The sequence below is a fragment of the Eleutherodactylus coqui genome, chromosome 8, assembly GCF_035609145.1.
Source record: "Eleutherodactylus coqui strain aEleCoq1 chromosome 8, aEleCoq1.hap1, whole genome shotgun sequence".
Lineage (NCBI taxonomy): Eukaryota > Metazoa > Chordata > Amphibia > Anura > Eleutherodactylidae > Eleutherodactylus > Eleutherodactylus coqui.
Window position 1 is genome coordinate 37,970,803 of NC_089844.1, and position 251,156 is coordinate 38,221,958.

At 45.7% G+C, this 251,156-nt stretch overlaps 3 protein-coding genes across 5 annotated transcripts; 2 read left to right on the forward strand and 1 right to left on the reverse strand.

Moving 5' to 3' along the window:
* Window positions 1–21,497: 21,497 nt before the first annotated feature.
* On the forward strand, window positions 21,498–55,274 carry DNPEP (aspartyl aminopeptidase). Its single transcript, XM_066575510.1, has 15 exons — window positions 21,498–21,557; window positions 23,865–23,955; window positions 25,898–25,986; window positions 26,071–26,184; window positions 26,268–26,393; window positions 29,858–29,982; window positions 30,065–30,161; window positions 30,448–30,555; window positions 31,296–31,373; window positions 41,327–41,410; window positions 41,914–42,074; window positions 43,945–43,984; window positions 44,109–44,210; window positions 44,309–44,476; window positions 55,080–55,274. Exons 1-15 carry the CDS (start codon window positions 21,552–21,554, stop codon window positions 55,128–55,130), a joined length of 1,440 nt encoding a protein of 479 aa, XP_066431607.1. The 5' UTR covers window positions 21,498–21,551; the 3' UTR covers window positions 55,131–55,274.
* Window positions 55,275–77,858: 22,584 nt separating this feature from the next.
* Window positions 77,859–215,868, forward strand: PTPRN (protein tyrosine phosphatase receptor type N). 2 transcript variants are annotated; one of them, XM_066575511.1, is made up of 23 exons: window positions 77,859–78,057; window positions 96,543–96,593; window positions 115,221–115,334; window positions 116,850–116,955; window positions 117,982–118,222; window positions 137,147–137,483; window positions 143,128–143,316; window positions 145,642–145,676; window positions 145,788–146,131; window positions 153,351–153,437; window positions 166,375–166,454; window positions 170,897–170,961; window positions 186,559–186,777; window positions 190,234–190,443; window positions 190,592–190,739; window positions 192,604–192,677; window positions 193,576–193,653; window positions 193,783–193,902; window positions 195,076–195,242; window positions 205,245–205,298; window positions 207,216–207,280; window positions 207,504–207,577; window positions 214,020–215,868. In XM_066575511.1, the coding sequence occupies exons 1-23, from the start codon at window positions 77,973–77,975 to the stop codon at window positions 214,089–214,091; spliced, it is 3,015 nt and encodes a 1,004-aa protein (XP_066431608.1). In that variant the 5' UTR covers window positions 77,859–77,972; the 3' UTR covers window positions 214,092–215,868. The 2 variants fall into 2 exon arrangements, with proteins under 2 accessions (XP_066431608.1, XP_066431609.1); XM_066575512.1 differs by lacking the exon at window positions 153,351–153,437.
* Window positions 215,869–217,945: 2,077 nt separating this feature from the next.
* On the reverse strand, window positions 217,946–242,388 carry DNAJB2 (DnaJ heat shock protein family (Hsp40) member B2). 2 transcript variants are annotated; one of them, XM_066575514.1, is made up of 9 exons: window positions 242,278–242,382; window positions 240,237–240,346; window positions 239,117–239,170; window positions 233,552–233,662; window positions 231,597–231,689; window positions 230,839–230,950; window positions 227,749–227,819; window positions 220,534–220,755; window positions 217,946–219,084 (listed from the first exon to the last, which is right to left on the reverse strand). In XM_066575514.1, the coding sequence occupies exons 1-9, from the start codon at window positions 242,340–242,342 to the stop codon at window positions 219,074–219,076; spliced, it is 849 nt and encodes a 282-aa protein (XP_066431611.1). In that variant the 5' UTR covers window positions 242,343–242,382; the 3' UTR covers window positions 217,946–219,073. The 2 variants fall into 2 exon arrangements, with proteins under 2 accessions (XP_066431611.1, XP_066431610.1); XM_066575513.1 differs by lacking the exon at window positions 217,946–219,084 and having other exon boundaries at window positions 219,091–220,755; window positions 242,278–242,388.
* Window positions 242,389–251,156: the final 8,768 nt, after the last annotated feature.

Here is a 251,156-nt window from a genome sequence, read left to right on the forward strand (position 1 = left end):
ATTTTATTGGTTCCATTCTCATGCCAGATATAAAGAGGAGAGCGTTGAGGAGAATGAAAACATCCACCACGAGGAAAATAAGTCACCCACAGCCTTCTCTTCACAATACACCAATGGCAACTATAAAAATCATTGAAAGCACAAAAACCAAGACAAAAATCTACATGTATGTACATCAACATAGAAGGGGGTTCTTTACTGTAAGAGCAGTGAGAATATGTAACTCTCTGCCTAAAGAAGTGGTGATGGTGAACTCGATAAAATAGTACAAGAGGGGCCCGGACGCCTTTCTTGAGTGTAACAATATTACATGTTATAGTCACTGATTCTGCAGAAGGGTCGGTGATCCCGGAATTATTCTGATTGCCAAATTGGAGTTGGGAAGGAATTTTTCCTCCTAAAATGAAGAAAATTGACTTCTACCCCATGGGGGTTGGGGTTGCCTTTCTCTGGATCAACATTGGTGGGTAATACGCTGAATGGGATGGACATGTCTTTTTTCAGCCTAAAATACTAAAAAAGTAAAATACAGTGTTGCCATGTAAAAAAATGTGACAAAAAACAAAGCTCAGAAATAATAAATTACAATTCTACAGCAAAAATCTAATGTATGGCATGGAAAATCTCTGTAGTATATAAAAGCAATAATGCCAAGGTAGGAGTCCACAAAGAATAATAGATAATCAATAAAAAATATCACTAAAAACTCCCACCAGACAACCGTAATACATCATACACATTTAGATCCAGAAGACAATTTTGTATATATATAATAGAGATGAGCGAGTATACTCACTAAGGCCCATTACTCGAGCGAGTAGTGCCTTAGCCGAGTATCTCCCCGCTCGTCTCTAAAGATTTGGGGACCGGCAGGGAGCGGCGGGGAGCAGCGGGGGAGAGCGGGGAGGAACAGAGGGGAGATCTCTCTCTCCCTCTCCCTCTCCCCCCCCCCCCGCTCCCCCCTGCTCCCCGCCACAACTCACCTGTCACCAGCGCTGGCCCCAAATCTTTAGAGACGAGCGGGAAGATACTCGGCTAAGGCACTACTCGCTCGGGTAATGTGCCTTAGCGAGTATACTCGCTCATCTCTAATATATATTATATATATATATATATATATATATATATATATATATATAGTGTTAAGCGGTATCAAGCGGAAGAAAATGAAGAGTGCAGGGTCAGGCTGCGCTGACATTGGGCAGGCAAGCGGATCCCCAGGCGAGCAGGGAGTGTTGCCTGTATTAAGTAACAGTTAAATGAGTGTAATATAATATAATACTATTGATAAAGTCATTTAGAAGGGTTTCTTTACAAACTAAAAGTGAGTTAATTTGTAAGGAATATTAAAAGAGAAAAGGAGGCGGAGAGATTTAAAAAAAATGGATCTTATCAAAATTAGTCTCAATGGTTTTGTTCGGATATAAAGTGCAGAGTTTGTACATCCAGAAGGACTCTTCTTGTCACAATCTTTGAAATCTATAGGGACATAGTGATGAAATTTGCTCGATAGGAGTAATTCATGAAGGGGTTTTCCAAGCAGCATCTGCTGTCACAGCCAGGTTGCATTAGGGTCAGATCGCAAGCCGCTGCTCCGACCCCTCTGTAGTGGCCGGCACTTGTAATTGCAGGCCAATGTTCCATTGATTTCAATGGACTATTCCTTAGCCATGAAAATAGCGTACACTGTTAAATTTTGAAGTAGCTGTTCATGTCTACATTTTTTTAAATGGGTTCAGGTCTGAATTATCCCGTCTTGGTCCACATAGCCGAGGATTTGTCAGTAAAAGAAAGCCTGAAGCCCGTGTTATCATTAATCCAGCTGATGAGTTTGTCTGTCTTTATCACTAGCTGACCACAGAAAAAATAGGTCATTGATCTAGTGCTGATAGTAAATGATCTTATTACAAAATGTATGTGTGGGATATAGGATCTAAGATTCAAAATAGCCCATATGTAGGTTAACATACGTGGGGCGAGTCGCTTCCCCATCGCACATCCTCTTATTTGCTGGAATAGGGAGACCTGAAATTCAAATACATTGCTTGTAAGGATAAAGAGGATATTACTAGAACGGACTCAATGGCAGTCAGTAATAATGATGTGTGTATGACTATGTATGCTGTGTGCTCTGTATATTATAAGAAAATATTATATTCTGGCATATTATACAGCGGTGCGCTCAGACACTGTAAGGCCAGAATACATGTCGGCAGCATGTCACTTCTTCACTGGGCTCCGTACTGTGATCTGACAATGGGGTATTTTAGCCTCAGGATCATATGTGCTATTTTAGGACTGTATGTCATATTTTACATTCATTTGTTTTCTTCCACATGAATGTATATTGTGGAGAGAAGTGAGAATTAATGTGCAGCAATTCTATCATTATTAGAGATGAGCGAGCGTACTCATCCAAGCTTGATGCTCGTTCGAGAATTAGGGTACTCGAGATGCTCGTTACTCAAGACGAGCACCACGCAATGTTCGAGTCACTTTCATTTTCTTCCCAGAAAATTTTGCACCATTTTCTGGCCAATAGAAAGACAGGGAAGGCATTACAACTTCCTCCTGTGAAGTTCCAGCCCTATTCCACCCCCCTGCAGTGAGTGGCTGGGGAGATCAGGTGCCACCCGAGTATATAAACTGGGGCCGGCCGCGGCTCGCCACAGATGCACGCTGAGAGAGATCAGGGAAAGTGCTGTCTTGCTGTAGCTGCTATAGAGAGAGTGTCAGGCTGTTATATTCGTCTTCAAGAACCCCAACGGTCCTTCTTAGGGCCACATCTCACCGTGTGCAGTACTGTTGAGGCTGCTTTTAGCAGTTTTGCTAATTTTTTTTTTTGTATATCGGGTGTGCAGACCATAGCGTCCTCAGTCTGCAGTCATTTTACTGAGTATAGGGGCAGTACTGGTGAGGCAGGGAAAGAGGTATACTGGCTATATAGGCAGTGGGCTTTTTCAAAAAAATTGGAAAACAAAATCTTTGGCCTGCCTGTGACCGTGTTCAGATTACTGCGTGTCTGCTGGGGGTAGTAGTCGCTCACTTATTACCCAGCTAGGTGTTACTCCAGCCTTGCGCATAATTTTGTTCTGGCTGCACTGTGCTTTCAATAACCACAGTCATCCTCCAACAGGGAAATCTATATACAGGCTATATAGGCAGTGGGCTTTTTCATCAAAATTGGGAAAAAATACTATATTTGGGCTGCCTGTGACCGTCTTCAGTTTACTGCGTGTCTGCTGGGGGTAGTAGTCGCTAATTAATACCCAGCCTTGCGCATAATTTTGTTCTGGCTGCACTGTGCTTTCAATAACCACAGTCATCCTCCAACAGGGAAATCCATATACAGGCTATATAGGCAGTGGGCCTTTTCCCCAAAATTGGGAAAAAATACTATATTTGGGCTGCCTGTGACCGTCTTCAGTTTCTGCTGGGGGTAGTAGTCGCTCATTATTACCCAGCTAAGCGTTACAGCAGGCTTGCGCATAATTATTTCCTGGCTCTGCTGTGTCCGTTACATGATCACCGTCATCCCGCCAGAGGGAAAGAGTATACAATAGATACGCTGCATACGGTGTCTGTCTGGTTTTTCACCTCACCATTTTTAAAAATTGAAGCAAAATACTTAAGGCCTACCACTGGCCTTTGGCCACTTGACTGGTTCTGCGCTGTGAATTCCAGTAGCTCAGTCATACGCACCTAGGTCTCACTACAGGCTTGTGAATAATTGTTTCCTGGCTCTGCTGTGCGTTCCGTAAGCGAAGTCAGCCTCCAACCACAGGCCAATAAGCGGCACATTTAATTACAGCGTTCTGTTTCTGCACTACTGGTAATACACCATGCTGAGGGGTAGGGGTAGGCCTAGAGGACGTGGACGCGGGCGAGGACGCGGAGGCCCAAGTCAGGGTGTGGGCACAGGCCGAGCTCCTGATCCAGGTGTATCGCAGCCGACTGCTGCGGGATTAGGAAAGAGGCAAGTTTCTGGGGTCCCCCGATTCATCTAACAATTAATGGGTGCACGCGGTAGACCTTTATTAGAAACTGAGCAGTGTGAGCAGGTCCTGTCGTGGATGGCAGAAAGTGCATCCAGCAATCTGTCGACCACCCAGTCTTCTACGCCGACCACTGCTGCAACTCTGAATCCTCTGGCTGCTGCTCCTCCTTCCTCCCAGCCTCCTCACTCTCTATGAAAATGACACATTCTGAGGAGCAGGCAGACTCCCAGGAACTGTTCTCGGGCCCCTGTCCAGATTGGGCAGCAATCGTTCCTCTCCCAACGGAGGAGTTTGTCGTGACCGATGCCCAACCTTTGGAAAGTTCCCGGGGTCCGGGGGATGAGGCTGGGGACTTCCGGCAACTGTCTCAAGAGCTTTCAGTGGGTGAGGAGGACGATGACGATGAGACAGTTGTCTATCAGTGAGGTAGTAGTAAGGGCAGTAAGTCCGAGGGAGGAGCGCACAGAGGATTCGGAGGAAGAGCAGCTGGACGATGAGGTGACTGACCCCACCTGGTTTGCTAAGCCTACTGAGGACAGGTCTTCAGAGGGGGAGGCAAGTGCAGCAGCAGGGCAGGTTGGAAGAGGCAGTGCGGTGGCCAGGGGTAGAGGCAGGGCCAGACCGAATAATCCACCAACTGTTTCCCAAAGCGCCCCCTCGCGCCATGCCACCCTGCAGAGGCCGAGGTGCTCAAAGGTCTGGCAGTTTTTCACTGAGAGTGCAGACGACCGAGAAACTGTGGTGTGCAAGGTTTGTCGCGCCAAGATCAGCCAGGGAGTTACCACCACCAGCATGCGCAGGCATATGATGGCCAAGCACCCCACAAGGTGGGACGAAGGCCGTTCACCGCCTCCGGTTTGCACCACTGCCTCTCCCCCTGTGTCCCAACCTGCCACTGAGATCCAACCCCTCTCTGAGGACACAGGCACGACCGTCTCCCGGCCTGCACCCACACCCTCACCTCCGCTGTCCTCGGCCCCATCCAGCAATGTCTCTCAGCGCAGCGTCCAGCCGTCGCTAGCGCAACTGTTTGAGTGCAAGCGCAAGTATGCCGCCACGCACCCGCACGCTCAAGCGTTAAACGTGCACATAGCCAAATTGATCAGCCGGAGATGCTGCCGTATAGGCTTGTGGAAACGGAGGCCTTCAAAAACATGATGGTGGCGGCCGCCGCGCTACTTGGTTCCCAGTCGCCACTACTTTTCCCGATGTGCCGTCCCAGCCCTGCACGACCACGTCTCCCGCAACATTGTACGCGCCCTCACCAACGCGGTTACTGGCAAGATCCACTTAACAACGGACACGTGGACAAGCACAGGCGGGCAGGGCCACTACATCTCCCTGACGGCACATTGGGTGAATTTAGTGGAGGCTGGGACAGAGTCAGAGCCTGGGACCGCTCATGTCCTACCCACCCCCAGAATTGCGGGCCCCAGCTCGGTGGTGGTATCTGCGGCGGTGTATGCTTCCTCCACTAAAGCACCCTCCTCCTCCTCCAACGCAACCTCTGTCTCACAATCAAGATGTGTCAGCAGCAGCGCGTCGCCAGCTGTCGGTGTAGCGCGTCGTGGCAGCACAGCGGTGGGCAAGCGTCAGCAGGCCGTGCTGAAACTACTCAGCTTAGGAGATAAGAGACACACGGCCCACGAACTGCTGCAGGGTCTGACAGAGCAGACCGACTGCTGGCTTGCGCAGCTGAGCCTCCAACCGGGCATGTGTGACAACGGCCGTAACCTGGTGGCAGCTCTGCAGCTCGGCAGCCTCACGCACATGCCATGCCTGGCCCACGTCTTTAATTGGTGGTTCAGCGGTTTCTGAAAAGCTACCCATGCTTGTCAGACCTGCTCGGAAAGGTGCGCCGGGTCAGCGCACATTTCCGCAAGTCCAACACGGACGCTGCCACCCTGCGGACCCTGCAACATCGGTTTAATCTGCCAGTGCACCGACTGCTGTGCGACGTGCCCACATGGTGGAACTTTACGCTCCACAGTACGGAGCCCAGCAGCGTAGAGCTATAGTGGAATACCAACTCCAACATGGGCGGCATAGTGGGAGTCTGCCTCCTCAATTCTTTACAGAAGAGTGGGCCTGGTTGGCAGACATCTGCCAGGTCCTTGGAAACTTTGAGAAGTCTACCCAGATGGTGAGCGGCGGTGCTGCAATCATTAGCATCACCATTCCTCTGCTATGCCTCTTGAGAAGTTCCCTGCAAAGCATAAAGGCAGATGCTTTGCACTCGGAAACGGAGCCGGGGGAAGACAGTATGTTGCTGGATAGTCAGAGCACCCTCATGTCTATATCTCAGCGCGTTTTGGAGGAGGAGGAGGAGGGGGAGGAGCATGAGGAGGAGGGGGAAGAGACAGCTTGGCCCACTGTTGAGGGTACCCATGCTGCTTGCCTGTCATCCTTTCAGCGTGTATGGCCTGAGGAGGAGGATCCTGAAAGTGATCTTCCTAGTAAGGACAGCCATGTGTTGTGTACAGGTACCCTGGCACACATGGCTGACTTCATGTTAGGATGCCTTTCTCGTGACCCTCGCATTACACGCATTCTGGCCACTACGGATTACTGGGTGTACACACTGCTCGACCCACGGTATAAGGAGAAACTTTCCACTTTCATCCCCGAAGAGGAAAGGGGTTTGAGAGTGATGCTATACCACAGGACCCTGGTGGATAAACTGATGGTAAAATTCACATCCGACAGCACTAGTGGCAGAAGGCGCAGTTCCGAGGGCCAGGTAGCAGGGGAGGCATGGAGATCAGGCAGCATGTACAGCACAGGCAGGGAAACACTCTCCAAGGCCTTTGCCAGCTTTATGGCTCCCCAGCAAGACTCTGTCACCGCTCCCCAGTCAAGGCTGAGTCAGCGGGAGCACTATTAAAGGATGGTGAGGGAGTACGTAGCCGATCGCACGACCGTCCTCCGTGACGCCTCTGCTCCGTACAACTACTGGGTGTCGAAGCTGGACACGTGGCCTGAACTCGCGCTGTATGCCCTGGAGGTGCTTGCTTGCCCTGCGGCTAGCGTCTTGTCAGAGAGGGTGTTTAGTGCGGCTGGGGGAATCATCACGGATAAGCGTACCCACCTGTCAACCGGCAGTGCTGACAGGCTTACGCTCATAAAGATGAGCAAAGCCTGGATTTCCCCAGACTTCTCTTCTCCACCAGCGGACAGCAGCGGTACCCAAACAATACGTAGACTGCACCCGCGGATGGAAGCATCGTTCTCTATCACCATCAAAAACGGGGACCTTTTAGCTTCATCAATCTGTGTATTATATTCATCCTCCTCCTCCTGCTCCTCCTCCTCCTCCTGAAACCTCACGTAATCACGCCGAACGGGCAAATTTTCTTAGGCTCACAAGGCTCAGTCATACTACTTTTGTAAACAATGTTTATACGTTTCAATTCTCATTAAAGCGTTGAAACTTGCACCTGAACCAATTTTTATTTTAACTGGGCTGCCTCCAGGCCTAGTTACAAATTAAGCCACAGTAACCAAAGCGATTAATGGGTTTCACCTGCCCTCTTGGTTGGGCATGGGCAATTTTTCTGAGGTACATTAGTACTGTTGGAACACCAATTTTTTTGGGCCGTCGCCTACAGTGTAATCCTAGTAATTTTTATGGGCTTCGCCTGCACTCATGGTACAGCAAGGTGTGTGGGGTTGGCCTACACTTTTGCTACATAAATGTAACTGGGGCCTTGTCTATACTGCAACTACTGAAATGTGAAAGAGACTGTTATCTCCCTAAACTGCTGCAACTGGAATGTTACTGTGGCCTGTCTTGACTGCTACTACTACTGAAATGGAACTAATACTGTGCTCCCCCTATACTGCTGCTTCGGAATTGTTACTGGGGCCTGTCTTGACTGCTACTACTACTGAAATGGAACTAATACTGTGCCCCCCCCCCCCCCTATACTGCTGCTTCGGAATTGTTACTGGGGCCTGTCTAGACTGCTACTACTACTGAAATGGAACTAATACTGTGCTCCCCCTATACTGCTGCTAGTGATATGTTACTGGGGTCTGTCCAGACTGCTACTACCACTCAAATGGAACTAATACTGTGCTTCCCCTATACTGCTGCTTCTAGTGATATGTTACTGGCGCCTGTCTAGACTGCAACTACTACTGAAATGGAACTAATACTGTGCTCCCCCTATACTGCTGCTAGTGATATGTTACTGGGGCCTGTCTTGACTGCTACTACTACTGAAATGGAACTAATACTGTGCTCCCCCTATACTGCTGCTTCGGAATTGTTACTGGGGCCTGTCTAGACTGCTACTACTACTGAAATGGAACTAATACTGTGCTCCCCCTATACTGCTGCTTCGGAATTGTTACTGGGGCCTGTCTAGACTGCTACTACTACTGAAATGGAACTAAATCTGTGCTCCCCCTATACTGCTGCAAGTGATATGTTACTGGGGCCTGTCTAGACTGCAACTACTACTGAAATGGAACTAATACTGTGCTCCCCCTATACTGCTGCTTCGGAATTGTTACTGGGGCCTGTCTAGACTGCTACTACTACTGAAATGGAACTAAATCTGTGCTCCCCCTATACTGCTGCTAGTGATATGTTACTGTGGCCTGTCTAGACTGCAACTACTACTGAAATGGAACTAATACTGTGCTCCCCCTATACTGCTGCTTCGGAATTGTTACTGGGGCCTGTCTTGACTGCTACTACTACTGAAATGGAACTAATACTGTGCTCCCCCTATACTACTGCTTCGGATTTTTTACGGTGGCCTGTCTTGACTGCTACTACTACTGAAATGGAACTAATACTGTGCTCCCCCTATACTGCTGCTAGTGATATGTTACTAGGGCCTGTCCAGACTGCTACTACTACTGAAATGGAACTAATACTGTGCTCCCCCTATACTGCTGCTAGTGATATGTTACTGGGGCCTGTCTAGACTGCTACTACTACTGAAATGGAACTAATACTGTGCTCCCCCTATACTGCTGCTATTGATATGTTACTGGGGCCTGTCCAGACTGCTACTACTACTGAAATGGAACTAATACTGTGCTCCCCCTATACTGCTGCTAGTGATATGTTACTGGGGCCTGTCCCTAATGCTACCGCTGAAATGTTACTAATTCTGGGCTCTGCCTACACTGCTGTTAATGCTATGTCACTGGGGTGTGGAAACGGAGGCTTCCCAAAGACATGATGGCGGCGAGGCCATTTCCCACCACGCGGTTACTGTTAAGGTGCATATAACCACGGACACGTGGAGAGGACACGTAGTGCCTCAAAAACATCCCCCTCCTCCTCCAACAATGAAAACATTCTTGGCAAATACCTTTGCATTGGTCCGTCTGGTGGCAGTCCAAGAATTTCACCTTTAGCGACACAACAAGAGAGTTCCCCCCCCCCCCCCACACCATCCCCCCGCCACGGCCCACTTAATCCTGGCCACATTCCAAAAACCAACTAAATAAAACCACGCTACTAGGTTCGCAGTCGCGACCACATTCCCACCAACGCGGTTACTGTTAAGGTACATATTACCAGTCTGACTGGGGCATGCACTGTGGGCCGAAGCCCACCTGTATTGTATGTGACATTAGCTCTGCTGAGCAGGGCACTGCAATGGGATACATTTATGTACCGCCGATGGGTTCCAGGGAGCCACCCATGCTTTGGGTCCACACGGACTTCCCATTAGGGATTTGTACCTGCCTGTGTCTATGTATTAAAAACCCCGGTCAGACTGGGGCATGCAGTGTGGGCCGAAGACCACCTGCATTTAATCGGACGTTACCTCAGCTGTGCTGGGCAATGCAATGGGATTTATTCATGTAACGCCGGTGGCTTCCTGGGACCCACCTATGCTGTCGGTCCACACGGAGTTGTACCTGCCTGTGTCTACTTATAAAGAACCCCAGTCTGACTGGGGCATGCAGTGTGGGCCGAAGCCCACCTGTATTTAATCTGACATTAGCTCTACTATCCAGGGCACTGCATTGGGACAAACTACAGGAGCAATACAGCGCTAATGAGACGTGCACAGCTACGCTAGCATTGGAGTCCGCTGTAGGCCCGCGATTGCTGAGGGTTTGTGCAGAGGCCTATGTCCTGGGTGCAGTGAAAGTCCGCTTCCAGCCTAGGATTGCTGAATCTGTGGGCCGAGGCCTATGCCATGGGCGTGGTGCAAGTCTGCCATGTTTGGCCTCTCAGATCACTTTTTGGTTCATGTATTGCGTTTCCTAGGACCCACCTATGCTGTTGGTGCAAACTTAGTTCCCATTGCGGTGTTTGACCTGTCTGGCACAAAGGCACTGACTGACCTGGGTAGGGGGCAGAGCGCCGACAGCTTTCCTCTTGCAGTGTGGATTGAGCTATGCGACACCTTGACAGAATGAATACTGTGTGGCACATGGATTCCCCATTGCTATGCCCACGTTTGCAGCTTCTGACGGAGGTGGCACAGGATTGGAGTTCTCATTGCTTCTGTACAGCATTGTGGGCTATCGCCCCCCCCCCCCTTTAAAGAGGGTCGCTGCCTGGTCGTGCCAACCCTCTGCAGTGTGTGCCTGCGGTTCCTCCTCATGGCAGACGCACTTATAAATAGACATGAGGGTGGTGTGGCATGAGGGCAGCGTGTGGCATGAGGGCAGCTGAAGGCTGCACAGGGACACTTTGGTGTGCGCTGTGGACACTGGGTCGTGCGAGGGGGGGGGGTTGGTCAGCATGTAACCCAGGAGAAGTGGCAGCGGAGTGTCATGCAGGCAGTGATTGTGCTTTGTTGGAGGTAGTGTGGTGCTTAGCTAAGGTATGCATTGGTAATGAGGGTTTTTCAGAAGTAAAAATTGCTGGGGGGGGGGCCCACTCTTGCCGCTATTGTGGCTTAATAGTGGGACCTGGGAACTTGAGATGCAGCCCAACATGTAGCCCCTCGCCTGCCCTATCCGTTTCTGTGTCGTTCCCATCACTTTCTTGAATTTCCCAGATTTTCACAAATGAAAACCTTAGCGAGCATCGGCGTTATAGAAAAATGCTCGAGTCGCCCATTAACTTCAATGGGGTTCGTTACTCGAAACGAACCCTCGAGCATCGCGATAATTTCGTCTCCAGTAACGAGCACCCGCTCGCTCATCTCTAATCATTATCTATCTTCTATCTATCTCTATCTCTCTCATATCTATCTATCTATCTATCTATCTATCTATCTATCTATCTATCTATCTATCTATCTATCTAGCTAGCTAGCTATCATATATATCTCTCCATCCATCTTGTCTTTCACTCTCTTTCTCATATCTGTCTAAGGATGCATTCACACGAGCACATAAACGGTGTGTTTTTACGCCCAATCGTATAAACGTGACCATCTGAGGCATTAGTTTCCAATATATTCGTTGGCACGGGGGATTTTACGGCTCGTAAAAACGGCAACCCGCAGAAAATTGAACATACGCGACTGAAATATGCGCCAACGCATATACGATGGCCAAAAAAGATAGTTTGAAAAGTAGGAACAGATGAGAATACGCTTTCTAGCCCTGGTCGTGATTGCCGAAAAACGTTCTTTCCGGCGATTATACGCTGCGCACGTGTGAATGCACCCTAAAGCTTTTTTCACACAGGCTACAAAACATTTATTTGTGAAACCCATGATTTCCAATGGGTTCCTTCACATTTTGTCTGATACTATGTTGCTAGAAAACCAAATCGCATCATGCTCTATCTTTCTGCGGTGTGCTATTTTTTGTAGCTCATGTTTCCCTATGGAGCCTGCTTGTTTATTGCATCGTATAGCAGAAACTTGCAATTTTCGTGAATGCAATACATTTTTAACCTTAGAAACTCCTATTAACTTTTTTCACCCGAGAAAACGGCAAGTAACAGCGACGCAATGCAAGAATTTTCACCAAAAAAAGCACCACTGACGCTACAGAACTGTGTGTACAGAGCTGCAATATCACAGAGATTTTGTAGCAGCGATATCGCTGTCGCCCATGTAAAATAGCCCTAACTCATATTTATCAATATGGCCACTTTATTAGAGACCTGGGCCTGTCATGATTGAGCTTCTCTGTAAGGGAAATTAGAGCCGAGTGCAGCATAAAATCACGTAACACATTTTCCGCGGATCAGTTTCAGTGTGAATCCACATTAGATGGGAAAATTCAGCGATCGGAGCGACTTCTAGTAAGGCCTGATTTTCTCATGTGAAGAGTATACTGAGAATGGCGTGTTCGAGAAAAAACATCCAAAGGTGGATCCTGTGAACACAAACAACTCGTTGCCAAAAGGGGTCAGAGGAGGATGTCAGAAATCATTCTAACAGGGGTTGTACAGTCAAAAGCAGCCGAATGCAACGCTGGTGCTACAACCAATGTGTAAATGCGCACAACTCATCACTTCTCAGCACACATGGGCTATAACAGCAGATGACCAGTTCCAGCACCATTGTATCTAAGAGAAACAGAAAGAGCACAAAAATTGTATCACAGAGCAGCCGAAAAACCTTACCTGGTCAGATAGATCCAGATTACTGTTTCACCATCCTGATGGAAGGCTCAGAATTTGGCACAAGCAGCATGAATTGATGACCCTTTCCTGTCAGCTGGTCAGCACATATACCCTGTTTCCCTGAAAATAAAACCTACTCTGAAAATAAGCCCTTCTCCGATTTTTCAGGTAGGTGAAAGTATTAGCCCTACCCCAAAAATAACCCCTAGCTGAATTACATTTTGAAAAAAGGGAATACATTACCTAGCAGGCTCGGTCCAGGTCCTTCCCGCCGCTCTCCGGAGCTCCGCCATGCTTCTTGCAGTCCTTAGACGCCCACAGAAGATCACTTCCTGGTTCCCGCTAGGTACGTAGAATAAGACATCTCATTAAAATAAGACCTAGTGCCTCTTTTGGGGCAAAATTATATAAGAGAGGGTCTTATTTTCGGGGAAACATGGTAAGTGCCTACATTTAATTTGCTGCAACTACAAGAAGCTTTCTGTCCACAGGGGCCGATATTTCTGCTGAATGATTTAATCATCTCGTGGAATCTACACCACAATGAATGAGGGGAATGAAATACACATCAAAATCCACATGCAACCACATGTGGATTTTGATTCTATGTGCGAGTGTACCCTAAGGAGTTATACAAGATAACCAAAAAGGATCTGCTTAACAGCCCTACCCTTTTCCATATGCTCTGTCTGGTATTCAAGTGAATAGGGACGAACTGCAATACCAGACACAGCCATAGACAAAAGGGGTGCTGTTTCTAGAAAAAAAAAAACTTGATTATCATTCTGGACAATCACTATAAGCTATGATTGAGCATGTAAATATTCTGAAGCTGGAAATCAAGTTTAAAGGGGTCTTACCAGGGATGCACTGAATGGGGGTAGGCTCAGGGGCATAACTACAGAGGATGCAGGGGATGCATTTTCACCCAGGCCCAGAAGCCTTGGGGGCCCCATAATGTCTCTCTTTTTCCATATAGGGAGCCCAGTACTGTGAATAAAGCATTATAGTTGGGAACCCCATTCGAGGTTTTGCATTGGGGCCCAGGAGCTTCAAGTTACACCTCTGGGTAGGCTAGTGAATAAAAACTCCCCTCTGAACATTTCAAGAGGAAACATCTAGCACAATGCTCAAATTCTTTATGCTGTGTCATAAGGCACGGTGCCCAATTCAGTCATAGAGAATATGTTAGCCAAATAGCACTCACAAATAGTAGCCACAAGGTAGTGCAGTATGGGGCTGGCAACAGGAAACAGAAGTAGTATGTGTGGCTCAGCCACCTGGCAAGCAGAAGTTCCTTATATTGAGGGGAGTCCAGTAATGTGCTGGAGAGGGAAGTAAGAGAAAGATGCCTGAAGAAGGTGATGTACACTGAAAACTGCGGGTCTTTGAGAAGTAGTCGTGGCGAGTACTATATTGTGTATGGCAAGAGCTGTCAAGCAAGAGTCCAGACCATTGTAGGAGGATTGCAAGGAACTGCCCACTGGTCAGCGGAGGTCTGGAAACAGCCTTTATACTCAGCATCCTTTATACTATTCACTCCTGATTGTGTCTGAGGTGACAGATTTCAATTAAAGTGTAGCCACACTTTCAAATGATTTTTCAGAATAAGCTGCTGTGCGTACATTAGAAATACCTGCATTTATATATCAGCACCACGTAGGACATTATACAGCAGTACTGAGCAGTGTACATGTAAATTCAGTAGCTATAACACAGTAAATCACTTATGATTGGCTGCAGCAGTTGCCTTGTGGATATATCTGCCTCAATCTCCCCCTACAGCAGCTTCCTCCACCCACTTCGTATCCATAGACTTTTTATGGGCAGCATAAGACATTACCCATCCCCACAACATCCTGTGTTCTGTTTTGGTGTCTTGTTACCAGTAAGAGTGGTGCAAATTAGAAAAAAGGGAGACCTCTACTGGCCAAAACTTTTGAGGACTTTTTGAGCAAAAAAAACTTCATTTTAAGTAAAGTGATTTGCACTTTTTCTAGTTATCCCATTGGCTAAAAGTTGTCTAAAAGTGTGGTGGCCATAAACCATACCACCATACAGTGTTAAAGACACCAACACATAGTGACAAAATAATCACCCCATACATAAAGTAATCTAATAACAGAGCTATATAGTGTCTAAATAATACAATTTGTGGTGGTGACAAGCCTCGGATACCAAACCGCCTGAGGCTCCCCCATCAGCAAGGGAGGCTGATGTGCCCTGTGCTAGTCACACATCCTCTAAGGCCGGTGTCACATGTGCATAAGCATATTTATGTGCGCTTTTGCACTGCATATTTGTGCATGTATGTGCGTGTTTTACTGTACTTTTTGTGCATGCAAATCGAGGACATGTGCGCACTCAAATAGACCCGCAACCATGCTTCCATTCATTGAAATGCATAATTAGTGTGAGGTTGCTCTCACAAGGGTGTAAGCACATTTACAGACACATTTGCACAATGGACATTGCACATTTGCACCTGCAACTGCATGCTTTACTGTACTTTTTGTGTATTTGCGCACTAAAAAACACGCAACCATACTTCTATTCATTGAAATGGGCAATTAGTGTAATTAGTTTCGAATGTGCTCTTTCTGTGCGCAAATGCGCAGGAAAATAGAGGATGCCATAGATAGTCTATAATGGATATCTTTATTGCTACTATAGGGGATAATTTGTGATTCTGGTACAGCCCCCTTTAATAACCTGTAGATTTTAGCAGCAATCACCTGTATTTGTACAACATTGAGGAGGAACTTTGAACCATTCCTACCTGCAAATGTGTTTCAGCTCCTCAATATTCCCAGGATGCCTTGTGTGGACTGCCCTCTTACAGCATCCCCATAGGGTTAAGGTCAGGACTCTGAGTGGTCATTCTAAAACACAAATTTTCTTCTTTATTTTTAACCATTTTTTTAGTTGATTTATTTGTGCGCTTTGGGCCATTGTTTTGTTGCATCGCACAACATCTCTTTGGCTACCCTTATGTTTTCCTGTAAAATGCTTTGAACTGCCTTTTCCCAGCTTCATGCATCTCTATAACATGTTTTCTGAGATCTTTTGAAAGTTGCTGGCATCGAGGCAAGGTTCACACTAACCAATCTCTCTTAAGAAGAACAGATTTGTCAGTAACCAGGCCCTGTGTATCTTTATTTAGTGGGCAAAGCACCTATCAAACGTACATTTCCAATATCCTTAACCGAAACACTTTTTTGTATTTAGCTCTTAGAAAAATCATTAACACAAAGGTCAATCATCATTGTGGATAATTATATAATGTACTCAATAAAAGACAGGAATGGTACAACTGCCTGTGTTTTATCACCATGTTTCCCTGAAAACAAGACCCTGTCTTATATTAATTTTTGTCCCAAAAGAGGCACAGTCTTATTTTCCATGGATGTTTTATACTTACCTAGCAGGCGCCATCCGGGTCACCTCCCGCTGGTCTCTGCAGTTCCGGGCAGGCTTGCTTGCTGTTCTCAGCGTCGACAGAACATCATTTGCTGGTAATGGGGCTTGTAAACTCCTCCTCCAGCAAGCGATTGTTTTGATTAGTTCTCGAGTGCCGTAGCTCAGCCAATCACTGCGGTGCTCGATGAACCAATCACAGCCATTCATTGAATGGCTATGATTGGTTCATCGAGCGCTGGCTCTGATTCGCTGACCCGGGGTGCTCGATAGCCAATTAGAGCAATCACTTGCTGGAGGCAGGGTTTACAAACCCTGTTACCAGCAAGCGATGTTCTGTTGACCCTGAGAACTGCAAGCAAGCCTTCCAGAAACTGTGGCGACGAGCAGGAGGGACCTGGACAGCGCCTGCTAGGTAAGTATTGCCTTTTTTTTCACATAGTGTAGCTAGGGCATATTTTCAGGGTAGGGCTTACATTTCAACCCCCCTTCTCCCTAAAAATGAGGGTAGGGTTTAATTTTAGGGGTAGGTCTTACTTTCAAGGAAACACGGTAGTTAGACTGTTCGTCCAGAATTGTCACTTAAATAACAATTAGATCATATTTTTTAACTAATCAATGCTGAAATACAAATTCCATGGGGTTCACTTATTTTTTCTTGTACATGTAGTCTGAATGATGAGTCTCACATGTTACATACGTGATCCTTGACATGGTTCATCACACGAGGCCTCCCTATTAACGGTACTGGATGAACCTATTCATAAGGCTGCTGAGCTGTGACAAGCGGGTTTAGCCTCCCCTATGGGTATTTGCATTGAGCGCCTTTCTTTATACATACGATTAGGTGAAAAGTTTGCCCAGTACTGCTTGCCTCAGCTCGTTCTCGTTTGTCACTGGCCGCACCTCACTAATCCTTGCTAGCCCCCCCTTTTCACTCCATGTACAGCCCCCGCCTCTATGTGGAACACACATTTACACACGCATGCATGCACACACACACAGTGACACGCACATACTCAGGCACACATTCTGCACAGCCTGTGAGAGGGTGAGCACTGAGCGGAGATGGCAGCTGGTGGCAACCTTAAACTGCTTCGCCTGGGCAAGAGAGGCTGGGAAGAGGGCGGCTATACTGACATACAGGTACAGGTACTTCTCCTCCGTTCTTCTCACCTATCCCAATAACGGTCTACAGTTATCCTCTATAATAATCTATAATCCACCCTAAGCAAATCTCTTCTGGAGACAGATGTAGCAGAGCCGACTTCGCTTGACAGAACTCATGGCGATATCCCTTTGTGTTAGGTGCGGTTCACATAGGACCTACCTTATTAACTGCACAAATAACGAAATCCGCAAACAACGCAGTCAGCTCTGCTACATCGTAATTGGAAATTATGTCGAATTTGACCTCGTATTATGTCGTAGCCACTGACCCCCAATTATTCTGGGTCACTTGAAACATCATCAAGCCCAGCGGTCATCGCTACCAGGCTGTTGCCTCCAATTATTTAATTGAAATCATCAGTAATTATCCCCGATTGGAGAGAATTTTATACTCAGCGAGAATTACCAAATTTTTTTGTAGCGGTATAGATTAAATAGGAGATTTAGGTTTGGGGGTGCAGAATAGTTTGGGGGTCTTGGAATGCAGAATAAGTTAGGGGTCTGCTGGAGTGTAGAAAGGTTTGGGAATCTTGGGGTGGGAGATTGGTTTGGGAATTGGCAGCGGGCAGAATGGTGCCAGGTTGTATAACAAAGATGCCCGTCAGGGATGCTATTTGAGGCACAGAACATGGAGGCGTGGGTGGCATTTCAGCTGGCCAGGCTAAGGCTGTGACCGCGCCGCACGTCACTCTCTGGAATATGTAGGTCAGCACTAAGCAGAATAAGGAATTACTATGGCAGGAGCGAGGTGTTATGTAAGTGATGGATGTACAGTGGGCTGGAGGAGAAGGGATAATAAAATATGTATACCCGCCATCTATTGGTTGCGAGAGCGATGTAGCCTCAAAATGGAAGTTGGGGGCGCGAGGGGGAGGGGAAGCTACCCCGGGAGACAGGTCAGCCAAGGTAAAAAAAAAATGAAGAGTCTAGAGCTGATGTCTTTTTCTGAAATAGATGGAGCGAAGGGCGATTGGAGGGCGGCGGGCGGAGGGATACGAGGGCATGAAACACTTAGAATCTGCCAAATACCCACGAGATTCCTTCCATGATGGAACCTTATCGCGTCCATTGTTACAGTATGCCCGTACATTAATAATGAATTTGCTTTTTATGGTGCAATTGATCTATTTTTCTTCTGACATGTTTTTACAATAATTTATAAATCAATTATGACAAAAGATGGCGGCTTTAAAAAAAAAAGTGTAATCGCCTGAATGGAACCGTCTCAGAGAATCTATGTTTAAGCCCACCATTTTCTAGCTCTCTGCTCGCTATCGGTGAATATGAAAATTCTGACTTCCTTCATTACATTCAGAGGCTGAAAACCCGTAAAGAGACAATACTTCTCACCGAGGAGAGTTTGCTACAATTGTATCTAGCAGCACAAATCCCATTTCTGTCATGTATTTTAGCCATTGATACAGTTTATAGCACATGTATATTCCACATCACTGCACACAGATAGTCATCACTTACATCAGCCCTATTACAATGATTTTCGGAGTGTTGGAGGAAATCCCGGCAAACCAATGCAAACACGGGACGACTATATAATATAGTAGAGATGAACTATGAACAACACACCCTTGAACAATGCTGACCACTGAGTCACAGGGCTGCTGCTACAATGTATCAGTATTTGTGAAATGTATCAGTCTGGAGTCCAGAGTGCCAAAAGTGGATGCAACTGTAGCAAACAGGATGGGCTTTCAGCCTTTGGCCAGTTTCAGACGAACGTATTGTAAGAGGTCTGTAATACAGGTGAGTATTACGGACATGTTCCTGTAGACATTACAGCTCTATGTCATCAGTATTTTTTTTTAAAGCGCATGAATACAAAACGGAATTGAGATGGAAACAAACAGAATAATTCCATTAATTAGCCTCTGCGCATGCTTCGAATTAAAAATGGATAGAACAACAGAAAAAAAGTTTCATTTCACCTCTATAGGCACAAAACTGATAATTGTCTTTCCATTTAGCCGCTCCCATGACGCAACAGCTAAACAGAAAATTGGACCAATAGCACACTTGAATTCTCGTTTATCGTTTAGTCGTGGTATGCTTTTACACTGAACGATAATTGTTCAGATTTCTACTAGATACAGGAATATGAATGATTTATCAGCCTGTGTAAAAGGGCCCTACGGCTAATGATAGAAGGAACATCAGTATCTAACTTTGTAGTGAGATGAGGCCCCTCAATGTATATTCTTGCTGGCTGTATTAATAATAATATCCTCATCTGTAAAAAAAAAAAAAAGAAAAGAGCATAGTGATACACAGTTCCAAACCCCTGGCTTCTCCACTAGGCGGAGCTCGCTGCAGACAGATTTGCATTGTGTTCTATGCAGTGAGCTCCCTCTGGTGGCGGCTTCAGGCAGACAGATAACTATCTTTGAACTCTACATTTATGCAGAGGATTTGGAAGCTCTCTATCAGAATATTAAAGCTCTGTCAAGATATAATGTTAAATCAATCGGAACTGAATTTTCAGCCTATTTACATTAAAGGGAAAACATCCTTAGGGCCCTCATATGTTTTTTTAGCTTTTTTTTCCTGTAAACAAAATGCCAGGAATTTAATGACACTTTTCCATAGCATTTTGGCTAATGCCCACAGACAGATTTCCGCCGCGTTCCCTGCCGCAGAAAATCTGCAGTGGAATATCGCAGCTATTAGGTTCTATTGAACCTAATAGCTTTTCTACCTGTCAGTGCTCACATACGTGATTCCATCGCGGATTTCTGCTGCAGGTTCTATTTCACCGTGTTTTTCCACGTTCACCAGTGGGGACTTTTTGTTTACCACCGCGGTACTCCCGTGGCGTAAATCTGCGGGCGTGTCCCGCTCCGTCCGTGGGCATGAGCCCTTATAGAAGTGATTTTGGTTGCAATTTTTGTTTTGCTACATTTCATTTGTACATGTGTTTTTTTCTGCCATTTTCAAGTCTTGTAGGGAAGCTTATGGCAAAAATGCCAGAAAAAGCACCGTACCCAGAGTATGCTGAGATTTGAAAGAAAAGCCATGGACCCCCAAAAAGGCCAACATATTGTGAAACAAAATGCATTACATGTTGTGTGTTTCATAGTGAACTGTATAATTTTTAAAGTGATATCTGGCAACATGAAAAAAGTGTTGAAAAATATATAAAGTCTAGAGTCGCCCTCTTCATGGCTTATTTTTTTTTCTGAGAAAGCGAGATATAGATGTAATGTGAGATTTTACCATGATGAAAAAATTTTTGCAAGTGCAAAACACAGAGAATAGAAGCCATTGATTTCAGGGGGTTCGTTCTCATGAGCGCGGTTTCCATGTGCATTTCACTCGCACAGAGAAAAACCTACTCTATCTGTCTGCATTTTGCACAACAAGCCCCCATAGAAGTCTATGAGAGGTGCGCAAATACGCAAGGGAAAGCGTGAAATACTGCACACACAGCATTTTAATCCACAGAAAGGGTGTGTTGTGTGCGTGTTAACTGGCCCTGCATGCCCAAATAGTATAGTACTATGCGCAGACACACGCACAAATGTACCTCATCCGACCTCATTCATATACATTACACTGGAGCGAGCATTTTTGCACATGTGCTCATGTGAAGAATCCCTTACCAGCAATTTTTCAGCAATTTCCAGCCATGTTTTATGCATTTTGAGTTAAAAACCCACAATTTGCATCAATGTGCATGTATTTTTTACATGCATTTTTTCAGTGGAAAAAAAAATCGTATTTTGTTCCAGTAGTTTAAATGGTAAAAAACAAATAGGACACATTACGAATTTTCAATCTTACACTATGAATGAAAACTCGCTAATGTAAATTAACCGAATGAAATTAATGGGTTCTTTTTTTACGAGTGAATTCTGTCCTTTTTGCAATCAGACAGAACTTGTGTGAAAATCGTATATATGCTGCGAGTCTGGGTCAACAAACCTGCGGTCAGGTCTGCACAGTTATCCATATTACGGATAGAAAAATGCCCCTGTAATCAAGGTGTGAAACAGGCCTAAAGCAAAACATTCTAATAAGGGGCATGGTTGGCACGTGACCCCCCCCCCCCCCCCCCCGCCCCCGGGACACATGCTCTGGGTCATTTGCCAGTTTCCCCAGTGCTCTTTGCACCAAGGGTCATCACATTGCTTCTGCAGTCTCCCTCTCTGCTTTGTACTAGGATGCCCAGCTATCTCCATTACTGTGCATCTGCTGCAGTGCCCGTCACAGTGTTGCTAGTGCAGAGCTGCCAACTTCTCCTGTGAGTCACATGCAGAGAACTGAGCTGTGCATCTAGTTTCCCTTTCAGTTTCTGCTGTATAGATTGCAGTGTGTCCTCCCATCCCCAAGAGGTCCCTAATACTGGGATGTGTAATGTGCAGAGACTGCTCTTGACTTTAGGGATATAGGAAGTGGCTATAGCTACACCCAGTCTCAGCCCCCTGACAGCACTCACTTCTCACACTATGCAGGTTAGTGCTGCAGAGCTGCGCACACAGGAGGATCGGGCTGCCCTGCCGGATCAGTGCTGTGTTTATAAACTGCACTGCAACATTGTTTCCAGGAGTTACATTGTTGGCTTTTGTTTACACTGTTGTAATAGATAATGATAAATACGGTGATAGTGATCTCTACTACACAGCTGTAAGGCATGCTGAGACTTTTAGTTCTATCACAGCTTTTGGTGCCTCTTTGTTTGCCCTTTTATACTCATTTGCAAATGACTGCAACTCATCCTCTGTTTTTCTACTAGATTTGGGAAATGAAAGGAAACAGAGGGGACTAGTAGAGGGCAGTACTTGTTTTATTGGGGGAGGGTCATCAATCTGAAGTATCTTCCATGTTGGTAAGAAGGACCATGTATATTTTTATATTCAAGTGGATCAATTAGTTTGCCTATAAGGTTGGTTTCGTGGATAATAACCTTTGCTATAAACACTTGTGGGTATAGAATGGTCTTTTCTTTGGAATCCCCTCACTCCCCATACGTCATTTTAGTAAGGGAAGAGAAAAGCTCCATGACCCTTGCCCAACCGAGATATGATACTGCATTTCAAATGTAGAAGCCATTGAAATGTATATATGGATAGTCCCACCGCCAGTAAGGGCTTACTTACATGGGCTTTTGTGTCTCACCTATTACGTGCATATTTTTCGTGTGTGTATAAGGTGCAGTACACTGCAAATGCGCATGTTAAATCGCCAAAGCCAATATTGGTGCACATGACGTACTGAAATGGGACATGCACAAGTGTGAGTGCCTCGGTAGAAATCAATGGGCTTTTAGCACTGTGTATTACACGCATGAAAAAAACTGTCTATAATACACGGGGGACACACGCTCGTATGAGTGAGCCTTATGCGTCTTTTTATATGGGGTGACTCTCAAGCTCTTGAGTGCCCAGCTGTTGTCCCAACAATCATTGCGCCTGTGCTTTCATACAGGAGCAGTCCTGGCTAAAGGGAGGTGGAGTGCACTGCAGATTTCTTCCAGCCACCTGCCTCCACTTACGAGCATCATAGATGAATGACTGCCCGTTTACAGAAGCTGGTTTCTATCAGCAAGTTTTTATGCCTGCATGAACTAAAAGAGTTTTTAAAGTCTAATCCACTTTGTCGCTGATTTTTCCATGTGGAGGGGCCGCGCAGAAAATCCATGGCATATCCGTCCCATGTGGACATAGCCTTAAGTAATTGTATCAAATTATAAAAACGTGAAACTATCTTCTGGAAACGGTGCCTTTCTTATCCTTGGGCTGTGTCTGATATTGCAGCTCAGACCTACTTAAGTGAATACTGCAATACAAGACACAGCCAATCGACAAGAGTGAAGCTGGAGGAAACAGCCATAATTTTGGATCTCTAACAGGCTCATTAGATTTTTATATACACGTAAGGCTGCCTGCACACGGGCGGAAATCCCGCAGAGGGATTTCCAGCGGGATTTCCGCCGCACAAAGCCTGCATAGGAGTGCATTACAATACGCACTCCTATGCAGACGGCTGCGGTTTGGCCGCGCGAAATGTCGCGCGGCAAATAAACCGCGGCATGTCCTATTTTTGTGTGGGGCTCGCAGAGCCTCGCACAGATACGTCACTCACCCGGCTGCCGGCTCCGGTCTGCGCATGCGCTGGCTGCCCAGCAGCCGGCACATGAAAGAGCCGGGGCCGCCGGCCGCGGGTGAGTACGCACTGCTCTCTGCAGGTGCTCGGGTCGGGTCCCGCGGCGAGAATTCTCGCCGCCGGTTCCAACCCGCTCGTCTGCAGGCTGCCTAAGGCCTAATGCACACGGCTGTATTTGCACTGCGGGATTCAGAGCTCCAGATCCAGCAGCAAATACAGTCCATAGGACATGCATTGAAAAATGTATTTCCATGCCAACGAGCGGAAATCAATCACAGTATTCCGCTTGCAGGGTGGAAATCGTGGCCTGTCCTAATGCGAGCCGCTTCATCGCTGACACGCCGGCTCTGCACTGCGCATGTGGAGCTGTCTGCCAGCCAGCACATCTACCCAGATGGGTTAGCCGGGAGTCACTGGAGGGGCACAGGGTTGCATCCCGCTGCGAGAATCTTGCCATTGGAATCTGACCCGGCCGTATGCATTTGGCATAACAGGGGGTATCTGATTTATCTATGATCTATACGGCTGTGACCCTCCTAATGGATTACTGTGTCCACTATCAGATGAGTGCCATAGCCCTAGCAGCAGCAGCATTTCAGCTGTGGTTCATACACGTATGTTGGGTATTTAATAATTCCTTTTAATTATAATTACAGGTTGCAGCCATGAAGGGAACGCGGGAAACTGCTCAGGCAGCAGCCAGGGAGTTTCTGAAGTTTCTGAACCGTGGAGTTTCTCCATATCATGGTAAGGGAAGTTTTAGTGTTAATAAAAAATGGTTCATTCCAGTCACTATAGGCTTTAAGCAGGGGATTATACAGAAATTATAGGGTCCTTCTTCAGAGCTCCACTCCCTCCTAGAAGCTCCTCCAAATGTGGTGATGCTATTTAAAACTCTCATTGAATTTAAGGGGTGTGTGGGGGAAAAAATGGAATGCACTCGCATGCTGTCCGAGTACATTCTATTTTTTCTCTGCACACCCATTGACTTCAACCGCACCAGAATAAGACCTGCTGCAATTATCTCTCTTTTTACACCAGCCATTGGTCTGCGAAAAAATCGCACATGTAAATAATGTTTTTCACAGATCGCATTTACCCATGTGAGTAAGAACTGAGCTCTAAAAGTCTCTTTTGGCCATTGCATAGCAATGGTGGTCATGATTTGCAGATGGCACAAGCAGATTATTTTTGACATTGTGGATGTTTGCTGTATCACACACTTAGGGGTTAACCAGAACGCTGTATTTTGCCTCTAGTTTGCATATGGAAGTGTGTCCTGACCTGACCGTGGGTCTCCTAACCTGAACTTAGAGCATCATACTCTTCTATGATGCTTGGTTAGGTGACCTGCGAACAGGTCGAGACACAATTCTATACAAAGTACATAAAACGGAGGCGAAGTATGTCAATCTGCTTAGTCTCTTACCCGCATTTAATTACTGTTGCCCTCCTGCAGCGGTGGGGGAAAGGGTGTTGCTGTTCTGTTAGAACATGCAGAGCTGAACTTTGTGCCATGTGATTATCAGTATTAAAATCCAAACTCTGCTCTTTGGTGGCAGCGACAGTCCGAAATTCCTGATCACAGACTTTGCACTGTTAGTGTGGAGAATTGACTGATGATAAGGAAAGTGTTGAGAGTCTTGTACTTGCAGGGCATATATTTTTAAAGATGTATCTACACTGCTGAGAATAATGCGCAATTTCTGTGCCGTTGCAAGATGCACAGAAGTCGTGCGTTCTAATAACCCATTATTCTCAATGGGTTAATAAAGATGAGCAATATTTTGCTTACAATGTGAGAATAGAACTTGTAATGTGTGGTCTCCTGCATAGCCCAAGGACTGGGTGTCCATGTGCTGTGCGATGCGAATTGTAACTCGCACCAGGCCGTGTAAAGACGGCCTAAGATGTCCAATGTCAAGTTTCTTGAAGGAACTTTGTTTTTCCTTAGCCTTGTTTAAAACAAGGAGTTCAACAGATGCTTTATGGTGATCACAAACTGGGATTAAGTTGAAGTCTCTGCTCTCCCTTTGTAAGGCTGCATTAACACAGGTAAGAAAAATGTGCGAGTCCTGTACATTTGCGCAACACGCAGAACTCACGCTTTGTAATAACTGACTATTTCTAATGGGTTAAGTTACACTGATGTTTTTTCTGTTTTGTGAGACAGAAAAACTGAAGCGGGTTCTTGCACAAGAATAGGATTTGCAATGTACAGTGTCTTACATATTGCACAGCACACAGACTGGACGTCCGTGTGCAGTGCGAGTTGCAACCGACCATCTCTACCAGCGCAACTCGCTATCTGCCGAGTAAATGCAGCCTGAATCTGGGCTAAAAGGGAGTTGTGGAACTGGCAGCTTAAATCAAGGGCCTCCATGTACAAAGAGGTCATGCTTCCTCCAAAATGGTGTAATCGCACCCTGTACGGTGGCACATGCTTTGCAGACCTAAAGACAATATACAATGCACCATAGAGAGCCGCTGTGATACAATGTATGTATCGTGACACAAAACTCTGCCACTCCTATTTGAATGTTGGGCATGGTATTGTAGCTCAACTACATTCACTTCAATGAAGTGCAATACCAAACTCAATCAGGTGAGGCACTATTTAGGGAAGAAACTGCAAAGTTTTTAAATCCTGTTAACCCCTTACCTTATGATGAGTTATTTCCTCTCCTAGTGGTGGAAGAGTGCAAGAGCCGCCTCCTACAAGCAGGATTCCAAGAGCTGAAGGAAGCTGATCACTGGGATATCAAACCCAACCATAAGGTGAGAACATTCTGCCAGAAACTTATTATATGAAGAGTAGTTGAGGGGTAATGTATATATTTATCGATTCTGATCTCTTTGTAGTACTTCGTGACCCGCAATTACTCAACCCTGGTGGCATTTGCCGTGGGCGGCCATTACCAGCAAGGAAATGGATTTACAATTGTTGGAGCCCATACGGACAGCCCATGTCTCAGGGTGAGGAGGGCTTGGCCATATATTATATTAGAATTAACACATTTCCCTTTAATTTTCTTTAAGATGTGCGTCTTGTTTTGTAGGTGAAGCGCCGCTCTTGCCGTGGTCAGGCCGGCTATTTGCAGGTCGGAGTTGAGTGCTATGGTGGTGGCATCTGGAGCACCTGGTTTGACCGAGATCTGACTGTTGCCGGTCGAGTGATCGTTAAGGTGATGAAATGTGAATTCATTAATGATTCATCCACTGCATAATCACATCAGCGACATCCGCACAGAGCTTCTTAATGGACTTATTAAACATTAGCGTTTTCTTGGTAAACCGATTGATTGGACTTTCATAACCTGCAGCTCCACATTTTGGACCTTTGGTGAACATTGTGATGTAAAATTCTTTTTATTATTTATTTTTACGTCACAAGTTGAGAAAAACAAAATTTGCTAATGGAAACTGTCAGCAAGCTGCTATTGACAGATCTATTACTCTTGTGTCTATATTCAGTGCTTTTGTGCTGAAGGTGTAATAGCCAGCTTCAGCTCCCGTTGATCTCAATGAGAGTGAAGCCCTCTATGGCACTTAAACTCCTGTTTCAGATTACGATATCTGGCCCCTCTGTACTGAGAGCAGACTGGGGGATCAGCCGATCGCTGGTGGTTAATCCCTGGTGATTAACTATTGATGACCTGAGGATAGGTCATCAATAGTTTTTGCTTAGAAAATCCCTTTAAATACACTTTTAGGGTGAAGCCACACGAACATATATCGGCTCGGTTTTCACGCCAAGCCGATATACGTTGTCCTCGTGTGCGGGGGGGGGGGGGGGAGGCTGGAAGAGCCAGGAGCAGGAACTGCCTCTTCTCCGCCCCTCTGCACTATTTGCAATGGGGAGAGGTGGGACAGGGGCGGGGCTAATTCGCAGAACTTAACCCTGCCTCTTCCCATTGCAAATAGTGCAGAGGGGCAGAGAGGAGGCAGAGAAGGGGGCGGGAGCTCAGTTCCTGCTCCTGGCTCTTCCAGCCTCCCCCCCCCCCCCCCCCCCCCTGCACACGAGGACAACGTATATCGGCTCGGCGTAAAAAGCGAGCCGATATACGTTCGTGTGGCTTCACCCTTAAAGCACTGAAGATAGATGCAAGAATAATAAATCCGTCAACAGCAGCTTGCTGACAGTTTCCATTTGCAATTTTTTTCTTCTTCTCAACTTGTATAAAGTAAAAATAAAGGTAAATCAAGGATTTTACACTATATTCATTACAATATTCACCAAAGAACATCAATAGTTCCCTCAGAAAACCCATTTAATGGCTTTTTGCAATGAGTCTGATTTTATGAGACTTAGGCTTCCTTCACGCAGGCGAAAAAGTCGCACGATTTTGTAGCGTTGCTACGATGCTACAAATCGCATTTATGAGAAGCCCATGGTTTCCTATGGGCTCCTTCACACATGAGATGTTTTGTAGCATGCTATAAAACGACACACAAACCTCGCAGGTCCGGCGATATGCCTGCGACACGCGAGGTTTTGTAGCCCATGTTTCTCTATGGAGCCTTCCTCTCTGTTGCATCGCACGAAAACGCGGTTTGCATGCGATGCGATGCTACTTTGACAGTAGCAAATGCTACTGTCAAAGCTATAATCTAAGCTCTAACTGCAAGCAAAAAAAAACCACACAAACCTCACCTTAGACGAGCTGTCAGTCCAGCCGCAGCTTCTCCCCAAGTGCCGGAACTGATCTTCTTCTTCATCCTCTGGCCAGGGATTGAAAAATCCCCACCTCCTGGAAGCGCTGGCTGTGATTGGCTGACACTTAGCCAATCACAGCAAGTGCTCGATGAATGGCAGTGATTGAACCAATCACAGCCATTCTTCGAGCACTGGCTGTGATAGGCTAAGTGTCAGCCAATCACAGCCAGTGCTTTCAGCAGCCGGGGATTTTTCAATCCCTGGCCAGAGGATGAAGAAGATCAGTGCCGGAACCTGGGGAGAAACTGCGGCTGCGCCCCGGACAGCGCGGAATAGGTGATGTATACTTTTTTTTTCTCCTTTAGTTACAGCTTATTTTCGGGGTAGAGCTTATATTTTAAGCCCCCCCGAAAATCCTCGCACGTGATGCTACATCACAGTCGCGCGATTTTGTAGCATCACATGCGACTTTGTAGCGCTACAAAATTGCGGTATTGCTGCGAGAATATCGCAGCGATATCGCACGGTGCAGCGATGCGATATCGCACGGTGCAGCGATGCGATATCGCTGCGATTTTTCTCGCAGCGATGTGCTGTCGCCCGTGTGAAGGAGGCCTTAGGCTGGATTCACACGAACGTATATCGGCTCGGTTTTCACACCGAGCCGTTATACGTCGTCCTCATCTGCAGGAGGGGGGGGGGGATGGAAGAGCCAGGAGCAGGAACTGAGCTCCCGCCCCCTCTCTGCCTCCTCTCCGCCCTTCTGCACTATTTGCAATGAAAGGAGGCGGGACAGGGGTGGGGCTAGGTTCAGAGAATTAGCCACACCCTCGTCTCGCCTCTCCTCATTGAAAATAGTGCAGAGGGGCGGAGAGGAGGCAGAGAGGGGGCGGGAGCTCAGAGCACTGCTCCCGACTCTTGCAGCCTCCCCCCCTCCTGCAGAGAGAGACAACGCATATCGGCCGGCGTGAAAACCCAGCAATATATGGTCGTCTGAAACAGCCCTTAAAGGGGTTGTCTCGCGAAATCAAGTGGGGTTATACACTTCTGTATGGCCATATTAATGCACTTTGTAATATACATCGTGCATTAAATATGAGCCATACAGAAGTTATTCACTTACCTGCTCTGTTGCTAGCGTCCCCGTCGCCATGGATCCGTCTAATTTCGGTGTCTTCTTGCTTTTTTAGACGCGCTTGCGCAGATGGGTTTTCTCCCTTCGGCTTGGCTCGGCAGCATCAGCGTTTTGGCTCCGCCCCCTTGTACGCGTCATCGCGTAGCTCCCCCCTCGTCATGTGCCGATTCCAGCCAATCAGGAGGCTGGAACCGGTACACGTCATGGGGTGGAGCTACGCGATGACGCGTACAAGGGGGCGGGGCCAAAACGCCGATGCTGCCGAGCCAAGCCGAAGGGAGAAAACCCATCTGCGCAAGCGCGTCTAAAAAAGCAAGAAGACACCGAAATTAGACGGAACCATGGCGACGGGGACGCCAGCAACGGAGCAGGTAAGTGAATAACTTCTGTATGACTCATATTTAATGCACGATGTATATTACAAAGTGCATTAATATGGCCATACAGAAGTGTATAACCCCACTTGCTGCCGCGAGACTACCCCTTTAATTACATTAAAAATAAAGCTAGAGTTAGATACATCATTAGAACTGAGCCTACTTGCTGATGGTTTCCATTTAGCAATGGCGAAAAAAAGTGAACATTGCAATAAAGGTTATGGAAGATCTATAACAAAGATGTTGGATTTCATGTTAATGAAAGCTGTAGTGTCAATTTAACTAAACTTAGAGAAAAATCTCTAACTCTCGCTTGTGAATCCCTAGTCACCATTCTCAAAAAACATTGTCCCTCCAGAAAATGGCGGCAGCCTCTGCAATATATTTGATTGGTACAAATGGGGCTGATGTGGTAATTGGAAGATTGTAGATATTGGAAGAATCGGTTGTATTTGATAATATCGAACACTCTTCCCACAGGAGGGACACCGTCTGCAGCACCGCCTGGTCTATGTGGAGCGCCCCATCCTACGCATCCCTCATCTGGCCATCCACCTGCAGAGGAACATCAATGAGAGCTTTGGACCCAACACGGAGCAGCATCTGTGAGTGTGTGAACAACATCCAAACCCCAATGTCCTGCAAATCCTTGATTCTTCCTTCTCACGATCTCTCTTCTCGTGACAGCCTTCCAATTCTTGCTTCTTCTATACAAGATGGCTTGGAGAAGGAGTCCATGGATTCTGGATCATCCTGTCACTCCTCTGCTGGAGGCCAGAACCAGGTGAGGCCACCCGTGTTTAAAGCCGTTTGTGGATGAAATATGGTGATTGGCTGTTCTAGCAACCAATCTGGACACTTGCTCATATTACTCAGGTGTGAATGAGGTAGGTGACTTCAGCACTTTCTTATCTCAAGGCATTGGTCAATTGGGGTTCTCTGTTGGTGCCCATGCACTTCAGGGTCTTCCTACTGTATGTATCGGGGCATGAGGTAGAGTCCTATGCTGTCCTACCATAGCTTGGTGGTCACTGATGTTGAGTCTGTCTCTTTTTTTAAATCCCGTTTAGACTGAGAGACATCATCCTCTTCTGCTCAGTTTGCTGTGCGACAGGCTGGGAGTCAAACCAGAGCAAATCTTGGAACTGGAGCTCTGTGTAACTGATACACAACCTGCGGTAGGTACTATCCGCTTCACCGTTGCCATATAGTGATTGGTATGTAAGATAGTAATCTGTCATAACCCTATGAGTAAAACCGTGTATATGAGGGCGCAGGGGGCACTGTTCATTGCCAGGAAGAGTAATAGAGGAGGGGCAATCTAGTTTTTATGCCGATGCTATGTGAAAGCATAACTTGGGATGGAGATTTCCTTTTATTGGATAAATGTTGTCAGCCAGTCGTAACTCATTAAATGATTTAAAGAGGACCCTCAAATCTTCTGACTTGTCTTTTTTAGTAAATACTTATGTTTTCTATGAAATAACAATTTCTGGATCATTTGTTCTTACAATTCTGCATTGTACTGTTCCTCTGTTATTCTCCCTGGAAATGTATAGGCAATGTTTTACCATTCCCCTTATGCATAGTGGGTCCCAACAGAGTCTGGAACGTTTAGCACTTAATGGACAGTTTCAGTATGTATGGACACACTCCATTAACAAGACGAATGGTAACGCTTAGTTGTCAGTTTTATTCATGCATTTTCCAGGAGGAGTAACAGAGGAACAGCTGAATGCAGTGTTTTAAATAAAGATGTATTCCCATTAAAATAACAATTCTGGAACAAGTACTTGGCAAAAAGAACACTTCCAGAAAGATGACAGATCCTTTTTAATAAAGGGCGATCAGCAATTGTATCAAATAGAATCCTGTGCATCAACAGCCATTTGTGCTAACTGCCTCCCATCTCTTTCAGACTCTAGGGGGCGCCTATGAGGAGTTCATCTTTGGCCCACGCCTGGATAATCTGCACAGTTGCTATTGTGCCCTTCAGGTGGGTATTGTCGCCACTTACTGTCTGTCAGATTACATGGCTAAATGGTGACCCTGGGTAAGAATGGGGTGATTATTCTGCCCTATAGATGGGTTTATGGCTTTATCCCTGGACATCCTTATAATTTACAGCTGCAGCTTCGGTTACTGATGAGGCCTGGAAATAGAGGGTACATGAACATCCCGGGGCCCCAGGTGTAAAGTGCCAATCACCACTGTAGATGATGGGGCTGTCGATACAATTAGATTGTGACACTGACAGCATTGCTGACTGTTTCTTGGTGTGTTGAAATTATAAACAGGGTTGTAGGGGCATAGGTATTGGTATGTCATGGCATGCCGCCCATAGAGGCAGACCACGTGGCTGCTATGGGTCTGGGGCTGAATGGCCCCTCCCTGGCTCACTGATCGTCTATCTTCCCCACTACTGAACTACCAGCCAACAGCAAAAAAAAACTTCTGTCAAACTCAGTGACATGGACGCCATTGGAGTGCTCAATGCGCTATCTGACGATCTGATGGTGTCAAGGTGACTGAGTTTGTCAAAAGACTTTTTTTGTATGGTTGGCCAGAGGTTCAGAGGGTGGGACAAGTCAGTAATACTAAGCTGGGGCCATAGAGAGGGACATTTTGCTATGGGGGACAATGGGGGTTGAAGCAGAATGGGAAGAGTGTGCAGAGACTAGTCATAGCTGGAATAGTCTTCATGATGGCTTGGATTTGATAGAGAAAAAGGAAAGAGGACCTCGCCAAAGGCATCAGAGCAGACGCTACCTGGGATCGCTGGAGGTAACTGCACTGTAATCACTATCACTGTGTAGAGCTGGTATCTATTTAATTTGGTGACTGCAATATTTATAGGGAATACAAGGGTCGAGCCGCTGTATTTCAGCCTGCTGTGTTATAAATATTGTGTGTGTGTGTGTGTGTGTGTATATATATATATATATTTATTTTTTTTCTCTTGAGGGCCCAATTCAGAATTTCACTATGGGCCCCTTGAATTCTATGTATGCCCCTATGGGTACGGTAGAGGTACTGGTATGGGTAAAGGTTGATTTATGGGATAGATATTATTTATTATTGCTCTGTAATGAATAAAATGCTAGTAAATACAGTGAAGACTGTCACTACTTAAGGCCCTCTGTCCACGGCTGTGACAGAATATTGCCAACGATATTCCAATGAGGGGGGAGCACTGAGAGGTCTGACAGGCTCACTGTGGAGAATTGTAGCATGCCGCGATTTACATCCCGCGAGCGGAGAATTGCTATGATGCTCCGCTTGTGGAAAGCGGGGCTGCGTTTTCCATAGCAACGCTATGGAAAATGTTCACTGCGTTACTCACGGCCGGATTATCGCCACGGGTAACGCAATGAACTATCGCCCATGGACAGGAGCCCAAAACGACATTGGAGAGAGGGAACAGGGATGTCAATCTGTATCACAATAGATTTCCTATAGAAGTAGGACATGGGTCACCCGGTATATGTCACTTATATAGGAGAGCAATATAACTCCTAGATGACTCAATAGAATATTAAAGGACGACTCGAGACAATATTTAACGGCACAGTGCACTTTTAGATAATGCTGAATGAGATGCTAGGAGCAGGTTTTGCAGGGTCAGTGAGTAGATGAGGAATGGGCCAGACATCTGCAACATCTATCTCCGCTGCCTTCATCAATATCCCAACGCAATCCTCCCATGAGATGAGGTAAAGTTCAGCTGGAAGCAGATATGCAGAGTGTAACGATCCGCGGTCCTCGCCTAATGAGTCCTACAAAATAACGCCTTCTGCGCCGCTGCTTAATGGGGACTGAAAGGATTCTTGTGAATCTCAAACGCCCCACACTGAGCTCATAGTGTGCAAGTGAGAAATCCAAATTAAAGGGACCCTTAATTTAATGTCCTCTGTATCCACTCATCAGAAATGCTCACTACCTGCCCCCATGATCACTACTGTCACCTTCTGACCCTCCTTGACCTCTACATCCATAGGGGCAGATGTGAATTCTGAACTGATGAGCTGCTCCTTTAAGAAGTCTTCATTTCTGCAGGCTTATCCTCTTTTCTAGTAGTGGTTTGCCTAGTAGATAAATGCTTTTTCCATTCTTTCAAGAGGATTGACACCCCACATATTTGTAGTAAATTTCCTTCTCGTTTCCTCTTTGCACAGGAGATGTGGCCTTTCGTCTTTAAAGGGGTTCTCTGCTTTGGACAAACAATCACATTTTTGTTTATAAGCATCCCCTGAGGATACACTGACACTAGGCCCCTTTACTGTGAACCTAAGGCTACCTGTCCACGGGCTTTGCAGAATATCCTCAGGAGCAGGGGAGAGAACTGTCATTTCTGCGCTTTGAGCCTATCTGACAGGCTCACTGCCAAGAATCGTGGCATACCGTGATTTGCCGCCCGCGAGTGGAGAATCTTTGTGATTCTCCGCTCGTGGACAGGGGGGCTGCGCTTTCCATAGCGTTCACTGCGTTCCCCACAGACGGATTATCGCCGTGGGGGACGCAGTGAAAATTTGCCCGTGGACAGGAGCCCTAAGTGATGAGCTGGAATCTGACAGGGAATGTTTAATTCCCCTGCAGCGCCCCAACAGGGAAGATGAAGCATTGCACTCTTCTCATTAATACCAGTGGTCTGTGTGTAATGCACAGATGGGCCAGGTCTTCCTGACTCTCTCAGCTGTGACTAATAGAAGAGGGCTGTGAACAGGAGTAAATTCACTTTAAGGGGGTTACCCAGTTGCAAAGTATTGATGGCCTATCCTCAGGACCCTAAAATTGTAAGCTTAAAGGGAACCTGTCACATCCTCGCAGCACCATAAACTAAATTATAGTGCTGTTAGGGGACAAAAATCTGACTTTAGCGGGTGACAGCGCAAGATTGTGGGAGCGGGTGAGTATTAAAAAATGCATCACCATAACTTAGGTTGCTTTTAACCCTTTCCAATCCAATTTATACCCAGGTTTTCCTAGGGAACTAAGTTTTTTCTGCCGTTATACAACGGCGCTATATACTGGCTAAAGCTGGTACTGCATGAGGTGACCCGTTGGATAGGCTCCGACAGTAGAGAGGCTGGCAATATTCAGTAAGAGGACCCCGATGGACGTCTTCCAACATCAGAGCTGTACAGCCTTAAAATCACAGTGTCTTCAGAGGTCAGACAGTGGATTGGAAAGGGTTAAAGGAAGAACCTCCAAAGTAGTATTTTCTGAAATATTTCCTGTACCACATGCCACAACAGAAAGGCAGCGGGAGATTAGGGAGGTAAAAAAGTGGCTCCAGAGTTAGTGCAGGAAGGAGGGGTTTGGGTTCCTGGAGAACTGGGCAAACTTTACTGTCTGCTACAGGTTCTATCACAGGGATGAGCTGCATTTCAATGGAGAGGGTGTAGCTGTGCTGGGGGAAAAGATGGCTAGAAGGTTAGAGGAGTGTTTAAACTAGAGAGTGGGTTGGAGGGCAACCAGAGAGAGAGGACGACCGTATACAGTGATCTGAGACTAAGTTAATGCAGTTAAAAAACTGGCAGAACAGTTAGGGAAACACCTAATATAAAAAATAACCAAAACCTTCTAAACTGTATGTTAACGAATGCTAGAAGTCTGACCAATAAAGTAGAGGACCTGGAAGTAATAATGTGTGAGGAAAACTACGACATAGTGGGAATAACGGAGACCTGGTTGGATGAAAGCTATGACTGGGCGGTGAACCTACAGGATTACAGTCTGTTCAGAAGGAATCGTTAAAAAAAAAGGGGGGGAGGGGTTTGTCTTTATGTAAAATCCTGTTTTAAAGCCCATATTATGGGAAGATATATGAGAGGGAGGTGAACATGTGGAGTCTCTATGGGCAGAAATATATGGAGGGAAAAACAATAATAAAATCTTCATAGGGGTTTTCTATAGACCAAGAAATATAACAGAAGCCACAGAATATCTATTACTAAGGCAAATCGATGAAGCAGCAAATCACAATGAGGTAATTATTATGGGGGACTTTAACTATCCGGATATAAACTGGGAAGCCAAAATCTGCGGCTCTCAAAGGTAACACATTTCTGTTAATAACTAAAGATAATTGCCTTACCCAACTTATACAGGACCTAACTAGAGGGACGGCCATTTTTGGACTTATTAACCAATAGACCTAACGTAATAACAGAGGTGCAAGTTGGGGGGCACCTGGGAAATGGTGACCATAATATAACAAATTTTTAGTTTTCTTTCAAGAGAGAGTTTTACCTAGAGCTACGAAAATACTAAACTTTAGGAAGTCAAAGTTTGATCGGCTTAGAGATGCCCTTGACCTTTACTGAGTGGGAGAATGTCCGCAAAAATAAGAGTATGAACAATAAATGGGAAATGTTTAAAAACATCCTAATTACTTACTGTGAGAGGTTCATACCCTATAGTGCTAAAAAAGGCATAAGGAATAGGAGAAAAGTAATATGGCTCAATAAAGATGTAAAGGGGGCAATAAACAGCAAAAATTAAGCGTTCAAACTACTAAAACAAAAAGACAGCGAAAAAGCACTAAAAACCTATAAGAAAAAAAAGGAATTATGTAAAAAATCAGCTAAAAGCAGCAAAAGTAGAGACAGACCTATTGCCAAGGAGCGTAAAACTAACCCTAAAGTGTCCTTTAATTATATAAATAGTGAAAATTAATACTGAAAGTGTTGGCCCTTTAATAAATAATGTAGGGAAAAAGTGTAGAGAGTTATGAGGAGAAAACAAATCTATTAAATAGTATTTTTCTCAAGTATATTCAGAGGAAAATGAAATGTTAGATGAGATACAGAGTGATGAGGTAAACTGTCCACTAGATGTCACCAGTCTAACCCAGGAAGAAGTGCAGAGCCGTCTTAAAAAGATTAAAATGGACAAATCGCTGGGTCCCAATGGCATACACTCCCGGTTTGTAAGGGAATTAAATAATGTCTTACACAGACCGCGTTTTTTCATATTTAAGGACTCTATAGTGACGGGGTTTGTTACACTGGATTGGCACATAGCCAAAGGTGTGTCAATATTGCAAAAAAAGTAAGAGAATAGAACTAAAAAACTGGCAGTGGAGAAGGCGCAACACTCCAGGTTAAAGCAAATAGGAAGTGACCAAAGGTTTGGGAAACATTTCCTTTTATTTAATAAAGTACGTGATCAGCTTATGAAAACGCGTTTCGGGGATAACCCCTTCGTCAGTTCTCCTGCCCTGGCTGACCCGCACCCCACAGGCAAACAGATCTAATCATTGGCCCTTTTGGGACCCACCAATTGCTTGTATGTTTTAAACACCAGCTGAACTGACGAAGGGGTTATCCCCGAAATGCGTTTTCATAAGCTGATCACGTACTTTATTAAATAAAAGAAGTTTCCCAAACCTTTGGTCACTTCTTATTTGCTTTAACCTGGAGTGTTGCGCCTTCTCCGCTGCCAGTTTTTTAGTTCTATTCTCTTACTCTATCACGCCCACCCAGGTGGTGCGTCATCTGGTCAGGCAGCACCTCCACTATTGAAGTTACCACTTCACTCTCTTCACAACTTTTATAGTATCATTGTTCACAACAAACACAACTGTACAGGTTTTGCTCCACCCCTCTTTTTCCTTCTTCTCCACAATATTCCAAAAGGGGGTCAAAAAGTGAACCTGGAAACTACAGGCTGGTTAGTCTAAAGGCCCATTTAAACACAACGATTATCGTTCAAAATTCACTCAAAAGCTATCTTTTGAGATACAATCGCTGTGTCTAAATGCGCAGCCATTGTGCACTTTTCATGCACTGTTCATCCAATGCTGACTTCAAGCCTGCTTGAAGTCAGCGATGTGTCTTATCAGGACCGCACGCTGCGTTCTCAGTGGGATAGTGCTGATAGTATTCTTTCAGCTGCTATCCCACACCAGAACAAAGCAGCTGAATGCAGATAACAGACCTCCAGCTGTTATCTGCATTCCACGAACGGCTTCATTTGCATGCTAATAAGCTACTAAGCGGCTACTTAGTAGTTTATGCAAAATGATCGCTTAAAACTGCAAGTTATCTTCTGAAAGAATTTGGAGCAATCCTCTTTACATGTAAATGGGCCTTTACTTCTATTGTGGCTAAAATGTTTGAAGGGTTTCTAAAGGTTCATTTACACACGATTGCTCAAAATACGTCAGAAACTGACATCTTTAGGCTGGTTTAGACGCAATGATCAAAAGATTTTGAGCAATCATTGTTGTGTCATTTACAGCGCAAGATGATCGCTCAAGATGAGCGATCACCTTGCGCTGCCAGCGGAGGATGCAGAAGACAAGCGGGGTGTCCCTGCTTGTCTTCTGCATACAGCTGTTCTCCACTCTGAGCGCCCTGCTGTTATACAGCCCGCTGCTCGGAGCGGAGGATGCGGAAGACTAGCGGGGTATCCTTGCTTGTCTTCTGCATACAGCTGTTCTGCCCTCCGAGCGCCCAGCTGTTAAACAGCCGAGCGCTTGGAACGGAGCATGCAGAAGACAGCGGGGTGTCACCACTTGTCTTCAGCATCAAAATATTTTCTGCACAGAGCGTCCGGCTGTTATACAGCTGAGCGCTCCGTGCCGGGTATGGAGAACACAGCTGGACCGCTCTGTTCTTCATACCCAGCTCGTTATCAGGGAGCGGGATACAGCTGAAACAATAGTATCATCTGTATCCCGCTGTGAATAACTAATAAGACTCATCGTTGTCTTTCAGCTGAAAGAAAATGATGAGCAATGTGATAACGAAAACTGCAGGGCTTTTGAGCGAATTTTGAGCGATAATTGTTGTCTTAATAGGCCTTTTGAATGATCATTTTGCATTAAGTACTAATTATGTTAATTAGCTGCTAATGACCATTAGCAGGTAATTAACATAATTTGCATGTTAATCAGCTGCCAGGAGATGTATTTACATAACCGCAGATGGCCTGTTCTTTAAATACATGTCCATTGTTCTGCCCAGGGGCTGCTGGCTAATAACTATGTTGTTAGCGTTCCCCGCGGAGAACTCTGCATGCGGTCCCTCTTATGAAGGACTATGGCTTTTATGCTGAGCTGAACTCGGGGATGGACGACCAATGCATTATAAGTGCACAATGGGCACACATTTACACACTAAGATGATCGCTCAAAAGCCGTTGTTTGGACGAATTTTGAGCGATAATTGTTGTGTGTAAATCAACCTTAAGAAATGCTATCCTGGAGGAGCTCAAGGAAAATAGCTGTATAACTCTGTATCAGCGTGGGTTTATGGGAGATCGCTCCTGTCTAACCAATCTGATCAGCTTCTATGAGGAGGGAAGTTCTAGACTGGACCGGGGAGTCACTGGATCTTGTGTATCTCGACTTTACTAAAGCGTTTGATACTGTGCCACATAAAAGGTTGGTATATAAAATGAGAATGCTTGGTCTGGGTGAGAATGTGTGTAAGTAGGTAAGTAACTGGTCAGTGATGGAAAGCAGAGGGGGGTTATAAATGGTTCATACGCTGATTTGGCCACCGTTACTAGAGGGTACCATAGGAGGCAGTATTGGAGGGGTTACTAGTGGGGTACCACAGGGGGCAGTACTGGGCCTTATTATTGTTAATATATTTATTAATGACCTGGTAGAAGGATTGTACAGTAAAATATCAATATTTGCAGATGATGCAAAATATGTAATGTAATTAACACAAGAGAACACAAGGCAGTTACAAGTGGATCTGGATAAGTTGGGGTCAGAAAAGTGACAAATGACTTTAAACACCAATAAATGTAAGGTTCTGCACATGGGCAGACGAGATACATGTCACCATTACACACTAAAGGGGAAACCACTGGGGAACCCTGACATGGAAAAGGACTTGGGGATTATAGTTAACTGTAAACCTAACTGGAGCAACCAGTGTCAGGCAGCTGCTGCCAAGGCAAATAGGATCATGGGGTGCATCAAAAGAGGTCATGGGGAAAAGGATGAGAACATTGTTCACTCTTCAGACCACACATGGAGTAGTGTGTGTGGTACTGGGCCCTGGTACTCATGAAGGACATATCAGAGCTTGAGCGGGTACAAAGGCGGGCAACTAAAGTAATAAACTGAATGGGTGGACTACAATGCCCAGAGAGGTTATCAAAATTGGGATTAATAGGTGACCTAATAACTATGTATAAATATATCAGGGGACAATACAGAGAGCTCTCCCATCATCTATTTATACCCAGGACTGTGACTGTAACAACGGGGCGCTCTCTACATCTAGAGGAAAGAAGGTTTTATCACCTACATAGAAGGGGGTTCTTTAATAATAATAAACTTTATTTGTATAGCGCCAACATATTCCGCAGCGCTTACATAGACGGGGAATACAGAAAGACAAAAGTACAAAAAATTACAGAACCACGGTTACAATCGTAATCAGTTGGTGGAAACAATAGGGGTGCGGGTCCTGCTCCAACGAGCTTACATACTACAAGTAATGGGGTGATACAGAAGGTAAAATGGCTGGAGGTGTGCACAGTATCGCGTGATGGAGAATGAGGGATGCTATATACAGACAATACTCAGACATTTAGCTATGCGACGGCAGGATCAATATGACTACAGGAGCGGTTTATGATGGCTAGCAGGGATTGCAGTCAGTAGGTCAGGGAGCATGTTATCAGGCAGAGTAGAGAGGGGTTTGTTTAGGGAATGCGGTATGCCTCCCTGAAGAGGTGCGTTTTTAGAGCACGCCTGAAGTTCTGCGAGTCCTGGATTGCCCGGATGTTCTTTGGTAGTGCGTTCCAGAGGACCGGTGCTGCTCTGGAGAAGTCTTGGAGGCGGGAGTGAGAAGTTCGAATTAGAGGGTTGTGCAGTCTAGTTTCGTTTGCCGAGCGGAGAGCCCGGGCTGGGTGATGGATGGAGATGAGGGAAGCAATATAGGGGGGCGCTGCACTGTGGAGGGCTTTGTGGATTAAGGTAATAAGTTTAAATTGAATTCTATGTTTAACGGGCAGCCAGTGCAGTGACCGGCACAGGGCAGAGGCATCTGAGTAGCGGCTGGACAGGAATATGAGCCTGGCTGCCGCATTCAGGATGGATTGGAGAGGGTAGAGTCTGGTGCAGGGGAGGCCGATCAGCAACGAGTTGCAATAGTCGAGCCGTGAGTGGATGAGGGCAACAATAAGCGTTTTCAGCGTGTCTATGGTGAGAAAAGAGCGGATTCTTTACTGTAAGAGGAGTGAGACTATGGAACTCTCTGCCTGAGGAGCTGGTGATGGTGAATTCGACAAAAGTACAAGAGGGGCCCTGATGCCTTTCTTGAGCGTTACAATATTACATGTTATATCACTAATTACTTCAGAAGGGTCGGTGATCCGGGGATTATTTTGATTGACAGATTGGAGTTGGGAAGGAATTTTTTTCCTTTTAAATAGGGAAAATTGGCTTCTACCTCATTTGGGTTTCTTGCCTTCCTCTGGATCAACATAGTGAGGGGGGGAGGCTGAACTGGATGGACAGCTGCACATCATCTCCGCTTCTTCCCCATATGATATCCTGCAGCCAATCAACATTTAAAACATTAGGACCAAATAAAAAGCTGTAGTTGCATCACATGACACTTTCTTATAGAACACACCATTATGGAGGATAACCATGAACGTAACGCTATTTAGGGGCCTACTGAGGTACCCCGCTACATTTGCATTAGTAACTTCTAAGTTGTAAGTCTGGTTATATCTGATCCTGGGAAAGCTGGGTGACAACCAACATGGCAATCATTACAGCTTTCACATGTATGACCACAGCACTTCCCAGCACTTTACCATGCTGCTTTCCCAGGATCAGATAGAAATTCTTGTGATGTAATAATGGTAAAGTATGTACTCAAACCTCAGACTCTCGTTGTCACCTCACCCCATTATGTGTCACCCCCGATTCCAATTAACCTGCCATCCCTTGTTTTCTCCCCCCAACAGGCTCTTCTTTGCTCCTGTGACTCTCCAAACTCTCTTGCTAACGACTCCAACGTCAGGATGATTACCCTATATGACAACGAGGAGGTGAGGCATGCTGGGAGTGTGACTAACATCTGCCCGTAGGGGGTGACAGAGCGACCACAAATCTAATGTGACAGCAGAAGCGCCGATACACTGCGCTCTATGGGGTGACATGGGAAGGGGACGAGCCATTGCAGAGGGAACAGCTGTGGTGGAGCGGTAGAATAAGTGACCTTTAATCACAGGACGCACGAGTATGCGTGCACGCATCGGACCTCGATTCCACTTTTTCTCACTCTGGGAAAGCTGGGCGCCAACCACTATGACTGACTTATAGTACCAAGCAACTTTCCTGGAATCCTGAATGACAAATCTGCATAGTTGTTCAGCTGCGGGATAACCGATTCGCTATTCTAGGGTTCAGCAAAGCCGGATGACCGCTTTGTGGTCGGGGCAATGACATTTGTCGCACCATGACGTGTCCACACTGGTTGTTACCGTCCCTTCCTATATGCTGTCAACGCTGTATATACCATATCAATCTCTTGTCTTCTCTCTTACGCCAGGTTGGATCGGAGAGCGCCCATGGGGCTGAGTCGCTTCTGACCGAGCTGATCTTGCGCCGTATCTCGTGCACACCCCAAAATCTCACCGCTTTTGAGGAGTCTGTGCCCAAGTCTTTCATGATCAGCGCTGACATGGCCCACGCCGTGCATCCTAACTACATGTAAGAGACACCAGCGGCGTGCGGTAGTGACTACGGTGAAGAGGTTGATGACCAATCTCTACACTCACGATGAGCTCTGTGTGTCTCGCAGGACATGCTTCTTCTTGTAGTCCACCACAGACATGAGAAGTTGTAGAGATGAAGCAGAATAGACCGCGATTCTATATAATGATTCCCATAGAATAAGCCCATAGAGCTGTTATGGGGTCCCATAGTAGCGCACAAGTCCAGCGATCAAGGAAGTCTGGTACATGTGGCCGTACTGGAGGATGATATTGGCACAGGGAAATGCACAACGCCCAATGTGCAGCATCACGGCGCAAATGTGCATACAAATACGCATACGCTCGTGTGACACAGGTCTTATTTCAAACATTGAGAACACTTGTAACCACGTTCCACAGAACTTTATAGATGGATCTTTGTGCCAAACTTTTGTACAGAGGGCTGGCTGTCGTTACTTTCTTGCGGGTTTAGTTTCTATGCTCCCCGTTCTGGATGGCTAGGGTTACCCCAGCTGCCACCCTGGAGCAGTCCTTTCTAGAAGACCGGCATTGTAGTGGGCTGATATTGCCAACTCTTTTCCTTATACTTCCTGCGTAATTCGACAAAAGCCTGCGAGTTCCCACGTGCGAGATTTATAAAACGTCCCGCGAGAGTCTCAAAACCCAACCTGCTCTACTTCTGCCTGACACCGTCTCTTAAAGACACAGAACCCTTAATAAACAGCAAAGCAACAATAAACCATCTGATTAGATTAAATAACAGAATAATACAGCAGTAATGCACCTTCTTACTACCCAGAATCTAGCGGGGACGGGGGGTTGATGGCACCCCATTACAGTAGACTGCCCCCTTTAATGTGTGGTAAGTGCCCCTACATGTGATGTCCTGAATATGGGGGCACAGGGACCTCCTGTGATGGGTGCTTAGGAGTGTGCTGGTGTCAGGCAGCTGCTGAAAGGGGCTTAATTATTACTATCCATAGATGATAGTGGGGCACTTGTATCCCTTGATGGGAAAAGTAAAATGTCACTCCCTTCCAAATTCATAATGCAGAAAGTAGAGAGATGAACTGTATATTTCTAGCAATGCTGCCCCCTACAGCCAGGGCAGGGTGCTGCATGTGATTAAAGTCCTCATCTTATGGCCTACTACTGTATTTCAAGCTATGTGATGTCTGGGTAATTCCACAAATGGCATATGGTGTCCAAGTGTTGTCTGATGCGATTTACGCCCAACGTCCTTAGACGCAGCTCGCACTTAGGGGTGGTGAGCATGGAGCCTCAATCTATTGTGAATAATATCTATGTTCACATTTAGAGACAAAAAATCCAAAATTTGCAAGCAGACTTCTGTTTGGCTGCCACTAGGATGCAGATTAAAGGGGTTTTCCAGGCAAAATACTATGATGGGTGGTGGTCCACCGCCTGGGACCTCTGGCGATCACCTGATTGGGCACCCGCTGTCAGTGCTGCAAATATACAGCTTGGAGAGGAAACTGCTACTCTGACCCCTGTGTAACGGCTGTCGCTGATAATTGACGGTGCAGCTCGCATTGAGATTAATGGGGACTGCGCCTGCAGTTACAAGTGCTGGCCACTACACAGGGATCGGAGTAACAGCTTCAACCCTTGTGTATTTGCGGGAATGACAGCGGGTGCCCGATGAGGTGATCGAGCATTGGACCCCAGCCCATCATCTATGATGACCTATGCTGTAGATGGGTGATCCAATAGTATTTTTTGCCTAGAAATCCCTTTTATTTGAGAATCTATGTGTTGATCCAATTGGCTAATGGATCGGAAAAGATCATTCATCGCTACGCAGGACTCGCTATCATCCAGTAATATCGTCTTTTGTTCTACAGGGATAAGCATGAGGAGAATCACAGGCCCCTCTTCCACAAGGTTAGTCCCTACTGCTCCCCACGTTGTACTGCAGCTTCTATCTTGATACATTGTATCCTGCACCTTGTTTAGTGTCTTCTCATTTTTCGGTTTTGTGCAATTTTCTGTATATCTTTTCAATCAGGGACCTGTTATCAAAGTGAACAGCAACCAGCGCTACGCCTCCACTGCCGTGACCGAGGCCCTCCTACGGGAAATTGCAGGACGTGTTGGGGTTCCGCTGCAGGTAATAAAATCACATTTCATTCTCAAAATGCCTAATCTAAAAACTGTTATCGTCCTTTTTATATATTTTTTAATGGTAACTGGTATTTCTATCCCTAGGAATTCATGGTGCGGAATGATGTGCCATGTGGCACCACTATCGGCCCAATTCTGGCTAGTAAGCTGGGTCTGAGGGTTCTGGATTTGGGATCCCCACAACTGGCTATGCACTCCGTGAGGGAGATGTGCTGCACGTCTGGCGTCCTGCAGACCTGCACTCTCTTCCAGGTAATGTGTGTGAGTGTGTGTCTTCCAGTTACCACTAGAGGGCACTCATGGCACGGATAAGGAGATGTAGTTGGTGTAATATAGTTATTATGGTACAATAGGGAAATAAAGAATCAATATGTGCAGAAAATGCTGAGCAAAACGCATGTATGGGGGAGATAAAGAAAAATGCTATGCAAGTGTTTTCTAAGGGCATATAAATCACCGGGATCATCTGGGTTTTGGGGAAGGGCGCATACAGAAAAGACTGCAAAAAACTTTGCACTGGTCTATATCCTGTAATGATGACACCTGCAGATGCACCTACTGCACTATCCCACTGCACAGACACAAAGCACTAAAGAGTTTCCCAACTATGTGTTAACTGCTTCAGGACCAGAGATTTTTCACTTTATTTTCGTTTTTGCCCCAGCCTTCCAAGAGAGAGAACTTTAATTTTCCACTGATATTGTGATATATTAATAGCTTGGACTTTTATGAACATGGGGATGTCAAATACAGGGGCTCTAATTTTATTTTTTATTTTTTTTTAATTGGAAAAGGGTTCATGTGAGCTTTTTAATATTTTTACTTTTTTTTTTTTTTTTTGAGAAAACTTTACATTTTTTTTTTTTACGCTTTTTAGTCCCCGTAGGGGGTTTGAACTTGCGAACATTTGATCGCTTGTACTATATATAGTTCTTTTCACTGGGAAGGGCTTGATAGGCACTTATGCATGGCAGTCCTGGGAAGCCTCAGTAAGGTCAGGAATGCCATGTAGCCCATCGGCGTCCCCCAATTGTGTTGCTGTCATGGGGTGTGCTGATGGCACGCACCAGAGAGCAGTCCCCCTTGCTGACCATTTCAATTCGGTCAGTTTTGACAGCAGTATCTAAAACGTTAACTGCTGTGATCAGAGCTGACTCTGCAGCTGACAGAAACATCTGAAAGCCGCCAGGTATGGAGCAGACCCGGCTCCAGGGTATGCGCCATACACCCTTCATGACTTATATTTCCTTTACGCAGTTGGAGAGGGGTTAAAGTTTAATCTCAATGATCTCATTTCTGTCTCCTGATACCTGAAGGGATTTGTGATTAGTCTTTTCCATATCACATAACTCAACATAACTTCTTGACTAATACTCAGCATGAGATCATCCGTAATGTGAAAATTATGGCTGGTACTGAAAAAATGGCCGCATCTATCAACTTCTGATGACATTCTACCCTTAAATTATGTATCCCATGAGCCCCTTTCCACTAAAGTTTCTTGGGCCGAATCCAAGATGGCCACCATCAAGACGGCCGGCGGGCGCCACCATAGTGCCAAACTGTTTTCCCACACCTATCTGTTTTACAAAGTCTCCTACTTGGATCTCTTGAATATATTCCGGGTGGCCCTGACTTTTGAATCACCCTGTACTTTATTTTAGTTCCTCACCATCTTTAAGATCTCTGCTAACTGTAGGTGAATGGAAATGTTCTTGGCTGAAAACTCACCCTAACCCAATGCTTATCACAACTGAAACTTCCTCCCAGTTGTATCCAGTCTATACAGTCCTGTGAGCTGCACAGTGTGGTGTCCAGACTGATACATTCGCACACTTCTGTACTGAAGGCTCCTTTTAGGGTCTCTGGAGCAGGTCTTGTATTCGCATTCAGTGATGAGGCGAGCATCTCCTTCGCTTCAACCAGTCGCTGGTATCCTTGGAATACATGAAGAACACCACTTAGGTCTCTTTCAGACGGACAACAGCGATATCGCATCTGTGTTCTGTGCTATATCACCACGAGAAAACGCAGCGATATCGCGATTTTGTGCCGCTACAAAGTTGTGTGACTTTGTAGCGCTCTTTTTGCCAGGATTTTCGGGGGGGGGGGGGGGCTTGAAGTATAAGCCCTAACTCAAAAAAAAGCCCTGGCTACATAAAAAAAAAAAACCCTAAAAAACCAATACATTACCTAACAGGCGCTGTCCACTCTGCCGCACTTCTCCATCTGGAGCTCCGTCACACTTGTGTAGTCTTCAGCCAGCGATTCCTGGTAAGGGGGTTCAAAAAATCTCACTCTCCAGGAAGCGCTGACTGTGATTGGCTGAGCAGCGGCGCTCGAGAACCTATCACTGTAGCACTCGACAAACCAATCACAGCCATTCAATGCGATGCAACAGAAAGAAAGGTTCTATAGGGAAACATGGGCTACAAAACATCGCAAATCGTGGCTGTATAGAGCGATGTAGCAGCCTACAAAACATTGCTAACGTGAAGGAACCTGTAGGAAAGCATGGGCTTCACATACGTGCCATTTGTAGCGCTGCCACATCGCAAGAAGATCGCACAATTTTGTAGCCTGTGTGAAAGCGGTCTTAATCTTCATGCACCACCTGGAGACGGGCCGGTACACTGTCAAGTATTGAATAGTCTGATCATCCATAAAGATGACTCTCCATTTGTGCAGGTCCAGAGAGAAATCTGAAGAGATGGGCATTCAGATGTCTTCTACGTGCAAATGCTTGTATTGATTTTGCACTTGAGTAACCGGGATAGTAACGGGGGAGAGGGTCTTAGAGGAAGAGGAGGAGGATGATGCAGAGAAAAATCTGGTAGCAGCGCAAACGACCCCTAAAAAGAGTTGACAGGCTAAGTCAAATTAGTCCAAAAAAATCAACGTGTTTCGGGATGAATGGCCCCTTCCTCAGCTCAGCTGGGGAGCACATTGTTGTATGTAGCATGGAGATGGCAACAGTGTGCGTTGTGTGGCGGAAAGTTGGACAGTGGTAGGGAAAGCTGCTTCAAGTAAAAACTTCCAAAAAAGAGTCCTGGTCATGTCCCTCTGCACTATCCGGTGGACTTACTATTCTGACATTTCGTCGCAGCCTTCAATTAGGATCATCGGCCTTTTGCTGAAGAAGCGCTGTGCATTTGGTAAAGGCTTTGAGAACAGTAGTTCCTCCAGGGCGCTGATACCGGTTTCTGTTTGATCAACCCACTCACTCAAATTTTGCATATCTTGCCATCACAGGCCCACGTCCACCTTCATCTCCTCAATCTTACTGGTTAAGGATGACTTATTTGCAGCAATGGCTGCCAGGACCTGTTCAGACATTTGTTTGAAAGTAGGTTCCTCATCCTGGGCACCAAAATCGGAGGCCTGTTGGGTTGAAGCCCTCTTAGCGGGAAGTCTCTGAGCGAGAGGGGAGTGAGCTATCTGGATTGTCACTAGGAAACTCTTTAAGGTGCTCTGCTGCAGAGTGGGAGCCGTGTTTGCCCATTATTGACGGAGGTTGAGCGAACCCTTGCACTGTTATAAAGTAAACAGATGCGCCTTTGATACCAGCCTGGCAAACGTGAAGAGTCAGAGATATGCAGGGCAAATGAACTAACAGTCTCAGGTGGGTTAACATTGTTCAAGGTGAGGCTATTAGGGTAGGAACGTAGCTGGGTGGAGGCAGGAGGGGCATGCGCCCTGGGTGCAATGGGGGGGGGAGAGTATCAGACCAGTCTGCAGTGAAGGGAGGCAATTGGCAATCAGGTGCTTGTTGCAGGAAAGCAGAGGAAGATGCTACCTTTAAAGCTCAAGGATGTTTGATGTGACGATCAGTTGACCAATCACATGTATAGGAGGGCTGCTGGAGATTTGTTTTTCTGCATGTGAACTTGAATTCTATGTGCAGAAGAAAGAGAAATAAAATGTCACTTCTTAACGTGGATTCTGCGTTGGAAAATCGCACACAGATTTTTTTCTGTTGACTGTGCTAAATATGCATGTGGATCTGCCGCTCTAACATATGAAAATCTATGTCAGAAATCTATAACCATATGTATTTCTGATGTAGATTTACCTTTAAATTAACCCCGTGTGTACAGCCTAAGAGACCCAGACATACAGCGGGACGTTACGGATAAAAAGTCAGCAGCTGCTAGGAAAAGAAGTTGTGCACAGGGGTCCCAAACTAAATGTTTACCCCACAGTCCGTGAGCCTTTAGCTACACCTCTGGGCTTTGATTAGAGCTATCGTGCAGCATGGCAACAGTAGAGCCAAGAACTGTGCCAAGATACTGCTTGGCACAGTTTTAAATTGATTGTTAAATGGCTGCACAACTTTGCTGATAAACAGTGGCTTTACCTGCAAAACCACACAGCCAATAACAATCAATTTACAAACTGTGCCAACATGTTCAGCGCATATTTCAGCTGCATCACTGCTGCCCAGAAGCCTCCCTTGTGGGGGTTACCCTCAGATGACCAGATCCGGGCTCATGGATGTAGGAAAAAGTAAAAAAAAGTTATGTTACATTAATCCAGTAATTGATTGGGTCTGGAGGGGGAAGGGGGGCACTATATATCCAGGTACACCTGCGTTAGCCAATAGTAGGTATGTGAGTCGAGAATTTTATGGCTGAGCTTCTATAGAGTAAGCCAAACCATGGGGTTTAGTATTGAAGCTAGTTATGGCAGCGTGTCATCCCTGTCCCAGGCCTCTCAGTAGCCAAGCCAAAAACCTACTGCACACTGAGGGGCAAAACCCCTGAAATAGCTGTCTGTGTATGGACTCTGGTCATAGTTATAAGGCTTGTATAAAGAGTTTAGCTTTGACTTGTTAGAATGCTTCTTTCCAATAGGTGACGCTGCAGAGGTATTGTTCCAGAGGAGCATGGCTGGCCTTATAAATCTCACTCACTTTCTAGGTGCTCTCCCTAAGGAGAGATAATACCCCTCCTGATCCCTATTAGCACCTTGACAGTCAAACAAGTCAGATGAGAAGCACCTTGACCCCGTCCTCACACGAGCATGTTGATCTAGCGTATTCCATGCACGGATCTTGTGCGCCTTATACACTGTGCCAAGCCCTCACAACTTGCGCGAAATACGCACATAAGAAAAATGGAGCACGTCCTATCTTGGCATGTATGCCAAAATAGTACATGGCGATGAGCGGCACGCAATGTCGTTGCATACTGATTGTGGGCTACGTGTGTGTATCTTTCAGACTGCAAGATACTCATGTGAGCCCATCCTTACTCGCAGTGCACCACAGATCATGGCGGTGCTGAGCTTCTAGTACCTCAGAGACCCCGCCTTCATTTTAAGTAACCGTACACCAATACTGACAAAACAATATAAAACAATGTAAGATGGTGATTACACCCCGCGCCATTCAGTTCTATTGTAGCACGGATGCATTCAGGCTGGGATTCAGTGACAGTGCGTGGGAGATCGCTACTGCATATAATGCGTGCAAAGACTGCGCCGGTAATATGCAGTGAGCATACGGTGGTGTGAATCCAGCCTTACCTGCACTGATACATTGTAACAAACTACCCCACCCCATTTACTATAATTAATGACAGAAAAGTGGTATAAATTATAGCTAAAATCTACATTTGTAACTAACACAGATTTATTTGGTGCAAGTGGCCTAATGTATTAAGATGTGCGGACCTCTTGATATATGAAGCGCATCTCCCAGCAGCAGGAATCCAACGGAGCCCGGCGTACAAGACAGTGGTCTCGATAGGTCAGCCCCAAAGTATTACAGAGACGCAGAACATTTCATTATGCCCTGATTAAACCTGAACATAAAATAGAAAATCCCCTTTAAATGAGAAGCCCATATCTGCTCCGTGTGTTGGCGATCTACCACGCAGCGTCGCTCAGACGTATGGACTATCAATTCTTGAAATGTTCTTGTTTGTCATCTGTTGCTGATACTGAAATACCCATTCACATCAGTAGCGGTTCCCCTGGATGCATCCAATAATGTTGTCATGTCGTAATTAACAAATGCGCAGAGCGGCTTCCTCTGATCTCTGGTTTCTGTGTCTGTTCCTATGTACATGAGACTCGCTTAGTATCAGGTGCTGCTTAAAGCGACCCTTCAAGTCTGGACGAGCCAAGATGGCCGAGCCGCTTCTCTGACTACCTGATGCCACTGTCTTAGGGCCGATACTCGTTCGGCTTTCACTCATGCGGAAATCGACTGAAGTACGATACACAAATTATAATTCGTCATTAAGTCTGCGGATGCATTTACACTGATCGATAATCCTGCGACCCAGCGAGAATCTGAACGATTCGGCCCGTGTAAAAGGGCCCTTAGGCCCAATGCCCATGGACTGATTTGATTTACGGAAGATTCGCAATTCAAGCCGCCCATTGGCAAGTGTGGGCGTCCGCACCTCAATTAAAACATGCAGATTGATTTTCCAGATTCCGCATGCGGAAAACAAAATCGCAGCATGCACCATTTTAGAGCGGTGTTCGTGCAGACGGCTTCCGTTGAAGTCAATGGACGCCGTCTGATCCGCGGCCCGTCCGCAATTGATATTGTGAACAGGCCGTGGATTTTGCGGGAAAGCAGGAGTTTAAAAAAAAATGCTGCACTGCGTATGTGCGGCGGCCGGCGCTTCTCCACACATCTGCAGTACAGAAAATAGAAGACCCGGACAGGTACGCAGGGTCTTCGGGCAGGGACAGGGTCGGATTGCACTGTGGGCTCCCGCATGCGAAGTCCGACCTGCCTGTGACCATGAGGCCTTAGACGCCACATGCCACTCCTTCTGGCCAGTGCTGCTCACGTGGTCAATCAAAGAAGGTGTATTGTCTTAGGGCTCACTCACATGGGTGTATTGTCACACGCTTGTTTTTCACACATGTAATACGCAGTACACAGCAGGTCGGCATGTACCATGTGAATTTACTGCATATGTTAGATTCCCATAGCCTATATTGGTGTGTGTTTGGGGGGGGGGGGATGCGAATAATGCACACATGAAAAAGAAAATACTGTGAGTAGCCCAATACAGTCATGTGAGTGAGCCCTTAGACTAATGATGCATGCTAATGCACAGCCTGCATCAGGTAGTCAGAGAAGCGGATTGGCCAGGCCTGTGGGGTCACTTTAAAAGTGGGGCTAAAGTTGGCGCTACATCACATACAAAATATTAGTATATCTTGGGCTGTGTTCACACGTAGCTGATTTGCTGCAGATTTTGGTGCAGACCTGCAGCAGATTTCACTCTTTTAATTAAAGGGGTGAAATCTGCTACAGATCTGCAGCAAAATCTGCAGCAAATTTGCTACGTGTGAACACACCCTAAGGCTGGGTGCCCACTGGGCGGATTTGCCACAGAATTTCCATGCAGACTTTCTGCACGGAAATTCCGCCTCCAATTTTAATCCCGGAATTAAGCTGCAAAATGGACGAGATTTGCAAAAATCTTGTCCACACACTGTGGAGAAGCCGCGCTGAAACTGACATGCCATGCGGAAATGAAAGCCATCTCCGCTGCGCCCATCTCTCCTCTGTAGCGGGAGAGATGGCTGCAGTAGACTACACGCGACGAAGCCGCTTCAAAACCCACACGGAACAGCTCGAGTTTTGAAGCTGCATTTCTGCCATGGAAATCTTGCGGTATTTCCCTGTGGACCCGCTGCAGGCATTCCGTAAGATTTCTGTGGGATTTACTCCCAGTGGGAACCATAAGGCCTCCCGATGACAGCAAATACGGAGAAAACTACAGATCAAGCCATGAAGTACTGCCATATAGTGCTGTCAGCTGTAAAATATCCGTATTACCGACTGTTAGCGTATCCTTACATAGAATCGGCCTCGGGTGCATCACATATAGCGGAACTTGTGGAATCTGCATCAGAATTCGCATCATTGGTTATTATTCATCATGTTCCACTTATTGACTCTCTCTAGAATGGCGTTGACTGTTAAGAGCACAACTCCCAGCATCCCCTGACAGCCACACACTCTCTGGGCATGCTGGGAGTTGTAGTTTTTGCAACAGCTGGAGAGTCAGAGGTTCAAGTATACTTGGAGTACGATAGAAATGTATTCGGGTTGGAAGGTGTTTGGGTTTGTAGTGCTCTATAATGGAGTACGATGGCGTTACCATGTGGTACGGTTTCTCTATAAAGCGGGTTCGTTCACAAAAGCGCATTTTGCGTATTAACTGTATTGTGCTAAAAAAAAAAGCAGCACGCTCTTCTTTCCTGCGCAAATACACATCATGGACTCATTATGCTAATTGGCCATTTCAATGGCTGAGATCATAAGCGTGTTTTTTCCGTGTGCAGTTGCGCATTACTTGTGCGTGCATAAAGTACGCTAAAAACTGCTGTTGCGCATAGAACGTGCTGCATACTTTTTTTTTTTTGCGCATGCATGCAAAATCCGCTTAAGTGAACGAAACATTAAAATTAGCGGGCTCTATTCATTGCGCATACACAATTTGCACGCAAAATACACAGCACAAATGCATTCACGTGAAGAATCCCTTATGGTAATTTCTTGCGCACTTCGATAGATGACCCCCTTTTCCCTTGACATGGATTAGCTCTCCATCGCCGTGTGACGCGGTGCAGCTGTCGCGGCGCCCTGTGCTGGAGACGTCAGCGTGTTTGTGTACATTCACATTGCCGTGTATTCCAGCAAAAGTTCACAAGCGTAATGCTATTGGGTCGTGTGTACGAGCGTCTAATTGTGTGTGTGCGCGCTCTTCCCATTGGCTGTTGCCATGCCAACCTACACTGGCCTTGAAGTCAATGGGCGGTTGCTGTGGCAACGCAGACATCAGTGGGTTAGTCAAGTAGTTGCTACGGTAACAGCAGGATATCTCTAATGAGCACTAGCATGTATTAGCCTATGAGATGATATAATGGAAACCATGGCAACCAGAGCCCACCCCCCTCCCCTCGTCTTGTCGTCTGCTCCATCTCTTGGGTATTTTGTCTCTGGTCCTCGCCCCCAGCTCTGTCGTCTTTTCCCCAGGCTCTCTAAAAGCGCGGCTTCAAAGACCGTTTCCCAGAAGAGCTCAGATTTCTGCAAATCAGACTTCGACATATTTTAGATACTGTAGTACTACAAGTACCAGCATGTCCAAGCAGGACAGAATAGCTGCATGTTGCTCTCTACTACTACAGGGCAGCCACAGAGAAATAGACCGGAACAACATGCTTTAAGAAAGCTGTTTATAAGAGAACCTGTCCTTGTTGCCCATAGCAACCAATCACAGCGCAGCTTTCATTCTACCTCAGCAGTATGAGAAATGAAAGCTGCACTGTGATTGGTTGCTATGGGCGATGGATAATGGCTCCGTCTCATAGCACCTGACAATCCTCCCTGCGTTGTCTGCAGAAACGTAATGCGAGGTTCCTCTAGGGTGTGGTTGGGGGCGTGGCTTATCAAAATGTGATTAACTCTATTATTTTAGTGGCTGCAACTAGTAATTGTCCCGTCGTCCCCCTCTCCCACCAACAATGGGCCCTAATAGTAACAGTGCCTGCAATGGTGGCCCCTATACTAACAGTGCCTGCGGCAGTGACCTCAATAGTAACAGTGCCCCAACAGTAGCAGGGCCCGCAGTGTGTGCCCCAACAGTAGCAGGGCCCGCAGTGTGTGCCCCAACAGTAGCAGGGCCCGCAGTGTGTGCCCCAACAGTAGCAGGGCCCGCAGTGTGTGCCCCAACAGTAGCAGGGCCCGCAGTGTTTGCCCCAACAGTAGCAGGGCCCGCAGTGTTTGCCCCAACAGTAGCAGGGCCCCAATAGTAACAGTGCCTGCAATGGGGACCCCCAACAGTAGCAGGGCCACAACAGTAACAGTGCCTGCAATGGTGACCCCAATAGTAACAGTGCCCTCAGTGGTTGCGCCAATAGTAACAGTGCAGTGCCATAATAGTAATGATGCCCTCGGTGGTGGCCCCAATAGTAACAATGCCACAATAGTAACGATGCTCGTGGTGGTGGCCCCAATAGTAAAAGTGCCCTAATAGTAACGTGCGCAGTTGTGGCCCTAATAGTACCAGTGCCTGCAGTAGTTGCCCCAAAAGTAACTGTGCCCATGGTAGTGACCTCAATAGTAACAGTGCCCGCGGCGGTGGCCCCAATAGCAATAGTGACCCTAGTAGTAACCGTGCCTGCAGTGGTGGCCCTAATAGTAATGGTGCCTCCGTCTTGTGCCCCACCCACCCTGAACCTCCAGCCAGGCAACAACCCAACACTATTCAGTATGTTCATCACTCTGTCTAGCCACCACTGCTTTAATCAGAAGCTGTGACTCCTGACCTCTCCTACGGCGCCTGCACTGCGCTTTTTACACCCCCACGGACTCTTATCAGCAATTGTGGTCCACAAGTACAGTCCTGCGTGCTGCGACTTATTTTTTATTCCATCAATCCACCTAATAAGCACCCGTGTGGATAGCCCAATTTACTTTAATGGGTCCGTGTGCTGTCTATGTTCAGTCAGATACAAACACGGACAACAGACAGGAGAACCGCGCGTGTACATGGGCCCTTACAGCCGGTGTAACATTTTAAGGAATGCTGATTCTGCAACTTGTATTTCTCCTTTTGCTGAGTAGATGAATGCAATCAGTTCTCTGTTATCAGCCATTTATGTGGAAATCATGATTCCCCCCCCCCCCCCCCCCCCTCCATGATTACTGCATTTTTTCACAAAGGCCTAAGAGCCACCGGATACATTTCGTAGGTATCAGTCACTGCTTCGAGCATTCCCCCTCTATTATGAGCTCCACGTTTAGGGTTGGTGTCCGCCTCGCACCATGATGGATCGTGTGTACCGGGGTACTGACAATCCTCCGCTCTCTTTCCAGGGGTTCTTCGAGCAGTATCCGACTGTGAACAACTGTCTTCTGGTGGATTAGAGGAGGTCCTCCATGCTGTGGACAGAGCACGTGTCCCCCACCTGCCCAGGCCCCCGTTAACCGTGTGATGGACGTGGTTGGTGTTTGTGCAAGAATAATCAAGAACTGCCCCTTATTTGTGGAAATAAACACGTTTTCTGTATATTCAGGCACCGTGTGTGAACTTTGTGACTTCAAATCCAGGTTACGATGTGCAGTAAATAATGTTACTTAGAGACCCCCAGGATATGATGATCAAGAATTGGTTAATGATCGCTGCGCTTGCAATTACCGCGGCCATCACACAGGCATCAGACCTAAGGGCTTCTGCTCCGTAGCCCTGTGTGTTGTGGCGTTGACAGCAGGCACCCGATCAACCGATTGGCTGGGGTCTACCTGTGCAGTCCCTGGCTGATCAAGTACTGATCACCTATCCTGAGGATAGGCCTTCAACAGTATTACCCCTTTTAAAAGGTAAAATGTTTGACTGCTTGAAGCCACCACCAGGGGGAGCTCACTGCCTACAGATTAGAATTTAATGTATAAACTGTATGCATTAAGCTCCCCCTAGTGATTTCAGAATTTTTATTTTTCATCAAGTTATATAGGAGTTGAACCTGTAGTAGAAAAAGTTCTAAACACCACAATAAAAAAAAAAGATTCAAAATACTGTGCCAATATTTTCAGAAACTTTTGTTTGTTTTTTTTCCTGGTGTTTTTGGGGTGACAAAAAAAAAAGAAGAAAAACAGAAAAATTGCAATAGTTTTGTCCATGATGCATGTGTCGTCTTTTTTTTTTATTAACTTTGTTTTGTGTGCTTTTTGCTGGCACTTAGGGCTTATTCCGACGTGCGTATATTGGCCGGTTTTCATGCCCAGCCGATATACGCTGTATCCCTCTGCAGGGGAAGGAGGCGGGACGGGAGCAGTGCACTGAGTTCCCACCTCCTCTCCGCCCCTCGCCACTAGTTGCAATGGAAGGGGGTGGAACTCGGCTCTGTCCCGCCCCTTCCATTGCAAACAGTGGCAAGGTGAGGGAGCTCAGTGCACTGCTCCTGGCCTGGCCCGTCTCCTCCCCCTGGAGATAGGGACAGCGTATATCGGCTGGGCGTGAAAACCCGGCCAATATACACATACACATGTCGGAATAAGCCCTTAGGTCTCATGTTCACAGGTGTATGCATGAAAAGCTATGGGTCTCCCGCAGCGTTTTACCCATTTTGTAAGCATACACTCTGCCGCCAGAGACCGCGTATGGGTGCATGTAGACTGCGCATGCCTGTGTATCACACGGACATGTGCAGTGTGACTTTTTTTTTTCTCAAATTGAAAATGCCGCTCATATGCAATATTTTACGTATGGACAGCATATCATACACTGCCTATACAGATGTATAGGGCTCACGCTGCGTGGTGTGCAGAGATCTATTTCTTGCGCGCTTCGATACGCAGTGTCTACACACACATGTGCATGGATCAGTGACGTCCACTGACTTTCATTGACCCCATTCACCGTGTATCACACATCGGTGTAACGCACGCCTAATACAGGGTGCAAACACGGTGGTGGATATGAGCCCTTAGTCCCACATGCCTTGTTTTCTGCTTTGGCGTTTTTCCTACCCTATATGCTTATGGAAAAATGCCAGAAAAAAAACTCTGGATCCAGAGCGAGCTCAATTTGGAAAAAGCACAAGATGGACCTAAAACGCAACAAAAATGAGAGGGGAAAAAATGCAATGTTTGTATGGTGCTTCATATTTAACTTTTGACCTACAGAAGGGCTCTGCACGCAGTGGCGCTTTCACTGAAAAAAAAAAAGCCGCTGCATCTGAATGCCAAACATGGTGTTTTTCCCCCCAAAAAGATAATGGGGCAGATTTCCTCAGGCCTCATGTCCGCGGGCGGATCTGATGTGCGGAATCTGCAGGGAATCACCCGTGCGAGAGATCTGCAAATCAAGCCGTCCATAGGGAAACACAGGCATCCGCAGGTGAATTATAGCAGGCACGGTTTTTGATTTGCGGATCTTTAGGTGCGGAAATCAAATCGCAGCGTACTCCATTTCACTGCGGATTCCGTGCAGATGGCCACATAGACGTCTATGGGTTGCGGACGATCCGTAAAGCAATTTAAAATAATTAATATACTTTCCGCAGTCTATCCGCTGCGGGCTCCCCATCCGCCCGTGGACATGAGGCCTAATTAGACCAGTATATAAAGTGCCAGGCTAAGTAAATGCTGCTCGGTATTAAAAGGTGCACGTGCCTAAAAAGAAATCTACTACCGCTCGTAGCTGGCGCACATTTCAGGTATAATTTCTATCATTTTCTAATGTTAATTGCAGTAAGTAGGAGGAGCCGTGTGTATCTGTGCCCTGTAACACGAAGGCCTCCTGTACACGGGCGGATCTATGTTGCAGAATCCGCAGTCAGCGTCCGCACTGCGAATCTGCAACAAATGCCCCCCCCCCCCCCCGTTACTTCTTATGGAGATCCGCTACTTCCTACACACGAGCGGAAATCAATTACGATTTCCGCTCACATAGGAAAAATCGCAGCATGCTCCATTTTTCTGCGGGCTCCGCGCGGACAGCTTCCATTGAAGGCAATGGAAGACGTCTGACTCACGAGCCCTCCGCAATGAACATTGCAGACAGGTTGCAGATTTCACATCGTCACCCAGCAACAGGGTGGGGGAAAAAAAATGGAAAAAACCCTGTACTGCGCATGTGCGACAGCAAGCTACCGAGGAAAACTTCAGTACAGAAAAAACAGCGACCGAGCAGGTACGAGCGGACACCACTGCTGCCAGACCTGGATTCCGTTGCGGGATTCAGAATGCAGAATCCGGCTCTCCCGTGTGCAGGGGGCCTAAGCCTTGCCAACTTTTTACAAAAGTATTGGGCTGGCATACCTTTAAAAAATAAAGAAATACATTTGCATGTTTTGGAGCACAAAACGGGTGCGGAATTCAAGCCCCATAGGGCTAACATTCTGACACAGAAATGTCCTCGCTTCCTTATTCTGTCCCTATGGTGCTTGCAGTTTGGGTCAGGATACCCATCCACAGTAATGAGACTGGAATGCACTCGTCTGTCACTGGCCTAAGCAAGGAGACAGCAGTGCTGTAATTGACGCTTCACACAGATGAACTGCACCCTAATGTGGGCTATGCAGCTGGCCCAGGAGCTGCATAGCTTTTGATAATGTCTTTAGCAGCTGTATTGGAAACCATTGGTGATCACCCAGCGATATAACTATCAAGCGGAGGATGACTTTAGGGCTTATGTTTCCTGGGCGGTTGACTTTGCAGGATTTCCCCTTTTATTCACAAATGTTTCCAGCTATTATGAGTTCTGCAGCGAAGCAGAAGCTGAGTAATCAGAGCTGCACTGTGGGTTATGACTGGACCAGATTAGCAATGATCAATTAAACTGGAAATCTGTTTAGTGTTATTCCTTTTGCTTTTTCTTCGAAGCATTTAAAAGTTGAAGATCCAATAAGATGCAACACAATCTGTACAGTAAAGTTCCTTTAATCCGTAGAGATGATGAGTCAGGTGATCGCTGCAGCATTGTCATCTCTATGATGGAAGTTAGTGAATGTGGTTTAAACGAGCTCCATTCACTTGCTGCAGAAAAAAAATCCGTTAGGGATTGGGGTACAGTTACGGATTTTCAAATCTGCAATGTTGTCTATTTGTTGCAGATATTTCATTGTGATTTTTCTCTGGACTAAAATACGGATTTTCGTGTGGAATTTTAGTCCGCATTAATAGCAGCAATCTTACACTATTCATTGAAAAGGTTTAGGCCTCCTGTCCACGGGGAAAATCAGGTCCACTGCAGATATGTGACACAGATTTCTGCTGCGGATGAGCTTAAATTCCTTTTTTTTTTTCTAATGCGGGAGATCAATTGACCTATGACCTCCCGCACGCGTGATCCACACTTAAATGGAGCATGTCACGTTTTTGTTCACGCGTATGAAATTTTGAAATCACTTTAAAATACCATCCGCGGCTATTTATCTACCTGCGGGTGGTCAATGCATTCCAATGGGAAATTTTAGGTGCGGATCACGCACGCAGGTAATCCGCTGCGGATTTTAAATGTTATTTTTCCTGTGGACATGAGGCCTTAAGGGATCTTTAACCCCTTTTGTGTCAGCCATACGACTATAGCCAGCACAGCATATGTTGCATATGGAGCAGACTTCATACTCGCCGACAACAGCCGTTATCAGAAAGCACTCTGATCGCAGATGTTAACCCTTTAAATGCCAGGAATGCCCCCAGGGCTGCCATGATCTTTTGCCTATTAGTAATGTACCTGTTTTTAATAGGCATCCTGTTAAAATTACAGTAACATGCATTACCATAGTATTGCATTGCACTGTATAAGCAATCAAACGAGTGCAAGTTCAAGTCCCCTTTAGGGGCTAGTAAAAAAAAAAAAAAAGGACTAAAATAAAGTGTTTTTAATTAATCTAAAAATTAGGGTTAGGCTGCATTCCCACGAACGTATATCGGCTCGGTTTTCACGCCAAGCCGATATACGTCGTCCTCATCTGCAGGGGGCGGAGGATGGAGGAGCCAGGAGCAGGAACTGAGCTCCCGCCCCCTCTCTGCCTCCTCTCTGCCCCTCTGCCCTATTTGCAATGGAGAGAGGTGGAACGGGGGTGGGGCTAATTCGGGAAACAGCCCCACCCAGTCCCACCTCCTTTCATTGCAAATAGTGCAGAGGGGCGGAGAGGAGGCAGAGAGGGGGCGGGAGCTTAGTTCCTGCTCCTGGCTCTTCCATCCTCCCCCCCCCCTGCAGATGAGGACGACGTAAATCGGCTCGGTGTGAAAACCGAGCCGATATACGTTCGTGGGAATGCAACCTAAGTTTGTAAAAAGTTTTAAGTATTAATATATATTTTAAAAAAACCTATGTAAATTTGGTATCAATGTAATCATACTGACGTACAGAATAGAGTCATGTCATTTTTACTGCACCATGAATGTTGTAGAAATAAACTCTCCCCAAAATGGTGCCATTGTGGGGGGTTTTTCACCATTTTTCCTCCAGTACATTATATGGTAGGTAAGTGGTACCACTGAAGAATACAGCTCGTCCCGTAGACCTCATGTAGATACTTCACCCAAAACCGCAGCATGTAATCTGGAAGTAAGTGCATCAATGACCCCTGATCATGAAAGGGTTAAAGAAAAGTCATCAGATCCACTGACATGTTTGTTTTAGTAAATACAAAGAAAATTGAGGCCAATCCCCTGTGAAACAAATGTAGTCTAAAAATTGCCTTCAATTTCAGTAGCAGCTCTCCGCCCTCCATGCTTTACACTGCAGCTCCACTCATTCAGATTAGCAGCTGTGTATAAGCGCAAACTCAGCAGAAAGTCATGAAGAACTGATTACTATTACAGCAAGCGGCGAGAAAAATCTAAAGTAATGAGAAGTATATAAGGGTCTTTCTAGTTTTCTATGAAGAGGAGGACGAGAGGCTGAAGATAAACGACAAGTGACTTTTCTTTCATTCGCCAATACTCGCACCAGATAACCTCTGCTGAGTCACAGGAAGCCGAGCGCAGCAATACCAATAAAAGCCGCGTCTAATGTCGCTACCGAGATGGAATAGTTATTTCTTCCTCACTCCAAAATTAGATTTCTGTTCCTGAACGCACATCCTGCTGGTGTCGTGCCAGGTGCGGACCGCCACTGACTCACAGATCTATAGCGTTAAATACTCTTCTATAGGGGATTGTATAGATGCCAACTCCTTGAATGTCAAGCTAGAGGCGCTGCACCGTAGGAGATTCTAGCGCTGTGATTCACATATACAGATGTAGCAGAGCTGATCTTGTTGTAGGGCACAACTCCTGATCATATCAATTAACCTGGCCCTGTTCCAGCCTGAAGACTACCCGTAAAAAGTTCTTTAGAAATTACCCCGAAGGTCGGCGTCACACACACGGATGTATTTGCACGCTCAGTACGCGGTGAACAGAACCCATTGATTTCAATGGGTTCATTTACGTTTATGTATTTTGCGTGCGCATTTCTGTTATGCGAAAAAAAATAGAGCATGCTCTATCTGTCTGCTTATTTGCACACCAAAGGTCACTATAGAAGTCAATGGGGGTGCGCAATACGCAAGGAGATATGCCACACACTGCGTAATTGCGCTGGAAAATAACCCATCTGGAACTAATTTAATGTTTGTGGGCAGAAAAAGTACGGTAAGATGCGCAGTTATGTGTGCAGAGAGCCTCGCTCAGTGCGCAAAAACATTGTGCTGAGGTGCACACATTTACGCTTACGCTCGTACGAAGACGGCCTAAGGCTACATTCACATGGGTAAGTGGGATTTCGGGCCAAGAAACGTAGCCCAATACTGCGCTTGCCAACCTGCGCTTTTCATGTTTTTGAAGAAAAAAAAAATCGCATTGCTTCTGTGAAAATGCGATTCTCCGGCACTTGTTTCACGCGTGACGGAGGATGGGCAATGCACAAAACTTGCGCGAGATTCGCACTCGTATGAATGTATCCCCCGTTTGATCAAGGTTTTATTGCCACAGACATCAGTGAGTCGCAGTTGTCTTGCGATTTTTGGCACAACTGGTGAGTTGTAGGGGACTTCTCAGCGTACGATTCCCCACGGATGCGAGGCATTTGTGTCAAAAACGCCTCGCATCCCTTCATAGAAGTAGCGATCCTCCGCCGCGGCTTTGAGGTTGCATTTTCATTCATCTCGTAACGGACAAAACATAACCAGAATATCTGCTGTGTAAATACAGCTAAGGCCGCCTTCACAGGGGCGAGAAGAATCGTACGAGATTTGTGTGTTCTGAGATACACATATCTCGTTTGAACTTGAACCCCATTGTTTTGAATGGGGTCATACACACAAGCGATGGTTTCCCACATGGCACCACCATGTGACACGGGAAACAAATTGCGCATTTTCTATCTTATGCGTTCTCTCGCATCGTATCACCTATTATTTCCATTTTAATGCGATGCAAAGTCTCCCACTGAAAACAATAGGGAGAACTCCACGATCCTCCTCTACGGATGGAGGATCGCTGCACCCCCGAAGTGATACAAGGCAGTTTTTACATAAAAATGCCTCACATCTGCGGCGAATGCACATGTTGGCGAGCGTGTGAAGCTAGCCTAAAGAATGGGGTTCATATTCATTTGAGATTAGTGCGTTTCACCGCACAAATCTCGCATGATTTTCTCGGCCGTGTGAAGGCAGCCTTCGACAGCAATGACTTCAACAAGATGCGGAGGCGTATTTACTTAGACCGGCATTTCAGACGTCGATCTAAATAAACGGCGTGCCGGTGTCATTGCGACAAATGTATTAGGTGGGGCAGTCCTCTTAGTACATTGGCTGCGTCTGACGGCACTGGTGTAGGTTTCTGCTATAGGTGATACATATGCCCCATTACTCATTAGGATACATTCACATGAGGTGGTAATGAGGGTACAGTTAAAGGGGCTTACCGACCATGAAAAAAAAAAACTTACCCCAAGGTAGGGAATGGGAAAAAAAGTAAAACAGCCATTATTCACCCTTCTGCTTCACCCGTCTTCTGTGCCTTCAGTTCCACGCTGCCAACACGTTCCCTTCTACCCCTGTTACTAATGAAGCAGGAAGTGATGACATTGCGTTCATCGCTCACATGACCATTGTATCCAATCGCTGGCCTCAGTGGGCATGTGTCATTCATGCATACATAACCGCTAAGGCCAAAAATTGGAATGGGTTCATTCACACGAGCAATTCAGGCAGATGGACCATCGCTGCAAGTCCCATTTTTGTGTGAATCTTGTATAAGAATGCGGCATGTAATGTACGGTGTCTCGCATATCGCGCGGCACGTTGACAGAGTGTTACGTACGATGTGAGTTGCGGCACCCATGAAAATACAGTCTAAAGTCGGGCTCACGTGAGCGTAGGATTATCGCGTATCAGACGCGCGGTGTACCTGCATGTGATAGGTGGTAAATCGTAGGTAATCAAATGCATCGCCTTACGCTGTTTTGCTCACATTTGCGTATATGTATTGCATAATACGTGGGCACAAAAACAGACGCAGCATGTTCTATTTTGCATGAGGGAGTCCATTATTCCCAACGGATGCTTAAGCAACTTCTCCCATACATTGCGTATGAGCATCGCATATACACGCCGTTGCGAAGCGACAGTGCACTGAATTTAAGCAAAAAAAGAAGCCAGGAAGACGTCGCATGACCGTGTACATGATAAACATGGCCAATTAGTCTAATGAGTTCCAGATATGTTCCTTTTCTTACACAATTACGCAGTGTTTCATGCACCCCCTCGCGTTGCACGTGCAGATTTGTGTATTCCCACTGACTTCTATGGGGACTTTTGGTGCACAAATGTGCAGAAAAGTAGAGCATGCTGCGTATTTTTTCGTATGAGCGAAATGTGCAGGAAAATACTCACATGTATACGAACCCATTCACTGCGTATTGCGCACGCAAATATGCCCTTGTGTATCTGGACTAAAGGTCAGAAAATTGCTTAATACGACAAACACAGCTCTGCTACATCCAGAGGTGTAACTCGAAGCATGTGGGCCCTAATCCAAAAACTTTCCCAGAACCTGCTGACCATCCGGAGCCATTTATAGTTCTAGCGTCCTGTGTGACAGAGGGGCCCCATCAGGCACCGGGGCCCAAGTTAAGCTATGGCAACGCATCTGGCTATATCTGTACCTTCAAACGGATCAGAAGCTATGCAAAAGTTCAATATCATAAACGTGTTATGGCACTATTATCTCCGGCAATCTGTGTGTTATTATGGATGAAATGTCACCCCGTTCAAGAGATTATACCCAGAGGTGTAGCTGTTGTACCCCAAAAAAGCCTCTACACCCATATTAATCACCCAGTGAAGACCCATCCCCCGAAGTAAACGATAATTCAAATAAAATACACATGGGGCGGTTACGTTGTGTTATTGTAGTAACTCGGACAAGATCCACATAAACAAATGAAACTCATTAATAAAACTGTCAATACTAGCAATGTAGCTCATCTGCAGAGCGGCCTGAGGGTTAGTGCGGCACATCAATGAACAGGAGAGTGTCCTCTGCAATTTGCTCTGTTAAAGGGGTTCTAGTAAATGAAATACATTTTGAAAAATTGGCAAAAAACAGATCATCTCCTCTGAAATGCAGCCTCAAATGTGCTAGAACCCTCCACCATGCTTCACTGCTGCCTGCAGACAATCATTATTGTACCACTCTCCACTATGCTTCCCTGCTGCCTGCAGACACTCGTTATTGTGCGGCTCTCCACCATGCTTCACTGCTGACTGCAGACATTCATTATTGAACCACTCTCCACAATGCTTCACTGTTGCGTCCAGATGCTCATTATTGTACCATTCTCCACCATTCTTCACTGTTATCTGCAGACACTCATTATTGTACCGCTCTCCACCATGCTTCACTGCTGCCTGCAGATACTCATTATTGTACCATTCTCCACAATGCTTCACTGTTGGATGCAGACACTCATTATTGTACCACTCTCCACCATGCTTCACTGCTGCCTGCAGACACTCATTATTGTACCACTCTCCACCATGCTTCACTACTGCCTGCAGACACTCATTATTGTACTGCTCTCCACCTTGGTTCACTGCTGCCTGCAGGCACTCATTATTGTACTGCTCTCCACCATGCTTCACTGCTGCCTGCAGACACTCATTATTGTACCACTCTCCACCATGCTTCACTGCTGCCTGCAGACACTTATTATTGTACCGCTCTCCACCATGCTTCACTGCTGTCTGCAGACACTTATTATTATACCGCTCTCCACCATGCTTTCTCTGCTGCCTGCAGACACTCATTATTGTACCGCTCTCCACCTTGCTTCACTGCTGCCTACAGACACTCATTATTGTACTGCTCTCCACCATGCTTCACTGCTGCCTGCAGACACTCATTATTGTACTGTTCATCACTATGCTTCACTGTTGCCTGCAGACACTCATTATTGTACCGTTCATCACTATGCTTCACTGTTGCTTGCAGACACTTATTATTGTACTGCTCTCCACCATGCTTCACTGCTTTCTGCAGACACTCATTATTGTACCACTGTCCACCATGCTTCACTACTGCCTGCAGACACTCATTATTGTACTGCTCTCCACCTTGGTTCACTGCTGCCTACAGGCACTCATTATTGTACTGCTCTCCACCATGCTTCACTGCTGCCTGCAGACACTCATTATTGTACCACTCTACACCATGTTCACTGCTGCCTGCAGACACTCATTATTGTACTGCTCTCCACCATGTTCACTGCTGCCTGCAGACACTCCTTCTTGTACCACTCTCCACTATGCTTTATTGCTGGCTGCAGACACTCATTATTGTACTGCTCTTCACCATGCTTCACTGCTGCCTGTAGACACTCCTTATTGTACCACTCTCCACCATGCTTCACTGCTGCCTGCAGACACTCCTTATTGTACCACTCTCCACCATGCTTCACTGCTGCCTGCAGACATTCCTTAATGTACCACTCTCCACTATGCTTCATTGCTGGCTGAAGACACTCATTATTTTACAGCTTTCCAGCTGAACAAAGTGTATACCTTTACAGACTGATATTTCCCATTTTAACTCATCACTCCAGAGCACCTGCTGCCATTTTTCTGCGTCCCAGTTCCTATATTTTGTACGTAGTTGAGTTGTTTGGCCTTGTTTCTGCATTGAAGGTATGGGTTTTTGGCTGCAATTCTTCTGTGAAGACCCCTTCTGTCCAGACTTCTCCTAGCAGTAGATGGCTTTACCTAGGTTCCAGTGATTTCTCCCAGTTCTGTGCAGATGACACTGCTGGTTATTTTCCTATTTCAAAGGGAAGTAAGCTTGATGTATCTTTCATCTCCTGCACTGTTTTTTGGCTGACCATTGCCTCTAAATTTCCTCAACATTGCCCGTTCTTTGTGCTTCTTGAAAAGAGCTTGAACCTCACATCTTGAAAACCACAGTCTGCTTTAAAATATTTGCCTGGGAGAAACCTTTTGATTATGCAGTATAACTACTGTAACAGGGCAATGTCAGACTGGCCTGCAGAGGGTGCTAGATAGGCAGTCTGGTACCTAGAGAAAGGAAAAGTAAAGGTTAACACCTGAGGGGTGCAGCAGGAAGTGGCTACAAAAGAGCCAGTTCCTGGCAGAAACAGAGAGACGCTGGCTGAGAGAGCCAGAGAGGTGGTGAAGGGAGCCGCATCAGGGACTTGAAGCCTGAGGTCTGGTGTGGACCTGTTGGGTCTGTCACCCTATCTGATGGAGAAAAACGCCCTCCAGATGCCCCAGGCGGGGTTAGTGACAGGACCCTGTGGGTTGTGAACCCTAAAGCTATTTGGATTGTGTATGATTTGCTATGTGCTGTGAATAAAAGCTGGTAGGAGCCAGATTTAAAGAAACCTTCAGACTTATTTACACATATTTTTGTGCAAGGGGCGCCACTTTTTAACAGTGTGGACAGCAATCCAGAGGCGAGTGAACCCTGACTTATCACATATGGTGGAGGATGCGCAGGTAGAAAGTGGAGTGGTGCACAAAGCAATGCATGTAAAGTGCCAGGAGGCTGAATGTGCGGTTGCCGTGAGGCGATGAAAAGTTGCAGGCAGCGGGTAAAGAGCCAGGAGGCTGAAGATGCAGTTGCCTTAAGGTTGATGAAAGTCTGCTGGAGGCAGTTTAAAGGGCCAGTAGGCCCGAGTGTGTAGTTGCTGCTGGAACAGCATTTAAAGGGCCAGGAGGCCAGAAGAATTGTGGCTGCTGTGGGAGCAACGAAAGAGGTCAAGCAGAGGAGGATGTCTGCAAGGCACGTTAGTGAACTTGTTGCATATGTTTAGTTTTGGGACTGTGCAGTCAAGATGGCGATTGTTGTGTGAGGCAACCAAAAAGAGGCATGCTGGGGGTGAACAGGTTGCTAGAGGGAGTGCAGCCAACGCCCATGGGGGAGTTAGTACAACTATGCCTCTAGTGATAGAGAGGAGTAGTAAGAGCAAACTAAAGAGTGAGTTGACAAGTAGTATTAAAGGTGAAAGAAAAGGAAAAAGGCTGCTGCTAGTGAGACAAGTGTGGTTGTCAGTGCAGATCCTTAGGTCCAGGGTGAGACAGAAAGAGAACACTTGCTTAAAATTCAGGAGGGATTTGTACAGATGCAGGCTTATATAAAGTTTCTGGAGGAAGCATGTCAAGCTGCAAATAGAAAATATGAGGTTCAGTTAGAGAAAGAAAGGACTAACCTGTGTCTGCTTGAAGAAGAGGCCAAGAGGCAAAAGCCACTGATGCAGGAGATTGAGCACCTTAGAAGATTAACTAAAGCGGATCAGAGGTTGTTGCTGGAACAGAAAACTGCTGAGTGTGAACAGAGCTTAGAAGAAAGGAAAAGTGAGAAAAAGAAAAATGGTGAATGGGAGTCCCAGATAAGTCTGCTTAAGGAAAAGCTGGAAATAGAGAAAGCTGCTTGCAATCAGACCGAGAAGCAAGCAGAGATCTTGAAAGACAGACTGAGTTACAAGGAAAACCAGGAAGTGCTCCATGAGAGACTGGTGTCCCAGCTACAAATGAGCTTAGATGAGAAAGCTGAGCTACATGAAACCCAGATCCAGGAGCTGGAAAGGAGTCATGCTCTAGTTATGGGGGCACTGTCCAAGCAGTTGGAGCAAACTGAAGTGAAAGAAACATGGAAAAGTGAGTGTATTGAGCTGTCTGAGAAGGTGAATAGACTGCAGCTGGAGCTAAAAGCTCAGACTGAAGAGTCTCAGAGGCTGGTGCAAGAGGAAACGCAGCAGAGGCTTGATCTTAGTGCACACCTGAAGACAATGCAAGATGAGAGAGATGTATTCCTCAAGCAGTTAGAGGAAGATGCAGAAAAAAGAGGAATCTGTCAGATCAGACTGCAACACTTCAGGCGCAGGTGTCAGTTCTGGAAGAGAGACTGGATGAGAGCCCTGCATGCTGGGTCTCTGCTGAAGAGCAAGATGGTGAAGTCCTAGAAGAAGTAGAAGTGATAAATCAGCTGTTTGTTATTCAAACTGTCTATGATGAACTTGAGAAGTTTACAGTGAGTCTTCAGCAGGAAGTAGAAGACATTAGTGTGGAGCTTGGTTACCAATATCAGAATTGTGTCCAACTGGGGGAAGGAACAGAAGCTGTGTGAACAGTGGCTTACTGAGGGGAAATCAATGTTTTCTAAAGTTGCAAAAGAATGGCTTAACAAGCGGGTGCACACTGAAATGCAAGACTGGATTAGCTCTAAGACAGACGCTGAAAAGAGAACACTGATACGGGAAAAGCTAAAAAGTGTGTTCCAACAACCAGTAGAAGGAATGGAGACCTTGTTGGAGAATATTAAGAAAGAGACTGAAGCGCTAACCTTGACGCGCACCCTGAAGGTGGTGTCAGAAGAAAAAGCGGTGTTTCAAAAGTCCGTTAAGAATTTAAGAGCAAAGATGAAACCTTGGGAATCAAAGGGTCATATTGCTGAAAAGAAGGTTCAGAGACTAGAGAGACCTAGAGCCCATTCCAGACAAGTGAAAAGATAGAAGACCCTGTTGAATTCTAAAAAGGAGATAAAAATTGTGAAAGTCATTGAGAAAGTGAGAGCTGAGCAAAAGTTGAAGATGAAGACTGAACAGACCTCTGAAGTACAAGAGGCCAAGGAGAAGGCAGAAGGTGAAAATGTTGAAGCGGGGAAGGCCACTAAAGTAGAGATTAGGAAAGATGCCTCAGAAGTTACAGGTGAAGAAAGTCCTGCAAAAGAAGTTGCAGAGGTGATGGCTATGAAAGGGCTAGTGAATGATCAGACTGAAGAGAAGATAGTTAAGAACACGCAGAAAAATCTAAATGTTGTTAGTGTTTCAGAACATGAAGAAAGTGGCAGTGATGGTCCCCCTTTGGAGGGCAAAAGGAAAAAGAAGAAAGTGTGATACGGCCTTTATCAAGGCGGGGGAGGGGGGATATGTAGCTGGGCAATGTCAGACTGGCCTGCAGAGGGTGCTAGATAGGCAGTCTGGTACCTAGAGAAAGGAAAAGTAAAGGTTAACACACCTGATGGGTGGGCGGGAAGTGGCTACAAAAGAGACAGTTCCTGGCAGAAACCGAGAGACACTGGCTGAGAGAGCCAGAGAGACGGTGAAGGGAGCCGCATCAGGGACTTGAAGCCTGAGGTCCGATGTGGACCGGTTGGGTCTATCAACCTGTCTGACGGAGGAAGACGCCCTCCAGATGCCCCAGGCGGGGTTAGTGACAGGACCCTGTGGGTTGTGAACCCTAAAGCTATTTGGACTGTGTATGATTTGCTATGTGCTGTAAATAAAGGCTGGCAGGAGCCAGATTTAAAGAAACCTTCAGACTGCTGGAGCATATTTTCGTGCAAGGTGCGCCACTTCCTAACTGTATGGATGGCGATCCAGAGGCGAGTGAACCCTGACTTGTCACACTACCTTGTTTCTTGTTGCTGTGATCGTCTTGCCATGGTGTATGACCTGAGACATGAAACTGTCTTCCACAACCTCACCTTTGTAGTAGAGTTTGGCTGTACCTCACCCAATTTTAAGCCTCCTACACAGCTATTTCTGTTTCAGTTAATAACTGTTTCAACCTACATATGCAAATGACGATAATTATCTCCTGTTTGGTATATTTGGTTAACTATATACCTGACTATAATCCTACAAAATCCTTTACTTTGTGCCAGTGTCTCTAGAAGAACTGATGCTGTTCTGAAGGTAAAGTTCGGTCACACCCATTAGATTTTTGTTTGGTATTTTGTTAATTGATAACCATAAACTATTAACGCTTCTATTTCTGAAAACATTCTAATTTTGCAGCATTTTTTTTCACATCTATCTAAGGCTGGGTTCACACGGGGCGGATTTTCGTCGGAAATCTCGCGGTTTGGCCGCAGCAAAAACTGTGAGATTTCCGCCGGGAGAACCGCCGCGGTTTAAGCCGCGACGGCTTTGAAGCGGTCCGGCCGCATGCTTTTCCGTTGCGGCCGGCTCTCCCATAGAGGAGAGCGCGGCCGTAACATAAATAAACAAAAGACCGACTGTAAACAGACATGCTGCTTCTTTTGAAACCGCGGCTGCGGAGGCCGCAGCCGCGGTTTCAACCGGATTTACTGCAGCGGATTAGCCATCCCGTGTGGACGAGGTTTCAGGGAAACCTCGTCCACATGGCTGGCTAATCCCGAGATTAGCGGCCGCGGGTGGTTTTGCCGCGGGCGGATCTGCTGCGGCAGAACCGCGGCAAATCCGCCCTGTGTGACCCCTGCCTAAAACTTTTGCCCAGTCCTGAACTTCCCAGTTCATCAGGTACCGCAGGCTGTATCCTGAAATATCCACACGGCTCAGGTTCATCCCAAAGCAGTAGATGTTTGCAGCGTGAGTCAGACTTCAAGGTCTGTTGAATTCTGTGAAGTTTATATTGTTTATATGGACTGATGGAACAACATTATCCGGAGAAGAAATGATGATGTAATAAAAGAATAAAGCCGCCCCAAACTAGAGGAACGTGAACATTGTGCTTATTTGAGGATGCAGCCCCGTGATATATGATTATGGCCATGTGAGCTCTGTGCGTTTGTGTGGTGCATGGAAATTGCGCAATGTTATAACCCATTATTTCCAATGGGTTCACTTACATGGACCTTTCTCCTCTTTCGCCGATGGTGCAAGACAGAAAAACTAAAACATGTCCTATTTTCGTGTGACTCACTCATAAGAATAGGACTTGCAATGTGCGGTGTCGCGCTCATCACGCAGCACACAAACAGCGTGTACATGTGCTGTTCAATGCAAGTTGCGCCTGAGGGTCTCAGGAGCAACTCGCAATCACCAGTGTAAATTCAATCTAAGGGAAGATCCATACGAGCGTATTTGTGCACGCAATACGCAGAGAATAGAACCCATTGATTTCAATGTGTTCATTCTCACTACTCGTTTTTGCATGTGCATTCCATACACACCAAAAAAAACTAATTTGCACACCAAAGGTCCTCATAAAAGTCTGAGAGGTGTGTGAATGCGCACTCAATACCCGCGCAATTCTGTGGGGAAAAGAAGACATCTGGACCTCATTAGGCTTAAATAGCCCTCAAAATCATGGCACGGGTGTGTCCCGCACCCATATGAAATGACCTTGCGAGCGCAAAAAGTAAAGTAATATGTGCAAAAACGTTCACAGTACAAATACACTGCGCTTATGCTAGCATTTTTGCACATACGCTCATGTAAATCCACCCTAACTGTGATATAAAGCGACCCTCCAGCCCTAATCAAACAAAGATGGCCGCACAGCTTCTTTGACTACCCGATGCACAATTTGCATTTGCATGCATCATTGGTCTAAGGCTTTATTCACATGAGCGCATATTCACACCAATCTCACTGCGTTTTCATGACCGGCCGATATATACGATCTGAGGCATTGGTTTCCAATGCATTTGTACACACGGGCGAATTTACAGCGCGTAAAAACGGCACACCGTAAAAAAATAGAACATATACGACGGAAACCCTTGCCTCTTATTATACGATGGGTACAAAGATAGTTCTGGTTTTATCTTTCGACCGATATACTCCGGCGGCTCCCATAGACTCCTATGGGAGCTGGAAAAAAAGGGAGGGGGAGGCAGTTTAGCCGCGTCCAACGCTGTAAAAAGCTTACAGGTGCCTCTGTTTATGCTTTTGAAGTCATTCTATGGATTTAAGCTGAGAGAGGGTTTTCCAGGCAGCGGCATATTTTTTTGCAAAAACGTCACTCCTAGGGTCTTGTGAATGGACGAGAAACTGCTAATTATCTCTTTACAGCACGGACGAGCGAACATAAAAACGCATACGCTCGTGTGAAGGAGGCCTAAGAACCTACATGCTGATGTGACTGGCCAATAAAGAGGTGTAGTGTCTCAAGCCGGTTGTGGTGCGTTTTTCGAAATTCGGGTTGCATATTTGCACGCACAACGGCGTTTCTTACTGTAAGTTTTGCGTGTGCAAATCATACGCATTTGCATGTGCAAAACAATACACGACGATGCTCCCTGCCATTGAAATTGCCAATTAGTTTCATGACTTCAATATTTCTTTTTGACGCTGCAAATATACCAGAAAACAGAACATTCTGCTTACTTTTTTGCACAACCAAAATGCGTGCACAAAATATGCGCATGTTAACGAACCCATTGCAATGAATGGACTCTATTTTCTGGTTATTGCCTTCCTCCACAACACAATGCTGCTGGGGATTTACATAAGGTTTGGGTGACCCAGTACAGCTGCGATCGCTTCCACAATAACTTGCAGAAGTTCTTCTGCCTATGACAATAGTAAAAGGTACAAGGTCCAATTCACTGAGGCTGGAAAAAGTTCTTATAATACACCAAGGAATTGCTGCTAGATTGTCCTATCGGCACATAGGGTGACATATCCCTGGTATTAGTGCTGGTGCACTGTGCCCACATACGACTTGACTATCATGACTTAGCAATGATATTAGGCTCAATGTACTTCTGCGTTAGGGATTCCATTATGGGAGCAGGAAAAGAGGATTCCCTGAATGAATAGATCTGTCTCGCATCAGAACCAAACTGTGCCGAATAGACCCAATTGACCCCCCTTGTGTTCCGTTCAGACGGCGTATTTATGGCTTGAATTTTGATAGATTCCAAACCAATTCACGTCCGATTCTACTCTACTAGAACATCACTGTACATTGAAGGCTACGGAAACTCGTGCCGCAGTCCGTATGGCATGAATTTTTCCATGGCTAAAAATGGGGTCTATTTGAGTCTCACAATGCACGAAACTTGTGCGAGAAAGTTGCCCGTGTGAACGCACCTCAAGGCCCCTTCACGTGAGCGCATGCGCATTTGCGCACACCGCAGCGCAAGTAATCTTGGGGACTGAACAATGATTTTTTTGCACGAGTTTCAGCCTATTTTACTGTACTTCTTGCGTCTGCAAGGCACGCTCATTTGTACGCAACAAACAAGGAAGCATCAATTTAAATGGCTAATTAGTCTAATGAGTTCCTGATATATTTCTTAATCCAGTGGAATCACATTGCATCACGCATCTCCTTGCCCACTGTGCGCATATTTGTACATCCCCCATTGACTTCATGCATGCTGCGGTTTTCTCTGCGCAGGAGAAAAATGCACATGAAAATGTAATCAATGGGTTCTATTCTCTGCGTACTGCATGTGCAAATACGTCCATGTGAAGGGGGCCTAAGTCTATGTTAACATGAGTGATCGTGCCAGGGTGAAGGTTGAGGTGACAGATTTTTCATAGCCAGTTCTGCAGCTGAAAATCACCAGTATTTCAGCTATGTGTGGACATACTCTTAAAGGGGTTATCCCAAAATTGACTTATTACTAGAGATGAGCGAGTGTACTCAGAAAAGCACTACTCGCTCGAGTAATTTGCTTTATCCGAGTATCGCTGTGCTCGGGTCTGAAGATTCGGGTGCCGCTGTGGCTGACAGGTGAGTCGCAGCGGGGAGCAGGGGAGAGCGGGCGGGAGAGAGGGAGAGAAAGATCTCCCCTCCGTTCCTCCCCGCTCTCCCCTGCAGCTCCCCGCTCCGTGCCGGCACCCGAATCTTCAGACCTGCGCACAGCGATACTCGGATAAAGCAAATTACTCGAGCGAGTAGTGCTTTTCCGAGTACGCTCGCTCATCTCTACTTATTACTATTATTAGGATTATTGGTGGTCTCACAGGTTTATCGATCTCTTGCAGTCCCATTGAAAATGAATGAAGCAGCAAAAACAGGTGTGACCGTCATTCCATTCCATCACCTCCTCACTGTGGGTGGTGGCGCCGTGCGCCTGCGGTGAGGAGGAGAGGGTGGCATGGGATTGGTGGGGATCTCTTATTACCTATCCTATGGATAGATTGTAAGAGTTAATTTTGATACAGCCCTTTTAAGGTGTCAAGCAGGAACGTTTTCAATAGTTCATCCTACAGTCGCTTGTCTGTGTAATCGGATCAGATGGGTAGCCTTCACCCACATCAGTTAGCCTTGGGTGCTTTGCCCGTGTCACTGGTTCACTGGTCCTCCTTCCTAGGATCACCTTTGATTGGTAATAACCACTACATACCAGGAAGACCCCACAAGACCGACCATTATGAGGATGCTCTGATGCAGTCATTTAATACATCATAGTTCGGCTCTTGTCAGAATTGCTCAGATCCTTACACTTGCCCATTCTCTTGCTTCCAACACGTCAACTTCAAGAACTGACTGTTAACTTCCTGTGTAATATATCCCCCCCCCCCCCCCCCCACACCTGATAAGGGTCATTGTCACCAGGTAATCAGCGCTATTCACTTCACCTGTCAGTGATAGGCATATGGCATATGGAGATGGTTGTCACGGTGAGAACCCCTGTAACCACACATTATATCACAACCTTACCGGGCAGGGGGCCATACTACATATTTACTCAGGGGCCTCCTCATCACAGGTCCAACCCTGGTTCAGTGCAGTTTGACAGCTATGTTACCTGGATGCACAGAGTGGCCGGCATCCTCCTAGTCCTCTCTCCAAGAGTCGCAGGTGCAGGAGTCACACTGAGACGGCTGGAGATCTCATGGTAAATAACTAGAAAGTAACAAAGAAGACCTGCGAGGGTCCTCAGTAATGAAATACCTGCGGATGTCATCTTCCCCCGGTGTGTGGATCCCACATGCGGGAAAACAACCGCAGCATGCTCCATTTTTGTTTGTTCCCCCTTCCCCGCACTGATGGCTCATGCGGCTTCCATTGAAGGCAATGGAAGCCATCCGGATCCGCGGTACGGACGTAAGATCCAACCTGAACAGACGAGAGCCCCGCAGAGTCCGGACAGGCGAGTATAATGTATTTTCTGGCCTCATGTCTGTGGGCCGGGAGGAACCCGTTGCAGGATTCTGCATGGGGAATCCATGTGGGCCCGTGGACATGAGGCCTTAAGCTTTAAATTTTAAAGGGGGTTTCCCACAATGAATATTTAGCTTATATCAATTGGTCATAAACAGTGGGGATTTGAATGTTGGGAACACCGCTATCTTGAGAAGTCGGGTGTCCCAGATCTCAGTGGAGAGACTCAGATGTCTCCTTCTCTCCCAATAATGTAACACTTCTCTGCCAGGAACAAGGGAGCTGACACTCCATTTCCAGAATCAGTGGGATCCCCGAGGTCATGGCAGCATAGTCAGGCATTTATGGCAAAATCGATTTCATTTCCTTGCTTCTGTAACATATGAGAAGATCCTTAAAGGAACCCATATGGTGAAATTTGTTAGGGGAATTGCTGAAGCCACTTTTTTGGCAGCTTTTTTCTACTTCTCCAGTTTAAAATGCAACAAATGTATCAAATGTTGCTCTATGTTGATAAATGTTTTGCATCTTTAAATATGTATAGAGATGTGGAGTCTCTTTGTACGCCGCCCAGCTACTGGAGTGAGTTTGCAACAAATTGTGAGACTTTTAGAAAGTCATATGTCATAAATGTCTCCAAATCCTGGCCAAGCAACAAGCCCCGCCCACTTTTATAACTACTTTTTTTAAAACACAAATTAATAGTTAAATGGGTTGTGCCAAGTTCTAAACTTATCCCCAAGCACAGGTTAGGAGATAACTTAATTATAGGTGGGAATCCGACCACTTGGGATCACCACTGATCCTGAGAATGGGGTCTGGTTGGTCCCCGACTGAATGGAGCGGATATCACAAAAGCATAACACTGCTACATGCACATTAATGACAGCGCTGGAGATTGCCAAAAAGTTTGAACTCTGTAATCTCTGGCACTGTAGTTGAAGTGAATAATGTAACGGAGCGCCTGGGTGACCTCTGCTCCATCCATTCAGGGACTGACTGGACCCCTGTTCTCAGGATCAGCAGGGGTCCTGCTGGTTGGACCCCCATGATGATAAAGTTATCCCCTATCCTGTGAATAGAGAATAGCTTCGTAACTTAGAACAAACCCTTTAATATAGGGGTACTAAATATATCTAAGGGGACTGGTCTGGGGTCAGAAATTAATTTAGGGGTTACCTCTGCGGTCTGATGTGTGCTTCACAATCTCTATAAGACAAGCGGTTCCCCTGTGGCTTGTTCCATTGTAAAGTATCTGCAGGGGTCTGACTGATCCTCAGCGATGAGTTGGAATCAAATACAATCCTTCAAAGTCACAGTTTTGCTTTACAGACGGATGGATGGATAGATAGATAATGAGATGTTGTGCAAGTGAATGGATGCTTCTAATGCTCATGGCCAGAGTTTTGGGAGCGGGGCACTATTCCTAATAGAGACCACTGAGGGCTATCAGGCTAACTATTAAAGGGGTATTCCAGTAACAAGTAGTTATCCTTCATACACAGGATATGGGATAACTAGCTGATCGGTAAGGGTCTGACTGTTGAAACCTTGATAAATCCCGAGAATGGAGGGCTCCCATTTTCCCCACTTCCGGTCGCTTCTGCATTGCAGCTCTGACTAGAGTGATATCACTTTGAATGGAGAGCTAGCTGCGTATGTGCGATCCCACTCCATTCATTTCAGTGGGGCTGACAAAAATAGCCGAGCATAGAAATGAATAGAGCAGCACCGTGCATCCACGGCCAGCTTTCCATTCACTCTCCAGTGATACTGTGAGCAGAACTGGGGTAAACAGGTTGCCTTCCCTGTTCTTGGGATCAGTGGAGCTCCCAAAGTTTGGAACCCCGACAATCTATCAGTTTTCACCCATCCATTAAATGGGTAAAAACGTGAAAGAAAAGCCTGCTTAATGGAATAGCCCTTTAATAATAGGGGCCACTGTAGCTATGTGGAGCCACTATCAATCAGTTGGGCCATAGTAGAATTGGGGCCACAGAGGAGGCATTATTAGTATGGGAAGCACTGAGAGTTTTTTGGGGGGTAGCGGTTGGATAGGGAGAGTGTGCAGAGATGAGTCATAGCTGGAATTAGTCATCCTGGTGGTCTGGGCCCAGGTAAGAAAAATAAAACCAGACGACCCAGATCAGAGAAACGCAGTCACCTGTGATCACCAGAGGTAACTGCACTGTAAACACTATTACTGCATAGTGCTGATCAGGGGCGTAACTATAGGGGATACGGTTGCACCCGTGCCCGGGAGCCTTGGGGGGCCCATAAGACCTCGCTTCTCCATATAGGAAGCCCAGTACTCTGAATAAAGCGTTCTAGTTGGGGGCCCCGTTCCAGGTTTTGCATTGGGGCCCAGGAGATTCAAGTTACGCCTCTAGTGCTGATATATTGATTAGAGGTACCATACCTGTTTCTAAGCCCTCCCTGTTATAAAAGTTATATAGTATATGAGTTTTATGTACACCCCTGTCCCCGTGCTACAAAACATGCAGCATCTGATGGGGAGATGACTGACCTATACAGATGGAAGGTGGGCCCAGGATAAGGAGAGACAGCTCATACAGGTATACAGGCTCATACAGCCTATGATCAGTGATATAGGACATGTTAGGAGTAGTAGTGGTGATAATGATGACGTGTGATTTCCATTCATAGCTTGTACTGTCGGTGGGCGTGGCCAGGTGATGGGCGTGCGAGGTGTGGGCGGGGGCAGGTGACGTTAGATGCCAGGTGGCCATGGCATGGGCGTGGTCGTGTGGCGGTGGGCGGGGCTGGGGCGGTCTCTCCGCTCGCTGTCGCTCACTTCGCCGCTGTCCGTGGTGCTGGAGCGGCCGTTGAGGGATCCGTGTTGTGGGGTCACTATGTCTGCTGTGGTATAAGGCTGCACCGGTACCGGGGGCCCCTCGTCCACAGGATGCGGCTCTCTGCGGGGACCGTGCTCTGCCTCCTGCTCCTCACCTGCTGCTGCCATCACAGGGGCCTGGGGGCCCGGAGCCACGGTGAGTACCGAGGTAGGCGGGGGCTTCTATCCTCCTGCTGGACCCATCGTCAGATGCTGCAGAACCTCTTCAAGACCCTCCCACTGACTATATATATGGAGTTGTTTACGAGAATGGAAACTACTCTGTGGGGGTACAGGACAGAAAATACCGCCCCCTATAGAGCAGGAAGTGGCTGGCCCTCACTGGGGGCTCCTGAAACTTTGTCATCAGTGTTGTTATTATGGCTGGTGATGATGATGAGGGTAGTGATGATAGTGGTGATAGTGGTGGTAATACTGATGGTGATGGTGGTGATGATGATAAGGGTGGTGATGATGGCGATCATGATGGTGGTGAAAGTGATGATGATGACCATGGTGATGATGGTAATAGCAGTGATAGTTATAGTGGCAGTGATAATGATGATGAAGGTGGTGATGATGGTGATCATGGTGGTGATGAAAGTGGAAATGATGATGTTAGTGGTAATAATGGTAGAGATAGTGCTGATAGTAATAATGGTAGAGATAGTGCTGATCATGATGATGGTGCTGGTGATAGTAATAATGGTAGAGATAGTGGTGATAGTAATAATGGTGTAGATAGTGCTGATGATGATGGTGCTGGTGATAGTATCGACCCATTTAATGCTCTCTTGCAGGCAGTTACCGCATTTATACCAACTAAATAATATTCTAAATATTCATGTTTTGGAAAACTGAAAAATAATAGTGTTTTTATGCATATGTATTGGTGAGCAATTTGTGGTAACAGATAACCCACAAATACTGATAGTAGTGGTGATACTGCTGGTGATACCCCATTTCCCTGAAAATAAGACATACCCTGAAAATAAGACATAGCATGATTTTCCAGAATTTTTGAGGATGCAAAATGATTTTCAGGCTTTTTGAGGATGCTTGAAATATAAGCCCTACTCCTAAATTGAGCCTTCTAATAGTTAATTAAAAAAGTCAATTTAAATAGTGTCCAGGCAGCTATACATGTAAAAAAGTTAAACCTTTTTGAACAAAAATTAATATAAGACACTGTCTTATTTTCGGGAAAACACAGTAGTAGTGCTGATACGGGTGGTGATAGTAGTGCTGATACGGGTGGTGATACTAGTGCTGATACGGGTGGTGATGGTAGTGCTGATACGGGTGGTGATAGTAATGCTGATACTGCTGGTGATAGTAGTGCTGATACTGCTGGTGATAGTAGTGCTGATACGGGTGGTGATAGTAGTGCTGATATGGATGGTGGTAGTAGTGCTGATACGGGTGGTGATACTAGTGCTGATACGGGTGGTGATGGTAGTGCTGATACGGGTGGTGATAGTAATGCTGATACTGCTGGTGATAGTAGTGCTGATACTGCTGGTGATAGTAGTGCTGATACGGGTGGTGATAGTAGTGCTGATATGGATGGTGGTAGTAGTGCTGATACTGCTGGTGATAGTGCTGATACTGCTGGTGATAGTAGCGGTGATACTGCTGGTGATAGTAGTGCTGATACTGCTGGTGATAGTAGTGCTGATACTGCAGGTGATAGTAGTGCTGATACGGGTGGTGATAGTAATGCTGATACGGGTGGTGATAGTAATGCTGATACTGCTGGTGATAGTAGTGCTGATACGGGTGGTGATAGTAGTGCTGATATGGATGGTGGTAGTAGTGCTGATACTGCTGGTGATAGTGCTGATACTGCTGGTGATAGTAGCGGTGAAACGAATGGTGACAGTAGCGGTGATACGAATGGTGACAGTAGTGATGATACTGCTGGTGATAGTAATAATACTGCTGGTGATAGTAGTGCTGATATGGATGGTCAAAGTAGTGGTGATACTGCTGGTTATAGTAGTGATGATGATTCTGATATTAGTGCCTATTCCGGTGGCGATATGTAGTGCTGATACGGATGGTGATAGTAGTGGTGATAAGGTTGGTGATACTATTGGTGATACTGATGGTGATAGTAGTGCTGATACTGCTGGTGGTAGTAGTGGTGATCTGGATGGTCATAGTGGTGGTGATACTGCTGGTGATAGTAGTGCTGATACGGATGGTTATAGTGGTGGTGATACTGCTGGTGATAGTAGTGCTGATACGGATGGTCATAGTGGTGGTGATACTGCTGGTGATAGTACTGCTGATACTGCTAGTGATAGTAGTGGTGATACTGCTGGTGGTAGTAGTGGTGATACGGATGGTGATAGTAGTGTTGATACGGATGGTGATAGTAGTGGTGATACGGATGGTGATAGTAGTGCTGATACTGCTGGTGATAGTAGTGCTGATACTGCTGGTGATAGTAGTGCTAATACTGTTGGTGATAGTATTGGTGATACACGATGGTGATAGTATTGGTGATACTGATGGTGATGGTAGTGGTGATACTGCTGGTGATGGTAGGGGTGATACTGCTGGTGATAGTAGTGCAGATACGGGTGGTGATAGTAGTGCTAATACTGCTGGTGATAGTAGTGCTGATACCCGATGGTGATAGTATTGGTGATACTGATGGTGATAGTATTGGTGATACTGATGGTGATAGTATTGGTGATACTGATGGTGATAGTATTGGTGATACTGCTGGTGATGGTAGTGGTGATACTGCTGGTGATAGCATTGCTGATTCCGGTGGTGATAGCAGTGCTGATACTGCTGGTGATAGTAGTGCTGATACTGATGGTGATAGGGCTGATACTGCTGGTGATAGTAGTGCTAATACCAGTGGTGATAGTGATGATGATGGTGGTGATAGTTGTGCTGCTATGGGTGGTGATAGTTATGCTGCTATGGGTGGTGATAGTTGTGCTGATATGGGTGGTGATAGTTGTGCTGATACGGATGGTGATAGTAGTGATGATACTGATGATGATAGTAGTGGTGATACTGATGATGATAGTAGTGGTGATACTGATGATGATAGTAGTGCTGATACTGATAGTAGTGCTGATACTGATGGTGATAGTAGTGCTGATATGGATGGTGATAGTGATGATACTGATGATGATAGTAGTGGTGATACTGATGGTGATAGTAGTGCTGATACTGATGGTGATAGTAGTGCTGATACGGATGGTGATAGTAGTGATGATACTGATGATGATAATAGTGGTGATACTGATGATGATAGTAGTGGTGATACTGATGATGATAGTAGTGGTGATACTGATGGTGATAGTAGTGGTGATACTGATGGTGATAGTAGTGGTGATACTGATGGTGATACCGTAGTAGTGCTGATACTGATGGTGATAGTACTGCTGGTGATAGTAGCGCTGATACCAGTGGTGATAGTAATGATGGGTAATAAGCAGAATAGGACAGCACCTTGAGACAAACAACGAACTGGACCTAAGTCCAATTGGATAATCCAGAAGTCAGAAGATCCAACTCCAAATTGAATGTAATCCAATCAATGGAGAGCTGCAACCATAGAGAAAAAATGAAACCTCCATCCACAAGTAGTGGAGGTGAAGAAATCACAAAAATGACCAACCAGGTTGCGCTACACACAAACAGAATGAAAAATATACTCACTTAGGGGAGCAGGTACCCAAATAATTGGGCAAAAATACTCCCCTCTCGAAATCCAGGAAAAAGGCTATTTATAGCCGAAACGCGTAGTCTGTTATCGGGTCCCCCTGAGTGGGGGCCCTGTGTGTCTGTAAATAAACTGACTTTCATCACTGGATTGCTTGAGGTCGCTTTGATCTGGGTGGACGTGGATTGTGACTAAACTTTGTTCAAGGCTATCCTGTATCTCTCGAGGGGAGTATTGTTGCCCAATTATTTGGGTACCTGCTCCCCTCTCTTAAGTGAGTATATTTTTCATTCTGTGTAGCGCCAGCTGGTTGGTCATTTTTGTGATAGTAATGATGGTGATAGTAGTGATGATGATGGTGATAGTAGCGCTGATTCGGGTGGTGATAATAATGATGATGATGATGGTGATAGTAGTGCTGATACTGATGGTGATAGTAGTGCTGATGATGATGGTGATAGTAGCGCTGATGCTGGTGGTGATAGTACTGCTGATATGGGTGGTGATAGTAGCGCTGATTTCGGTGGTGATAGTAGTGCTGATGCTGGTGGTGATAGTAGCGCTCATATGGGTGGTGATAGTAGTGCTGATATGGGTGGTGATAGTAGTGCTGATATGGGTGGTGATAGTAGTGCTGATACTGCTGGTGATAGTAGGGCTGCTACTGATAATGAAAGTAGTCCTGATACAGATGGTGATAGTAATGCTGATACAGATGGTGATAGTAGTACTGATACCGATGGTGATAGTAGTGCTGATACTGGTGGTGATAGTAATGAGGATGATGGTAATAGTAGTGCTGATACTAGTGATGATAGTAGTACTGATACTAATGGTGATAGTAGTGCTGATACTGATGATGATAGTAGTGCTGATACTGATAGTAGTGCTGATACTGATGGTGATAGTAGTGCTGATATGGATGGTGATAGTGCTGATAGTAGTGATGATAGTAGTACTGATACCCATGGTGATAGTAGTGATGATACTGGTGGTGATAGTGCTGATACTGGTGGTGATAGTATTGCTGATACCCATGGTGATAGTAATGATGATGATGGTAATAGTAGTGCTGATGGTGATAGTAGTGCTGATACTAATGGTGATAGTAATGATGATGATGGTGATAGTAGTGCTGATACCGCGGGTGATAGTAATGATGATGATGGTAATAGTAGTGCTGATGCTAGTGGTGATAGTAGTGCTGATACTAATGGTGATAGTAGTACTGATACTGATGGTGATAGTAGTGCTGATACTAATGGTGATAGTAATGATGATGATGGTGATAGTAGTGCTGTTGGTGATAGTAGTGCTGATACTAATGGTGATAGTAATGAAGATGATGGTGATAGTAGTGCTGATGGTGATAGTAGTGCTGATACTAATGGTGATAGTAATGATGATACTAATGGTGATAGTAATGAAGATGATGGTGATAGTAGTGCTGATACTAATGGTGATAGTAATGATGATACTAATGGTGATAGTAATGAAGATGATGGTGATAGTAGTGCTGATGGTGATAGTAGTGCTGATACTAATGGTGATAGTAATGATGATACTAATGGTGATAGTAATGAAGATGATGGTGATAGTAGTGCTGATACTAATGGTGATAGTAATGATGATACTAATGGTGATAGTAATGAAGATGATGGTGATAGTAGTGCTGATACTAATGGTGATAGTAATGATGATGATGGTGATAGTAGTGCTGATTCTGCTGGTGATAATAATGATGATGATGGTAATAGTAGTGCTGATACTAGTGGTGGTAGTAGTACTGATGGTGATAGTAGTGCTGATACTGGTGGGGATAGTGGTCTTGGGGATGGTGGTGATAGTAGCGATGATGCTGGTAATGGTGATGGTGATGATCTTGTCTCTTCTGCTCTCACCACAGGAGCCTCACAGCCCCAAATTTCATTGAGTTAAGCCCCCTTTGCTACATATTTTGAAGGGCTGCTGCAGAACCTCTTCATCTTGCATCTGCTGCTCCTCACCTGCAGCCACTACAAGTATCTGACAACCCCAAAGCTTAGTACACAAGGACTCTCATACCCTCCTTCCACATTACTTATACATATTTCATAAAATATAAATAAATAGCGCCCCCTATGGATTAGACCTGCTGGTCAACATATATTTATGTTCTTGTATTTGTCTTACTTTCTGATTTCTCTAATTCTGATGATGATTATAGCAAGAACAGCATCTACTAGGGGGTCCCCAGCTCAGAGGTGGGGGGCTTTCAATACCCTTATCTCTCTGCTGGAGTTGGGGCCTGATCACAAGTTGTGTTGGGGGCTCCTGGTGACTTTTTGCCTCCCTAATTAACAGGTTTGGATCTTCTGATTTTGGGATTAGGGCTGAGGTGAAGTTGTGCGTCCTTGAGGTCTTAGTGTAAGATGTCAGTCTAGAAATGACAATGTAGTTCAGTCTGGCTATTTACATAGAGTTCTTCACGGTAAGAAGCCAGGAGCGAGGAATGATGTTATCAGCGTGAGACCAGAGAGCAGCGTTATAGCCATTTATTAGGATGGGCACATAAAACCAATATACAATATACCCAGCAGATACTTACTGAGCTGATGCCAAAGAGTCATCCAGCCGCCAGCTATCCTCCCCCCTGCCCAAGCTTACTATTTCCATAGATTAAGGGCTGCCAGACATCTCCGATGCCGCTTATCTCATGGGAAATGAAGGATCCAACAGCTAAAAATTCAACCTGCCTTATTCCTGTGACATGAGAGGATAGTAGAGTAGTGGAGAATTCCATGGCATCTGCCAAAAATTGACTCCTGTCCATGGTGCTGAACTCAGATTCAGGGGTCAATAATACACTTCCCATGCCAAGTCCAAAACGTTGAGATATGAGGAGCTCCAAACTCTTTGGAAACACATTCTTTCTGGTTCTACAGTGTTCATGTTGCAGGAAATTGCATAATGTGACCCTTTTCGCTTCAGCCGAATGACTAAGGAGGTTGGCAGAGGGCAGGGCATATATGGCATTTCATGGCACTTTTGAGGTTAGTGGGGACAATGCTTTGTACCAGTTCAGCTTTACAAGTACATTGAGTTACGTTTCTCTGGGTGATTCCTGCCAAGGGTGTAACCTAAAAAGTTTTCTTTCTTTAGTCGGTTTGGTCAGTGCATACCAATCTATATATTTATGTTTTTAGATCCATATGTAGCAGAGCTGATGTTGTACTGCTTCCTTTTGAGCATCATAATCACAAACTGAAATCAGATGTGGTAGCAGGTTAAGCAGCAGCGGTGGCAAATACTGTAACATACTCACTTATGCTATATAGACAAGCTTAGCACTGCTACATTCATGGCTTTAACTCTTCCTGCTTAAAGGGGGAACTCTTGGCTTTAACAGTTGATCAATAGTAATCTGCTGCTCAGAATGTCGTCGATCAGCTGATCGTCCAGCCCGCTGTCAGGACAGAGGTGCCGCACGCCTCCATCAGGGGAGGAAGTGAAAGTGCTGGTATAGGGCACCAGTACTTCAGTTCCATTGAAATCAATGTCAGCGCTGTGCTTCTATTACACTTCCTGCTCCTCAGTGCGGTATCTGCAATTGGGTTTTACTCTTTTGCAAAGTTGCAGAGTAGCATGTGAGAAGTCCCATGGGACCACAGCTATGACTGAAGTAAGGAAAGCGTACTCGAAGTGGCTACGATAGCGGCAGATTATCCAGGAAGTCATCCGCCGCCATCATCTGCAGCAGTTCCAGGTACCAATCCAAGTTGAGATTCCCTAAACTGAACACAGGTCCAATGAGGCGATCGTGCCAAATTCCAACTCACATGTTCACGCTAAATTTTGCATTGTCTCTTGATTGGGCTGTGAACTAACTAGTAGTTTACATTGTATCTGCACTGAATTGGCACTTTGCCATTCACTAACATGATCCCCAGGACGTAGGCCTCATCCACACAAGCGTATGCATTTTTACACTGGCTGCATTGTAGCCGAAAATCGCATCACTGAACAATATCCGCAATCGAGTCCCGTGCTTAATTAGCGTCTTCTCATCTATTCACATGGCAGCAGCGCGGAAATTCTTTGGTCGAAATGACTTTTAATAGCTTAAATAGCGGCTGCTGTCTTCTTTTCTGAGCGTCAGATGCATCTCCCTCCCCTCCCCTTTTATTTCAGCTCCGATAGGAGTCAATGGGAGCTTCCAGTGTTTTTCGGCAAAAGATAGGGCAAGACCTTTCCTTTCGTGCTGCATGAAAAATCCAATTTTTCTCGTTTTGACTGCATAATTTTTTACTGAATATCATTCATGTGAATGGATACATTGGAATCCAATGCTTCAAATGGTCGCAATTTTTGCACACAGCTCCAATAGCTGTGTAAAAATGCTCATATAAATGAGGCCTTAAAGAGACGAGGAAAGTGGATTTCTGCTTCTCACATGCTTCCACTTTGCAGTTGGGTTTTAATCTCTTTCTTAGAGGGTTCACAATACCAAAATTGAAATTCATGTCCTGGGGCCCCAGGGGCCCATGCATTATTTTATTATCCTATTCAAGTAGGCTATTGTTTCAGTATAAGGCACCAGTACTGAGATATAGCCTGGATCCGTCTTTTTGACTACACCGTGTATTACTCGACATCTGCTTTAAAGGTCTATGAGAGGTGACAGAAGTAGGACTGCTCCAGGTGTAAGCGGACCTTGGCTGATAAAGGCACAGTAAGCCCCATGGCTGTATTACCCTCAGTGTGACAAGGGATAGATAGACCTTTAAAGCAGATGTCCAGTTATACCCATCAGTATATTACCATCAGCCAGTCCTCTATGGCACTTCCTGGCCTCTCTTCTTTCTTACCCAGATGCCATCTCTCCTCTCTTGGTGGATCCAGGGAACAATGGCACACAGGAAAAGTGGCAGATGATATTACTTCCCCCTTCCACCTCCAAATTTTGTCCTGGAACCGGAGTGTCACTTTAACTGTGCAGCACTTCTGTTCGGGTGTCCATGGGATGTAGCTCCTATTGCTCTTACCGTGGCTGATCAGAATAAGGGGTCAGGGTGCATTTACCATTTTGGGTATTAGTGCAGAGTCAGAGGGCCCAGGTCCAGAGGAGTTTACAGCTTTGGTCAGTTACAGCACTCCTTAACATATAAGTGCAACACCTGCAAAATAAAGGAAATGCAAGTGAATGGAATGGATAGAGGGAGTGATGAAATAGAGCGCATCCCTCTGAAGGGTTAATTTATATTGGTAAATCTGCATCATTGCACCTTTTGTGAACGTCCATACTCACAGGGGTGACACAAAGTGTCATCACAGCTCTAGGACTGACAAATGTTACTAGAACTAAAGTACACTTTAATGGAAAGATGCTCAGTAAGAGTAGCTACTGTTCTGGCAGAGCTTATGCTGCCCGGGTATTAGAGGATGGCCATTCATGTGATTGGCTGTCCAGTAATACACTATCCTACCAAAGGTAATTGGATCCTGAGCAAGGATCAGATGTAGTATTTATTTCTATATGTTAATATTGGATTAATACATAGACATTGGATACTCTCCATGGCATACTTTCTAATACTGCCTGATTCACTTCAGTGGATATTTCCCTCCATTCATCCTGCAAATGTTTGACGAGTTCCCTGAAAGGAGATGGACTCTGTTCCTATTTCCTGACCCGACGTTCCAGTTTATCCCAAAGATGTTCAGTAGGTTCAGGTCAGAACTCTGTGCAGACGGTCCAATCGTGGAACATCCATATCCTCAAATCAATGTAAAACAGCATTGGAAGTGTGACAAGGTACGATGTCTTGTTGGAAGTATGGCCGACCATTCCCAGAGTATTGTCACATTGCCAGCAGCACATTATTGTCTAGAATGGGTCACCTCCATGTTCATGGTTCTTGTGACTACAACCAACGGGCCGAGACAGTGCCACGTGAAACATCCCCGATCGTAACAGAACCTCAGCCATACTTGACTGTTGGCACAACACACTCCGGTAAAAAGCATTCTCGGGATCCTCCACACTCAGGTACCTCCATCTGTTGTGAAGATGGAGTAATGTGATTCATCACTCCATAGAACGTTCTTCCATTGCGCAACTATCCAATGATGACGCTCCTTGCGCCATTATAGACGGGCCGATGCATTGCACTTTGTGATGGACGTCTCATGTGCAGCGGTATAACCCATATATCCAATAGCGTGGTTTTCCCGTAAGAACTCTAGCTGACACCTCCAAGGCTCTGCATCTCATGTAGCATGGTTTGGGTTACACAATATGCTAATAACACATAATACATTCTACTGATTGGGGAATGCAAATGCCTTTGGTGGGTGATTGTGTATATTGCTGTCATATAGTAATAATCTGCATATTCTGCTTCCTCGTAATGCAGATAAGAAGCACCTTCCTCTTCCTTTGGTTACAGAGGAGATTCTTCTAAATGATAGATTCTGCAGCTGGATGAATCATTGCGGCTCAGGCTGCACTGCTGAAATGCCGCCAGGACGCCTCACCTGTTGTTATTTTGAGTTGCCTGCAACATAAAACTTAAAATCAGCTGTACCTCTTTGCTGCACCTTGCCACTTTTAAATTCCTTGCTTGTTACCAGCGAATGGGAACGGTCTTGTTCACTACTGAAGTCTTATGGCTCCTCTACACGGGCGTATTTGAAGATCAGTACTTTTACCTGCACTGATACATTGTAGCAACTATCAGCATAGGAGATAGATGTGTGCTAGTGATGTGTTTAGTTCATGGAGGGCTGCCTAGACTGGATATAATTGTAGCAAATCCTTCGCTGTGAGAAGTATGACGCCTATATAGGTTTCTGCCACAAGAATGTCCTCTATAGCATACTAGTGCATCTTGTCTCCACCGGAAGAAAGGGTGGAGACATGGGTTGGGCGGGTTGAGTTATAGGGGAGGTGGCAGGTCACGCCCCCAACAGTGTATTGGCTGCTCCCTGCACAAAGCATGTAACGGCCCGCCTGTCCCGGGTGTCAGCATCTGAGGTTCCCAGGTCCCAGCTACTCCCTGCACAGTTATAACCCTAACTCGCAATCGTAACCCAAACCTTAACCCTTGCCACCCCACCCCTCTGCAGCACATACCATGTGAGCTCCCAGCTGTTAACTTGTGAAGTGCTGCATGTCTTACCCTGTAACGGCCGCTTCATCCCCCCCTTGCAGACAGCAAGTCAGGTTGTGGCTGTTATTCAACAGAGGTGCTAATGCAGAGGCCCCCTGCCATCTTTCCCTGTGCTCCCGTCCTCCTCCAGCGCTGCTTAACAGGGGCCCGCTCTCCCCATATCTGGATGGATGTAGGCGCCACCAGTGAAGGCAGTATCGCTGTCCACTGCAGGAAGAGAAGCTCTGCTTCAGTCTCCCGCTGTCAGTCTCCGGCGGCCCTTCTCTGCTGAAATGTCATCGCTGCCATCCCACGCTGTCACTCTTGGGGCTTAACACGGAACCTGCGGGACCTGACATGTTGTGTTTGCGGTGAGCAGCAGTCAATCCACTGCTAGGGGCGTCACCTGCCCCTTCCCTGTCACTGAGCCAACCCAACCTATTTCTCCACCCCTAGTTTCGGTGGATACAAGATGCACCAGTACCCCTCTATAGTATCCTTATATAAGTACAAACAGGGGTGGACTGAGCTGGAGAGCATATGTCACCCAGACCAATCCCCTAGAGAGCTTTAGGCGCCCATGTGTCCATCCATCAGTGAGCCATGTAAAAATTACTGCATTACTTATTGAGGTGGGCATTATAGGGGAACTATTACTTTGTGGGGTATATAATGAGGTTCTACTATTGTGGCGACAGTGAAAGGTTAATTGGGGGTAACTGCAGGATAAGAAGAGTGCATAGAGGAATCGTGGCTGGAAGAAGGAACGGCTTATGTACTGAACATGGTTCTGGAATGGTATTTATGTACTGAGCTTGGTTCTGGTGCTGCATTTATGTACTGAGCTCGGCTCTGTTGCTGTGTTTGCGTACTGAGTTATGTTCTGGTGTTGTATTTATGTCCTGAGCTTGATTCTACAGTCACATTTATTTACTGAACTGTGTTCTGGCACCGCATTTATGTACTGAGCTTTTCTGGTGCCATATTTAGGTACTAAGCTTGGTTCTGGTGCCATATTTATGTATTTAGCTTCATTTTGATGCAGCATTTACATATTAAGCTTGGTTCTGATACTATATTTTTGTTATGAGCTCGGTTCTGGTGCTGTATTTATCTTACAGCAGGAGGGGGTAAATAAGTGAGGGATGTGCTGCTATTCATTGGCCAGTTTTATGTGCTTGCCTCCCAGGTTAAACCTTGCCCACCAGATATGAATGTAATCTGGACATGAAGATCATCTCATACAAGTGATATGTTTCAAATTGGACCTTGTATCACTGATACCCCACACCCAACTCTCCTTATAGCGCAATATAGTCTGCATCATACATGGACTATTTCTGGATTGCTTCTATGTAATATTTTATAGTTTGCCTTTCGTTATATATATATGGCCTATGTGTGAAGCGTACGCTGATTCAGATGCTGACGTTACTCATGCTGCTTCTCCACCCCCTCTTCCTCTTGTGACTCATCGCACGTCAAATATTGAAGATGGCCTTTACAATTGCTTGTATTCTGGTCTGAATAGCGCTTGTGTGGGTGATCATAACCACCTTTGATTATTCCCCCGCGCCCCACATGGGCGACCGGGTGCCAGAGCTCATCCCAACTTCATTACAAGTCTTGTGCTGATCCAATGCAAACAGTGCGATTGTGAAATCTAATGCAGGTCAAACTATAACATATTCATTGTGTGGTTATGGTTGGAATTAGATGTAGCAGAGCTGACTTTGTTCCCCGGGTTACCTGTAGCTTTTAGCATGCATTGATGGGTTCTATAACAGAGAGATATTGTGTTTTGTTCTCTGGGATTTTCGTCTTTATTTCCTACCGCTGCTCCTCTCATCCGAAAGCCCCGGCTGACGTCAGTAGAGCAATCATCTGCTACGTCAAGAGAAGATGAGAATGTTCTGACATGTGAAGAGGCTCTGGTAATTTAGCTGGACGGTCTCTGAGGATTTCAGGCACAGATTCTTACCCCCGTCAGTTGTGTCAGGGCTCTTGTTGTTCTGGATACGTGGAATTATTGTCTAATTGAGGGAGCAATCCGTTATTTTATGGCTTCTTCATTGTGAAGAGATGAGGATCTTCAGCCATGGATCATAAAATTGGAGGAGCTGCAGAGAGAGGATGAACATACATACACTGATTGGCCACTTTATTGGAGACCTCGGCTCCTAATTAGAGATCCCAGCCCTTTAATAGAGCCCTTGCCCTCTCATGATTGGCACTTCCCTGTATGGAAATTAGAGTGATGATGCCGGAGTGCGTCATCAACTCACGTTAAATGTTTTCCGTGGATCATTTTTGGTGTGAATGCACATTAGATGGGAAAATCCAGCGATCTGAGTGACTTCCAACGAGGGCTGGTTATCAGTGCTAGACTAGCGGGACCGGGATGTCACTGCCAACCGCGTGGGTAGGGGTGTTTCATGAGTCAGGAGGGGTATCATCACTCCTTAAGGAGAGCCCCTAGAAATGTGAGTGAGGAGACTTATAAGGTCATTCATGCTGCTCTGGGAAATATATGCAAATAAGGAAGATGGAACAATACCTCTGGAGCGCCACCTATTGGATGGCAGTATTCCTGCAAAACAGTGATTTGAAATTGGAAACCAAGTCAGAATCCATACACAAACAGCTGTTTTGGGGTTTTTCAATTCCCAATCATTGTTTCAAAGATTTGTATAAAGGCTTGGACATTGATTTGCAGGAATGCTGCCATCCAATAGATGGTGCTTCAGAGGTATTGTTCTATCTTCCTTATTGGGGTTTTTCATGTAACGCTGTGAAGAGTATACTGAGAATGGCGTGATGGGGAAAAACATCCAGTGAAAGGGGATACTATGGAAGGAAAGAACTTGTCACCAAAAGGGGTCAGAGGAGGATGTCAGGAATCACTCTCATAAACAGGTGCTACACAGTCAAGGAAATTGCAGTTGATTACAATGCTGGGGCTCCAACTATCCGAGCACGCAGCTCACCGTTCCAGCACCATTGTGTCTAAGAGAAACAGAAGGTATTGTAGAATTTTATTTTACTTGCTAGATAACAATCTCAGTCGCTTGGAGTTGCTGCATATATTATAGGAGGATTTATTACAGCTATCACAGGTCAGAACCAGCGCCAATACAAAACTGACAATCTCATATATGATACAAATTAACATTACATAAAGTATCATTATTTAGATTATAGAGAGAGCCTTCTTTCACATCTGCATCGGGGGGTTCATTTCCTGTTCCGTTGGAAGGAGGAAAGGGGACTTCCCGGAACGAACAGATCTGTCCTATGACGGAACAGAATGGCGCCAAATGGACCCCATTGACTTTAACAGTGTCTGTTTGGTCTCCGTTCAGCTTTACCGGATGAAAAAGTCCAGCATGCAGGACTTTACTTCTGGATTTTGGGCTGGTTCTGAGAGAGGAGGAGGATCCTAATGCAGATGTGAAAGCAGCCAAACAAATACAAAGTCTGTGCCATAAACATGATGGGCGCAGCCTTGGAAAATGCAGCAGATTTCATTAGATTTAGCAGAATTTAGCAGATTCCATAAAACATAAATTTCCTAGTGTTACTCATTCTCGTTTATTAGCCGGATAAACGATAAGCTAACAGTCACATGGGCTAATTTAGTAGCGGAGCATGGTGACATGGAGTGCATTGGGTGACAAGAGTATCAAGATTTGAACCTTTGCACACGCAGGCACTTAGGATCTTTTACACGGGACAGTTGTCGGGCGCAGAAGCGAGTGACAGTGCAGCGATAATCACTCCTGCGCTGCCCGCCTACATTCACAGTAAACAGGCAGTCTTCACAGATGGTTGCCTGCTTACATAGGGCGATCATCAATCAGTTTTATACGTGCAGAAAGTGAACGACGAATGAAAAGTGAACAATAAGTGATTATCTTTCTGTGTGAAAAGACCCTTAGTCGCAATTTATAGAATCATAGATTGGTAGAGTTGGAAGGACCTCCAGGGTCATCGGGTCCAACCGCCTGCTCAGTGCAGGATCACTAAATCATCCCAGACAGATATTTGTCCGGCCTTTGTTTATACACTTCCATTGACTGAGAACTCACCACCTCCTGTGGCAACCTGTTCCACCCGTTGATCACCCTCACTGTCTAATATCTAATCTGTGTGTCCTCCCTTTTCAGTTTCATCCTATTGCTTCTAGTCTTTCCTTGTGCAGATGAGAATAGGGCTGATCCCTCTGCAGTGTGACAGCCCTTCAGATATTTGTAGACCGCTATAAAGTCTCCTCTCAGCCTTCTTTTTTGCAAGCTAAACATTCCCAGATCCTCTAACCGTTCTTCATAGGACATGATTTGCAGACCGCTCACCATCCCAGTAGCTCTTCTCTGAACTTGCTGCTGTTTGTTGATGTTCTTTTTTTACATTTGGGTGCCCAGAACTGGACACAGTATTCCAGATGAGGTCTGACTAAGAAAGAGTAGAGAGGGATAATGACCTCACGTGATCCAGACTCTATGCTTCTCTTAATACATCCCAGAATAGTGTTTGCCTGTTTGGCTGCTGCATCACATTGTTGACTCATGTTCAGTCTATGATCTATTAGTATAAGTCTTGTTCACATGTGCTGCTGCTTAGCCCAATTCCTCCCATTCTGATCATTTATAAAAATGTTGAACAACACTGGGCCTAGGACAGAGCCTTATGGTTCCCCACTTGATACATTCTTCCACTTGGATGTGCAGCCATTTATGACCACTCTTTGAGTACGATCACTCAGCCAGTTGTGAATTAACCTAAGGGCGCCTACCCACTTGCGTTTGCGATTTCCGTGTGTGAAAAACGCAGCGTTTTTCGTGCGTTTTTGCCGCATTTTTCACGGCGTTTTTTGCGCGTTTTTGCCGCGTTTTTCACGGCGTTTTTTGCGCGTTTTTGCCGCGTTTTCCGTTAATTTCCATTGACATTCATGGGTGCATTAAGAGAAAAATAAGGACACATATGCAACTGACAGTTCCTATGTAAAAAATTGCAACGGACGGAAAAAAAAAACGCAAATGGACAAGAACACATTCAATTCTAATTGCTCTTCAGAAAAAACGCAAAACACAAAGGAAAAAAAAACGCAAGTGGGTAGGCGCCCTAACAGTTGCCTTGTCAATCCCATATTTGGTCATTTTTTCAATAAGTATAGTATGAGATACTTTGTCAAATGCTTTACTAAAGTCAAGATATACTATATCCACCACATTTCCCTGATCAACCCAGTCGGTGATTCTATCATAGAAGGAAATTAGATTAGTCTGGCATGACTTCTTTGTTACAAATCCATGCTGTCTCTGGTTAATTACTCCATTCTCATCAAATAATTACTTAGCATTTTCCAAATGTTAGCACGTCAGCTAACCTATTCATCTAACAATGGCTGCACTTACACGGGCGATTTCCTTGTGCAAGTTCTGTCCGATTGCAATATAAGTGGAACTTGACAAGAAGTACACTCAGGTGATTTTTCTCTCAGATCAAGAGTTCCAGATAGAAAAATCGTAGCATGTCCTATTTTTCGACAACATCACCCATTGTTTTCTATTGGAGAAAGCAAAATCACATTGAGGCTGGATTCCCACGAACGTATATCAGCTCGGTTTTCACGCTGAGCCGATATACGTCCTCCTCATCTGCAGGGGGGGAGGATGGAAGAGCCAGGAGCGGGAACTGAGCTCCCGCCCCCTCTCTGCCTCCTCTCCGCCCCTCTGCACTATTTGCAATGGGGAGAGGCGGGGCGGTGGCGGGGCTAATTCTCGGAACATAGCCCAGCCCCCGTCCCACCTCCTTTCATTGCAAATAGTGCGAATTTAATGCGAGTGCGACTTTCAAAAATGTTTCTATTAAAGCAAAATGTGATTCTCATGTTCCTAAAAATCACATGTGCTGCGATGTGTTTTTCTTGCAAAAAATATCGCACTTGTGGGAGAAAATCGCAAGTTTACAAGTGCAATATCAGTCTGAGTTTCTCATGTAAATATGGCCTAATAGGCATTGTATGTATTTTACCACATTCTTCATAAATCTTACCATTATCCTAAAAAATTCTATATCAAAAGGAGACTCCAGGGGATTAAAGAGCGCAATAATTGGATCACTGAGCAATGGAAAAATATCGCCTGGTCAGATGAATCCAGATTTCTGGTTGCTGATGGGGAGTCAGAATTTGGGGCAAACAGCATGAACTGATGACCCGTTCCTGTGGGCTGGTCAGAATATGTCAGCACCTCCATCTAATCTGCAGCTACTACAAGAAGCTTCCTGTCCGCAGGGGCCGATTTAATCAGCAGTAGTGCTGCGGTTCTGAAGTCCAAAGGAGGTCCAACGTACAAGTAGATGGGGGGCTTTAGTAAAGTAGCCGTTCAGTGTAGTGTATAAGGGATCATTGGATGAAGGGATCATTGGATGACGGTCAGCAGTGCATAAAACTAATAACAGGGAGACTAATTAAACATGAAAGGGGAAGAAGGTAATTAGCGGATGATGTATAGTATGAATGAAGGAGGAATATCATCTATGTATAAGAACGGGCACATATCTGTAATATGTACATGAAGGAGGGAAGATGATGAAGAATGTAGTTAAGGCAAGAAATAGAAGTGAGTATAGCCATTTGTCATACAGGGGGAGAAGATTAAAGGGTAGTATTAGGATGAGAAGGGGGTGATAGTAGTTTGTAGCATACAGGTAGAAAAAGGTGTACTAGAAGAAAGTAGAAGTGTGAGGTTTAAAGGCAACACAAGAAACAAGAAGTTGTCAGAATCAAATGAGACTTCTTCAGTGATTGTAACATTGATAAAAGTGGTTACAATATCAGAGCAAAAGGACCATTTACTGTGGAAAACTGACCCCGTGAAAACTGTATCCTGTTGTGCAACCTCTAGTTTGGATACAAGATGTGATACATGGAGGCTCTAGTATCCTGTTGTACCACCTCTAGCCTGGATACAAGATGTGATACAGTTGGGCATGGAGGATCTAGTACCCTATTGTACCGCCTCTAGCTTGGATACAAGATGTGATACATGGAGGCTCTAGTACCATGATGTACCACCTCTAGCTTGGATATATGATGTGATACGGGCGGGCATGGAGGCTCTAGTACCCTGTTGTATTTTTTTCCACGGGGATGTGCAACCCCATCTCCCAACCTTTTCCCCACCTCCCTAATTGCTTCTAACCTTCAAATGCACAGCGCATCCACAAATGTATTTAAATGTACTTGCAGGTGCACTGCGGATCCTAAGTTCCAATAGAGATGAATGGAGCCGGATCCGCGGTAAAATTGAGAATGCTGCAGGACTTAAATGAAGTGCAGATGCCCCATGCTTCTCTATGGGCTGAATCCCGCAGTGGAATCTGTGCGTGTCCGGGGCCATGGAGAGGGATAATACATTTTTCTTACCTCTCTGGATGCTGCAGGGCTCTCCTTTGTGCCGGATCATCTTTCTTCTGGCCGGCGGATGTGCTCAGAACGTCAGTGGCGTGCTGCGCGCATGCGCCGTGCGGAGCCTTTTTTTTTTTTTTAAATCTCCTGCTCTCCCGCTGCCCTATGGATGCCTTAGGCCCAATGTCCACGGCCGGATTTTATTTATAAAATCCGCACGTGGCCCCCGCACAGGAGATCCGTGCATCTTGCTGCCCATAGGGATGCATTAGCATCCGTAGGGCGCTAAAAGCATGTGGATGGGATTTCTTTCCGGCGTGCGGGTCGCTCACTGGCCCTAAACACATAGGATTTCACAACCACTTATGTGCCATAACTTCCTTTCACACCTTTCTGTCCTTTCCTTTCAGGCTGTCTGTTTGATCTTCGTCTTTGTTCCAAGGACGAGGTCTGTGTACAAGGTAAGTGTCCTTCAAATAAGCATGAAAATCCATGTAAAATGGGCGAAAGTACAACTCCACCCAAAACTGAAAATACGTCTGCTGTTCACTAGCTATGTCTCTATTTATAGTGATATGCCCCAAAGCGCTGACAGCCTGTCTTATAACACCTGAACTCTGCTCATGTCTGTTGTTAGTAACTCGCACATGCTGGCTTTGTACATACACTCACTAAATCCTTTAAAGAGGATTTCCAGCATTATTCTACCAAAGACCTGCCATCAGAAAAGGTCAACAATAGCAGCATTGACACCCATGCTCCCATTGATCAGCTGTTTGCTGAAGAAGCACAAGACCACTGTGCAGTGGCCAGGAATGGTACTGCAGCTCTCTCCCATTCACTTCAATGGGAGATCTGCCTTACCATTCGGGGGCACTGCGAATAGACAATCTTGTGCTTATTTCAGTGCACTGTGGCTCCTTCTCATCAGCTGATGGGGGGGGGGAGTAATTTGTTAGGCCAACGCCAATCTGTAGCTGATGGCCTATCCTGATTATGGGTCATCAGTAGCATAAAGGCCCATTTAGACACAACGATTATCACTCAAAATCCGCTCAAAAGCCGTCTTTTGAGCGATAATCGTTGTGTGTAACTGCACTGACATCATGCAGTTTTCGTTAAGCCGTCGCTGACCGTTGTCTTTCAGCGTGCTGAAAGACAATGATCAGCCTTATCTGTAATGCACAGTGGGATACACCTGATACTATTGTTTCAGCTGTATCCCACTCTCTCAACACAGGCGGGGTATGAAGAACACAGCGGTCCAGCTGTGTTCTTCATACTCCACATGGAGCGCCCAGCTGTATACCAGCTGAGCGCTCCGTGAATAGCTGGGGTATGGAGAAAACAGCAGTCCAGCTGTGTTCTTCATACTCCACATGGAGCGCCCAGCTGTATACCAGCTGAGCGCTCCGTGAATAGCTGGGGTATGAAGAACACAGCGGTCCAGCTGTGTTCTTCATACTCCACATGGAGCGCACAGCTGTATACCAGCTGAGCGCTCCGTGAATAGCTGGGGTATGGAGAAAACAGCAGTCCAGCTGTGTTCTGCATACCCCGCTCGAAGTGCTCAGCTGTATAACAGCCGGACGCTCTGAGTAAAGAACATCTGGATGCAGAAGACAAGCAGCTCCGCTTAGGAGATCACCTTGGGCTTAAAGGCACACAACGACAATAGCAAAAGACATCTTTATAAGCTTGTGTAAATAAGCCCTAAGGTTCATCATTGGATGGGATAAATCACTAGATTATGCATAAATAAGACTAATGATGCCACTACACATAAAGGTGCAACAAATAATGATTCATATCGTGAAGACTTAAGGGGACTTAGCATCAGAAAAATATATTAAAAAGTGCATATACTGTACAGTAATCATGTGAAAACCACTTTTTAATATCTTACTTCTATGCTGAGATCTAAGTCTTTGAAGTTAAAGCCTGAGGCTGCACTACTGAGAGATTCGAATGGCAACATGATTCTAATTTGTTGTCATCCTGCAACATCAAAACACAAAAGTGCCACAATTTATGTCAAGTGGAATATATTGTTGTCATTGGTGATTTGCCATTTTATAGTATTATAGTATGTAAGGCCGAAAAAGACATGTGTCCATCCAGTGCAGCCTATTACCCTCAATGTTGATCCAGAAGAAGGCAAAAACCCCATGAGGTAGAAAGCAATTTTCCCCATTCAAGGGAAAAAATTACTTTCTGACTCCAATCTGGCAATCAGAATAATCCCCGGATCACCGACCCTTCTGAAGAATCAGTTATATAACATGTGATATCGTATCACTCAAGAAAAACATTCAGGCCCCTCTTGTACTCTTTTATCAAGCTTACCATCACCACCTCCTCAGGCAGAGAGTTCCACAGTCTCACTGCTCTTACAGTAAAGAACCCCCTTCTATGTTGGTGTAGAGACCTTCTTTCCTTTAGATGTAGAGAGCGCTCCGTTGTTACAGTCACAGTCCTGGGTATAAATACATGGTGGGAGAGCTCTCTGTATTGCCCCCTGATATATTATACATAGTTATTAGGTCGCCCCTCAGCCGTCTTTTTTTCTAAACTAAATAACCCCAGTTTCGATAACATCTCTGGACATTGTAGTCCGCTCATTCCATTTATTACTTTAATTTTATCCACCTTTGTACCAGCTCAAGCTCTGATATGTTCTTCTTGAGTAGCGGTGCCTAAAACTGTCCACAATATTCCACGTGTTGTCTGACCAGTGGCTTGTAAAGAGGAAGAACAATGTTTTCATCATGCGCCCCTAGAGCTCTACTGATGCACCCCATGATCCTATTTGCCTTGGCAGCAGCTGCCTGACACTGGTTGCTCCAGTTAGGTTTACAGTTAACTATGATCCCCAAGTCCTTTTCCATGTCCGTGTTCACCAGTGGTTTCCCATTTAGTGTGTAACGGTGACATGTATTTCCTCTGCCCATCTGCAGAACCTTACATTTATCAGTGTTAAATCTCTTTGCCACTTTTCTGCCCCCAACTTATCCAGATCCACTTGTAACTGCCTTGCGTCCTCTCTTGTGTTAATTACTTTACATAGTTTTGTATCATCTGCAAATATTAATATATTACTCCATGATCCTTCTACCAGGTCATTAATAAATATATTAAAAGTAGGTCCCAAAACCGACCCTTGTGGCACCACTAGTAACGGTGACCCCTGAAGTACTGCCCCCTGTGATACTCCAATAGCAATAGTGACCCAATAAGAGTATGTACCATTTATAACCCCTCTCTATCACTAACCAGTTACTTACCCACTTACACACATTCTCGCCCAGGCCAAGCATTCTCATGTTTTATACCAACCTTTTATGCGGCACAGTATCAAGTACTTTGGAAAAGTCCAGATACACAAGATCCAGTGACTCCCCGGTCCAGTCTAGGACTTACCTCCTCGTATAAGCAGATCAGGTTGCTTTGATAGGAGTGATCGCACATAAACCCATGCTGATATGGAGTTAAACAGCTATTTTCCTTGAGGTCCCCCAGGATAACATCTCTTAGAAACCCTTAAAATATTTTACCCACAATAGAAGTAAGACTTACTGACCTATAGTTTCCAGGTTCACTTTTTGACCCCCCTTTTGAATATCAGCAGTACTTTAGCTATGTGCCAATCCAGTGGAACAGACCCCACCACTATTGAGTCCTTAAATATAAGAATCAAGGGTTTGTGTATCATATTACTTAATTCCCTTGGAACCCCTGGGGGTGAAGTGATGTGCCACTGGGACCCAGTAATTTGTCCATCTTAATCTTTTTAAGACTGCTCTGCACTTCTTCCTGGATTAAGGCCCATTTACATGCAACGATTATTGTTCAAAATCCGTTCAAACGCTGCCATCGTTCACTCTTCAGCTGAACGATGATTTTAAGGTGAGCTTAAAATCCATCCTTCAGCCGGAGAGAGATAACAGGGACCGCACGCTGTGTTCTGCACAGGGGTTGGAGATAACATTGTATTCTGCCGACAGCCTGTGACAGCCCATGCGAGAACAATGGAGCTGTGTGCAGAGCTCAGACCACATGCTGTGCTCTGCAAACAGATCCCAGAGGCCCTTTTACATGGAAATGTAACATTAGTGTCCATTAACATTTTATGCAAAACTATCGCTAAAACTGTCAATCTTTCAATCCTTTAAAAGATTGTCTTTGCGTGTAAATGGGCTTTTAGACTTGTCATGTCTCATCTGACTCTATTCATTGACATGTATAACCTGTACTGTATCTGCAAGTGTCTGCCTTCTTTAGTTTGTCCCTTCTGGTTCTCTGTACCCCCTGTGTTGCATAACCCCTCCTTTTCCTCCTGCTAGGGAGTTTCCTGTCTATAGCCTATGTGTTAAAGGGGTTGTCCCGAGGCAAAACATCAAAATTTTAAATTAGCCCATTCCCCCTGTCACCCCCCTGGCATAAAATAGCATTTTAAAGCAGTTTTTAAACCGCTTGCTACTCACCGATGTGATGAAAGATGAACTTATAAAATTCTTCTCCCAAGATGGCCGCCGGTCTTTTCCCAGGGATGCACTGCGGTTTTCTCCCATGGTGCACCGCGGGTCTTCTCCCATGGTGCACCATGGGCTCTGTGCGTTCCATTGCCGATTCCAGCCTCCTGATTGGCTGGAATCGGCACACGTGATGGGGCGGAGCTACGTGATGACGCGTAGAAGGGGGCAGAGCCAGAACGCCGCTCGTGCCCGGACTGACCAGAAGAGAGAAGACCCTTCTGCGCAAGCACGTCTAATCGGGCGATTAGACGCTGAAATTAGACGGAGCCATGGAGACGAGGACACCAGCAACGGAGTGGGTAAGGGAATAACTTCTGTATGGCTCATATTTAATGCACGATGTATATTACAAAGTGCATTAATATGGCCATACAGAAGTGTATAACCCCACTTGCTTTCGTGAGACAACCCCTTTAAGTCTCTACTCTGTGCTTTGGCTAATCATCATTCTTTTTACCTACTGCTGAATGTGCATTCTACAAGATTTCTACCTAAATAAACCCTGGAATCTTCTCACATGCCTCTGCAGTCGAGTTGGATGCTGTCTGACAACATATACCTGCTGTGAGTACTGGTCCATAACTACAAGAGCAGTTACCTCAGCCGATACGCCCGCAGCCATGTTATTGAGTCAGAATAGTAAAAAGAATGTATAAATACTGCCAGACACTGCTGTAAAGACTCCTCCAGCAGCTCCACATACAACCACAGCTGGAGCTCATAATCTATTACCAAGTTATAACTCTCCTCAGTGTTACCTCCATCCTGTGTGCTGCATCATGGCTGAAGAACACTCTGAGGCACAAGCTAGCATGGACCCTAGGCTGCAGTCCAGTGAGAGAGACAGGCGCTCTAATAAGCCAACCTGGAAGGTTAGAGAGAACCTTGGATGTCTCAAGCAGGAACTTTCATTTTAAAATTGTGGGAAACATTACTGAGTCATGTCTCCAACATCCAGCAGAGTCTGTCTTCACTTCATGTGTCACCACTAGAGGGAGCCCTGCAACAGCTTCATGCAACGTATGAACATTATAATATAAAAGTCCAGGAGTACAAAAACACTTTGAAAAAATTAAACACAGAGGATTCCATAGAGGAATTGCAAAGCTTCCAACATCTCAGTGTAGAAAGAGACGGCTTAGTACGCAACATAAAGTCTAAGACAGAAGCGAGAATTGTGCAACTTCAGAAGGTGTCATCTCACATTTCTGACTCTACCAGGCACTCCAAGCGTACATCTAGGTCACGATCTTCAAACCATTCCACCCTCAGTGAGCAGCTTCCAAAAGCACGTGCAGAAGCGGAAGCGACTAAGGTACAGGCCATCTTTGCACATAAGAAAGCAGAAGTGGAAGCTGTACATAAGAAAGCAGAAATGGAGGCTCTGGAGAAACAATGTGAACATGCTACAGCCGTAGCAAGGTTAAGAGTTTTAGAACAAGCCACGAGTCAGAGCGAAAGAGACAGCATTGACTTTAGCGGACTGGATGCAGAGGAACCTCTCGAGCGTACAAGAAACTATGTACTAAGCCAATGCTTCAATTCCCCATCTGCCACAAACATTCCAGACAAAACAGATGTCTCTCCAGAGCGACAGGCCGCACATTCTTCCACAGCACCAGGCATGCAAAGTCAGCACAGAACTCCGCTCGTTCCTCACACCAACCTTCTGTCCTATATGGAGCACCAAGGCTCTGCACCCCAGCAAGCTCAATATACCGGTATTCATGGACAATTCAAAATACCAGTGGTTCTCCAAACCTCTAGCAATTACATGGTTCCATATCCACATGTCACCAAACCTATGGACTTCAAACCAGCTCCCAGGCTGAACACCCTGACAGCCCCATATGTACCTACGTCTCTCATGCAAAACACCACAAACGATGTGATTAGCACCACTCAACCAATTTCACACCTGAAGTCAGAGAAAACCGACATGTCAGAATTTGCAAAATACATGGTATGTCGTGAGCTCACCAAGACAGGACTGATAAGGTTCGACAACCAGCCTGAGAATTACAGAGGCTGGAAATGTGCCTTCAGAACTGCAACTCACGATCTCGGAAGAACTAGATTTACTGATCCAGTGACTTGGCCCACAGTCTACAGAACGAGTAAAGAGACTCAGATCTGTCCACATTGAAAATCCAGCAGCAGGCCTTGCAGCCGCTTGGGAGAGACTGGAGAGAACCTATGGTAGTCCTGAAGCAATAGAAAATGCTCTGTTCAAACGTCAGCAAACCTTTCCAAGGATATCTGCTAAAGACAATCAGAAATTTCAAGAGCTCAGTGACTTACTGCTAGAGCTACAGCTGGCCAAGGGAGACACTCACCTACCTGGCCTCAGTTACCTGGATACTGCTCGTCGAGTAAACCCAATCGTGTCAAAGCTGCCATACAACCTTCAAGAGAAGTGGACCACTCTGGGGTCAAGACTAGAGATGAGCGAACGTACTCGTCCGAGCTTGATATTCGTGCGAATATTAGGGTGTTCGGGATGCTCGTTACTCGTAACGAGTACCACGCGATGTTCCGGTTACTTTCAGTTTCCTCTCTGAGACGTTAGCGCGCTTTTCTGGCCAATTGAAAGACAGGGAAGGCATTACAACTTCCCCCTGTGACGTTCAAGCCCTATACCACCCCCCTGCTGTGAGTGGCTGGGGCGATCAGATGTCACCCGAGTATAAAAATCGTCCCCTCCCGCGGCTCGCCACACATGCCTTGTGACTTAGCTGAGGGAAAGTGCTGCTGGTGCTGCTGTAGGGAGAGCGTTAGGAGTCAGTGTAGGCTTCAAGAACCCCAACGGCCCTTCTCAGGGCCACATCTACTAGTGTGCAGTACTGTGTTAGCACAGTATTTTTATTTTTTTTTTGTCCAAAATTGGATCTGCAGAGCATTGCGCCCTGCAATAGGGACAGAAGTGGGGGTTAGGCAGGGAGAGTGTTAGGAGTTAGTGTAGGCTTCAAGAACCCCAACGGTCCTTTCTAGGGCCACTTCTATCCGTGTGCAGTACTGTCCAGGCTGCTGTTAGCAGTGTTGCATTTTTATTTTTTTTTCTCAAAACCGGCTGTGCAGACCATTGCACCCGGCATTAATACTACAGGGATAGAATTGTGTAGGCAGGGCCAGAAGACATTTATTATTCATTGAATACACGCAGTGGGGTCTTCCCTTTGCTAAAAAGGAAAAAAATTATATTTGGCCTGCCTGTGTCAGTCCTAAGGTCTCCGTGTACGTGTGTGCTGCGTGTACAACGTACAAAAATCAGACGCAACCAGCTACGCTTTACTGCAGCCTAGCGCCATTGTCTTTCCTGACTGGCAAATACCTGCTCTGCTAGAGTTAATAACTCTGCTACACTATACTTGTGTGACACTTTTTGAGGGCCACACCACAGATATTAAACTTCTTGTTCATTGAATATACGCAGTGGGGTCTTCCCTTTGCAAAAAAGCAAAAACATTATATTTGGCCTGCAGGCTTGCGCCAATTTATTTCCTGCCTGGGAAATCAAATCACTGGTAATACAGCATGCTGAGGGGTAGGGGTAAGCCTAGAGGACGTGGACGTGGATGAGGACGCGGAGGGCCAAGTGAGGGTGTGGGCACAGGCCGAGCTCCTGATCCAGGTGTGTCGCAGCCGACTGCTGCGCGATTAGGAGAGAGGCACGTTTCTGGCGTCCCCACATTCATCGCCCAAATAATGGGTCCACGCGGGAGACCTTTATTAGAAAATGAGCAGTGTGAGCAGGTCCTGTCCTGGATGGCAGAAAGTGCTTCGAGCAAGCTATCATCCACCCACAGTTCTGCGCCGTCCAGTGCTGCAAATCCGAATCCTCTGTCTGCTGCTCCTCCTTCCTCCCAGCCTCCTCACTCCACTACAATGACACCTGCTCAGGAGCGGGAACACTCCCAGGAACTGTTCTCGGACCCCTGCTTAGATTGGGCAGCAGTGGTTCCTCTCCCACCAGAGGAGTTTATCGTCACTGTTGCCCAACCATTCGAAAGTTCCCGGGGTCCGGGGGAAGAGGCTGGGGACTTCCGCCAACTGTCTCAAGAACTTTCTGTGGGTGAGGAGGACGATGACGATGAGACACAGTTGTCTTGCAGTGAGGTAGTAGTAAGGGCAGTAAGTCCAAGGGAGCAGCGCACAGAGGATTCGGAGGAAGAGCAGCAGGACTATGAGGTGACTGACCCCACCTGGTGTGCAACGCCTACTCAGGACAGGTCTTCAGAGGGGGAGGCAAGGGCATCAGCAGGGCAGGTTGCAAGAGGCAGTGCGGTGGCCAGGGGTAGAGGCAGGGCCAGACCGAATAATCCACCAAGTGTTTCCCAAAGCACACCCTCGCGCCATGCCACCCTGCAGAGGCCGAGGTGCTCTAAGGTCTGGCAGTTTTTCACAGAGACGCCTGACGACCGACGAACAGTGGTGTGCAACCTTTGTCGCGCCAAGATCAGCCGGGGAGCCACCACCAACAGCCTCACCACCACCAGCATGCGCAGACATATGATGGCCAAGCACCCCACAAGGTGGGACGAAGGCTGTTCACCGCCTCCGGTTTGCACCGCTGCCTCTCCCCCTGTGCCCCAACCTGCCACTGAGATCCAACCTCCCTCTCAGGACACAGGCACAACCGTCTCATGGCCTGCACCCACACCCTCACCTCCGCTGTCCTCGGCCCCATCCACCAATGTCTCACACCGCACAGTCAAGCCGTCGCTAGCGCAAGTGTTGGAGCGCAAGCGCAAGTACGCCACCACGCACCCGCACGCTCAATCGTTAACCGTCCACATAGCCAAATTTATCAGCCTTGAGATGCTGCCGTATAGGGTTGTGGAAACGGAGTCCTTCAAAGCTATGATGGCGGCGGCGGCCCCGCGCTACTCAGTTCCCAGTCACCACTACTTTTCCCGATGTGCCGTCCCAGCCCTGCACGACCACGTCTCCCGCAACATTGTACGCGCCCTCACCAATGCGGTTAGTGGCAAGGTCCACTTAACTAAGGACATGTGGACAAGCACAGGCGGGCAGGGCCACTACATCTCCCTGACGGCACATTGGGTGAATTTAGTGGAGGCTGGGACAGAGTCAGAGCCTGGGACCGCTCAGGTCCTACCCACCCCCAGAATTGCGGGCCCCAGCTCGGTGGTGGTATCTGCGGCGGTGTATGCTTCTTCCACTAAAGCACCCTCCTCCTCCTCCTCAACCTCTGTCTCGCAATCTAGATGTGTCAGCAGCAGCAGGACGTCGCCAGCAGTCGGTGTCGCGCGGCGTGGCAGCACAGCGGTGGGCAAGCGTCAGCAGGCCGTGCTGAAACTACTCAGCTTAGGAGATAAGAGGCACACGGCCCACGAACTGCTGCAGGGTCTGACAGAGCAGACCGACCGTTGGCTTGCGCCGCTGAGCCTCCAATCGGGCATGGTCGTGTGTGACAACGGCCGTAACCTGGTGGTGGCTCTGCAGCTCGGCAGCCTCACGCACGTGCCATGCCTGGCCCACGTCTTTAATTTGGTGGTTCAGCGCTTTCTGAAAAGCTACCCACGCTTGTCAGACCTGCTCGTAAAGGTGCGCCGGCTCTGCGCACATTTCCGCAAGTCCCACACGGACGCTGCCACCCTGCGCACCCTGCAACATCGCTTTAATCTGCCAGTGCACCGACTGCTGTGCGATGTGCCCACACGGTGGAACTCTACGCTCCACATGTTGGCTAGGCTCTATGAGCAGCGTAGAGCTATAGTGGAATACCAACTCCAACATGGGCGGTGCAGTGGGAGTCAGCCTCCTCAATTCTTTTCAGAAGAGTGGGCCTGGTTGGCAGACATCTGCCAGGTCCTTCGAAACTTTGATCAGTCTACCCAGGTGGTGAGCGGCGATGCTGCAATCATTAGCGTCACCATTCCAATGCTATGCATCTTGAGAAGTTCCCTGCAAACCATAAAGGCAGCCGCTTTGTGCTCGGAAACAGAGCCGGGGGAAGACAGTATGTCGCTGGATAGTCAGAGCACCCTCCTGTCTATATCTCAGCGCGTTCAGGAGGAGGAGGAGGAGGAGGATGAGGAGGATGAGGAGGAGGGGGAAGAGACAGCTTGGCCCACTGCTGACGGTACCCATGCTGCTTGCCTGTCATCATTTCAGCGTGTATGGCCTGAGGAGGAGGAGGAGGAGGAGGAGGATCCTGAAAGTGATCTTCCTAGTGCGGACAGCCATGTGTTGCGTACAGGTACCCTGGCACACATGGCTGACTTCATGTTAGGATGCCTTTCTCGTGACCCTCGCATTCAACGCATTCTGGCCACTACGGATTACTGGGTGTACACACTGCTCGACCCACGCTATAAGGAGAACCTTCCCAGTCTCATTCCCGAAGAGGAAAGGGGTTCGAGAGTGTTGCTATACCACAGGACCCTGGCGGACAAGCTGATGGTAAAATTCCCATCCGACAGCGCTAGTGGCAGAAGGCGCAGTTCCGAGGGCCATGTAGCAGGGGAGGTGCGTAGATCGAGCAGCATGTACAGCCCAGACAGTGCAACAGTCTTTAAGGGCCTGGCCAGCTTTATGGCTCCCCAGCAAGACTGTGTCACCGCTCCCCAGTCAAGGCTGAGTCGGCGGGAGCACTGTAAAAGGATGGTGAGGGAGTACGTAGCCGATCGCACGACCATCCTCGGTGACGCCTCTGCCCCCTACAACTACTGGGTGTCGAAGCTGGACACGTGGCCTGAACTAGCGCTGTATGCCCTGGAGGTGCTTGCTTGTCCTGCGGCTAGCGTCTTGTCGGAGAGGGTGTTTAGTGCGGCTGGGGGAATCATCACAGATAAGCGTACCCGCCTGTCAACCGACAGTGCCGAGAGGCTAACACTCATCAAGATGAACAAAGCCTGGATTTCCCCAGACTTCTCTTCTCCACCAGCAGACAGCAGCGATACGTAAGCAATACGTAGGCTGCACCCGCGGATGGAAGCTACGTTCTCTCTCACCATCCAAAACGGGGACATTTCTGCTTCATCAATCTGTGTCTAATATTCCTCCTCCTGCTCCTCCTCCTGAAACCTCACGTAATCACGCTGAACGGGCAATTTTTCTTAGGGCCACAACGCTCACTCATAATTTTTCTAAACAATTTTTAGATGTTTCAATGCTCTGAAAAGCGTTGGAACTTTAACTTGAACCAATTTTTCGTTAAACTGGGCTGCCTCCAGGCCTAGTTACCACTTAAGCCACATTAACCAAAGCGATTAATGGGTTTCACCTGCCCTCTTGGTTGGCCATGGCCAATTTTTTTCAGGTACATTAGTACTGTTGATACAGCAATTTTTGTGGGCCCTCGCCTACAGTGTAATCAAATAAATTTTTAGCCCACCTGCATTAAGCACGACATTACTACCTCAGCTGTGTTGTGCAATGCAATGGGATATTTCTATGTACCGCCGGTGGGTTCCAGGGAGCCACCAATGCTGTAGGTGCACACGGAGTTTTTACTACATCTGTACACTTGAAAAGAACCCCAGTCTGACTGGGGCATGCAGTGTGGGCCGAAGCCCACCTGCATTAAGCACGACATTACTACCTCAGCTGTGTTGGGCAATGCAATGGGATACTTCTATGTACCGCCGGTGGCTTCCTGGCACCCACCCATGCTGTAGGTGCACACGGAGTTTTTACTACATCTGTACACTTGAAAAGAACCCCAGTCAGACTGGGGCATGCAGTGTGGGCCGAAGCCCACCTGCATTAAGCACGACATTACTACCTCAGCTGTGTTGGGCAATGCAATGGGATATTTCTATGTACCGCCGGTGGCTTCCTGGCACCCACCCATGCTGTAGGTGCACACGGAGTTTTTACTACATCTGTACACTTGAAAAGAACCCCAGTCTGACTGGGGCATGCAGTGTGGGCCGAAGTCCACCTGCATTAAGCACGACATTACTACCTCAGCTGTGTTGGGCAATGCAATGGGATATTTCTATGTACCGCCGGTGGCTTCCTGGCACCCACCCATGCTGTAGGTGCACACGGAGTTTTTACTACATCTGTACACTTGTAAAGAACCCCAGTCTGACTGGGGCATGCAGTGTGGGCCGAAGCCCACCTGCATTAAGCACGACATTACTACCTCAGCTGTGTTGGGCAATGCAATGGGATATTTCTATGTACTGCCGGTGGGTTCCAGGGAGCCACCCATGCTGTAGGTGCACACGGAGTTTTTACTACATCTGTACACTTCAAAAGAACCCCAGTCAGACTGGGGCATGCAGTGTGGGCCGAAGCCCACCTGCATTAAGCACGACATTACTACCTCAGCTGTGTTGGGCAATGCAATGGGATATTTCTATGTACCGCCGGTGGCTTCCTGGCACCCACCCATGCTGTAGGTGCACACGGAGTTTTTACTACATCTGTACACTTGAAAAGAACCCCAGTCTGACTGGGGCATGCAGTGTGGGCCGAAGCCCACCTGCATTAAGCACGACATTACTACCTCAACTGTGTTGGGCAATGCAATGGGATATTTCTATGTACCGCCGGTGGGTTCCAGGGAGCCACCCATGCTGTGGGTGCACACGGAATTCCTATTGCGGAGTTGTACCTGCCTGTGACTATTTATAAAAAAACGCGGTCTGACTGGGGCGTGCAGACACCTTGACAGAATGAATAGTGTGTGGCACATAGGTTCCCCATTGCTATGCCCACGTGTGCAGCTCCAGATGGAGGTGGCACAGGATTGGATTTCTCATTGCTTCTGTACAGCATTGTGGACTATCAGCCCGCCCCTTTTATGGGGGGGTCGCTGCCTAGCCATGCCAACCCTCTGCAGTGTGTGCCTGCTTTTCCTGTGGCAGACGCACTTATACATAGACATGAGGGTGGTGTGGCATGAGGGCAGCTGAAGGCTGGGCAGGGACAGTTTGGTGTGCGCTGTGGACACTGGGTCGTGCGGGGGGGGTTGGGCAGCATGTAACCCAGGAGAAGTGGCAGCGGAGTGTCATGCAGGCAGTGATTGTGCTTTGTTGGAGGTAGTGTGGTGCTTAGCTAAGGTGTGCATTGCTAATGAGGGCTTTTCAGAAGTAAAAGTTGTTGGGAGGGGGGGGCCCACTCTTGCCGGTATTGTGGCTTAATAGTGGGACCTGTGAACTTGAGATGCAGCCCAACATGTAGCCCCTCGCCTGCCCTATCCGTTTCTGTGTCGTTCCCATCACTTTCTTGAATTGCCCAGATTTTCACACATGAAAACCTTAGCGAGCATCGGCGAAATACAAAAATGCTCCGGTCGCCCATTGACTTCAATGGGGTTCGTTACTCGAAACGAACCCTCGAGCATCGCGATAATTTCGTCCCGAGTAACGAGCACCCGAGCATTTTGGTGCTCGCTCATCTCTAGTCAAGATATAAGAGAGAAAATCAAGTCTCTTTTCCTCCATTTTCCTACTTCTGTGAGTTCATCAAAAACATTGCAGAATCCAAGAATGACCCAAGCTTCTCCTATGAGGAATCCAATCCCGGTCCACATCCATTCAAGTCTGACAACTCACGCGTCGACTACAAAGGCCGCAGAGGTCCAGTGTCAGTAAAAAAGACTGATATTTTTCCCTCTACTTTGTCAGATTAACAGGGAGTCAGTTACAAAAGCAATCAAGATGAAAAGGTTGAAAACCCTAATCGCCTGTGTCCCTTCCATAAGAAGCCTCATCCCCTCAAGAAGTGCATCGGCTTCAAGGAGAAACCACTCCAAGAACGCAAGGAGCTTCTAAAGCAGTTTGGGGTATGTTTCAGATGTTGCGCTTCTACTGAACACATTGCTAAAGACTGTAAAAATGCCATCAAATACATTGAGTGTGGTTGTGAAGATCATGTACAAGCTCTTCACCCATCTCAACCTAGTACTGCACCAGCTACAAGTTTCCCTACCCCACCAACGTATGGCGGGGAGAACACAGATCAAGCAGCAAGTCCTACCACTGTATCTTCTTCATGCACAGAAGTCTGTGGAGAAGGCATTTGCGACCAGTCCTGTGCAAGGATATGCCTAGTCGATGTGTACCCCCAGGGTCAACCAGAAAGGACTATGAAGGTGTACACCATCCTCGATGACCAGAGCAACCGATCACTTGCAAGGTCAGAACTCTTTGATTTGTTTAACATAAAGGGAGATGTTTACCCATAGACCTTGGGTACATGTAGTGGAGTGACAGAGGTCTCGGGGAGAAGAGCCAGCGGACTTGTTGTAGCCTCTCTTAAGGGCAATCTTGAGATACCCTTGCCCACACTTATTGAATGTAATCAGATACCATCCAATAGGGGAGAGATCCCTACACCAAAGGCCGCTTTCCATCATCCCCACCTAAGGGCTATAGCTAACGAAATACCAGCCCTTGACAAGAGCGCAGAGATCCTACTTCTGCTGGGTAGAGACATTCTTAGGGTGCACAAAATACGCCATCAAATTAATGGACCTCATGATGCACCATTTGCCCAGCGCCTTGACTTAGGATGGGTCATCATAGGCAACGTCTGTATAGACAAAATGAAAAAGCCAACCAAGATTTCCATATTTAAAACACACATCTTGCCAAATGGTCGCAGTATTTATTTTCATCCATGCCCACACCATTATCGGGTGAAGGAGAGACTGACTAACAGTAAGTGGCACCACGACCAACAAGACAGTACAAACACTTTCCTCTGGGATGACAGTCTCGGATCAACAGTGTTCAATACAACAAGTGACGATAACAAGTTGGCACCTGCTAGAGAAGACATTGAATTTCTCAAGGTCATGGAAAGAGAATTCACCCAAGACGACTCCAATAGCTGGGTAGCTCCCTTACCCTTCCGTTCTCCAAGAGTAAAGCTACCTAACAATAGGCAGCAAGCTACCACTAGATTCTCCTCTCTGAAACGCACTCTTGAGAGAAAACCAGTAATGGAAAAACATTTCGTAGACTTCATGCAGAAGGTATTCGATAGATGCAGAACCTGCACCACCGGTAAGGGAAGGAGAAGAATGCTGGTACCTTTCGTCCTTTGGTGTGTATCACCCCCGCAAGCCTGAACAAATCAGAGTTGTGTTCGATTCCAGTGCTCAGCATGAAGGTGTCTCTCTCAACAACCTTCTCCTCACAGGCCCTAACCTAAACAACAGCCTCATGGGCATTCTAATTCGCTTCAGACAAGAACCCGTTGCGGTTATGGCTGACATCCAGCAGATGTTCCATTGCTTCATCGTTAAGGAAGATGACAGAAACTATCTCAGGTTCCTATGGCACAAGGACAATGATGTCAGCAAAGAGGTCATAGATTACCAGATGAAAGTACATGTCTTTGGCAACAGTCCATCACCTGCTGTAGCAATCTATGGACTGAGAAGGACAGCCCAAGAAGGTGAGAAGGAGCACGGATCGGATGCTCGGCAATTCGTCGAGAAGAACTTCTACGTAGACGACGGACTTAAATCCTTACCCACAAGCGCAGAGGCGATTGATCTCCTCACCAGAACCAAGGAAATGCTGTCTGTCACAAACCTTAGGCTTCACAAGATTACCTCCAACAGCAAGGAAGTAATGAAGGCCTTTCCATCTGACGATCATGCAATCAACTTGCGGGACCTTGACCTCAGCTCTGAGGTTCTTCCTATACAATTCAGCCTAGGATTGCTCTGGAATATTGAACAAGATACATTTATATTTCAAGTATTAGCTTGCGACAAACCTTTCACCAAGCGTGGAGTTTTATCGGTCGTGAACAGTTTTTATGCTCCTCTCGGGTTCATAGCCCCCATCACTATTCAGGGCAAGATACTTCTGAGACAGCTTACTACTGAGAATATGGATTGGGACGCTCCCTTACCTGTCGAGAAACAACAAAGGTGGGAAAAATGGAAAAGGTCCTTGAAAGTATTAGAACAACTCCAAGTACCGCGCTGTTATGCTCCCAGTTCTCTTTCAGCTGCTGTCAAAAAGGAAATACACATCTTCTCTGATGCATCAATGGAAGCCATAGCCGCAGTGGCCTATCTGAAGATCTCAGGAGCCAACAATGAACTACACTGTGGATTCGTACTAGGTAAGGCCAAACTAACCGCAAAACCTGCGCATTCCATACCAAGACTTGAACTCTGTGCAGCCGTGTTAGCAGTAGAGATTGCCGAAGTGATAAGGGATGAAATGGACGTCACATTTGATTCATTCACCTTTTACACAGACAGTAAGGTTGTTCTCGGTTATATACACAACCAAACAAAACAATTCTACGTGTATGTAGGACACCGAGTAGAAAGGATCAGAAGTTTCTCCACCCCTAACCAGTGGCATTACATCCCCACAGAACTTAATCCAGCCGACCGGGGAACAAGAGCCGCACCAACATCAAATCTGCTGGACCACATATGGTCTTCACCTCCAAGTTTTTAATACGAAGATCCTTGTTTGTTACCTACCAATGCCATCTATGATCTGGTGGACCCTGCGTCTGACAAGGAAATCAGAGCCCTAAGTTCTACACTTTACACTTTTGTAACTTCTATAGTGAAGCTGAAGTCACATCGCTTCGAACGTTTCTCGACATGGAGATCTCTCGTGCAAGCTATTGGCAGACTAATTCACATTGCTCAGTGTTTTGCAAAGAACGCATCATCAAAGTGTAGTGGTTGGCATATGTGTAAGGCACACCCTACAGTCGCAGAATTTGAACAAGTGCTTTTTCTTCCAAGGAAGGAAGTCACCTAAGGAAGCCATGATTATCCTACACAGCTCATGGCGGGGAGCATATCACCGCAGACTGCAACTGAGAGAACCTGAAGAAGTCCACCTGTGGATTACCTTTGCCACAACAGTTGATTTGTTCATTTATTGCTGTTGCATTTGTTTATTTGTTTTTTAGGTTCAACAAGAATTTCTGGACTTTGAAGGACATTATGTCAAAACAGTATTCAGTGAAATCTAAAGATTTCAGACGAGGAGTGTCATGTCTCATCTACCTGACTCTATTCATTGACATGTATAACCTGTACTGTATCTGCAAGTGTTTGTCTTCTTTAGTTTGTCCCTTCTGGTTCTTTGTACCCCCTGTGTTGCATAACTCCTCCTTTTCCTCCTGCTAGGGAGTTTCCTGTCTATAGCCTATGTGTTAGGTCTCTACTCTGTGCTTTAGCTCATCATCATTCTTTTTACCTACTGCTGAATATGCATTCTACAAGATTTCTACCTAAAATAAACCCTGGAATTTCTCACATGCCTTTGCAGTCGAGTTGGATGCTGTCTGACAACATATACCTGCTGTGAGTACTGGTTCATAACTACAAGAGAAGTTACTTCAGCCGATACGCTTACAGCCATGTTATTGAGGCAGAATAAGACTGGTGACATTTAGTGAAGAGTTTACTTTATCACTCTGCATCTCATCTGACATTTCATTTTCCTCTGTGAATACACTGGAGAAAAAGCTATTTAATAGATTTGTTTTCTCCTCATCACAAATACTCCTACATTATTTATTAAAGGGCCAACCCTTTCAGTAGTAATCTTTTTACTATTTATATAATTGAAGAACAGTTTAGGGTTAGTTTTACTCTCTTTAGCAATTATTCTGTCCTCACTTTTGCTGATATTATCTGCTTTTTACGAAATTTATTTTTTCCCTTATAGGTTTTCAGTGCTTCTTCGCTCCCTTCTTGTTTTAGTAGTTTATACGCTTTGAGACTGGATTCAGACGAACGTATATCGGCTGGGTTTTCACGCCCACCCGATATACGTCGTCTCTCTCTGCAGAGGGGGGAGCCTGGAAGAGCCAGGAGCAGCGCTCTGAGCTCCCGCCCCCTCTCTATCTCCTCTCCGCCCCTCTGCACTATTTGCAATGGGGAGAGGCGGGACTGGGGTGGTTCTAATTCTCTGAACTTAGCCCCGCCCCCATCCTACCTCCTTTCATTGCAAATAGTGCAGAGGGGCGGAGAGGAGGATGAGGAGGCGGGAGCTTAGTTCCTGCTCCTGGCTCTTCCATCCTCCCCCCCCCCCAGATGAGGACACCGTATATCGGCTCGGCGTGAAAACCGAGCCAATATACGTTTGTCTGAATGCACCCTAATTTTGCTGTTTATTCCCCCTTTACATCATTATCGAGCCACATTGGTTTTCTGCTATTTCTAAGTCTTTTATTCCTGTAAAATAAAGTCAATAAAGAACTCTCTTAAAGGACAAGCTGAAATGTATTATATTATGGTCACTATTTTCTAGGTGCCCCCCAACCTGTACCTCTGTTATTCTGTCAGGTTACACAATGTATCCATGACAACACTTCATTTACCAGAAATCGCAATGTTATCAGAATTTCCCAGTAGTGCAGCCTCGGGCTTCGGGGCCTGTAACTTCAAGCATTCATATATCAGCATTGGAGTAAGATACTATGGAACAGTTTTCACATTATTAATGTACAGAACTTGCACTTTTTTATTTCTTCTTCTGGAAGGTCTTTAATTGTAGATTATGAAGAATCAGGTATCAACTTTTTAGAACCCCCAGCCATGTTTTATATAACACATTGTATGCTTTTTGATTTCAGATGGTTTGTTTGGTCAGTGCCGTGAAAGGTCTGAAAGGGATGTGGGCCAGTTCCAGGTGACACCGGGTACACTGCAGCAGCTGCAGGCCGTACTTCGTCAGCTCACAGCTAAAGGTATGTCTTAATGAGAATTCTTGGTAGAACGAATGTCAGACATTAGTTACATTGGTGATGACTGAGTTCTCCATCACAAGTCATTCCTAGGCTTGTGATGGAAAACCTATATTCACAGACCACCTCTATTTATTGGCACCTATATTCACAGACCACCTCTATTCACAGACCACCTCTATTTATAGGCACCTATATTTACAGACCACCTCTATTCACAGACCACCTCTATTAATAGGCACCTATATTTACAGACCACCTCTATTTATAGGCACCTATATTTACAGACCACCTCTATTCACAGACCACCTCTATTCACAGACCACCTTTGGTCAGCTCCACTCCATTGAAATGGAAAAATTCTGTAATGAGTGCCAGATGGTTCTTTTCTATGCAAATGCACACAGAAAATACACACTTCTGAATGAAGGGAGTCACTAATAGGCACTATTATTGCGAGGGGCACAGAGGGCGTGGCTTAAAGCACTCTTACACGAACAATTATTGTTTTAAAAAAAAAAAATTGCTGGATCATTCGAATTTGAATGATTCAGTGTGAAGATGGCCAACGATTGAATGATAATTTGATCGCTTATCGTTCATTTCATTCCAGCATGAAAATCATGAATAGATCACTACTACTTGTGGGAAGCCACAGAGGGATCACTAATTGGGGGTGGGCGCAGACGGTCCACTTCTAATTGGGGGTGGGGGGCACAGATGGACCACTACTGTTTAGGAAGCCTAGATGGACTACTACTACTTGGGGATGGGCACATAGGGACCACTACTACTTCTGGGGAACATGAGGACCACTACTACTTGGGGGAAATCACAGAGGGACCACTACTAATTGGAGGGCACAGAGGGGCGAATACTAATTATGTGGAGTCATAGAGAGACTGCTACTAATTGGGTCACAGAGGAGCCAATCTTAATTGGGGGGAGCACAGAGGGACCACTAGTAAGTGTGTGTGGGGGGGGGGGGGGCACAGAGTGCCCACTACTACTTGGGGGACTACTAGTAATTTGGGGGATACAGAGGGAATCACAACCACCACTTCTAAGGGGCACATATGAGCCAGTATTAATTGGGGGGCACGCAGGGACCATTACTACTTGAAGAGGCGCACAGGTACCCCTAGTTCATGGGGGAGGGGCACAGAAAGACCAACACTTCTTGGGGAGGAAATATAGGAATCACTACTGCTTTGAGTGAGGGGATGTGGGGGGTGGGAAGGGGCAAACAGGGACTCCAACTAATTGGGGATGGGCATAGAGGGACCTAAACTACTTGGGGGAAAAGAGGGACCACTGCTATTTAGGGGAACAAAGGGACCCCCATATGAAAATCTACATGCAGAGTTCATTTACTCCAACTGCAATTGTGGGAATAGGGTAACCCGCTTATTGGTTTAGGTGACCCTAATCTTCCATCAAGAGCAAACCTGAATGAGAGTAATTCCACAGCGGTTAATGGATCTGCATTCTGAAGTCTCTTTGTGCTTGTGGTTGCAGGGTTGTCATGGAAGGATGACGTAACGCAGCGTGTCATGGCTCATGAGATGGGACGAATCCCGCAGCACAAGTCCTTGGAGCCACTTGACCTTCTAGATGAGGACAGGTAAGTCAGAGAACGCTCTGTGCTGCACTATTTCATTAACTTCATATGGTGTCGCCTGAAACCTGACTACATTGTGCTCTATGACCGTAATAGTGAGCAGGAAGATGGACTACTGCCCGATGTAGAAAAAAGTGTGAAAAGCATTATATCACAGGAACAAGAAACTCCCAGGCTTTGAATGAAACCCATTTCTGCAAAACATTATGGTCCTAAATTTCCGTTTTATTTCCATCATAGTTAGAAGTGATCATAAACCTGTTTACCTCTATTATATACGAGATCACAGAACACCATCTGAAAGGTCAATAATGCTTCTGTGGGAAATGTACTCACAATCAATTCAGCTGAAGCTAAATGTCAATGTCAGGCAGCTGTTCCTACAGCTAGTGCAGTATGTGATAAAGCTACATTTCTAGTAATATCGTTTATGGTCAACATGATTCAATACAAACCTATAGGCCGCCTGCACACGAGCGGGTCGGATCCGGCAGCGAGAATTCTCACCGCGGGACCCGACCCGAGAGCCTGCAGGGACGAGCGCGTACTCACCCGCGCCTGGCGGCCCCGGCTCTTTCATGTGCCGGCTGCCGCGCAGCCGGCGCATGTGCAGACCGGAGCCGGCGGCCGGGTGAGTGCGTGCCCCGCACAAAAATAGGACATGCCGCGGTTTGTTTGCCGCATGAAATTTCGCGCGGCCAAACCGCGGCCGTCTGCATAGGAGTGCGTATTGTAATGCACTCCTATGCAAACTTTCAGTGGCGGAAATCCCGCGGGAAATCCCGCGGCGGGATTTCCGCCCGTGTGCAGGCGGCCATACTCGCATGCAGTAATGTCCTTTTTGTCACCGGCAGCATGTGGCCTGCGTACACAGTAGGATCACTGGCTTGTTGTATTGTCTGGGCTACGTTTGCATGTGGCCACATTTCACCTCTAAGGGCCAAATCTACTTCATTTTCTTGCATGTATGTGGAAAGATAATTATCATCTCATCATTTGCATAAAAACTTCAAAATGCTTTTGTTTTAGATCATCTTTGCTCCTTTCACCCGGGCGGTCAATTCAGCGCCTTTCGGTGCCAGGTCCAGTCCCACTGCAGAGATGGAGCAGTCAAGCGGATACCTTGAAGTACTTCAGACCGCGGGTTTCTTCATCAGATTCTTCACCTCTAGCACAAAGGCTTCCTGGAAACTTTAAACAGAACATATCTCCTCTGTTGGATCGTTACTTGACATACTTGCTGTTGGCTTTACAGTCAGCCAATTCTCAGGTAGGCAGTAGCCATGGGACATGAAGATTCTGAGTTTCATCCTGTATTATACTTCAGAGCTGCACTCACTATTCTGCTGGTGGAGTCGCTGTCTACATACATTACTTATCCTGCACTGATCCTGAGTTACATCCTGTATTATACCCCAGACCTGCACTCACTATTCTGCTGGTGGAGTCGCTGTCTACATACATTACTTATCCTGCACTGATCCTGAGTTACATCCTGTGTTATACCCCAGAGCTGCACTCACTATTCTGCTGGTGGAGTCGCTGTCTACATACATTACTTATCCTGCACTGATCCTGAGTTACATCCTGTGTTATACCCCAGAGCTGCACTCACTAATCTGCTGGTGGAGTCACTGTGTACATACATTACTTATCCTGTACTGATCCTGAGTTACATCCTGTGTTATACCCCAGAGCTGCACTCACTAATCTGCTGGTGGAGTCACTGTATACATACATTAATTATACTGTACTGATCCTGAGTTACATCCTGTAGATCTTTATTATAAAAGTGAAAAACATAACAATAAACAGAACATAAATATCGCTCACTTGGCATAAAACATAAAACAAAAACAAATTATCACTTGTGTTAACTGGACTTTGCCTTACTGCAGGACAAAGGAACAAAAGCAAAAGGTCCATCTGGTCCAAACAATACACACCGCACACTACACCAACCTGCACTCCAAAACTACACTCACTCATCCTCACCAAGACATATACGCTACATACTACATATAACAATAAACCCGCATGTGAGAAAACATCCCTAACTCACAGGATCCAGCCTGAAATCCCAAAAAAGAAGAAAGAAAATATGACTAATAACCGAAAATCCATGCCAAATGAATTATATAATAACAGTAATACTTACAACAATAACAAAAGTAATAATAATAATAATAACAACCCAATACCCTTTTTTTTTGTAATTTTTTTTTTTTTTTTAATTTTTAATAATTTATTTATTTTTTTTGTGATGCCCACCACCTAAATAATAAAACCCTACATAATCCTAAACTAACCATATAACCAGACCAAACCACCACACCTCCCACACAAAACCCCTATGGTGCAGCCTGGGAGCCACGCCTGCATCCCAAGTCCGTGCTCAATGTCTATGTCCAGGACGAGCCAAGCTGCACCACAAAACACGCCCTGCCTGCCGCAGCCTGAGGGCCATGCCTGCACCAACAGTCCGTGCCCAGTGTTCATTGTCCAGGACGTGTCAAGCTACGGCTAAGGCATATATCCCCCCTCCCCCCAATAAACCCCCACCCAACCTATCTATATCCCCTAACCCTATATACAAAACAAAACATATAACATCTCATATTACATAACTACAAACCAACACTACATATTAATACCCGAAAGCCTAAGGTTCAGTTACCTGCAGCCGTACATACTTCATCTTTGACCGAAAACAAAAACTCTACTAGTGTCTTTCACACACAGCCCTCCACCAGGACTGGATATGATAAGCCAGGCACCGACCAAATAGAGAAACACTATCCCTATGGTTAATCTGTCTCTACAATGTCCCTACTCCTTCCCTAAAAACTTACCCTCAGAGAAACTGTCCCTACCTCTCCCTATTCTGTCCCTAAAAAGACCCTAACAATAAGAAAACGGTCCCTAACGAAAGACAAACCCTCTCCATAGGAGAGAGGCTTTAGTCGTGCCCAACCTCTCATAATCCAGAGAGCGCACCTTCACCAGGTCACCCAAGATGTTTCTATTCACCTCATCCGCGGGGAGGACTTTCTCTTCCATCGACACTAGACACCGTGCATTCCAAGAGTGAAACCTGACCACTAAGCTGACTAAAAAATAAAGTGCACCGGTCCCTGCCACCAAGGTCCCTGAATGCCCCATAGACCCATTCCGCATACGAGAGGCGTGCCAACCTGGGCCAACCAATGGAGCCTCCCACCCGATTGTACACCTCTGTATTAAACGGACACTGAAGCAGGAAATGCTCCATGCTTTCCAGCACGTTGCTGCACTCCTGGCGGGGACAACCCCTATCCACCAGTGGCCTGCTCTTCAAGTTGCCCCTTACATACAGTCTCCTGTGGAAACAGCGCCAAGTCAAGTCCCAAAACTTCAAGGGGATCCTGTCAGAATTCAATAAACGTAACCCTCCCTCCAGGTCCCGACTTGGGCAGTCCTTGAGCGCCAGGGGCTTCTGGAAATGGGTCAACAGAACCCTCTTATCGAGGAGTTTCCTCGACAGAGTTCTGATCTGCCACATCCCCAGACCCCACCGGCGTATCACCTTCAGAACCACGGTAGCGTAAGCTGAAAGATGCCCGTGCGGCGTGCGAAGGTCCTTCACTCACCCTCCTGTCTCCCATTCCTGGAGGAAAGGCCGAAGCCATCCCCAACAGGAGAATACCCACGGAGGAGCGCTCTCTTGGCAGAGGTTGCCTATGTTGATCTTAACAAAGGTGTTTATGAGAAACACCATGGGGTTGACCATAGATAACCCCCTAGTCTCCTCGTGCGGTACGTGACATCTCTCCTGATCAGGTTCAACCTGTTCCCCCAAAACATTAGGAAGAACAGGTTGTAGACCCGGGTCCAGAGAGGCTCTGGCAAAATGCATACGCTGCCCAGGTAAATGAATAAAGGGAGCAGGTATGTTTTGATCAGGTTAACCCTTTCCCGAAGGGTCAAAGACCAACCCTTCCACTGGGCCACCTTCTGAGTGGCACCATCGAGCCTAACCACACAATTTTTCATGGGGTAATCTCCCCGGCCAAATTCGATGCCGAGAACTTTAACCGAGTCCTGGGGCACTGGAAGGGTGTCCGGGAGACTAAATGTAGGATCTCCCCTTCCTAACCAGAGACTTTCGCACTTATCCCAGTTGATGCCGGACCCGGATGCTTCCGAGTAGCGATCCACCTCTGCCATCACATGCTCTGCCTCCCCCCTCGAGGACACAAAGATGGTGACGTCATCAGCGTACGCTGCCACCCTGAGGGCGGCTTCCGGCACCGCCCGCTCCATCCCGACCCCCGCCATAGGCCCACCATCAATCCTCCTAAGGAAAGGATCAATGGCAATCACGTACAGCAAGGGGCTCAGAGGACAGCCCTGACGGACGCCAGACCCAACCTCAAATGGGTGGCCGACCCAACCGTTCACAAGCTGGAAAGTCTCAGCCCCGCGTACAATGTCCTGAGCCAATTGACAAACCCCACTGGCAGGCCATATCTCAGAAGAACAGACCAGAGGTACTTGTGATTAACCCGATCAAACGCTTTGGCCTGATCCAAGGACAGCAGGTACCCCTCCCAGTGACCAGCCCTACCCTGCTCCACTGCCTCCCGGACACCTAGAACAGCACTAAAGGTGCTACGGCCTGGAACAGAGCAATGCTGGGTGCCCGAGAGGAGCCGGGGTGCAAACTTGACCAGCCGATTAAACAGCACTTTTGCCAGAACCTTCCTGTCCATATTGAGAAGCGCTATGGGACGCCAGTTCTCAATACGGCTCGAGTCTTTACCCTTTGACAGAAGGATCAAAGCAGACCTCCTCATTGACCTAGGCAGAGTGCCCGAGGAAAGACACTCATTAAATACCTCAGTCAAGAGGGGACTCAAGAGGTCCTTGAAGGTCTTAGAATACTCGGATGTTAAGCCATCCGGTCCTGGCGATTTTTTTGAGAGCAAGCCCATCAATCGCCAGTTTAACTTCCTCTATGTTGATCTCCTCTGTCAAAACATTAAGGGAGATGTCATCCCCTGGCTCAGGAACAACTTCAGCCAAGAAAGCCGACATCACATCTCGATCTAGATCCCTCTTTCTCAAAAGGTGCGAGTAGAAGGATCTGATGACTTCCAGAATCCCTGATCTGGACCTGTTCAGAGATCCCGTACCGTCGATCAGTCCAGTGACAACTTTACGATTCACTGACATCTTGCAGTTTCTGTAGGGGTCAGGTGAGTGGTACTTCCCGAAGTCCCTCTCAAAAACCAAAGATGCGTGCCTATTATACTGGCACCCTTTGAGCAAAGACTTCACTCTGGAGATATCCTCTCAGCTACCTCCAGTCGAGATGAGATGTTCGAGTTTCCTCCTCAGGCCCTGATAAAGACGGTACTTACTCAGGCTCCTGAGGGTAGAGAGCTGGCGGAAGAACCTCGCCGCCCTGATCTTGAGCATCTCCCACCACTCTGACTTACTGCTACAAAGATCCAGTAATGGTACCTGGCTCTGCAGAAAATCCTCAAAGGACTGTCTTATCTCTGCTTCTTCCAGGAGTGATGAATTCAGCCTCCATAAGCCTCTACCCATCCGGGGGGTCTCTGCAACATTCAGGGAAAACAAAATCAGACAGTGGTCGGAGAACTCCACCTCAACAACAGATACTGGTGAAGAGATGGCGTCCTCCTTCAAATAAAACCTATCTATTCTAGACCTGCACTCGCCTCTATAATAGGTGAAACCCGCGTGGCCTGGGGTGTGCCGGATGTGGACATCCACCAGGCGAGCTTCGCTAGCTATGCTATTAAGCGCGACGCTATCATAAGTCAGCTTGCCTAGGGAGCCACCCCTGTCACGGGTCCTCGTGACTGCATTAAAGTCACCCCCAAAGATCACCTGCCGACTGGTAAAAAGGTACGGCTTGATCCTCATAAAGAGATCCTTGCGGTCCCGCTTGGTTTGGGGACCATAGATGTTGATTAGCCGAAGCTCTTGTCCCTTTATGAGAACATCCAGGATCAGGCACCTCCCTATCTCTAACTCGATAACCCGTCGGCATTCAACCGCTGCGGTAAAAAGTACCGCCACTCCGCTATATGGCTCGGCCGCAAGAGACCAGTAAGATGGACCACACCTCCATTCCCTCCTTGCCTTATGCACAGCTGCCAAATTTGGCAGCCTGGTCTCTTGCAAAAACAAAATGTCGGCTTCAACGCGGCCGAGAAAATCAAAGGCCTGGAATCTAGCCATATCAGATTTAATGCTGGCAACATTAATGGATGCCAGCGTCAACGGAGCGGGTGCCGCCATCATTGGTGATTGAGTTAGATGGCTTTCTTCTTTCCACCCCCCTTCTCATCCGGGTCTGAGGATGACCCCTTGCTACGTTTCTTGGACACTGAAAGGTCCATGGCAAGGGGCTCCTCAACCTCGTCCTCCTTGCCACTGGGCTCTGGGCCAGCCCTCCCTCTGGAGGTCACCAAACCCCCACAAGAGGAAGGCTCAGCACACCCTGTAGGACCCACGCTTGTCCTAGACACCTCTGCCTCCTCCGAGGACGAGAGAGCTTGGTACCTGTTGGAGAGCCCAACAAGAGGAGAGTTTGGATTGCCTTCCTGCACCTGGCCCGTTGCAGGGGAAGATTTCCCTTCCCTTTTTTTCATTTTCTTGGAGCCCTGCTTACGCTTTTTCTTTTGCCACTCATCCTTGCCCTCACCCACACTTTCATAGTGGGAAGAATCTGAATAAGTGGCAGCCTCCTCCCTTTGGATCCTCCTGACCTCCTCATCCAGCTCCCTGTCCCCTGGAGCCTCAGCCACATGATTTGCGTCCGGAGCAGGGGCCAGCATTGACCCACCTGCCACCTGGGTTTCCACCAGCTCCCTGCCCCTTCCGCGCTTCTCTTGGCGCCTTAGCTTGGCTGCCCCAGCATGTTTGTTCTTCCTTGGCTCCTGGGCTCCATCGCCTCTGCTGGTCCCCTCCCCTGCAGAATCAACTTCACGGCTCTCCTCCACTGGGGCCCTGACTGCATTGGCGAAAGAGCGCGGACAGCGACTAAATGGGTGACCGAGTTCACCACACAGATGACACCTAATCTCTGCACAAGATGCCGCAAGATGACCTACCTCACCACACAGAGCGCACTTGATGACATTACAGGCTGCACTCAAATGTGTGGGGTTGCCGCACTTGTGACAGAGCTTCGGCTGCCCCTGGTAGAAGGCCAAGATACGATCCCTGCCAAGGAAGGCCGCGGATGGTATGTGGGCCACCGAATTCCCCGAACGCTTAAGTTTCACCATAAACGTCCAGGCTCCGGACCAGATGCCGTGTTCGTCCCGGTTCTTATTGGGCATATCCACCACCTCTCCGTACCGACTTATCCAAGTCATGATATCGTAACAAGAGAGGGACTCGTTACGAGTCAAAACGGTCACTCTCTTGACTCCAGTCTGGCGGGTTACCACTTGTGCAGCGAAACCGCGCCAGCCGGGCTCGTCCTTCATCAACTCGTAGTTCCCCCAAAAGAGCTCGAGGCCCTCTGGGCGAACAAAGCTGATGTCGAACTCAGACGTGCCGTAAGGATGGATCAGGGCATAGATGTCATTTGCCCTGAAACCCATCTTCAGCAGAAGCTCCACCACCTTACTCCTGGATGGGCACGCGTCATTGCCTCTCCACTGAAGACGAGCCACATTCCTACAGCCAATGTCCTGCCCGGTTGTTGGCATGGACCAGACGGTCTCCCCCCTTTGTTCTCGGAAGGCACCAAGACCATGTCTCTCCACCCAGAGAGACAAATCCACAACTCTGCCCCCTACATTCATCGAGCTCTCCCCCCTCCTTAAGGCCTCCAGGAGGCGCTGCTGCAAAACGCAGTCCCCAGAGCCCAAAGACAAGGAGGACGCATCCCCCCTCCCTCCAGCGGCGACACTGGCATAACTTCTACCAGCTGTTGTTGCCGCTGGAGGGGTGACTGGATCCCGGCCCATCCCCTGACTATTACCCGAATCCCCACCCTCCTGTACAGCTGATGGCATACCTCCCACGGGGTTGGGGGCATCCCGTGCCTCCACGGGAGCAGGGGCAGCGGTAGTACTAGCAGTTACATTCATTACACCACTCATACCTTCCTTTCCTCTTGCCGGACCAGGACCTGATTCACTTTTGTTTTTAACATTACACTTGCTGGATGGTTTGTCCTGGGAGCTTCCAGCGGGCTGAAGCTGGAGACCGACACAATTAGTCTTAAGTCCTGCATTATTCCTGGTGGGTGCTGTCTTTGCAGCCCCAGCTCCGCCTATTTTCCCAGCCATTCTGGGACTTGTGGTACTTTTCACTTGCTTTGTTGTGACCGCATTACTGTCATGATGGGTGGGAGGATTGGCAGGCTTGGCTACCACCCACTGCGCCCCCTCTACACCTGGTAGGCATTTTAGGGACACAGGAGGGACAGCCAAGCCGCCACTGGTGGAACCTGACACCGGACTGCCCCCCCCCTCCCACTGGGGGGCAGCCATCAGCACCAGCACCTCCGGATTGGCCGCGACCCCTGATTCCATCTTTCCCACGGACCTTCTCTGCCTCCTTATCGCCTCCATTCCCACTACTGGCACAAGCAGAAATGGAGTTTTGGGCCGCATTAACCCTCTCTTCCCCAGTCCCCTGCACCAGACCCACTGCAGAGCCCGGGACTAGGGGTATACCAGGGCTAGCACCCCGATCTGACTTTGCAGCCGGACCGGAGTGCTTGGTGACGTACACAAACCTCTCCTGCACCGTGGTCTTCATCTTTTTTTTTCTGTTTCTTTTTCCCTGCCGATGTTTCAGGCATGTCGTCACCAAAGTACATATTGTGCATTCTTTCTGGGGACTCCTGCAGCATGATTTGCTGCATGATGAGGGCCCCCTCACCACTGCTGCTGTCGCTGTCGTCTGCATCCGCGTCCTCAGCACTGGACTCCTCTGATGTGGGGGGCAGGCTAAACTGCTCAGCAGGAATGCTGCTCCCTGCAGTTCCCCTCTGCTGTAGGGACGGCTGCTCCCCTGAACATACTGGCATCCCCTCCTGTGCATCCTCCAATTCTTCCGAGCTGCTGTCGCTGCTCACATGCGCCATTCCAGTAAATCGCTCATCATTTAGGAGCTTCTCTTTAAACGGGCCGCTGGCTTGGAGTAGTCTATACCTCTCCTCTTTGTAAAAATCAACGGCCTTCTTGCAGGCTTTAACTTTTTCTGCTGCAGCGATCTTCTTCCTTCCCTGTGGGGCTTTATCCACATCGCTCAGGGCAGTCTGCAGTTCCCTGCGATATTTCTGCAGCTGCTTACCGACCTCCTTATAGTCTTTTATATTGGCGGCTATCCGAGACGCCATAGCAGTAACAGATTCACCTTTGCTGCGCTCTCCCCAGCTGACACTTGTAGGTGCCTTTGCAGCACTCACCTTGCCTTTAGTTTGGCTTCGGGTTTTCCTATAATCCACATCCTTCCAGGGAGTCTGGGTGACGCTGCGTGGACCCCGACTGGATCCTCTCCCCTCCTGGGGTTCATTCCTCCCCCCTCCCGACCGAAGCCCTGGACTCCATGGCAAATGAAGCCCAGAAACTGTGCACTGTTCCTGGGCTCTCAGCAAGGTCTCCACGCAAGAAGCAGACCACACCATGGAACCAGCAGAGCTCTCCAACACACAGCCTTCTCCAGAGATGCACTCACTATTCTGCTGGTGGAGTCACTGTGTACATAAATTATTTATATTGTACTGATCCTGAGTTACATCCTGTATTATACTGCAGAGCTGCACTCACTATTCTGCTGGTGGAGCCACTGTGTACATACATTACTTATCCTGTACTGATCCTGATTTAATCCTGAATTATACTCCAGAGCTGCACTCACTATTTTGCTGGTGGAATCACTGCTTATATAAATTACTTATCCTGTATTGTTTCTGAGTTACATCCTGCATTATACTCTAGAGCTGCACTCACTATTCTGCTGGTGAAGTCACTGTGTACATACATTACTTATCCTTTACTGATCCTGAGTTACATCCTGTATTATACACCAGAGCTGCACTCACTATTCTGCTGGTGGAGTCACTGTGTACATCCATTACTTATCCTGTACTGATCCTGAGTTACATCCTGTAGATCTTTTTATTATAAAAGTGAAAAACATAACAATAAACAGAACATAAATCTCGCTCACTTGGCATAAGACAAACATAAAACCAAAACAAATTATCACTTGTGTTAACTGTACTTTGCCTTACTGCAGGACAAAGGAACAAAAGCAAAAGGTCCATCTGGTCCAAACAATACACACCGCACACTACACCAACCTGCACTCCAAACTACACTCACTCATACTCACCAAGACATATACACTACATACTACATATAACAGTATACCCACATGTGAGAAAACATCCCTAACTCACAGGATCCAGCCTGAAATCCCAAAAAATTGACTAATAACCGAAGCAATGATATAATAACAATAATGCAAACAATAACAAAAGTAATAATAATAACAATAATAAGAAGAACAACCCAATACCTTATTTTTATTTATTTATTTATTTTTTATCATTTTTTTTTTTATTTTTATTTTTTTTAATGCCCACCACCTAAAGAATAAAACCTTACATAATCCTAAACTAACCCTTTACCCAGACCAAACCACCACACACCCCAAACAACCCCCTACGGTGCAGCCTGGGAGCCACGCCTGCATCCCAAGTCCGTGCTCAATGTCTATGTCCAGGACGAGCCGAGCTGCACCGCATACACACACCCTGCCCGCCGCAGCCTGAGGGCCACGCCTGCACCAACAGTCCGTGCCCAGTGTTCATTGTCCGGGACGTGTCAAGCTACGGCTGAGGCATAAATCCCCCCCCCCCCTCCCCCCAATAAACCCCCACCCAACCTATCTATAACCCCTAGCCCTATATACAAAACAAAACATAACATAACATAACATATAACATCTCTTATACTACACAACTACAAACCAACACTACACATTAATACCCGAAAGCCTAAGATTCAGTTACCTGTAGCCGTACATACCTGATCTTTGACCGAAAACAAAAACTCTACTAGTGTCACACACAGCCCTCCACCAGGACTGGATATGATAAGCCGGGCACCGACCAAAAAGAGAAAAACTATCCCTATAGTTAATCTGTCCCTACAATGTCCCTACTCCTTCCCTAAAACTTACCCTCAGAGAAACTGTCCCTACCTCTCCCTATTCTGTCCCTACAAAGACCCTAACAATAAGAAGACTGTCCCTAACGAAATACAAACCCTATCCATAGGAGAGAGGCCTTAGTCGTGCCCAACCTCTCATAATCCAGAGAGCGCACTTTCACCAGGTCACCAAGGATGTTTCTATTCACCTCATCCACGGGGAGGATTTTCTCTCCGTCGACACTAGACACCGTGCGTTCCAAATGTGAAACCTGACCACTAGGCTGACTAAGAATAAAGTGCACCGGTCCCTGCGACCAAGGTCCCCGAATGCCCCATAGACCCATTCCGCATACGAGAGGCGTGCCAACCTGGGCCAACCAATGGAGGCTCCCACCCGTTTGTACACCTCTGTATTAAAGGGACACTGAAGCAGGAAATGCTCCATGCTTTCCAGTACGTTGCTGCACTCCTGGCGGGGACAACCCCTATCCACCAGTGGCCTGCTCTTCAAGTTGCCCCTTACATACAGTCTCCCGTGGAAACAGCGCCAAGTCAAGTCCCAAAACTTCAAGGGGATCCTGTCAGAATTCAATAAACGTAACCCGTAAGCCGGAAGATGCCCGTGCGGCGTGCGAAGATCCTTCACTCGCCCTCCTGTCTCCCATTCCTGGAAGAAAGGCCGAAGCCATCCCCAACAGGAGAATACCCACGGAGGAGCCCTCTCTTGCCAGAGGTTGCCTATATTGATCTTAACAAAGGTGTTTACGAGAAACACCACGGGGTTGACCATAGATAACCCCCCTAGTCTCCTCGTGCGATATGTGACATCTCTCCTAATTAGGTTCAACCTGTTCCCCCACAACATTAGGAAGAACAGGTTGTAGACCCGGGTCCAGAGAGGTTCTGGCAAAATGCATACGCTGCCCAGGTAGATGAATAAAGGGAGCAGGTATGTTTTGATCAGGTTAACCCTTTCCCGAAGGGTCAAAGACCAACCCTTCCACTGGGCCACCTTCTGAGTGGCACCATCGAGCCTAACCACACAATTTTGCATGGGGTAATCTCCCCGGCCAAATTTGATGCCGAGAACTTTAGCCAAGTCCTGGGGCACTGGAAGGGTGTCCGGGAGACTAAATGTAGGATCTCCCCTTCCTAACCAGAGACTTTCGCACTTATCCCAGTTGATGTCGGACCCAGATGCTTCCGAGTAGCGATCCACCTCTGCCATCACGTACTCTGCCTCCCCCCTCGAGGACACAAAGATGGTGACGTCATCAGCGTACGCTGCCACCCTGAGGGCGGCTTCCGGCACCGCCCGCTCCATCCCGACCCCCGCCATAGGCCCACCATCAATCTTCCTAAGGAAAGGATCAATGGCAAACACGTACAGCAAGGGGCTCAGAGGACAGCCCTAACAGATGCCAGACCCAACCTCAAATGGGTGGCCAACCCAACCGTTCACAAGCGGGAAAGTCTCAGCCCCCGCGTACAATGTCTTGAGCCAATTGACAAACCCCACTGGCAGGCCATATCTCAGAAGAACAGACCAGAGGTACTCGTGATTAACCCGATCAAACGCTTTGGCCTGATCCAAGGACAGCAGGTACCCCTCCCAGTGACCAGCCCTACCCTGCTCCACTGCCTCCCGGACACCTAGAACAGCACTAAAGGTGCTACGGCCTGGAACAGAGCAATGCTGGGCGCCCGAGAGGAGCCGGGGTGCAAACTTGACCAGCCGATTAAACAGCACTTTTGCCAGAACCTTCCTGTCCGTATTGAGAAGCGCTATGGGACGCCAGTTCTCAATACGGCTCGAGTCTTTACCCTTTGACAGAAGGATCAAAGCCGACCTCCTCATTGACTTTGGGAGAGTGTCCGAGGAAAGACACTCATTGAAAACCTCAGTCAAGAGGGGACTCAAGAGGTCCTTAAAGGTCTTATAGTACTCAGATGTTAAGCCATCCGGTCCTGGCGATTTTTTGAGCGCAAGCCCATCAATCGCCAGTTTAACTTCCTCTATGTTGATCTCCTCTGTCAAAACATTAAGGGAGATGTCATCCCCTGGCTCAGGAACAGCTTCAGCCAGGAAAGCCGACATCACATCTGGATCTAGATCCCTCTTTCTCAAAAGGTGCGAGTAGAAGGATCTGATGACTTCCAGAATCCCTGATCTGGACCTGTTCAGAGATCCCGTACCGTCGATCAGTCCAGTGACAACTTTACGATTCACTGACATCTTGCAGTTTCTGTAAGGGTCAGGTGAGTGGTACTTCCCGAAGTCCCTCTCAAAAACCAAAGATGCGTTCCTATTATACTGGCACCCTTTGAGCAAAGACTTCACTCTGGAGATCTCCTCGCGGCTACCTCCAGTCGAGACGAGATGTTCGAGTTTCCTCCTCAGGCCCTGATAAAGACGGTACTTACTCAGGCTCCTGAGGCTAGAGAGCTGGCGGAAGAACCTCGCCGCCCTGATCTTGAACATCTCCCACCACTCTGACTTACTGCTACAAAGATCCAGTAATGGTACCTGGCTCTGCAGAAAATCCTCAAAGGACTGTCTTATCTCTGCTTCCTCCAGGAGTGATGAATTCAGCCTCCATAAGCCTCTACCCATCCGGAGGGTCTCTGCAACATTCAGGGAAAACAAAATCAGACAGTGGTCGGAGAATTCCACCTCAACAACAGAAACTGGTGAAGAGATGGCTTCCTCCTTCAAATAAAACCTATCTATTCTAGACCTGCACTCGCCTCTATAATAGGTGAAACCCGCGTGGCCTGGGGTGTGCCGGATGTGGACATCCACCAGGCGAGCTTCGCTAGCTATGCTATTAAGCGCGACGCTATCATAAGTCAGCTTGCCTAGGGAGCCTCCCCTGTCACGGGTCCTCGTGACTGCGTTAAAGTCACCCCCAAAGATCACCTGCCGACTGGTAAAAAGGTACGGCTTGATCCTCATAAAGAGATCCTTGCAGTCCCGCTTGGTTTGGGGACCGTAGATGTTGATTAGCCGAAGCTCTTGTCCCTTCATGAGAACATCCAGGATCAGGCACCTCCCTATTTCTAACTCGATAACCCGTCGGCATTCAACCGCTGCGATAAAAAGTACCGCCACTCCGCTATATGGCTCGGCCGCAAGAGACCAGTAAGATGGACCAGACCTCCATTCCCTCCTTGCCTTATGCACAGCTGCCAAATTTGGCAGCCTGGTCTCTTGTAAAAACAAAATGTCAGCTTCAACGCGGCCGAGAAAATCAAAGGCCGCAAATCTAGCCATATCAGACTTAATGCTGGCAACATTAATGGATGCCAGCGTCAACGGAGCGGGTGCCGCCATCATTGGTGATTGAGTTAGATGGCTTTCTTCTTCCCACCCCCCTTCTCATCAGGGTCTGAGGATGACCCCTTGCCACGTTTCTTGGACACTGAAAGGTCCATGGCAAGGGGCTCCTCAACCTCGTCCTCCTTGCCACTGGGCTCTGGGCCAGACCTCCCCCTGGAGGTCACCAAACCCCCAGAAGAGGAAGGCTCAGCACCCCCTGTAGGCCCCACGCTTGTCCTAGGCACCTCTCCCTCCGAGGACGAGAGAGCTTGGTACCTGTTGGAGAGCCCAACAAGAGGAGAGTTTGGATTGCCTTCCTGCACCTGGCCCGTTGCAGGGGAAGATTTCCCTTCCCTTTTTTTCATTTTCTTGGAGCCCTGCTTGCGCTTTTTCTTTTGCCACTCATCCTTGCCCTCACCCACACTTTCATAGTGGGAAGAATCTGAATAAGTGGCATCCTCTTCGCTTTGGATCCTCCTAACCTCCTCATCCAGCTCCCTGTCCCCTGGAGCCTCAGCCACATGATTTGCGTCCGGAGCAGGGGCCAGCATTGACCCACCTGCCACCTGGGTTTCCACCAGCTCCCTGCCCCTTCCGCGCTTCTCTTGGCGCCTTAGCTTGGCTGCCCCAGCATGTTTGTTCTTCCTTGGCTCCTGGGCTCCATCGCCTCTGCTGGTCCCCTCCCCTGCACAAGCAACCTCACGGCTCTCCTCCGCTGGGGCCATGACCGCATTGGCGAAAGAGCGCGGACAGCGACTGAATGGGTGACCGAGGTCACCACACAGGTGACACCTAATCTCTGTGCAAGATGCCGCAAGATGACCTACCTCGCCACACAGAGCGCACTTGATGTCGTTACAGGCTGCACTCAAATGTGTGGGGTCGCCGCACTTGTGACAGAGCTTCGGCTGCCCCTGGTAGAAGGCCAAGATACGATCCCTGCCAAGGAAGGCCGCGGATGGTATGTGGGCCACCGAATTCCCTGAACGCTTAAGTTTCACCATAAACGTCCAGGCTCCGGACCAGATGCCGTGTTCATCCCGGTTCTTATTGGGCATATCCACCACCTCTCCATACCGACTTATCCAAGTCATGATATCGTAACAAGAGAGGGACTCGTTACGAGTCAAAACGGTCACTCTCTTGACTCCAGTCTGGCGGGTTACCACTTGTGCAGCGAAACCGCGCCAGCCGGGCTCGTCCTTCATCAGCTCATAATTCCCCCAGAAGAGCTCCAGGCCCTCCGGGCGAGCAAAGCTGATGTTGAACTCAGACGTGCCGTAAGGATGGATCAGGGCATAGATGTCATTTGCCCTGAAACCCATCTTCAGCAGAAGCTCCACCACCTTACTCCTGGATGGGCACGCGTCATTGCCTCTCCACTGAAGACGAGCCACATTCCTACGGCCAATGTCCTGCCCGGTTGTCGGCAGGGACCAAACAGTCTCCCCCCTTTGTTCTCGGAAGGCACCAAGACCATGTCTCTCCACCCAGAGAGACAAATCCACAACTCTGCCCCCTACATTCATCGAGCTCTCCCCCCTCCTCAAGGCCTCCAGGAGGCGCTGTTGCAAAACGCCGTCCCCAGAGCCCAAAGACAAGGAGGACGCATCCCCCCTCCCTCCAGCGGCGACACTGGCATAACTTCTACCAGCTATTGTTGCCGCTGGAGGGGTGACTGGATCCTGGCCCATCCCCTGACTACTACCCGAAGCCCCACCCTCCCGTACAGCTGATGGCATACCTCCCGGGGGATTGGGGGCATCCGGAGCCTCCACGGGAGCAGGGGCAGCGGTAGCACTGGCAGTTATATCCATCACACCACTCGCACCTTTCTTTCCTTTTGCTGGACCAGGACCTGCTTCACTTTTATTTTTAATAGTACACTTTCCAGCAGGCTGAGGCTGGAGACCGACAGAACCAGTCCTAAGTCCCGTATGATTGTCGGTAGGAGCCGTCTCTGCAGCCCTGGCTTCGCCCACTTTCCCAGCCATTCTGGGACTTGTTGTACTTTTTAGTTGCTTAGATGTTACCGCAATACTATCATGATGTGTGGGAGGATTGGCAGGCTTGGCTACCACCCACTGCGCCCCCTCTACACCTTACAGGCGTTTTAGGGACACAGGAGGGACAGCCAAGCCGCCACTGGTGGAACCTGATGCCAGACTGCCCCCCCCCTCCCACTGGGGGGCAGCCATCAGTGCCAGCACCTCCGGATTGGCCGCGACCCCTCATTCCATCTTTCCCACGGACCTTCTCTGCCTCCTTATCGCCTCCATTCCCACTACTGGCACAAGCAGGAATGGAGTTTTGGGCCGCATTAACCCTCTCTTCCCTAGTCCCCTGCACCGGACTCACTGCAGAGCCCGGGACTAGGAGTATACCAGGGCTAGCACCCCGATCTGACTTTGCAGCCGGACCGGAGTGCTTGGTGACGTACACAAACCTCTCTTGTACGGTGGTCTTCATCTTTTTTTTCTGTTTCTTTTTGCCCGCAGATGTTGTTTCAGGCATGTCGTCACCAAAATACATATTGTGCATTCTTTCTGGGGACTCCTGCAGCATGATTTGCTGCATTATGAGGGCCCCCTCACCGCTGCTGCTGTCGCTGTCGTCGTCTGCATCCTCGGCATTGGACTCCTCTGATGTGGGGGGCAGGCTAACCTGCTCTGCAGGAATGCTGCTCCCTGCAGTTTCCCTCTGCTGTAGGGACGGCTGCTCCCCTGAACATACCGCCATCCCCTCCTGTGGATCCTCCGACTCATCAGAGCTACTGTCACTGCTCATATGCGCCATTCCAGAAAATCGCTCATCATTTAAGAGTTTTTCTTTAAATGGGCCGCAGGCTTGCAGTATCCTGTACCTCTCCTCCTTGTAGTAATCTACTGCCTCCTTGCAGGATTTAACTCTCTCCGCTGCAGTAATTTTCTTCTTTCCCCGTGGGGCCTTATCCAAATCGCTGAGGGCAGTCTGTAGCTCCCTGCGATATTTCTGGAGCTGCTTTCCGACCTCCTTAAAGTCTTTTAAACTCGCAGCTATCCGAGACGCCATGGCAGTCACAGATTCACCCCTCTTATGCTCTCCCCAGCTGGCACTTGTAGGTGCTTTTGCAGCACTGACCTTGCTCTTGGTTTGGCTTCTGGTCTTCCTGTGCTCCACGTCCTTCCGGGGAGTCTGGGTGACGCTGCCTGTACCCCGGCTAGATCCTCTCCCCTCCTGGGGTTCATTCCTCCCCCCTCCCGACCGGAGCCGGTGGGGGGAAGCACGGGAATCCATAGCAAACAAGCCCAGAAACAGTGCACTGCTCCTGGGATCCAGCAAGAGCTACACCTGCCTCTTGCGACCACACCCTGGAACCAGCAGAGCTCTCAGACACACAACCTTCTCCAGAGATGCACTCACTATTCTGCTGGTGGAGTCACTGTGTACATACATTACTTATCTTGTACTGATCCTCAGTCATATCCTGTATCATACTTCAGAGCGTCACATCTCATTGTCTTGTACTTTAATTTCCGAGTGCTGGAGTACCTGGAGTAACATAATACTTCTTGCTGCATGTGGCCTCCTACTTCTGACGTGTTGTATCTCTCCTCCATCTCCCAAATTAAAACCCAACCAAGCACAGTTTGTGAGCGCACAGTAAATGGCGGAGTGTTTGCAGATTATAGAACATATTGTTGTGAAGTGACTCCGGGGAGAAGTGAGGCTTCCAATGTGCAGGCAGAAGTCAGATAATCTCCGGATGAGTCACTCTCTGCTGAGACGCGCCATCATGAAAAAACACAGTGAGGAGCAGCTCTGCTAAATGTCACCGACTCGTCCTACTTCATATAATACTATTTAAGAGAAACAAATGTATCTAGAGGTCAGCAAATCCAATGATATTGTTAATTGCTATTTTACCCTCTACATTCATGGAGCCTTTAGGTAATTGAACACGTGAGACTGGGTTCTCACAGGGCGGAATCCCGGCGGAAATCTCGCAGGTTTTGGAGCAGCTTGGCTGGATTCTTTTCCGTTGCGGCCGGCGCTCCCATAGAGAATAGCGCGGCTGCAACGGAAAAAAAAATAGACATGCTGCAGCTGAGGAACCCGCGCTGCAGCACCGGCTTCTGCTGGCTTTGCCACGACGGATTGGCCATCCCGTGTGAACGAGATTTTTGACAAATCTCGTCGACATGGCTGGCTTATACCAGGATTACCAGCCACAGGCAGACTTGCTGCAGTGAAATTCCGCACGGAATTTCCGTGTCAAATCCGCCCTGTGTGAACCCAGCTTAACAGTTCTGTCATTTCATCCTGTTTTGGTCCAGCGTTGTGTGCCGATTAATTTTATTACATATCTTTTATTACAAGATATCCCCCAGCCGCAGGATCACTTGCAGGACAGTGGAGGTCTGACCACTGGTAGCCCTATTGGTCCTGAGAACAGGGATCTGGAGCAATGGAAGTCGCGCAAGCACAGTGGGGCTGCTGGAGATTCATTGCCTGCTATTGCACTTGCCACCACGTGAAAGCCCCGTGGATACGAGGCATTTTCCCTTCATCCCTGCGGGGACTCCCTTTATCCCCGTGGCGATTCACTTCATTGTTCTGGAGGCCGACAGATTTCGGGTCTGCGGGGTCAGTGCATTGCAAAACGCCGCAACCAGCCGTGGAAAATCTCCCAAAAATAGCCGCGACTTGGTCTCTCTCACTTTCCCAGCTTGTATTTACATGGGGCGACTATCATCATGTGTAAAAGTCTCCTAGGGTACGATTCTTCTGCTACAGAGCTCCATATCCTCTAAATAGCCATAGCAGTAAATGCAGGGACTTTTTGGACCCCTGTTCTCCGGATCAGTAAAGGTTTCAGAGTTTAGACTCCACACCCCAATCAAAGAGTTATGCCCTGTCCTGTGGATAGGGGATAACTTTCTATCTTGGCACAACCCCTTTAATTACAGACTCCAGACCAGACCCTTATTTAAATATTAGACCCCAGACCGAACTCCCTAAATATATTGAGACCCCCCTATATTAATATCAGACCTCACACCAGACCCCTAAATTAATTTCAGACCTTTGCATAAACCCTCTAAATATATGGAGACCATGAAAATCTATGGAAGTGTAAAAAAAACCTGCCGCAAACATGGATGTTACATGGGTTTTGTGCTATGTTTTTTTATGCATGTTGGTAGGAGACATTGAAAACAAAGAAGTGACCTCAATTGGGCCTGCTCGCATTTTTTTTAGTACATGTGAAAAAAGTTTGACACACGGATGGCACACGGACAGAAAGAAACGCACATATGCAAGGAAAAAGCATACAACACGCACATACACACGGGGTGAAATTGATACATTTCTCTCGGGGTGAAATTGCATATGTCTGTGTGAATTAGCCCTTAGTGTTCAATTTCCCTGCAGCACCTCCACAGACGAAATAAGGTATTACACAACATCCATTCACATCAATGGGTTGTCTGTACAGTGCAGAAGAGCACTCTGGCTAATAGATGGGAAACCTGAAAGAAGACCCCCTATTATCTCCGAATTCCCTAATAGGGTGAATGAAAATGGTTACTCTGAACTGGACAACCCCTTGTAGGATGTGAACCTGATGTCTCGCAGAATTTGGATATCATATCAGCAAGGCATCTAATGTGAACCTCTTTCTATCTGTCCTCAGCCAGGCTACCAGGACCTGACCCGTGCCAGAAACCCATCTCAACATGTCTTCGCTGCTACCCACACCTGGCCAGATGGCACCAGGAGGCTCATCTATGGGAGGTACGAAGGAGGACGGGACACCCAACCACTGCCCTTACAGGTGCCCGGCGATATACATCATTCCTGGTCGGAACTAAGGAGAAAACTTCCCCGAGAAAGTCTGAACAGCAGCCCAGCAGATGACGTATCAGAAAGCTCTGAGAGAATCGACAGGATGAGCCAGATGAACCGCATGCCGGACGGTGACCAGACTCGTCAGCCGGAAAGTCGAGAGGAAGGTGGGCGGACATTCAGAGGTCAGTACCCGAGAATGATCTGGTAGATTACTGAGTGTCAGCTAAGGGCCTGTTACCGTTCGGAACTTCCGTCTCTGAATAGCGTTAAAAACATGACAAATAGCGCTGCAGTGATTGGGTCTATTCGGTGCCGTTCGGTTCTGACATATGACGGTTCCATTCGGACAGTGGCTTATAAATTCCTGCTCCTAGGTGGAAAACGGAACCCGTAGAGCAACTCTGAACGTGCCCGAAGTGTTGTATAGGAATGCTTTATGTCATGTTACAACATCCCTTTAATAGGGCTGCCTGTAGTAAAATAATAAACTGAGCAGTTCTTACCTCTCCGCCACTGCCAGGATACAGCCCCGCTGTGATCCCGCTGTTTGTTGTGACTGTTGACGTCACTAGAAGTCAGGTGACTTCTGTAGCCAATCAAAGACTCTGTGCCACCTCTCGTTCTCCAGGAATTGGTCCTGAGTGCCATGACGCTAAGGGTTTGGGAACGTTACGTTGCAGCGGTCACCTGACTTCCAGTGATGACCGTCATAAATAATGCTGGGACCGCAGCGGGGCTGGATCCTGGCATTACGTAGAGCCCTGTTTATTATTTTACTACAGGCAGATTCATTAAGGTCGGATTCTCACAAGCGTGTTTTTCACACAAATAAATTGTGCACACAATACGCAGCAAATAGAACCCTTTTAAATACAATCCCTGTTTTGTGTAAAAAAAAAAATATATATATATATACATTTTCTCTCCTCTCCGTCGCTGCCATGTAAATATTCCCCACGGGGAGTCTCCTTGTCACTGAACACTATGACAGCACTGTGACAGTGATCAGTGCCAAGGGGACTCCCCGCGGGGAGTAAAGAATCCCCTGTCACAGCTGTGGCAGAGGATTGCAATGTTCTCCCATTGCTTTCAATGAGTCTGGCACTTCTGCAGCCTCATTAAAAGCAGTGGGCTGCCGGCAGCTGAGCAGAGGTGAGTATAATTTTTTTTATTTTTAAACAGGTTCTAGGGATGATTTTCAGGGAAAGGCTTATATTTAAAGCCCTTTCCCGAAAATCCCTGCATGGCTTGCCAGCAGTCTATTGCTTTCAATGAGACTGCAGAAGTGCCGGTCCCTTTGAAAGCAATGGGAGAAGATCCATTCACATCAATGACATCACAATCAATTACATTGCCTTACGCAGTTCCGTTCACATTAACGTGTCGGAATTGCGTAATAAGCGAGCGCAAAATGAGACGTAGTATGTTTCATTTTTCTATTGTTCTCTTTGGTCGCACCTGCGCCTATATGGGCGGCGGGTATACTCGTCATCGCTAAACAACGGGTTACTGCGCATGACAACGCCCCGCCCCTGTGAGATTGCAGGAGCTTTAACCCCGTGCCGTATTTTTACTATGGCGCGGGTATTAAAGCTCAGGACCAAGCGCTATATATTTACGGGGCTTGGTCTTTGTCACGTTAATCAGGAAGGGCTGGTCAGTATATGCTGTATATTTGTGACTATAAGGGCCCATGTACAGTGACCTGTGGAGTCTCTACGGATCCACGTTACGGGTAATATACACTGCGTGCGTCGTAGTGTGGTGTAGCAATGCTCCATAATTCTCATGGACTCCTTGAAAAAAATGCATCTATTGTCTGTTCTCAATACAATATCGGAGGCACCAGAGGGTGAAGATGGCGGCAGCACAACATATTATATGGATCCATATTACACAGAATGCGTAATCCCTGGCGGCAGCGGTGTCCCTGCTTTCAGAATCTTGAATCTGTACTGCGGATGGTCTGCGTGGCTCGCCGTCGGACATGCGCAGTGCAGATTTTTTTTTCTTGTAAACCCCTGCTTTACCTATGGAATCCGCGGCCCGTCCGGCTTCCATTGACTTCAGTGGAAGCCGTTTATGCGGACACCGCAGAAATATAGAGCATGCTGCAATTTTTCATCCACAAGCGGAAACCACAATTGGTTTCCGCTCGTGTGCATGAAGAATAATTTTTCCATAGCATGCTATGGAGGGTTATTGCTGCAGAACCTGGTGGCCAGCCCCAGATAAAAATCCGTCCATGTGCGTGAGGCCGCAGTGTACAAGCCACCAGATCCATGATCGTGACACCCTGATTTATGGTACAGGAAGGGTCACAGAGAAGCAGGCCGGCACCACACTCCTATGAAAGCTGTCCAGAACACAATCTGAATTTGTTGCCCATAGCAACCAATCACAGGGCAGCTTTCATTTTACCTCAGCAGTATAAGAAATAGCAACCAATCACAGCACAGCTTTCATTTCTCATACTGCTGAAGTAAAATGAAAGCTGCGCTGTGATTTATTTACTATTTCTTGTACTGCTGAGGTAAAATGAAAGCTGCTCTCTGATTGATTGCTATTTCTTATGCTGCTAAGTTAAAATGAAAGCTGCACTGTGATTGGTTGCTACTTCTTATATTGCTGAGGTAAAATGAAAGCTGCACTGTGATTGGTTTCTATTTCTTATACTGCTGAGATAAACTGAAAGCTGTGCTGTGATTGGTTGCTATTTCTTATACCGCTGAGGTAAAATGAAAGCTGTGCTGTGATTGGCTGCTATTTCTTATACTGCTGAGATAAACTGAAAGCTGCGCTGTGATTGGTTGCTATTTCTTATACTGCTGAGGTAAACTGAAAGCTGCGCTGTGATTCGTTGGTATTTCTTATACTGCTGAGGTAAAATGAATGCTGCGCTGTGATTGGTTGGTATTTCTTATATTGCTGTGGTAAAATGAAAGCTAAGCTGTGATTGGTTGTTATTTCTTATATTACTGAGGTAAAATGAAAGTTGCGCTGTGATTGGTTTCTATTTCTTATACTGCTGAGATAAACTGAAAGCTGCGCTGTGATTGGTTGCTATGGGTGACAAAGGCAGACTTTCTTTCAGACAGCTTTCATAAGAGTGTGGCCCACCCAGTGTACCATTTTACACCATACCTTTGAAGCAGAGACGTCAACCTGGAAGAGCCCTTTATAGGATGATACTCAAGCAGCAGGATATGAAGAAGATGAGAGTGTGGCTTATATAAAGAGTGTGACTAAAATATTCAGACCCCCAAATATAGTTTCAGATCTAAGACCAGACCCCTATGATAATATGAAACCCAAGACAAGACCCCTGAAATAGATTCCGACCCCCGTATTAATATCAGACCCTTAAAGGGGTTGTGCCAAGATACCATAGAAAGTTATCCCCTAATCATAGGACAGGAGATAAATTTATCTTTGGTGGGGGTCCGGTTGCTAAGACATCCACCACTACCAAGAGCAGGGGTCCTGGGGGTCCCCACATGAATAAAGCGAAGGTTGCGCATGTGCCTGGCTGCTCAACGGGAACACCAGAGATTGCATCGGAGGCCGCCAATTAAAATGAATGGAGTTTCGGCGTACATGTACAACCGCCGCACCATTTATGTGGGGACCTTCATGCCCACTGTTGTCAGGATCAGTGGGGGTCCCAACATTCAGAGCCCTAAGTTCAAAAGTTATCTCCCATTCTACAGATAGGGGGTAACTTGCTATCTTTCCACAACCTTTTTAATTGCAGACCCCCGACTCTTGTTTTAATATCAGATCTTAGAACAAACCCCTAAATTAATTTCAGACCTTCGACCAAATCTATATTGAGACCCCTACCTTCCCCATATTAATATCAGACCCCAGATCTCCAAAATTAAATGGGTTGTGCCAAGTTATAAAGTATTCCCTATCCACAGGATAATTTTATGATCGGTGGGGGTCTGACCACTGGGGACTCTACTGATCCCGAGCACGGAGGTCCGGTTGGTCCCCAGGTGAGTAGAGCAGAGGTCTGCAGGCGCACCGCTGCACCATTCACTTCAATGACTGCGTTGGCGATTACTGAGTTCAAGCACTCAGGCAATCTGTGGCTCTGTCATTGAAGTGAATGGAACAGCGGCGTGCCTGTGTGACCTCCATTCCATTCATTCCCCCTGCTGGGGTCCCAGAGTTCCAGGGGTCGTAGGGCGTCCCAGCAGTCAGACCCTCACTGATCATAAAGTTGTCTTCTGTTCTGTGGATTTCGTGGATAACTTAATAATTTTGTACATCCCCTTTAATTTCAGACCCCAGCCCAGACTCCTAAATTAATTTCAGCCCCCATACCAGTCCCCCTATATTAATATCAGACTGTTAAGGAGACCTCTAAATTAATTGCATACTTCAGACCAGATGCTGATTTTAATATCCGACTCCTGACAAGACTTCTAATGATACAATAATATAATAATTTGTATTTGTATAGCGCCAACTTATTAAACAGCGCTTACGAGGCACATGGGGAACACAAACAATACGAAAATTACAGAAGAGTTACATGTGATATTCAATTATTTGGAAATAGAAGGGGGTGGGGGTGATACAGAAGGTACAGGGGCAGGCGGCGGAGCAGGGGGCAACACTGCAATGCAACGATAACATGTGATATATGGTTTTTAAGACACAAACTGGGTAGGGGTAGTAAAAGAGGTGCAGGGCAGGAAAGGTAGATGATAGGCAAAAGTGGAAAGCCATAGGGAGGGGCAGGAGGCATATTGTGGGTGTAGGGGACTAGATCAGGAAGTTTGGTATGCTTCTTTGAAGAGGTGCGTCTTTAAGGTGCACCTAAAGTTCTGTCCGTCCGGCATTGTCCGGATGTTTTGAGGTAGAGCGTTCCAGAGGATCGGTGCTGCTCTGGAGAAGTCCTGGAGGCGAGCATGCGAGGATCGTATTAGAGGGGCATCTAGTCTGAATGTGTTAGTAGAGCGGTGATGGGTGATGGACGGGAGGGAGCCGATGTACGGTGGCGCGGCCCCTATGGATAGCGTTGTGGGTGAGGGTGATGAGTTTGACTTGAGTTCTGTAGTGGGCAGCCAATGCAGCGACTGGCATCATGCAGAGGTGTCTGAGAAGTGGCTGGATAGGAAAATGAGTGTAGCTGCTGTGTTTAATATGGATTGGAGAGGGGGGAGTCTGGTGCGGGGAGGGCCAATGAGCAGCGAGTTGCAGTAGTTGAGTCAGGAATGGATATGGGGGACCAAGAGTGTCTTTAGTGTGTCCTAAATTAATTTCAGACCCCAGACTGAACCCATTAAATACATGGAGACCTCCATATTAATATAAGACCTCAGACCTGACTCCTATATCATTTTCAAACCCCATACATTAAATCAGACCTCTGATCTGACCCAGAAACAAACATTAAGACCCCAGATCAGACTTTATATACTGGTAGTATATGGCAAGACACGGACTGCATATAACAAACTCAGTGCGAGAATATGGCGCCAACAAAGAAGTAGAGAGATCGCAACCCTATAGGATACCATTATGGACCCATACCATATAGAACTCCTACAGATCTGTAATCAGTAATGTCCACAAGGCGCAATATCTTGGTCCTTCCTTTCCTACCATGTAACCTTGGATACGTCTTATCATTCGCCTTATAATCTGACAAATAAGGTGAAAGGTCCTGGAAAGATACGATAAACGCCTGTGATTATCAGCAGATATTGATGCGCATATGATATCTGCGCATATATTATCCCCCTTGCAGGACCCATTATTCATCGCTGAGCCCGGACTGAGATATTCAGTGATCCATCTTATTTGTCACAGGTTCGTTTGGGATTCAGAACACGGCGGAGGCTCCATCAGTGCCCGACGCGGACGGCTTTTTAGACGCGCAGAGCTTAGCGGGCGTGCTGGAGAAATACGGAGTCGACTTGAAGCAGCTCAGTGAATCGCAGCTGGAGCAACTATCATTCCTTCTCCAAATGCTCCAGCCAGATGCTGCCCAGAACCAGGGTAAGAGAGTTCACATAACTCCATGAATATAATGTCAGGAATGCAGTGAAGACTGACACTAGCACGGTCAGAGCAAAAGAAGAAAAGGGTTAAGCAGAAAACTGAGTGCTAAGCTCTGTGGAATGACTGTTGTTAGTGGTTGTCACGTGTAAACATCCAGTGTCCACAAGCTAAGGCTAGTTTCACACAGACGATCGCGATTTTGCAGTGAGAAAATTGAGGCAAAATTGTGTAATTGTTTTTGTGAATTTTTGGACGTCGGCAAAGCCTTTTTTTTTGGGAATAATCTTGCTTCATATTGCTGCCGCTAGCAATAAATCGCACGTTTTTTTGATCACGAATGTCAATGGGACATTGTTATGCTAAAATCGGATTGCAACGCAAGTTTTTTGCAATGCGATAAAAGGAGGCTTCATAGGAAAACATGGGAGATACAAAAATCGCACATCGCCGAAAGATAGAGCATGCCGTGTTTTTTTGTTCTCTCAGCATTGCATCAGTGAAAACATCGCAGATGGGAAGGAAACCGTTGTAAATCATTGGTTTCATAATCTGCTTTTTTTTGGAATGGGGTCACACACACCGCGATGCAGGAAACAAATCGTGTCACGTCTTTGGGCGTACCATCCCATTGCCTATTTTTCTCAATAGGCCCAGCAGCTGCATCACACAGCTTGCTAGGTGCACCGAGTGCGATGGGAGACAGTCCGCGATCCTCCGTCAAGGCTGTCAGATACTTCCCCGAAGTGATGCCAGGTGATTTGATCTAAAAACGCCTCGCATCTGCGGGGATATCGCATGTTGGCGAGCACATGGCTGTGATTCATGGCCCGATAGCGCGCTCGTCCGTGTGAGGTTAGCCTTAGTCCATTCAGAAGAATAGAGTTCATATTCGTGTGAGTTTCATGTGTCTCACCCATGTGAATGTAGCCTAGGGCCAGGGCGCACAAACGCGGATTCCAATTGCGGAAATGCAAAACATTGAAAAAAAAAACTGTACTGCACATGACCGGCGGTCATACGCTATACAGTGATATAGCCATAATATGCTGCGGGCCTCCTACATGCAGAATCTGGTCCGCCCGTGTCTGCCTGCCCTAATGGGGATAATGATCACATTTTGTTTAACCCCCTTCACGCTAAACGGTGCAGGGTTTGCATGGAGCAGGATTGGCCGTCTATTCTGCTCCATACACGGCGGGTGTTGGCTGTCTTTGACATCTGACACCTGCCTGCAACAGTCACAGTCAGCGTGAGAGCTGATCACTGCTGTTACCCCTTTAAATGTTGTTGCCAATTTTGACAGCGGCATTTAAATACCCCGATTGGCATTCAGGGGTTCCCAAACGGCCCCCTCCCTATGAGATCGCATGGTGCAGTGTATTTCTGCTTGTTAAGATGTGTCTGCAGCCTGTCTTAATAGAATGCCTACAGAACTACCATATGCTACAATACTGAAGTGTGTGGTATAAGCGATCGAACAATCGCAAGTTCATGTCTACGGACTAAAAGAAAAGTAAAAACAAGTGGAAAAAGTTTTTTATCATTTCAAAAAATAAAAGATACTACAAGTTCAACCCCCCCCCCCCCTTATCCTAAATGTATAATAAATAAATGAAACCAAAAAAAATATATAACAAAATTTGGTACCACAGCATTCGTAAAAGTGATTGATAGGCTGTCAGTCACTGATAGCTCCGCCCATTGGACTGTTAGTGTCTCTGCTCATTCTGAGCTATGTTCGAGCTGACCCCTTAAGGGGTTAAATATATATTAATTCTTCTGTTTGTACTTCGTTTATTCAGTGTTTTCCATAATTTTATGTACTGCAACATTCTTCTTCTTTCATGAATAGAATGTCAAAAGTGCGGTGAAGACTGACACTAACACATTCAGAGAAGAAGAATATGATCATGCTAAGGAGTGTTACTAAGTAGAGATGAGCAAGCATACTCGATAAGGCAAACTACCTGAGCGAGTAGTGCCTTATTCGAGTACCTGCCCACTCGTCTCTAAAGATTCGGCTGCCGGCGCGGGTGACAGGTGAGTTGCGGCGGTGAGCAGTGAGGAGCGGGGAGGAGAGAGGGAGAGAGAGATCTCCCCTCCGTTCCTCCCCGCTCGCCCCCACTGGCACCTGAATCTTTAGAGACGTGCGGGCAGGTACTTGAATAAGGCACTACTTGCTTGAGTAGTTTGCCTTATTGAGTATGCTCGCTCATCTCTATTACTAAGGCTATAAATGACATTTGCCTGCCATTCAGAAACTGTAGAAAGTTGGGTGTGAACCTTTGCTAAAGGACTGATGTGACATTGTTGGTTTTGCAGGAACAAGAAACGGAGACAGAAACCTGCCGAAACGCGTGAGTGAAGTTTTATAATATCATGTGATCACTTATATCTGATGCAGGGGCTTAGCTAAAGGGAATATTAGCGAGAACTACGGCCAGTGACATGCTACGCATCTCTTTCAGATCTCGGAAGAAGAGATGCAGTACTTTTCTGGGGCGCAGCCCCCCGTCCCACCTCCAGACACTATCCCAAAGGACATCTTTCCAACCCCCGTGGCACTTAATACTGATCAGCGGGATGAGGACAATCTCATGAGTGCCACCCCTGCCTCTCTTACCACCCACTTGGCACCTGACGCGCAGGCAATGGGAGAGCAACAAGCTCATCTGCTAGCCGCCATAAATGACAGATCACAGAAGACCCTCGAGAAAAAAAGTTACCAAGAAATGGAAGTGATCCCTAATGATTCCGAGCAGAAACCCCAAGAAGGAACTGAAGACTACGGCTACATCCTCACTGATCAGAAGTAAGTACCTGTCATGCTACACTGCCTCGAGATCGGGGAGGGGGGAATGGGGCAATTAAGAGGAAGAAACATCATAAACCTACAGGAGCCATAATGAGCACGTTCCATACAAGTCACCAATGTACACTGAATGGCCACTTTAATAGAGACCCCCATCTAGTGGCACGTTGGACCTTTTCTGGCGTCCAACCATAGATGTCAGAGGACCCAGGCTGTGCCAAGAAAACATGCCCCACGCCATTACTCCACCAGCCTGACAGGAAGGGGTCATCAATTCATGCTGCTTTTAACTGTGCCCCACCTGTTCGTCAGAATAATTCCTGACATCCTCCCCTGACCCCTTTCGGCAAAAAGTTGTTTCCATCCACAGGATCCCTTTTTGCTGGATGTTTTATGTCGATCACACCATTCTCTGTATACTCTCCACACCACAGCAGTGGCAGTGACATCCCCGCCCCGGCTAGTCTAGCACTGATGACCGGCCTTGTTGAAAGTTGCTCAGATCGCTGGATTTTCCCATCTAATGTGGATTCACACTGAAACTGGTCCATGGAAAACTCGTCACGTGATTTTATGCTGCACTCCCGGGTCACTGCTTTAATATCCCTACAGTAAAGCTCCAATTGTGAGAGGAGGCGGGGGTCTAATAACGTGGACATTCAGTGTATATCCTTGCATCACCCCTGAGGTGTCAAATATTGACTGATGAGGGGTGAACCGAGCATTTTAGTAATCGGCATTGCCAGAACATTAGTGGGTTCATGGCCCTCCACTAAAAAAGCCCCTAAAATTCTAGCTACCTGCAGCCACCACTAGGGGAAGTTCATTGGATACAGATTTATACAACTTTACTTAAATGGGTTGTCCAGTTGTAAACTATTGATGGGCTATCTTCAGGATAGCAGATCAGCAGGGGTCTGTTGCAAGGAAGCCGCGCTGATCAGCTGCTTGATGCACCAGCACGCTTGTGCACTTAGCTGATTTCTGCAGGAAGCAGACAGCTCCGTTCCCACTGCAGTGGTGAGGTGTGTTATTACAGGCCAAGTTCTCATTCATTTCATTGGGTACTTACCCTGCATCTCACGCCTGGCATTTTTCTGATTGGTCCCAGCTGCTGATCTACTATTGATGATCTATCCTGAGAATAGCCCATCAATATTTTGCAACTTGACTACCCCTTTAACATTAGAGCTGACTATCGATAACTGACATCACAATTCGCAGTCAACTTTCGCAAACTCCTGAATGGCAAAACAACTATTTGCATTTGTGCGTCCGCTGATCCAATATCACTCACTTCATAATTAGTCAAATGTGCTTTTTCTGAGGAGCCCAAGAAAGTTGGATGATAACCCCACTGGAGCTGTAAGGGCGGTCACATTGGTCTTCGTCACCCAGCCTTTCCAGCCGGAGACTTGCGCCTCCATTAGTATTTAATCTTACAGATTATTGCCCCTCAGAATTTCATATCCCTCATGTAATATGAATCAGAAGATTTCTGTCAAATCTTTATGGACGACGGGGGGAGTATTTTATGCCCAAAATTGTCACTTTCTCCTCAACCCGGCCTTGAGCGACTCGTGCATATTGTCCAGATTGTGAACTGCCAGGCACCACAGAAACAGATGAGTCAATAAGTGTAATTGCTGTAATTTTATGCAATTATTCCCAAGCAGTACCAATGAGCATATAACGGAGCAAGAGAACACAGGAGGCTGAGGAGGGCTGACATAAATGATTAGCGTCCAAAGACGAAGGAGAAAGACACATCACCGGAATCTGCAGCCTGATGGATTCAATGTACACAGTAGGCACATTGACCATTGTAGCCAGTGTTGGATTGGGGCCCACTTACAGAATTGATTCAGGAGGTCCAACCTACAGCTACGTGGAAATATAAAATAGTCTGTTTTAGGCCTCATATCAGTGCTAAAAACGTTGCTGTACTGTGCCGCGTACTACAGATGATCTAGATTGGACTCATGTTTAACTTAAAAGCACTAGAAGTAGTGCTTGGGGAACTTGATCTGATACATGGCATTCTATGAAGTATGCCACACATTTTTGGCATGAGAGTAATTAGACATATACAACATCAACTCATAGTATAAGTGAATATTACTGCCATACTGTGCAAATAAGTATTGGAGCAAACACTAAAATGTACAGCAAACACAAATAATACTGACATATCTGTACACATACATAATTGTGCTGCATACAAATGCAACTATGTACTGCGTACACAAATAAAACCATTATGTACTGTGCACACAAATAATACTGCTCTATTATACATATAACTAGTAATTATTACGGAATTATAGTTCCAGTGTTTCTGGTGGCGCAATACACCACACAGCTCTGCTACATACATGTCACACACACAGCACTGCTACATACATTGTTCATCCCATACAACATCCCTGATCACATGACAGTGATGCTCATCCCGAGTGGATGACTTACATGCTCCGCTCCTGATCACGTGACTGTGACATCATCAAAGGTCCTGCATCCTTGTGCAGATTACAGGTGGACTACAACCCCCCTGCAGCCTCAGTTGCTATGGAATACTAATGAACACCTAGCTGGACAGCAGCCGTGTATGTACAGGACCTGTGATGATGTCACCATCATATGATCAGGGGCGGAGCATGTAAATCACTCACTGGGGATGAATGACCCTTGATGATGTCACTGTCATGTGATCAGGGGGCATCTAAGTCACTCATAAACCCACTCACGCACAAACGGACAGATCATCGTTAGTAGTTTGATTAAAGGGGTTTACCCACGATTTAAAATAGCTTCACAGCCACTCTGTTCTTCTTGGTTGCTGTTGACCAGAAGATGTGACTGCTGCAGCCAATCACTGGTTATAGAATGTCACTGCTGTGGCCTGTGATTGGCTGCAACAGTTACAGGACCTGGTCAGCAACAGCCAGGAAGGACAGAGTAGTAGCGAAGCTATTGTAAGTAATGGGAAAACACCTTTAATAATGATATATAGTGTACATATAAATACAAGAGTTGTACTGAAAGTAATGTAAAAGTACATGCAACAAAAAAACAAAGTCAGCAGTAAATTAAATGTGAAAGTGCATGTAAGCCTTGGCTGCAACAATTACAGTAACAGAAACAGATGCTTCAGCACTCATACATATTTAATATCTGAATAAAATTACATAACTGTTGTTTATACTCACCACATAAAAATGAAAGGTTCTTAACACACATTTTGATCAAAACATTCAGCCCATCCGCCACTTCCAGGTGAACCTTATTGGACAGGTTCCTAGCTCTAAAAGACACGTCCCTTTGGGCCAAAAGCCTCCAAATGAACAGGAAAGCTGGATGCTTGGCTATATAGTCTCACTGAAGTACCTGGAACAGATGGGTGAATGGAGTGCAGAACAAAAGTAAAGACAGCCACTCCTCCATCAATGCACATACAACAAAAAACAAAGTCAAGACTTCCAACAACTAAATTACATTTGAAGATGCATATAAGCCATTGCTGCAACAAATACAGTAATAGAAACACCTGCCTCAGCACTCATATACATTTAATATCTGAATAAAATTGTGCAACTATTGTTTATACTAACTGCATAAAAATGCAAGATTATTAGCATACATTTTGATCAAAACATGGGGGCCCCATCTGCTATGTCCAGGCAAGCTCTATTGGCCAAACTCTCAGTGTGCGTAAATAGCCAGGTAATCTTCTCTCTCATTCATTTGGAAGCTTTCGGCCCAAAGAGACGTGACTTTTAGAGTTAGGAACCTGTCTAATAAGGTTCGCCTGCACTTGGTGGATGGGCCCACATCTTTTGTTCTAAATGTGCACTAAGAACCTTGCAATTTTATGCGGTTAGTATAAACAACAGTTGTGCAATTTTATTCCGATATTAAATGTGTAAGAGTGCTGAAAAACGTCTTTCTGTTTACAGTAATGTAAAAGTGGTCAGAACTTTTATATTAAATGTCATAGGTCGTTCACATTGCAAATGTTGCTAGAGGAACTCTATACAAAGGTATTACTCAACATAGTCTCCATCACAAGCGATGTATCTGCATCATCTTTGAACCCCCAACTTACGAATCCTCTTTGAAAAAATTCATGTGTGCACTGTAGTACCCACTTCTTCACAGCCACCTACACCTCATCTGTCTCATCAAATCATGGTCCACGAACGAAGGCAGAGGGCACCAGATTAGAGATGAGCGAGCATACTCGCTAAGGACAATTGCTCGATCGAGCATTGTCCTTAGCAAGTATCTCCCCGCTCGGGAGCAAAGGTTCGGGAGCCGGCACGAGTGACAGGTGAGTTGCGGCGGTGAGCAGGGGGGAGCGGGGGGAAGAGAGGGAGAGAGAGATCTCCCCTCCACTCCTCCCCGCTCTCCCCCGCCGCTCCCCGCCCGCCGCCGGCAGCCGAATCTTTGCTCTCGAGCAGGCAGGTACTCGCTAAGGGCAATGCTCGATCGAGCAATTGCCCTTAGCGAGTATGCTCTCTCATCTCTACACCAGATTTAGGCTGTACAATGGATAATCGACCATTGAACAGCCCAACTTGCCGATTGCCTAATTTGTTGGCAGAGGTGTGTGGTTGCAAGTTATCATGCTGAATGTGAATCCTTTTCAGATTCTTGTTCTCTTCTTCCTTTTGCTTTCTCTAAGCTGATTGAGCGTCTCGGTGTACTGCTTCGTGGTCACGGTACAGCCATGTTCCACAATATCAAGGTGAATGGTGCCTTTGCCATCCCCCAAAAAAACAGTCACCATAATTCTCTATGCTGATCGCCGACTATTCGACTTCATAGACTTTGGTTTCCGGATCATAAAGAAGCGCCAACATTTCATCCTGACATCCGCTCTTCTTTTCTTCAAACCGGGTGTCAGCCGTTGAGGTACCCACTTTGCACACACTTTCCCATACCCTCACCTTCCTCCATGACACTGTGACCGCAGTCCAGTTGTGCAGCAAGCTCACCGCTTCTGACTCGACTCGCCACGTGAATCAATTCATTCACTTGCTGACAATTCATGTCAATGGCCCCAGTTGGTGGTCTCAATGGCTTGTCTTAAATGCTGGTTTCCCGTTCTTTAAACTTCTGTAACCATCTGTGCACATTAGTCGTCATCTGTAACCTTCTGTGGATGTTTGACAGCCTGCAGCCTTCCTTCATCAGGAGCTCAATGACGGCACATTGTTTCTGTTTGGAATCCATTATTTACCTGCAATGAAGAAGGATTACTGCGGTATATTATAGAGGAAGGGTTACTATACAAAGTTCTGACCACTTTTGAATTACTTGCGTTACATCTGTTGTAGTTGTGCCATATACAAAATACAAAAATAATGCCGCTATATACCGTACACAGAAATCAAAACATTATGTAATGCACACACACATAATACTGATCTATTGTGTACATACAAATAACATGGATATATATAATAGACACATACATGAATGTACCATATACTAAATTAGTGCCGCTGTGTACTGTGTATACAAATAATACTGTTCTATAGTGTACATTTATTTAATACTGATATATACAGTGTATATATATATATATATATATATATATATATAGTGCACACATAAATAATGTTATATACATTATGTAAATAATGCTGCTTCAAATAGTATATATTAAAATGCTTATAAAAACAATATACCATAATCTAAAACATCAACGTTTCAATTCTCTGTTTTGGACACTACTTTTTTTTTGTTAGAAGGGTCCCCCAATGATAACCTGATGACAAGTTGTTCTGCTGTCGGGACTCTCCGTCACCATTAGTAATCCATGAGCGAACTGACAATATTCAATTTTCTGCAGTGCCACCTCAGGAGAAGTGAAGTATTACTCAGTTCTCAATTAAATCAACCTCCTGGGTCCTCCACAATGTGTGTAATAGATGAGAATCCAGAATAGAGGACTCCCCTTCTGTATAGTCAGAATTACCTAATAGAGTGCGCTATCCTACCAAAGGTAATTGGACATCTGAGCAAGAATCAAATGTAGTATTTATTTCCATATGTTAATACTTAGTGGGGTCCCTTTGGCCCTAATGACATTGGATACTCTCTGTGGCATACTTTCTACTAACGTCTCATACAATTCAGTTGGTATTTCCCTGCATTCATCCTGCAAATGCATGGTGAGCTCTCTCACAGAAGATGAATGGTGTTCATGTTTCCTGAACTGAACAGTAGGGACTTTGTGCAACCGGGCTAATCGTGGGACATCCATATCCTCAAACCAATGTAAAACAGTGTTGGATGTGTGATAAGGCGCATTGTCTTGTTGGAAGTATGGCCGACCATTCCCAGAGTATTATCACATTGTCGGCAGCCCATTATTGTCTGGGATGTCAGGGTCACCTCTGTGTTCATGGTTCTTGTCACTACAACTAATGGACTGAGACCATGCCACGTAACACATCCCCAGACCATAATGGAACCTCCGCCGTACTTAACTGTTGGCACAACACACTCAGGTGGAAGGTGTTCCTCAGGCTCCTTCACACCCGGGTACATCCATCTGTTGTCAAGATAGAGTAGTGTGATTCGTCACTCCATAGAACGTTCTTCCATTGCTCAACTGTCCAATGATGACCCTACTTGCAGCATTGTAGACCGCCCGATGTATCTTCTTTGAGAGAACTCGACAGATGTTTGCAGGATGAATGGAGGGAAATACCTGATGAACTGTATCAGATGTTGGTAGACGGTATACCATGAAGAGTATCCGAAGTCATTAGGGCCAAAGGAGCCCCTCTAAGTATTAACATGTGGATAAATACTTTGCTTGATTCTTGCTAAGATGTCCAATTAGTTTTGGTAGGATGCTATACTCTATTAGGCAATTCTGAGTAAACAGAAGGGGAGTCTCCAATTACTTTTGGTAGGGTAGTGTATATGGAGATGGGTTTTCTACACTGGACCACACCTTTAATGATGTGTGCAATGGGACCTGGCATCAGATACAGAAGTCAAAAGTTATTCGGTGTACAGAGCTTTCGAGTGTTTGATAATAGTTAGAAAATGATGTAGACGATTGTAAACCTGAAATCATATGACAGAATCACCCAGTGAGGACTATAACTTCAAGAAGCTTCTATGGGGGTGGGAAGGTCACATAACATTGGGAAAGGCCATTGCCCCGGGCTTACCTCCACCCCTCTGCCTTTCTCCGTAGGCCTCTGAGCCTTTATAATGGGTTTCTTCTCTTGGATTTCCTGGCCCGATGTGTCCACATTTCCACATCCAGCTTCATCAACATCAGGTGAGGAAGAACTATAATAAGACTTAATCTCACCAGACATTTGCAGGATGAATGGAGGGAATACAGGAATACAATATCTATAATATATAGCTATAGACAGGCAGCTAAAATAGGCACAAATTACTTTTTAGCCCCAGAAACAAGAGATCAAAGCCTGATTTGCATGTTCTGTCGGCCTCAAATTCTGACGAGACCTAGAAATGAGTGAATCTGAGAAAATTCGCAGATGGTCAATTTTCCTTTTACAGAGCTGTAATCGGCACATATAAGACAATGCCGGCTGAAATAAGGATCTGTATTAAAGTATGATGAAACAATTTTCCATAGATTTGCCCATCTGCAGATACAATCAATATGTTTGGAATCTGACACATTTTAATAAACTCAGCTTTAATATTACAATAAAGGGTGTGTATACTTTAGCAACTTCTTTTTATAGGGTTCCAGTGCATGTAGAATGAAAAAAAGAGGCAATTTTGCAAATAGTCTGGAGTAAAAAATGTACTACTGCTATGTGCGTCCATCTCCTGTGCAGATCTATGGCCACCTTCATACACCGTGTATTTGCTATGGGGGTTTTGCAGCGGAAAACCTGCAGCAAAAATGCTGGAAATCTGCAGCGGCCAAATCTGCACCTAAATTTTTGTTGTGGTTCTGCTACGGATTTTAACATTTATATTTCAGAAGTGCACATATCCTTTTAAGGGCTCTTTTCCACTGGTGATAGAGATAATCGCTGCGAGAAAATCGCAATGTTAAAATCGCATCACATCACTGCAAAATCGTAAATTTTTGCGCTGCGATACGAAAATCTGTTTTGCCATTGCATTGTATGTGCGAGAGAAAAACGCAAAACGCTTAAACAATCCCCCTGCTGCGATTTTTAACCCTTTCCAATCCACTGTCCGACGTCTGAAGACATTCTGTTTAAAGGCTGTACAGCTCCGATGTTGGAAGACGTCCGTCAGGGAATTCTTACTGTATAAAACTGGCCGTTCTGTTGTTGGGGGCCTCTCCATCATGTCCCATGCCGCAGTACTGGCTCTAGCCAGCAGATGGCGCCATTGTGAAATGGTAGAAAGTGAAAGCCCCCTAGGAAACCCTTAATCCAAAATTGGATTGCAAAGGGTTAATCCTTGCATCGCAGCTTGCCCTTAACCATCGCTAGTGGAAAGGCTGTCATAGAAGAACATGTGCAGGACTTTCCTGCGAGAGCTCGCACTCTCGTATCGCAGCAAAAACGCGCGATTATCTCGCTAGTGGAAAGGAGCCCTAAGTGAGTGAACATTTTATTTAGAACTCAAGCATGGAGCATTTCTACAACTCCTTAACTTGTATCAAACACCAAGATACCAAATTTCCCTGCAGTAATTGTACACATAGTATAATTAGTGTAACATTCGCTACAGAACCTTGTATTACTCTTCTTACTTCATTCTCCCCCATAGAGTATCTGCAGTGTGGGAATTTAGATTACCTAACAACCCCGTGATTCCCTGTCCCCCTTCCCGCCATTGGATTTCATGTAGTGTCATGTGGGGAGGTGTTTATGGGAAGTTGTATCTGCTGCACCTTTCCATGGTGCACAGGATTGACATAGATCCCTCCAATTCAGGCATGAAGGACTGAAATACAAAGGGAAAAGTTACAATATACACACTAATTTATATGATATCTGTGTGCCGAGACAGAAGCCTGCAGAATTAAGGAACTTTTACATGGGCTGACAATTGGGAACGAACCTTCATCCAATCATTACACAGCTGCTGGCAGTCAGCCAAGAGGCTGGTCGCATCTTTTGTGCAGCACTACATTCATCAGTTGTTGGCAGCACATCGTCCCGTGGTAACAGCGATGTGCTGCCGAAATAATGGAGCTGCATGTGCCAAACCAATCGTACTAACAATCACTTAGGCACATACAGTAGTGCTGATTGCTCCATGTAAATGGAACTGAATGAGCACCAACCAACTTGCAAAAACACCAATTGGCGCTCGTTCTTGGCAGAAAATTTTACAGTGTAAAGAAACTTTAATTTGTAGTAAGCGGAAATGCAATTAAAGAGGTTTTCTAAGCAAAAACTATTGATGAGCTATCCTTAGGATAGTTCATCAATAGTTAATTTCCAGGAACTCAAGGAACCTGCTGCTCAGTGTCAGAGGTGGAAGTGCAATAAATGGCTTCAGCTCCATAATTTGAATGGGAGTGAAGATAGCTATTGCACTTCCACTCCTGTCCTTAATGACGATGTCGGGTGACTAGCTGATCACTGGGGATCTTGAATGTCAGGTCCACGACGATTAACTATTGATGACACATCCTGAAGATAGTCATTCAATAGTGTTTGCCTGGAAAACCCCTTTAACACAATGCCCTATGTGGTCCCGTGCAGCTTTTGCGCTCCTTGCCAGATGCAATTACCCCCTCTTAGATCTCAAGAGCTGTAGAGGCTTTGTAGAGTCACAGTAGCAAAAGTGATGTAGATTTTGCATTCAAATACCCCTACTTCCAATTACAAATAATGCACCCTCTTACTTCGCTGTTCCCATAATTGTATTGTGGACCACTCTATGTATACAACGTCCTCTTCTGGCAGGAGAGCCACAGGTGGACTCTCCAAATTAATACGTGCCTTGATATTGTTCAGTTGGGATAGGACCCACATCGACTTACGTCAGACTGCATTTTCAACATATAGATGCTTTTCATCCCAAAATTACCATTCCGTATTGCTGTCCATTTGATCATAAAATATAGTGGAAATAGACAAGATGAACAGCCAATAGGGATTCCTCAGTTTAATGTAGTTACAGAGCACAAATATCCAGGTAATGTTAATAAATATAGGTTTGTAGGTATAGATAAAAGAATAACTAATAAGCAATCTATAGTTTATAGCTAGGGGTGATACTCAGCCCCATGGCGGTCCCTTATCTGCAGAATGCCAGGTTTTGGGATCATCATAATATTCTGACTCCTTATTCTTTCTAAGGTGAGTGATCAATACTGAAAGTGATAAGTTTGTTGAGGATCATACTGCTGATTGTGCATGTCATTTCTCATTGTTATATTGACTTTTTAAAGTGCACCTGTCATTGTTTTTTTAATTACAGCGAATGTTATATGACAACATATTTGCATAGGACGATTCAGTTGAATTACATACTTCTTACTTTTTAGTGATCTGTTGAGCTATTGCTCACCTGTTTGTAAAGGAGTCTGGAAGGTGGAACCTAAGGGAAGGCATGGAGGCAGGGGCGTAACTATAGAGGGTGCAGGGGATGCAGTCGCACCCGAGCCCAGGAACTTTAGAGGGCCCATAAGGCCTCTCTTCTCCATATAGGGAGCCCAATACTATTAATAAAACATTATAATTAGGGGTCCTGCTACACATTTTGCATTGGGGCCCAGGAGCTTTAAGTTACGCCTCTGCATGGAGGAATCCTATTCACTGTAGCTCAGCAGTGAAGATACATGACAGACACATCAGCTAACAGCATGTAGAGGACTGCTGAGAGGGTTGGATTGGGGGGACCCTAATAGATATTCCTTTTGATTAACTCATTTCCAACAACTACTGTACACATACATAGAAAGTCATTTCAATTACAGTATACTTCAATATTGGTAAAAGCGATCAGACATATCCACGTTCAAGTCAAAAGAAAGTAGAACAATGATTGTTAAATATTGCAAAAAAAATTAAAAGTAAAAAAAAACTTTTCCCAGTCATTGCATCAAGAAGTCAAAACCAAAAATAAACATAATTGGTTTTGCCACATTCAAAAATGCCCAATCTAATAAAATATTGCATTATTTATCCTGTGCAGAGAACACCATAAAAAATATCAATCCAAGTGTCAAAATGGTGCTTTTTTGATCACCTCATCTCCAAGAAAAGATTGAATAAATAGTGAGCAAAATGCTGCAATATCCCAGAATGATACCGATAGAAACTACAATTTGTCCTGTAAAAGACACATAGGGGTCAAAAGACGAAGACAAAAAGCATTTTTTTTCTTAAAAGTTTTTTTTTTCAAAGTATTACAACATAAAAAGAACTGCCCACAGAATAAGGTTAAAGGGGTTGTCCCGCGGCAGCAAGTGGGGTTATGCACTTCTGTATGGCCATATTAATGCACTTTGTAATATACATCGTGCATTAAATATGAGCCATACAGAAGTTATTCACTTACCTGTTCCGTTGCTGGCGTCCTCGTCTCCATGGCTCCGTCTAACTTCAGCGTCTAATCGCCCGATTAGACGCGCTTGCGCAGAAGGGTCTTCTGCCTTCGGCTCGGTTCGGCAGCAGCGGCGTTCTGGCTCCGCCCCCTTGTACGCGTTATCGCGTAACTGCGCCCTGTCACGTGTGCAGATTCCAGCCAATCAGGAGGCTGGAATCGGCACATGTGACAGGGCGGAGCTACGTGATGACGTGTACAAGGGGGCGGAGCCAGAATGCCGCTGCTGCCGGACCGAGCCGAAGGGAAAAGACCCATCTGCGCAAGCGCGTCTAATCGGGCGATTAGACGCTGAAATTAGACGGCACCATGGCGACGGGGACGCCAGCAGCGGAACAGGTAAGTGAATAACTTCTGTATGGCTCATAATTAATGCACGATGTACATTACAAAGTGCATTAATATGGCCATACAGAAGTGCATAACCCCACTTGCTATCGCGGGACAACCCCTTTAACATGTCATTTTACCGTACAAACAACCCGCCCCCCTAAAAAAGGCAAAACGTCTTTTCCATTCCACCCCACTTAAATTTTTCTTGTCTTCCAATACCTTATACGGTACATTAAATGGTATCATTGTAAAACACAACCGTTCCCGCAAAAAAACAAGCCCTTGTGCGGCCATGTTGATGGAAAATTAACATGTTACGATTTTTTTGAAAGTGAGGATGGAATAAATGAAAAAAAATAATAATAATGGCCGCAGCGGGAAGGAGGTAATATATGCAAGTGAAATTCAAGAAGACAGCAGTCAAGATCAGATCAACACTGATGGATGCCCCGTGGTAAAACATTAGTCATGGCACCGCCCGTCTGATTTTAGAGAGAAAACCGAAAAGCTCATTATAACAAAATAGTAGAAAAATGATAGTATGATAAGATAAAGTCCAGTTATATAGCATAAAGTGTAATATTGTGAAACGGTAATGCCATATCCACAGGGTAATAGGTAGATATGCAGAGGAGATTCTATTGCTGACATGCAATGGATGCTAAGGATTTTAAGGTAAGGGCCTCATTAATTCTCAGTAGTAGATCCATTGTGTCCTGTTAAAATAATTTTAATGATCCTGGTGGGCCAGAATGGTGGTCACTCCCACCCCTCCACCCCACTAGGGATTTTTTTTATTTCAGATTCCTTTCCCTGCTCTGCAATGATACAATCCTAGGAAAGGAGCAACAGAATTGTGTGATGATCTTTTTACTGCGCTCATATTATAATACGGTAGTGCAGCTGGTAGCCTTATTAGTAGTGCCAAAAGGTGCTGCCATATAAGTCTGACAGTAGTGCCCAGATAAGAGCCACGTACAGTGTAACAATAACGGTGCAACACAGTGTAGAAATAACACTGTCATAAAGTGTATAAATAAAAGTGCCGGCGCCACATAGTATACAAATCACAGCCCCATATAGTGTGCAGATAACAGCGCTAAACAGCATCCAAGTAACAGGGATATAAAGTATAAAAATAACAATGACATACAGTGTCTAAATAATAGTGCCATAAACTGTACAAATAACAGTGTCATATACTATATAAATAGGACTATAAAATATACAAAAAACAGTGCCATACAGTGTACAAATAATAGTGCTATACAGTGCATAAATAACAGTGTCATATGCTGTACAAATAACAATACCATATACTATATAAATAGGACTATAAAATATACAAAAAACAGTGCCATACAGTGTACAGATCGCAGCCCCACACAGTGTGCAGATAACAGTACTAAATAGCATCCAAGTAACAGGGATATAAAGTATAACAGTGACATACAGTGTCTTAATAATAGTGCCATAAACTGTATAAATAACAATACTATATACTATATAAATAGGACTATAAAATATACAAATAACAGTGCCATACAGTGCATAAATAGCAGTGTCATATAGTGTACAAATAACAATGCCATACAGTGTACAAATAACAATGCCATACAGTGTACAAATAATAGTGCCATACAGTGTACAAATAACAATGCCATACAGTGTACAAATAATAGTGCCATACAGTGTACAAATAACAATGCCATACAGTGTACAAATAGCAGTGTCATATAGTGTACAAATAACAAGGCCATACAGTGTAAAAATAATAGTGCCATATAGTGTATAAATAACAATGCCATATAGTGTACAAATAACAATGCCATACAGTGTACAAATAATAGTGCCATACAGTGTACAAATAACAATGCCATACAGTGTACAAATAATAGTGCCATACAGTGTACAAATAACAATGCCATACAGTGTACAAATAATAGTGCCATACAGTGTACAAATAATAGTGCCATACAGTGTACAAATAACAATGCCATACAGTGTACAAATAATAGTGCCATACAGTGTACAAATAACAATGCCATACAGTGTACAAATAATAGTGCCATACAGTGTACAAATAACAATGCCATACAGTGTACAAATAACAATGCCATATAGTGTACAAATAACAATGCCATATAGTGTACAAATAACAATGCCATACAGTGTACAAATAATAGTGCCATACAGTGTACAAATAACAATGCCATACAGTGTACAAATAATAGTGCCATACAGTGTACAAATAATAGTGCCATACAGTGTACAAATAACAATGCCATACAGTGTACAAATAATAGTGCCATACAGTGTACAAATAACAATGCCATACAGTGTACAAATAATAGTGCCATACAGTGTACAAATAACAATGCCATACAGTGTACAAATAACAATGCCATACAGTGTACAAATAATAGTGCCATACAGTGTACAAATAACAATGCCATACAGTGTACAAATAATAGTGCCATACAGTGTACAAATAATAGTGCCATACAGTGTACAAATAACAATGCCATACAGTGTACAAATAATAGTGCCATACAGTGTACAAATAACAATGCCATACAGTGTACAAATAATAGTGCCATACAGTGTACAAATAACAATGCCATACAGTGTACAAATAATAGTGCCATACAGTGTACAAATAATAGTGCCATACAGTGTACAAATAACAATGCCATACAGTGTACAAATAACAGTGCCATACAGTGTACAAATAACAATGCCATACAGTGTACAAATAACAATGCCATATAGTGTACAAATAACAATGCCATACAGTGTACAAATAATAGTGCCATACAGTGTACAAATAACAATGCCATACAGTGTACAAATAATAGTGCCATACAGTGTACAAATAACAATGCCATACAGTGTACAAATAATAGTGCCATACAGTGTACAAATAACAATGCCATACAGTGTACAAATAACAATGCCATATAGTGTACAAATAACAATGCCATACAGTGTACAAATAATAGTGCCATACAGTGTACAAATAACAATGCCATACAGTGTACAAATAATAGTGCCGTACAGTGTACAAATAACAATGCCATACAGTGTACAAATAACAATGCCATACAGTGTACAAATAATAGTGCCATACAGTGTACAAATAACAATGCCATACAGTGTACAAATAATAGTGCCATACAGTGTACAAATAACAATGCCATACAGTGTACAAATAACAATGCCATACAGTGTACAAATAACAATGCCATACAGTGTACAAATAATAGTGCCATACAGTGTACAAATAACAATGCCATACAGTGTACAAATAATAGTGCCATACAGTGTACAAATAATAGTGCCATACAGTGTACAAATAACAATGCCATACAGTGTACAAATAATAGTGCCATACAGTGTACAAATAACAATGCCATACAGTGTACAAATAATAGTGCCATACAGTGTACAAATAATAGTGCCATACAGTGTACAAATAACAATGCCATACAGTGTACAAATAACAATGCCATACAGTGTACAAATAGCAGTGTCATATAGTGTACAAATAACAATGCCATACAGTGTACAAATAATAGTGCCATACAGTGTACAAATAACAATGCCATACAGTGTACAAATAATTGTGCCATACAGTGTACAAATCACAATGCCATACAGTGTACAAATAACAATGCCATATAGTGTACAAATAATAGTGCCATACAGTGTACAAATAGCAATGCCATACAGTGTACAAATAATAGTGCCATACAGTGTACAAATAACAATGCCATACAGTGTACAAATAATAGTGCCATACAGTGTACAAATAACAATGCCATACAGTGTACAAATAACAATGCCATACAGTGTACAAATAATAGTGCCATACAGTGTACAAATAACAATGCCATACAGTGTACAAATAATAGTGCCATACAGTGTACAAATAACAATGCCATACAGTGTACAAATAACAATGCCATATAGTGTACAAATAACAATGCCATACAGTGTACAAATAATAGTGCCATACAGTGTACAAATAACAATGCCATACAGTGTACAAATAATAGTGCCATACAGTGTACAAATAACAATGCCATACAGTGTACAAATAACAATGCCATACAGTGTACAAATAATAGTGCCATACAGTGTACAAATAACAATGCCATACAGTGTACAAATAATAGTGCCATACAGTGTACAAATAACAATGCCATACAGTGTACAAATAACAGTGCCATACAGTGTACAAATAACAATGCCATACAGTGTACAAATAATAGTGCCATACAGTGTACAAATAACAATGCCATACAGTGTACAAATAACAATGCCATACAGTGTACAAATAACAATGCCATACAGTGTACAAATAATAGTGCCATACAGTGTACAAATAACAATGCCATACAGTGTACAAATAATAGTGCCATACAGTGTACAAATAACAATGCCATACAGTGTACAAATAATAGTGCCATACAGTGTACAAATAACAATGCCATACAGTGTACAAATAACAGTGCCATACAGTGTACAAATAACAATGCCATACAGTGTACAAATAATAGTGCCATACAGTGTACAAATAACAATGCCATACAGTGTACAAATAACAGTGCCATACAGTGTACAAATAACAATGCCATACAGTGTACAAATAATAGTGCCATACAGTGTACAAATAACAATGCCATACAGTGTACAAATAACAGTGCCATACAATGTACAAATAATAGTGCCATACAGTGTACAAATAACAATGCCATACAGTGTACAAATAATAGTGCCATACAGTGTACAAATAATAGTGCCATACAGTGTACAAATAACAGTGCCATACAGTGTACAAATAACAGTGCCATACAGTGTACAAATAATAGTGCCATACAGTGTACAAATAACAATGCCATACAGTGTACAAATAACAATGCCATACAGTGTACAAATAATAGTGCCATACAGTGTACAAATAATAGTGCCATACAGTGTACAAATAACAGTGCCATACAGTGTACAAATAACAGTGCCATACAGTGTACAAATAATAGTGCCATACAGTGTACAAATAACAATGCCATACAGTGTACAAATAATAGTGCCATACAGTGTACAAATAACAATGCCATACAGTGTACAAATAACAGTGCCATACAGTGTACAAATAACAATGCCATACAGTGTACAAATAATAGTGCCATACAGTGTACAAATAACAATGCCATACAGTGTACAAATAACAATGCCATACAGTGTACAAATAACAATGCCATACAGTGTACAAATAATAGTGCCATACAGTGTACAAATAACAATGCCATACAGTGTACAAATAATAGTGCCATACAGTGTACAAATAACAATGCCATACAGTGTACAAATAATAGTGCCATACAGTGTACAAATAACAATGCCATACAGTGTACAAATAACAGTGCCATACAGTGTACAAATAACAATGCCATACAGTGTACAAATAATAGTGCCATACAGTGTACAAATAACAATGCCATACAGTGTACAAATAACAGTGCCATACAGTGTACAAATAACAATGCCATACAGTGTACAAATAATAGTGCCATACAGTGTACAAATAACAATGCCATACAGTGTACAAATAACAGTGCCATACAATGTACAAATAATAGTGCCATACAGTGTACAAATAACAATGCCATACAGTGTACAAATAATAGTGCCATACAGTGTACAAATAATAGTGCCATACAGTGTACAAATAACAGTGCCATACAGTGTACAAATAACAGTGCCATACAGTGTACAAATAATAGTGCCATACAGTGTACAAATAACAATGCCATACAGTGTACAAATAACAATGCCATACAGTGTACAAATAATAGTGCCATACAGTGTACAAATAATAGTGACATACAGTGTACAAATAACAGTGCCATACAGTGTACAAATAACAGTGCCATACAGTGTACAAATAACAGTGCCATACAGTGTACAAATAATAGTGCCATACAGTGTACAAATAACAATGCCATACAGTGTACAAATAATAGTGCCATACAGTGTACAAATAACAGTGCCATACAGTGTACAAATAACAGTGCCATACAGTGTACAAATAATAGTGCCATACAGTGTACAAATAACAATGCCATACAGTGTACAAATAATAATGCCATACAGTGTACAAATAACAATGCCATACAGTGTACAAATAACAATGCCATACAGTGTACAAATAATAGTGCCATACAGTGTACAAATAACAGTGTCATGCAATGCCAAAAAACTAATGTCATTGAATGAATACATAATGATGCTGTGCAGCACATATACTCTATGGAACTGTTATGGACTCCGCACACTAAAGCCATTGTAATACAACAGTGTCATAGAGTGCAATACAACTAAATAGTGATAATGGAGTAATAAAATACCCATATCAGGGGCTGGTGCTCTCTGACACTCGGGGCGTATGGTCCCTCAATTGTCCATGTAGTCATGACCAGATACCGGTCTGTATAACCAAGGCAGATTTGTTTTAGACAGCCAGAACCCGTGCGCAATTCTGCCTTCTAGGCAGACATGACGGCATGCAGCGTTCACTCATTCAGGGCTTAAACAGACGGGCGCATGCGCTAATACGATCGCCGCTACGGAGCGTATTAGCGCAGGAACGTGTTGTTTTTGACTATTCAAACTCCGTTCTATTGCGTGTGAGTTTGAAAATAAAACGGTAAGATAGTATTAACGTGCGAGAATCCCACAAGTCAAAGCGAAACCAGTGAAAAAAGGGGCTCGTTTTGCAGCCCTGATTTTCACGCCCGTAAGATGGGACAAAATTACGGTGGTCTGAAGAAGCCCTCAGCCTGACAGACTACAGAACACTGACTCATCCAGTCAGTCCAGGTAATGCACACCTCACTTCCAAGATAGGCGGATGTTCACTCCCAGTCTTCCATATGCATATAGACCCATATACATATACTGTACCTATGTAGGGTAGTGAATGACCCCCAGCTGGACATAGTTCCATCTTCTGAAAAGTGTGCTGGGAAGGCCGGAGGATGTGACATTAGAGAATTCTGGCCGTCTCCTGGCACTGAGGAGGGTTGGGGGGTGGGGGGGTTAAAAAGGAATAAACTGAATAAAGTGCAGCCGAAAATGGGGAGGAACAGAAAAGGGAAGATGAATTGGGAGTTCTGTGGGGTAAGATCTGATAGCCATCATCACTGGATCATTTCTGATGATGATTTTGGCTGACGGATTCTGCAGCTGGAGAACAATCGGATGACGGGGCCTCTGTGCACTCAGCACTGCTAAGCCGACTCCATACTAGAGTGTAGGGAATGTATCAGTGCTGAATCTGTCCTTTAACTCATGACAGTGTTTTTTGCACAGTTTTCTATTGGCCTGCAGGTAAATGTACAAAGCTATCTTAAAGCGACCCTCCGGTCCTGAGACGGAGGTTGTTATATTGCCTGGTGCCAACCTTTCCCTAGTTCCTCTGCCAATCTGCCTGTTCTCGTGGCACCCCTTCATGTTGCTTCTGTCACTACTTGATGCATACTGTGCATTGGCAGTCGGACAGCGCATGCTGCTTCCTGATTGGCCAATCAGAGTAGCATATGATGTCTTGAGACTCTTTCGCACGATCGTATGCGTTTTTACGGTTGCCCGTTCGCACAAAAAAAATCGCATGAATGAAGAATAGTCGCAATCAAGTGCCGATCTTTTCTGCCATTCACGCCGGGGCGGCTGCAATGTATCAGCAAAAGAATATGCTGCAGCACGGTAATCCCTCGATCAGGAGAGAAATCCTTGGAATGACTGCTTAAATAGAGGCAGCTGTTGTCTTTTCCTGTTTTTGAATGCAGCTAAACCTCCTCCCCTACGCTTTTTTTACAGCTCCCATAAGAGTCTATGGGAGCTTCCAGTGTATCTTGGCCAAAGATGGGGTATGACCTATCTTTGGACGCAGCACATAAAATTGACGACCGAAAACGGGCCCTATTTTTGAGGGCGCAAATAAGGCCTTAGACTACCAGTTCTCAGTGCGCATCAGGTAGTCTAAGAATCACCGTGGACATCTTGGACCTTCGAAGAGAGGCCCCAGGAACTAAGAGTTTGGCAGCTCAACCGGGAAAAGGACGGCACCAGGTAATATAGCTCCCCCTTCTGGTCCTGGAAACCGTCTTGGTCCGGAATTGTAGTCATTTTAACACATTGAAAAATGGCACACAAGAAAAAAACCTGCTAATTCAAACCCATTGAGCTCTGCTACATCTTTTCAGGATTTTATTAATAAACTGATATTTCATTAACATAATTAAATCTTCCTAGTAATTCTAAGGATAACGTTGTTGGCCGCCGCTCTTCTCTCTCTGCAGTATGGCCGGATCGGCTGTGACATTCCGGATCAGAAAAAATCGCCAAAACGTGACACTGACCGATATTACCAACCAAGCAAGTGAGTAGATTCTGTTTCTTATGAGTTCATTTAGATTAAAAAATAATAATTAAATGGGTTGTCTCGCGAAACCAAGTGGGGTTATACACTTCTGTATGGCCATATTAATGCACTTTGTAATATACATCGTGCATTAAATATGAGCCATACAGAAGTTATTCCACTTACCTGCTCCGTTGCTAGCGTCCTCGTCTCCATGGTTCCGTCTAAATTCGCTGGCAGCTTGCTTTTTTAGACGCGCTTGCGCAGTCCGGTCTTCTCCATTCAGCACGAGCCGCTTCAGTGTGCTCCCCGCTACAGCTCTTCTGCGCATGCGCAGACGAGCTGTCACTGCTCGGGAGCGCGCTGGAGCGGCCATTCTGTACCTTCCTCTGTTAGAGGAAGGTGCAGAGCTGCCGAGCTGTCCGGAGAAGCCGCCCAGCTGTCCCGCCGTCCAGCTGTCCAGCCGTCCAAGTAAGTGATGGGCCGGGGGGGGCTGCCGCTGCGCCGGGGGGGGGGGGGCTGTCGTCGCTGTCGCCGCTGTCGCTGTGATGCGCCGGGGGGGGGGGTCTGTCGCTAGGCCGGGGGGGGGGGGGGGGGCTGTCGCTGCGATGGGGGGTCTGTCGCTAGGCCGGGGGGGGCTGTCGCTGCGATGGGGGGTCTGTCGCTAGGCCGGGGGGGGCTGTCGCTAGGCCGGGGGGGGCTGTCGCTGCGATGGGGGGGGCTGTCGCTAGGCCTGGGCTCCGGAACCTAGCGCTGGGCTCCGGAACCTAGCGCTGGGCTCCGGGGCCTTCACCTGGGCTGAGGGTCTAGCGCTGGGGAGCCGGGGGCTAGCGCCGGTTACCTGCTGCCTGGCGGTGGGTGACTGGTCGGCGGCTGCGGGGCGTCTGGTCGTCGTCGGCGGCTGCGGGCGTCCGGTTGCCATGGAGACACAGCTGGCAGCGTCTCGGGAGCGCGCACGTCGGGCTGCAGCGAGTGACGGGGAAAGAGCCGGCGGCCATCTTGGGGAAACTTTTATAAGTTGCTGAAACGCTGGAACGGTAAGTACAAACCAGCTAGGAAAGTCATTTACAGGGGGGCTTAGTAATGTATGTTTAATTAGGGGGATTGGGCAAAAAAAAAAATCACTGCTTCCTCGAGACATCTCCTTTAACAGAATATACATCTTATCCGCTCTGGGAAACCTTTAGCCATTGTCTTGTATTTGATGGGTCGTAGTTAAGAGGCTGCAGTACCTGTGGTCTTCCACATGGTGGCACTGCAGAGCTGACATCAGTTTGTGTCTGTGATTGGCCTATTAGTGTGATGAGATTGGTAATTATATCATCTCATTAATGAACTTGTTAATTAAGTTGTGGTTTTAAAAGACACTTAACCTGAGTAGGTTTTGATAATGTTTCCGGCCTTCCTCAGAACTGTTAATATATAGGGCATCACATCTCTGGTGGTGATTGGTTTATAGAATATGATGTTTTAGCTCTCCGTTGGTACATATAGGGCCTGTAGAGCCAGTATGGATGCCTACAGCATCTTCAGACATTTTCACTAAGTGGGCTGCCATGTGGATGGTAACCAGGGGTGTAACTAGGGCCTCGTTCACACGAGCGCTGTTTTCACGCATTAGAGGCGCGTGAAAAGAGCAATTCTAAAGAAACCGATGGTTTCCTACAAAAGCGTTCACATGAATTTTAGACACACTAAATACTCGCACCAATCAAAGATAGGACACGCGACTGCAACGCTCGCATCTAAAGGCTCTTAGATCACAGCGTGCGTGAAATACGCTGTTATATACAGTATAATTTCGCTGCCACGCATGACCCACGCAGCACTTTATGCTTATGACCGTGTGAGCTCGGCCTTATTTACATGAGCATATGTCGGCCGCCGTTTTCACGGCCGGCCGTTACCTGCTACCAACTACTGCATTGGATTCCAATGCATCAGATCACACAGGCGTATTCTCGCGGCGTAAAAGTGCGCGGCCGGCAAATATAGCACCGGGAGCTTTTACTCCGGGCAGCAAAGACAGTCCTGGAACTTTCGCTGTGCCCGGAATATGTCGTCCGCTGCATAGGCTCCTATGGCAGCCAATAACAGCGGCCGGAGAAGGGAGATGGGGGGAGTTCAGCAGCGTGACTGCTAAACTTCCTCCCTCTTCTCTCCTCCCCTCCGGCTATTTGCAATGGGAGGGGCTGGATGGAGGTGGAGCTAAGCTATGCACCGCCCCTCCCATTCCTGACTACGGACAAGGGGTGGGGAGGGGTGGGAGCTTAGCCCCGCCCCCTCCCATTGCACACAGCCGGACGTGAGGAGAGAGCAGGTGAGGTGGCAAGAGGGAGGGAAAGACCAATGGCATTGCGAGCTTGGCGTGTATGCGCCGAGGCCTGTACCATCTGAATGGGCGCACCAGCATTAGATTTGTGTGCCCATTCACTCGTTTTTATGGCACCACTGGACGCACATAAACTGCCTACGGCCGTGTGACAGACCCCTTAAAAAAACACATCAAAATACTGCAGCCCATATTTAATAACCCCATGCTTTTGTAAGAAACTGCACACACTATTGCAAACTGCATGTGGATTTAAACAAGACGTGCATTTTTTTAACCACGTGCAGCTTTTTCATGCATTTTCTAATTGTGTGTAGCGTGTAGTCGACATCACAGTATGTAGAAGATGTATATACTTCTCTCTATATATAAATCGATGTGTTCCAATAAAATATACCCGCGCCATCAGGAAACTCCTTTATTTGCGCTACGCGTTTCAACACATTCCAAGTGTCTTTATCAAGCGGGTATATTTTATTGGAACACATCGATTCTTTTAAACCGACTGTGCATGCAAGCACAAGCCTGGATTACCCTGGACGCCTCTCCCTTAGGGTGCGGGCAGACGAGCGTAGGCGTATTTACGTTTGCACGAGCGCAACGTATAATCGCCCGAGCGATCGTTTTTCACCAATCACGACCAGAGCTAGAAAGCGTATTTTCGTTTGTTCCTACTTTGCAAACGGTCTTTTCGACGATCGAATATGCGTTGGCGCGTATTTCGGTCGCATATGTTCCGTTTTTTTCGAATTGCCGTTTTTACGCGCCGTGAAATCGCCCATGTGAACGAATACATTCGAAACCATTGCCTCAGATGGTCACGTATATACGTTTGGTCGCAAAAACGCGCCGTTTATGCGCTCGTCTGCCCGCACCCTTATTGAGAAGTTTGAGGAGGAAAAAGGAATTTTTTTAAGGCCAACGTGGAGAACAGGTGTCGGAGGGTCTTCCCTATACGGGCTAACCCCTCGTGCACCAGGTGAGTTAATTATTCATCTTTTAACTGATTGATATATGTAAAAAATTGCCTGAGGCGCATTTTAATTTTATATATTCTCTCTGTATCTAGTGATATGGAGCATACTGGTATAACCTGGGCATCTCATGTATATAATTATATATGTACAGCTGGTATAAGTTATACATCTCCCTGTATACAGTGATATGAAGCATGCTGGTATAACCTGGGCATCTCCTGTATATAATTATATATATACAGCTGGTATGTTATACATCTCCTGTATATAGTGATATGGAGCATGCTGGTATAACCTGGGCATCTCATGTATATAATTATATATGTACAGCTGGTATAAGTTATACAGCTCCCTGTATATAGTGATATGGAGCATGCTGGTATAACCTAGGTATCCTCTGTATATAATTATATATGTACAGCTGGTATAAGTTATACATCCCCTGTATATAGTGATAAGGAGCATGCTGGTATATACTGGGCATCTCCTGTATATAATTATAAGGAACATACTGGTATAACCTGGGCATCTCATGTATATAATTATATGTGTACAGCTGGTATATGTTATACATCTCCTGTATATAGTAATAAGGAACATGCTGGTATAACCTGGGTATCTCATGTATATAATTATATATGTACAGCTGGTTTACAATTTTTTGTGTGTAAATACGGCCGTGTGAATCCACCCGAAAAGCCCATTTAGGCACAATGATAATCACTCAAAAGATGACGCTCAAATTGTTATGCAACCGAGCGCTCGGAGTGGAGGATGCAGAAGACAAGCAGGGTGTCCCCGCTTGTCTTCTGCATCCAGCTGTTCTCTACTCGGAGCCGAGCGCTCCGTGCCGGGTATGGAGAATACAGCTGGACCCCTCTGTTCTTAATACCCAGCCTGTTATCAGGGAGCGGGATACAGCTGAAACAATAGTATCATCTGTATCCCGCTGTGAATCTCTGATAAGGTTGATCGTCGTGGTCTTTCAGCATGCTGCAATACAACGATGAGCGACGGGATAACGAAAACTGCACGATGTCAGTGCAGTTAGACACAACAATTATTGCTCAAAAGACGGCTTTTAAGCGAATCTAAGACAATTTTATAGATTTCTATTGTTTCCAAATGTTCATTCTCTTGTTTGTTTTCAGTGGCTCTGAAGTCCGACCTGCAGACTGCGGCGGGTGTAAAAGTTGTCCAGACCGGCATCGGACAGGTGAGAACTGGCGTCTCCTATTCATGATGTGGAAGCTATTTACCCTGCGTGTATATACTGTGTTGGCACATGTGCTGCTGGGGTCTCCGTGACTATATCTGAAGCCACTACCTTCGGACATTGCTTAGGATCCATTCGGAACAAAGGAATGGAATTACAACTGAAATAGACGGATGCAGAGCTATCTGACCAGTTAGAACAACGGAACCAAATAAGACGGAAGCAAACTGAAAACTTTCTGTTTACTCGCTGTGTTTTTGAAAACCCATTTAAATCAATGGGTAAACAACAGATCCGTTTATTTCTGTGTTAATTCTGTTTCTCTGCTCCAAAAAGATATCTTCCAGAACTATCTTTTTGCCCAGCGTACATGGGTTGGCACGTATTTTGATGGCGTATGTTCTATTTTTCACAGTTGGACGTATTTACACACCGTATATACGCCCGTATGAACGACTGCATTAAAAAGCAGATGGGCATGAATATTGATCGGCTGTAAAAACACGCCGTTTATACGCTTGTGTGAATAAAACCTTAGGCTCAAGGTCCACGGCTGGACTTTAATTATAAAATCAATGCGTGTGTCCCGTGGGGAAAATCCGCAGATCTAGAAGCCCATAGGGATGTGATTTACTTTTTTCCCGTGCAGATCGCATGTGCGGGAAGAAATCGCCGCATACTCCATTTTTCTGTGGATCCCAGTCCATGGAAGCAGTCATATCCGCAGCACAGCCACAGCTGTCATTGTGGCTGTGCTGCGGATCCACGGGAGAGCAGGAGATTAAAAAAAAACAAAAGAAAGCACGGCACATGCGCACGGCACGCTGCTGGGCGGCGCCCATTCTGAGTTTTGCTGTTGGGCACAGTGACTTCTGTGTATGCCCCCTGGATAGATGTTTCCAAGTCCCCCCAAAGTCCTTACGGGTGTAGATGGCCTATAGTGGAAGCTGTGATGATGGATAGCAGAGAACAAGAGACAGACCATGGGAACGCTATGGTGCTTGGAGAGAGCTCTGACTGCTTTGATCACACCATCCCTTTTGCTCCCGGGTATTGATATATGCAGGACCTTCCTTCAAAGAGGAAATGTATTACTAGCAAACAGGGAGGTAGAGAATTGCCCGAAAGGTCTTATTAAATTGCATCGAATCACCCCCTGTCCTCGGTGGTAAAATAGGACACCATAATGTGGGGGGGGGGGGGCATTAAAGAAACTCTGTCACCTACTTTTAGCGCTATAAGCTAAGCCTGTGGGCTGAAAGTAGGTGACTTGCTGATTCTGAGGATGTAGGTGTTACAATGACCTCCCCTGTTGTTCCCCAGTGTCAGCGCTGGAAGCCGCCCTTGTAGTGCATTGAGCAGCACAGCAGCTAATTAGTCCACCCATTATAAAATTAGAATGGGCAGACTACTGAGCGGCAACTTTCAGCGCTGACATCGGGGAAACTACGGGGGAGGTAAGTAGAACACTTTCATACTTGGACTCAGCATGGTAACCTACTTTCAGCCCATAAACTTGTCTTACAGGGCTAAAAGTAGGTGACAGATTCCCTCTTTAGTTTTTTTGCGATGGGGCCTCATCACTTCTATGTGCGCCACCGGCAGAAAGTTACTATACAGAGTCAGATATGCCGTAAACACATGGAAGTGCAGGGTGAATGTTACGTCATCACATGGGCATCATTACTGGGTTTTCATAGAAACATCTTATTTCTGTAGGGACTGATTGACTGAGGTTATAATCAAGATTATATAAATATCAGTCAGTTATTTGATGCATCTCCTTAACTTCTCAGAAATAGTCCAATGTCCTATCAAAAATAATGTATGTGAGTGCGGATATGGAATGCAGTTTGTCAGTGGTTCTGGAAGTGGCAGTTCTGGATGGTGTATAGCTCTGATTCTGGATCTGACAACTCTGGATGCTGTATGTCAATAAGCCCATATGTGACAGCTATGAGTGCTAAATGTCAGTAAGCCTAGATGTGACATTTCTGGATACTGTATATCAGTCATTCTGGAAATGACCGTTCTGGACGCTGCATGCCAGTAAGCCTGGATGTGACTTCTCTAGATGGTGTATGTCAGTAATTGTGGAAGTGACAGTTCTGGAGGCTGTATGTCAATGATTGTATATGTGACATTTCTGGATACTGTATTTCAGTGATTCTTGAAGTGTCAACTGTGGATGCTGAATGTCAGTAATTCTGGATGTGAAGTAAATAAAGTTGAACAGCAGCACTCACCACTACCAGTTCGGGGGGGAAAAAAATCCTAAGCTGTATCCTTCAGCCTTGTCTGCACGCCCAGACCGGGAACGAGTCCAAATTCCCAAAGATATACATATAATGAGAAAGACGTCAGGCAGCAGGTTTGGTGCGATTGTATTTTATGCATTCATGAGAATACACAGATAATAATGCCTCCTCAACACACAAGATGGCGACGTTTCGACTCTAAAGCATGAGTCTTTGTCAAGCTTGACAAAGACTCATGCTTTAGAGTCGAAACGTCGCCATCTTGTGTGTTGAGGAGGCATTATTATCTGTGTATTCTCATGAATGCATAAAATACAATCGCACCAAACCTGCTGCCTGACGTCTTTCTCGTTATAAGTAATTCTGGATGTGACAGCTATGGATGCTATATATCAGTGATTCTGAAAGCGACAGCTCGGGATGCTGTATGCCAGTGATTATATATGTAACAGTTCTGGATACTGAATGTCAGTAATTCTGGAAGTGACCGTTCTGAATGTTGTATGTTAGTTTTTACATATGTGATAGCTGTGCATCCTGAATGTCAGTGATTCTTAAAGTGACAGATCTGAATGCTGAATATCAGTAATTCTAGATGTGACAGATCTGGATACTAAATGTCAGTGATTCTGGAAGTGACATCTCTACAAACTGTGAGTCATTGAATCTGGAAGTGCCAGCTCTGGATACTATATGTCAGTGTTTATATATATGCCAGCTCTGGATGCTGTATGTCAGCAGTTCTGGATGTGACATCTCTACATACTCAGTCAGTGAATCTGGAAGTACAGTTCTGGCTGCTGTATATCAGTGATTGTCAATGTGACAGCTCTGGATGCCTGTATAACAGTGATTGTCAATGTGACAGCTCTGGATGCCTGTATAACAGTGATTGTCAATGTGACAGCTCTGGATGCCTGTATAACAGTGATTGTCTATGCGACAGCTCTGAATCCTGAAAGTCAGTAATTCTGGATGTAACAGATGTGACAGCTGTGGATGCCAAATGTCAGTAAGTCTGGATGTAACAGCCCTGGATGCTGAATGCCAGTGATTCTGGAAGCAATAGTTCTGGATGTTATATGTAAGCATTTCTGGATGTGACAGCACTAAATGCTGTACATCAGTGATTCTAAAGGTGACAGCTCAGGATGCTTTATGACAATGATTATATATGTGACAATTCTGGATACCAAGTGTCAGTGATTCTGGAAGTGATAGCTCTGGATGTTGTATTTAAGTAATTCTCTATATGACAGCTCTGGATGCTGAATGTCAATAAGCCTGTGTGTGACAGCTCTGAATGCTGTATATTAGTGATTCTGGAAGTGACAGTTCAGGATGCTGTATGCCAGTGATTATATATTTGAGAGTTCTGGATACTGAATGTAAGTGATTCTGGAAGCAACAGCTCTGGATGCTGTATGTAAGCGATTCTGGATGTTGTATATCAGTGATTCTCTATGTGACAATTCTGAATGCTGAAAGTCAGTAATTCTGGTTTTTACAACTCTGGATGCTGAATGTCAGTAAGTGTGACATCTCTGGATGCTGTATATTAGTGATTCTGGAACTAACAGCTCTAGATGCTGTATGTCAAAGATTCTGGATGTGACAGCTCTGGATTTTGCATGTCAGTGATTTTATGTTACAGCTCTGGATGCAGTTCTGGATGTGACAGCTCTTCTGGATATTGAATACAAGTGATTCAGGAAGTGACAGCTCTGAATGGTGTATAGTAGTGATTCTGGAAAGCGCAGTTCTGGGAGCTATTTGTCAGCGGTTCTATGTGTGACAGCTCTGGATGCCAAATGTTAGTAAGTTTGGATGTGACCGTTTTGGATGCTGTATATCAGCGCTTCTCAATGAGACAGCTCTGGAGTATGAATGTCAGTGATTCTGGATGTGACAACTCTGGATGCTGTATATCAGTGATTCTCTATGTGACAGCTCTGGATGCTGAATGTCAGTAAGCTTGTATGTGAAAGCTCTAGATGTCATTAATTGTGGAAGTGACAGTTCTGGAGGCTGTGTGTCAATGATTGTATATGTGACATTTCTTGATACTGTATATCAGTGATTCTTGAAGTGTCAGCTGTGGATGCTGTATGTCAGTGATTCTGGAAGTGACAGTTCTGGATGCTGAATTTTAGTAATTCTGGATGTGACAGCTGTGCATGCTGTATATCAGTAATTCTGGAAGTGACAGTTCTGGATGCTGTATGTCAGTTTTTACATATGTGATAGCTGTGGATCCTGAACGTCAGTGATTCTTAAAGTGAAGGCTCAGGATGCTGTATGCCTTTGATTATATATGTGATTATTCTGGATTCTGAATGTCAGTGATAATGGAAGTGACAGTTCTGGATATTGTCAGTCAGTGATTCTGGATGTGACAGCTGTGGATTCTGAATGTCAGTAAGCTTGTATGTGACAGCTCTGGATGCTGCATATTAGTGATTCTGGAAGTGACAGCTCAGGATGCTGTATGCCAGTGAATATATATGTGAAAATTCTGGATACTGAATGTCATTCTGAAAGTGACAGCTCTGGATGCTGTATATTAGAGATTCTGGAAGAGACGGCTCTGGAAGCTGTATATCAGTGATTCTGAAGGTGACAGCTCAAGATGCCGTATGCCAGTGATTATATATGTGAGAGTTCTGGATACTGAATGTCAGTCGTTCGGGAAGTGACAGCTCTAGGTGCTCTATGTAAGCGATTCTAGATGTGACAGCACTGGATGTTGTATATCCTTGATTCTCTCTATGACAGTTCTGAATGCTGAAAGTCAGTAATTCTGCATGTGACAGCTCTGGATGCTGCATGTCAGTAAGCCTGTATGTGACGGCTCTCAATGCTGTATGCCAGTGATTATATATGTGAGAATTCTGGATACTGAATGTCAGTGATTCTCAAAATAGCAGCTCTGGATCCTGTATGTAAGTGTTTCTGGATGTGACAGTTCTGCATGCTGAAAGTTAGTAATTCTGGATGCTGAATGTCTGTGATTCTGGAAGTGATAGCTCTGGATACTCTTAGTCAGTGATTCTGGAAGTGACAGCTCTGCATACTGATTGTAAGTAATTCTGGAAGTGACAGCCCTAGATACTATATGTCAGTAATTCTGGAAGTGACAGCTCTGGATGCTGTGTGCAAGCAATTCCAGATGCAACAGACCTGGATTCTTCATGTCAGTGATTCTTAATTTGACAACTATGGATGTTATATATCAGTGATTCTCTACGTAACAGCTCTGGATGCTGAAAGTCAGTGACTTTGGAAGTGACACCTCTGGCTGCTGTATGTCAAAGATTCTGGATATGACAGGTTATGTCAGTGACTATATATGTGACAGCTCTGGATACTAAATGCCAGTGATTCAGGCATGTATAGTAGTGATTCTGGAAAGTGCAGTTTTTTGGAGCTATATGTCAGCGATTCTTTTTGTGACAGTTCTGGATGCTGAATGTCAGTAATTCTGGATGTGGCAGAATATCAGTGATTCTGGAAGTGACAGCTCTGCATGCTGTCTATCAGTGATTCTCTGTGTAACAGCTCTGGATGCTGAATGTCAGTGGTTCTGGAAGTCACCGCTCCCGATGCTGAATGTCAAAGATTCTGGATCTGACAGCTCTGGAAACTGAATTTCAGCGATTTTGAAAGTGACAGCTATGAATGGTGTTTAGTAGTGATTCTGGAAGTGCACGTCTTGGTGCTATATGTCAGCGGTTCTCTGTGTGACAGCTCTGGATGCTAAAGGTTAGTAAGTCTGGATGCTGTATATCAGCAATTCTGAATGTGACAGCTCTGACTGCTCTATATCTGTGATTCTCAATGTGACAGTAATTCTGAATGTCAGTATGCCTGGATGTGGCAGTTCTAGATGCTGTATGTCAGTGATTATTGTTGTAACAGTTCTTGATGCTGAATGTCAGTGATTATTGATGTAACAGTTCTAGATGCTGAAAGTCAGTGATTCTTGAAGTGACTGCTCTGGATGATTGCTGTATGTCAGTGATTCTGGTAGTGACATTTCGGGATGCTGTGTACCATTGATTATAGATATGACAGCTGGGGAATTTGAGTGTCAGTGATTCAAGAATTAACAGTTCTGGATGCTGAATGACAGTGATTCTGGATGTGACAACTGTGGACCCTGAATGTCAGTGATTCTGGAATTCACAACTCTGGATGCTGTATGTCAGTAAGTCTGGAAGTGACAGCTCTGGATGCTGAATGTCAGCAAGCCTGTATGTGACAGCCCTGGATGCTGTACATCAGTAGTTTGGGGTGCATCAGCTGTGGATACTTGCTGTATGTCAGTGATTCTGGAGATTACAGTTCTGGATGTAGTATGTCACTGATTATATATTTGACAGCTGTGGATCCTGAATGTCAGTGATTCCAGAAGTGACAGCTCTGGATGCTGGATGTCATTAAGCCTGGATATAGCAGTTATAGAAACTGTATGTGAGTGATTCTGAAAATGACAGTTCTAGATGCTGTATGTCAGTCTGAAAGTGACATTTCGGGATGCTATGTGTCAATGATTATATATGTGACAGCTGTGGATTCTAAATATCAGTGATTTTGGAAGTGACAGCTCTGGATACTGAATGTCAGTGTTTCTGGATGTCACAGCCCTGCATGCTGAATGTTAGTAAGATTGGATCTGGCAGCTCTGGATGCTGTAGGTCAGTAATTCTAGAAATAAAAGCTCTAAATATTGACTGTCGGTGATTCTGGATGCTGTATATCAGTTATTATATATATGCAACAGCTGTGGATCCTAAATTTCAGTGTTTCTGCGAGTTACAGCTCTAGATGATGAATGTCAGTAACACTGGACATGACAGCTCTGGATTCTATATGTCAGTAATTTTGTACGTAAAAGCTCTGGATACTGCCTTTCAGTGATTCTGGATATGAAAGCTCTGGATACTGTATATCACTAATTTCTACTGTGACATTTCTGGATGCCAAATATCAGTAACCCTGGATGTGTCAGCACTGGATGTGTCAGCCCTGAATGTGACAGCCCTGGATGTGACAGCCCTGGATGTGACAGCTCTGGATGTGTCATCTCTGGATGCTGTATGTCAGTGATTCTTACAGTTCTGGATGTTGAATGTCAATAGTTTTATTTTTAACAGCTGTCGATTCTGAATGTCAGTGATTTTGGAAGTGACAGCTCTGGATGATTGTTGTATGTCAGTGATTCTGGAAGTGACAGGAGGCTCGTGATGTTGTGTGTCAATAATTACACACATGTGTGACAGCTGTGGATTCTAAATGTCAGTGATTTTGGAAGTGACAGTTCTAGATGCTGAATGTCAATGATTCTGGATGCTCTGTGTTGGTGTTTTTATATGTGACAGCCCTGTATACTATGTGACAGCCTTGCATACTATGTGACAGCCCTGTATACTATGTGACAGCCTTGCATACTATGTGACAGCCCTGTATACTATGTGACAGCCCTGCATACTATGTGACAGCCCTGTATACTATGTGACAGCCCTGCATACTATGTGACAGCCCTGTATACTATGTGACAGCCCTGTATACTATGTGACAGCCCTGCATACTATGTGACAGCCCTGCATACTATGTGACAGCCTTGCATACTATGTGACAGCCCTGTATACTATGTGACAGCCCTGTATACTATGTGACAGCCTTGCATACTATGTGACAGCCCTGTATACTATGTGACAGCCTTGCATACTATGTGACAGACCTGTATACTATGTGACAGCCTTGCATATTATGTGACAGCCCTGTATACTATGTGACAGCCTTGCATACTATGTGACAGCCCTGTATACTATGTGACAGCCCTGTATACTATGTGACAGCCCTGCATACTATGTGACAGCCTTGCATACTATGTGACAGCCCTGTATACTATGTGACAGCCTTGCATACTATGTGACAGCCCTGTATACTATGTGACAGCCCTGTATACTATGTGACAGCCCTACATACTATGTGACAGCCCTACATACTATGTGACAGCCCTGCATACTATGTGACAGCCCTGCATACTATGTGACAGCTCTGTATATTATGTGACAGCCCTGTATACTATGTGACAGCCCTGTATACTATGTGACAGCCCTGTATACTATGTGACAGCCCTACATACTATGTGACAGCCCTGTATACTATGTGACAGCCCTGTATACTATGTGACAGCCCTACATACTATGTGACAGCCCTGTATACTATGTGACAGCCCTGTATACTATGTGACAGCCCTGCATACTATGTGACAGCCCTGCATACTATGTGACAGCCCTGCATACTATGTGACAGACCTGTATACTATGTGACAGCCCTGTATACTATGTGACAGCCCTGTATACTATGTGACAGCCCTGTATATTATGTGACAGCCCTGTATACTATGTGACAGCCCTGCATACTATGTGACAGCCCTGTATACTATGTGACAGCCTTGCATACTATGTGACAGCCCTATATACTATGTGACAGCCCTGTATACTATGTGACAGCCCTGTATATTATGTGACAGCCCTGTATATTATGTGACAGCCCTATATACTATGTGACAGCCCTACATACTATGTATCTGTTATGTTGCAGTCTTTGCAGTTGTCTCATCTTATTGATTACAGGTTAATGTGGGGGATGGGCTTTTAGTAGGGGTTTGGGGAGGGAGGTGTCGTCCAGCTGCAAGAAAGGGGGGTGAACATGGGTGGTGTCAGTCTGCCTTTGGGTGGGGGGAGAGGGAGGGAGGACGCCTGCGAGTGGAATCACGCCTCTTTTCAGTAACATGGAGCTGTTGTCATGGCAACCTCTTTTGATGTGACAAGTGCTGTGATTGTGACGGAGAAGCTGATGTTCTAGGGAGCTCACGGTGGCAACGAGAGGGTACAAGAGACCCCATCCCACACCCTGCCTGCCGCTCCCATCATCTCCTCTCCTCCATCACTGCTCTCCAGCCCTCCCTGTGCCTCACTTGCCCATCTTTTGTGCCCTCTCGGTATTGCCCATCCACCCTCATCATCACCCCATCCTTGAGATCTTCTCATTCATTGCACACACATCCTCCCCTGGTCGCCTCTTTCTCACTTTTCCAGGACCCCCGCTTCCCCCCCATCTCTCTTTCCTCCATTCGTCCCATGTTATTGTCTCCCTCTATTTGTGTCTCTCCCTGAGGGCCCAGAGCTTTGTGTGTATGACATGAATAAGGTGCGGGGCCCTAAGATCCCTGTATTGTCATCGTCCCCCTCCCCTTGGAGTCAGGAGGCGCTCAGGTTGACCTGTCCTCAGCTGCCGTTAGGTAAGTTCTAAGAGAACGGCTCCACTTCTGTCCGTGCAGGAGGGTGTTGCCTCAAAATGGAGAGAAGCTTTTTTTTCGTCTTTGCAATTTTTTGCTTTTTTTTTTCGTATCGTTTTTTATTTTCCTTCACAGATTTTTTTCTTAATCTTTACATAATATCCTTGTCTGCCCATCATGCTGGTTACAAAGCGGCACAGCCTGGACCCTTGTAACCTTAGGTGAGGTTAAGGCAAAGGAAGCAACCTTAGGCTCTGTGTTCACATTGACCTTGAAAGCACTGGTTAACCTCCAGAGCATCCTGAGTCTGGATTGCAAGCTCTGTGGGCACCGCAGTGTCCATGGGAAGTGCAAATACAGGCCTGTGCAAGAGAGGGGGAGGTGTTAGTGCTTCGGGATGTGCTATATATACAGATGTATAGAGTCACCTATGGGATATTAGTTCACTATATGTCTGTGCATAAAGAGCGTGTTGTTTCTAGCAATGCAGATATGTTATACGTGGTGTAACATGTAGAATGGATATCAACACTAGGTCATGTGTCAAGGTTCGTTTATGTATCCGATTCATCAGATTTTTATCTTTAAGCTATTGAATTGCTGTTGGACAATTCTGGATGTATAATTGTACAGCTTCATTTATATCAGCTTCAATGTTATATAACTGATGTTCTAAAGGTCATGGGACAGGAACTAATATCTTGTAGGACCCTCGCTAGCCCAATGAAGTTTAGTAACTCAACGTGGCATTAATTTCACGAGTGGATACAAGACATCTGGAGGGATGGTGAGCCGTCTGGAGAGCCCCCCACAACTCTGTAGTATTTGTGGGTACAGGATCTCAGGTATACATGCACCTCTCCACCAGATCCCATGCAGGCCACACCATTCATAGCAAGTCTCCAGAATATTCGTTAAACCAGTTCTGCACAACTTGGGCCCGATGGCACGGTGCATTATCCTGATGGAATATCCCATCATTGTGGGGTACATGAAGTCCATGAAGGGCTGAACATGGTCACCAAGCAGTAAAAGGTAGCAAGCAGTGGTCAATGACATGTCTAGATGGACCAATGGACCCAACCCATGCCATGAGAATCCCCTACTCTGGTATGGAACCACCACCAGCTTGTACAGTGACAACTGGGGTCCATGGCTTTATGGGGTCTGTGCCACACATGAACCCTACCATCAGCCTGAAACCATTTGTAACATCACTCATCAGACCTTGGCACATGTTGCCAGTCCTTTAGGGTCTGGTTAAAAGCTGTGTCCAGTGTCGTAGTGTTATTAGAGGCATCTGGGGTGTCTTCTGGTCTCATATCTCATAGAAGCTAAAGAACGCTGCACTGACCTGCGGAATATATATATGTGGATTGCATTGAATGTGGATGTGATTTCTTCCAGTCGCTAGTCTGTTTGCATGGTAAATTTTAGCCAAATGCTTCTGGACTCCATCATTAAGCACCCGTGGGCAACCACTGCGCTGTCCCCTGTGGTTGGTGATGCCTTCAATGACCTATTCCAGGTACACACGTAACACTGTGGTTCGGGGACTATTGAATGCCTGCACAACTTCAGAAATGGACTTTCCCATCTGTCTGGCACCCCCATCATGCCTCGTTCTAAATCCCACTCACCAGATAACACCTCCCAACTTACACAGGCGTGGGCGTTCTGAATCTATAAGGCTTTGGCGATGTTTGCGATGTAGTTTACGCTAAATGTTGGATATGATCCTAAGGGGGCGATCTTTTTCTTTCTAATATTCACCTGAGGTAACAGAACTTCGTAATTTATTTACATAAATCTATCCCAGGACTTTTGGCACATAAGTGTATATTTCTAAAAGCCAGAAATGATCCAAAAAGTGAAAAATTCTCTTATTAAAGAATTGTCAGGAACGGTCCACCGTTTTCTGTATCTTTAGATGTCTGTAGATATTGATGTTTTTGGATATTTTTGCCCTGAGGTCTTCCACCTGCCACATCAATAGGATCCACTAGATCAGTTCTTTAACATGATGGTTCTACAGGATCATGGCTCAACGGTCCTCCAGAGAAGGAGACAGCGGTTCTTTGCCCCAGTCCTCCATAAACCCACATATATCATCAGATATTCTTGTCCAAGTAGAACAAATAGGAAGCAGGTGTCCAAAGCTACAACCCCTTTCATTAGGGATCTATATCCTCCAGTTTAGAGTTGAGAACAGGTCTGAATTACCAGGCCCATCTTTAACATGATGGTTCTACAGGATCATGGCTCAACGGTCCTCCAGAGAAGGAGACAGCGGTTCTTTGCCCCAGTCCTCCATAAACCCACATATATCATCAGATATTCTTGTCCAAGTAGAATAAATAGGAAGCAGGTGTCCAAAGCTACAACCCCTTTCATTAGGGATCTATATCCTCCAGTTTAGAGTTGAGAACAGGTCTGAATTACCAGGCCCATCTTCATCCAAAATATCCCCTAAAGCAGAAGAAACCACTCTCCCTTTGCAGGACTGTCTTTTAGACTACTCCTCGGGTCACTATGTTGTTAACAAGTCTCTAAACCAGGGGTGCACAACCTTCTATGGTCACATTGTCATACTGAACTCCTAAGGGCCACAAAAATACTGTATTACCTGCTGAGATATTGATGGTGCACAAGTAGATTCCATAAATGTTTGAGAGGAACTGACTCCACTTCCAAGAATCCTACCTTTCGCTTTCTACCCCAGCCAGCGTTCCAGAGAGGAGGAAACCCTACAAGTGTGCCTCTCTGCATAGTAGACGATGTGTGGTGAAGCAATAACAACAAAGGAGAAAAGCCGTCTCCTTGAAAACACTTCTTTTATTACAAAAAAGCCATAAAATCACAAATGGTAGGCCTGCGTGACACCACGCCCACGCACAGGCGCGTTTCAAGTTAGGTAACAGGGTAGGGTAATCAAGTATGGACCAATCATCATACATTTATATCATGTGTGCACATTTCCACAAGCTTGATAGCAACACCCAAAACAAAAAAAAAGGAAAAAACTATTTTTTCTCTTTTTTCTTTCCCCTTCCTCCTTCCTCTCTCTCCCTCAGCAAATTATTTTTTACATTTAAACCCACTGGTAAACGAGTTCCCAACTTCAATATCCAAAAAGCCCCTCTGCTGAGGACAAACTTTCTCCAGTCCCCCCCCCCCCCCCCCCCCTTAGAGTTTTTTTTACAGCTTTCAATACCGCTGAATCTGAATGACTCCGAAAAGCTCTATGATGTTCCAAAAAATGTCCTGCAACTCCTGCGGCCTTTCTCTTCTTTTTCTCTCTGTCATTAATAAGCTCCATGATCCGTGTTTGTGACAGGCGAATATTGCGGCCTGTATACATTTTTTACAATTATTGCAAAATATGTTGTAAATGACAAGTTTACTATCACAAATGTTGACATTTTTTTAATAATAAACCCAGATTTCCACCTGCACTTGTAGTTTAATCCCATATCTACAAGCTCCACATCTAGCGTTACCACATGGGAAACCCTTATGGAATAACCAGCACCGAGAATTAACTGATGTGAAATGACTTGGAGATTCGCAAGTTTTTTTTTTGTTTTTTTTTGTTTTGGGTGTCACTATCAAGCTGGTGCACACATGATGTAAATGTATTATGATTGGTTGACAATTGATTTTAAGGGGAAGTACCATGTCAGGCCTCCTTCACATGACTGTAGGTGTTTTTACGTGCGCCTGCCAGGGCCATAATAACGCATGAGCGGGCTCACAAATCTAACGCTTGCGCACCCGTTCAGACGGCTCGGGCACAGTGCATATTCGCCAAGACCGCAATGCTGTTGCCTCCCCTTCCCTGCCCATCGCTGGCTCACCTCCTCTCTCCCTTCCCTGTTTGCACTGGGAGTGGGCGAAGCTAAGCTCCACACCTTGTCCACAGCCAGCAATGTGAGGGGCGGAGCGGGACTGACCTTAGCTCCACCCCCTCCCATTGCAAACAGCCGGAGGGGAGAAGGAGAGAAGAGGAAGGGAGTTTAGTAGTCACGCTGCTAAACTCCCTCCCACCTTCCTTCTCCGGCCGCTGTCATTGGCTCGCATAGGAGTCTATGCAGCGGCTGACATATTCCCGCCAGAAAGATAATTCCAGAACTATCTTTTCTGCCCGGTGTGAAAGCGCCCGACGCTATATTGGCCCGACCGGGCTCTTTTATGCCGCAGGAATACGGCCATGTGATCTGATGCATAACGATATACGCTCGTGTGAAAGAGCCCTCAGTCTGTTAGCTGTGATCAAGAAAGAAGTGTCTTCTGAAATGCGCCTGTGCGTGGACTGGACGTGGTGTCACATGGTACCTACCATTTATCATTTTATGGATTTTTGTAATAAAAGAAGTGTTTTAAGGAGCCGCGTTTTCTCCTTTGTTGCTGCTATTCAAGCCGTTTGAATCCCGGTCAGCCTGAGCACCTGAGAAACGTTTAATACAAGGGATGACTTCTGCTGCAGATCTGCACCAAAACCCACACCAACCGTGCAAATTTTGACGTAGTTTTTCAAGCAGAACTTGGTGCAGATTTTCCACTCCGTGTGAACATACCCTTAAGGCCGATTTCACATGGCCTAGGAACTGTTGCCAGATTTCTGCTTTTCGAGACTCACAAATCTCATGGGAATATGAACCCCATTCTTTTGAATGGAGTCCTATACAGGAGTGGTGCGGTGCGGGACAAAATCGTGGCATGTCCTGTCTTTTCATGCTCCTCGGAATGCGTCACCCATTGTTTTCAATGGGACAGTAAAACACATCACACGGAGTGCGATATGCACAAAGTTGCGAGGCAAGGTTTCCCATTGAAAACAACGGGAAAAACCAATCCTCTAACGCGCCTGAAAGCCGCTCCGGAGGATCACGACTTCACAGAAGTGATGGAAGGCGTTTTTGCCAGAAAACTACCTCGCATTAGTGTGAAAATGCACATTGGTGAGCGCGACATCGGGCCGGGTTTCTCGCCTAATATCGCGCTCACCCGGTATTCCTAAGGGACATTCAAGGGAAATACTATTAATGACCTATCCTTGTTAAAATTAATGAGAGCTGCACCTGCAGTTATAAGTGTCGGCCACTACACGGGGGTCGGAGCAGCAACGGACTATTCAGCTGATCGGTAGACCCCAGCTGATCAACTGTGGATGACCTTAACTTTATATTGTAAAATAGGTTAGAACAGCAGCCTCCAACCTATGACAGAGATTGCCAACTACAACTCCGAACATCCTGGAATGGAGAGCCATAGATTGGGGGCTATTAGTAAAGGACAGGAAGATGCCTCTGTTAGGCTCTTTAAACTAGCGTGACTCCGGAACCCCTGATGTACTGCTCATATTCCAATGAAGAAGACTCATGTTATGTTCCTCAAGTGATGCCTTGTAGATGATGTGAGACGTCATAGGGTTAAATTACTTTTACATATATATAAATATTACTAATAGGTAGGAAGAAGAAAGAATTAACTGGGGTGTAATTGTATTAAGTGCAGGACGTGATATTTAGTTTTTGCATTAAAGTATAAGGACTCTGATAAATCTGATTAGTAAAGCCAGCTGAGATGGGCAGGCGGGGGCACGGTGTGATGGCATCAGGCAGAATGTCCTTATAATCAGTATGTCTTATATTGGGTTGAACTGAGATGAGTCTGAGGACACAAAGGATGGGGAGGTTTGATAAGACTTGTAGTCTGCATTTCCTCATCTCAGTGCTTTAGTAATCAGATTTTTGGAAAAATGAATGTAAATGTCGGATCCCACATCAGGTTATAAAGTAGCTTATAGGAATCCTTTATCAGCATGCTGTACTACCGGGATTGTGTACTATTTTATCCCATATCCATGGCTATTACAGCTGTCCCATGTCCAGATATAGGCCTCAGGGAGATCCCTTATATAGTAGTATAAAGTCCCCAGTCTATTATATGAGGATCGTTAGTAAGTTTTCACATCTGATCCTATATGAATGATTTCCATTATTAATCTTTGTTCTTCTTCATACACAGAGGAGCAATGCCACCACTGCCACGTTCCCCCATGCCTCTCACTTTGGGGATACCTTCCGGTTTGTTCTCCTCATTTTCATCGCACTGGCCTGCATCGCAGGAATCGTCATTGCATCAGCTGTTATTTTCTGCCTACGACAACATGCTAAACAGCGAGAAAAGGAGCGACTTGCAGGGCTTGGGCCGGAAGGAGCCGGAGACTCCACTTTTGAGTACCAGGTACGGACTTTGTTGGGTGCTGAAGTTATATTTTTGAACATAGGGAACAGTATTGTAGTAGTTATATTCTTGTACATAGGTGGCAGTGTTATAGTAGTTATATTCTTGTACATAGGAGCAGTATTATAGTAGTTATATTCTTGTACATAGGAGGCAGTATTATAGTAGTTATATTCTTGTACGTAAAAGGCAGTATTATAGTAGTTATATTCTTGTACATAGTGGGCAGTATTATAGTAGTTATATTCTTGTACATAGGGGGCAGTATTATAGTAGTTATATTCTTGTACATAGGTGGCAGTGTTATAGTAGTTATATTCTTGTACATAGGGGGCAGTATTATAGTAGTTATATTCTTGTACACAGAGGGCAGTATTATAGTAGTTATATTCTTGTGCATAGGAGCAGTATTATAGTAGTTATATTGTTGTACATAGGGGGCAGTATTATAGTAGGTCTATTCTTGTACATAGGGGGCAGTATTATCGTAGTTATATTCTTGTACATAGGGAGCAGTATTATAGTAGTTATATTGTTGTACACAGGAGGCAGTATTATAGTAGTTATATTTTGTACATAGGCAGCAGTATTATAGTAGTTATATTCTTGTACATAGGGGGCAGTATTATAGTAGTTATATACTTGTACATAGGGAGCAGTATTATAGTAGTTATATTCTTGTACATAGGAGGCAGTATTATAGTAGTTATATTCTTGTACATAAGAGGCAGTATTATAGTAGTTATATTCTTGTACATAGGAGGCAGTATTATAGTAGTTATATTCTTGTACATAGGAGGCAGTATTATAGTAGTTATATTCTTGTACATAGGAGCAGTATTATAGTAGTTATATTCTTGTACATAGGAACAGTATTATAGTAGTTATATTCTTGTACATAGGAGGCAGTATTATAGTAGTTATATTCTTGTACATAGGGAGCAGTATTATAGTAGTTATATTCTTGTACATAGGGGGCAGTATTATAGTACTTATATTCTTGTACATAGGGGTCAGTATTATAGTAGTTATATTCTTGTACATAGGAGGCAGTATTATAGTAGTTATATTCTTGTACATAGGAGGCAGTATTATAGTAGTTATATACTTGTACATAGGGAGCAGTATTATAGTAGTTATATTCTTGTACATAGGAGGCAGTATTATAGTAGTTATATTCTCGTTCATAGGAGGCAGTATTATAGTAGCTATATTCTTGTACATAGGAGCAGTATTATAGTAGTTATATTCTTGTACATAGGAGCAGTATTATAGTAGTTATATTCTTGTACATAGGAGGCGGTATTATAGTAGTTATATTCTTGTACATAGGGAGCAGTATTATAGTAGTTATATTCTTGTACATAGGGAGCAGTATTATAGTAGTTATATTCTTGTACATAGGGGGCAGTATTATAGTACTTATATTCTTGTACATAGGGGTCAGTATTATAGTAGTTATATTCTTGTACATAGGGGGCAGTATTATAGTAGTTATATTCTTGTACATAGGGGGCAGTATTATAGTAGTTATAGTTTTGTACATAGGAGGCAGTATTATAGTAGTTCTATTCTTGTACATAGGAGGCAGTATTATAGTAGTTATATTCTTGTACATAGGAGGCAGTATTATAGTAGTTATATTCTTGTACATAGGAGGCAGTATTATAGTAGTTATATTCTTGTACATAGGAGGCAGTATTATAGTAGTTCTATTCTTGTACATAGGGGGCAGTATTATAGTAGTTATATTCTTGTACATAGGGGGCAGTATTATAGTAGTTATAGTTTTGTACATAGGGACCAGTATCGCTGTAGTAGCTGTATATAATTGGCACAGAAGGTTTATCCAACATTTACTCTATTGCTGACATTAACCTTTGCTTACATACTATACTGTATCTGTATTTACAGCAATTGCCTACTAAAAAGCTATTAAGCGAATCTCTTCCTTCAGCAATAGCAAGCAGCAGGAGGAGGTAATCAAATTGCCTGCGCCTGCCCTCTCATCACTGTTTACAGAGCCAGTTTTTCTGAAGTAAGAGAGGAAAGAGGTTGTTGATATGAGGATGCCCCACACTACGGCTTTTCTTCTCTTTATTGAGTTGAGGCACATGGAGGGCGAGCAGCCTTCTGAAATGTTGATTTCCTTGCTCCTGTTAGCCTGGTGCACGAATTGCTTCTGTTCTGGTAGTAGGTAGATATTAAGGATTTGCTGTAAGTGAACTTTTAAGGGTCATCTTGAAACCATAAAATGTTATTATTTCCGTCTGAGATCAGGCCAAACAGCCTATTATTCTATCGGTTATTTGCAAAATCTTCGGAATTTATCTCATTAGGTCAATCTGCACCTAAGTTTGCAGCGCTGATGATCTGTAAATTGATACAAAGCAGATTAAGAACACAGATTAGCGAAATTGATAGGTTTAACTTTTTTGACATTTTATAATTTTTTGCAAAATCACAAAAAGGATTTTTTATTTCATTGGGTTTTTTTGAATTAGTAGCACTTTGCAAATTTTGCACATGTCGTACATCACACATTTTGCATAGGGTTCACATCGGCCTTGGAACCTCCATCACAGATCCGGCAGAAAGTACCAGAAGAAATAGTACTGCATAGAGCGCTTTTTCTTCCAATAAAATATAGAAGTGGAAATCAAACAAGCCTCATTATAGACATTGGGGTCCGTTCTGCGCTGTTCGGTGCCGTCGTAAGATGGATCTGTTTGGCCAGAAAGCAGAACTCCGGACGCAGATGTGAAAGCAGCCTTAACGGTAGTATTTCTGTAATATTTCTGATGGTCTTAGAGTGAATTAGTAGATAATGCGTAGTATATCTGAAAGGGTTAATGGTGATATCCGTAATGAAGGTAGTCAATGGCGGTTGTGGATTGATCACTTATATTTGAGCTTGCATCCTATCGAGCACGCCACTTGTAATCTTTTAGCCCTAAGGCAGGGTTCACACAGGGCGGATTTGCCGCGGTTTTGCCGCGGAAGAACTGCTTCTGCAGCAAAACCGTTTCAAAGGTTAATTTGGGCTTGCGGATTTTCCTCCGGCTTTTTTACTTCTTGCCGCGTATCTTGGTGCGGATGTGGCTGCGTCCATAGAGGTCTATGGACTAAAAAGCGCTGCGGAAAAGACCGTAGAATGGACATGCTGCATCTTTGAAAACCGCGCCGCAGTTGCATTTCCGCACTGTGGCTGTGCGAAAAAAATCCGCCCTGTGAGAACAGCTTTTTGGCAAAACTCATTTGTGCTGCATTGCGCTGCATACGCAACGGTTTTGCCACAGTGCGGATATGCAACGGCAATCCACGGCAAATCCGCCCTGTGTGAACCCAGCCTAATGGACAGAGCTTATCATTTCATACCAGGTAAGGTCAGTTCTGTCCCTATGTTCACATAGATCAGGATAACTTTGTTCCTCGTGTCTTTCTGTCTGAATGCAGGATCTCTGCCGGCAGCACATGGCTGGCAAATCACTGTTCAGTCGCACAGAGGCAACTGGAGCAGCGGCGGAAAACTCCCGTGTTAGCAGTGTGTCTTCCCAATTTAGTGATGTCCCACAGCCGAGCCCCAGCTCCCACAGCAGTACTCCGTCCTGGTGCGAGGAACCCGTACAGTCCAACATGGACATTTCCACCGGTCACATGATCCTGGTGAGTGAAACACGTAAAGAAACATTTCTGTTTATGTGGCTGCACGACCTCTCCAAGTTCTTACCATAGATATTACAGTTGAGTTGTGATGTTTTTTTGTTTTGCGCCCATTTAATTGCATTTGCTACATTTTTATGACCCTTTGCAGGCATACATGGAAGATCATCTGAGAAACAGAGACCGTCTGGCCAAGGAGTGGCAAGCCCTGTGTGCCTATCAGGCTGAGCCAAACGCTTGCTCAATTGCTAAGAATGATACCAACCTGAAGAAGAACAGGAACCCAGATTTTGTACCTTGTGAGTGCTATTTTAATGTTAAGTTCACTCCATTCCTCCTCACCACCATGTCCTGCAAGCAGGGACCACCTGAAGGCACCAGAAGCTTACGACTGACCCCTCTCATATGAGCTGCACAAGGCTTGTAGCTTCATTCCTCAATTTATTCATTGGAAGCTGCTTTTATAATTTAGGATTATTAGGGCGTCTTCCAGATATAAAGGAGACAGATCTTGTAGGAATAGCTCTACTTACCAGGTACACCGTCTACAGACGTTCCCTGCAGATTAGATAGAGGGATCGCCCTGGGTTCTGCTCTCAAAACTTTCCTGATAATCAGCTAATTTTGCCTCGGGGAAACAATGGCCTAATACACATCTCCTCTAGTACACTATCATACCAAAAATAATTGGACACCTGAGCAAGAATGAAAAATAGTATTTATTGTCATATGTTAATCCTTAGTGGGGCTTCTTTGGCCCTAATGACATCAGATACTGTCTGTGGCATACATCTGATATACTTCAGCTTGTATTTCCCTCTATTCATCCTGCTAAGGTCTGGTGATTTCTCTTCAAGAAGTTACATCGCCCCGTCTACAGTGGTGCAAGGAGCGTCGTCTTTGGACAGTTGAGCAATGGATACTGTTCTATGAAGTGATTAATCACTGGGTGTGGAGGATCCCTGGGGAATGTCTAGGGTCTGTTATGGTCTGGGATTCTGGGGAACACATTTTACCTGAGTGTGTTGTGCCAACAGTTAAGTATAGTCCTTTTATGGTCAAGGGATGTTTTACGTGGCATGGTCTCAGTCTGTTGTTTGTAATGACAAGAACCATGAACATGGAGGTGACCCTGACATTCTAGACAATAATGTGCTGCCGACAATGTGATAATACTCTGGGAATGGTCGGCCATACTTTCAAGACATCGCACCTTGTCACAAACGCAACACTGTTTTCCTTTGGTTTGAAGATATGGATGTTCCACGATTGGACCGGCTGCACAGAGTCTGTCCCAAAGATGTTCAGTAGGGTTCTGGTCGAACTAGAACGTCAGGTCGGAAAATATAAACAGCATCTAACCTCTTTGAAAGAACCCATTAGACATTTGCAGGCTGAATGGAGGGAAATATCCACTGAAGTGTATCAGACGTTAGTAGAAATCATGCCACAAAGAGTCTCCAATGTCATTAGGGCCAAATGAGCCCCACTAAGTATTAACATATGGAAGAAAAAACTACTTTTGATTCTTGCTCAGGTGTTCAATTACTTTTGGTAGGAAAGCATATTACTGGACAGCCGATCACATGAATGGCCATCCTATAATACCCGGGCAGCATAAGTTCTGTCAGAACAGTAGCTACTCTTACTGAGCATCCTGCCATTCTGGGTTCTGCCTTCTATAACATAACCGCATATGGCGAAGACTGTTAAGGCAGTAGAAATGCAGTCCTAACTCTTGCTCATGACCTGAAGGTTGCGAGTTCAATCCCTGAATGGTTCAGGTAGCTGGCTCAAGGTTGACTTCCATCCTTCCGAGGTCGGTAAAATGAGTACCCAGCTTAGTGGGGGGTAATAAATTAAGCACTGCGGAATAAGTTGGCGCTATACAAATAACAAGTTTTAATTTTAATACAGTGCCTACATGATCGTGCCACACAGTTCCCAAATAACAGTACCATTACAGTGCTCAAATATTGTATACCAACCATGAAGTACAACTTTAGCAGTGCTATATACAATCCTATTGATTGCGCATTATCATACAATGCAGTTGTCGCTATTATATACTGTTCTGCTGATTTATTATATAGATTCATTGTTACATTCTTGTATATAAATTGTTTCCTATATAACTACGACCTCTCTGTATCTCTTATATAGACGACCATGCACGTATAAAGCTGAAGAGCGACAACAACACATCCCGCAGCGATTATATCAATGCCAGCCCAATTGTACGTAACAGTCACTGATCGTTCCTGTAAATAAGAGAAAAGTCACATGTTGTTCTCCAGCTACTGATACTACAACCCACAGCAAGCGCTGCTACCAGGACATGATGTGCCCCAGGAAGCGCTGACATATGGTTCTCAATGATATGCATACGCAGGATGTAGAAATGTAACCTTCTGTGATCAACTGAAGGAATCGCTCAACACTGGAATTAATTTATAGTTATTGAACATATCTGCATGAGGCTCATGATAGAGATAGAGAGAGATGAGAGAGAGAGAGAATGATAGTGAGAGATGAGAGAGAGATATGAGAGAGAGAGATGAAAGAGAGATAGAGAGAGATATGAGAGAGAGAGATGAGAGAGAGATAGAGAGAGATATGAGAGAGAGAGATGAGAGAGAGAGAGAGAGGTGAGACAGAGATGAGACAGAGATAGAGAGAGATAGAGAGAGATAGAGAGAGATATGAGAGAGATATGAGAGAGATGAGAGAGAGAATGAGAGAGAGATGAGAGAGAGAGATGAGCGAGAGAGAGATGAGATAAGAGAGAGATGAGATTGAGAGAGATGAGATTGAGAGAGAGATATGAGAGAGAGAGATATGAGAGAGAGATGAAAGAGAGAGAGAGATATGAAAGAGATATGAGAGAGAGAGAAAGAGATATGAGAGAGAGATATGAAAGAGATATGAGAGAGAGAGAAAGAGATATGAGAGAGAGAAAAAGAGATATGAGAGAGAGAGAGAGATATGAGAGGGACAGATATGAGATAGATTGATATGAGATAGAGAGATATGAGATAGATGACTGTATATAATGTATTCTGTATCACAGTTTCTGCATGTATCTGATCATTACATTGTTAGTTTCTGCTATAACACTATGAATCTCTGTAACAGATTGAACACGACCCTCGCATGCCGGCTTATATCGCCACCCAGGGGGCCCTCTCTCACACCATTGCCGATTTCTGGCAGGTAAATTCTTAAGATAAAGGGATTATTATTATACAACCTCCCTGGGCTATAATGTTTCCCTGCTCCATCTATGATCTGCAGTGCATTGGGTGTGCAATATCACATAAATATATTCTCTCTCACTTGTAGATGGTTTGGGAAAATGGCTGCACAGTGATAGTTATGCTGAGTCCCCTGGTGGAGGATGGAGTAAAGCAGTGCGATCGCTACTGGCCTGATGAAGGTTCCTCTCTCTACCACATCTATGAGGTCAGTGACTGCAGGCTCTAGTGTACCACATTATACAGTGGCTTCCTATTATCTATGGACAACTCAAGACCCCTAGTGACCCCCTCACAGTAATAGTGCCTTTCTGAAATCTCTTTACAGTAATAATGCCCCTCAGCGATCCCTTCACAGTTATAGTGCTCCTTTAGGATACCCCTCACAGTAATAGTGCTCCTTAAGGATACCCCTCACAGTAATAGTGCTCCTTAAGGATACCCCTCACAGTAATAGTGCTCCTTTAGGATACCCCTCACAGTAATTATGCCCTTCAGTTACCCCCTTACAGGAAACAGTGCCTTTTAGTTGTCCTCTCTTAGTAATAGTGATCCTCTCACAGTAATAGTGCCCCCTAGTTAAAACCTCACAGTAATAATGACCCTTAGTGATGCCCTCACAGTAATAGTGTCCCTTAGTGATGCCCTCATAGTTTTAGTGCATTTTAGTGACCCGCTTGTAGTGATAGTGCTCCTCAGTAACTGCTTCACAGTATAGTGCCCTTTAGAGGCCCTCGCTAGTAAGAATGACCCTCAGTGACCTCCTAATAGTAGTAGTGACCCTCAATGACCCTCTTACTGTAATAGTGACTGCAATGAAGACTTCTTTCAACCACGAGTCATCTCGGCCCAGACCCCCAATCTTGCCACTACCCATAATACCCCTCTCAGTAACCCCCCCCCCCCCCCCATAGTAATGGTGCCTCCTATGGCCCCCACAATGTACTTGTGACCCCTCTTAGTTATAGTGCCACCTCTGTGACCCCTATTAGTTATGCTAACCCTCTGTGGCTTGACTTATAATGTCCTCCCATCCCACTCCTGGGCCTCCGCTCACCTAACTCCTTCCATCAGCAGTCATGTCACCATCATCATACTGCCAGATAGTACGCCACTCTATAGACAGCATAGCTTGACTCCTCCCTTCAGTTCCTGCTCTCACCACTGTGCATACCTGTCAGGAAGAAGTGAAGCCATACTGTGTGGGCTGTGGGGCTGGATATGTGGCATACCGTCCTGGGATGATATGACAGCCCTTCAAATCATGGATTGCCCCACCAACTGTGGGATGTTTGGTTTAAGATATAATGTACTGGTGAACTATTATTAATACTTGCACTTGGTCCATGTATTCCTATATGCTTCTTGCCCCTCTCCTCAGGTTAATCTCGTGTCTGAGCATATCTGGTGTGAAGATTTCCTGGTTCGCAGTTTTTACCTGAAGAATGTCCAAACCCAGGAGACTCGAACTCTTACACAGTTCCACTTCTTGAGCTGGCCAGCAGAAGGCATCCCCAGCAGCACCCGCCCCCTACTGGACTTCCGCAGGTAGGCAGCCCAATCTCACAAGTACGGCGCATATTTAATTGCTATTTTTTACAATTAAATTGTCACTGGATTTTCAAACAACTTCATTACCAGTGTGATAACCAGCAAAACTACTATTTACTTTATTTACCTAATATAACACTTTTGTGCTGAAAAATCCCTCTAAAATGCTGGCCACTAGGGATCTCCCTTCCTCTTAACCTGCTGTCTAGTGATGCTATCTCTGTTACTGGAGATGGCAGGACGGCAGAGCAGAAAGTGAATGAGGGGTACGAGTTATGCTGTCTATGATATTGAAGTCTATGACAGCAAAAGGGAGGGTGAAGAGGGAACAGAGACTCACAGAGACATGCCTGCAGCTAATAGTGATTGCGTACTGTGTTTTACTATTGGCTGAATAATCGCTCAAGAGTGCAAATTCAGTGTAAATATGGCCACCGACGAAGTGATAAACGATAAGTTGTTAAGTTTCAGTTTACCAAAAAAACTAGTCAGTAATGATTAAATGTGTAACTTTATAGTCATTCCTATTTGAGTGATTTGTAAATCGATTTGCATGGAGATCTTCTCTATGAACTATATTTTGGCAAGCAAATAATGAAGCATCATTGTTCTGTGTAAAAGCAAATACACGACTGCTGTTGAAAAGCTTCAAGAACTTTTCTGAGCGACTATCTGAGTGATAGATACTCAGTGTAAAGGTACCGTATTTTCCGGCGTATACAACGACTGGGCATATAAAACGACCCCCAACTGTCGACTTATACGCCGGGAATACGCTGTAGAAAAAAAAATCAATACTGACCTCCAGCGGCTGCTGTCGCTTCCTCCTCCATGCCGACAGAGGATTGCTTTCTGGATGCAGGGCTTGAATGCCCCGCCTTCAGAAAGCTAATGCTCTGATTGGCTAACTTAAATTTGGCTGACGCCGCGCTAAGCCGGCGCTGGGTTAACCACTCACAGCTATTCAATTACATGATTGAATGGCTGTGATTGGTTAACACAGCACTAGCTTTCATTGGCTGACGCCGTGCTGAGTTAGCCAATCAGAGCATTAGCTTTCTGGAGGCGGGGCATTCAAGTCCTGCATCCAGAAAGCAATGCTCTGTCGGCATGGTGGAGGAAGTGACAGCCTGCAGCAGCGCTGTGGGTGGAGAGTATTGATTTTTTTTTTTCTACAGCATATTCCCGGCGTATAAGACGACCCCCGACTTTGAAGAAGATTTACCTGGGTTAAAAAGTCGTTGTCAGGACAGTGTCCGGGATATGGGGGTCCCTGAGATATCCCGCAACCCCTGTCCCTGCCTACTTGCCCCCCTGGGCTACCCCCCAGGGCGACAACTGGGCGACGGTCCCTACCCTCACTAGGGAAGCGGGACACGGGAGACAAACAGACACTGAGACAAGCAACGGTAGAATGGTCAGACAATCCGGGTAGGCAACAAGAGGGTACGCAGTACGGAGGGGTCAGGCAAAAACGTAGTCAAGTCCAAAAGCAGGTGTCAGAAAAGCCGAGGTCACAAGAGCAGTCAGGATAAACGCGGGTGCAGCTGGAGAACCAAACTAACACTGGCAAGGCCTGAGAGGAAAACACACCTATTTAAATGCTGTCAGCGCTCCCGCCCCAGAAGCTGATTGGGGCGGGGAGCCTGACAGCAGCAGGGCTAATCAGGGCGGTGCTGGGGGCACGCCCCCAGTCTCACTGCACAGACAGTTACCAGGGAAGCCAGCCTGGTAGTCAAGCGACTAGAAGCACCAGCTGCCTCCCTAGCAACCCGGCGGCGACCAGTCTTACAGCGGCCCGGGGAGATCACAAGAACCGGGGTACCTCTGCGCCGTGCTCCTGTACCCCGGGTGGCCAGACCGGTGGTGCGGGCCCGGCGGCCCCGAGAGTTGCCGGTTCTGACAGTACCCCCCCTTCTACGGGGGGACACCGGACCCCCATGGCCAGGTGCGGGCTTAAGCGGGAAAGCCCTGTGGAATGCCTGGACTAGGCGTGGCGCATGCACGTCCCTGGCAGGGACCCACGTCCTATCCTCAGGGCCAAATCCTCTCCAGTGGACCAGGTACTGCAGCCCACCTCTAACCCGTCGGGCATCCACAAGCCTTTCTACTTCATACTCCAGTTCCCCCTGTACCAGAGAGGGAGGAGGCGGGTTCTGGGTGGGGAGAACTGGAGTCACATACTTCTTAAGCAAGTTCTTGTGAAAAACCTTGTGGACCTTCCAGGGGTCAGGAAGTGCCAACTTATATGACACCGGGTTGATAACCTGAGAAACCGTAAATGGGCCAATGAACCGAGGAGCAAGTTTCAGGGAGGGAACCTTAAGTCTCAGATTCTTAGATGATAATAAAACCTGCTCCCCGACCACAAAAGGTGCAGAGATAGTACGTCTTTTATTTGCGTATTTACGCAGTTTCTCTTGGGAACCCTGAAGGTTCTTACGAACCTGGGCCCAAACTGTGCACAGTTCTTCGGCGGATATGTCGGCGGCCGGATTGTTCGAGACCAAAGGAGTAGAAAGCGAGAACCGGGGATGGAACCCATAGTTACAAAAAAAAGGTGACAGTTGGGTCGACGAGTTACCATGGTTGTTAATCGCAAATTCGGCGAGAGGTAAGTAGTTGGCCCACTGATGCTGGTTATCAGAGACAAACAGTCGCAGATACTGGATAAGTTCTTGGTTCATCCGTTCCGTTTGTCCGTTACTCTCGGGATGGAAAGCGGAGGAAAAGGACAAATTAACGTTTAGATTTTTACAGAAGGCTCGCCAGAAGCGAGCGACGAACTGAACCCCTCTATCAGACACAATATCCTCGGGGATCCCATGTAACCGAACAATCTCCTTGATGAACATCTCAGACAAAAGTTTGGCGTTAGGCAACTTGCCAAGTGGAACAAAATGAGACATTTTGGAGAAACGGTCAACTATTACCCAAATGACCGTATTCCCCAGCGAGGATGGCAGATCAGTAATAAAATCCATGGACAAATGGGACCATGGCCTGGACGGAATGGGCAAGGGCAGAAGAGGCCCCTCAGGACGTCTCCTGAGGTTCTTCCCCCTTGCGCAAACCGGGCACGCGGACACAAATACCCGTACATCCTTGGCCATGTGCGGCCACCAATAGAGTCTGGCCGCTAACTCCAGAGTACCCCTGATACCGGGGTGTCCAGCTAGGACTGAAGCATGTGTCTCCTCTAACACTTTCAATCTCAGTGACAACGGGACAAATAATTTGCCTTCCGGAAGGGCTTCAGGAGCAGATTGTTGAGCGGCGTGAATGAGAGGTGAAAGGTCGGAGGAGACAGCAGCGAGGACCACCCCAGGGGAGAGAATGCTCTCAGGCTCCGGCTCGGAAGGTTCCGGAGAACCAAAACTCCTAGACAGGGCATCAGCCTTGACATTCTTAGAACCGGGTCTATAGGTAACAACAAAATTGAACCGAGAGAAAAACAAGGCCCAGCGGGCTTGCCGAGCATTTAACCTCTTAGCGGAATCTAGATAAGTGAGGTTTTTATGGTCAGTGAGTACCGTAATCTGGTGATGGGCTCCTTCCAAAAAATGCCTCCACTCTTCGAAAGCCCACTTAATCGCCAGCAATTCCCGGTTGCCTATATCATAGTTCCGTTCGGTGGACGAAAACTTCCTAGAAAAATAGGCACACGGTCTAAGGTTGGTGAGAGTGGAGGGACCTTGGGACAGTACCGCTCCCACACCAAACTCAGAGGCATCTACCTCCACCACAAAAGGACTGGACAGATCCGGTTGTACTAGGACAGGTGCAGACGAGAACGCCGCCTTTAGGGTATTGAAGGCCCTCAGAGCCTCAGAAGACCAGGTCCTCACATCTGCCCCCTTTCTGGTGAGGTCCGTTAGAGGTTTAGCCACCACGGAGAAGTCTTTAATGAATTTGCGATAGTAGTTGGCGAAGCCGAGGAAGCGTTGAAGGGCTTTCAACGACCCTGGCTGGGCCCACTCCGTGATGGCCTTCACCTTTTCAGGATCCATCTGGAAGTCGCATGGCGTGATGATATACCCCAAAAATGATATCTTTTGTACCCCGAAAACACATTTCTCGAGTTTAGCAAACAGCTTGTTATGTCTGAGTCGAGCTAGCACAGTCTGAACGTGAGTATGGTGACTCGGCAAGTCGGAGGAAAAAATCAAAATGTCGTCTAGATATACAACCACGAACACCCCCATGATATCCTGAAACACTGAGTTCATGTACCCCTGAAAAATGGCGGGGGCGTTACACAATCCAAAAGGCATAACTAGGTATTCAAAATGCCCGAGGGGCGTATTGAAGGCGGTTTTCCACTCATCCCCCTCCCGAATGCGGATGAGGTTGTATGCTCCCCTGAGATCAAGTTTAGAAAACCATCGGGCACCAGCGACCTGGTTGAGGAGGTCAGGAATGAGTGGAAGAGCATACTGGTTTCGGACTGTGATTTTATTTAGCTCTCTATAGTCAATACAGGGCCGGAGACCCCCATCCTTCTTCTCAACGAAGAAAAACCCGGCACCCACCGGGGATTCTGAGGGCCGGATGTGCCCCTTGGCCAGGCTGTCCTGGATGTAGTCCCTCATGGATTCTCTCTCTGGAACCGTAACGTTATAAATGCGGCCCTTAGGAAGTTTGGCCCCAGGAATCAAGTCTATTTTACAGTCCCATTCCCTATGAGGGGGCAGAGCTTCAGATAATTGTTTGGAGAACACGTCAGAAAACTCGGAGAGGTATTCTGGTAGGGGGCTCCCCTCGCAGGTGGAGATTCCCACCTTCACCGCACAAAGGTGGTTGGCACAGCGGGGACCCCACTTTACCAGTTCCAACGTGTCCCAATTTACTACCGGGTTGTGCTCCCGGAGCCAGGGGAGGCCTAGGACGACGTCCACAGACAAATCTCTCATCACTAGAAAGGTGCAGGTTTCCACGTGTAAGGCTCCTATAGTAAACCTTACTTCAGGGGTCACCAGATTAACCACCCCTGCTTGCAAAGGAGTGGAGTCCACTCCTGAAACCAGAATCGGAGTTTCTAAACGTAACAAAACCCCGGACAGTTGAGCAACGAAATTAAAGTTAACGAAATTAGCCGCAGCCCCCGAATCAACAAAGGCTTGCCCAGTACGGTGGAAAGCATGAAATTCTAGGGTGCAAGGCACTAACATTTTGGACAACACAGGGAGTACCTTGGCTCCTAGACAGTCCCCCCGATAACTGCCTAGGAGCGGGAGTTCTTCCTGCCGTGGCTTCTTAGCGCAGGTAGCAATGCGGTGACCCGGCTCCCCACAGTAGAAGCAGAGGTTCTTCTTCAGGCGGTGTTCCCGTCGTTGCTCGGGGTTCACGGCTCCCAGCTCCATGGCCTCGGTGGTGGGAGGGTAAAAGGTCGGGTCAGTCGAAGAAGTAGACGTGGGGAGTGGGGTGGTCCGAGCGGCGTGTCTGGCCCTCAAACGTCGGTCGGCTCGAATAGCCAGCGACATGGCTTGCTCCAGGGTTTTAGGCTCTGGGTGGGCCACAAGTAGGTCCTTGAGACCCTCAGACAGACCGGTCAAAAATAAGTCTTTTAGGGCGGCATCGTTCCACCGGGATTCCGTACAATGTTGACGGAATTGGGAACAGTAGTCCTCCGCCATCTTACAACCCTGGCGCAGGGCCAGAAGTTTGGAGACTGCGTAGCCCGCCCGGTCGGGTTCGTCATAAATTTGACCCAGGGCGAAAAAAAAGGCGTCAAGGGATAGTCGGGCTGGAGAGCCAGCTGGTAGCGAGAAAGCCCAATTCTGGGGCTCTCCCCTCAGGCGGGTAATTACGATTCCCACTTTCTGGTATTCAGTACCAGAGGAGTGGGGGCGGAGATCAAAGTAGAGCTTGCAGCTCTCTCTAAATGCAAAAAACTGATCTCTCTCTCCGGAGAAGCAATCCGGAAGCGTGGCTCGAGGTTCTGACATCGTTCCTGGAGCGGACGAGGGCTGCATGGGGCCTGCAGCTGCCACTTGTTCCCGTGGCTGCAAGCGGGCTGTTAGGTCCTGGGCAAGGGTCGTAAGGACCTGGACCTGGTTCGCTACAGCCGCCACGGCCTCCATCGAGGGGCTCAAAGTTGCCGGGCGGATGCAAGGGTCTGACCTTAGTTCGGCCAGTGTTACTGTCAGGACAGTGTCCGGGATATGGGGGTCCCTGAGATATCCCGCAACCCCTGTCCCTGCCTACTTGCCCCCCTGGGCTACCCCCCAGGGCGACAACTGGGCGACGGTCCCTACCCTCACTAGGGAAGCGGGACACGGGAGACAAACAGACACTGAGACAAGCAACGGTAGAATGGTCAGACAATCCGGGTAGGCAACAAGAGGGTACGCAGTACGGAGGGGTCAGGCAAAAACGTAGTCAAGTCCAAAAGCAGGTGTCAGAAAAGCCGAGGTCACAAGAGCAGTCAGGATAAACGCGGGTGCAGCTGGAGAACCAAACTAACACTGGCAAGGCCTGAGAGGAAAACACACCTATTTAAATGCTGTCAGCGCTCCCGCCCCAGAAGCTGATTGGGGCGGGGAGCCTGACAGCAGCAGGGCTAATCAGGGCGGTGCTGGGGGCACGCCCCCAGTCTCACTGCACAGACAGTTACCAGGGAAGCCAGCCTGGTAGTCAAGCGACTAGAAGCACCAGCTGCCTCCCTAGCAACCCGGCGGCGACCAGTCTTACAGCGGCCCGGGGAGATCACAAGAACCGGGGTACCTCTGCGCCGTGCTCCTGTACCCCGGGTGGCCGGACCGGTGGTGCGGGCCCGGCGGCCCCGAGAGTTGCCGGTTCTGACAGTCGTCTTATACGCTGGAAATTACGGTACCTTTAGGTACTGATATGCTTCTCTAACACTACTTCTCCAATGTGATCCCTGATGCTGTTATTTCTCATTGTGTGCTACAGAGAGTGAGGGAGCAGAATCTGCAGTTTCATCTGTGCACAGGGTATAGAACACAGCATAACAACAGCAGCTCCTCCAGCCAAGTCAGAGAGAACTGATAATCACAAACACAGCCTGGTGATAAATGCAGAATACAAGTCATATAATGGCCAGATATAGTGTTATTCCTGATGTACACACAGCATCTTACTCTGAAAAGTTTTCTAAAAAGTCTGGTAAGCTTTACAACTGGTGATCTATGCAGGTTGGGGATCTTGTTGTCATAGTGTCGGTTGCGTGACTTCTAGATTCATATTCCACCTATTACCACCCTTTCTGCTGTTCAGCTTCTAGGCTGGCTGGGAGGATTGATAGCTCAGCCAGCCAGTCAGCTTCTTTCTAGGGCTATATAGTCCAGCTAGTAGAGACACTTCCTGCTGGTTATACTGTTTGTGTACTGGCTATAAGCAGTGCTGATGACACCCGTGTTGTAGTACTCAGTATTAGGAGCGTTTCAGACAGCTCTAGTTAGTTTGGTTATTCAGATTCAGGGTTTTAGTGTTAGTTGATAGTCATCAGATAGCTCGGATGGGTTCTGTTCTCTCTCCCATAGTGGGGTTGCCTGTTTTAGGATGGGTGCTCCACTTAAAGTTCTGGATCATTTATGGCAACTTTGGCATTCTGGTCCTTGTAGTTCTCCACTTTTATATTTGCTTCAGCTTTTACTAATCACCTTCTGTTCCGTTCCTGGTCACACCAGGCGTGGCAGTTTGGTTCATGGATGACACAAGAAGGGGCAGATGATCTCTGGGACTGCAACAAGTGCAGATTTCTGCAAACCCCATTCAGATGAGTGCGAAAGAGGCAACTAATATGCCACATGTGAAAACACCCCAATACTTCTCAGAGCTGAGGATTTGTTACAGTAAGGCTGATTTTACATGGATGAGTGTGATATCGGGCTCTGAAACTTGGACCAATATCGGGTTCATCAACATGCGATTTCCCCATGGATGCAAAAGATTTTTTGCGTGGAGGATGGGCAAGTGTTTCCCATTGTTTTAAATTGCAGACCTTGCATCGAACTTACATGCACATCACAGATCGTGTGATGCTTTACCGGCCCCATTAAAAACAATGGGTGAAGCATTCCGAGGGAACGCCCAAAGATGGGACATGATGCAATTTTTTAAATTTAAAACTTGCTCAACTGTATAAACCCATTCAAAAGAATGGGGTTCATATTCGTGCGTCTCGCAACACACAAACACGCATGAAGGTCTTGGCCATGTTCTTAGCCATCTAAGGCTGCCTTCACACGAGCGTTTTATTGCTGCTATTTTGCTGTCCGAAAATCGTGACCATCTGAAGCATTGGATTCCAGTGCACTTGGTAAGATGGGCCGACCGGAAAAAATAGCGCATACAGCGTTGACCTACCTTTGCCTGGAATACAGTGGTTGGTCCCATAGACTTTTATGGGAGCTGCTGGAAAAGAGAGGTGAGAGGGAGTTTAGCAGAGGCTCCCCCTCTCTACGCCAATTGCCGGCTGCCGGCAAAGGGAGGGGGCGGGACATGGCGAGAGATTAGCAAACTAGCTCCCGCCCCGTCCCCTTGCTGGCAAGGAGTGGAGAGGGGGCGTGATCTTAACATGCTCGCTCCTGCCTGCCCTGCCCCCTCCCTTTACCAGCAGCCGGCAAGGGGCGGAGAGGGAGTTTAGCAGAGCTAAACTCTCTCCCCCTGCATGACAGTATTTCGGCCTGCGGTGTGTACATATTGCACTCGACCATCTGCACGGGCGGAAAAGCGGGAGATGCAGCCATTCATGCGATTTTTGATGAGCCGCGACGCCGAAAATCGCATTGCCTGTTTGAAGGAGCCCTAAGACTGTCCTCACACACAGTGGAAATTGTGCAGCATTAACAGTACAATCTATGGGGACATTTCCAAAATCATCTTCACATGCAGCATAAAATGTCCACAACAAATCTGCAGCGTTTTTGAAAAACATCGCAGATTCTGAATCCGCAGTTCGTCTCTTTATGCCGAGGATCTGTGCTGCCGAATTCTAAAAAACAGAAACTTTAGTCTCCATTTTTATCCGTTTGGCATCAATTTTTAGTTAAATAATTATTTTTTCTAGTTTCTTTCTGAGCACAGATGAAAAAACGGATACAAACTGAAGGCTTTCCGCTTGCATCGATCCTCCATTGAGAACAATGTAAAAAAAAAAAAAGTACAGTACATTACGCTATTGTTTCCATGAAAAAAACTGAAAGCTAACAGAAAGGACCCAAACTGAGATGAAGTGAGAGCCCTGAAAACCCCTTTAATGGGAAATGATGCTAAAATGCTCGTTTCTGTTTTTCTGTCTCTGACGGAATAAAACAAAAGCACCAAACGCAGATGTGAACAGAGCCGTGTCTGCACTGATACATTGTAACAAACTGTCAGATAGAGATTTGTGCTGCTGACGTGTTCACCTCACAGAAGATACAGCTGAGAACTTTTACACAGTTTTCAGTCTCCAGAGGAGGAATTAAAATACGAAGTACATTGACTGTACAACAATTGCGCTTCAGTGGGATACGACTGATGTTAACCATTTATATTCCAGCTACGCTCCTGTATTGACACATTTCCGTATGCTCTTTGGTCACTTGCTTGTTTCTTTACAGACATGACAGCACTGCTTCATGATCCCGTCTTCTGCCTCTTCACTCACCTCCTCGCATCCTCCTGGCTCTCAGCTCATGGCTGCCCTTGTCATTTTTGTGATTTGCAGCTTGTAATTTTGGTCTCAGTTGCATAGTCACAAAAGTGATCATGAGCAGGTGAGACGTGCCTCCGCCAGCACAAGATATAGGTAGAAGGTGACGCTTTAGAGCAAAGGGGTACGACCACCTCCTCTTTACCACGGACCCAATGAACTTTCATCCCCCCTCACTACATACACACATTGACATGTTAGAATACAGAAGAGTTGGAGAACAACAAGAGGTCAAACTATCTTACTGTTTATTGATCCCCCTCTTATTTCTTGTAAAAGTGTTATTAAAGTACTAATCTCTGGTGGTTCTGGTGTGATCGTCTTTTCTTCTGTTACAGGAAGGTGAACAAGTCTTTCCGAGGACGATCCTGCCCCATTATTGTGCACTGCAGGTAATAGAATATATAGACAGGTATATGGACATGTAATATAGACATATACTACCGGTGCTTGGCTCTGCTATACCCCAGTACATACACTACAGGTTCTCAGTTCTGCTATTCTATAACCCAGTACATACCCTACAGGTGCGTGTCCTGTCATACTATACCGAGTACATACCCTACAGATGAGTGTCCTGTCATACTATACAGAGTACATACCCTACAGGTGCGTGTCCTGTCATACTATACTGAGTACATACCCTACAGATGAGTGTCCTGTCATACTATACAGAGTACATACCCTACAAGTGCGTGTCCTGTCATACTATACCGAGTACATACCCTACAGATGAGTGTCCTGTCATACTATACAGAGTACATACCCTACAGCTGAGTGTCCTGTCATACTATACCAAATACATACCCTACAGATGAGTGTCCTGTCATACTATACCTAGTACACACCCTACAGGTGCGTGTCCTGTCATACTATACCGAGTACATACCCCACAGATGCATGTCCTGTCATACTATACCAAGTACATACCCTACAGGTGCACGGCCCTGTCATACTATACTGAGTACATACTCTACATCGTACATACCCTACTGGTGCGTGTCCTGTCATACTATACCGAGTACATACCCTATAGGTGTGTGTCCTGTCATACTATACCGAGTACATACCCTACAGGTTCACGTCTCTGCTATACTATACTGAACGTTCACTGCATTAGGAGCATCTACTCAATAATGGGTTGATCCACCATTTTGGGTAATCACGGCTTTCAGATATCAGGAAACAGATTCTGCAAGGTGGAGAATATCTTCCATACTCACTCGCCCCACGTCCGCTGCAGCAGTTCCGTCAGTTGGTGCACATTTTGCGGATATGTGGGAGCAGAACTCATGGCCCTTTCCAGCAGACCCCAAACATGATTATTGGGGTTACAGTCAGTGAGTTTGTGGACCAAGGCAGCATGGAAAATTTATAGTCATGTTCCTCCAACCACTCCCTAGTGATCTGAAATTGATGACATGGAGCGTTGTCCTATTAAAGAATGGCACTGTGGTTGGGGGAAACTTCCTGGGGATATGGGTGAAGGTAGTCAGGTAATCCATCCCTGTAGTGTTCATCATTCAAGGATTGTGGTAGGATGACTAAGAGTCCTAAACCAAGCCTGGAAAACACTCTTCAAACCATGACACTGCAGCACCGGCATGTTCAACCGCAACCATACACACATGGGATACGGTTCCATACTCTTTATGGCAGATAAGGAACCTTATGCCATGTGTCCAAGGTCCATTGACATCCTTTCTGGGCCCATATGATGCGTTGGCGATGACGCATGTCATCAGGGGCACCCTTGTCAGTCTTTGGCTATTGTCCACAATGACCATGCTGCATACCCTGTGGTATATTTGTCTAATTTCCCTTCTGTTGTGCTGCTGGGTCAGTTGGTTCACTGTGACATGTTGTTGCTGAGATACCAGATTTGGTACCTGATGCTCACCTGCCTGTCTGTGGTTCAACCAGTCTTGGTACACACTTGATACTGTGGATCAGCAGCAGCCAACAAAGGCGACTGTTTCTAGGCACCAACAATCACTCGAGTCGCCATGTTTACCCAAGACTGTTTGATGTTTCCTTCTGCTGCACGGCGGTGCGGTCAGCACATTATCGGAGAGCAGACTGCGACGCAGCCATCATGTAGCACCGCGTTACCGATCACAAGATGTTCGCACCAGCTGTCCCTAATGCAGTGATCATTCAGTTCATAACCCAGTGCAAACATTACAGGGGGTCGGATCTGCTGTACTCTAACGCAGTATATAGACTACAGGTACCCCGATGTATATAAGTTGCAGTCAGCATGTTATATGTGCCAATAAAGGACATATCTTTTTTTTTTTTCTTTCTAGTGACGGAGCGGGGAGGACAGGGACCTACATCCTCGTAGATATGGTTTTGAATCGCATGGCTAAAGGTGAGTTAACATCAAATGTCTGCAAATTTTACTGCATGTGTCCCTAATAATCTTCATTATATTGCTGCTGAGATGCAATTTTCCATTCTCATTTTCCCCACAGCCCCCCTAAAGGGTAAACAAAGCATTACAGTCCTCCAGCAGCCAATCACCGCTCTTGGACTATTAGCATGGGGGAGGCTAAATAAGAAACATATATATAATGTAGATCTCTATGTTGCAGGAGTCAAGGAAATCGACATTGCTGCCTCTCTAGAACATGTCCGGGACCAGAGGCCTGGGATGGTGCGAACCAAGGTATATATTCAGTCGAGCCTATCTATTAAAGGGGTCTTGCCACTTTTTATTATTGATGACCTATCCTGCAGCTTGGGATCCCAGCCGATCAGCTGATCCTCCTGCTCGCTGTCAGTACAGTGGGGCTGGATGTCTGCCTCTGTGGTCAGGCCTGGAACTGTAATAGGCAGCTTCACTCCCATTGAATTACACTTCCGACCCTGACCACCAATGTGGCCCTGCCAAACTGACAGTGGGCCAGAGGATCAGCTGATCAGTGGGGATCCCAAGTGGTGGATCCCCGCTGATCTGCTATTGACTTATCCTATGTAAATAGTGTCAAAACCCCTTTAACCCTTTCTAATCCACGGTCTGACATCTAAAGACATTATGATTTAAGGCTGTACAGCTCTGATGTTGGAAGACATCTGTCAGGGTTCTCACTGTATATTGCCAGCCTCTCTGCTGTCGGAGCCTATCCAATGTGTCACCTCATGCAGTACTGGCTTTAGCCAGCATATAGCGCTGTTGTATAACAGCAGAAAGAGAGAATGCCCCCTAGGAAAACCAAAATACAAATTGGATTGGAAAGGGTTAAGCTTTGTTTTCTAGCAATATGATGTGACTTTTGGCCTTTTTATGCCAATCTCTGGCACCTTGCTAAAGATGGGTGGGGCTATACAAAAGGGGGCGTCAGATTCACCTTAAATTTACAGCCGGGAAATGTCATGAATTATAGCTGAAGCCTACGCCAGCACAAAGCTGCATAGCCTTCAGTCTGGTGTACATAAGTGGAGCCAGACGCGACAAATGTATGAAGATTCTTGTGCTACTTTGTCGCACTTACACTGGGACAAACAGATAAAACATTGGTCTAAGTAAGTATGCCCAAGTGTACATGGAGAAAATATATTAATGAGACTTGGTCCCAATCAGGGGGCTCTGAGGATACACACTGCACATGAGGCAGGACCTACCTCTTGGCTGACAGCTAGCATTGGACCGGTTGCACACCTACTGGCATGGCACCTTGGAGATGATCTTGTGATTTTTTTAAATTAACTATTTAACATATGATCCTTGATAAGGAGCCTGTGGGAGGGGGTGCCATTAGGGTATCTAAAAGATGCCTACATATACTAGAGGTCAAAAACCTCAGCTGATGCACAACTGCCCAGTTGAAGTAATGGCCCTTTTACATTGGATGATTATCGTTCAGAATGGTTCAGATTCCTGCGCTCCTGCGGGAATTTGAATGATGATCGTCCTGTGTAAACGCATGCAGAATTAGTCACTGGGACGATTGTTGGGCAACCTTTACCCGACAGCTCATCCCGTTTAAAAGGACCTTAAAACTTAAAGAACAGGATTTATAAATTTGACTTCTCCTTTATTATTGACCCGGCAATACAAATATTTGTAGTTCTTGAAGCTGCATCTCGACTGTATTTCTCTTGCATTCAGACTCCTGCTTAGCCTGTAAAAGCCCATTCAGCTTATGGGTAAGCTCAGTACACTTGCTTTGCACAGCCTGTTTTACCTCTTCCAAGGTTTCATTTATCTTTTCAGCTAGCTCTAACCGTTGGGACAGTTCCCTCATAGCTAGCGCATGACTCTGCTTGGCTTCTTGGAGAATACTTTCCTTTTAGGAATTTATCTGTCTGTTCCTCTGCTAACAGCCTTTGCCTCTTCTCCAAGCAGACACAAGATAGTCCTTTCTTTCTCAAACTGTGCGTCAAGTCTTTCATTAGCAGTTTGACAGGTTTCCTCCAGAAACTTTATGTAAGCTTGCATTAGTGCATATCCCTACTGAAGTTTAAACAAGCTTTCTCTTGCCGTCTCACCCTGGACCTCAGGATCTGCACTGATAACCTTACTTTTCTCACTAGCAGCAGCCTTTTCTTCTTCCTGCAGCTGCACTGAAGTGTCAGAATCTGAGGGGTTAATCCCTTTAACTCTAGGTGTGCCACACAGCACCTTTACATAGTTACTATCTAGTCTAACCATACCTGAGCAATTCCCCACATATGCATTTTTAGACACCAATTCATATTGTGCAGATTTCACTTCATCATCATAAGCATTTCTACTAGACGTGTTTATATTGTGCAGATTTCCCTGCACCAACCTGCAGAAAGACATATTATATACTTCATATGACTTTGCATTATTAAAGGGGTTGTCCCGCGATGACAAGTTAAGTTAAACACTTCTGTATGGCCATATTAATGCACTTTGTAATATACATCGTGCATGAAATATGTGCCATACAGAAGTTATATACTCACCTTCCCTGCGCTGGCATCCCAGTCTCCATGGTGCCATCTAATTTCAGCGTCTAATCGCCTGATTAGACGCGCTTGCGCAGAAGGGTCTTCTCCCTTCTGGTCGGTCCGGGCACGAGCGGCGTTCTGGCTTCGCCCCTTCTACGCATCATCACGTAGCTCCGCCCCGTCACGTGTGCCGATTCCAGCCAATCAGGAGGCTGGAATCGGCAATGGACCGCACAGAGTCCACGGTGCACCATGGGAGAAGACCCGCGGTGCATCGTGGGTGAAGATCCCGGCGGCCATCTTGGAGGAAAAGAAGGAAGAAGAAGTTGCAGAGAGGGGATTCGGGTATGTAAAATTTTTTTTTTTTAATTTCAACACATCCCTTGGGTTTGTCCTGCGCTGAACGGGGGGCCTATGAAAAAAAAACAAAAAAACGTTTCGGCGCGGGACAACCCCTTTAAGTTTTCCCCCATCATGCAAGAAAACCACATTAGCATAATGTTCCAGTCCATTTGGCCTCCTTTCATCAGTCCTCGAAGTGCTCTCCTCACTCCCCCCGAGTTGATGTGTGGCACTGCAGTCGCTCCTCTGGGCACGCAGGTGGCAGTTCTTGACCCCTGTTCACACCTGCAGATTTAGAATGAGACTGCAGTGGATAATTTCCCTCCCACAGCTGCAAGTGGAGTTTGTGTTGGGCACGGACTTTCCCCATTTTTTTTAAGACTCACATTTAGTCAAGTCCCATATCACAGTGCCATATTGAGTCTCAAAGGTTAGACTCACCACTTTGTCAGTCTCTGGACCGCAATGAAGGAATGGCAAAATGTCCGGCATAACTGCTGACCTGTCCTGCTGTGGCTCCAAGTCCACCAACAGTGGGATCCCACCCACTTTTAGCTGGCAGGTTCTCACCTCCACTGACCTTCTGGCCACTGGATTCTCTGGTGCACCACCGTCCATATGGTCGCACCTCCTGGCAATCGCCTCCCGTTGTCGACGTCTTTTGCCCATGGCGACCACAAATTTCGGCCTCCTGGCCCTTTACATTTCAGCCTGCTGGCTCTTTAGCTGCACACACAGGACTTTACTTTCAAATGGACATCACCGGTGTAAAAACTCACTACCCGCATCCAAACACCATATGTGGCAAGTTGGGGTCACTTGCTCGGGATCTCTTGCTCACTTTCCCCTGTCCAGGGGTGGCAGCATCGCAATGATATCCAGAAACAGGGTAAAGTCCAAATGCTGGCTCCTCCAGCATTTATTTCAGCATAGGTATTCAGTTTACAAACAGTCCAGCATATCATATGCAACATGCAACTGCACACTGTTGTCCACCACAGTGCTCACAGCAACGCACACCGCTTCTTCCAGTGACTTCGCCCCGACAGGCAATGAGCCGACTACCCCGTCCGCTCCGTGCTTCCAGGTCCCTCGCAGACTAGCACCAGGTCTACATAGACCTCAGGCCCCACAGGCCTCAATGGACCTAAGCTGCACAGGCTTCAAGGACCCTGAGTTTGTGAGGGAGGGGAAATTTAAAGTGTGTAGCCTCTCCCTTGCAGGTGCAGGTTAACTAAATCAAACACAATGACTGTGCTGAGAGGCCCTCTAGAGGCCACTCTTGCTAATGCACTGTCACACAAGCAAGTTTTTCTCATGCAGTCTTGATGCTGCGATTTCTGAAGCCAAATCTCGTGCCAAGTCATGCAGCTCATGCTGATCAAATCCCTTACGAACTAAGTCATCTTCAATTTCAAAGTCTTCATCATTGCTGTCACTTAGTTCTTCACCATAATCATGTTCAAGAGATGGTAGTTCAACGAAAATTGGCACTGGGATTTCATCCGAATGAGACAATGGACGTATAGCTGATGGTAGTCCAGGACCTTTAGCTGGTGGTAGTCCAGGACCTTTAGCTGGTGGTAGTCCAGGACGTTTAGCTGGTGGTAGTCCAGGACGTATAGCTGGTGGTAGTCCAGGACGTATAGCTGGTGGTAGTCCAGGACGTTTAGCTGGTGGTAGTCCAGGACGTTTAGCTGGTGGTAGTCCAGGACGTTTAGCTGGTGGTAGTCCAGGACGTATAGCTGGTGGTAGTCCAGGACGTATAGCTGGTGGTAGTCCAGGACGTATAGCTGGTGGTAGTCCAGGACGTATAGCTGGTGGTAGACTACGATCCTTTATCTTACATTTGGTTTTCTTGTTAGATCTTGAGGTTTTTACTATACAAACGTATCAGTTGCTGGAATGATCTCTTTGCTCTTGCCAAACCATAGGTATACCACATGGCAACTTATCACGGGTCCCCTTTGTCCACATCCATAAACTCCTGGCACACCTTGTGAGGAGCCAGAGATTTATCTTCATCACCAAGTTTAACTTTGAAATATGCAAAGGGCTGATGTTCGCCCTTTGACTGGGAATGGTGAAACCCAGATATAGCAAAGGAATCGGGGCAGTTTAGGCACTTACGACGAGAAATAACAGATACAGACATGATCTGAAGGAAAGGAAATATGTGTGAAAATAAAAATAAAAAAAAACAAAAAAACATTTTGCTACTTCACTATATAGAGCGGCACACAACTTCTCACCACATTGTCGCAAATAACAACCGCCAAGGTCATCCTCCACCTCTCCCCACTCGAGAGAGGTTTGCTCTCGGCCAATAGGAGAACACTAGTGATGCACTCCACTCAGGCTTGAGTAAGCGCATTTAAGATAAGCTGTAAAGAAAAAAAACCTGACGTGATAGAAGAAAACTAAAGCCCCTTTTACACGCAACGATCACTTAAACAGCTAAACGTTTTTGCAATATTTTTGCATAAAAATGCATCTAATCATCTCTATTTTGGCCCATTAGCTAAAGTAAACTTAGTAGCAGAAGATGGGCATGTGTTTGTGTGATTGATTATCAAGCCAGCAGATTCCATTGTCCTCTCCTGGCAGGAGTAAACCCTGCACTCATTATGTATGCAAGGCAAACAAAACCATCCTTAGGGCTTATTCCGACATGCATATATTGGCCGGGTTTTCACGCCAGGCCGATATACGTTGTCCCTCTCTGCAGGGGGAGGAGGCGGGCCGGGAGCAGTGCACTGAGCTTCCGCCCCTCACCACTGTTTGCAATGGGAGGGGCAGGATGGGGGCAGAGCTATGTTCTGACTCGCCCCCTCCCATTGCAAATAATGGCGAGGGGCGGAGACGGGGTGGGAGCTCAGTGCACTGCTACTGGCCCGGCCCGGCCCGCCTCTTCCCCCTGCAGAGAGCTACAGCGTACATCAGCCGGGTGTGAAAACCCGTCCGATATACACACGTCAGAATAAGCCCTTAAGCCGCTGAAAAGACTGAACGAACTGCATTCAAATTGAACGAATTCTGAGCGGCTTGTCAATGGTTTTTATGCCGGCTAAAACTAGCGCTGATTGACAAATGAACGAAAAGCGCACGACTGCCCGCATCTACATTTAACAATTATCGCTCACTTTCGAACGTTTGAATGAATTTTGAGCGATAATTGTTGCGTGTAAAAGTGAGTTAACTGCATTTATTAAAATCAACATGCCTATTGTAGTCTAAATAGGGAGATGGAACAATACCTCTGCAGCGCCACCGATTAGAAGGCAGCATTACTGCAAGTCAATGTTAGACTCAAGCCTTGTAACAATGATTGGGAATTGAAGGCCAAGCCAGAATCCATACACAGACAGCTGTTTCAGGGTGTTTGCCCCTCATCGGTGTGCAGTAGTATCCTGGCTTGGCTAGCGAAAGGCCTGTGATGTGGGTCAGGAACGCCATCTTTTCTCCTTAGGGAGAGCACCTAGAAGGTGAGGGAGGGAGGAGACTTATAAGGCCATTCATGCTCCTCTTGGTAATATGCAAATAAGGGAGATGGAACAATAACCAATGTCAGCAAAAAATGTTTTCCAAAATTGTTCCCCAGTGAAATCGTTGACTGTAAAAGCACCTTTATGCTCCGTGCCGGGCCAGAGGATGTGGACGCATGAGATAAGGAGTCAAAGAGCACCATAGAGAATTTATTGTTCTGGCTTCGGCCCCTCTGGCCCTCCACTGAACATAACATACTCTATCAGAGTGCCTCTTTAATCTACGTCTGGTGGCATAGCCACTGTACTGGAGATGGTTTTGCTGGTATTTCCCAACATGATTTTTCTATCTCTTACTTCTAGGATCAGTTTGAATTCGCCCTGACGGCAGTGGCCGAGGAAGTCAATGCGATTCTTAAGGCTCTGCCACAATGAGAAAAGTGGTAACCGACGTTGTGACCTGGACCTGCCTTATGGAGATGGCAGCTCAATCCGTCCTCAAATACCCTTTTGGTGTTCTCTCTGCGCATCATGCAAGGGAGCCAAGGCTGCCCTTTCATGCCCCTAACTGCCTATCTGCCTTCCCAAGCTTTTATCCCAGTACTGCCTGATTTCTAACCCAAAATTTGCTACCTCGTCCCCCATGCTTCACTCCTAAGCTGCTCGTACCTCATTATTATATAGTCATGTCTGTTCACGTATCCCAGCAGCAAATTGGCTCTTAGTCTCCTAAACTCTCTGGGGTGAAATTCCTGAATTGCACCTCTATGAAGTGTCTTACATGTCATACAATGTTCTAGAGCATGCTATCCCTGTGTTTTCTGTTCCTTTATCCATGATCATATTATAAGCGCACCATTTAAAATAAGGCATCTTATATATACACTGTATGGAGTTCAGTGAAGTAGGGAATCTCCGGTGGAAGCGGGTGAGGGAAATTCAGGTAAATAAATTCAAAAATTAAACCCGATGCCCAGGTGTTGTGTGGGCGAGGTATATGGGAGCAGTGCATACACCTCTTAATATGGTGCATCTAGGCCCATCCATGCACTAGGAAATTAAATCAACGCCTGCTGTGCGCATGTGTAGATTTCTGCCACGTTGGAACCATTTTCCGACATAAATCTGCTGCTTTGATTGTGGCCCCACCCCTCTTGGTTAACTCCTCACACTTATTTCAAAAGGGGCAAGAGCAGCAGAAAACAAACCCAAAAGATAAAAATAGGAAATTTTTGCCCAAATTTGGCGTGCACCTAAAATTGTGATTTTTTTTTTTCTACCAGTTTAGATGAGAGTTTTAACATTTTGTCCATGCGCTGAAAAACAAAAACCGCTGTGTAAACGGACTTGTGGGACGGATTTTGGATCCGCAGCCTGTCAATTATAACATCGGATTGTTTGTGGATTTCACCTCTTCAAATGAGGGGATGAATTCTGCACCAAATGGTGCGGTTTTTGATGCAGATTTTTCGCTGCGGACATTCTGCAGCACATGCGGCCCATGTGGACATGGCCTTAGGCTACTTTCACACCTAACATACAGATTTTGATGCAAATTTGAAAACGCCTAAATTCTGCTGCAAACATGTGGATTTTGGTGTGGATTTCCACTATGGTATATTTCGGTACTGCAGGGGTGAGTTGTGTACCGTTCATGCGTTTAGCTGATAGAGGATTGTCTAGACTGATTATAATTGTAGCAAACCCTCAGCTGTGAGTAGGACTAACTCTGTACTACTTATCCAGTCTAGGCAATGCCTTGTGAGTTACTTAAGCGGCACAAATTTCTCTTTTGTAACCGGCGTTTATCAATATACAGGAATATATCCATTCACTGACAGCAAGCTGGGATCTTGAGTTGAAATACAAACTGATTGAAGATGGGGATCCAAATTGTTGCCTGACCGTAGCGGTTGGTGTCTAATGAGGCGCACATAGCAGTGATGCCTAATCCTTCCAGTTCTGTCCTATCTTCTCTGTATCTGAATATGCTGCATTCTCCGCTGGGGATTGGCATGGGGGAGGCACGTTTGAGACGAGGTAGCCCGTTCACTGCCCAGCCTTACACCTCTCTTTTGTTTTCTATATCATAACGCATCGTACATCATCGCCAAAAAAAAAAAGAGAATCATTTCTAGAGAAATATAATAGACTTTAATTTTGTATATTGATGTGAATAAAGTAATGGTGTTTCGTTTGTGCAAATGCAAAAGATGTCTCGTGTCTTCAGTATCACTTGTGGTTCAAGGAGGAGGCAGCAAGACCGATTGAAAAATAGTTTAGGGTTCTTTTTGCTTTCTTTGGCAGTTATATTAACAGTAGAAGGATTTGCACTGAGAGTATCGGCCCTTTAACTAATAATGCATGAGAAACCATAGAAGATGATGGGGAGAGAAAATCTATTAAATAGTTTTTTCTCAAGTGTATTCACGAAGAAAAAAAAGAAACGTCACAGGTGATGCAGGGGAATAAAACGAACCCCCCACAAAAATATTACCTGCCTAACCCAGGAGGGAGGTGCAGAGTCTGTTAAAAGGATTAAAATGAACAAATCGTTGGGCCCAGATGGAATACACCCAAGGGTTGTAAAGAAACTAAATATAAGAAATAGCGGCCTCTCTCTCATGTCACTTAGAGAATTTATTAGAGGCAGATATATAAATGATTACAGTCGTGCTCTGATTGGATACCGGGTCCTGATACCAGAGGCATTAAAAGGGCTTCCCCTTTGCCCTACAAAAAGGCTCTCAGAAGCTACTTTTGTTAGAGGACCTCTTGCTGAGAGATCATTAACCACTAGAGGGCTCTACGACGCACTCAGACATTTTGCTCTGTTGACAGACTTTGAAAGGGGCGCATCTCTGGAATCACAGAAGCAGGATTGTCGTTTTGACACATTGCCTGCCCACATAGGAATAGTGGTTATGTGAGGGCATGCATTCATTGGGCCCCGAGGGATGCCAACTTTAGCAGCCTACAAGTGTGCAGGATCTGTAGTCCCAGTTGCAACGCAACAACATACAGAGCCTGTATACCTCCATGGCTGACCGTGTCTCATTATGTATCCAGGCTAGAGCCGGCCTAAGGGCTCAGTCACACAAGCGTTTTTTGGTCCGATTTGCAGACCCGCATGCTATCTGCAGATATATAGACCCAATGCATAGCAATGGGATCGGTCACATGGCCGTTTTTGATGTGGATGTGCCGATGATTATATGACAGAACGCAAATCGGTGTCCTTGTATATGCGCTCAATGGGGCCGGCGGCAGCAGCGCCGCCCCATTGAGAACATATACTAAAGATTGTTCTCCTCTGCCACAGCTGTGGCAGAGAAGAACAATGTTCTCCCATTGAAGTCAATGGAGCCGGCAATACAGCTATTGAATGACAGCTGAGAGCTGCCTCTGATTGGTCACAGTGCTCAGCCAATCAGAGGCAGCACTAACTCACCCATTCATATATTCATGAATTGGTGAAAGAGAGCTGCCTCTGATTGGCTGAGGGCTGTGACCAATCGGAGGCAGCCCATTCAGCAGGCGGGGATTTTAAATCCCCGCCTGCTGAATACTACAGAAAGCAGTTCAGGAGAACTGTCGGCTGGACGCGGCCGAACTCCGGCAGCTGCAAAAAGGTGAGTATATATATTTTTTTTTATTTTTTACACTTTTTTGCATGGTTTTCAGGGAAGGGCTTGTATTTTAAGCCTTCCCCGAAAATTCATACAGCGCTTGCCAGCAGCCCATTGCTTTCAATGGAGCCGGCTGTATTGCCGGCTCCATTGAATTCAATGGGTGAACATTGTTCTTCTCTGCCACAGCTGTGGCAGAGGATAGCGGGCAGCGCTTGTGTGACCGAGCCCTTTCGGCTGATAACACTGCTAGCAGCGTTTTTTTCAGCCGTGACGCTGGCCTCGGTCACGCGATTTTTTTGGAGCACAATCCGTTATGCGATCCGCAAATCGCACGAAAAAAATAAAAAATTTTTTTTTAAAAAAATCGCCTGTGTGACTGAGGACTAACGGGGTAATAGAGCTTTCCTCAATTAACCTATCCTTCCTCTCTATTGTTATCACTTCCATAAAGCATTACATTCATACATAAAGTTTCATCTGATTCCAACAATTCTTTTTAGTATATTATCATTTTTTTGCCAAGTGTAATACTGGTGCCCCTCTGCACCCCCACAGCCACATCATTGTAGGGAGGGTCTGTATATCTTCCACCTCCTGGGGCACATCTTTTTCCAGATATCCAGTGCAACAGCTCATCATTACAAGAACACAAGAAGATGGTTATTAAAAGTTGTCAGCTTTAATTTAGATGGTTTGTTCATTATAGACACATCTTCATCCCCATCACAATTAACCCTTTAAGCGATTGTCCAAGTTACATTTTTTTTTAAATTAGTGTTCCACATGCCCAAACATAATAAAACATCCTATTTTCACCTCTACCAGCCTCCACTGGGACAGGCTGCTGCAGCCAACCACAGACCTCAGCATTTGAGCGCCAAGTGATCCGATTGCTGCAGCAGTCTGCAATGTCCTGTTCACAGACTGCCTCTGCAGCTTGTACACACCGACCCAGCGCAGACTACGGAGGGGAGCTTGGACATGTGAGAAGTTGGGAGATGGAGAATACCGGCTTGGACTGTCCACAGGGGAACAGGTGAATCCCATGGTTGGCCCCCCACCCCCTGTATGAGCTGCACACATATTGGGTAAATGGGAATCTACCAATTCCTGCCCGCTGCATTCTCCATATACTTCAGTGGGGACAGAGCCACATGCGAACGCAGCCACCTTTCTAGTGAAGTATATGGGGAATGGAGCGGCAAAGACTTCGTGAAGAGGGATCAGGTAATATTTTGCATATAGTTATATAGTGGTTCCCCTGCATATATTTTCTTGGTGGGCCTTAGGCACCCCAGTCCAACACTGGAGAATAGGCTGTTTTATTATGTTTGAGCATTGGGACTAGTAATTAAGTAGAAAGACAAAAAAAACAAAACACTGACAACCCCTTTAAGTGCATCACATGAATTCAGTTCATGATTATCAGGTTAAATAAGTCTCAAAAGCATATAACACAGGTCGTGCGATCCCATCTTGTCCGGTACATAAGTATGTATTACACACGCAGCCACACTTCTTATCCTCGCATTCCCAAACATATCATGTCCCTTGGGTCCAGCCCCTTTGGTGCGCTATGCCCCTCCCCGCACGGGTTCCAAGAAGCAAAATAAAATTAAGAAAGTCTCATTCCAGTGTAGTGCAGAATATGGGGGTCCCCTGAATCTGTCAGGATGGTAGAGCCCTCCGCAGAGAAAAGGTGCAGTGTGTCAGGTGGTAAGCTGGTCTGTGCTCCCCTCAACCCCCCAGCCAGCGATGGTAACAGAACTGTAAGTGAATCCGTTCTCAGAACACACCTAGTGAGAAAAGCAAGACATTCAGTAGGCAATTCATGGGCCGCACGTCATCATTAATCAGCACTTGATGAGGAGGGTCTACTGAGAAATCAGCGCTGCCCCAGCCGGTAACAAGACGAGATGCAGATACTGAAGATCCCGTTTATTGATGCCCCTCGTTAGGGCGCTATAACACAGCCTTGTTAATGCTCGAGCAAGTTCAGCAATTATCTGTAAAATGGGAGTGCTGTGCTTGTGTAATAGCGACCCTACTAATGACTGCACTCACAACTATCTGTCCAGATCCACTAAAGCTGCCCATGCACAGCCCACTACCCCATCTGCAGAATCAGCTCACTGTGTAGGTGTACTGCCATAGCTAGAGATAAGCGACTGTCAGGCCAACATTGTGATGCTTATCTCCTCTCAGAGACAACTCGCACTTTAATGCCGAAGACCTTGGTGGTAGAAAATCGGGCCATCTTGATTGTTAGGATCCCAAATTCCTTTAGAATGGAAAGCTGGGGTTACACTACATTGTCACCCCTGCATTGCACCATACCCTTAGGTGATAACGTGCTTCCTCCACGAGTCTGCTGCAAGCAGCAGCAACATGGAAGGGATGACCTAAACCTCTGGGGAGGTCCATGACTAGCAACTCAGAGGTAGTCTGCAGCAATACTGACAAGGCGATCTCCTAATGCACTGCAAGTCATCTTATTATCAGCTGGGTCAAGGAACGAAAAAGATAAAAGGCAACATTGTGAACTTTCCCTTTAAGAAATTGTGGGTTAAAACATATTATATGCAAAAGGACAGACTTACCCAAAACATGACTATTGGCAAAAAACCAAGGCAATGCCATAGTGGCACCACCAGAAGGCATCATTTACAGTTTAGATACATAAATATATACACACTTCGCGGTTTTATATTTGGCAGCTTAGTGGGAGACCCGTCCCCGATCTCCATAGTGGCAGCATAGAGATCAGCTATAGGAGGCAGTGCGGAGCAAGGGAAGATGCCGCCAAAAGGACAAAGACACATAGTTGTATCCCAAGTGGCTTTTTGTGCAGGCAATGCTCTGCTGGTTTAACCCTCTAGTTGCCGGCAGACAAGCACTACAATGCTCTGCAGCTGTAAACTGAGATTTTCCTATGCTGCACAATAGATTAAAAAACGATAATGCAGGTTCAATGATAAGACACAAGAAACACTAACAGATGTAGCATCTACTCTTCTTTTTATCAACTTTCTCTTCGTTTTTTGGGCTACCCCGTCCCGCTCTACTTCCTTCAGTTTCCTCTGACGTCTCTCTTTGTGCTCTTCGACCTTCTGCCTGATACAGCTGGTCTGCCCCCTGGTGGCGTCGCAGCTGATCTGCCCCCTGAGGTTGACTTCCTTCCCCCCTGTGCTGCCTCTCCGCCTCCTGTGTCTGTCCTCTCCCCGTTCTCGCTTTACTCCGCACACCTGCTCGGTGTTTTCCTGCGGCTTCCATTTCCGAGAGGCTGTAAGCCATAGCCAGCTGCAGATCCTCATCTTCATCGTCGCTGTCTAGTACCACGTAGGTTGGGGACGCTCTCTGGCCGTTGTGTGGAGTCTCCCTGGTGGTCCGGGTGGTGGTCGGAGTTGGCACGTTTTTCTGGTCCCTTTTGCTCATTTCCAGCGCAAGAGCAAGTTCATCTTCTACTCCTACAAAAGTGAGAGACATGCGGGGAAGGATCAGCGGTGACCAATTCAGGTTATGATATAAATACATATACATCACCGTTAATTAAAGGGTCGTCTATCAGTGCACTTTAAGGGAAAATGGGGGAAACCCTGCAAAGAATGACCCTCATTCTGAAGCACCCAACCCCCTCCACCTCCATCTAAGGGATGCGGCGTAGTGCTTACCTCCCCCTGAAGCACGGTGTTCCGCTCGCCCGGATTGAGAAGGGTTTCAACAGGAGGAACTCTGATCAGTCAGCTAATTGTCAGGGGGCCCACAGAAAGAAAAGCAGTTGTACATAAAACAGCCCAGCATCGCTGTGAAATAAGCCACTAGGGGGCACCATTGGTAGTAGCTGAATAGAGTCGGTTTCAGTTTTATCCCCTTAGTGGTGGACTCATGCCTTCTCCCAATTGTTCCCCCGTAGTGACAGCCCTTTTCCTACAACTGCTCCCTACTAACAATGGCCATGTCAAGTCTCCCAATTGCTCCGCCCCTAGTTGCAGCCTTGTGCAGACTCCCAATTGCTCCGCCCCCTAGTGGCAGCCTTGCGCAGTCTCCCAATTGCTCCGCCCCCTAGTGGCAGCCTTGCGCAGTCTCCCAATTGCTCCGCCCCCTAGTGGCAGCCTTGCGCAGTCTCCCAATTGCTCCGCCCCCTAGTGGCAGCCTTGCGCAGTCTCCCAATTGCTCCGCCCCCTAGTGGCAGCCTTGCGCAGTCTCCCAATTGCTCCCCCTAGTTGCTGCCTTGCGCAGTCTCCCGATTGCTCCTACCCAGTGGTAGCCTTGCGCAGTCTCCCAATTGCTCCCCCTAGTTGCAGCCTTGCGCAGTCTCCTGATTGCTCTTACCTAGTGGCAGCCTTGTTCTTTCTCCCAATTGCTCCTAGTTGCAGCCTTGTGCAGTCTCCCAATTGGTCCCCCCCTAGTTGCAGCCTTGCGCAGTCTCCCAATTGCTCCCCCCCCCCCCTAGTTGCAGCCTTGCGCAGTCTCCCAGTTGCTCTTACCTAGTGGCAGCCTTGTTCTTTCTCCCAATTGCTCCTAGTTGCAGCCTTGCGCAGTCTCCCAATTGCTCCCCCCCCCTAGTTGCAGCCTTGCGCAGTCTCCCAATTGCCCCCCCCCCCTAGTTGCAGCCTTGCGCAGTCTCCCAATTGCTCCCCCCCCCTAGTTGCAGCCTTGCGCAGTCTCCCAATTGCTCCCCCCCCTAGTTGCAGCCTTGCGCAGTCTCCCAATTGCTCCCCCCCCCCCCTAGTTGCAGCCTTGCGCAGTCTCCCAATTGCTCCCCCCCTAGTGCCGGCCCACATAAAGCATAGAAGTTGCAACACCATATATGGTGCAATAACATTTTTCTTTCCTTTATTTCTCCATGTTCATTAAACCAGTAACGTTCGGCGCCCCGGCCGGCCTTTGTCAAGCTGCACATCATGATTTGATTGCCTCCCCCTGGTGGATGTATTTTGTGTGCTGCTGGTATAAACCCCTTACCTAGTGGTGGCCTAGTGAGGCAACCCACAAAAATAAAAGGGTTTGCACATACAAGATTAGCTTCACTGTGAAAGAAGCCATTAGGGGGCACAACCAGTAGTAGTTGAATGGGAGTTGAATAAGTCCACCTCCAGTTTTACGCCACTAGTGATATATGCTCTATTCTGTCTCTCAATTACCCCACCCCCCCCACCCCCCACCCCAGTGACAACCTTGTTCCATCTCCCGTTTGCTCCCCCTAGTGTTCGTCTTGTTCAGCAGAAAATGTAACGATAAGAACACTATAATAACTACATAATGACAGGATTACCTCTCTGAAGCCAGGGGAGGAGCTCTCTGGGGTCCCTCGTTGGGCTATCTAATCTTTCCTTTTTCTCTATTGCTATCTGCTAGCAGCCAAGGCTTTCCTCTTCTGCTGCGGTCATCTTGTTGCTAATATTAGCTACTTTAACCACTTCAGAGCTGCCAAACTATAAATGTCCTGTGGTCCTAAAGTGTGTAAGGAGCTCAGAGCCGAGTCAGAGGATTCTGTGATTGCTGCAGTTAACCATTTAGGTGCCACATTCAAAGCTGACCGCATGTCTAAACAGTCAGAGGGAGAGAGGGAGGAAGAGACACACACACACACGACACGTCCCCTCCCGCAGCGCAGTTGGAGGGTGCCTATAGGCTGTTATCGCAGCCCGGAGCCTACTGAAAACTCCCAGGGTTGCCATGCATAGATGCTTTGCAAGTCCTGCCTACTGCAGCGCTTGAAAGGCAACATCAAAAATCACTATACTTTAGTGTTGCAAGTTCAAGTCCCCTGTGGGGACTAAATAAAAGTCTAAAAAGGGATCTATTAAACTTTTATTTAACAGCCAAAAATAGTTTTAATCCTTTAGTGGCACGCCCAGAAAATCTCTGGGGCTTGCTGCACTGACCATACAGTTAAACCCCGGAAGATTTCTGTGGACAGCTGTAGTACTGAAATGTGCAGAGCACTGAGCTGTCATCTGAAATCTTCCAGGGTTTTTACTGCATACTTGGCGCAGCAAGCCCCAGAGATTTCCCTGCCATAATAGCAACTGTCAAAGTAATACAGTACTTTCGAATACTTGCGAGATTAACCTCTTGCCTAACTCAGTTGTCAGGCATATGCCAGGAGAAAAAAAAATGTAAATTTGTCTCCGATGCATGCCATGCAGCACGCAAGAGCGGCTCGGGCCTCCCCATTGAAATCAAGGGGCAATGATAGTTGTCCGCTGCCACTGTTGTAACAGGAATGGCCGAGGATTCCTTCACCCCCGGTGAGAGTCCCCTCAACACTGAACACTGACATTAAATTTAATGAATGGTCACAGTGCTGAGCCAATAGCAGGCAGCACTCGGCCAATAACAGGCAGCGCTTAGCTGTCATTCAATGAATCGCTGAGCGCTCAGCCAATCAGACACCATGCTTTTGAGCAGGCAGGGATTTTAACCCCTTAATGACACGGCCTATTTTGGCGTTGAGGACCAAGCGATTTTTTGGTATTTTTCCATCTCCATTTTTCAAAAGCCATAACTTTTTTATTTTTCCGTGGACGCGGCCGTATAAGGGCTTGTTTTTTGCGTGGCGAGCTGTAGTTTTTATCGGTGCCATTTTTGGGTACATAGACAATATCGTAAAATTTTTTAATTTTTTTTTATGATAACAGGGAGAGAAAACGCATCAATTCTGCCATAGATTTTTTTTTTTTTTTTTACAGCGTTATTCATGCAGCATAAATGACACACTAATTTTTTTCTGCGGGTCGGTACGGTAACAACGATACCAAAATTGTTATATTTTTTTTTAGGTTTTTACACTTTTTTGCAATAAAACCCCCTTTTTTTTGGAAATCTTTTTTTTCCTCTATAGCTGCATTCAAAGTCATGTAACTTTTTTATTTTTTTATGTACGGAGCTCTATGAGGGCTTATTTTTTACGAGATGAGCTGTAGTTTTTATTGGTACCATTTTGGGGAATGTACGGCTTTTTTGATCACTTTTATTGCATTTTTTGGGAGGCAAAATGCTAAAAATTAGCATTTTGCCTCTGTTTTTTAGCGTTGTTTTTTACGCTTTTTATCGTACAAAATAAAAAGTGTGTTCAACTTTTTGTACACTTCGTTACGGACGCGTCAATACCAAATATATGGGGTTTTAATTTTTTTTCCCTTTTTTTTGCTAATATTAGAAAAAGCATAAAAAAAGGGTTTTTTTAAAAATTTTTTTTACATTTTTCTTTTTTTACACTTTTCTTTTCTTTTTTTTTTATACTATTTGAGTCCCTCTGAGGGACTTACAACACTGTGCCTATGATCGCTGTTATAAGGCATGGCAGAGCTACTGCTCTGCCATGCCTTATCGCTTATACAGCGATTATAGGCACAGGCAATACAGGACGCCAGTGTCTGGCGTCCTGTTGCCATGGCGACAGGCCGGGCTCTCGCGATGACATCGCGAGTTCCGGCCGGAGACACAGAAGGAGCGCGATCCCTCTGTGAACTCTTTCCTTGCCGCGATCTACTTAGATCGTGGCAGGGAAGGGGTTAACAGCGGGCGGCGCATCTCCGATGCCCCCCCCCCCCCGCTGTTGCAGCGGGACGCCGGCTGTGACTGACAGCCGGCTCCCGCTGCGGGATAGCGCTGGATCTTATGTGATCCCGCGCTATCTCCAGGACGTACAGGTACGCCCTGTTGCGGGAAGTACCAGGCTGCCAGGATGTACCGGTACGCCCTGGAGCGGGAAGGGGTTAAATCCCCACCGGCTGAAAGATCTTCAGAGCAGTGCACTAAGACAAGCGGCAAGACTCGTTGGACCTGGACAGCGATGGAAAGGTGAGTATATATATTATTTTTTATACAGGCTAGGGAGGATTTTTAGGGTACCATTTGGAGAGTTGAAAAATATATTATATACACACTGAGACGGTGACCGGCAAGGTGCTGGAGGGCAGGTATATTTCGCCTAGGATGCTCTCCTATGCTGCTTTGGGGAGCGCTTGGGCAGATACGTGCCACCGAGCAGCCTGGGCTCGGTGGAGGAAGCCGGCAGTATAGTGTTAGTAGCATTAAACTACTAACACGTTGTAGTAAGTAAGTGGCTCGAAGCCGCATAATCCGGGCCGGCTTTTCCTGGAGTGACCAAAGTGAAGGGTGGGATGGTCACTCCCATGTACCAGGTGGGGCTGGTACCAGGCCTTATAAAGCCTGGTCCTACAGGGCCTAGGGAGAGAGCTGAGACCTTTGCAGGTCTGAGAGTCCTGGCTGGCTGTGTGCAGGAGCCATTTGTTACCAGTGTATAGACAGGGACGCTCCATGTATAGTAAGCGCTCAGACGAGCAGGATTTATGTTATGTTTGCCTGATGTTAAGGCCTGTATTTTGCTTTTGTTTGCTTGGAAATAAACCCAGGCAAAGCCTGGACTAAAGACTTTATCGCAAGTGTCACTGTCTCTAACTGCTTATGCCCAGGTTGCTACCGATCCTAAATGCTAATCCCTCACAACACACAAACTTTTTTTTAACACATTTTAGGGATGATTTTCAGGGAAGGGCTTATATTTCAAGCCCTTCCCCAAAAATCACTGCTAGGGTTGCCTGCATCCCATTGCTTTCAAAGGGGCCTGGGGCTGTAGCATCATACCTCCTAAACTATACTAAATATTTTTAAAAACATTAAACTCCCAAATTCAGGAAAAAAAAATCATAGAATTTAAATTGCTAATTTAAAAAAGTCACATTTTTTAACCCGTATTTAACTAAAAAATGCGCCACTTAAGTCGTTAAATTGCATTGTTAAAAAACCTGACCTGTTTTTAGTTTTTTTTTTCAATAGGAAAAATTGAAAGGTGGAAAAAAAAGTTTTACAATTTTTAACCCCTTCAGTGGTAGGTTTATTATTACAATGTCATGCGTCACAGGTCAGGTTTTTTAATGCAATTTAACCACTTAAGTGACGACACACACACACACACACACAGAAGGTCATAATAAGGATGGAATGCCGACTCCCAAAAATTTGTACTACAAAATGATCAAAAAGATGTATGCAATCTAAAATGGTATTGAGAAAAAAACTACAGCTCAGTCTACCAAAGAAAGGGCAAAATGACGAAAACAACAATGTTAAAAGTTCTGGGTCTCAGAATATGGCAAACGAAAGCTATTTATGTTTAAGAAAAAAAAGGGGGGGGGGGGGGAAGGGGAGTCTTTACTTTTTAGAAATAGAAAAAAGCCCGACTATATAAATTCGACATTGACCCGTCGAACAAAGTTAATGTCAACTTTATTTTACTGTGAACACTAAAAACTAAACCCATCAAAAATGGTACAATTGCCAAAGACGGCACAGGTCGAAACGTTGTGCATGATGGAGGGATAAAAAAGGACTTTTCTATCTTTTTGCATCACTTATTCTTTGGAGATATTGGGGACTAGATTGGGAGTTTTTGGTTCCGACTCCTTAGTGGCTCTTCTGCATATACGGATGGGCCTTATCATAATCTGCTGGGATTAAGGGTGCTGCTAACTATACTTCACCAAAAAAGAAGAGCAGAACTGGCTCATTTTCAAGGGCATGGATTGGGAGAAACACCAGACCCTTCTGTCCTGGATGGCACCATAATGGGGGCCCAATTAAGTTTTCGCTATCGGGCTCCATATCTATGTATGCCACTATGTGGTGGTATAGAGAGCTTTAGGAGTTCGTACCAAATATCTCTGGCCTTGGTGAAAGTTTTAATCATAAGATTGTCGGTGATACTGGGTGGTTATGGGTTAAAGGAGGGTTTCCAGCACACATCCTCAGGATGTGTCATCAGTAGTTGATCCGTTGAGGGGGTCCATTGCTCATGATCCCCGCCAATCAGCTGATTGAAGGGACAGCAGTGCGCAGGTAAGCACTGCTGTCATTTCAGTCAATACCAGGAACAGCGCTGTTCATTGCATAGTGGCTGTGACTTGGTATTGCAGCTCCATCCAATTCACTCAAAAGGGACAGAGCTGCTTTCAGGGCACGTGACGAATGTTCATGACGTCACTGGCCTGAGAAGAGGCCACAACACTCATAGCCTTAATCTTATGAAGAAAGGTTAAGAACCTCAGATAATCCAGCACTTTTTTCCATTACAGAACAAGCTATACATTTTTCTGGCCAATAGATAATCCAGAATCTCCCATAACCTCTCTCCCTGCCAGGTGCCATTATAATGTAGAACCTCAGATTTGTCGTGTAAAACCATAAACTGCACTTCTGCAGAGCTTCATCGCCACCTAGTGATAAAAAGTGGGTACAGCAAATCTCAAGAGGTTCTCAATACAGAAGCTTAGAAGTTCTAAATCCTCTAGTCAAACTGTTAACGGCGAGTATTAAAACATTAAGAGACACCGCAAGACTTCGGAGAACCGGAGAGTGCACAATGGTCCTTTATTACAGCACATGGAGACATTCTTGTTCAGAAGCTTACGGTCGCCTCTCCCAGTCCTTACCGTTCACCCGGATGGACTTTAGCTGACCGTCCTCCTCTACCTCTACCCGTTCTACACCATTTTCTACTGTCCTGTAAGGAAGATTATGCAATTATTAAAAATAATGACATGGTGGGCGGGCGGCACTCATTAATACACACAGCGGATATATACACTACCAACCCGTTATTGGAGGTACGAGGCATGCTGGGCCTCAGGTTTTGAGAAATTCCACTTCTTTACGTGTTAATATTCACTATGCAAAAAGTTTGCATTACTGATCTTAACTTATTACAGCATGCAATATACTCCATTCACAAGTCTGGTAAAGTGAACAGTCAGCGCTTCGAAGCAAATCAGCTTTCTATGGGATTATTCGGATTGCCAGACTGGAGTCGGGAAGGAATTTCTTCCCTTATAGGGAAAACTGGCTTCTACCTCATTGTTGTTTTTTTGCCTTCCTCTGGATCAACATTGGGGTGTAATAGGCTGAACTGGATGGACATATGTCTTTTTTTGGCCTTGCATACTATGTTACTATATGAAAACCACCCGCAGTGATACAACACTGAAGCAGAGCTGATTGACGAGACGTATTTGGTTACGGTTCCAGAAGGAAGCTTACCTTTAGAAACAGGGCTTTAGTATTTCCCATACTGTAGTCTTAAGCTTGCCGACTGGTCTGCTCTGTCTCTGCAGTCTGAAGTATATCCCATAACACCGCCCCTCTCTGCCTCGGATATGGATGAGGTTGGAGACGTTGAGCGAAATTTCATGCATTCACTTTGTACAGGCGCAGATAAGTGCACTGAATCTGCCCACAAAAGGGTTAAATGATCTGCACATGAGCCAGTCCGTGATCCCCCAGCGCATGTGTAACATCTGAATCACTTTGTGGAGGACATCTCTACACGCAAGCAGATAGGGGGCAGCGTTCTAGAACACACTCTGGCAGCAGAGACGGTCCAGGCTGCCTGCTGTCAGCAAGTATTAGCATACGGTGCAGAAAATTTTAGAAACCCTATTCGTAAAGGCATGCTTTTTTCAAGAAGCAAAATTAAATTAGTTATGCAATCGGCTCAACTTCATTGCTGTGGGTGGTTTTATATGCTCTGAAGTGCCTGCAGGTTCCCTTTAACCCCTTAATGACGCGGCCATTTTTCTTTTTCCATTTTCGTTTTTTCCTCCCCCCTTTAAAAAAATCATAACTCCTTTATTTATCCATCCACATCACTATATGAGGGCTTGTTTTTTGCGGGATGAGTTGTATTTTTCAATGGTGCTATTTAAAGTATCATATAATGTACTGAAAAACTTTTAAAAAATTCTAAGTGGAGTAAAATGAAAAAAAAAACGACATTTCACCATCTTTTAGTGCGTCTTGCTTCTACGGCGCACAAATGGCAACAAAAACGACATGATAACTTTATTCTATGGGTCGGTACGATTACTACGATGCCAAACTTGTTTAGGTTTTTTTTTTACTATACTCCTTTTTTTTTTTAAAAGACAAAATTTTTTTCAATTATTTTCTGACGTCATTTTGTGCATGCAATAACTTTTTTATTTTTCCGTCGATGTAGTTGAGCAAGGTCTCATTTTTTGCGGGATGTTCTGTAGTTTCTGATAGTACCATTTTGGAATACATATGACTTTTTGATCGCTTTTTATTGCGTTTTTTCTTGGAGACAGGTTAACTAAAAAAGTGCATTTCTGGCGGGTTTTTTTTTTTCGGACGACGTTCACCGTGCGGGAAAAATTATGTGCTAGTTTGATAGATCGGACTTTTACGGACGCGGCGATATAAAATACATATTTTTAATTTATTATTTAGATTTTTTAATAATAGATATGGCAAAGGGGGGTGATTTAAACTTTTACAACTTTTTTTTTTTTTCAATTAAAAAAAAACTTTATTGATTCTTTTTTTTTACTTTACTTTGAAGTCCCCCTGGGGGACTTTAAGATGCAATTCTTTGATCGCTCCTGCAGTATGACGTAATGCTATAGCATTACGTCATACTGCTTTTTGACAGGCAGCCTGTGAAGCCACCCCACGGGGACGGCTTGATAGGCAGTCTGCTAAGGCAGCCCTGGGGCCTTTCATTAGGCCCCCAGCTGCCATGATACGTGCATGGCTCCCCCGTTCTCACCGCGGGGGGGCCGTGCGGGACCCCCAAACAGCGTTCGGGGGATTTAAAATGCCGCTGTCAGAATTGACAGCGGTATTTAAATGGTTAATAGCTGTGATCGGCCGCGCGGCCGCCCGCGGGTGTCAGCTGTTATAAACAGCTGATGCCCGCACTGTATGAAGAGAGGTTGCCACGCAACCTCTCTTCATACATACCCCGACGCTCCATGACGTATCGGTACGTCATTTGTCGTTAAGGGGTTAAGAGGAACCTGTAATGACCTTTGAGCCTCAAAAGCTACTTTATGGGGCTCAAGGTTCAGGAAATGGGGAGTGCTGTTTGATCCTCGCCCATTCGTATGCGCACACAGCGTGACTCTTCTCAATCCGGTCTGTGCATGCACTCTCCCATCGAGCATGCGCAGAAATTGGGCTGAGAGGAGTCATGCTGTGTGCGCGTGGTCTTCGGGGGGACACAATGTGCAGGAACTGGGCGCCTGGTGAGTACCAGACAGCGCTAGGCGGACTCCCTGTTCCTTGACCTTTGAGTCCCATAACATAGTTTCTGAGGCTCAAATGTCATGACCGGTTCCCTTTAACTGCATTGTAATGTTAAATTTGCCCCTTAATAGCTTAACTGAGATCTCATAATCCATTGTAGGGGGTGAACTGCATTGTGGGAGAAAATAGTTTTTCCCAGATTCCACTAGCATACTGCATCAGAATGGGTCTGTGATGATGGAGCGCAACATATGTGCGCAGATACTGAACCAGCAGAGCATGAAATGAATTATGAGCTAGCCGTAGGGTGGCACAGGAATCAGCTGCTCCCATGCCCAAAGGGCTCCACCGCCACATGACACCGGTATTATAAATGACACGTGGCAGGTGGGGGGGCCCCCCGAGTGCAGATCTTGCATTGGGGGATAGGATCTTCCGATTACATCGGCAAGTAGAGCCATGTACGAGGGTGAGCTCACCTTCTGGTTGTTATCCTCTTCCCGTTGACAATGTTGGTTGTGGTAGAGACAGAGCAAACGTTTCCGGTCAGCCCAAACTGATCACTTCCGAAAGACGAAAAGGAGGAGAAAACTGTAACAGAAAAATCACATCAGCTTATTAGGATTAAAATACAAGCGTGATGTTAAAGGGATTTTCTGCTTGCTGTCAGTGAAAGAAAACGTGTTTACATTCCGAGGCTGAAAACCTGTCCTGGCCTTGTCCTGTTCACACAGCAGGTGGGTTTGTTACAATGTATCAGTAAAGACAAAGATTTGTGCTGCTCACAGAAGAATCTATGTAACACATTCACTGAGGACCTGTTCACACAGTGAATCTCTCCATGAATTTGATGCATCACTTCTTGGAATCAGCCGAGTCAAGAAAGGCCATACAATAACTGCAAGTGCGAATTGCAGCAGAAGAATGCGGATTTCTGCCATGCGTCAATCGGATCAGCACTGGATTTTTGCAGCACACGTTTCATTGTGTGAACGAGGCCTTCGTACTGTAGCTACGTATCATCTGCTGAGTTCATGGCTCCCACAAAGTGCTGACATTTAGGGGATGGATGGATGGTAGTTTACACTTAGAACGTTACTTCCTTCATACTTGATCCCAGAACACATTTGGGTTTCTTCACACATCACGATCAAGTCCAAGTCTTAGACGTATTCTTCTGCAATTGCACAGCATGTGTGAATAAGCCTTTACTTTAGGAAATATGGTTCAGATTTACCTCTGTCTCGGGGAAAGACATCTGTAAAGAATGGTGCTGAGCGGGTGTGACGCATCTCATCGCTGTGCATTCCATGGAACAGGAAGTCATCACCTGAGAAAGACAGAAACCGGTAAGGAATTATACGTAACACAAGGTGGCGCTGCGAGTTTCGTTACACTACCCATTACATTGGTCTTGCAGTAAGTTTTTATCCCTGGTGCACCATCATCAGTAAATCTCCTGATCAAGGTGTTCACTGCCCCCCCCCCCCTCCTCTTAATGTTGCCCCCAAGAGGCATAAGACCAAGAAAATTCCCTTGTGCCTTTTTACATGAGGTCACATGGAAATCATGCCGGACAGCAGCAAATAACCTCTGACCGTTCTGTGCCTGCAGCTCCTATGCAGAACTGTGTGTCTCTGCAGTTACAGATTTTATCTGCCGAATGAACTGACATGCTGGCGATTTCAAAATCTGCATTGCAAGTCAATTTCAAGGGGTCCGAAAAGTCTTCAGACCCTTTCACGTTATTTACATTTTTTATGTTGTGACCTTGTGGAGGTTTTTTTTTTTAAAATATTCACATTCTCCCCATCATTCCGTACTCGGTACCCCATAATGACAAAGGTGACAACAGAATAGTAGAGATCTTTGTACATTTTTTAAAAATGAAACGCTACCATTTTGCACTGACACAAGTATTCCCACCCTGTACTCGGCACTTGGGTGAAGCTCCTCTGGCAGTGATTACGGCCTCCAGTCTTCTTGGATGATGCCACAAGGTTTGTACACCTGGATTTAGGCATTTTCTGCAGATTTTTCTCCGGCTCGGTCAGGTTGGATGGGGGCCGTCTGTGGAGCCATTATCAGGTCTCTCCAGAGAAGTTCCATTGGGTACAAGTCAGGGTCTGGCCGGTCACTCAAGGACATTCAGAGTTGCCCCTAAGCCCTCCTGTGTTGTCTTTGCTGTGAGCTGGGGGTCATTGTCTTATTGGAATGTGACCCTTCTGCCAGGTCTGAGGACCCTTGTGCTCTGGATAAGGTTTTCATTAAGAATATCTCAGTACTTTGCCCCATTCAGCTTTCCATCAACCCCGACCGGTCTCCCTGCTCCCTCCACAGCATGATGCCGCCCCCACCAGGCTTCACTGTAGGGTTGGTATTGGGCAGGTGATGAGCGGCGCCAGGTTTCCTCCAGACAAAATGCTTAGAATTGAGGCCGAAAAAACTTCAATCTTGGTTTCATCAGAGCAGAGAATCTTTTTTTTTATTTTTCCACAGTCAGAGTCTTTAGATGCCTTTTGGTAAAACTGCAGACAGCTTTCATGGTCTTTTACTGAGAAGTTACTTTTAGGATCCTCTACCATAAAGCCCAGATTGGTGGAGGCTGCAGTGATGGTTGGCCTTCTGGAAGTTTCTCCCATCTGCACACAGGATCTTTGGAGCTCAGCCAGAGTGACCATTAGGTTCTCGGTCACCTCTCTTACCAAGGACCTTCTCCTTGATTACTTAGTTTGGTGGGTCAGCAGCTCTAGGAAGGGTCCTGCTTGTTACAAACTTCTTCCATTATGGAGGCCGCTGGGCTCTTTGGAACTTTCAGTGCAGCAGAAACTTTTTTGGAGCCTACTCACTCTTTTTTCACTTTGTCATTATGAGCTATTGAGTGCAGAATGATGGGGTTTTCCAGCCCCATGAGGATAACCTGATTTTTTTTTTATATTAGCACAAAGCCACATGATAATGTAAAAAGAAATAGTGAAAGGTCTCACTGGAGGCGTTAGTAGTCACTGTGAAGGAAATACATTTATACAAGTCCTGAGCTCAGACTCAGTTTCCTGCCAATAGAATTCCTTTTATCTTGTCTTCTGCACCATCTTCTTGAGTTTCTCAGCTCCTCAGGTTTCAAGGAGATCAGCGAACTTACAGCACAATAATTCCAATAACAATAATAGAATATACCTTATATTAACCTACCAAAGAAATCTGAGAAAGGGTCTTGGCCACCGAAAAATTCTCGGAAAACGTCCTCAGGGCTCCGGAATGTATAGGTAAATCCGTGGTATCTGGGGTTGGATCTAGAAGGTTCTGCAAGGAGGAAAAAAATTTCAAATAAATGTAAATAGAATTTTAAAAACAATAAAAAATTCTGAAATAGAATTTAATTAATACTCTTATACATAGGAGGCAGTATTATAGTAGTTATATTCTTGTACATAGGAGGCAGTATTATAGTAGTTATATTCTTGTACATAGGAGGCAGTATTATAGTAGTTATATTCTTGTATATAGGAGGCAGTATAATACTAGTTATATACTTGTATATAGGAGGCAGTATTATAGTAGTTATATACTTGTATATAGGAGGCAGTATTATAGTAGTTATATACTTGTATATAGGAGGCAGTATTATAGTAGTTATATACTTGTATATAGGAGGCAGTATTATAGTAGTTATATACTTGTATATAGGAGGCAGTATTATAGTAGTTATATACTTGTACATAGGAGGCAGTATTATAGTAGTTATATTCTTGTATATAGAGGGGCAGTATTATATTAGTTATATTCTTGTACATAGGGAGCAGTATTATAGTAGTTATATCCTTCCATTATATAAGGCACTTGTCAGACCTCACATGGAATACTGCGTACAATTCTGGTCACCGGTGCTCAGGAAAGATGTCACAGTGCTTGAGGGGGTTCAAAGAAGGGCAACTAAACTAATACATGGAATGACGGGACTGGAATACCCCGAGAGGTTATCAATATTGGGACTATTTACTCTAGAAAAAAGAAGGTTAAGAGGCGACCAAATAACCATGTTTAAGTACATGAGGGGACAATACAAGGATCTCTCCCGCGATCTGTTTACACCCAGGACCACGACGGTAACAAGAGGACATCTGCTACGATTAGAGGAAAGTAGGTTTCATCACCAACATAGAAGGGGATTCTTTACTGTAAGAGCAGTTAGACTGTGGAACTCTCTACCGGAGGAAGTGGTGATGGCAAAATCCATAGAGGAGTTTAAAAGGGGACTTGATGTCTTTCTGGAGAAGGATATTACAGGATATAAATATTAGGTTAAGTGTCAATCCTGGTATATAGGCAGGTAGGAACTATTAGGGGTTGATCCAGGGAACAGTCTGATTGCCATTAGGGAGTCGGGAAGGAATTTTTCCCCCAAAAGGGCTAATTGGCTTCTGGCCTTGGGGTTTTTTGCCTTCCTCTGGATCAACACAGTAGGATAGACAGGCTGGACTAGATGGACAATGTCTTCATTCGGCCTTACATACTATGTTACTATGTATAGGAGCAGTATTATAGTAGTTATATTCTTGTACATGGGAACAGTATTATAGTAGTTATATTCTTGTATATAGAGGGGCAGTATTATAGTAGTTATATTCTTGTACATAGGGGCAGTATTATAGTAGTTATATTCTTGTACATAGGGGGCAGTATTATAGTAGTTATATTCTTGTACATAGGGGCAGTATTATAGTGGTTATATTCTTGTACACAGGGGGCAGTATTATAGTAGTTATATTCTTGTACATAGGGGGCAGTATTATAGTGGTTATATTCTTGTACATAGGGGGCAGTATTGTAGTAGTTATATTCTTGTGCATAGGAGCACTATTATAGTAGTTATATTCTTGTACATAGGGGCAGTATTATAGTAGTTATATTCTTGTACATAGGGGCAGTATTATAGTGGTTATATTCTTGTACATAGGGGGCAGTATTATAGTAGTTATATTCTTGTACATAGGGGGCAGTATTATAGTAGTTATATTCTTGTACACGGGGGCAGTATTATAGTAGTTATATTCTTGTACACGGGGGCAGTATTATAGTAGTTATATTCTTGTACATAGGGGGCAGTATTGTAGTAGTTATATTCTTGTGCATAGGAGCACTATTATAGTAGTTATATTCTTGTACATAGGGGCAGTATTACAGTAGTTATATTCTTGTACATAGGGCCAGTATTATAGTGGTTATATTCTTGTACATAGGGGGCAGTATTATAGTAGTTATATTCTTGTACATAGGGGGCAGTATTATAGTAGTTATATTCTTGTACACGGGGGCAGTATTATAGTAGTTATATTCTTGTACACGGGGGCAGTATTATAGTAGTTATATTCTTGTACACGGGGGCAGTATTATAGTAGTTATATTCTTGTACATAGGGGCAGTATTATAGTGGTTATATTCTTGTACATAGGGGGCAGTATTATAGTAGTTATATTCTTGTACATAGGGGCAGTATTATAGTAGTTATATTCTTGTACATAGGGGGCAGTATTATAGTAGTTATATTCTTGTACATAGGGGGCAGTATTATAGTAGTTATATTCTTGTACACAGGGGGCAGTATTATAGTAGTTATATTCTTGTACACAGGGGGCAGTATTATAGTAGTTATATTCTTGTACACAGGGGGCAGTATTATAGTAGTTATATTCTTGTACACAGGGGGCAGTATTATAGTAGTTATATTCTTGTACACAGGGGGCAGTATTATAGTAGTTATATTCTTGTACACAGGGGGCAATATTATAGTAGTTATATTCTTGTACACAGGGGGCAGTATTATAGTAGTTATATTCTTGTACACAGGGGGCAGTATTATAGTAGTTATATTCTTGTACACAGGGGGCAGTATTATAGTAGTTATATTCTTGTACACAGGGGGCAGTATTATAGTAGTTATATTCTTGTACACAGGGGGCAGTATTATAGTAGTTATATTCTTGTACACAGGGGGCAGTATTATAGTAGTTATATTCTTGTACACAGGGGGCAGTATTATAGTAGTTATATTCTTGTACACAGGGGGCAGTATTATAGTAGTTATATTCTTGTACACAGGGGGCAGTATTATAGTAGTTATATTCTTGTACACAGGGGGCAGTATTATAGTAGTTATATTCTTGTACACAGGGGGCAGTATTATAGTAGTTATATTCTTGTACATAGGGGGCAGTATTATAATAGCTATATTCTTGAACATAGGGAGCAGTATTATAGTAGTTATATTCTTGTATATAGGGGGCAGTATTATAGTAGTTATATTCTTGTACATAGGGGCAGTATGATATTCTTGTACATAGAGGCAGTATTATAGTAGTTATATTCTTGTACACAGGGGGCAGTATTATAGTAGTTATATTCTTGTACATAGGGGGCAGTATTATAGTAGTTATATTCTTGTACATAGGGGGCAGTATTATAGTAGTTATATTCTTGTACATAAGGGGCAGTATTATAGTAGTAATATATTTGTACATAGCAGTCAGTATTATAGTAGTTATATTCTTGTACATAGGGGCAGTATTATAGTAGCTATATTCTTGTACATAGGGAGCAGTATTATAGTAGTTATATTCTTGTATATAGGAGGCAGTATTATAGTAGTTATATTCTTGTACATAGGGGCAGTATTATAGTAGTTATATTCTTGTATATAGGAGGCAGTATAATACTAGTTATATACTTGTATATAGGAGGCAGTATTATAGTAGTTATATACTTGTATATAGGAGGCAGTATTATAGTAGTTATATACTTGTATATAGGAGGCAGTATTATAGTAGTTATATACTTGTATATAGGAGGCAGTATTATAGTAGTTATATACTTGTACATAGGAGGCAGTATTATAGTAGTTATATTCTTGTATATAGAGGGGCAGTATTATATTAGTTATATTCTTGTACATAGGGAGCAGTATTATAGTAGTTATATCCTTCCATTATATAAGGCACTTGTCAGACCTCACATGGAATACTGCGTACAATTCTGGTCACCGGTGCTCAGGAAAGATGTCACAGTGCTTGAGGGGGTTCAAAGAAGGGCAACTAAACTAATACATGGAATGACGGGACTGGAATACCCCGAGAGGTTATCAATATTGGGACTATTTACTCTAGAAAAAAGAAGGTTAAGAGGCGACCAAATAACCATGTTTAAGTACATGAGGGGACAATACAAGGATCTCTCCCGCGATCTGTTTACACCCAGGACCACGACGGTAACAAGAGGACATCTGCTACGATTAGAGGAAAGTAGGTTTCATCACCAACATAGAAGGGGATTCTTTACTGTAAGAGCAGTTAGACTGTGGAACTCTCTACCGGAGGAAGTGGTGATGGCAAAATCCATAGAGGAGTTTAAAAGGGGACTTGATGTCTTTCTGGAGAAGGATATTACAGGATATAAATATTAGGTTAAGTGTCAATCCTGGTATATAGGCAGGTAGGAACTATTAGGGGTTGATCCAGGGAACAGTCTGATTGCCATTAGGGAGTCGGGAAGGAATTTTTCCCCCAAAAGGGCTAATTGGCTTCTGGCCTTGGGGTTTTTTGCCTTCCTCTGGATCAACACAGTAGGATAGACAGGCTGGACTAGATGGACAATGTCTTCATTCGGCCTTACATACTATGTTACTATGTATAGGAGCAGTATTATAGTAGTTATATTCTTGTACATGGGAACAGTATTATAGTAGTTATATTCTTGTACATAGGGGCAGTATTATAGTAGTTATTTTCTTGTACATAGGTGGCAGTATTATAGTGGTTATATTCTTGTACATCGGGAGCAGTATTATAGTAGTTATATTCTTGTACATAGGGGCAGTATTATAGTGGTTATATTCTTGTACATAGGGGCAGTATTATAGTAGTTATATTCTTGTACATAGGGGCAGTATTATAGTGGTTATATTCTTGTACATAGGGGGCAGTATTATAGTAGTTATATTCTTGTACATAGGGGGCAGTATTATAGTAGTTATATTCTTGTACATAGGGGCAGTATTATAGTAGTTATATTCTTGTACATAGGGGCAGTATTATAGTGGTTATATTCTTGTACATAGGGGGCAGTATTATAGTAGTTATATTCTTGTACATAGGGGGCAGTATTATAGTAGTTATATTCTTGTACACGGGGGCAGTATTATAGTAGTTATATTCTTGTACATAGGAGGCAGTATTATAGTAGTCATATTCTTGTACATAGGGGCAGTATTATAGTAGTTATATTCTTGTACATAGGGGCAGTATTATAGTAGTTATATTCTTGTATATAGGAGGCAGTATTATAGTAGTTATATTCTTGTACATAGGGAGCAGTATTATAGTAGTTATATACTTGCACATATGAGCAGTATTATAGTAGTTATATTCTTGTACATAGGGGGCAGTATTATAGTAGTTATATTCTTGTACATAGGGGCAGTATTATAGTAGTTATATTCTTGTACATAGGGGCAGTATTATAGTAGTTATATTCTTGTACATTGGGGGCAGTAGTATAGTAGTTATATTCTTGTACATAGGGGCAGTATTATAGTGGTTATATTCCTGTAAGTAGGGGCAGCATTAAAGTAGCTACACTCTACCAAGTTGCACAAGATTATTTTCTGAATTAATTTGAAAGTTACATAATTACACAAGTTCTTATTATTTGTTCATTTTTATTGCTACGCGCTGCATTCTTGAAAAAAGAGATAAGGAAACTTACCGGGTCCTGGGAATCCATCTTTACCATAATGATCATAAGTTTCACGTTTTTTCACTAACAAAAAAAAAAGTTACATATTACGAAGAATATTCACATCTAAATGTTTCAAGAACATTTAAAGTAGTATTTCAAATCAGTTGAGTGTGACCATCGGCCTTCACCAATCTCTAAAACAATAAGCCCTGCCGCCTGTTCTCCTTGGCACAACCCCAGCTGAAGTCATTTGAATAAAAAATATAAACATGTTTAGGAGTTAATGCAGTTTAAAGGAGAAAAAATAAATTTCATATTTTTGCAAATGTCATTTTAAAAGCAGGTTTTTTTTTCTATAGTGCACATGAAAATCAGAATTTACACCCCAAAATGGATCCCCCAGTTTGTCCGTGTTCAGTAACATACCAATTGTGGCCCTAATATTATGTCCGTACGCACAATGGGGCCCAAACCAAGAGCATCAGCCGGTGGCTTTCAGAACAGACATTTTGCTTGAAGGTGTCTCAGGCCCCATTGCCCATTTGTAGAGCCATTGAGCATCCAAAACGATAGAGAATCCCCACAAATGACCCCATTCTGAAAACTAGACCCCTTAACAAAGTCATCTAGGGGTGTACTGCATATTTTGACCCCACAGTATTTGAATGAATCTAAGCAAAGCAGAAGGAAAATATTATGATTTTCATTTTTTTGGCAACTCTGTCATTTTAAAAACAGGTTTTTTTTTTGTACAGTGTATATAGGAATGAAGACGTTCACCCCAAAATATATCCCGCCTCACACAAATAGGAAGAACAAAAAAGGAGGGATGTTATCAGGCTCCGCCCCTTCAGGCCCTCTATTATAACACTATGCATTAGTTTTGCCCAAGGTATAACTTAATAAATGTGCACTGTGGAAGTTTCAGCCACATCGCATTCACGTTATTTCAGGACAGATCCATTCCTTGTTTATGGAAAGGGGGCTTAAAAAGTGACAAATGCTTCTCGATTGTCCTTTGCTGTCCCCCACACAACAGCAGAACACCTGCCAATAAGAGGCAGAGGTGTCAGGAGGGACCGCAGCTCAACTCTATCAGGCCAGGAGATCTGATATATGTACAGCAGATACAGGGCCAGTTCCATACCATCTGATAGCACCTCATAGGCCTCCGCAATGTTTTTAAACTTCTTCTCTGCAAGCTCCTTGTTATTTGGGTTCTTGTCTGGGTGCCATTTGAGCGCCAGTTTACGATACCTGAGGGGCAAGAGAGATACAAAACAGGATTCACCAAAGATTTAGTGACACCAGAAAATGAAGATGTTACCAAATTATTTTAAAAGCAATTCTACAAAAACCTCTAACAGATTCAGATTTATATTTAATAACGTAGGGGCAGTATTATAGCAGTTATATTCTTGTACATAGGGAGCAGTATTATAGTAGTTATATTCTTGTACATAGGGGGCAGTATTATAGTAGTTATATTCTTGTACATAGGGGGCAGTATTATAGCAGTTATATTCTTGTACATAGGGAGCAGTATTATAGTAGTTATATTCTTGTACATAGGGGGCAGTATTATAGCAGTTATATTCTTGTACATAGGGAGCAGTATTATAGTAGTTATATTCTTGTACACAGGGGGCAGTATTATAGCAGTTATATTCTTGTACACAGGGGGCAGTATTATAGCAGTTATATTCTTGTACACAGGGGGCAGTATTATAGCAGTTATATTCTTGTACACAGGGGGCAGTATTATAGCAGTTATATTCTTGTACATAGGGGGCAGTATTATAGTAGTTATATTCTTGTACATAGAGGCAGTATTATAGTAGTTATATTCTTGTACATAGGGGGCAGTATTATAGCAGTTATATTCTTGTACATAGGGGGCAGTATTATAGCAGTTATATTCTTGTACATAGGGGGCAGTATTATAGCAGTTATATTCTTATACATATGGGGCAGTATTATAGTAGTTATATTCTTATACATATGGGGCAGTATTATAGTAGTTATATTCTTGTACATAGTGGCAGTATTATAGTAGTTATATTCTTGTACATAGGGGGCAGTATTATAGCAGTTATATTCTTGTACATAGGGGGCAGTATTATAGCAGTTATATTCTTGTACATAGGGGGCAGTATTATAGCAGTTATATTCTTGTACATAGGGGGCAGTATTATAGCAGTTATATTCTTGTACATAGGGGGCAGTATTATAGCAGTTATATTCTTGTACATAGAAGCAGTATTATAGTAGTTATATTCTTGTACATAGGGGGCAGTATTATAGCAGTTATATTCTTGTACATAGGGGGCAGTATTATAGCAGTTATATTCTTGTACATAGAGGGCAGTATTATAGTAGTTATATTCTTGTACATAGGGGGCAGTATTATAGCAGTTATATTCTTGTACATAGGGGGCAGTATTATAGCAGTTATATTCTTGTACATAGGGGGCAGTATTATAGCAGTTATATTCTTATACATATGGGGCAGTATTATAGTAGTTATATTCTTGTACATAGGGGGCAGTATTGTAGTAGTTATATTCTTGTACATAGGAGGCAGTATTATAGCAGTTATATTCTTGTACATAGGGGGCAGTATTATAGGAGTTATATTCTTGTACATAGAGGGCAGTATTATAGTAGTTATATTCTTGTACATAGGGGGCAGTATTATAGTAGTTATATTCTTGTACATAGGAGCAGTATTATAGTAGTTATATTCTTGTACATAGGAGCAGTATTATAGTAGTTATATTCTTGTACATAGGGAGCAGTATTATAGTAGTTATATTCTTGTACATAGGGGGCAGTATTATAGTAGTTATATTCTTGTACATAGGGGACAGTATTATGGCACTTCAATTTCTGTACATAGGAGACAGTATTATAGTAGTTATACAGAAAGCAGAATTAGTGCAATTTTACACTCTTCCACAGAAGACAGCAGTTAGAACAATAAATGAATGGGCTTGTAAAACAACTACTTGTTGAGTTACAAATGTGCTGGAAACAATAGTTACTTCCATACCCACAGTAAAACATTAACCAGCATGTAGATGATGTGCCTAAGTGTTGTATCTGGATGTTGGGCAGCCTATCGTGAGATATACATGTCTGACAGATTTACTACTTAATTACTAATTATGAAAATGCTGTAGACTTACGCTCGTTTAATATCATCCTGGGTGGCGTTTCGGGGAACTCCGAGGATTTCATAGTAATCTGCCATGATTAACAGAAAATTATCTGGAAAGTAAGAGAAGGGATAAGCAACGTGTTATTTTGTATATATACACACATCCAGTGGTGAAGCAGATACAGAAATAGTGGATGACAGAAGCTCTGAATTCCCCTCCTCGTCCCACCAGGCAGCCATATTATTTAAGGAAACAGAAAGCACATAGATGTAATTCCAGAAGTATCCCCAGGTATTAGTCACTGGCCATTGGCCCACATACAGCTCCTCCTAAGAGGTGATCTAGGCTTAACAATAATTAGATGAAGGAATTGCAAACTTACTAGTTGACTCATCAAAAGTTGGGTATACAGATGGCATATCCAATGTAAAAAGGCTCACAAGTCATAAAATACACACAGCATTGGAAAGTCCCCAGACACTTTCACTTTGTTACCATTTTGTTAGGTTGTAGCCTGAGAAAAAAAAAACATTTTCAAGTTTTCCCCGTTATTCTGCACTCGATACCCCATAATGACAAGTGATAACAGAATGCTAGAAAGTTTTTGTACATTTTTAAAAAATGAAAATAAAAAAAAATTGAAATCCATTAAGCACTGATACAAGTATTCCCACCCAGTACTCCGCACTTGGATGAAGCCCCTCTGGCAGTGACTACGGCCTCCAGTCTTCTTGGATGATGCCACAAGGTTTGCACTCCTGGATTTGGGGAATTTCTGCCATTCTGCCCTGCAGATCCTCTCCGGCTCTGTCAGGTTGGATGGGGGCCGTCTGTGGAGCCATTATCAGGTCCTCCAGAGATGTTCAATTGGGTACAACTCAGGGTCTGGCCGGCCACTCAGGGACAACTCTGTGAATGTCCTTAAGCCCCCCTGTGTTGTCTTGGTTGGGGGCTGATGGTCATTGTCTTGTTGGAAGGTGACCCTTCTGCCAGTCTGAGGTCCCCAGCGCTCTGGACCAGGATATATTCATTAAGAATATCTCTGTACTTTGCTCCATTCAGCAATGGCCTCCAGTCATCTTGGTGTGATGCCACAAGGTTTGTACACCTGGATTTGGGCATTTTCTGCAGATCCTCCCCAGCTCTGTCAGGTTGGATGGGGGCCGTCTGTGGAGCTATTATCAGGTCTTTCCAGAGATGTTCAATTGGGTACAACTCAGGGTCTGGCCCAGCCAATCAAGGACATTCACAGAGTTGTCCCTAAGCCCCCTGTGTTGTCTTGGCTGTGAGCTGAGGGTCATTGTCTTATTGAAAAGTGACCTTTCAGCCCAATCTAAGGTCTCGTGTGCTCTAGATCAGGATTTCATTAAGAATATCTCTGCACTTTGCTCCATTCAGCTTTCCACCAACCCTGACCGGTCTCCATGTCCCCCCCACAGCATGATGCTCCACCACCGGGCTTCACTGTAGGTGATATTGGGCAGGTGATGAGCGGCGCCTGGTTTCCTCCAAATGTAATGCTAAGAACGGAGGCCACAAAGTTCCACCAGACCAGAGAATCTTGTTCCTCGCAGTCTGAGGTCCTTTAGATGCTTTTTGGTGACTCCAGGCAGCTTCCATGTGTCTTTTACTGAGAAGGCTTCTTTCTGGACACTCTGCCAAAAAGCCCAGATTGGTGGAGGCTGCAGTAATGCCTGACCTTCTGGAAGTGTCTCCCATCTGCACACAGAATATTTGGAGCTCAACTTCAGTGGCCATTGGGTTCTTGGTCACTTCTCTTGCCAAGGCACTTCTCGACGATTACTTTGTTTGGTGGGTCGGCAGCTCTAGGAAGAGTCCTGGTCGTTCCAAACTTCTTCCATGTAAGAATTCTGAAGGCCGCTGGACTCTTGGGAACTGTCAGTGCAACATAAGTGTTTTGTGGCCTCCACACAATCCTGTCTCTGAGCTCTACAGGGCATTCTGTCCTCATGGCTTGGTTTTGGCTCTGATCTGCATTGTGAGCTGTGAGACCTTAAATAGACAGGGGTGTCTTAAAATGATGTCCAATCAACTGAATTTACCGCAAGTGACTCCAATCGGGGTGTAGAAACATCTCAAAGATGATCAAAAGAAATGAGACCCCAGAGCTAAAATTCAAGTGCCATACAAAGGGTCTGAATACTTGTGTCAATGCAAAATCTTCGTAAATTTGAATAAAATGAATAACTAAAATTTCTAACATTCTGTTATCACTTTGCCATTATGGGGTATTGAGTGCAGAATGGTGTGTGTGTGTGTGGGGGGGGGGGGGGGGGGGGGGGGAATATATATATTTTTTGGAATTTGCACATGGCCTCAACATAACAAAATATAGAGGAAAAAAAAAGTGAAATGGTCTGAAGACTTTCCAGGCCCACTGTATATGTTTGTTTTTTGTTTTTTTAATCAAACAAGTTTTATTAACTAACTAACCTAGAAAAAACCCGGAACCAACACCTGTATATGTTTAAAGGGAGGTCCGATTGTATGTTTTTACTAAAAAGCCTTTGCCATAGATCCTGGGGGACAGTGAGACCAAACCAGGGATGTGGATGCAATATCTTCAACTGAGGAGTTTCATAAAACACACTGACACCACGAGCGAGCGTGTTAAAGCCCTTAAGGGGGTTGTCCCGCGCCGAAACGGGGTTTTTTTTTTTCAATACGCCCCCCGTTCGGCGCGAGACAAACCCGATGCAGGGGTAAAAAAAACAAACCGGATAGTACTTACCCGAATCCCCACGCTGCGGCGACTTCTTACTTACCTTGCTAAGATGGCCGCCGGGATCTTCACCCACGGTGGACCGCAGGTCTTCTCCCATGGTGCACCGTGGGCTCTGTGCGTTCCATTGCCGATTCCAGCCTCCTGATTGGCTGGAATCGGCACACGTGACGGGGCGGAGCTACGAGGAGCAGCTCTCCGGCACGAGCGGCCCCATTCAGAAGGGAGAAGACCGGACTGCGCAAGCGCGTCTAATCGGGAGATTAGACGCTGAAATTAGACGGCACCATGGAGACGAGGACGCTAGCAACGGTGCAGGTAAGTGAATAACTTCTGTTTGGCTCATATTTAATGCACGATGTATATTACAAAGTGCATTAATATGGCCATACAGAAGTGTATACCCCACTTGCTTTCGCGGGACAACCCCTTTAACTGAGTTTGAACGACTGTATCTCTCTACCACGCCACTCAAACATATGATCTCCAGACTTTATGGGATGTTGCTGTCTCGGGAGACGGAGGGCAAAGACCCTGAATACGCGGGGGCCTGGGAAAGGGAGCTAGGTAGATGCCTCCCCCCAGAAAGCTGGAATAAAACTTGGCAGTTGACACACAAGCTCTCTTCAGTGGGAAGAGTCCAGGACCTGAATTTTAGAATATCATCAAGGTGGTACAGAACCCCAGATCGACTCCAGAGGATGTTCCCCCAGATCTCTCCTGCATGTTGGAGGTGTAGCGACAGTATAGGCACAATGCTACACATCTGGTGGGGATGTCCCCAGGTGTCAAACCTGTGGAAGGAGGTGATAGAACTATACAATCATGTCTGCCATGGAGGGGTGTCCCCTACCCCGGAACTGGCTCTTCCCTCCATACTACCAGGATCAATAAACAAACTAAAGAAAGGCCTCCTCCGATTCTTTATTACTGCAGTCAGGAGGATTATCCCGAGATTGTGGCGCTCTAATGTCGCTCCAAACCGGATAATGTGGGTTGAAGAGATCCACACACTAATGCATTTTGAAGAGCAGGGTGCGGATGGGCCAGAAACCTGGGGGGGGGGAGAATACCGCACATGGCAGACATGGATAACTTTCAGGTCCTCGGACACATTTGAAAAGTGGTTGGATACAGGTACTCTTTAACAAAGCAGAATGGAGAGGTACGGAAGACAATCCTTGTGAGCGACAACTCACACATAGACCTTTGATTCCCCCCTACACGTGCCTTCCTCTTGTAGCCACACCTCGTTACGAACCCCGACAGGTGATTAAAGAGCATGGCGGGCCTGCTACATGTTACATGTAGAAAACCCGTGAAGAAATGCTTTAGGGCTCATGTCCACGGGCAAAAGAAGAATTAAAATCCGCAGCGGATTTTAACTCTTCTCCCGCCCGCGGATCCGCACCCCATAGGGATGCATTGACCACCCGCGGGGTAGATAAATACCCGCGGATGGTCAATAAAAGTGATTTAAAAAAAATGGAGCATGAAAAAATCTGGACCATGCTCCATTTTCATGCGGGTCTCCCGCGGGGACGGCTCCCGCGGGCTTCTATTGAAGCCTATGGAAGCCGTCCGGATCCGCGGGAGACAAAAATCAGATTTTACTCACCCGCTCCGTTTCTTCTCTTCGCCGCCGCGTCATCTTCTCTCAGTCGCGGCCGGATCATTTTGCTTCGGGACGGCGCATGCGCGGGGCACGTCACCGACGTCATCCTGCGCATCCACCGGGCCAAAGAAAGAAGATCCGGCTGCGACGCAGAGAAGATGGCGCCGCAGCGAAGGAAGTATCCGGAGCGGGCGGGAGGTAAGTTTATTCTTATTTATTGTTATTTTCAGCCCTCATGTCCGCGGGGCAGGAGGGACCCGCTCCGGATTCTCCATGGAGAATCCGGAGCGGGCCTGATTTTCCCCGTGGACATGAGGCCTTAAGATTATAGAGGGTGACGAAGAAGGCCTAGACTTGCAGGCAGAGGGTTAAGGAGATAGATAGGATAGAACCAACCCACCCCATTAGTAGAGAAACCCCTCAATAGTATCCAGTGGGATAGTGCCAAGTTGGGACTTCATGCAGATAGAGACACCCGAAAAGCGAGAGTTCATGTTCTGCTCAAGACAGATAACCTGTTGGTCTACGGGACAATCGAGACGGATCCAGATGACATCCCCACCGTCATACCCGCATACTCATATCGAATCCAATCTTGTTCACGGCTACCCGTCCCAACCCGTACCTTCCCACCCTACCCTTACTCCCCCTTAACCTTTCTTCATCCATGCTAATGTAAACTTGTTTTGGAAAATGTTTAATAAAATCCATTTGAACATAAAAAGCCTTTGCCATGCTTTAAAACAAAGCAGGCTATACTCGCTTCTCCCCGCTCCCGCTGTGTCCTGCGCTGCGGCCCGGGCTCTGACGTCCCATTTACAGGCTGCCCTAGCTTGTTCACGTGACAGGTGCCGCAGCCAATAAGCTCCACGATTGGTTGCAGTGGCTGTGATGTCAGGACTGCCGCCTGTAAATAAACAAGGCAGCAGAGGACAGAGCAGGGCCGTGGGACACAGCGGGAGCGCAGAGTACATCCTAGATTGTTGTTTTACTGTGGGATGATGGCGGTACGATAATACAAGATGAGAGAGACACAGAGGTTGGCTGGTGACCGTGGCACGAGGATGAATAATGATGCCACGCTCAACTGGCAGCTTGTGCTTCTCTTCAGTTATTAATGAGTGAAACTGGAAGCTGCAGGCGATACCCGAACATGCAAACCTGAGCAGAAGAACAAGACGTCAAACTCTATTTTTACCAGCAGGGACAACAATGGGAATAATGGGGCCACAGTACTCCGCACTCCCTCACTCCCTCCGATAACTCACTAGGAAGCTTCTCTACACGGTTACATGCCATCCGGGAGATTCTGTTACATTCAGAACATGCTGATCAGTAGGAGTCGAACTTCTGGGCCCCCTGCGGATCCAGAGGATGAAGGGTACCAGACATATTACAACAGCGGCAGCCGATGGAAGACGCTGCTTGTCGGGTTGCCGCCCCGCCGGCTCGCAGCTAGCAATTATTTTTTACCAGCCATTAATAAGGCTGGTAAAAAAATTAATACCGGTTGGTTGACAACCCTGGCGCCGCCCCTCTGAGGCCCCGCAGAATGCCTGATGGAAGGGGCACCCCTGCTGGAAAGAGAGCAATGGGAAAGCCTACATGGCAAGTGAGGACTATCCCCGGATAGCCTGCATATAGATGAAACACACAAGAGCAGACAGATACTTCACCTTCTAGGCATTTGATAGGGGTCAATCATTATTAATCAATAACCTAACATAAGAAAGATAAGGAAACAGTGTAATGAATGTGACATTAGTTATTTGGTTATATAATGTTATGTATTATATGTAAAACATTCCGGAAGTTGCTAGTAGAATTTGGATACAGAATCATATGTAAAAAGGTATATTCAAGCGTTTATTTGAATATTGATTTTAAAATACTAAATGTATGATTAATTAGATTTTATTCAGTTATCTTACTGAATACCAACTTTGTGCTGACTCCCGAGTAGGTGGCCGAACCAGTTTTGTCTATGTGAAAACTAGAAACAATGTCCCCTCTTTTGATGTGCAAATTGCTGATGAACTTTGAAGATTACACTTCTAGTCAAACGAGAAATGTAATTAACAAAAGTAGACAGCCAGTCTTTATTATCACACTGTAACTGTTTCTATGTCTACTTCAAACAGTTTTGTTGATACCTTTTGTTTAGAAAAGCTTGTTGATTTACAGTTGCCAAAAGTACTTTGTAACCAGGCATCAGGTAACATTTGGAAACGCCTTCTTTACAACTTGCATATAAACTAGCAATGTACAACAATAAACAGAATTCATTCTGATCACTACACGGTCTGTGTAGTGGTTAATTATGGTTCTCAACTATGAGTACTCTATATAATATTTCCTCTTAATTTGGATACAGGCAACATTCGCATTACGGTCTGCGTTCCAGACCCCCCACACATTAAACACATTCTGCATCAGAGCGGAGCTCCTGGTAACTCTTGCACCGACACTTTCACTATCCCCGTTCTATTCTAGACGCCTCTGTATTACTGAGTCAGACCTATTTATGGGACGTCTGCCCATCCGGATCAACCAGACAAACGCAACCCAGCGAGACAGCTGCTAGGAGGAACCTGGGACTTTCTGGAGGTGTCAGACGTGCAGAGAAAACCCCTAGCAGCACCTCTACAGGAACCAGCTGGGGGGCTCAGACCTAAAATAGGTCTATCCTGGTGCATGCCAACAAATTCTCCTTCTGTCTTGCCCTGGGTGGGGTAGGTCTGTAATTACCCCTTACTGTCCAGGCTAAGAGGGCATGATGATATTAAACATCACTTCCCCACCCGCTGTGGAGCTGGGGGCACTATGCGAACCCCAACCCATACAGCAATCGGGGGAGATGTCCAAAGATCTCCATGGACAAGGCTGGGCAGCAAGCAGAACGCAGAGCAAACGTCTGGGCGCTTTTACGTTGCGAGACAGCGGCCATGTGATCTGAAGCACTGGAATCCAACGCATCACATCGTAGCATATATCGGCCGGCCGTGAAAACGGGGAGGGGGGGGGGGGGGTTATGCTCAGATATCCAGAGGATGTGAAGGCACGCCACCCCTCTATGTACCGCCACGGGCACCAATATTTTTGTAGCCAAACGTAAGAGAAATGAAGACTCTTTTACACATTCCAGTTATTCGCACTCATTCGTTAGCTGATCGTTGCGTTACAGCGAGTGTAAGAACGCTCCCGGATCGGCGGCACGTCTCCCCATTTGATCAGTAAGATGATGTTCATCCCCGGCGCTGCGATTCTTTGCCGCTGTAAACAAAAGTAAACAAGCAGCGAACGGCGTTCACTTCCATCGGCCAAGAATTGTCCCTCATAAAAGGCCCTGCTTGTGTAGCGACGTCTAACTAACAGAATCTACAGCGGCCGGAGAGTTCTGATCCCACCAGCGCCCCCCACCCCTCGTACGCTCAGCAACAGCTCTGGAAAATATTTTCTTGCATTCTGGACATATTTGGTAAAAATAGAAGTAAAACATGAGATTCCTGCAGCATGAGGACGGGTCGCCCCACGCAGGAGAGAGGAGGACCATACTACAGAGGATGACGGGCAGCGATGTGACAGACGGCAATGAGGGAGAAAGAACTATCGGAAGCCGGATTGTTTCAGGCGAAGCCTGCGAGATAATTTACTGACCGGGTACAGAGCAATAACCAATGTCAGCTGATCAGCGGCATCGTCACCTCCACCAGCGGATCACATTATCTACCGCGTGTACAAGGGACGATCCGCAGTCACAGACGTCTGAGCGATGAGTGGAGGCGCCGCAGCGGCTGAAGGACAGTTTGTTGTTCAGTTTTTGCAGGCAGGAATATCAAATGACGATCGACTGCAAACTGGTGATTGTTCATCTATGAAGGACGGCCGTTTACTGTGGATGGAGGCAGGTGGCCGGGGGGATTCCCCGAATGATCCTCGCTCCTTTGTGAAAGCGTAGGAGGGACCATCGCTGGGACAACTGACAGGGACGGCGTAAAAGAACCCAACGTGACACTACGGTGCGTCACGGTTTACTACACTGTGAAGGACAGACGGTCGTCTCACACATCAGCGGGACGTCTCATCACCAGATCTGTAAACATCACGCTTTGATATCAGAATCTGATGAGCGGCGCCGCTGATCTCTTCTGCCACAGATCACTCTTGTAGAGTGTTTCTTCTCCTGTGCCAACCCCTAATTCACCGACATGCAGTCCTTCCTCCCCTCAGCTGCCGCAGAGCCCCAGCGGCACACCCCTCAGCTGCCGCAGAGCCCCAGCGGCACACCCCTCAGCTGCCGCAGAGCCCCAGCGGCACACCCCTCAGCTGCCGCAGAGCCCCAGCGGCACACCCCTCAGCTGCCGCAGAGCCCCAGCGGCACACCCCTCAGCTGCCGCAGAGCCCCAGCGGCACACCCCTCAGCTGCCGCAGAGCCCCAGCGGCACACCCCTCAGCTGCCGCAGAGCCCCAGCGGCACACCCCTCAGCTGCCGCAGAGCCCCAGCGGCACACCCCTCAGCTGCCGCAGAACCTCACGGCACACACCTCA

What these genes read in the sequence shown, in the direction of transcription:
- DNPEP (XM_066575510.1), top strand. An exon ending in CCGGTCGAGTGATCGTTAAG is followed by an intron (nt 26,394 to 29,857) that starts GTGATGAAATGT and finishes CTCTTCCCACAG; the next exon opens with GAGGGACACCGTCTGCAGCA. An exon ending in CCCAACACGGAGCAGCATCT is followed by an intron (nt 29,983 to 30,064) that starts GTGAGTGTGTGA and finishes TTCTCGTGACAG; the next exon opens with CCTTCCAATTCTTGCTTCTT.
- DNAJB2 (XM_066575513.1), bottom strand. Translation starts at nt 242,342, where the DNA reads ATGGCAGATTACTATGAAATCCTCGGAGTTCCCCGAAACGCCACCCAG. An exon ending in TGTCTTTCCCCGAGACAGAG is followed by an intron (nt 230,951 to 231,596) that starts GTAAATCTGAAC and finishes TTTCTGTTACAG; the next exon opens with TTTTCTCCTCCTTTTCGTCT. An exon ending in AAAGTCCATCCGGGTGAACG is followed by an intron (nt 220,756 to 227,748) that starts GTAAGGACTGGG and finishes TCACTTTTGTAG; the next exon opens with GAGTAGAAGATGAACTTGCT.
- PTPRN (XM_066575511.1), top strand. Translation starts at nt 77,973, where the DNA reads ATGCGGCTCTCTGCGGGGACCGTGCTCTGCCTCCTGCTCCTCACCTGC. An exon ending in GACCTTCTAGATGAGGACAG is followed by an intron (nt 116,956 to 117,981) that starts GTAAGTCAGAGA and finishes CTTTTGTTTTAG; the next exon opens with ATCATCTTTGCTCCTTTCAC. An exon ending in CTGGGATGGTGCGAACCAAG is followed by an intron (nt 207,578 to 214,019) that starts GTATATATTCAG and finishes TCTTACTTCTAG; the next exon opens with GATCAGTTTGAATTCGCCCT.